Genomic DNA, 256,702 nt, shown 5'->3' on the forward strand with positions numbered 1-256,702 from the left:
GTGCTGCACAAGGACAAGCTGAACCCTCCAAGGTAGGACCTGGTTCTCACACATCTGCAGGCCTGCCCAGCACTGAACACAGGAGGTGGCACACAAGCCAAATGGAGCTCAATGAATGAAGGGCAACTGAGTGAAAATGTAACCTGTATAACGCACAGGTACCAGATGTTTCAGTCTCAGCACAGTCTCATGTCAAAGTTTAAAAAAAAATTTTTTTTTTAACTGGAGAGCAATTTATTTATTTATTTACTTAAATATATGAAATTTATTGTCAAACTGGTTTCCATACAACACCCAGTGCTCATCCCAACAGGTGCCCTCAATACCCATCACCCACCCACCCCTCCCTCCCACCCCCCATCAGCCCTTGGTTTGTTCTCAGTTTTTAAGAGTCTCTTATACTTTGGCTGGAGAGCAATTTAAATCTTTGCCAAATTCCTCAAGGAACACCAATGCGTGCATGCGCGCGCGCACACACACACACACACACACACACACACACACACACACAACCAAAAAACAAAACAAAACAAAAAAATTCTAACTGGAGAAGGTACCTGGCATGTGGTAAGTACTCAATAAATGAAATTTGTTATTTAAATCCTATTGCCTTCTCCAATATTGTTTTCTTTTTTAACTTGGCCCCATTTGACCACTTGACCACTAATGCAAAAAAGAAACGTCTATTAGTTTCCTGGGGCTGCCAAAACACACTGCCACAAACTTGGTGGCTTAAGACAACAGGGCTTCATTCTCTCGCATCTCTGGAGGCCAGAAGTCCAAAGCCAAGGTGTTGGTAGGGCCATGCTCCCTCCAAAGCTCTGGGGAAGACTTTGTTCTTTGCCTCGTCTAGTTCCTGGTGGCTGTCAGCATCCCTGGGGTTGTGGCCACAGCACTCCAACCACCATCTGTCTCCACATGGCCTTTCCCCGAGTGTACCTCCCCGTGTGTGCATCTCCCCATGTATATCTCCCCGAGTGTATCTCCCTGTGTGTCTCCTGGGAGGTTTTGTCATTAGATTTAGAGCCCACCCAGATAATCCAAGATGATTTCATTTCAAGATCCTGAACTTAATTACATCTGCAAAGACACTTTTTCTTTTCTTTTCTTAAGTAGGCTTCAATCCCAGCTCGGAGCCCAATATGGGGCTTGAACTCACAACCCTGAGATCAAGACCTGAGCTGAGATCACAGGGTTGGACGCTTAACCTATTGACCCACCCAGGCACCCCAAGACACTTTTTCTAAATAGCGTCATATTCGTAGGTCCCAGGGGGTCGGGATGTGAACGCATCTTTCTCGGGGAGCTACCACTCAACCCGCTACAAAATGATACTAGGTCCTTCCTCGTGTGGGTGGGGGGCGAGGAGAAGGCTGGATAATCCTGTAATTTAATTTTTTCCTTTTATCCTTGCCATGATGAACACATCAGCGCAGCAGCCAGCATCAAGTACTTGGGAGCCCAGAAGGAAAGAGAAGCAGGTGGCAGAAAGTCACTGTCGACCTCTCCTTTTCACTGATGCTCATCAACTCTTTCAATGATGCGGGTTTGCAGCCACAGAATACCTAACTGCAAGGGCTATAGCACCCTGGGGGTGGGAGGATGGGCTGCACAAAGCAGTGGGTTTCAGCTACAGCTTGTGACCCTCAGGCAGACACATCTTGGGACAGAGCATCTTGGCTTTCCCATAGAGGGTGGTCAGCTGCGTGCGTTCCTGGCTGGGGGTGGTTCAGGTTAGTTATTTACTGATACCCTGTGTTAAGATCCCAGCTTTGGCTGCGCTGAAGGGATCTGGGAGGCAGTAACTTCACTCAACTCAAATTGCAATCAGCCAGCCTCTTGGCTCATGTGTTTATCTACCCAGAACTATTTTTGGTGTGTGTTCATAGACAGCACACACCAAAGTATTTGGTATTTGAGATGCAAGCGTGAAGGATGATTAAAGTTAGCTGCTAATGAGCATGCCTAGAATAGATATATTTTGTGTGTGTGTGTGTGTGCGTGTGTGTGTGTGTGTGCGCGTTCCATGTGTGTGTGTGCTCTGTTGAGTGTCTGCAAAGCAGATGTCTATAAATCTGCCCTCACTTGACCTTGCCAATGTCCTGGATCAGCTAAGATGTCTATGGATGGAAAATGGAAACTGGCCTGTCTCAAAATACTGCCTGACCAAACATCCTAACTCCCCTATCTACATTCTACCTGTCATTCAAAGCCTAGCCCTCCCCACCTTATCAAGGAGCCTCTCTTAAATATCCTCTGAACTCCTAAAGCAGAGACAGCCAGTAGGCTTCGTCGCTAGTACTGACTGGAATCAAATTGGCAAGGATTACCTGGCAAGAATTGGCAAGGAAACATCACCATGTTGAGGAGGATACTGAGAACTCATCTGAGCTGGGATAAATGATGCTATGTTAGTTCCCTGGGGCCTGCTGTAGCAAAGTACCAGCATCTGAGTGGCTTGAAACAATGGAAATTTCTCTTCTTACAGTCTCGACATTAAACACCTGAAATTAAGCTGGGGGCAGGACCATGCTCCCTCCAAAGCCTCTAGGAGAGGATACTCCCTTGCCTCTTCTGGCATCTGGTGGCCCCGAGCAGCCCCTGGCTTGTGGCTGCTCACTCCAGTCTCCGCCTCCGTCCCCAGTTGGCCGTCTTCCCTCTGTGTCTGTGTCTCTGCATAGCATTCCCCTCTGTGTGGATGTGTGTGGTATGTCTCCCTCTGCTTATAAGAACACCAGTCATGGGATTGGGGCCCACGCTGACGACCTCACCTTAACCTGATTACATCCACAAAGACCCCACTCGTGGTGCCCGGGTTAGGACTTCAACGTATCTTTTGGGGGGATACAATCCAATTCATAATAGACACTATTAGCAATTAGGAATGTTTTTCATGAATGAGGGAAGGAAAAGGGCCACCGATTTACCAAACGTGCCCTAGAGCACTTACTTTTGGTATCATTTAGTCGGAAATAAGCACAGGCTGCTATGACCTCTGTCATCTATCTGTCTATCTATCCATCCATCCATCCATCCAACTCATCACCTATCTACTCATCCATTCCCTGCCTGTCTATCTATCTAATCTTTCTACTTTCTTGTCTGTTATCAACCATTTTTCTATGATCTATCATCTACATTACCTATTTGCCTTCTTAAGTAGATCAAAATTTCCCTAAGAGCACAGATTATAGCTGTCTTAGACCATTCAGGAATGTTATAAACAAAACATCACAGACTGGGTAGCTTATAAATAACAGCAATTTGTTTCTCACGGTGCTAGAGGAAAAAAGCCCAAGATCAAGGTGTCAGCAGCATGGTTGCGTGAGGACCCTCTCCTGGCTCACACGTGGCACCTTCTCGCTGTGTCCTTATGTGGCGGAAGGGACAAGGGACCTCTTTTATAAGAGTACTAATCCCATTTATAGGAGCTCCACCGTAGTGACCTAATCACCTCCCGAAGGCCCTGGCTCCTAATATCATCACCTTGAGCATCAGGATTTCAACATATGAATTCTGGGGGACACGTTCAGACCACAGCACCAGCTTAAAGCCTCTATATTTTCCCACTAACGAACCCAGAATTTAGACGGAGGAGGCACTGAAAAAAAAAACCACTTGTTCAGTAATGAACATTCATTGTTTGGACTCTGAAATTAGGTCAGAAGAAAGGTCTCTCTGAAGTGCAATTCCCTACGGGCTGCTGAGGGTAAAGCTGGATGCCCACTGAAGGGCTGGAGGCCTGGGCTTCCTGGTCTACCCTCTGTCTTCCCAGCCCCTCCCCATGTTCTGGACATCTCATCTACCAAATCCTACACGTGTACCGGGGTATCCCCCTCTAACAGGACAGCCCTGTAATTGTTCAGCGAGATGATAGTGCCAGGCTCATCCATCAAACCCTCCTCTAATAGTCTGGTTTTCCTAATGGAATGCAGTGTCCTAAAGAAGAGAAGCATCATAATGTGAGGTTTTATGTAGGCTGGTTTCTAGCTGTGAGCTATGGAGCCGAAATGATAGTTAAATCGATGGAGAGGCACTAAGCTCTCGCCTCTGAATCTGGGCATCCGTAAAACCTGATTATTGACAGCCCTGAGTGGATGTGTTGCAGACCAGCTCTCCTAGTCCTGATTGGGGCTCCCTCTCTTCCTCTGTGGACAGGAGCAGCCTGAGAGAAACGGAGACGGAATGGCCAGCTGATTGTTTTCACATTCTGCATGACAGACTGCTCCCCTAACAAGACTCTAGGTCAAGTGCTCTTCTCCACTCTGTGGATCTAGTGGGGAGAAATTAGCTCTCAGTGGTATTCCCAATTATGGAGAAAAGCCCGGGTCTGGCCGCAATGTGTCTGGCACTGGACCAAGAGGCAAGAAGCCTGTCTTCTCCCCCAGCCTCGTGGCATGACCTTGGGAGGTGACTTGGCCTCTCATCTTCTGTCCTGCCTCCTCGATACTGACCCACCTTTTATTACTTCATAGTTCTGCTGCAGGGTAAATGAGACATGGCTCTACATCTTTTCGTCCCCCAGAAAGACCAGAGCCAGGTAATTGCAAAGGATAGCCTTTTCCTTTGTTTTTACTGCATGGGTTACTAACTCGTTTTTTAAATAATGGCCAAAAGGACTGATTTATACCGTTGTTGTTGTTTCTACCCTGAGGAGCCTTGAGGCATTTTAGGGGTATTGTGTTATTGCTCACTTCTTTTAGGGAGTGTGCCCATTTCTTAGTCAGCAAACTGAGCAAAGGCTTGAAGCGAGCCACACTGATGGGCTGGAACTAATTCCTACTCCTAATCTAGTGTGGTGTTTTACTGCCAATGCATAGGTCCCCTGGGGACACTCAGGAGATACTGGCCCTGACACAATTATTAAGCCACATCTCTGTGTTCTCCTGCCTTCCTTCCATGCCAGCTATGCTGACTTTCTTTTACATCTTTACAAGCACCAAGTGCTTTCCAACCTCAAACTATGCACACCTGTTCTCTCCTGTGTGGGAGGCTCTTCCTGCACATGTTTCCTCTGGCCAATCCCTACCCATCCCTCAGGCCTCAGCTGCAATGTCACCTTGGCAGTGAAGTCTTCCGTGGCCCCCACGCTTTGTCAAGTACCTCACTCTATGCTCTCATAGGCAGTGTGTTTTTCCTTTATAGGGCTTATCACACATATAACTTGGTATCTGCCTTCCTCACTAATGACGAGTTCCTTGAGGACAAAGACTTGTTTATCTCGTTCATTACTGTGACCCCAGCACCAAGAAGGCACTCAGTAAAAATCTGTAAAATGAGTGGATGAATGGACAGTGGATAACGATGGATGAATGGACGGATAGGTGGATGGATGGAGGGTAGATGGGTAAATGGAGGTATGGTGTGTGGTTGCACAGACAATGGATGGATGAATAAATGGATGGTTAGATGGATGGATGATGGATAGTTGGATAGACAGAAGGATGAATGATAGCTGAATGGATAGATAATGGATGGATGGATGGATGGATAAATGGATGGATGGATGATGGATAGTTGGATAGACAGAAGGATGAGTGATCACTGAATGGACAGATAATGAATGGATGGGTGTAGCATGTATGTATAGGAGAGTGATCCAAATTACCAGTATTCATCATGGAAAGAAAGTTCTCAGTTCCAAATGTTCAGAGAACTTCAACGATACAGACCTGGCATACATGTCAACACAGGGCCATATCTCTCTGAGACACTGGGTAGAACCTTCTTTGCCTCATCTTAGCTTCCAATGGTAGCCACCAACCCTTGGCTTCCTCAGCTCACAGCCACATCACTCCAATCCCCACCTCCGTTGCCTCATGGTGTTCTCCCTGTGTGACTCTGTCTTCACATCACTTTCCCCCTTGTTATAGTGGACCACAGCACTAGCTTGTTATAAGAACACTAGCTGTATTGGATTAAGACCTCATCTTACCCACTTACACCTGCAACAATCTTGTTTCTAAACAAGGTCACATTCTGAAGTACTGTGGGCTGGGACATATCTTTCTGGAGGATTCATCTCGACCCATAACAATCCGTTACACGGCAACGCCTCACCCAGATGTGTATCCTAGAGATGCTCCTGTTTAGGATGATAAGAAGAGGTGCGTGAGGATGTTGGTGGCCACGAGGTTTGTTACAGCAAGAAGCCAGAGGTGACCTGCCTGTCCATGACCGGGGAAATGGATAAACCAAATGTGACACATGCAGATGACGGACAAATCCACAGCAGGCAGAAGTCAGAGGCTGGATTTGCATATATTGCCATGGTTAGATCTCAAAAACATGGTGTGAAATGAAAAAAAGCAGAAACTAGACTGAGATTTATGACACAATACCATTGACATAAATCTGAAATATTTACCCAAAGAACAACATTATGTGTGTTTCATAAGCATTGCAAAGTGGGTTGGAAGGATTTATTTTGAATACACTAGAGTTGCTGCCTGTGGGAGGTAGTGAGAAGTGGTAACAGTAGACGAAGGCAAAAAATAATACGGAAAGCACAAGGGGGTCTTGAACAGACAGATGCTGCAATGGTGGCATGAACTGGCAGAGCGATTCTGGGAATGTGTGCTTCGGGTCCAAACTTTACAAGGAAGGGATTCATTAGTGACAGTTGTGCCGAGGGCTCAAGGGGTCTGGGGTCCTGCCAGCATGCACGGCAGGGACACTCAATCTGCTCTGGAACATCAGCAAAGACTTTGTGGAGGAAACGGCGCTTCCACTGGAGAGGGACCGGAGATGTGCCGGGGAAGAGAAGGACAGGAAGTTCCAGAAGGAGGGACTGTGCATGGACAAGTCCCAAGGAGAGCCCAGCCGGCCTGGATGCACCAGCCTGGAGCCCCAGCAGTCCCCGTGCCGTCACTCCCTGTGACCCCTAAAAAGGACAGAAGACAGTGCTGGCCGTGTGTGTGTGTATCGCCACTCAGACACCCATTGGGACCCGGTGGCAGAAATTAGCAAATTAGCAAATGGCCCAAATCAGCAAATGAGAAATACTTCCACGAAGCCTTGCGGATCTTCCTAGATTTCAAAAACACAGGACTTCACAAGTCTCTCTTTTCCTCACTTAAAAAAAAAACTTATTTATTAATTTTCTTCTAATGTTTATTTATTTTTGAAGGAGAGAGAGACAGAGTGTGAGCGGGGGAGGGGCACAGAGAGAGGGAGACACAGAATCCGAAGCAGGATCCAGGCTCTGAGCCGTCAGCACAGAGCCCCATGCGTGCATCATGACCTGAACCAAAGTTGGACGTTTAACCGATCGAGCCACCCAGGTGCCCATCGCTTTTTTTTTTTTTAATAAAATGCTTATTTATTTTTGAGAGAGAGAGAGAGAGAGAGAGCGCACAAGTGGGGGAGGGGTAGAGAGAGGGGGTCAGAGGATCCAAAGCAGGCTCTGAGCTGACATCAGCAAGCCCGATGCGGGGCTCGAACTCACAAACAGTGAGATCATGACCTGAGCCAAACTTGGAAGCTTAACCAAATGAGCCACCCAGGCACCCCTCTTTTCCTCACTTTTGTTGGAGACACGGCATGGTTTCTTCCTGAACAAAAACATCGGTGGAGCCAATGAGAAGTGGCAGCTGACTCCAAGCTGGGGAAACAATAGGGAGGGATGGGGTCTGCGGAGGACCCAGAAGGGGTGGCCCGGCCACATGGGCAGGCCACTTAGCCTGAGACAACGCCTGCCTCTGCCCGACTGCGGTCCCAGTGTTGACAGATCTTTCGTCTCTCAAGAGAAGCCATTACTCTGAAATCTTTTCATCTTACCCGTTATAATCTGATTTAACTAGAAGCAGGGAGCACATCACACCCACGAGGAGGGCTATGATAAAATGCGCAAAACAGAAAGTAACCAGTGCTGGCGAGGCTGTGGGGAACAGGAAACACTGTGCGCTGCTGGTGGGAACATAAAATGGCTCAGCCACTGTTGGAAAAGCCAGAAGGATTCTCGAAAGGGTAAACATGGAAACACCACGTGACCCAGCAATCCCACCCCTAGGTACATGCCCCAAAGAGCTGAGCAAATCCACAGATGCAGAAAGCAGATCAGGAACCAGGGGCCGAGGAGGGAAGGGAACGGGGATGAATGACTAACGGGTACGGGGGCTTCCTTTTGGGGTGATGAGAATGTTCCGGAACTAGGCACGGCGGTTGCACAAGATCGTGAATGTGCTACAAGCCACTGAATTGTTCATTTTAACATGGTTAAGTTTATATCATGTGAGTTGCGCTTCGGTTAAAAAAAATAAAACTGGGAAAATTAACTCAAAAAACTGGGAAAATTAACGCAAATATTCAAGAAAAAAAGAAAGAGTGGGCCAAATGACACAAGCCTGTAGGCTGACTCTGAGGCCTGGGGGGCCTGCTGCGAGGCTTGTGGTTAGCACGAGCCCCCATGGACAATCTCACGCAGAGGTGTGGGTCAGGATCCCTATTTCCCTAGCAGGAAATGATCCCATGCTCCCTGCGGTTGGGGCCAAGGGCTGTGCAAAGCAAAGGAGGGTGACAGCTATGAAGCAGGTGGTGGTAGGAGGTCTTGTCTGAGCCAGAAGGTCAGACACGAACTGTGCATGAAGATTTCTTCAGAACTGTCACCTCCTCCCTCACGGGGCCCAGAGAAGTCGCTGTGGGTTTAAGACAATTCAGCAAAGCCACATGGGGCACTTACTATCCACGAGGCTTGTGCTACGTGTGAAAATAATAAAGACAGTAAGAGCAAAGGGCTCTATGCAAAGCGTACTCTGGGTGCTGACAGTAACTCCATGAGGCAGAAGCGGAGCTAGTATACCCTGCGTGCCGTTAACTGACACAAATTCAACCACATGCAGCTGGCCAAAACGAAAAGGAAGAAGTGCTCACTGAAATGGACAGTGCCACCTGTCACAGCCCTATGTGACTTGCCACCTGGAAGACCCAGAAATGGGATACAGGGATCCGCGTTCTGGCCATCTCTGATCCTGAGAGCCTCTCCTAGAATAGGGAGCTCTCTGCACCAAGCGTGACCGTAGGGGTTTCTCAGCCTCGGCACTGTTGACGTTCTGGGTCTGCTGGGTCATCATTCATCATGGGGTGGGGGTGGGGGGTGCCCTGTGCAGCGAAGGATGTTGGAGGCACTTGGGGGAAGGTTAGCAGCATCTTCTACATGCTACGTGTCACCAGTGCCCCTCCCAGGTGTGAGAACCAAATGCATCTCCAAGCATTGCCAAATGTGCCCTAGGGGCAAAATCACCCTGGTTGAGAACCACTGCTCTGGAGTTTATTAATGCGCGTATGTTTTATGTAATAGATTTCCAAGGCCCAAGAGCCCTGCCTCGCCTGGTGTTCAACCGCGGGAGCAGTGATCAGTGCAACGTGGGGAGGAAGTGTCTGTGCCGTGACAACTTTCGGAGGCTCGTGGCAACACCATTCCTTCAGGGGAAGGAAGTACAAGGGATTTTCCTGCGTAGCTTGCCTGGACTTTAGAATTGAGTACCCCTATGTGCTGGCACTCCAAGGTGGTATCATTACCCCAGTGCACAGGTGAGGAAACCGAGGGTCACAGGGAGTCCGTTACTTGCTCAAGGTCTCAGAGCTAGCAAGTGATAGAGATTTGAATCCAATCTGTTTTACTTTAAAAACCCCTTCCTTTTTTTTTTTTTTTTCCTCTCACCATTTTGCGTTCCTATCTGCCAAAGGGGGTTGAAGGAAATCAGTGTGCCAGAAAATAGACTCTTCACAGACTCTACTAGAGGTGACACTGTGCAGTCATCTGCCTGCCTCTTGGTTCTGGATGAGGCTAGAGGTAAATTCAGATTCAAAAAGGTATTTATGGGCCTGTGTATTACTGAGGACTTCTCTGATGGCAAGAGACAGAAACCTAACACAAGCTTAAAGCAAAAAGGGAATGAATGTATTGGCTCCTCTAACTGGCAAGTTCAAGGAGTGAAAACTTCAGGCATGGTTGGATCAAGGGGCCCAAAGGGTCAGGACAGTCGCTCAATATTTGTTTTCCTCTTTGTTGGCTTCATTGTCAGGCAGATTTCCCTCCTTTATAGAAAGAGAGCCGCCGGCAACACCATATCTAAAACCTGACCCCTTAGAAACCCAGCAGAAAAATGTTCTCCATTCCAACAGTTCCATCAACAGTCCTGAACTTGGCTCTGACAGTCCTAGCTTGGTTGGGTCCCTTGCACATCCAGGATCTAATCACTATGGCCCGTGACAGGTGGAAGTCTCCACGATGGCCTGAGCTACCTGTGCATCTGAAGAGTTTGAGGGCAAGGTGATCGCCGAATCTTACGGAGAAGATTAGGCGAGAGAGAGAGAGAGAGAGAGAGACAGAGAGATGGGAACAGGCCTGCCAGGTGAAACAGAGTCGCTCTGCACCCTCATGGCACACCAAGAACTGGGCGCAGCTCGTACAGCGTGTTCGGTACACGATGTCCTTTAATCCTCATGACAACCTGCATCATTATTGCTGACGCTCGGAGAGGCTCCGAGTCACGGCCAGCGCTCACTTCCAGGTACAGAGACAGCCGGGCGTGCCCAGGGGCACCCTGTCCTTAGGAGGTGGAGCTGGGACTTAACGCTCGGACCTGTGTGACCCGAAGTCCCCAGCTCACCCGCCCTTCCCCCCCAGAGACCCCTGAGCTGCGGGAAGCCTCCTCAGCACTTTGTTCCAGTCTCTTAACTCGCGAACCCCGTCAGCGAGTTCTTTATTTCCACACACGGTGCTATTAAGCTAACGGCTCTGGGAAGTCTAGGCTGGCCTCGGAGCAGCCACACGTCCCGCAGGCCTTCTGCGTGTTGTGGCTTCCGAACAGACACATCAGAAGCTCCAGGAGCCCAGGCCCCTGTGGAAATGTCTCTGTGCGCCGTTTTGGTTCAAGATGCCAAAAAAAGCAGCACACGCCTTGCACTTGAGCTCCTTGTAGAACGTCTCCCCGGGAGCTAAAGGTGGCAGGTCCAGCACCTCCTAGAAAAGTCCCCTGTACAGGCCGGTGGCAGACCTCACCACCAGGCCAAAAAAAAACAACAAAAAACAAAACAAAGCAAAACAAAAAAACCCCCATGACCTGAGAAACCAGGGTTGAAATAGAGGCCTCTTTCTGTTTGGTCAATGAGCAGCTGTGAAGGATGCGTAGGACGGAGCTAAATTTATTTGTTCCTTTCTTTCTCGGAACAGCGGCAATGAGGCTGGGAGTGCAGCTGCCTCGCGCTCCCGTGAGCCTTTTGCAGGCACCAGCATGCACAGAGGTTGGCTCTCGGGGACGTGGATCCCTTTCCGGTCTGTTCCTTGCCCGCTGCGGGCGGGACTTCCAGGGCCTCTCTGTAGTTTGGGGCTAGAATCCTGTGCCAGTGGGCAGCAGTCTGGCACTGTCTCCTAGAGCCGGGGTGAGATGATCACCTTTTAAAAACGGACAAGCTGCAGGACGCAGGGACCCTGGCCCGGCCAAGGCAACTTGCAGCCACGCCCTGGAAAACCACTGAGGTCCCAACCACCTCTGCTTTCACTGCTCAGACCTGTGGGAAACTTGTAAGACTGGGCCCGGTGGGGAGAAGGGGGGAGGGCCTCTGGGACGGGCCTTCCAAACACAAAGCCGGGCTGGCTGGGCAGAGTCCTTTCTGGGATGTGCCAAGTTGAGGCTCACCTTCAGTGGGGCCTCCCGCCTGCTGCTCAAGGTGGTTTTTTTTTTTTAAACAAGTGCTTTGTGAGACTTTCAGAAGGTACCCACGGGTGGGGAAGTGAAAGGAGGAGGGACGGGGAAGAAACTGCTTCTTTATTTCTAGCCTTGCTTGAACGGCTTCTTGACGGTTACTGCTACAGTTTTTGCTGAGTCAGAAGCATCCCCCAGCTGCTCACCGGAAACACAGCTGTTAGGCGAAAATAACCACAGAGCCGAGCATCGTGCACCTTCCAGAAAAGAGGGCAGAAAAACCTCAAAACAAAAGAGAAAAATACAAAACAATAAAAGAGGCACCGTCGGAAGCCCACGGCAGCTCGCCCCCTCACCCAAGCCCGCAGCTCAGAGACAGAGCAAAGCCTGGCTGCTTTTCCATTTCAGTGGGTTGAACAGTGCCCCGTCCCAAAAGAGAGAGATGTGAGCGTGTCCTAACCCTTGGGAGCTGTGAATGTGATGTGCCCGGAGCAAGGGTCTTTGTGGATGTAACTGACTTAAGGATCTCAAGAGGAGATCATTCTGGATTACCCCTGGGTGGGCCCTAAATCCAATGACAGGTGTCCTTGTAAGAGGGAGGCAGAACATTCGACGCACCGAGAACACACGGAGACGTAGGGAGGGGAAGGCCAGGTGAAGACGGGGGCAGAGGTGGTGTGATATGCACCTAAGGCCGAGGGACACCAAGGGTTTGTTATGGCAGCCACAGGAAATTATAGGACAGCCACAGCTACCATTTGCTGGGTCCTGTCCCCAGCCACCCCTTTCCCCTCGTCCAGGTCCAGACTGAAAGCATTCACGGCATCTTGCTTGCGAGCTGTCTTACATGGACACTGAGCTTCCCTTTCCTCCAGGCTTCATGATTATCAGGAAGGACTTGAGGACTCCAGGGACTAGGTGGGATTTGGGATCCCCAGTTTTGGATGAGACTCTGCTGCAGGCCAGGTGTGTGCCCTCGTCACCCAGCCAGCACTCACAGGTCGCTGGGCACTGTGTGTTAGAAAACAGGCTCTGGGTTTGAACACCTGTGCTGCCACTTCCTGCCTGGGTGGTCTGGGGTGAGGCCGTTAGCCTCTCTAGGCCTCAGTTTTCTCATCCGGACAACGGGAAGATGACCTGAAAGCCACCCTGCTAAGAAACAGAGATGTTGTCAAGAATAACCACCGTTAACGCATGACAGAGATTCTAAGGAAGTTGGGGCAATTGCCAGAGGCCAAAAACAAAGAAGGAAGGAAAGTCCAGAGCTGAAGGTGCAGTAACCAGCCAATCTCCATTCGGAGCCTGGGGACGGGAGACACCACCCGGGTTGCACAAGGCTAGAAGCTGGAGCTGGAACACCATCATCTTCCATGAGGTTGGGGCTTCCAGGAGCTTCCTCCTCAATCTGGCTGTAAGGACTGAGTTAGCACGTGTAAGGCAGTACTCCATAGCCCTTATCATCCAGTGCTCTACAGAACTGTCACAAACGGCTGCTGGTTTCAGTAGTTCAGCACCTGCGACACCATCTTTTGACGACAGCATCCCACTTTACCTTCAGGAAACCACCCCTATTCTACGGCCTCGTTCCAGAGGATATACAACCCAGAACCAACCAGCCAGAGTCAGGGATTAGTTCGCAGGTGGGCATGGGAGTGAAGAGTTGCTAAAAACTACCGGGAAAGAAAACTTTGCTCTCCCTTGGCTCTGCTATGTAAGTGGGGTATAAACCCGGACCTGCTGGAGGTTATCTCTGCCACTACCTTGGGAGAACCTACCTGAGGACGATGCCAGAACCAAAAAGACCTGAGATGAGAGACAGAGATTCCTGATGACATCGAGTCCCTGGATCCAGCAGTGCCTGAAACCATCCGTACCTCCAAACTTCCAGTTCCATGAGACAATACGTATTCTTCATGCTTAAGATAATTTGAGTTGGCCTCTTACGAACAAAAGCATCCTGACTCCCACATTATCTTATGTGATAATCTCAGCAACTCAGGGAGGTAGGCATCTTATGATGTCCATCTGACGAGAGGAAATTGAGGCTCGGAGACATTTCATCACTTGCTCAAATCACATTGCTAGTAAGTGGCAGGGCTGTGACTTGAGCCCAGGGCTGTGACGTGATCCCCTCAGCCCTAGGAAGTTCAGATATGGTTAGTGCACCTAGGCTTTTGTGTCATGCCTTGAGAAAGTCACAAAAATCTCAAGGCCTTGTATGGCTCATCTATAACATAAGAGTTGGTATATTTTTAATCTTTTAAATATGTATATATTAAAATAAATATATAAATATTAAATATACGAAAATAAACATAAATATTAAATATATATTTATATACATAAAGATTACTATGACAATCAACCTTCTATTTTCCATCCATGGCTAACAGATGTTAGCATTTTGTCATAGTTGCTTCAGAGGCCAGACAATTTCTGAAAGTCCCACACAATTCTTTGTATCTTGATTCTGGATTCTGAAAGTCAGTCTGACGCCAAACAACTTGAAACAGAAAAACAAAAATAAAAATTCTCTTATATTTACTCACATATTTAAAATTTCTATTATTCTCCATTCCTTGTGTAGATCTGCATTTCCACCTGGTACCATTTTTTTTTCAGCCTAAAAAAGAACTTGTAATATTTCGTAGAGTGCAAGTCTGCTGGTGACAAGTTCTACCACCTTTTGTTTGTCTGAAAAACATTTTTATTTCACTGTCATTTTCTAAGGATAATTTTCACTGAAATATAGACTCTTCGTTGGCAGGTTTTTCTTGTTTGTTTTGTTTTTTCATTTTTTAATTCAACGTATTAAGGATGTCACTCCATTGTCTTACGGCCTGCCTTGTTTTTAAGAGGGAAAGCAGTGATATTTCTTATCTTTGTTCATTGAATGTAATGTTTCTTTTTATCTTGATTGTTTTCAAGATTTTCTTTTTGTTGCTAGTTCTAAGTAATTTGATTACGATTGCTGTGATGTTGTTTTCTTTCTGGTTATCCTGGCGGCAATTTGTCGGGTTTCTTGGGTCTGTAGCTTTATAGTTTTTATCAGTTTTTGGAACATCTTCAGCCATTTTCATTTCAAGGATTTTGTTCTGCCCTCTCTTCCTACTGGGGCTCCAATTACATGTAGGATTGACCATCTGATAGTGTTGCAGAGGTCCCTGATGTTGAGCTCCTTTTTTCCCTAGTCTTTTTTCTCCTTGTGCTGCATCAACTTGTATTATTATGTCATCATGTGCACTATTTTTTTCTTCTGCAATCTCTAATATGCTGTTAAACCTATCCAGTGAAGTTTTCATTTTAGATATTATATTTTTCCTCTCTAGAAGTTTCATTTAGTTCTTTAAAAAAAAAAAAAAAACCTTCCACTTGGGGCACCTGGGTGGCTCATTCAGTTGAGTGTCTGACTGTTGATTTCAGCTCAGGTCATGATTTCAGGGTTGTGGGATCAAGCCCCATGTAGGGCTCCACACTGAGGATAGAGCCTGCTCAGGATTCTCTCCCTCCCTCTCTCTGCCCCTCCCCTACTCATGCTTCTTCTCTCTCTGTGTCAAAATAAATAAACATTTTTTAAAAACTTCCACTTTTTACTATGTTCATGCTTTCCTTTAAATCTCTGAACATATTTGTAATAGCTTTTTTAAAGTCCTTGTCTGTTAATTACATCATCTTTGTCATCTGGAATCAGTTTATACTGATTGGGAGTTCTCCTGGTAATGGGCCGCATTGTCTTGCTTTTTTGGGTGTCTAGTAATTTTATGTTGGATGCTAGACATTGTTAGCATTATGCCATTGAATGTCTAGATATTTGTCATTTTCCTTTGGAATTCATTTGACAGGCAGTTAAGTTACTTCCTGGTCAGTTTGATTTTTTCAAGCTTCTTAAAAAAGCTTTGCTGAGTGAGCCTAGTGGAGCCTTTCTTCTAAGGCCAGTTTAGCCCTACTACTAAAGTCTGGCCTCACTGTGGGTCTCTAATGAATTCCTTGGATGTTCAACAAGTTATTCCCCTTCTGGTTTGCTAAAACTTGAATGTCCCCCAGTCCTGTGAGAGCTCTGGGAATTATTCAAGTTATTCCTCCCCAGTGGTTGTTCTTTGCCATCCTTATAGCATTCCACTCAATGCTTGGGCAATTTCATATTCAACCAATCACTCAAGGGGTTCCCTATACAGATTTCTGGCACTGTTTATCTACATAGCACCTTCTTCTCTAGAACTTTGGCTCACAAATTCCAGCCTCTTTAACCTCCACATATGATAATCTATATGTCCTCAATTTAGGGAAACTTCCAAGATTCCCCTGCTTGGGATTCCCCTCCCTTTGCTGCAATCTAAAAAGTACTTCTAGGCAGAAAGCCAAGGTGCTCATAGGGCTCACTTCATTTGCCTCACTTTTTTGAGGGCTCACAGCTATGCATTGCCTGTTGCTCAACGTCTGAAAACTGTTGTTTCATATATTTTTTTTCAGCTTTCTAGTTGTGTACAGATGGAAAACAAGTCTGGTACTAGTTATTTCATTATGGCCAGAGGCAGAAGTTCACTCTAACTTAAGCAAAAAAAAAAAAAAAAAAAAAGGAAGGAAGGAAGGGGTGGAGGAGAGAGAGAGAGAGAAAGGAGGGAAAGAGGGAAAGAAAGAAAGAAAATGTACTGAAAGGGCTTGGGGGCGACACAGAATAGAAGTAATAGCCAAAGAATAGTCCTCAGAAGGGACAGAGACCAGAGAAGTTCTGGAGACCCAGGGAAACTAAGAGATAGTCTCTTTAGGGCATAGACTCCTGGATGAATGAGCTCCAACCCTGCGGAGAGGTTTAAGAAATTCTCAAATTTCCAGGAGAATATGTCCGGCATAGCTGCAATCACGGGCTTACCTCTTGGCCAGAGGAGGGCAAGATGCTCTGATTAATGATACTACCAAGATGATATCCAATGAGGGACGATAGATCACCAAAACAAAACTGGGTTGCTCCTGACAGAAGTAAGGAGAATGGCCGCGAGGCAGGCAAAAACAACAGGTCCATTACACAACATTTAGCAAAGAAGAAAATCTTTTAAGTAGGATTGGCTTTTACAGTCAGAGCCTTGTGGTTTCTTTTTGATATTTAACCACTGAACGGCAGAGCTGTCTTCTTTCTCCTGGCATCCCTGCCTTCCCCTGTGACACAGAACGACTTTCCCCATGACGATTCCATTTTACAGACAGCATATAGGCAATACGCACTTTGCTTCAGGCCAGAAGCAGGCTTAGGGATCACTGGGAAGAGATTCTCTGCGCCTGCCAGTGTTCGAGGAAGGCTTCCAGCAAATAAAACTCACTCGGGGGTGAAAGGCAAGCATGGACCTGTGTCCTGGGAGCAGAGCAAGAAATGAAACACGTCCATTCCCCTTCCTGTACTTAGAACCACCAGAGTTGGCAGCTCCTTGCCTGAAAGAGAATGTTCTGTGTTTCAAGAGTGAGTATGCGGTGGCTGCAGGCTAGTTTATCAAGCAGCTTAGTTCAACCAAACGTATAGGCAAAGGCACCAACAGGTAAGGGAACCAGATGTTCTCTGCTTAGATTGTTCTGAGGAAATCCTGCTACCCCCACTCTGCCTGGAGGCTAATCAGATACCGTGTGTGTACGTGCGTGCGTGCATGTGTGTGTGTGTGTGTGTGTGTGTGTGTGTGTGTGTGTAATGTCTACAAAACTCACCACCTGAGGTCCCTAAAGTTTCCACAGACATTACTTTCCTGTATAATCATACCCATTTCAGAGATGGAAAACCTGAGGTATAGTACGTGGAACTGTGAGTCAGCCGTAAAACCAAGAAATACGTTCGTGACTACAGGGTGAACCTCTCCCGATGGGCCTGGAGGATGATGTGAAAACAAGAGAGAGGGAGGGAGGGAACAGAGTGAGAGAGGGGAGAAAGAAAAAAAGGAAAACAAGTCTTCAAAGACGCCCACGTTTGGGAGAGACTTAGGTGCTGAGAGGTGCCATTTGCACACAGTCGAGATTTAAACTGAAATCAGTCACCTCACTTCACATCACAAGCACCTCACATCACATGGCTAAGTTCTTTCTCCAGCTTTGTATTTTAGCTTTTTTTTTTTTTTCCTCTGGTTCAACTTAGAAAGAAGTTTCTTCATTCCTTGGGGGGCTTTTTCTTTCAAGAAAGAGATCACGGTACTCTCGGTACTTTCGTGCAGATGGAGAAAGGGCCTGACAAGGTTATACAATCACTTCCTGGAGGGGTTTTAGGGACTTGTGTCCCGTCTGACTGCTCTCTTTGTAAGGGCCGCAGGGAGAGAAGGTAAACTCAAAACACTTAGAGGAAGAAGGGTAGACTTTGGAGCTCCTCCTCCAGGACAGTGGGAGAGATCTGGAGATTAGGACCACCTTCTGGGGAAGTGTCTAGAGCGGGTGAGGTCTGTAAAGGGACAAACAATCTTATTCACAATGCCTGATCCATAGTAGTTGTTCAATACGTTATTTGTTGAAGGAAAGAATGTTTAAGTGAGTGCCTGTGAATCCCCAGTCGCTTCTACCCTATAGACTTCAACACTTCCATACCTTTGAGCATTTTTCCACCCTTTGCTGTCCTGACAACTGTTGTCGTCTTCTTTTTCTTCTTCTTCTTCTTCTTCTTCTTCTTCTTCTTCTTCTTCTTCTTCTTCTTTTTAATGTTTATTTATTGTTGAGAGACAGAGAGACAGAGCATGAGCGAGGGGAGGGGCCGAGAGAGAGGGAGACACAGAATCCGAAGCAGGCTCCGGGCTCCGAGCCGTCAGCAAAGAGACCACCGTTGGGCTCAAACCCATGAACCGTGAGATCACGACCTGAGCCAAAGTCAGATGCTTAACCGATGAAGCCATCCAGGCGCCCCGTGGCAACTGTCTTTTAAGGCAATGGATCTTAACCTTTTGTGGGCTGTGAACTCTTCTGAGAATCTGACAAGAGCAATGGACCCTCTTCTCAGAAAAGGCACAGACTCATATACACCACACAATCCTACGCATCTTTTCAAGTTGAAAGCAAACGCCCAGGACCTCGTCCACCGCTTCAGCCACCGGATAGTCCCCACGAGGTCATTTGCTCCTTCACTGGGTTCCCACAGCATTTTTCGTGTTTTAGTTCAGAACTACAGGTAGTTTGGGCACACACCTGTCGTTTGGGCAGGGACTGGAGGTGCCCTCTCCCTTCCACTCAGTGCTGCTGGGGCCACAATCATCTGAAGAACTGCTCGCTCACCTGGCCAGCTGGAGATTGACACTGGAAAGACCTGAACAGCTGGGGAGCTGACCCCCCAAAGCTAGGGGTCCTTGGGCAGCTCTGTCTGTGTCAATTGGTCTCTCTACTCAATCTCTCTGGCATATCCAGAGAACTGTAAACATACTTCATTGTAACTTTAAATATACTTCATTGTTACTTAACACAACACTACAGTGGTTATTCATGCCCATTGATGGTGGTAATTAGATCTGTTTCATCAGCAACACACGTAATTGCTTCGGGAACAAGGACCACAGCTTATTTATTTCTATTTCCCCGGAACCTAGCAGGTGCCTTGCACATAGCAGGCATTTTACTATATGCAGATTAGAATAAAACTCAACACTCAAAAAATATTTAATCCAATTAAAAAGTGGGCAGAAGACATGAATAGAAATTTCTCCGAAGAAGACATCCAGATGGCCAATAGACACATGAAAAGCTGCTCAACATCACTCATCCTCAGGAAAACGAAAATCAAAACCACAAAGAGATATCACCTCACAGCTGTCAGAATGGCTAAAATCAACAACACAAGAAACAACAGGGGTTGGCGAGGACGCGGAGAAAAAGGAACGTTCATGCACCGTTGGTGGGAATGCAGACTGGTGCGGTCACTGTGGAAGACAGTATGGAGGTTCCTCAAAAAGTTAAAAATAGAACTACCCTACAATCAAGTAATTCACACTACTGAATATTTACCCAAAGAATACAGAAAAACTAATTCAAAGGAATACACACACGGCTATTTTTATAGCAGCATTATTTACAATAGACAAATTATAGAAGCAGCCCAAGTGTCCATCAACTGATGAATAGATAAAAAAGATGTGGTATCTATATAATGGAATATGACTCAGCCATAAAAAAGAATTTGCATTTGCATTTGCAACAACATGGATGGAGCTGGAGAATACAATGCGAAGCGAAATAAGTCAGTCACAGAAAGACAAAAAGACAAATACCGTATGATTTCACTCATATGTGGAATTTAGGAAACAAAACAACTGAGAAAAGGGGAAAAAAAAGAGAGAGAGGCAAACCAAGAAACAGATTCTTAACTGCAGAGAACAAACTGACGGTTACCAGAGGGGAGGTCGGCGGGGGATGGGGGGGACAGGTTATGGGGATTAGGAATGCACTTGTTGTGATGAGCACTGGGTGGTTAAAATAAAAACTTACAGGGGCACCTGAGTGGCTCAGTCGGTTGAGCGTCCGACTTCGGCTCAGGTCATGATCTCACAGCTCGTGAGTTCGAGCCCCGCGTCGGGCTCTGTGCTGACAGCTCAGAGCCTGGAGCCTGCTTCGGATTCTGTGTCTCCCTCTCTCTCTGTCCCTAACCTACTTGCACTCTGTCTCTGTCAAAAATAAATAAACATTAAAATAAATAAATAAAATAAAAAATTACATAACTTACATAAGTTGTATTACTTACAAACTTAGATATATGTTCATTTGTATATAACTTATATATATGCACAGACACATACATATGCTAGTTAGACATGCATGTAGGCATGTGCTTGTATTCTATTACATCCGACTACATTCCAAAAATAGGCTTAGAAAGTAGCTTATTTACATATATCAATACAACAAAATAAAAATTTTAAAACAAGGAAATGAGGACTAAGTGGGGGGAAGAAAGGTAGGAAGCCATGATGAAATAAAGGACAAGATCAGTACCCAAAATATGTAACATGGATTTCCATACCATTATTAGTGGCCCAGAAATCTGCTTGAGCATCCTGGTGATAAGGGCAAAGAGGCAACTGTAAACCAGTTACCAAATTCGTTAGATATAAACAAAACGACTGCTTATGAAAGCACAACTTTTATTAGCTATAGGCTATATAAAATTACAACCTCCTTGGGACGCCTGGGTGGCTCAGTTGGTTAAGCATCCGACTCGTGGCTTCGGCTCAGGTCATGATCTCACAGTTCAGGGGTTCGAGCCTTGCATCTGGCTCTGTGCTGATGGGGCGGAGCCTGCCTCGGATTCTCTGTCTCCCTCTGTCTCTGCCCCTCCCTGCTCTAGCTCGCGCGCACTCTCTCTCTCTCAAAAATAAATAATATAAATAAACGTTAAAAAGGTAATCTAAAATCACAGCCTCTCTGCAGTAAAAATCATAGCAAGTTTATACAATGAATTCCACACAATGTCCCTCATTGCAGGTTAAGGGAAGTTCAACACAAGCAAATCCGTAAGTGGCCAAAGAAAAGGGTGCCGTTCTCTAACAGTCTGGTTTTATCTAAGGAAAAACGTAAGACAATCTAGTCCAGCTTTTTTCTAAAGGGTAGACAATGGAATACCGTTCCTGGAGAGGTTCTGCCCACAAGGATTCTGTGGTCAGGAAAAGTTGGGAAAACTCATCCGTGTCTTCTTCTGGGAACTTCACAATGGAACACTGGCTTTATAAAGGCTCTGAGAAGTCCTGCAGTAAAGAAACCCAGCATTTTCCAAGCTTCTTTGACCACTGTTGTGCAAGAACCTAGCCACAGCGTCCAAGTGGCACCTAGGTTCACTGCTCCTACTATGTGCTTTTCCTTTCTCATAAGAGCGTAGGTATTACCAGATTGCTGTTCTCAAACAAGTCATGCCGAAATCTCTTTCCTTTGTCTTTTCTTGAAAGGACTGAGGAAGGAAAGAAAGTAGTATCTGCAAACCTTCTGCTTAAAGCACCTTTGTTTAAAGTCCTTTTTACTTGTTCTTTGTTATAGGTAGGACTCAAAAAAAAAGATTGGGGAGAAATTTGTCCTCCCAAATTTCAACTAAGGCAGAAGACAGGGGTGCCTGAATGTCACCAAAAGCCCACCGTTTCTGCCCCTGAGAAAATACAAAGGGGTCAGTACATACCTCTCCCTTGCTGATCCCCTCGGTTCTCCGTAAGCCAGATTGCTAACTGAGCAATGCTCACTCGGAAAACTCGAGGTGCACCTTCAGCAGATGGCCGGGAGCAGCAAGGGCAACAACTGTTTGTTTTGGCATTGCGTGTGAAGACAGAGAAAGGGTGTGTGTCGCCCGCTGTCCAGTTCCTGTCTCTTGGTACGCTAGCATTTCCATCTCAAAAGAATCAAAGTGTGATCTAGTTCAAAAAGGGAAAGCATGTCTCGTTTTGGCAGGGCCACAGAACGATCCCAGAGTCTTTTCCTCACAAAGCTCTTGTTAGTATCCTACTTAATATTCCACGGAACACACTGCAGAAAACTGATTAAACGGATGGAGGGGCTGCAGAGCCTTTTGGCCAATGATTCTCAAACTAGGTTCCGTGGAGCACTAGTGGTTCTCGCGGTGTCTCAGGGGCTGCAAGAGAGCAATGAAGAGACCCTCGGCACGCAGATCGCTGAGCCCGCAAACCCTAGTTAACCATGGCAGTTTCTCTCTTATCTACCTAATCGTGTGTTTGGCAGGGAGGCTGGGGGGGGAAGTTGGGGGACTGGGGGATGGGGAGCGTCTGTTACTTAAAATTAGAAAATGTTTGAGAACCACCGCTTTAAACAAAGCACCACATATATTCTCACAGCTGAGATTCTGATAAGAATTAAAAAGCAAAACCGTTTTAGTTGTGCTCTCAGCAAGAACCTGGGGACAGAAATTTAATTTTTTTTTTTTTAATCAAAAGCAGAGCCACGGAAAAACATACAATAAACAAAGAAAATATTTGCGGCCATATAATTAACAAAGAGTTAATATTCTTAATTTATAAAATGACCCTACACATTAATAAGAAAAAGACCAACAACCCAGTAGAAGCATGGGCCAAGGCTACAGAATTCACAGAGGCAGAAATGCAAATGGCCAATAAACATATGAAAAGATTCTCAGGCTCACTTGTCAGGGAAATGCAAATGAGAACAATGAGGTACTATTTTTTACCCATCAGATTGGCAAAAATGGAAAATATGTGTAACATCCAGAGCTGGCAAGGGTGGAAGGAATCCAGTTCTCTCAAACACCATCAGGGGAGAGGCGGTAAATTATTACAGCGTCGTGGAAAATCAACTGTTGGTATTTTTGAAAATTTAAACTGTGGCCTGGCACTCTCACTTCTGGGAATATATCCACCAGAAATGAAAATGCCAGTCTATAAAGGCACAAATATATGAAGAAGTTCACTGAAGCATCGTTTGTGGAAACAATCTGAACGTACATTAGTAGGACGATAGTTGAACAAATCACGATGTATTTATATTAAGGAATACAGTGTAGCTATTAAAAATTATAAAATAAAATTATACATATTGACTGGGAGGTATGCCTGCAATACTTTGGTAGATGGAATAAAAGCAAGTGTCATCTTATTTTCATTAAAAAAAATAAAACAAAGAGACCAAAAGAAAAAAGTCACACCCTCTAAGTAGGTTTGTATATGTTTTTATAAATACAGGAAACAGTAGGGAAACATTCAGAGCGAATTGTTAACAGTGATTGCATCAGGGAGCTGCGTTGGAGAGGTGCAGAGAGACTGTTAATTCTATCTTAGATGCCTCTCTGTTGTTTGGATTGTTACAAAAGATATGTATTACCTTCATAATTCAAAGGATCCGAATTTTTAAAAAGCAGAATTAGGAAAGAGAATTCAAAGCAAATCAAATTACTTTGAGAATCACCAGAAGGCAGGGTGGGGCTGGCCTCCTGGTATGGAATTTTAAAGCACTGAACCCAAGGGGTGTTCAGCTAATATAAAACACCCCAGCTATGCATGAGGGTGGACTGAAGGCGAGCCTTTTAATAGGGCCAAGATCTTCCCTGAGAAATAGTCCTGAGTCTTCTCTAATACACATGGAAAGATTAAATGAGGCCTCCAAAGTAATATGCTACAGTACAGGGGTCAGCAAATTTTTTCTGTAGAAGATTAAACAGTGCATATGCTAGGGTTCCTCGGCCATCCTACCTCTGTCACACTCCTCAACTCTGTTGTTTGAGTGTATCAACAGCCATAGACAATCCGTACATGGATGTATATGAATGTGGCTGTGTCCCAATAAAACTTTATTTATAAAACGGGCAGTGGGCTGTATTTGACCCAGGGGCTAATAGTTTGCTGACCTCTGCTATAGGCCACGGGCATAATTATCTTTTATTTTTTTTATTTATTATTATTATTATTATTTTTTTATTATTTAAAAAAAATTTTTTTTCAACGTTTATTTATTTTTGGGACAGAGAGAGACAGAGCATGAATGGGGGAGGGGCAGAGAGAGAGGGAGACACAGAATCGGAAACAGGCTCCAGGCTCTGAGCCATCAGCCCAGAGCCCGACGCGGGGCTCGAACTCACGGACCGCGAGATCGTGACCTGGCTGAAGTCGGACGCTTAACCGACTGCGCCACCCAGGCGCCCCCATAATTATCTTTTAAAAGGAAACTTTTTCATTGAAGTATGAATAATATGCGTGCTGTGGAAGTATACAAATCTGGTGAGTTTTTACAAAGTGAACACAACACGTCATAATTACCACCCAGATTAAGACGTAGAACATTACCGATTCCCCAAAAGTGCTCCTCATGCCCCTCCCGGTTATCCCCATCCCCCGTCACCAAAGACAGCCACTAATCTTGCTTTCATCCTCATAATGTGTTTTGCTTGGCTGTAAATCTAATGTAAATGGAGTCCTATAGCACTTTCTTTCACTCACTGACCTATGAGCGAGATCCCTCCATGCTATTGTGTGGGCTTGTCCAAAGTCATTGCTATGTATGTTCCATATATACAGTTGCAATTATAACATTGTAAGAATATGCCACGCTTTATGCATCTGTTCTACTATTGGTGATATTTGGGTTGTGTCCAATTTGGGGCTTGTTATATAGACTGAAAGTCTGTGCCCCTCTAAAACTCGTATGTTCAAACCTCGTCCCGAGTGTGATGGTATTAGGAGTTGTGGCCCTTGGGAAGTGATTAGGTCAAGAGGGTGGAGCCCTTATGAATGGGATTAGCGCCCTTGTAAGATAACCCCTACAGAGATCCCTGTCCCTTCCATTGGGGAGGGCACAGCAACAAGATGGTCATCTAGGAACCAGGAGGCGGGTCCTCACCAGACACTGAACCTAGCAGGACCCCAAGCTTGGACTTCCCAGTCTCTGGAACTGTAAGAAATCGATCTGTTTTTTTTTTTTTTTATGAGCAAATCAGTCTGCGGTACTGTTATAGCAGCCTGAATGAACTAAGATAGACGGCTATCACAAATAATACAAGAACATTCTCGGCCATGTCTTCTAGCACCCATATTTACACTCCACAATTGGGCATATTCATAGAGTATATGTACTACATTCAGCTTTTGTAAACACTGCTAAATAATTTTCCCAAGTGTCTGTGGTAACTTGCACTCCTATCTTCAGTATGGGAGGGTTCCAGCCGCTCCAAGCATTGTCAACACACTGGCATGGACAGGATTCTTTTTTGGTAATTCCAGCCAGTCTTGTAGGTGTCCGTGTAAAATTCATATACAGTAAAGTTCAAATGTCTTAGGTGCCCACCTAAAATTTTTTTACATATATACAATTCTCATTGTGGTTTGGATTGCATTCCCTTAATCACTAATGATGTTGACGCTCTTTTGATCGGCTTTTTGGCCATTTGGATTTCTCTTTTGTGAAAAGCTTATCCATGTGTTTTGTTCATTAAAAAAAAAACACAAAACTGGGTTGTTTGTCTTTTCCTTATTGCTTTACAGGAGTTCTTGAAATATTCTGAATGTGAGTCCTTCTCTTAGTATCTTTATTCCAACTATCTCCTCCTACTCTGTGGTTTTCATTTTCATTGTCTTAATGGAGTTTTTTGACGAACAGAGTTCTAATAATGTCCAGTTGGTCAATTATTTTCTTTATGGTTACGTGTGTGCGTATGCGTGTGTGTGTGTCCTGTTTCAGAAATATTTGCTCAAGGAAAACTGTTTCTGTACTCACAACACTTTATTTTTTGATTTTTAAATATTTTTTATTTATTTCTGAGAGAGAGACAGAGTGAGTGGGAGAGGAGCAGAGAGAGAGGGAGACACAGAATCCGAAGCAGGCTCCAGTCTCTGAGCTGTCAGCACAGAGCCCGATGAGGGGCTCAAACCCATGAGCTGGGAGATCATGACCTGAGCCAAAGTCAGACGCTCAACCGACTGAGCCACCCAGGCGCCCCATGTACTCGCAACACTTCTGACACCAAATGTGTGGGGGGTTTCCCCCCCATTCCAACCAATCCTCCAACTTTTGGGGCACCAACTAACTGGGTGTCCTGTAATTCACTTCTGACAATCACTACACACGGTATCAGATCCAAGTTAAGGGCTCCATTCCACAAGAAGTTACCCCCTCTGATGCCTGTCACAAGTAAATGGGTGCCCAGGATACCCACACTTCTGAGTTGGCTACAAAGTCAGGACTTGCCACAACACTGCCACTTGGGTCTGGGCCACCAGATGAAGAGGTACATAGGGCAAGACCTAGAGGTGTCCCACACATATGAGCTTCTGTCCCCATGGAGCCACTCTCCAGAACATGGGTGCATTCACCACCCCAGAAGCTCTCCAAGCCCACCATCCAGGGATTTTTATGGAGGCTTCATCATATAGGCATGACTGACTTTTAACTCAGTCTGTGGCTCTGCTCCTCTCCCCAGAGGAAGGGGTGGGGGGAGGGGACTCAAAGTTCTAAGCCTCCAATCCTGGCTTAATCTTTCTGGTGACCAGCCCCCATCCTGGAGCTATTCAGGAGCCCACCAAGAGTCGGCCTCCTTAGAAGATGCTCCTATCACCCAGGAAATTCCACGGGATTTAAGAGCTCTGTGTGAAACGATCATATCACACCCATCACTCAGGAAATCATAAGGGATTTAGGAGATTTGTGTCAGGAACCAGACAGCAGAGACCAATATATATTTCTTATCCTGTCACATTTGCCTATCCTAAAGTCATGAAGATATTCTTCTGTGCTATCCTCTAGAAGCTTTATTGCTTGCCTTTGCGTATTTGAGGCCACAACTATCTTGATAATCTCAACCGGGAAGGTTTAGAAGTAGGCATTACCCATTGCAATGTTTTCAGTCCCTTGTAGTCCTCTAGAACCTCGCCATTTACCATCAACAGGTGGAGTCTGCTTCTCCTTCCTTTCAACTGGGGCTGGACCCTGCGACTCCTCCGAGCAACAGAAGGCAGAAGCGACAGCAACAGGTAACAGACTGCCAGGGACAGGTAACAGAAAGTGATATGGCTTCCACCTGGCTTGCTCACTCTCCCTCTCTCAGGACACCTGCTTTGGTGCCTCAACTACTGTGTAAGAAGTCCAGCTGCTCTGAAGCCATCACGTTGGAGAGACTTTGTGCAGAGACCATGCTGAGATATCATGTACATCCAAGGAGCCCAGCTGTTCCAGCCCTCAGCTGTACAAGCCTTCCCAATCCAGATGAGCACGAAGGAGCTTTCCAGAGGCCCCCCACTCCAGCCACCTAAGAAACCGGAACTAGAACTGCCCGGCCAAGCTGCTTCTGAATCCCTAGCTTACAGAGACCACGAAGGGTAATTACTGCCCATTGCTTTAAGTCACAGTGGTTAGGATTCACTTGTTACGCAGCAGTGGATAACGGGAACTGGAAGAAGGAAGGTACCCATCTTTCCAGGCTCTCCCTTAGCATTAGTCTCACTGGGAGAACCATACCCTGTGGACGGGGTAGGCTGGGTTCTACCCCCACTGCTTACCTTAGAGGTATGTCTTCAACCACCTAAGGCTTTGACCTTCCTTTTTCAAGCCTCGTTTTAATCTACTCAGTGTCTATGCAAATGGAAGGGCACATTCATAAAAAGGGAAGATTCCTGGAGATTAAACAGATGGGAAAGATGAGAGAAGTCTCCCTTGGAGACTCTTGAAGAGTAGCGAAGTCTTGGTGTTCATCCAGAGATTAGCTGGGGATTACTTCCCGAGCGGAGGTCAGAAAGAAAAGACACACAGTGGGGCTGGGGGAACCCTTACCCCATCCACGAGACAAAATGAGATCGGTTCACAAAGAGATCTGTCATCCAGCTTCCGGTTCCGGCCATCTAACAGCTCAGGTTAGAGAAAAGTTTCCACCCAAGGAGGCCCAGGCCCGGATCTAACTGGCCTCTCTGATCCAGCCCCGAGGGAAGTGGCTCATTCTGCTTCCTGGAGGCTTCAGTGGAGCAGGCAAAACAGGGTGGCTGATGAATTAACAGGACTGCACTTTGCACCTTTTAAAAACTTGCTTGATATGCTAATGATGGCAATAACCCCTACCTCTATCCACATATTACTTACCTGTCTACCTGTTTATTCCCACCCCCCCACCGCCTCTTCACTCCCCCGCCCCAACCCCACATACAAGCTACAGGTGATCACAGACCTGGGTCATCTGGTTCCTGGCATCTCCCCTGCACCTAGCCCAGTGGCTGGCACAGAGCAAGGCTCTCAACTATTCCCTCAATGAAAGGATGAATGAAGGGATGAATGGAGTTTGTGAATAAATGACAATGGCGACCCTTGATAAATACCCACTCCATGCGGCACTATCCACTGTTTCATGTTCCTCTCCAGCTTCCCTTGAGAAAGGAGTGGTTTTCTTCGTCTTATGGAGGTTAGGAAACTTGCTCACAAATCTCAGAGTCACTAAGTGACAGAATCAGATTTCAAACCCAGCCCATCTGATTCATATGACTGTGCTCTCTGATGACACTAAGTGTGCTCTAGGCCACCAACACGCCTGGGGGAAGACCGCCCACCCTTTTTCCTTTCTTGACATAAGAGTGTTTTCATAAGGGCCTCGGAGACCAGAGACCGGAGCTCCTCCAGAGCTAGCTCCGTGCAGTTCTGCTGGTGTAGACCAGGCTTTGCAGTCTCACATAGAGGCTACGCTTGGGCCGGGGGTTCCATCCCACATCTGTGGCCTGGGAACTCGGGGAAAGGGCAATTAAATTAAAGAGGTCACAGAAAAAGGAGGAGGGTGGGACACTGGTGGCCAAATACAGAAAGGGCAGATTTCAATTTGCATAATAATTTTGTTAGCAACAATGGGCATCCAGGACATCTATTTAAAGGCTGTAATGTTAATTTAATGGGAAAAAAGCTAATACAATTCCCCCAGAATTTTTCAATTAAATTAATGTGATGGGCTTTAATGGATAGCTTAAGTAGAGAGCGCGAATAGGAAAAATATTGCATAAATTATACATACATTTATATACACCATGCTGCCTGTGTATATAATCTCTCTGCTCTAAGGTTTTGACCTTATGCTTAAATCTGGTAACCAGTTATAAATCTGGCAACCAGTTATAACTCTATTTCAATTAAAGTGACCCTTTTATCATCCAAAGAAGGGGAAGGCTCCTCCCTGTTCAGTTTCTGCACACCCCTTCCCTCGACAACACCCCAGCCGATTCGGGTCTTAAAGAAACAGACGATTCACGGAACAATAAGCCACAAGGATGCACATGTGCGCAAAACGTCAATGATACCAGAAGTCTAGCAATGCAAAACTCTGTTCCTTGATCCCTGCCCCCTACAGATATCTAGTGGAACAGTAAGTAAAATGGACTGAGTTTCAAGGGCCCCTTTTTTTCTGGAGCAAGTATCCATCCACGTACATATTTCATTCAGCAAGTGTTTCCTGAACACCTACTAAAAGCTGGGCACTGTCCCAGGTGCTTCCAGGAATATTGGAGTGAACAATCAGACACGACCCCTTCGTCATGAAAAATCCTGGATACATTCAGGTGAGCTCTTCGTGCTTCTGTTTTATCACTTGTAAAATAAAGATAATGATTGTGGTAGCCCTAAGTCAGCGTCCAGGAGGGCCTCCAATATTCTCACCACCTGGTGTTCACACCTTTGTGTAGGACTCTCTCCCCTTGAATAGTGTAACCTGTAGAATGTTGCAGAAATGGAGGAGTATGGCTGCTAAGGCAAGGTCACAGAAGACACTGCAGCCCCTTTCTGCTTGCTTGCTCTCCCTCTCTCTCTTTCTCTCTCTGGGTTCATCAGCTCTAAGGAAAGTCAGCCACTGTGTTGTGAGGATACTCAAGGAGCCCTCTGGGCCGGTCCACATGGTGAGGGATGGAGGCATCCTGCCATTGGCCAGCATCGTGTTGCCAACAGCCACTGACAGAGTCACCTCGGACCAGATCTTCCAGCCCCAGCCAAGCCTTCAAGTAGGACCACAGCTCAGCCAACATCTCAACTCGTGAGAGATCCAAAGGTGGAACCACTCGCTAAGTCATTCTCAGATTCCTGACCCACAGACACTGTGTGAAAAAATAAATGGTTATTGCTGCTTTGAGCTTCTAAGTGTCAGAGTGATCTGTAATGTACCAATAAACAGCAGACCCAATATTCTCCCTGTGCAGCTGGCCTTGGGTGGAAATGTGATAGAGGTAAAGTGGGACCCCCCCCCCCCTTTAGGGCCCATACCTGCTTCAGGGCCACCTTTGTGTATCCTGAGCCCCCTCCCTAGGGCCTCACTCTCCAGCTCCTTTGCCTAAGCGTTTAGCTGATGCATAGGCTCAAGGATTATTATGACCTGACCGCTCTCAGAGGTACTGTCATTTTAATTAAGGTCTTTTGAAAATCAAAAAGGATTTCAGACCCAAAGAAATGAAAGTCTCCAGGTGAAATCTTGGGGAACAGAGGAGCTGTTAGGTGATGGGAACATTCAGGGGTCCTTCAATCACATCTCCCAGGGGCCCATGCTTTTTACTCAATTCCAGCAGCCGAAACAGAAAGGGCACGCGAGTGCTAACACTGACTCATTTCCAGTTTTTAGCATCAATCTTTGTTTCCATAGGCTATTTTTCCTCCCTCATAGGCTATTACAGTTCACGAATTGCTGATAGAGAAAATAAAACGCTAAGTGAGGTTTCCATTGATTAAACTCCAAAACGGATCAGCAGTGAGCATCAGTGAAGTCCTAGCCATGCCAGTCCGTGGAGACAGCTGTGAATTTGCAGGGAGCCCCGGGTTTGAATCTTGGCTCAGCCACTCACTGGCTGCACGAGCTGAGTGAGTCCACCAACCTCACCATCTGAGCCTCATTTTCTCTTCCATGAAGTGGGGATATTAATAGCTGTCTCACGAGGGTAGAAGAGAGCCTGGCACGTAGCGAGAGCTGCACGCACGCTCGTGGCTGTTTGTATACGGCGCCCCATGGAGAGTGTGGCAGAGGCAGTGGGAATGAGCCTTTCTGCTCAGCATCCAGCAAACTATTTAACTGAACCTCGGAAGAGCTGAAGCCTAAGGGAGATGATGGATCTACAGGGCGTGATGTGAGCGCTCTCTGTCCAGCGAGCCGGACTCCAGAGGGCCACCGCACTGTCAGTAACCACTGCTTGCCAGCACAGGTGGGCCCTCGGGGATGCTTCTCAGCAGGGTTTCCCTCTGACACTAACTGCTTAGGTGGCCCCTTTCCCAGGAGGCATGAGGACAAGAGCAAGGGAATAAGGAAGCCAGAGCTCCTTAGGGGAAGAGTGCAATGCTTTCCCTGGTGGGATCAACTCCCATCTGAATTGGGGGCAGGCTAAGAGCTTGAGTCTCCAAGAGCACATTTAGGGAAGTCATGATACACTGCCTCCAGAGCATCATACCCAGGTCTCTTGGGTTCTCCTGGCTTGTAAAAGCCAGGGTAAGAGAGCTGCCTCTATCCACAGAGCCGGAAGGATGTGACTTGAGGGTAACCCCAGCCATCTTCACTACCGTGGGGATAAAGTCTGTCTGCAGGAAGAGAGAGAGGGACACACAGCTCCTACTTCTTAACCGTTTCCTTCTCTTTCTGAACAGACACCTGGCCCCTTCTCCTCTGTAGCATGGTTTGCCACTGTCCTCAATGATAAGCAGCAGAATCAGAATGGAATTCACTAGGCAAGTGAGCATTAACTCCCCTGCATTATAAAAGAAAGTGAGTAGGTTGTGTGACAGAAATCAGATAGCCAGACAATGAAAGAATCAGTGAGCTATGTTTGCCCTTGATAGTAGTGGCTCTTTGCATAGGAGACTATGACTGAGTGGTGATCACAATAGCATCAACTCATCCGTCCACCCATGTCTTTATCCATCAATTCATCTACCCTCCATCCATCTATCTACCCATGCAACCACCCATCCATCAATCCATCAATCTACTATTCCATCTACTCATTTATCCACCCATTCATGCAACTATCCACCCACCTATCCATGCATCTATCTATCTATTCATCCATCCATCCATCCATCCATCCATCCATCCATCCATCCATCCATATATGCATGCATCCAATCATCCAACCATCCAACCATCCAACCATCCATCCATCCATCCATCCCTCCCTCCCTCCCTCCCTCCCTCCTTCCCTCCATCCAATCATTCACTCATTCATTCAGCAAAATTTTACAGTGTACTTAACCATATCCTTGGCCTTATAAGAGATTCCCAATGCAATGGACATTTATTAAGAGACTACTTGTTACCTGCAGTGCTAGATGCTGGTTTGCAAAGGGTAATAAGCCAAGGTCCCAGAAGGAGTTTACAGCCTGGTTGTGGGTGAGGGATAGAAAAGTAAACATCCAATAGTGTGAGGGAAGGATTACAGAAACCCAGAGGAAGCCAAACCGTCCATGGCTCAAAATGGCCCCCTGCAGTGGGGAGGGGCTGTCTAAAGCCTTGCAGTCTTCTCACCCAGTCACCACTGTGTGCACCTGCAGAGTTGGAGAGGAATCAGTGAAGGGGGAACAGAGCTAACTCACTGCAGTGGACGCATGTATTTCAATTGACCTTCGAGTGGAACCGGCGCTCCCCCATTTTCAGTTGTTACGGTCCAGGTGGAGTTGACCCCACTCACTGCTCCAGGTCAGGCCAAGCAGAGAACCAAAAACTTCTGGCTATAGGCATGGGTTCTGGGACGTGGCCAGCAAGCCGTCCTTGGGACGCTGGCTGGAGCCTGGGGAAAGGGCAGGCTCTCCCACGAATGCTGATGAGGCAGGCCCCATGCTTCCGGCCGTGTGGCGAGCGTGCTTGGGGATGACGCCAACGCACAGAGAAACAAGACGGAGGGCAGGGGAGAGAGATGGCTCAGGGATCCTGGATCTAGCTGTGCCTCTCCGGATACATGAGCCAAGAGATCCCTCTGCAGTGGTTTCTGTCACCTACAACCCAGAGTCCCCAAGAACACCCTTGGGGACATTCAGAAATAGGACCCCGTGTGTCTAGGAGCAGGGATTGATCTGCCGGGTAACTCTGCTTGCGTGTTGGGAGGTAACGAGTGGCAGCACGGGACGGACGGAGGAGCTGACGGATGCCCTCCTGATCACCAGCCAGTCAGCCGTGGCCTCACATACAAAGAGCAGCTCCTACAAGGACAGACAGGGTTCACAGACCGTCTCCTCCAGGAGAGAGCCGACCTGGATTTTAGTGTCAGCCCTACCTGTGCTATGTGATCTTGGGCTAATGACCGTCCCTCTCTGGGCGTCAGACGCTTCAACCGTAAAGTGAAGATATTTCGTGGGATCCACATTTCTTGAAGCCTCATCAGAGCAACAGTGGGGTTGTTGGTTTGTCTGTTTTTAATGAAATGGAAAGAACTATTCACATACGTGTGTGTGCTTAGGAGTTGTCGAGTTGAATTATGCCGTCCCCCCGAAAGAAATACTGAAGTCTTCCCAATAACTCAGAAGGTTTCCTTATTTGGAAATAGAATAATTGTAATTAGCTCACTAAGGATGAGGTCATGCTGGAGCAGAGCGGACCTTTTATCCAACACGGTTTGGATAGAGCGTTCTTGTAACAACGCGGCCATGTGAAGACAGACACACAGGGACGGGGTCGTGTGGTGATGGAGACGGAGGCAGGAGGGATGTAGCTGCAAGCCAAGGAATGCCTAAGACTCTGCCGGCGACTTCCAGAAGCTGGAAGGAGCAAGGAAGGATTCTTCCCTTGAGCCTTCAGGGAGAACAAGGCCTTGCTGACCAACACCTCTAGCCTCCAGAGCAGTGAACACGTAGCTTTCGGTTGTTTCAAGCCACCCCGTTTGTGGTACTTTGCTATGGCAGCCCTAGGGAATGAATAAAGGAGGCAAGGACATGTGCTAATTCTGTTTACCGTGTCCCCTCCGAGATGTGCCGTGCACACGCTTGCATTAAAGGCTCTAAAGAGGCCCTCCGGTAAAGGTTCTAGTCCTCCAGTGAAGACGCATTCAGATGGGTCTAAATCGGCACCTCTGAGGCCTCTGTGATGACTTCTAAGATCTGATCTCTGTGAGCTGTTCCAGCTGAGACCCGGTGGGATGTTCTTCAGCTAATTGTCTCAGAGGGAGAAGACATGGGAGGCAGGAAATGTGGGTGGGTGTGGTCAAACTTTCAGACTTCTTATATATATGTATATATTTATGTATACACACACACACTTTTTTTTCTTAAGAACACACGTATGTGGTCTATGGGGTGCCTGGGTGGCTCCGTCGGTTAAGCGTCCGACTCTTGATTCCGGCTCAGGTCATGATCTCGTTCATGGTCATGAGATTGAGCCCCGCCCTGGGCTCCATGCTGACTGTGGAGCCTGCTTGGGATTTTCTCTCTCCCTCTCTCTCTCCGCCCCTCCCTGGCTCTCGCTCTCTCTCTCTCAAAATAGATAAATAAACATAAAAAAAAGGAAAAGAATACACGTATGCGGTCTAAAAATATTCAGACAGTAAAAGAGCCGTGTAGTGAAAATAAATCTCTCTTCTGCACCTCTCCCTCAGGCCTTCACAAGGCACAGCCCCCACTCTCTTATGTGCTCCTCCAGAGATAATGCTGTGCATACACAAGCACAGAGATAGATACGCCCCATGTTTTCCATAAATGGCGGTCTACTATATTTATTGTTTTCCACAATGCTTTTTTTTTTTCCTTTTAAACTCAACATATCTTAAAGATTTCTGTATCAGCAGATACCGATCAGGGTTCCGCAATCCGGGCACTATTGACATTTCGGGCTGCATAATTCTTTGCAGGGAAGGGGTGCTGTGCCGTGCATTAGTACCCCTCCCCCCTCAACTGTGACAACTGAATGTCCCTAGGCATTGCCAAATGTCGGGGGGGGGGGCCGGGAGTGGGGGAGGTTGCCCTGAGTGAGGACTACTGATATACATCTAACTCATTCTTCTGAAGGGCTGTCTGGTCTTCCATGGTGTAATTTACTTAACCAATCCCTTGTCGGTGGCCACTTAAAGTCGTTTCCAGGCTCTGGTCAGTATAAACAATGTTGAAATGAATATTCTTGTACATGTGTCTTTGGCACATAAACATAAGTTTGTCTGTAGGATAAATCTGTAGGACACTGTCTTGTTCACCACTCAGTAAACACTGGCTAAGTAAGTATGTTTACTTAGATAGTAGTAGAAGGGAAGACTGTCGACCAAAAGCTCCCAATTCCTAGCTTTTCCACCAAGTGGGAGGAATTCTGGCCACAGCTGGGAGGAAATGAGGCCAATACAGAGAGAGAAATACCACCAAGAGATGGAGTCCTTATTCAAGCACCTTGATCCAGTTGTGCCTGACGCTGACCAGTTATTCCTAGATTTGCGCATTCCGTGAGCCAATGTCTTCTCTTTAAGGCTTTAGCCTGTTTTAGTTGGGGTTCTGTAACCTACAACTTAAGGAGTCCCGAGTACCAACAGAAGCAGGACTCCTCCAAGAAGCCTGTCCTGACCCAACTCACTTCTCTGGGCTCCCACAGACCCTGTGCTATGTGTGCTCAGCCACGTACTTCCTTCATGAGTCAGTGTCCCCTCATCGGTCTCCTGGTCCCTCTATCCAGACCGCCTGGCCCAGACTGGATGCTCAAAAGGATCTGTCGAATGAATGGGTGTGAGCATGATACAACTCACAGCCTCAGCGCCTCTGCTAAGTGGGGACTCAATAAATCCATGCGAGGAGCCTTCTGGCAGCCAGAGAATCCTCTTAACTTGATTCAGGAAGTTCTGCCAAAGGAGCAAAACAATACCGCTCCAGGGCACGGGGCTGCGAGGGGAGGAGGGAGGGGTTCCTAGGAGGGGCCGCCTTCCAGGAATCTCTGCTGACCTGAGCCACTGGGCCGGACGTCACTGGGCAAATGGCCCAATGGCCCCTGAGGTCTCTGACGGCGCTTAACTTTCCACTCTCCTCCAGAGCAGGTTTGGCTTCGTTGGGAACCATCTCACTTCAGCAAATCATGCCCCACCTGCCACGAACAAAGTACACCATTTACGTCATTCGTGTTTCTAAAGTGCTCTGAGTGTCTTGGATAAGAGCCTCCACGCGAGTACGAGGCCAGCAGAAGGGACGAGAATCTCGCTGAGTGGTTTCCAGTCTGTCAAGTGGCCCAGATCCACGCCAGTTCACACCAGAGGATCCCAAAAGATGAGGGAGGGAGGAAAGCAACCAGCGCATGGGCATACCTAAGTGCTGGGCACATTCGCATTCATCCCATACTGTTAAATGAGCACCTACTAGGTGCCAGGCAGTGGTCTAGGCACTGGGTGCTCAGAAGCTTTCACTCTAGTGGTGGGGGGAGGGGTGGGCAAAGAAAGAAATGAGTCACTTGGAATGCACATAAGTGTCACAAAGAAAAGAGAACATGAAGTGGGATAAAGAGGGACTTGAGGCTGGGAAATGGCTTTGTCACCTACTCAATCCCCACAATGACTGGATGTCACTCTCCATGTTATGGAAGAGGAGGCTGCAGGTAAGTGAGCACAGGGAGCTGTGACTGTCACTCAGAAAGTGCAGACTGTCGTGAGGCTACCCAGATTTGCTTTCATCAGGTATGGAAGACGTTCAGACAGGGAGGTGGTGGTCATGAAAGAAGAAGGTTCTTATGCTCACGGGTCTCTAGAAACAGGGGGCACAGCCTACCGTGCAGGGTCAATCAGGAGGCACAGGCGGGGGGTGGGGGGGAACATGGGTAAGAACCTTTATTGTGGTTTTTACAGGAAGGGGAGAGGGAGGGTGAGCAGGTTCATTTGAATAATTTCAGTGAGCCCTGGGGCAGAGGGGCTGCCCCCAGTTATGTGCCCTGGGGTGGTTAGGACAGGTGGTGAGTGGCCTGGAGTGTGAGGGCCCCACAAAGGAGATGGTGGGAGATCTGAGCTCTGGATTGGTTGGCCCGCGTTTGAAAAGCACACTTCCTGGCAAGCTGTTCACTGTCTCTAGGACCCACTAACCCTGGGAGGGGCAGTCCCTTTAGAGTAGCCAGGCTCTCAAGACCTCAAAGCCTCTGAATGCAGCAAATAAAGGCACAGTTAACACACAGACTCAGCCAGGGACTCATGCTGCCCCCCTGGCTGCCCACTGTCACTGCAGGGACCAAGACCCTGGCGGAGAGGGACTCCCCACCTGGGAGAACACAACAGTTTGGCTTCAGCTACAGACGGAAAGGGCTTCTACAGACGGAAAGGGCTTCTTTGCTCTTGTGCACTCGAGATATCTTGGCCCAGGCTCATCCATCCTGACAGGCCTGCGCACAGAGGGTAAAATGAGGTACAGAGAGGGACTTAAATCGTGCAGCTGATGGGAAGGAAAACAAGTGTGTGTTGGAATAACCAAGAATTGCTCTATTTTCTTATAAATTCTGCCTCATTTCAATTCAGAGCTTGTTGTCAAGGGCAGGGGACAAGGGTGGTGTCCTTGATTAAAACAACAAAAATACTGTTTTCAAAAATGGAGCTGGCTGGTGCCCATGTTGTTTTAATTTGCTGGGACCAGACTGTCCAGCCCTCGTGGAGTTGATCCCAGGCGGGCTCATTGGACTTATTCAGAGAAAAACTCTGTTTTCAGCCACAAGCTGTACCCCTCACCCTGGCCAAATATGTTGCAATCCTCATTAAAGGTCCCAGCAGCTGTTGTCCAGGAATCCTAAGCCCACCTTCTGGATCCCATCTCCAAATGCTACTCACATGCCCTCCACATGCCACTGGCCCCAGAAGGAGACTATAGGACTGCTCTAGGCTTAGCTTCCGACTAAAACAAGACAAGGTACATGCGTATGGTAGGTGCTCCATAATTGAATGAATGAGTGAACAACTGGACAGATGGATGGATGGATGGATGGATGGATGGATGGATGGATGGGTGGGTCAATGCATGGGTGGATGGGTGAATGGTGGATTGATTGGTGGATGGGTGGGTGGATGATGGATGGGTGGATGGATGTGTACATCTTCTCTAGACATTTATCCATCGATGTCTCTCTGGGCTTTGGACTTGGTTCAAGTCCTATTGGACTGTTAAAAAGAATTTTCTCTCTTTTCCAATGACATTTCCATCCCCATTATTAACTAGAACAGCTCTCTTTTTTTTTTTTTTTTAAGGGGCCACCTCCTTCCTCAAAAAACTTAAAAATACAACTACCATACGATGAAGCAATCCCACTTCTGGGTGTATCTCCAAAGGAAATGAAATTATCATGTCAAAGAGATACCTGATCTTCCATGATCACTGAAGCATTATTCACAATAGCCAAGACCTGGAAAGAACTTCAAGTGTCCAGCTGACAGATGAATGGACAAAGAAGATGTGGTATATACACACAATGGAATGTTATTCAGCCATAAAAAAAGAAGGAAATCCTGCCATTTGCAACAACAAAAAACCTGGAGGACATTATGCTAAGTGACATAAGCCAGACACAGAAAGGCTTCACTGCAGAGTATCACTTGTATGTAGAATTTTAAAAAGTCAGCCTTGCAGAAGCCAAGGGTAGCATGGAGGTTTCCAGTAGCGGGGAGGGCAGGAGAAATGGGGATGTGTTGGTGGAAGAATTCAAACTTTCAGTGAGAAGATGAGTAAGTTCTGGGGAGCTCACGCACAGCATGGTGACCGTAGCTAACAATCCCACATTGTACACTTGATATTCACTAAGAGGGTACATCTTGAGTCTTCTCACCACACACACACACACACACACACACACACACGTAACTATGACAAGTAAAAATGAGAGGTCCACCTCTCTTTCATTTTATTCTTTTTCTCTTACTTTATGACTCAAAACAAGCCCGGCAGCATGGCTTGCACAGGGAGATCACAAATATAGTCTCTCCTTTGAAAAAGACCACGGTCTTGCTCCTCCTCCCACCCAGCGGAAACTGGAGCACAGCTCGAGGAGACCTGCTGTCACAGGATCCTGCTTCTGGGCACAAAAGCCGGGAAATTTCAGAGCCAATCTGGGCCAGGGGAGGCCGGGGCTCGGGAGTGGGGCTGAAATGATTCTTCCAGACTGCAGAGAAGAGAGCGGCCTGCCTGCCGGCCAGCCTGCCCAGCAGCAAACAGGAAATCCCAGAATTTATAGATGACCCCGTTACAAGGCAAATGTTTTGGAACAAATTGTTCTTCTTTTAAATCCTTGTTTTCCACTAGTTTTTCTTTCTGGATTCCCCCCCCTCCTTTCCACCTTCCCGCTGCCCTTGTTAAACCGGGGCCACAGCGCCACCTGCTGCCCATCGTGGGCAGCAGGACTCAGCTGGGGCCAGTCCTGGGTCCTCTCCCCACTTCCCCAGACTTACAGTGGGTGGGAGAGTGGCTTTCTGGCTCCTGTCCGGAGAGTCTGTGCCTAAGATCACGTACCAAGCCGCAAGAGAACTGCTCCTGTGATTTTCGTGTGACCTGAGGACTCACGGCAAACTCTCTCCCTATCGCCCGTCCTCTGGGACAGCCATGGCTGACTGGGGGAAAAAAGCGAGTCGTTGACATAGCCATCCAAGGCTGGGTCTCCACTCCCCATAAACCAGCTGCGCCAGCTTTGGCCAACCCTGTCAACGCAATAAGCCTCGATTTCTTCTGGCCCCAACTACGGCTCCTTTGCCCGGTGGCATGGAAAACATATGTGACGTGCCCGTCCCATAGAAGATGCTTCGGCAACATGGTCTTCTTTCTCTCCAATTTGGAATGTGGCTCATTGGGCGGGAGCAGCTTGGCCAATCTTAGAGGCAGAGCGCAGGCCTCAGAAAAATGGTCCGTTTCTCTTCTTACAAGAGTGAGGCCCCACCAGGGCAGACCACACACCAGCACACAGGACAAGCCTCAGCCAAGGCCCCACCTACGAGCTGAGCGACCCTGAGAGCACTGCTTTCCCTCTTCTGTCTCGGCCACTCACCTGTGCCTGGGGATAATAATAGTAACCAGACCCTACTGGGCTGCCATGAGCCCTAAAACGAGGGCACATACGGAATGTAGTAGAGGGACTTGCAGGTTGTCATCTGGCTATAATCGTTTTGAGATGAACACACTGCCTGACACATAATAAGCATTCGATAAAAACCTGAGTGGATGAATGAATGAATGAATGAGTGAAAACATCAGAAAACATAGGTCAGGAGACTTTGATTAGTTACCGTGCAGCCACCGATGTGCCATGAGACGTTAGCCACTACTGTGCCTGCCCCTCCTTGTCTGGAAACCTTTATCATGTATAGGGCCCTCTGCCTGGGACCTCGGTTTTTCTACCTGTCGGACAGGCATGGCACCTGTCTTACCTATTGATCAGAGATACACAGGGGATCTACCAAGTAATGTATGTGCAACTGCTTGAAGAGCTTAGAGGCTAAAGGAAGGAAGGAGCCCTTATTTTCAATTGAGGTGGTTTCCTATGTGGGATGGCTTTGGCCTTTCCCTCCAAGGGTTCCAGGGGCTCTCTGGGACAAAGTGGGGTCCCTCCTGGCACAAAGTGGTAGCCTTATCCCAAGCCCCAACCCACTGGGGGAGTCAGATGAGTTTTATAATGCAAAGGGCAGGCTAATTAACTCTTTCGCTGCTGACACAGTTGAATAGCCTCCAATACCCTTCTAGGAAAGCTCCTTCTCTAACCCAGGGAGAGAGAATAGTACTCATTGGGTCTCCAGGATGGCAAAGTTGATGTAACACCTGGCAGGAGAGTGGTGGATCAGGTGACATCAGGAAGCAAGGCTAGGGCCACCCTGAACACCATAAGGAGACCTCATCCAGTGGGCCTTGGGGAGCCATGGAAGGTTCCTAAGCAAGGGAGGAGCATGTCCAAAGAGAGAATTCGGGCAACCGCGTGAGGGACAAGTCCCAGCAAGGACTACACAGTTCCCCCCATGCCACGTGGCCTAGAGTTGAGTGACCAACCACGCTGGTGTGCCCCGAGACAGTGGGAGTTCCTGGAACATAAGATCTTCATTTCGATGTCTGAGAAAGTCCCAGCACGAGTTGGTCATCCTAATTCAGAGTACACAGCACCTTCTGGAGCTGTGTAGTACAGTCTGACTCCTGCCCTGAACCTCTTCACCCGCTCTCAAAAATAACCTCTCTCCTGCCCCGTTCCCTCTCAGCTCTATTCTGCTGAGCAACGAGTTTAGCAAGATAACACATCGGCGTGCTTATCCCTTCTAGGCAATACCTGTGCATTTAAACAAAGCCCTCCTGGAGACAATATTTTAATCCAATGGAGTGACTAACAGTAAAAATTTTTAGCCCGAGAGAGATGGGGACTATTTTAGGGGGTAAGTGGGGAGCCGCCACATCACCCGCGTCACATGCTCTCAGCAGCTCTGTTTTGCCTTGCACGGAGCCGGTTCTGTCTTCCTGGCTCTCGGCTCCCCAGCCTGCCCTGCCAAGCAAGCCTGCAGGAGCCTGGGCTGCTTAAATATTCTGCAAATAATGCTGACTACAGAAGTTTATAGATAGACTCACAGAGTCACAGCAATGGAATCACAGGATGTCAGAGCAGAAACAGATGCTAGACATCATAGTGTCCAGGGTCAGAAAATACACTGCACTCATGCTGCCATTTCCCCCTGCCATGCCCACGGCAGACATCACTAATCAATCATGACACTGTCTAGCTAAGCTTGTTTGTAGCCCAAGAATCCTTCGAGGCATTTCCAGGAAGCGACTACCAATTATCTTGGATCTACTAATAATAGTAAGGTTTACTGAATACACTTACTATATTCCTTTCTCCACACCCTTTTTCATTATTACCATTTTAATCCCCGACTGTGTGCCAGGCCCTTTATATTAGGGTTTCTCAACCTTGGCACCACTGACATTTGGGCCAGACAATTCTTGATTGTGGAGGGCTGTCCTGTGTATCAGAAGACGACGCCAGTGGCAGCCCCCACCCCTGTGTGACTTACAGATGTGGCCATCTGTCCCCTGAGGGTAGGGATGGGGGCCAGGGCATTTGTTTACATATTTTTTCTAATCTCTGTCACACGCCACTAAAAAACAGACGCCGGATTTGTCTTTCACAGAAGAAGAGACGGTGGCTAAGAAAGAACCCAGGACGAGCCGGTGACAGAAGCAGGATGCGGGCCCCCAATTCCCCCTCTGCGCCCAGCTCTTCTTCTTCCGGCCAGGAAATTCCGCCGGGTTCATTGTCTTTGGCCGCAAAGTCCCCAGGGGGAGCAACGAAAACTTGTGAGGCTGAGAAAAACCAGAGGCCAAGAGGATGGTCCCTGCAGTTGACCAGGGTGCTAGGTAGGGGTGGACAGGCCTGGCATGACGCGGTGAACATTCCAGGCCCTCTCTCGTCCCGCAAATGGCTCTGGGTGTGGAGACAGCCCAGGGAAGAGGCTGTGCACGAAGCCTGTTAGAGCCGTGGTGGCAACACTGCTAATAAGACCCCCCTCTTCTTGCCAACATTGACAGGCCGTTCCCCCCTCCATGGGAACCGCACGAGGACTGGCCTCGCCCCCAGAGATCTGGGATTGAGAACCTGACAGTTTGGACACACAGCCCGTGGGCAATGTTTCCTTTCTCCCGGGCTTGTGTCTGTGCCAAGAATTCCTAACAAAGGGGGGAAAAAATTAATTAATTTTAAAAACCCATAAAAAATGCCCATGAAACTGACTGGTAAGAAACTGTCCATTCTTCTCCTTGGTAGCGATCAAAACGTCGTGAGTTTCTACACACATATTTTACAGACGTTCCATAAATCTTCTCGTTGCACTGCTTCCCCATAAGCAGGGTCCCCTGGGAAGTCATTGCGTTTCCTCACTACAAGTATTCAAGAGAAAATTGGATGTAACACTTAGAGAAGGCTGCGGCCGGGGAGGGGGAGGCGGGCAGGAGGGAGGGCGCCCGAGGAGAAGCCAGGCTTAAAGTTCAGTGCCAAGGACAGGGAGATCCCTTGTCTTGGAAATTCCTGAAATTTCCAAACCGTCTTTTGCTTCTAGTGCACAAATAGTCTCTTTGTGCTACTTTTCCCTTTATTTCTTTCTGACCACAAAAGTAAAAAAAAAAAAAAAAATTTTTTTTTTTTTTTTTTTGTACAAAATCTGTAAGGGTAGAGGAAACGAGAGAAAGAAAGAAAACAGGACAGGAAAAAAAAAAAAAAAAGCCCCACCTCAAGTCCCAATCCCAAGGTTTCTTGTTTTGTTTTGTTTTGAAGATTTTCCTGGGCAGTTTGAGGGCACCATTTCAGCAATGGGGGGGGCCCAACTTTTGTGTGCACGACAGTCATCCAGGGAGCTTGTTAAAACTGCAGAATCTCCAGAGTCTGCACCCCTGGGAGTGGGCGTCTGTAGGTTGGGGGGGAGGGGGCGGAATTGGTCCCACGGATCTGTGTTTTTAATAAAGCCCCTGGGGGACTCTGATGTGGGCGGTCATTGGACCACACTTTGAGAAATAATGAGTTTCAGGTTTTTCAAGACCCTCGGCAAATCAAGAGATGTGAAAATCCAGATTTAAAACAAAAATTGGGGGGTAATGATTTGTTTTCTGGAAGGGCTCGGCTTAAATAGGCATTTCCCTTAGTGCTGTTAACATATGATTCCGTTCACACTCGGTGATTCAGCGACGCAGCCACGACTTCATCTGTAGCACTCTGGGCCAATACGGCATACCGCCACCTTTTTACAGAGCAGCGCTGACACCCATCTGCTCAAATAAATTAACGTTTCCATCTCAAATAACTCATTTGGCTGGATCATCAAGGTTACACGCCAACTCAAAGAGAGAGGGGAGGCGGGCGGTACTGGGGATGGGGAGGGGGAGGAGAGGCGTTTTGCAACGTATAAGTCGCAAGTGACACCGCTGCATTTTTGTCGCCAAAAAGGAGGGGTGGGTGGATGAGCACAGCCTAGTGCAAATCACATGCCCCCTGTTCCTGTCTCCTTCCCTCATTCCTACTGACGCTTTGGGGTAGGTCACAGGCAGAGCCGTATTAGCTGATGGGTGTGGCGATCTGGGGCAATATTCCCCGTGCAAAGACACGGTGTAGAATTTGTATGAGCGTGCGCGTGTGCACGTATGTGTATGTGTGTATATGCGTCGGGGGTGGGGACAGTAGTGACAAGTGCACACGAAGGTCAAAAAGTTCAGTGACAGGTACAGAGTATGTAGTGGAAAGGGCAGGTGGTTTCTTTTCTTTTTCTTTCTTTTTTTTTTAACTTTTCATTTTGAAATAATTTTAGATTACAGAAAAGGTGCAAAAATAGTACAGAGATTTCCTGTACAGTCCTCATCCAGCTTTCTCTGGTGCCAACATCTTACATAACTATTGTACAATGATCGAAACCAGGAAACGAACATTGGTACGTGACCAGCAGCTAAGACGCAGGTCCTAGTCCCATTTCACTAGTTTTTTCCACTAATGTCTGTTTTCTGGAGAACGAGGACGTCCATGCCAGAGAGGTGTGGGTATGAATCCCAGCTCCGCCACCGAAACCGGGCCGTAGTTTCTTCTCGGTCAAAAGGGTGCTGACCATGTCAACCTAAGTAGGGTCTTTGTGATGATTACTTGGCACACAAGTGGCACTGCCTTCGGCTTGTGTCTTCCCATCCTCCCTCTGAGGAGCCCGCTCCTTCCTCAAGGATGAACGGGCATTTGCATAAATTCCTGTTGGGCCATCTTGACTTATTCTCGGTGAGGATCAAGTGGCGAGGAGATGAATTAGGAAACTCTTACAACAACCTGTGTAAGCTGAATCTGCACAGTGGCAGCCGAGAGGGAAGGGGAGGGAAGGTTCGATAAACATTTCAAATGCAGACTAAAAAGGAGCCCGATGGATGTGGGGAGTGGAAATAGGAGGAGCCAGCAGGGAGCGGATTATATTTTTGAATGACTGGTAATCCCTTCGACTGAGAGGAGCCAGAGGGAACCAGCTCAACGGAGGAGAGAGGCGACAAGCCGCGATAACCCTTCTGGGTGCTTGCTCAGTGCCTGCTGCTTGCCTGCCCAGGCACTGTGCTTACTGCTGTCCCCGCACGATGCCACTGGATTCTCCTAATAACCCAAGAGAACGGTGACACAGAGAAGTTAAGTCACTTGCCCACATGCTTTTTTTTTTTTCTTGGAAGTACTGAAGTCCAAGGTTCCTGCAGGCAGGACCGGCTACGTGATGTGCAGGGCTCCCTGCAAAGTGGAGATGAGACCCCTTTGGTCAAAATTTGTTAAGAATTTCACGACCGAGACAGCCGCACCTCGAACCAAGCAGGGGGGCCTCTTAAGGGTCTTGGGCCCTGAAGCTGGCCCTGCTGCAGCCAGCTTGAAGGTACATGAACGTACCTGCATGAAGGTACAAAGACAGATCCTGAGAAGACCAGAGAAGACCACTAAGGAAGAGGGTTGGGGACAGGCCTGCGCGGAGGGGCCACACTCACCGCAAGCAGCAGAAGAAACTCATGTTGGGTAGTTAGCAGGCAGGAGAAGGAGGAGAAGATGCGGTCAGAGCCACGGAGTGGGCAAAAGTCACAGGAAAGAGGGTCACGAACGGGAGGATGAAGGCACCACTCTGTTTGCAGATTAGGACACTGCCGTTGGCCTTGGAGCCCAGGGATTCAGGAGCAGAGGAGGCAAAAACCGGACGGAGCTCTACAGCGGACTAAATGGAGGTGAGGGAACAGCAGAGCAGCCCCTGGCCCTCTTATCTCGAGAAGTTCTTCCATTGCCAAGATCAGAGGGCAAGTTTGTGTCAGTTTGGAAGTGATTTTTTTACAAAAGTCAAACCGCGTAAAGACTACTTCTCATTTGAGTCCCAAGGGCACTAAGAAATGCCTTCCTCCTTCTGCCTTCTTTTCTCCACCCACTTAGCCTCACAAATGGTTGGCTGAGTCTATCCTTAAATTGTGGCCGGGGACTGGAGCTGAAAACGCCTTTGAGGATTCTTGCACGGCAACCGCGAAAATCTCTTTTTGGAGACTCAAATGCTGCCGAAGCTTCAGAGTGGTCAAGGGGGGCTTGGATCCCGGAACGGTCTACGTTCCTTTGTTGGGACAACTGCAACCAGGGGGGACAGATCACCATGGGCTGCTTATTTATAGATATTGGCCGGGCTGTTGGTCTCCTTCTGAATAAAGACACTAGAAGGAAAAGAGGCAGCTCACAGCTCTTACAGACCCAGCTTCACAAAAATAAACTTGCCCTTGATTTTGCAGACTTCTGTTTTCGGTGCGATGCTCTGGAAGGCGTTTACACCCCTTCCCTTTATGCTAAGCCATAGCGTCTCCGAGACCCCAGTCTACTGGGAGGCCCCCAATCGGCCTTATACTCAAGTAAGCCACCTACACTGGGACTGAACATCTAGACTTTTCATGACTGGTTAATTCCTGAGTGTAATAATCTGTGTTGTCAGGAATTTTTATGTTTCTAAAGTCTTAGGAATAGTCCATGCCACAGCCAAAGTTTAATTAAAAAAAAAAAAAAAAAAAAACTTCAGGGGCGCCTGGGGGGCTCAGTCAGTTAAGCATCCAACTTCCGCTCGGGTCGTGATCTCACAGATTGTGGGTTCGAGCCCCGCGTCGGGCTCCACGCTAACAGGGCAGAGCCTACTCAACACTGTCTCTCTCTCACCCTCTCTCTCTCTGTCCCTCCCCCACTCTCTCTTAAAAAAACACGCTTCATCTTTTTTTTAGAGCAGTTTTAGATTCACAGCAAAACTGAGTGGAAAGTCTGGCTCCCCACTCCCGTCAACATCAACCCCCCCCCCCAACCCCCCGAATAGGATGCTTGCTACAATCGATGAAGCTACACTGACACTTCATTGCCACCCAAAGCCCATAGTTGACACAGTTGTTCTTGGTGTTGTACATTCTCCATAGAACGTTCTATGGGTTTGGACAAATGTATAATGATGCGTACCTACCATCAGCCACCATATCACACAGACTGGTTTCACAGCCCTAAAAATTCCCTGTGCTCCCTGTTCCTCTCCCCGCCCCCCAACCCATCTGCTTGGCCACCACTGATCGTTTTACTATCCCCATAGTTTTGCCTTTCCCAGAATGTCCTGTAGTCAGAGGTATATACTACGAGGGCTTTTCCTGAGAAAAGTTTAACGTTTAGTCAACTTTTCTATCTCAAAATAAACAAATAAATAAAAGCATGCTTATTCTGGAAAAACCCAGCTGCGCAGAAGTATATCCCACCTCTGGTGTGAACCAGTCCAGGTAGCTAGGCTCTGCTGCGGTAACAAACACGCCCTGGAGTCGCAGCCGTAAAGAGTCCATCTCTCACTTGCACACGGTCTAACGCAAGACTGTGGTGACTCCCCCCGCCACCCCTAGAGTCACTGCAGCAAGGGAAGGCAGGGGAGAAGACTCTCACCTTTAAATAACCTCTGCCCACAAGGGGCACATAGAGATGCTCGCTCCAGGGGCCAGACCGGTCCTTGGCCCCAAAGTAACCACATGGAGGTGAGGAGACAGAAGTGGGCGTGGCTGCCTTTGCCACAAACTGAAGGTCACCTCCGCGCCCCGATCTCACTCTGTACTCTGTACTGCACTCCTGTGAACTGCTCGGTCAGTATCCTTCCAGACGGTGCTCTTGATATGTGCATATTTATGCACCTGCTCAGAACTTACTCTGCTGTATGCTCATGTGTAATACAGAAGAGTTCCTTTGCAAAAAGGGGACCATGCTTTGCATGCCTTCTTGCAATACCCTTTTGCATTTAACAGTATGCCTTGCACATCCATTCCAGTAGGGATGAGCTAAAATGTCATTTAATAATAAAATGGTGCCATTAAACTGAGTGCTCTCTGGTGCCCTCCGCCCTGGCTGTGAGCTCCTGGGCCACAGGAACAGCACCTCATTGCTGCACCATTCACTGGGACTTTGCAGGTTCCTGGGCATGATGCTAAGCGATTTACCCCACTCCCAACAACGCCATGAGGTTAATACCATTATTATCTTTCTCCAGTATTCTGACGATGTCCCTGTAGCTCAGGGAGGTGAAGAAATACACTACCCAAGGTCCATATACTGGTAAATATACTATCCAGCTGGTAAGTGTCAGGAGGCCATCTATGGGATCCCTTGGACTTGGTATATCATAGGTGCTATGTAATATTTACTAGATAAATGGCTAAGAAGCGCTCGTCGAGTGGAACCCCCAAATTTACACAGAAATGGCTGTAGGCAGCTATAATACTTCCTGTCAGTGCCAGCCATCAGACTCTTAAATAGAACTTATCCTGTATTCATCTTCTGATGATATTGGAAGTTCCTAAAAAGCCAAACCATGTGCTTCCTGCTGAGCCCCCCTGACTCCAACCAACACACAAACACCCGCAGAGCGTTAGATGTGTCGTAGACATATGACACGCAGTTCTCCAACTCCAGCTTCCTGCATCCCGTCTACACATGCCTGCGGCCCCCCTCACCCCTGGCCCCTTGTTCCCCTTTGTCCCCCACAGACTGTTCTCCACCCAGCGGCCAGAGGGAGCCTTCAGAAGGGTCAACGAGAGATCTCACGGTCCACTGGGAACTCCTGGCTCCATTCACACTTACGCAGAAATCTTCAGTCACCTGAGCGTATGTCCTGAGTGCGTGTGCCTGCCTCGCCTCTGCACCTGTCCCCTCTGCCCACAGACGTCCTTCGCCGTCCCGGCTCTCTGCTCAGATGTCCCTCTCTAGAGGCCTTCCCCGACCCCACCTCGAAGAGCACACCTGCCCTCTCTGGGTCAGGGGTCCTCAGCCTCGGCAGTAGTGACATGTGGGGCGGGACGACTGTGGTGGGGGGCTGTCCTGGGCGCTGTTGGATGTGGAACAGCATCCCACCCCCAAATCACAGTGGCACAGACCCCACCCACCCAACCGCGACAACGAAAAATGTCTCCAGACATTGCCAGTGTTCCCTGGGGGGCAAACCCACCCCCACAGAGAACTCCTGCTCTAAGGGGTTAGCATGTACACAGCGAGTCTCCTACAAGGGTTGAAAGGATGACTCTATTCCAAAAGGCTACAATAGCCTCTAAAGATGCATTTCTCTGAGCCCTTCTGGAAGCGGCCCAGACCACGGAGCATGGCAGCTGTAGGAGGCCCCAGGCTTCTGCTAAAACAGAATTAGACCTTCTGAGCAAAGGTCTTCTGTGAAACAGACTTGCTGGGATGTACAGGGGGGAAAGCTCAGGTTTTCTCTTGGCCTCCTTGCCACAGAAGGGGAAGTGGATGCAGGAAATGACGGTCATTTTTCGTTGTGGCATCTGAGAATTCCTACCTGGAGTTTTCACTCAGAAACCAGGTACAGGCTGCTGAGAGGAGCAGCTGGCGGAGAGGTGGGAAACCCCTTGCTAGCATAAAACTCCCTTGGGGTCTGCTCCAGAGTAAGGTGGGGCTGAAGTGAGGCTATCTCTGTATATACAACTATCACAAGACTGTGGTTAAGAAAACAAGGTTGGAAGGAGCTTACAAATGGGACATACATGCTATAAATGGTGATAGTTGAGCCAAAAGCAACAAAATGCATTCATCTGGGATGCCCTCCCCCTGGGATGTCTGGCTTTGACCAGATAATCTAAAGCCATGCTTCAGACCTTGTCATTCTTCCATGGCTATGACCCTGAGGCAGGACATGCCATAAACCAACCAGGAAGCTCCCACACGCGCTCTTAGTTGGGGGCCGGCTGCTCTAAGATGCACATTCAGCCCCCCAGCAGGGTAGCGGAGTAACTATTTTACTTTTGGGGGTGATTTTCAGATTCATTCTTCATTCAAACATTCTTCAAATGCCAACTCGATCTTTCCCGTGTTCCTGGTGCTGTATGATTTAGTGGTTAAGTGTGTCATTGGCTCTGAAAACAGCTCACTTAAATGAGCTGTCACTCACATGCTGTGTGACCTTGGGAAAGTTACTCAACTTCTCTGAGCCTAAGTTTACTCATATGTAAAACAGGGACAAAAACACCTATTCCTCTCAGGCAACAACAGATGTTGGCGAGGATGTGGAGAAAGAGGATCTCTTTTGCATTGTTGGTGGGAATGCAAGCTGGTGCAGCCACTCTGGAAAACAGTTTGGAGATTCCCCAAAAAACTAAAAATAGAACTACCCTACGACCCAGCAACTGCACTACTCGGCATTTATCCAAGGGATACAGGTGTGCTGTTTCGAAGGGACACATGCATCCCATGTCTATAGCAGCACTATCGACAATAGCCAAAGTATGGAAAGAGCCCAAATGTCCATCGATGGATGAATGGATAAAGATGTGGTTTATACACACAATGGAGTATTACTCGGCAATCGAAAAGAATGAAATCTTGCCATGTGCAACTACGTGGATGGAACTGGAGGGTATTATGCTAAGTGAAATTAGTCGGGCAGAGAAAGACAAAAATCATCTGACTTCACTCATATGAGGACTTTAAGAGACAAAAGAGATGAACGTAAGGGAAGGGAAACAAAAATAATATAAAAACAGAGAGGGGGACAAAACAGAAGAGACTCAAATATGGAGAACAAACTGAGGGTTGCTGGAGGGGGTTGTGGGAGGGGGGATGGGCTAAATGGGTAAGGGGCACTAAGGAAGCTACTCCTGAAATCGCTGCTTCACTATATGCTAACTAATTTGGATGCAAATTTTAAAAAATGAAAAATAAAGTTAAAACAAAACACTCCTGAGACAGCAATGATGAAGTGAGGTAATGCAAGTAAAGTGCTTAGCAGGGCAGCATCAAATGGGAAGAAGACATTGGTACGTTATTATTATTATTCTATATGCAGGAAAATTTAGATAGCTCTGTAATGCCGGGACACAGTGCAAAGGGACGGTGGTAAACAACAAGACCAGTTGGTAGGTGGAACAGCATCAATTCTAACTAAGAGACTAGAGAGGGAAGCATACATTTTAGGCAGCAAAGGGTACTGGTGATTATTCGGCTCAACGCACTCACTTTCCGAGTAAGGAAGTAGAGTTCGAGTATGAGGGTGTGGGGTGAAGTGACTTGTCCAAGGTCACAGAGAAAGTTAAGGGCAGGCCTGGGCCAGAGCTCAGGCTTCCTGCCACCCAGAAGCTACTTTTCCATTGCCTTATCTATCACTGATGAGTGGACGGAAGGGAAGTACCTCCTCCCTCAATGTAAACCAAGTCCGTGGTCACAGGCAGATGTTCCAAAAACGCTGCCGGTGGAAAATTCAAGTTGATGTATAGTATTTTTAAGGAATGTTTCCATAGAGATGCACAAACAACTGGGAACAATCATCTCTTCTGTAGACAGAAAAGAACCATTCATCCAAACGGGACGCGTAGGGGGCAAGGAGGTGGCAGGCCTGTTCTCCTGGGGTGGTGGCCAGAGAGGCCAGGCCGCGATACAGCAGATCTGGGTTTGAAAGCCAGCATTTCCGGAAGCGGGGCATTTCTGGAGTCTTTGCCAGTCCTGTACATCGATGACACGGAACCTGCGTGTCTTCACTGAATAGACACGGGCTGGTACCTTCTGGAGGCTGGGCTCTGGTTAAGGTGCGGACCCCACAACGTCAGCCCCGCTCTTGAAAAGCATTTCCACCTGTAGGAGTTTCCTCTTGCTGCTGTCACAAATGACCACAAACCTAGCGGCCCCAGACAACGTAAAGTTATTATCCTACCGTTCTGGAGGCCACCAAAGTCTAAAATCAAGAGGTCGACGGGTCCGGTTCCCTCTGGAGACTTCAAGGGGAATACTGGTTTCTTTGACTTCTTTCACTTCTAGGGCCTGCTCCCATTTCTTGGCCTGTGGCTCCTTCCTAGAATCGCTACGATCTCTTGTTTCCATCGTCACATCTCCGGCTACTGATGAAAACCGAGGCATAGGCGCCTAGCTGAGGCACCACTGAAGCGTTCTTTAATTTCTCTGAGCCTGCTTCCTCATCAGAAAGACAGGGGTGATGGGAATGCGTCAAATGAAGTATGTGTAAATTCTGAGCAGGCACCTGGCCCATGAGGACCAAGAAAGGCTGCAGCCTTCGCAGAGCCTGGGGGACACAGATGGAGAGGTGTGATGTCTGCCTGGGGTGTCAGGAAAGACTTCGCACATCTTCTCAGAAGATGTGACCCCTGAGCCGCCCCCCCCCAATCAGATGACTCTGAAGGAATCTGACCAATGGACAGGAGGAAAAGGGGTGTTCTGGCCAGAGGGTGTCAGAAAGTATCTGGGGGCATTTGCAGCATTCGGGAGGGGTGAGTGCCAGGAGGCAGGACAGACGGCAAAGGGCTCGGTCAGGTCTTTGAAATCAGACGAGCTCGGGTTCAAGTCCTGTGGGCAACACTTTAGAGATTCGTGACCTGGGGCACCTTGTTTGTCCCCTCCCCGCCCCCCCCCCCTTCATAACAGGTGGATGGTAACAGCACCTACCTCCTGGGGTTATAGCAATTAAAGACCATTATGATCTGGGAGAGGCTGGAGAGGCCCCTTAGAAAGAACCTGGAAGACCTGGCTTAAGGGTTTGGATTCTGCAGAATCACCCTCTCTTCCCACCTACCCTGCACATGTTCTCTCTCTCTCCCTCAGCCAAAAGGAAGTCTGAACCCTGACCTTCCTAATCTGATGCTGTTGTCACCATTCTCCCAGACTTCAAAATAATAGATTTTTCACAGGTGGAAAAGATGCTACGAGACCTTTGCTCATCTATAAAATGTGGGTAATGATAGCACCGACCTTATATGGTTTGCTGTGAGGATTCAGAGAGAACGTGCAGAAGGTGTCTGCTATTATACTGTGGGGTGTTAATAGCTTAGGCTCCAGGGTCCGTAGGGTTGAGCCCAAATTCTGGCTGTGTCACTCACTAGCTCTGTGACTGCGGGCAGCTGATTGATGTCTCGGTTATAATTCCTCATCTGCAAAAGAAGGATAATGCCAACCACAGAGGTCCTTTGGCGGGTGGGGGGGGGGGGATACTAAGAGAATGTCTAGGATGCACTCATTAATTATCATTTTATTCTTTCCATTGACAAATGAGGAGAGTTAGGCTCAGAGAGGGCAAGTGCCTTGCCCAAGGTCACAAAGCAAGTTGGTGGCAATCCCTCACACAGGCAGCTTCCTGTAGGATCCGAGATCCAGTTGACTTCCTGGCTGGAGTTCCAGGAACTGGAACCTGAGACTGTGCAAAGTGCTCCCCCTTTGTAGGCTGTTTTCCTGTGTGAAGGGCAAGGTGGCATCCCCCACCTGCAGCCCACAATTCCGCCTTGGTGGCCACCGCATCCCAGGATTGTGCAGCTCTACCTGCTGAGGAATCAGATGGCACCAGCAGACGGTCTCTCCATGCTACTGGAGCCTGCATCGCTCCCATCATTTATTTTGGACAGGACACAAGACGGGATATCAAAGGAATCAGCTGCTGGTCAGAGGAAACAGCAAAGGGGCCAGAACTCCTCCCGGGGGCTTCTAGGAGCAGCGTAAACACTCCGTGCGAGTCGGAAGTTGGCTCCTCCGTTTTAATCCCACTTTATGAACCAAAATTACATCGATTCAAAGATATGAGTCATGCTGTCTTCTTGGTATGAAGCTTTTAATGAAAATAAAGTTATATATACATATGTTTTATTGGGGGTAACGTTAAGATTGGAGAGCCTCGAGCAACAGTTAAGGCCAATGAGAGAGTCGGGGCTCCTGGCTCCCCACCTTCCAAGAAGACAAAGGATGACCTTAAACACATCTACTCAGGATTTTATTTTTCCATCACGCTCTGCTGAATAATTGAGCTTTTCAGACCCCTCTGGCCCAGATGCCGGTGTGAATAAAGCCTTCTTTTGCTCACGGCACAACACAGGCATCCCGTAATGTCCAGCCAATGAACCCACAAGATTCCAGCCATTATTCAAGCCTATGGACACTACTGCAATGAAGAGATGATGGTCCCCAACATGCTTTAACAGTAAGAGTGCTTAAGGAGGAGTTCCCGGGGACAGTGGCTCGTAAGGGCCATGGATGTCAGAGTTGGCTGGCTTCCATTCTGGGTGGGAGTGACCAGGAGGTCAGGGATGGATTGATACTGACATTTTCCTTGGCAGGAAGGCACAGTGGAAAGAACAATGACTCCACGGTCAGGAGACCAGGGGTCAGATCCCAGCTGCCCGTCCAAGTCTGGCCTCAGTTTCCCTGATGGGCATCTTCAGGAGCCCATCCTCCAAGTTTTTGTTTTGTTTTTAATGGACTTTAGCTTTTAGAGCAGATTCAGAGTCACAGCAATACTGAGCAGAAGGTATGGAGATTTGCCATGTAAGACCCTCTTCTCTCCTACACACAGAGCCTCTCCCACTATCAACATCCCTCACCAGATGGTACCTTTGTTACAATCGATGAACCCACACTGACACATCATTATCACCCAAAGCCCGTTGTTAACATTCGGGCTCATTCTTGGTGGTTGGTGCACATTCCAAGGGTTTGGGCAAATGCATAACGACGCCATCATGATGGTATCATATGGAATAGTTTCACTGCCCTGAGAGTCCTCTATGCTCTGCCTGTTCATCCCTCCCCACGACCCAACCCCTGGCCACTGCTGATCTGTTTTTTACTGTCTGCATAGTTTTGCTTTTTCCAGAATGTCCTATAGTTGGAATCCTACAGCACGCAGTCTTTTCAGATTGGCCTCTTTCACTTAATAATATGCATTTCAACCTTTTCCATGTCTTTTGTGGCTTGATAGCTCATTTCCTTTTAGTGCTGAATACTATTCCATTGTGTGGATGGACCACACCATGGCTTATTTACCTACTCCCCTACACAAGGGCATCCTGGTTGCTTCCAAGCTTTGACAATTATGAATAAGGCTGCTATAAACATCCACGAGCAGGCTTTTGTATGGACACAAGTTTTTAACTCTCCAAGTTTCAAACCGAACCGGCTGTGTCCCTGTTGTACAGCATCCTCCTGACAGTCCGCAGACGCTGGGTAGGGCGAGGGAATTTCCTCTGGTTGGGGAGATCACATGGGCCGCTGGAATCATAGTGGAGAATAGCAGGGAAAGGGCTGAAGTGGAAGTCAGAGGGAAGGAATTGTCTTTCCGCCTGTGGGAAAGAGCAACCTTTTGTTCAACCAGTTTTTCATAGCAAAACCCAAAGGTGATCAAGGAACCCCCCCCCCCACCTCCAATCAATTACTATTGTTAGGTGCATAACAATAGAATTGCCCGCCACTTCAGCCTGTCTGGGATTCAAAAGTGCTTTTTGAATGCTAATCCATTCATCTTCCGAGTAACCCTGGAAGCATTCCATTAGGCAAAATCTGTGTTATTTTACCAAGACAAAATATGTAGTGCCATTCTCTTGATGGAAAAAAAATAATCAAGCTATGATCTGAAAAGAATAATGGAGAGAAAATGCTGGAGGTGGTCTGAGCTCACACTGACAGTCTGAGTAACTCTCACACCTAAGTGCGGCACCCAGACCTCTGCCTTGGTGGGAAGCATTGCTTTTGAAGGGTCACAGCCCTGGAAACACCTTCTGACAGCCTGAGTACCACGGGGCCCTGGGAAGCTCTTAGGTTCAGTGAGCTTGAGTCTCCTGAAATAATATTATTCTATTATTCTTGGCTACGCAGCTGGCTTACTTGCTGGGTGACTTTAGGGAATCATGTAACTTCTCTGCTTTCGTTGCTTGTAAACGGGTCCATTGTATTTGCCCATCTCATGGGACGCCCACCTCCTGGCCAGCAATCACCAACTGGTGACCGACTTTGCAAATAGCAAATGAGTGCCCAAGGCTGGGGGCACCTGGGGCAATGCCAGTCTGGGGTAAATGCACAAGCTTCTGAGGCAGGAAGACCTGAGCTCAAATCCCAGCCCTGTCGCTTGATGACCGTGTGACCTTGGGTAAGTCAACCGGCCTCTCTGAGCTTTCATTTCTTGTTCCATGAATTTGGAAAGCCTGGTCTCTTAAGGTTGCTGTAAGGACTAAATGAAGCATCTGGCATTTAGCAGGTGCTTGACAAAGGCAGCTATACTGACGGCCCGTCACTTCCCATCAGGTCTTACAGACTTAATGCAATGTTTCCAAAACGTGCAGTTACTTGTACCACTTAAGGGAAACAAGAAGAGAATTTTAGTGCGTACACAAACATTTTTCAACGTGTGGGATGAGGAATGAATAGAAGAGACGCATCAAACTTGTGATTTTTATGACTGTGGCTGATGAGGACATGGTGAAGTTCTTAGAAGGTGAGTCAACTTTAAAATTACAGTAAATAAGCAATTGTACAGTCGTGCCCGGATAGGGTGAAAACAGTTTCAAGGTGCTATAGGAAACCCACAAATGGCTGACAGCAAAGGAATAAGGGCTCCGGACGAGGAGCAGGTTCTGACCTTGGGTTTGCACTCATCAGTCATATGCCTGCAGCCAGGCTCCGAAGTCTCTCTGAGCCTCGGTTTCCCTGTGTGTGAAATGGGATAGTAATACCTAGGAGGGTAAAAAGGAAACAAGCGAAAACAAAAGCTCCTGGACAAAATGGCAAAAGCACAGCCCAATCAGTATTAGCGGTTTTCTCATTATCCCTAATGTGTGGCTCGACAGAGAAGCAGCTACACCTAGCTGCCACGTGGTAAGACTGTAACAGATGAAGTTGAAAATCAAGGACGGCTTCAGTCCTGGGCCTGCCATCCACCTGCCCGTGGCCTCGGGTGAGCTATTGAAGGTCTTTGGGCTTTTCACGTCTTCGTCTCTGATTCAACTCAGAGGGCTGAAAAGGCCAACACGCCCCGTACTCACACCCCACCCCGCAAAAGAAGCAGGCAACGTATATGACAATACAGTCTACCAAAAAGGAAATGCAGATGGCTTTTGCACATATAAACATATTCTCTATCTCACTCGTGAGAAACATGCGAATTCAAACCACACCGGGTATGATTTTTCTCTATCATCAAATTTGCAAAGATCATGTTGACAGAGCTGTATGGCTAAGGTATGGGGAATGGGTAGGCCCTTATATTGGTGGTGAGGAGGTAAATTGTTACAAGCCCGACGGAGGGCAATTTAAGCTTTGAGGCAGGCTGAATCGTGGGGTCCACATCCTAACCCCTGGCGTGTGTGAACGTTACCTGACATGGCAAACAGGGTGCTGGATTCAATTAAGCTGAGAATCCGGACATGATAAAATTATTCCAGGTCACCCAGGGGGGTCTGATGTAATCACAAGCATCCTTACAGGAGGGAGGCGGGAGATGAGACTCGAGAAGACAGGGGCTGACAGAGCAGGGACCGGAGCAACGTCCTTTGAAAATGGACCGAGGGGCCGCAAGCCAAGGAATGCGAGTGGCCACCAGAAGCTGCAAAAAGGCAAGGCAACGGCTTCTTCTAGAGCCTGCAGAATCAACCTGACCTGCCAACGCCTTGATTTTAGCCCAGTGGAACGGATTCTGGATTTCCGACCTCCAGAACAGTGAGAGAGTAAGGCTGTGTTTCCTCAAGTCACTCCGTGGCTAAGCAGCCACAGGAAACAAAGACAGCCTTTGGGTCAGCAACTGCTCCCTCCCAGGACTTCACGCTACAGATACAGGAGCACGATGACTACGCCCGGGTTATTCACTGATACCTGCAGCTCTGCTGTCCTGTCGACATAGGGGCTCGGGCTGCGATCTCAGGCTGTCTGCAGGGCCTGAGTCACACCGAGGTGTGCGTCTCTCCGGCTACACGGGAACTGGCTGGGTGATGCCTCTGCCGGGCACCTTCCCTCTGCCGACCCCACATCCAGCCTTTAAATTACTGGCGGATGGCCGGGGCTGCAGGAGATTTCCAGCTGATGCCCCCAGGGTCAGGCACGAGGGAAAGTCCCCAAATACGGGACCCTGAGAAGCCCACGGGGGTGAGCCCAAGTGGAGCTCTTCTCTTTCAACAAATACAATACACACAGTCCTTTGTCTTCGCTGCAGAGACCATCTTTTTCCTGACACGTGAGAAATACTCCTGCATGATGTATTAAAATCCCTCAAAGAGGGAGTAAGAGGAAGGTAAAATAAATGTATTTCCATGACTTCAAGTACAAATCCCCGTGCAATCCTCAGAGCTGGGCTAGAGCTATTTTAAAACTAATGTTGTGCATGAGACGAACCTACTCGATTGAAAAATCTTCTGTTACAGGGTAGAGATGGGCGAGAAATCAGTGCTGCGGCTCTCGGAGTGCTTGATTGTGGTTATAAACATTACCGGCTGCATCAGCAAAGCTGCGAGAGTCGACCGTAAACCTTTTGCCGGGGGGACTCGGGAGGCAGGGCTGACAAGGCAAGTTCAAAACCGGAGCCCGTTTTACTCCCAGTCTTCCCGGGCTGGTAAAAATACCCAGCGATCTGCCCGAAGCGGGGGCGAGCAGGGGAAACCTTTCTCCCCTCTGCCTCCCTGTCCCCTGAGAGAAGAGGGGCCAGATAAGGAGGTGGGGATGGTGGGGCAGGAGGTGGATTCAACAAACCCAAGGGGCGGCGGCTCCAGCCAGACCTGGCGCCACGTGCCAGGGACGCAGAGGGGTCTCCCCCATGTTGAAGGAGCTTACATGGGCGGGGAGAGCATAGCATGGGCTTTGGAGCCACAGGGGTCTGAGTTCGGATCCCAGCTCTTCCACTTACACTCATTTGTATGGTCCTTTGTCCAAAACGTGGGACTTTGTAAGCCTCAGTTTCCCCATCTGTAAAGTGGAGCTAATAATGCCAACCTGTGGAGGCAAACCAAAAACCAGATTCTTAACTACCGAGAACAGACAGACGGTTACCAGAGGGCAGGGGGGTGGGGGATGGGTGAAATAGGTGACGGGGATTAAGAGGCAGCTTTAGAGCCAGCTTCAGAGATAATGCATGGCAAGCCCCTGGCACAGAGTGGCCCCTTTACCTATGGCAGCTGTTACGATGAGTACAGCAGCCTAACCGAGAAAGACCCTTAAGGGCAATGGGAAGTCAAACGAGGAAAAGCACATACGGTCCCGGGGCTGGATCCGCGGGACAGCGAGTGTCAGAACAATTCTCAGGAAGGAAAGGCTCCTGCTAAGACCTCACCCGATTTCTCGTCCATAGAAAGCTCTCCCGCGCTTCCAAAGCCAGATAAATGCTAGGTTCCTTCAAGCCAGCCCAGATCTGCCAGGGCTTTGTCCTTGCTTTGTTAGTGTCATTGCAATATTCATCCCTCGGGTGTCTGCACAGTTGAACGGCATCACTCCCTCTGGGACACCCAGACAAGTGGAAAATGGCAGGTGTGTAATAAATGATCAGAGGGTTTTGGGTGGATACTGAAGAGCGCCCTGGGTAGAGAAGGCAGGGAGGTACCAGTGGATGAGGCATTTGTATCAGTCAGAGCTCAGTCAGAGAGGCTGGGCCACCGTCCACGCCTGCACACATACATACGCTTATACGTGGAAATCTGACCTCACAAAACTTGTGGGAGCTGGCCAGCGGTCTTCGTGTCTGATGCTGGGCTTGACGTCCTCGGGGAGGGCATTAGGAAAGCTAAGAAGGATGTTCATCCGATATAAACCGGTATGGTTGCCCACCCCCTCCACCCCCACCTTCAGATGCCAGCCTCAAGTGGGGTCCCCAGGCCACCGGTGCAACTGATCAACTGGCCACAAAACCGAGGGGTTCCCAAAACACATTTGGGTTCAGTAACTCATTAGAATGACCCATAAAGCTCCGGAAAGTGCTATGTCAGTGATCACAGTTTACTGCAAAGGGAAAGACACATAGGGCGAGACCCAGGAGGGTCCTGACCATGGTGCTTCCATGCTCTCTCCCTGTGGAATCAGGGCATCATCAGTGTGTTCTGCCATCAGTGTAAATCCGGGTACATCGATGTGTTTACCACCTAGGAAGGTCCTCTGGGCTTTGGTGCGTGCAGAGTTTGAAATGGGATGTGACTGCATAGGCGTGATCAATTGAATCATCAGCCATGCCATTCACTCAATCCCAGCCCCATGCCCTCCCCAGAGGTCAGGCTGACTCAAAGCCCCAACGTGCTCACCAGGCAGTGGGTCTTTCTAGTTGACCAGCCCCATCCTGGTCAGATGGCCCCACACTGAGCCATCTCACTGCTCAGCATAAACTCAGGTATGACCCAAGCAGCGTGTCAATTAACAAAGACACTCCTCTTACATGGAAATTCCAAGGATATCAATCTCAGTCCCAGAGATAAACACAGAGGTAAAGTGGGGGAGGTCAAGAACACGCTGGAACACCATGAAGATGGACTGAAACCCATGACTGTTGTTGTTACCTCTGGTATTAGGGGTCTGGGTATTTTTTTTTTTTTTTTAATTTTTTTTTCAACGTTTATTTATTTTTGGGACAGAGAGAGACAGAGCATGAACGGGGGAGGGGCAGAGAGAGAGGGAGACACAGAATCGGAAACAGGCTCCAGGCTCTGAGCCATCAGCCCAGAGCCCGACGCGGGGCTCGAACTCACGGACCGCGAGATCGTGACCTGGGTGAAGTCGGACGCCTAACCGACTGCGCCACCGGGGTCTGGGTATTTTGAGGAAGCAGGGCCGGGGGCACCTGTGTGGCTCAGTCATTTGAGCGTCAGGATCTTGATTTTGGCTCAGGTCATGATTCCAGGGTCGTTGGATTGAGCCCCATGTCGGGCTCTGTGCTGAACACGGAACCTGCTTGGTATACCCTCTCTCACTCCCTCAGTCTCCCTCTCCCCTGCTTGCTCTCTCTCTCTCTCTCTCTCTCTCTCAAATAAAATACATTTAAAAGTGAGACAATATTATATTCAAAAAAAAAAACCCAAAGGAATCAGGGCCCTTCATCACAGAGCTGAACACACACACCTGGCCCAGGAGGTGGTGTCTCTGGAAGGGGACCCAGGAGGAGAAGGGATAGTTGCCACCCCAGCCGCTGCCTCCAGCCAACACGGTGAGCCAGCAGATGAGCAACACTGAGTGTGAGCTGTGAAACGGCTACTTGTCCACCTCAACCCTCCACACCTCCTGGGACCTCTCTGGTGGCCCCTCTCATCAGAGACATACAGAACTCTCAGCCAAGGGGCAGGTGGTAAAGCCACAGTGTACGTGTGGGGACAGTGAGAAGCCAACACCAAAGCAAGGCCAACCCCAATGGTAGTGATGGAGGGCACTGATCTCCATGGTGTGAATTAAGGAGTGGTAAGAAAGATGTTTCTAGAACAACTGTGGGGCCCCAATACACTGGGATAACGCTGCCTTGTCCTTTGGTCTTTAATTTTAAAGAATGCAGACATCCCATGAGGAGAAATCATCAAGACACAAACCGCAGAGACGGGGGGGGGGGGGGGGGGGGATGGGGTTCTGGCCCTTTCTCTGCGTCTAACTTGGTTTCCCATCCTTGCCTGACTCCAACTTCCAAGGCAGCAAAGCAGACTTTGATGCCTCATGGTCCACAGAATCGAGTTATTTTTTGGACTGTGTTTCTATATGAGCCAAAGGCAGACCCAGAAGCTCTGCATCTCCGTCACTGAATCCACCCACCATCCCCATGACGAGCTGGGGACCACTAGTCAGGTGCAGCCCAAGAGGGTCCAGGGCTTCCTGCAGACCCCCTGGGGATGATGGGGACTCTCCTGCCACCTCCAGGCAGCCTCTGCCTCTCAGCCATTTCACAGCCTGTTAGCACTTCTGTCAGAGAGGAGCGGAAACTCAAAATAGAAGCTTAGAGGGAAGGATAGAGGGGTGATGGGAGATGGGGAACTGAAATGACTCCTGCTTATCAGACCTTTTCAGTTATTCACTCCCTGCGTACCCAGGAATAATTAAGATCTATATGGAAAGTCGACCCAGAGGAATTTCTGGATGAACTATAAGCTAGGGAACAGGTAGATGGATCCTACGTAGCCTCGGTTTTGCAGGAATTGTTTAATTTCAAAATTTCAGCCTGTTGCTGGGTAAAATATCTTTTTTTTTTTTTTTTTTTACTTAAAAAAAAAAATATGGTCGAACTATCTATAGCCTGGAAGCCAACAACTCAGCAGTCACCCGATTCTTCTCTCCCGCTCCCCGCCCTCCTGCCCCCATCCAAGCCACTGGCAAGTCCTGGCTACAGGTCCTACCTCCAGATCACACCTCAAGCTTACTCGCGGCTCCTTCTGTATTTCCAGGGCACCCGGCTAGTCCAAACTCCGTCAGCACTCGCCCGCGTGTTTATGATGGCTTCCCAACTGGTTCCACGTATGGTTTCCCCTGCTATCGCGGTCTTGGAACATGACATATTCTTGGCTGCCTTCTTGGAATAAAGAATTTCGATCATTCGAGCCCACCTCCTCCACGTTTTAGGAGTCTGGATGCAAATTCCCAGGCTCTCTGTGGGCCCAGGGCCCGGTCTGTTGGCCACTCCCCCCACACGCTGTGTCTAGAAGGTCTGCTTTCATTGGGGCAGGTGGCGGCAGAGACCCCCGACTGCCCGTGGCCACGAGAGCAGTGGCACTGGCCCACAGGCTGCCAAGCCAAGATGGGACCTGGGTGCTGGGGCAGTAGCGGCTGTGGGAAGCTGTGCACCCAGCCTCTGTTCAGGAGCAGCTCGTCAGGGGTTCAGGCACCAGTCACTTTGCAGGCACTGTTCCGGGGAGCTGTTCTGGCAAGTGACATTCCAAGTCTGGTTCTTTCCAGTAACTTTGCGAGTGACTTCACATCCTTGAGTAAATAAATACCTCTTCTGTCTAAACTAGCCAAAGCAGATTCCGTTGTTTACCCCAAGAACTGACTAATACGGCCTCCTCGATCTGTTCTCCGGTCGGCAGTCCAGACGATCTCTTAAAAAATGAGGTCAAATCGTGCCTCCTTTACGAGGCCCTGTGTGGTGGGGATCCAGCTCACCATGCTGGGCCCAATACACATTCTTCTCTACCTCCAGACTGTGCACTAGCTATGTCCTCTGCCTGGCAAGGTTTCCCTTCAGCCCTACACATGCTCGACCCCTGGAAAGCCCCGGCAGTGTCGCCTCTACAGGAAGGCTTGCCTGGACCACCCTGCAGCCCAATGCATGGCCCCTCGTCGTGTTCCAACACACCACGCTGTCATTTCTTCACTGGATTATAGACTCTATGAGGGCAGAGATCATGTTTACTCATTAACACAAGGTCCCCCAGATCTAGCACAATTCCTGATCCATTGTAATAACTCAACAGAGTTTAGGAGAATGAATGAGTTACAACGAAAGTTAGCATTTACTGAGCGACTACGTGCTAGAACTGTTTTCAGCGCTTTATATGCCTATTTATGTGCCAGATCCTCGCAATCGCCCTTTTCTCCCTATTTTACAGATGAGAAAATTGAGCACATAAAGGTTAAGTAATTCACCCGAGAGAACACAGCTAATAAAATGGGAGAGTGGTTGGGGCGCCTGGGTGGCGCAGTCGGTTGAGCGTCCGACTTCAGCCAGGTCACGATCTCGTGGTCCGTGAGTTCGAGCCCCGCGTCAGGCTCTGGGCTGATGGCTCAGAGCCTGGAGCCTGTTTCCGATTCTGTGTCTCCCTCTCTCTCTGCCCCTCCCCCGTTCATGCTCTGTCTCTCTCTGTCCCAAAAATAAAAAACGTTGAAAAAAAAAAAAATTAAAAAAAAAAAAAATGGGAGAGTGGAGTTTGCACCCAGATAGTCTAGCTTGAGAAACCATGGTTTCAAGTAGAGTTGCCTTGAAGAAAGGGAGGGAGGGAAGGAGGGGAGGGAGGAAGGAGGGGAGGGAGGGAGTAAGGAAATGCCTGAGTGAATGAGTGAAAAGTACTATGTAAGTCCAGTATTTCCAGAAGCAGGGTGATCTCTAGAGATTGCTTTGAGTCCTAGGACTCTATTATCTAGCTGGGCAGAAGCTGGCTGGGGCTGCTGTACTTAATGAGAATTTGCACTCATGGAGTGTTTGGGTATTTTACCAATCCCCCTGCCAGATACTGGTAAATATTAGTACATCCATGTCTCACAAGGGAATTGGGGTTTCAAACTCTGAGTCATGGATCTTTTACTGCGTGCTGAATCACAGAACCTCCTGTGGAGCTCAGAGATCCCAAGGGTGAGAACAGTTCAAGTGCACCAATTTAAACCCTGCAGGAGTAACTGGGTTGGTCCAAAGGTCTAGACTTAGGCTAAGGACAGCCCTCGGTGACACCTCATGTCACACCTTGAACACAGTCAAAGGCACGCATTCAGCTGAGGATTCTCTTAGCACACCCCCCCCCCCCCGCCGCCAAACACTTTTTGGCCTAAATGCTGAACAAGCCCAAATGCATTTTTCTTTAGCAATGGTAGGAAACACCAAAACGGCATCAGATTATGTTCTGAATAGTAGACTCTCAGTGTCTGAATCTCTTCTGAGTATCTAGAACCATCATGTGAAGATATGGTGGAGATCACAGTTGCACTCTCTCCAGACCATTAACGAGCAAACGAATGAAATATGACACTGGCCAGAAGACTTGCGACTTTACCGTTTTGAAGATTAATAAAGCGTCTGCACAAAAATATGGACGGTGGTTTCTACAAGAGCTGCGATTCAAAGCCATCTCTGCTTTGCTCTTTGTATTTATGGTCTGTATATTTATTTCCCCTTTATATTTTTCTGCATTTTCTGAGTTTGTCGGTGTTCTTTGTTGGGGAGCACATTCTAGCTGCTTTTATAGTCAGGGGGAAAAATAAACCTATTTTTGAACAAGCAACCAAAGAAGGGGTTTAATAACTAATGCCGGGCACCCATCAATGTGGTAATACTGCCATTCGGTGAGCTCTACAGAGCCTCGAGGCTGAAAGGTGGGGTGGGCGGGGGGGGGGGGGGGGACTCGGAACATTGCTGAATAGAGTTGGGGGGCTTGGGTAGACACCTGCAGACCAAAGGACCCAGGGGATGCACAGAATGGGCCAACGGGGTTCAGGGCTCAGGCGGGACATGAGGCCCCCTCCCCTTCGTAGCACTGAAAATCCCGTGTCCCTGGAAACCCTGGGTCTGGGGCACACAGGGACAGTTGGTTACCCTGCCAAGGGATGTAATGAAACAACAAACCTTCGAGGCAGCTCTTGCCACCCTAAGGTGGCAAAGGTGACTTTGATCTGTCACCTTCGTGGACGTTCAGAACCCTTTAATAAAATGGCTTGTCCAAGAGGCCTGGTCTTTCCCAGGGCCTGAGAGGCCCCCTTCACTCCCTGAGAGATGACTTTATTCTCCATTTGTTTTCACAGTGGTCTCTTTAAAGCCTCAGCTGTTCCGGGGAGAGTAAATAGGTTTGAAAATTAATTATCAATTAAAGGGAGGTTAATTGGCACCAGGCTAGTCATCTATTTTGTCTGTAACTGAGGCAGTCCCCCTCCCCCCCCTCCCCAGAACCCGAAGACCCACGCCAGGGCTGGTGATCGTCAGCAGCACAGGATGTTCATGTGTGACCCATGGATTCATGAAAATAAGTCTTGGTGTTTACGCGGTAACTTTCCCCTGTTGGAAGGTGACTTCTGTGGTTTTTGATTTTCCAGCTCATCAGTAGGTAAGCCAGCCTTCTAGGTGGGCTTACCAAATTAAAAAAAAAAAAAAAAAAAAAAAAAAAAAAGTGGCTCGTGAATATTTTTATTGGCATAAAGATTTTTCACCAGTCCTGCTGCACTTAGGGAAATTAGCAGGATAGAGTAAGTGAAAGTCGCAAGGCCCTAAAGGAACAGCACCTTGGCCACCGGGTGGGTATTTTCCCCTGTAATTAACATCCCGCACATCTTCTCCTGTCCTGATTTCAGTTAAACTCAGTCTGATTTCTTCTAAACTCTCGAAAGGTGATCCTGTGCCTTCCTTGCTCCTATTGGGAGAGGCACAGGATCCCTTCAGGAGGGGAAAAGGCTGTGGTTTGGGTTAATAGCGATCCTTTGCTGAATTCGTCATGTGACCTCATCGTTAATGAATATTTATAGGGAGCTGGTTGGGAGCATTTGCAAATGAAGTTCAGACCAGACAGGTGAGCACTTGTGAGCAAGACAATTACGTCATCCAGTGCTACGATGTACATGCATATTAAAATAGATCAAACTGCAAACAGGACCCAAGGGGATAGGGGCCAGCTCTTCTCTGCATTCTGTCACCAACCCAGAATGCCTTAAAATGCAGAAAACAGGACTTGAAAAAGCCATGCGTCATTTGGGTGTTCTGGGAATATCAACCTATGATCTGAAACACAGCGACTCTCTTAGGAGTAAGTGTTGTGTACAAGATGCTAGTGCTGGGCAAAAACATCACACTTGGGAACTGCCCTAGAGACATGGCCATGCCTCCTCCCTGCTCTCTTACCTCCTGGCCTTCGGCCAGACCCGGATGGGGAGACCTACGCACCAGTGCTGGTGAGGGATCATGTCGTCGGAGCACCTCGTGAAGTCTCTCTCAGCCACTGTGTCAGGCACAGGAGGCTGGTGTTAGCCCCACTGAGCAGAGGGGAAGAGGGACTAAGTGGCTTGGGTAGGGGGATCAGGCCCAGCGGAGAGAGGAAAAGCCAAGTTCTGCCTGTGGCTACCTATAGTCCGCACCTGCTGTGGTTTCTTCCTCTCCGTCCTCAGTCCTCCCTTCACCCCCCCGGTGTCCTCTCTTCTTCGTTGCATCCCTTAAACCGGATGTTTCAACCACAGCATTATTGACACATAGGACAGGTAATTCTCTGTCATCAGAGGGTGTCCTGTGCAACCCAGAATGTTCAGCAGGTCCCTGGTCTCTGCCCACTAGATGCCAGTCACACAAGTTGTGACAACCACACACGTCTCCAGACATTGCCACATGCCCCCAGGGCACAAAAGCCCCACCAGTCGGGAACCTCTGTCTTAGAATGACCAGCGACACTGAAAGGTGTTGGCTCAGCATACTGGGGACACTTGCACCGGATCCCACTCCTCAGCCCTCGGTTCTCCTCAGACCCCGAAGCTACATTTGGATCCCACGTGATCATCCCAAGTCTCTCCAGGAGGTGCCCACTTTGTTCTCAGTTTCACCTCCTCCCCAGCTGACACCAGGGTACAAATTTCTCCATAGACAAGGTGCCCCTGTAATTTCCTGCCCAAACCAGGGATCCTTCTAAGAGCGAAAGGGTGCGGCATTAATAATTACCCTGGGATGACAGATGTACCACCGAGACTGTCCTGGTCAAATGGGGACATATGGTCACCAGAACATAAGCCCCTTCTTATAAAGGAAAGGATGCACTTCCTCCTGCATCTAAAGTCTCTCAAGGAGACTTTCCCGACTTCCCATTCAACCCCCGAGTCTCCAGCTTTGCTCATCCGAGTTGGGTTCACCAGCTCATCCTTTGAGGAAGAGCTCATCGGGGGAGCCTAAGGAAACAGACGAGCATGAGAGTTTTGATAAAAGATCTCGACTAACCCCTGTTCGCCGCAGCGTTACGGTCACCAAAAGGTGGACGAAGCCCAAGCGTCCACTGACGAGTGAATGGATAACAAGACGAGGACGTGTGTACAATGGAATATTATTAGGGCATTAAAAGGAAGGGAATGCTGGCACCTGCTACAACATGGATGAATCTTGAAGACATGCGAAGTGAACTAAGCCAGACACGAAAGGGCAAACACTGTATGATTCCACTCATGTGCAGGCACCCACAGGGGTCAAAATCACAGAGAGAAAGCGGAATGGAGGTTAGTGTCAGCAGCTGGTGGTGAGTTAGTGTTTCCTGGCTATGGGGTTTCAGTTCTGCACGATGAGAAAGTTCCGGAGGCGGGTGGTAGTTGCACGACAACGTGAACATACTTAATGCTACCGAACTATATACTTAAGGACGGTCAAGATGGTGGGGCCCCCCGGGTGGCTCAGTCGGTTAAGCGTCCGGTCACCGTCTCGTGGCTCGTGAGTTCGAGCCCCGTGTCGGGCTCTGTGCTGACGGCTTGGAGCCTGGAGCCTGCTTCAGGTTCGGTGTCTCCCTCTCTCTCAGAAACAAATGAACATTAAGCAACAGAAGAGAATTTTAATGGCAAGATGGTAGATTTTATGTTATGCATATTTACCACAATTAAAAACAATAATAGAAGTGATTCCAAAAAAGTGTGACAGGAGCCAGGGCTGTGTTCAGCAGGGAAATGCCAGGGACACGGCAGAAGCACGGGGGTTGGGCTTTTGGATTCCTGTCCGTCATTATTTTTGCTCCTGTCCAGCCTGGAGGGAGGACAACATAGGCCCATAGCTGCACCTGTCCTCAGAGACAAGTTCTGCTGTCTTATCTTAGGCTTGCGAGACCCCAGATATCAGGAAGAGGCTTGGATGGCATTCTCTATTTCTCAAATCCTACCCCTCTCCTCACTTACTCTCCCCCTGGCCCCCATTTAAAAAAAAAAAAATCACTCATCGTCCTGACCCAAACAGCTAGCAGAAATAGCAACATCCTCCTTGCGTGTTTCTGTGTAGCATCCCTGTGGTCTCCTGTTTGCAACGATTTTCTTGAGACACTATTTTTAAATCCCTGTTAGCCAAAAGGGAGACTACCTCTGTACTGCCGGCAACCTCCCCACTCCGCCCTGCCCAACCCATTGACTCTTCCAACTATGAAAAACAGAACAATTTGTTCTGATCTGCCACTGTGAATTATTAGAGGGAGGCCCGGCTGTCACCTTCTCAATGGGCTTTATGCAAAGTGCTCCCCCCGAGCCTGTGCCGTTCAGTGGCCAGACTGGCTTCGCCAGGGCTCGGCGCGGAATCTGCCATAAATGGGGTTAATCTATATGATCCAGAAGATGAATACCGAAGGACTCATAAAAGCAACAGAGTGCAAGATTGGAAAACCTTGCCGTTCTCCGGCATGCTCCAAGTGAAGCTGGCCCTGGTCAGTGATTAGGAGACGCTCTGAAGCAACCTTGAGGGGCAGAGTGTAATGGGTCATGAAGTGCGTACACAATGGGATCAATTAAGAGGGTGGAGAGGCTTCCCAGATTGCTTTAGCACTCTTTATTTACCCTACAGAAGGAGCTATGAGTGAACTGAACAGCTGATGGTTCTGAATGGGACATGTATTTGTGTGTGTGTGTGTGTGTGTGTGTGTGTGTGTGTGTGTGTGTGTGTGTAAGGGTCTAGAGTCAACTTAAGATTTCAGGCAGAAGTGAGATCCCTGCTGTTGTATCTGCCAAGCCATGAAAGTCTGTCTCAAACAGCTGAAGGTCAGAGCTGGTGAGTCTGGGTAACAAATATTGGCATAGCTTTTATTTTGAGCAAAGTCAGGCCATTTCATCTTCCACCACGCTCCTTGGGAAAATATTTTCCAGGAGCCGAACTATTTCCAGACACAAAACAAAACCTGTTCATCTCGTTGGGAGTTAAAAATGGGGGAGATGGGAGTTTAGCATGTTTCCGTAAATATTCATTAATTCAACAAAATGATCCTACCACGGGCAAGGCAGCGTGCTGGAGAGCTCTGCGGATATCAAGATAAGAGCATTTTAAAATGACATATGTTTAAGAAAAAATACCTCGTGTTTAAACACCAACTGCCTTTCCCTATTTAGGACAGAGAGTAGCTAAAGGTCTGGTGTGGCAAAAGCGGGGACGTAACTTTCCTTGGGTGACAGGAATAGCTTTTCTTTTGTTTGTTTGATGTTACTTCTGCTAACTGCGTCTCTCAGAGCGAAAGTAAACATGACGGCCAGGGGAGTTTCACAAATATTTGTTCTTTGGTTAATATTAATGTATGTTCGTGTTTACTCGAATGTTCGAGTACGCTCTGAATTGGTGCTCACTGGCCACAAATGGACTAGGAGTAGCAAGACAGGTAAGAGAAGGAGAGGACAGGTGCTCATTTCTTCAAATCTATTTTCAGAGCCCCTAAAAGGTGTCCTGTTTCTTTTTCTGTTTTTCCATCTTTATCGCCAATATTGTTCCAACTGTTAAGGACGAAGACAGGTTCACGTCTACTAAGCACTCCTACGTAAGTGCTTTAAATTCACGTCCACTTTCGCGACCTTATTTTGTCCTCGGCCGGGATTTATCATTCCCATTTTACAGACTGAGGAAACGGGCACGAAATGAAGCCAGTAGCCGAACGTCAAATGTTTTGAGCCCGAGTCTGGCTCTGAAGCTCCCCGTAGCCGTTCAAATCAATGGAAGGATACGTTTATGAATACTTTATGAAGCATCGAAAGATGGAAAATAAATCAGAAATCAGAGTTAGTTTTCCCTGGGGCATTGTAAAAGTTTGTTTCTCAGGTCACTCATCACTTTAGATAGAGAATAGGGAAGGGATGGGGAAACCGAGAACTCAAGTATCCAAAATCGCTGTCGGCTAAAGAGGAAGCATGGCTGAAATCACAATGCTGATCGGTGGGAACATATAAGTCAGTTGGAAATGTTCGATCTACACCCAACTTTTAGTAAACTACTCATTTGTAGCATAAATTAGAATAGATCAGCAACAAGGGCAGAGAAGTAAGCTACTGAGAGGAGGAGGGGCTCTGGAGTCACACGATCACATTCCTGGCTCCAAATGCCCTCTGCTATTAAGCTGTGTGACCTTAGGCAAACTGCCTCAACTCTCTGAGTTTCAGCGTCCTCATTTATGAACTGAAAGTAACTAAGATTCGCTTCAGCAGGGTTGTATGAAGTTTCTATGAAGTTTCAACCGGATAAAAGCAGGGGCGCCTGGGTTGCTCAGACAGTTTAAGCGTCCGACTTCGGCTCAGGTCATGATCTCACAGTTCGTGGGTTTGAGCCCCGCATCGGGCTGTGTTGCCAGCCCGGAGCCTGGAACCTGCTTCGGATTCTGTGTCTCCCTCTCTCTCTGCCTCTCCCCTGCTTGTGTTCTGTCTCTCTCTCTCTCTCTCTCTCTCTCTCTCTCTCAAAAATAAACACTACATTAATAAACATTAAAATCAATAGGATAAAGCACACGCAAAGTACCCACCTTCGTTAGGGGTAATCAATAAGTATTAATTTCCTTCTCTTCTGCAGCCACTAGATGCGTACCATTGTTATTGAAGTGTTGGAGGCTACTTCCGAGCCTAGATTGGGAATGGTATTGATAGACTATGAAGGGTTTAGGAGACAATCCCACTGAGAAACTTACTTGAGGCAGAAAAACTGCTATCCATTTGTCTGACCAAAATAGGTCCATCTGTGACCCATATATATGTACTTGTCACCCAAATGGAAATGTGTCCATTTCTGGGTTTGTGTAACAAATATGCCACCAGATATACGTATGCCTTCCCAAGCCAAAGAATTTGCTCCACAGAGTCCTTTCCCAAGTGTGTTCTGTAAAGCTCTAACCTCATAAATATTTCCTAAACCAAGTGAGCATTCAGCGCAACCTCTAGGTTTGGAAATCGCAACACGCTGTATCTCTCCCCAGGACATTTTCATATACTTAACGGCACACCTATCTGACTGACCACAGAACCCTTTTCTACTTAACACATACCAATGCATTGGGTGAAACCGGTGTCCCGATAACACACACTGGAAATGCTGGCTTCAGACCAGTGGAAGCCTACTGCATTTCAACAATATGAGAAGAAAGATAAAAATTTCCACTCACTTCTGACTTAACCTCTGCAACGGGAAGTAGCTCCCACTGGCTTTCTCTTTCAAAGTCATTTCCGCTTTCACATGTGCTCACTTTAGTTTATTCGACTTAATGTTAACGAGAGGCAATTTGCTCCGGTTTCAGAACAGGAGAGCCGGACGATTATGCAGAAGAGGGAAGGGACATTGCCAAGAATAAGGAGCATTTCTGAAACCTAACATCCACCATAAGGAACAAACAAAAGACTGTGCTTGCGTCCATATGGGCAGATACTCACTTTCTGTGCTTAAAATTCCTTAAAGGCTCAATTGTCCACGTTTGGCACATCAAAGAGGATTTTACTGGGCACATCAGAAGGGTGTTCCTTTCAAAAGAGCCACAGAATCAAACGAGGACATAAAAGCGCAATTTATCACTCTGTCAAGGTTCAGCAAGGTCCTGGTCCACATGCCAGGAGCTCCTGAAACCAAGGGGAACCATCAATTCAATAATCAATGACAAGAGTCAGTATGAGCTCTGTCAACGGATTTGCCATATACTGTCAGACTTTCAACAGCTGTTGGCCAATGTCGGCCATAAAACTGGAACTTTGTGCAGGGCTGGTGCATTCAAACGTTCTGAAGCCGTCTCAGCAAAAGACTCATTCTAGTGTCTGTGTCAAAAGCCTGGGGAGAAACCAAATTCTAGGATGTCCCCCACCCACCTGAGATTCCCGGCTCCTGCTGTCCCTACACCTTTCCCAGTTACACAATCAAACGCTAATCGAGGTACTGCTAAGAAAAGATTCTGCAGGTGTAATTAAGGTCCCAAGTCAGCTGGCCTTAGGAGACAGAGGTTATCCGGGTGGGCCTCACCTCATCACCTGAGCCCTGCGAAGCTGGGTTCAAACAGCAGAGACAGAAAAGTCAGAGATTCAAAGGATGAGGACAGATATGCCACTGCTGGCTTGAAGACGGAGGAGGTCATGTGGCAAGGAATGTGGGCAGCCTCCTGGAGCTGAGAGTGCTCCCCCGGTTCTAATGCCCACCGAAGACACCGAATTCCACCACTGCCAAGAATCGTCGCGGACACAGAATTTTCCCCAGGGCATCCAGATGGCAACTCAGGCCAAGGGACACTTTGGTTCCAGCCTGGTGATACCCTGGGCAGAGAGCCCAGCTCCCCCCGTGCGGATCCTCTCACCTACAAGTCGGTGAACTAGCGGTTATGCTGAGCCTCTAAGCTTGTGTAACTCGTCACACGGTAACAGAAAAGTAACACAACAATAACTCGGCGTTGTCTGAAGAGCAGAGGGAGACAACTCTCAAGTGTGGGTGGGATGCAACTGCTTTCAGGATCCTCCACTGCTTTTCTAGGTCCAGTATCTCAGCTGAAGGTTGGCCATCAGAATTAAGATAAAAACATGGAAGGGGCGGAAATGTCAGTCAAGGTCACAATGTGTCACTTCATAGCCATTACGATGGCTATTAAAGTGAAGGACCGTAACAAGTGCTGGTGAGGATATAGGGAAATGGGAATCCTCACACAATGCTGGTGGGAAGGCAAAATGGTGCAGCCACTTTGGAAGACAGTCTGGCAGGTCCTTAAAAGGTTAAGCACAGAGTTACCACATGACCCAGCAATTGTACTCCTACGTATATACCCAAGAGAATTTAAAACACGTCCACACGAAAGCTTGGGCACGAATGCTCTTAGCAGCATTACTTGTAAGAGCCAAAAAGCAGAAACAACCCAAACATCAGTCACTGGGTGAATGCGTAAATAAAGCGTTACATATCCGCACAACGGAGTATGATCCAACCGTAAAAAGGGGTGAAGTTCTGACACCTGCTCCAATGTGGACGAACCTTGCAAACATGATGCCAAGTGAAAGAAGCCAGACACAAAGGCCATATAACTGTCTGAATCCATTTACATGAAACATCCAGAATCGGCAAATCCCCTGAGGCAGAAGGTAGATTACGGGGCTGGGAGAAGGAGAAATAGAGACTGATTGTGAACAGGTCTGGGGCTCCTTATGGGATGATGGCAATGTTCCGGAATTAAATAGTGGTAATGTTTGCAAAACATAGTGGGAATACTAAAAACCGATGAAATGTACACTTTAAAAGGGTGCATTTTATGCTATGCGAGTGACATTTCAATGAAAATTTAAAAAAATAAAATAAAAACAGAAGTGACAAAGAGCTCACAAATGGTTTTTTTTCCAGATACATCCATTCACTGTGTTTTATTCCACCCCCAGCTTTTTATTGTAAAAAGCTTCGAATGCGCAGTAAAGTTAAGAGTGAATTCCTGGTACCTCCCACCCATATTCGACAACCGCTAACGTGGTGTCATATTTGCTTTTCTGTCCCTGCACACACACGCGTGGTCTGGTTTTTTTCCTTCGCTGGGTTGCATTTGCTTGTGTTGCCCACACCACGACTGTAAGTTTTTTGAGGGTAAATAACCTCTTTCGCGTGCCTCAACCATCTAACAATTCACGCTGGCGCAATGTCTCGTGCGTCTCCGGAGCAGTGCCGTCCAGCTCTTTGCAAGCCACAGAACCCTCATTCAGATGAGCTTCTGTTACCTAGAAAACTAACACTCCCGAGGATTAAATGTGGGGTACTTGGTACACAGTGAGCCATCAGCAGTGGGTATTGTTGGGTCGCCAATAAGCTAGGAGTTAGTAAAATAGCAAACGAGCAGCCTGAGCTTGGGTATAAACAACAGGTCAGAAAGTCTTTGGAAGTAAGTTAATGAAGGCAGTAAAAGTCATGTCCTATGCTTATCATTGAGAGCAGAGGTGATAGATAGCTCGTTCGCCGGCTGGGAGGGGCTGCCTGGAGCTCTGGGTTGCTATGATTGATTAGTGATGTCTGCCATGGCACCGCATGTGGTCTGTTCTGAGTGGATATGCTTTTCATGTGGGATGTAAAATAAGAGTACAGCATGAAAAAACCCCGCAGAGTAGAGGTCTTTCTGAAAGGTCAAAAATCAATTTTGATAAAGATGTGTAGGTTCTTCCTAAATGCTCTTCATCGTGCCTGACTTGCTTTTCCTGGTGTCATTTCACTGCTCACCTCTGCAATGTCCCCTGCCCCTACCTGCCCTTTCTCTTCTCCTTCTATCCATTCTCTGCCACCCGGGTGACCAAAACCTCAGAAACTTAATGGACAAAAACAGCACATGGTGGTGTGACTGCAATTAAATGCTAACATCCCCATTATGCATACCTAGATGCGTGGAGAGAGGGGTAAGAGTCGTCAAGAGTAAAACTCAGCTTCTGGGGCACCTGGGTGGCTCAGCTGGTTAAGCGTCCGACTTCAGCTCAGGTCATGATCTCACAGTTCATGGGTTCCAGCCCTGTGTTGGGCTCTGTGCTGACAGCTCAGAACCTGGAGCCTGCTTCAGATTCTGTGTCTCCCTCTCTGTCTCTGCCCCTCCCCTGCTCATACTCTGTCTCTCTCTCTCTTTCTCAAAAATAAAATAAACATTAAAAAAAATTTTTTTTTTAAAACCTCACCTTCCTTCCCCCTCTCCACTTGAAATAATTCAGCATCTCTTGCCACCCTCTTTGGAAGTGGCTTCCAGGTACAATTCTTCAAACGGGGGAAGGTTTTTAAACGTCTCCACCTCGGAACTTTAGTCACTATCTTAAGTGAAGACTCAGCACTCCAAGCCAGGGTGGTGATTTCTATAAATATTTTGGCATTTCCTTCATGATGCTCAGCCAAGTCATCTCTCTTCTCATATATGAAGACTTTTTTTTTTTATGAACCCGCTCTAGATAATAATAACTTTTTACATCTATAGAACATAGTATTTTTCAAAGAATGTTCACGAAAATGGTCTAATTTCTTCCGACCTAGATCAGGAAGGGTCTACTACGATTCTCATTTTACAGATGAAAACACTGAGGTGTCCAAGAAACCAAGAGAGCTCCTATGGTGGTAGCTCCAGCCCCCTATTTCTCCACCAATGTTCTTTGGGGTTAGCGCAAAGAGCCTGCCCCACTTAGCAGCTTCATGGGACATACAGACAAGACAGTAAGCTTCTCTGAGCCTCAAACTTCCTCATCTGTCACACGGCAAATGGGACAGCCAGCTCCTAGGCTTGAGGCACGAAGGGCAAGATGTTCAGGGTGCCCACCCCCTGTGGAATGCTGAAAGATGGCCCTCCAGAGATATGGGTTTAGTTCCTAATTCCTGGGATCTGTGTGCGTTACCTGACATGGCAGAAGACGTGATTAAGTTAAAAATCTTGAGATGGGAAGATCATCCTGGATTATCCGGGCAGGCCCTAAATATGATTGCACGTATGTAGAAGAGGAAGGCAAAGGAAGATCTGATTCAGACACACAGAGGAGAAAACGTGAAGCAACGTGAAGACAGAGGCAGAGGCTAGACTGAGGCAACCATGGCCAAGAAATGCCAGCAGCCACCAGATCGCAGAAGAGGCAAGGAACAGATTCTGCCTAGAACGTCCAGAGAGAGCGTGGCCCTGCCAACCCACACATATGCACCACACGTGCACAGACATACCACACAAACACACACACATACACACACACACACACTCTCTCTCTCTCTCTCTCGCTCTCGCTCTCGCTCTCTCTCTGAGGGTGGCGATGGTGCCTGTCTACTAGGGTCACCAGGAGAATTAAATGAGATGATGTCTGTCCTGGGTCTGGTGCAGGTCTGGGCACCTCATCACCACTCGGTAGCTGTGAGCTATTTTTACAACAGGGGGAAGCCACAAAGTAAAACTCGGACTTGAGGCCGAAATCTGGACGCGTTTCCTATAGGGCTGCTGTAGCAAATGACCACAAACTGAGTAGTTTGAGACACTGCAGATGTATTACCTCACAGTTCTGGAGATCAAAAGTCTGCAATGGGTCGGCAGGGCTGCACTCCTTCCGGAGGCTCTAGGAGAGAATCCGTTTCATTGTCTTTATCACTCCAGTCTCACTTCTTCTCTGACCTTCCTGCCTCCTCCCCATTCTTTTATGTTTTAATTGAACATAGTGGGAAAACACAGCAATATGCATTTAAATACAATATTTTTAGGGTGCCTGGGTGGCTCAGTGGGTTGAGCGTCCGACTTCGGCTCAGGTCATGATCTCACCGTTCATGGGTTCGAGCCCCACATCAGGCTCTGTGCTGACAGCTCAGAGCCTGGAACCTGCTTCGGATTCTGTGTCTCCCTCTCTCTCTGCCCCTCCCCCGCTTGCACTCTGTCTCTCTCTCTCTCTCTCTCTCTCTCTCTCTCAAAAATAAACATTTAAAAAAATTTAAATACAATATTTTTCCCTAGAAGTCACCTTTATATGTTCAGGAGCCTATTAAATGAGGAGACTTGGAATCTGACGGGCAGACCACGTGTCTCACACACACAACAATGGGGGATGGCCGAAGGGATAATGTTCCTGACTTTCCTTTAAAACTTCAGGGGGGGGACTGGGGACCCATCATCCGCCAACATTCCTGCTGCTGCTTGTCAGCAGCTCATGTAACCAACGGGAACATTCACCCCTTAGACAACGTTCCCAGCCCATCTCATTTCCATGACATCAGTATTTCTTTTGCTAGAAAAGAACCCAGCAAACTTTCCCAAAGGAATACGTTTTGGCTCGCTCTTTATTTCTCTGCACCTCCTACTTTCTTTTCTTCTAAGAATCTCCTGAGCCAGACAGTCCCAATTTCACATATAACTGCTGCCTCTTTGCCCCACACGGTCTGTCCGTCCGTCCCTCCCTCCCTCCCTCCCTCCCTCCCTCCCTCCCTCCCTTCCTTCCTTCCTCTGACATCCCTCCCTCTCTCATTCTCTGCCTGGAAAAACCTTCTCACTAAGGCAGATGTTCAAACCTGACATGCAGAGGGGAGGGAGGGTGTCTAGTGCTCATAGTATTTAAGACTCAGTCTAAGAAAGTAGATTAGTAGCTGCCAAGGGCAGGGCCAGGTGGGGGACAAGAACGGGAAGTGACCGCTGATAGATAAATGGCCATTCTGGCGATGGTGGCACAACTTTGTGGATATAACAAAACCCGCTGATCTGTATATTTTATTTTATTTTTTTTTAATTTTTTTTTTCAACGTTTTTTTTTTATTTATTTTTGGGACAGAGAGAGACAGAGCATGAACGGGGGAGGGACAGAGAGAGAGGGAGACACAGAATCGGAAGCAGGCTCCAGGCTCCGAGCCATCAGCCCAGAGCCTGATGCGGGGCTCAAACTCACAGACTGCGAGATCGTGACCTGAGCTGAAGTCGGACGCTTAACCGACTGCGCCACCCAGGCGCCCCAGATCTGTATATTTTAAACGGGTAAGTTGTATATCTCGATAAAGCTATTTAAACAAACAAAGATTCAGTCTCACTGACTCAGTAAATAATAGGCCTGGTTTCCTCAAGAAGTATACCTATTTTCAGGAATTTTCTTTTCGTTTTTTTAAGGTTTTTATTTATTTATTTTTGAGAGAGAGAGAGAGAACAAGTGGGAGAGGGGCAGACAGAGAGGGGAACCGAGGATTTAAAGCAGGCTCTGCACAGATAGCAGAGAGCCCGATGCGGGGCTCAAACTCATGAACCATGAGATCATGACCTGAGCCAAAGGAATTTTGGCACCCCAGGAATTTTCTTTTCTTGGTAATCCAAAAGGCTATCTATTTTAACGTACATAAATCCTAGGGATTTAATGAGTGATATTAATAAGAACTGTGTTTCATTTCAAACCTCCTACGAATTTAATCCAGCCTCTGTGCTCACTGGGGTTCACTTACTGGCTGGGTGCTGGGGACACAAAGATGATCATCCAGGGTCCCCCGCTCTAGGAGCTCTGCGTCTACGGAGGAGGCCGTCGGGTTAATGGCCTGTGACGCAGTGATATGATAAGGGCCGTGACGGAGATCAGCAGAGAGAGCTTCAGGAACACAAGAGGAGCCAGGAGCCCGGGAATGGATTTAGAGCACCTGTCCCGCTGAAGCCCAGGAAGCACCCGCCCCCTGGTGATAGTGTCCCTGGTACCCCAACATCCCAGCACCCCAACACTGCTCACAAGGCCACCTTGCCCCACCACACCCTGTCTCCCCTGCTGCACCTGCCCACCAGCGCCTGGGCTCCTGGGTGACTTCCTCAACTCTTCTTCTACTCACACCCTGACTTTGCTACTCTGCCTAAGCAGCCTGGGGCCGGGGTGAAAAATGAGGTGTGCCACGCTAGGGAAATCTCCCCAGCAAATGGTGAAACTTCATCCCAGTCTTGGAGGACACGTAAGATGCAGGCAGGCGAAGAAGGACCGAAGAAAGTGTTTCCAGCTGAGGACATACATGTGCAAAGACACCGGGGCTGGAAGCATATTGAGTCTAATTCCAGCGATTCGAAAGCATTCTGTGTGGCCAGGCCCTAAGGAGATTATACCCCATGGTGGGGGAAGAGAAGGGCCTCAGGATGAGTGTCATGCTGAGAAGTCTGGACATTATGCTAAGGGCTGCAGACACCCCTTGGCCACCTGTGAGAGACAGGAACGTTCACGGCAACTCTGTGCACCACAGCCAAAAGGCGGAGGCAACCCAAACGTGCGGTGACAGGTAAAGGCATAACTAAAACGGGAGGCCTCCTTACAACAGGAGATCACCCAAACACCAAAAGGAATGAAGAACTGACACCCGCTCCACCCTGGACGAGCTTCCAAGATGCGGTGCTATGCAAAAGCACCCACACACGATGAACAAATACTGTGCGACTCCCTTGCGTGAATTATCTCGCCCGGAAGGCACACAGAGAGTCAGACAGTACATCACGGATTATCAGGGGCTGGGGCCGGGGAGCTAGGGAGCTATTGCTTTCCAGGTACGGGATTTCCTCTGGGGGTGATGGAAAGAATTTGGAGGCAGACCGTGGTGATGGTTGTCCGACACAGTGAATGTATTAGGGCCACTGGATCGCACACTCCCAAAGGGTTAAAGTGGCATATTGTCAGGGGTGTACATTTTACAAACTTTTTTAAGGATGAGAAACACAAATGTCTCTTCCAAAAGCCAAGAGGCAGAAGTAACCCAAATGTCCCTCACAGATGAGTGCATAAACTAAACGAGGTCCCTCTACACACTGGAGTATCATTCAGCCATAAAAAGGAGTGAAGGACTCATACCTGCTATGAACGCGGACGAATCTCCAAAACACACACTAAGTGTAAAAGCCAGGCACAAAAAGTCACATATAGTAAGTATCATTCCATTTATACGCAATGTCCAAAATAAGCAAACCCGTGGCGTAGACTCGTGGTTGCCAGGGGCTGGGGGAGGGGAGAATGGGGACGGGCTGCTCAGTGGCTACAGGGTTTCTTTGCGGATGGTGAACGTGTTCTAAGACTGATGCGGTGACGTCACACAACACTGTGAACGTGGTTAATACAAGTGAATTATATACTCCAAAATGGCTGATTTTATATTATGTGAACTTTGCCTGATTTTTTAAAGAGGAGGAGAGAGCCAGCTTCCTGATTCAGCAAATTATCTGTCCTTCGGTCGGAAGGGTTTACATCACAGAGCAGACCCAAAGCCCAAGGCAGGGTCTCCACTCTGATGCAAGTCTCTCCCAGTTCCACGGGGGCGGCTGCCAGCCAATCAAAAGAGGGGGACCTTTGCACACCACCTTCCACGGCGGTGCGGCGGCTCTCAGACCAAAACTCAAGAGTCGGTCGAAGTAGGCAGATTCAAGGCCACTTCCGAACAGTCAGCGTGCCTTCCCCCTTCCCCTGTGCCTTCCCAGCCACAGGCCTGCACTAGCACTTAAAAGGTCCCAGCCTGGTCTGCCCATGAACGAGGGCTGCCTCCTCCTCTGACCACATTTGGAAGCCGCTGCAGAAAGCAACTCTGGTTCTGGAGAGCTTGGGGCCACCGCCCGAGGCCTCCCAAGCCCGCCCTTCCACGTTCGGTCTTGAAATTTCCTCCAGACGATTTCCACCCCCGGTTTTTAGTCTTTCTTCTAAAACCACAATCTTATTCCTTCTAGTTCAATGACTCCAGGAAGAACTCAGCAAGGGCTCTCGAAGATTCTGGGGCATCGAGAATGAAGTTAATACGGCTCTGCGTGCCTGAGTGCTGGCTTCGTTTCTCTCGATCTTTGAGTCCTGGAGTCTTTATGATAAGCAGGGGCATTAATTTTCCCCTCTGTGTGAATGAGGCCACCCCCAGGCTCCAGATGTACAGAGGCAGGAGCAAGGAAAAACCGAATTGTGCGGTCTACGCACCGTGCCAGTGGTCCTGCTGCAGAGCGAGCGGCCTTACAAGTCAAGAAGAGTGTTAACCAGAAAGCGAACCGAAGAGAACTTGGGATGATTTTTTACAACTTTTACATTAAGATTTCCAATTGTCTTAGGAGATTCTACAGCGGCCCTCAACTGTGATGGTGGGGGTGAGGCTGCCCCCTGCCCACCACCCCGGGAATGCTTGGCAATGTGACATTTTTGCCTGTCACACTGGGGAGAGGGTTGCTACCGGCACCGATTAGATAGAGGTCAACATGCCGCTCAACATCCTACAATACACGGGACAGCCCTCCTACAACAAAGAATAGCCCAGCCCAGAATATCTGTAGTGCCAAGGACGAGAGACTCAGTTATACCGCATTAGGTTATTTTCTCTTATGTTTTGAATATAAGGTAGTCAGCCAGAACAAGTAATTTTACATAAGAAGACAGAGAGGACCCCCAAATGTTACCCAGAGTATTTCCTAATGATAAAATTCTTAAAATAGAAAATTAAATAACACAGAATCCCCAAAGCCTCCTCGTCTTTTTCATTAATCTACAACTCTACAGATTAAAGACTGTTTGAGCATGTGCCTGAAATTTCCATGGTTGGAATGGCTACTCCACAGAGGTGGTCTGTATGGGATTCTGGGACTCGGAGCTCTATTCCCAGATGCATAAGGTAGCTTCTGCCCTCAGGTTGCACACAGTGTTGATAGACTGCCTAACAGAAATGCAAGATGTTATAAAGATAGGAACAGAAGCAATTCATTGCTTCTGGGGAATTCAGGAAAATAACTGAGAAGGTGAATTTTGAACTGGGTCCTCCAGGTAACTCTTCAAGAGAAGAAAAGGAGGAAGGGTATTTGAGACAAAGAGTGAGCTAAGACATTGTTATGTTTTGAATTGTGTCCCCCACCCCCAAAGATATGTTGAAGTCTTAATCTCCGCTACTGGAGAATGTGACCTTACTTGGAAATAGAGTCATTGCTGATGTGGTTAGTTAAGATGAGGTCATACTGGAGTATGTGGGCCCTTGATCCAGTAGGACTGGTGTCTTTACAAGAAGAGAAGAAACACAGATACAGGCCATGTGAATGCCATGTGAGGATGGAAGCAGAAATTGACGTATGAGGTTGCACACCAAGGAACGCAAAGAATTGCTAGGAACCACCAGAAGCCAGTGAGGCAAGGAAGGATTCTCCCTACAGGTGTCAGAGGGAACACGGCCCTGCCGACACCTTGGTTTTGGACCCCTAGCCTCTGGAACCACAAGGAAATAAATTTCTGTTGTCTTAAGCCACCCAGTTCATTGGTGCCTTGTTACAGCAGCCCTAGGAAATGAATACAGGCATATAAGAGGTAAATAACGTAAAATCCCTTCATTCTGAACAATCAGTTAGATAACCAACTTTCAATCAATGTGGTGGTTAGTACAGAAAGATTCAATGTTGAAAACATATCAGAGAATGTGTCACATCTTTCTTGAAGGCTCCGTGGAGGAGGTGTGACTGTGGGATCTACGAAAAAAGAGGAAGGTGATAGAAACAAGATGTGGCTTCAGGGCGCCTGGGTGGCACAGTCGGTTGAGCGTCCGACTTCGGCTCAGGTCATGATCTCGTGGTCTGTGAGTTCGAGCCCCACGTCGGGCTCTGTGCTGACGGCTCGGAGCCTGGAGCCTGCTTCGGATTCTGTGTCTCCCCCCCCCTCTCTGCCCCTCCCCCACTTGTGTGTGCGCTCTCTTGCGCGCGCGCGCTCTCTCTCTCTCAAAAACAAATAAACATTAAAAAAAATTTTTTTAAAGAAAGAAGATGGCTTCATGAGGTGAGGATTATGGCATAAATTCTGAAATAAGAGACAATTATGTAGGGTAGTACCAATGCCAATTCTTGACCAAATCATCAACTAAGATCTTTTCAAACCCTAAATACGAGTAGTGTCAAGGACAAAAAGATGTATTTAAGACTTTACTGTCAGGTTACAACCAGGAGGAGGTGATAACCGAAAAAGGAGGAGGAAGGGCAGGAGCAGTGGGAGGAAGAGGCAATGAGCAACTGGAAGCAAATAACAAATACAATCTCATTTACAATATACCCAAAAGCATGAAATAGATTTTTCAAAGTGTGTATAAAACTTAAATAACAAAGACTACGAAACTGCCGAAATTTTAAAAGACTAAAATCACAGGACGCTATACCATGCTCGTGGATGAGAAGAATCAAATTGTTAAGATGTTGATTCTCCCCAAATAGATCAATAGATTCAACATGACCCCAACCAAAATTGCAGGGGAGTATCTACATAGAAAGAAGTTCGTTCTAAAATGTATGTGGAGATGCAAATGACCTAGAGTAGACAACTTTTAAATGTTAATTTATTTATTTTGAGAGAGAAAGAGAGGGGTGAGGGGCAGAGAGAGAGAGACTCCCAAGCAGGCTCTGCACTATGAGCGCAGAGCCCTATTCAGGGCTCGATCTCACGAACCACAAGATCATGACCTGAGCCGAAATCAAGAGTCACACACTTAATCAACTGAGCCGCCCCGGCGCCCTGACAAAGCAATTTTTTAAAGAGAAGAACAAAGTTGGAGGACTTAACCTGATTATATGGCATTGACTGAAAAGTTAGACACACATCAATGAAGCAGCACAGAGAATTCAGACATATATCCACAGTTATATAGCCGGTTGATTTTTGATAAAGGCATCAAGGTAATTCAATAAGGACAAAAAACTTTTGCGAGCAAATGGTGATGGGACAACTGAATGCCTCCATGGCAAAAATAAACATTCAACCTTACTACATCCCATACACAAAAAATTAACTAGAAATGGATCACAGACATAAATGTAAAAGCCAGAAGTATAAAACTTCTCAAAGAAAACAGAAGAAAATCTCTACAAACTTGGGAGTAGGCAAAAATTTCTAAGATAAGACAAAAGAAACACAGACCATAAAAGAAACAAGTGATAAATTAGAATTTATCAACATTTAAAATTTTGCTCTGTGAAAGACAGGGTTAAGAAAATGGGAGGAAGGGCACCTGGGTGGCTCAGTTTGGTTAGGCATCTGACTTTGGTTCAGGTCAGGAACTCGTGGTTATGAGTTCAAGCCCCACAATGGGCTCCATGCTGATGGTGTAGAGACTGCTTGGGATTCTCTCTTTCTCCTTCCCCCTCTACCCCTCCCCCACCTGTGTGTGTGTGTATGGGCACTCTCTCTAAATTAATTAATTAAAAAAAGAAAATGGGGGGAAAAGGCAACAGACTGAAAGAAAATACATATATTTGACAAAATATTATAGTCAGAATCTATCAAGAATCCTTACAACTTACTCATAAAACAAATAACCTCACTTGTTAAATGAGCAAAGGATTAGAAAAGACCCCTCTGAAAGGAGGCATATGAATGACCAGTGAGCACATGGAGAGGTGTTTAAACGCTAGTCATCCAGGAAATGCAAACAGTAACCACAGTGAGACCCCACCACATGCCCGTTAGAATGGATACAATGAAAAAGACCGACCACGCTGAGTGTTGGCTAGGATGCGGAGCAACCGGAACTCCTACCGCTGTTGGTGGGAATGTAAACATGGTGCGTCTTTGTTAGGAATAGGCCTGGCAGTATCTTAGCACGTAAATATACACCTACCATACAAAACAGCTACTGTCGGGTATTTGCCCAAGAGACATGAAACCACACATCCCCACAAAGACTTGCACACAAGTGTTTGTAACAGCGTTATTCCTAAGAGCCAAAAGCCGGACACAGCCCAAATGTCCAACAACAGGTGAACAGATAAACTACTCATCGATAAAAGGAAACAAACTACTGATATATGCAGGGGTGTGGCTTAATCTCAAAAGCCAGTAAAAGAAGCCAGACACCAGACTACATGCGGTCTGAGTCCATTATTTGAAATTATAAAAATTATAAAACTACCGTGACAGAAAGCAGATCAGTGGTTGTCTGAGGTCGGAGGTGAAAAGGGGACTGACCTCCGAGAGGCTGGAAGGAATTCTGGCGATAGACAGAAAGAGTCTACATTTTGACTGAGGTAATGGTGATCCGGATACAGACATCTGTCAAAACATCAACCTGTACACTTGACGTGGGTGCCATTTATCGTAGGTAAACTACACCTCCGTAGCGTTGATTAAAGGAATAAGGAAGGTGGAGGTAAAGATCTCGCTGATATTTCTGGAGCCTAAGGAGGCCGGGCTGGGTTCCGGCTTGATTCTGCTCCCGGTCTCAGCAAAGCGACATGACCTGGGCGTCTTGCTGACAGGCAGCCAGAGACCAGGATTCTGAGTTTTTCTCTGCTGACTTATGTGTATGTCTTTCCAGCACTCAGTAAATGATGACAGTAAAAGGTTTGAGATCAATTCTCATCTTGTGTGCTCTGCGGCAGGAAACTCTGATTGTGATTCGCAACGTTCCCTCTGTCAGCCTCTCTTTGAAAATGCGGGGAGAGTGAAAAATCTGTCATTTATCTGAAAGAGGGAGGCTGGTTTTGGTAGGCAGCAGCCTGAGTCAAAAGCCACTTGGTACACCCTCCGAGTGGGACGGGTTGATATACTCAGCACCTCGTTTGTTCATCTTCAAGCCAGGAGCCCTGGGGAGGGGGGCGGTCACCTGGACCCAGGGTGAGGAATCTGACCTATTGAGAGGTGACAGTCTCACTGACTGATTCCTCCCTACCTGAGCTCATGTGACAGACTCATAGGGCCGGAGAGAGCCATGAGAGTCACTGAAAGTTTCTCCCCATTCCCGGGCCCAATGCTGTCAAAACCATCCCAGACAGGTGACGTGGCAGTTTGCCCTGGGCAACTGACTGCTGTGGTGACAGCGAGCGACTGTGTGAGATGTTAAAGGAGCAGTGGACAATCCAAGGGCCAGTGTCAATCCACCTGCCACTGCACGAGGGTCTAGGTGACCAGGGGGCATCGGCAGGTGCCCTGGGACTGGCCACTGGGGTCAGGAGCTAGTCCACCCGGTACTACTGGTGGGGAAGCAAAGAGATGAGGGGGGCACACGGACTTCTGTCCTGGCCGTCTCAGGGTCTGTCTCCCTCCCTCGGTTGCTACCCGAGAGGAAGGACGTCTCTAAAACTGGAACGCGTTGTTTCTCTTTTCCAAGACCTCCAGTGGCCTCCTTTGCATCGAGGGTAAGATCCAGAAAGCCATCCATGTGGACTGTGGAGCCCTGTGCTTCAAATAATCCCCTAGGGTGCTTGCCCAAAAGCAGGTTCCAAGCCTGAGAGGGACCCAAGCGTCTGCATTGGCAACAAGCCCCTGAGATAATCCTGCTACATGCACCCCAAGAGGCCCGCTTCAGAAACTCCGTCCTCCAGACTGGGCCTCCCCTGCCTCCTCTCATCGCACGCTGCTCGCTCTACCCCGGCCCGTGACCTCCGGGCCCATGAGTCCCCTGTCCTTCCTTTGTGGCGGGGTCCAAGTTCCTTCCCAGGGGCTGGGTGCAGGAGGGCCTCATGTAGGCTTTAGCCACCAGCCCCAATCTCCGTGAGCAACTCTGTCACGCGGTCTTTGGTTGAGACGAGTCTCATTTCCCCAAAGGGCTGTAAAGTGCTGTTTTAAACTTAGCTTCAAGGTAAGGTATTAGTATGTATCTTTGGGGTAGAAAATTCTGGAGCCACCAGAGTTTTTTCCTATTTCGAGATGTTCTGATGGCCTGTATTTCTTGACCTAGAAAGTCAGTCTCTTCCCCCGATTCTACGCCATCCCGTTCTTTGAGTTCAGTGTCTAGCTCCCCACTAGACTGAAAGCCCTCTGAGGGTAAGAGCCTTGTCTCTTTCCTCCTTTGCTTTATACCAAGAGTCGGGCACACTGCCTGGCATAGAGTTAATAGTAAGTATGTGCTGCATGGATACAGAAGAGCAGGTGCTTTCAGGGAGACCTTTGAGTAAACAGAATTAGTCTGAGATCGGTGGGGGGGGCGGGGGGGCTACCAAGGCAGGAGGGCAGAGGCAGGCCAAAAGAAGGGAGCAGGTGAACCGGGCCTGGGCCCGAGGGGAGCAGCGGCCTGCCCCTGATGTTCCCTGCTGGGGTCGGTGCAAAGGAGTCTCCATGCAACTGGGCAGGCGGGACAAGCCCCTGCCCCAGCAGCAGAGAGGGGCTCACTCCTAATACCAATTAGTGCTCACAAGTGGCCTCAGGGCTCTTACCAACCTTTCAATCCTATGTCAGATGTCAGAGCTCCGTTCTGGTCCAGGAACTATCTGCGACAGTGGGACCCTCGGCTCTCCTTGCTCACCCCCTCTCCCCAGGGGGCAGCGGCGACACAGCAGGGAGTCCCAGGACCCTTCGCCAGCCTCCCCGCACCTGCCACTCTTCACCTCCCACTCCTCGGAGACCAGGTTCAATTCACCTGGAAAGCCAAGTTTCCTTATGGGTCTTTTATTGCAGTCGGGGCGGGGGGGGGGGGGGGGGGGGAGTTCTCGGCGCATATTCACAGTCTCCTGGTTTAAACGATTGGAAATCACTGGGAGAGGAGAAGCAGCAGCATCTCTGTAAGCCGAACGCTGTGCCCAAGTCTCAGGTCTACGCCTTACAGAGTAACTGTGGGCAGATCGTTTATGTCGTGTAGAAGTTCTGCCGAGGGCGGTCGGGGGGTCGCACTCGACTGCCTGCAGGAAAGCCCTCCTGGGCCACAAAGGACTGCTCGTGCCCCAGCTCCCCAAGAGCCCCAGCCGGCCGAGCGCCCCCAGGCAACGGCTGCCCCCACCTCTTCTCACACATCACCATGCAGGTGGTCTGTGAGGGGATTTCCATCCTACAGATGAGGAAACTGAGGCCAAGGCAGGTTACTGACCACCCCCGATCAATAACTGATGGAGGTGGAATCTTGGAAGTACAAGGAAAGAGGGAAAAAGGAAAGGAAAAAAAAGAAAGAAGGGGGAAAAAAAAAACCCACAAAACCAAAATCAGGCTTCTTTGTTCGCCTGCTGGAACTGAGACTTCCAACGCTCCGGAGCGAGCATTACATCGGGTTCTGGAATGTTTTTCGAGACGAAGATAGCTTTCCCATCCTGTCGTGTTTGTCGCTCTCCTCTGATTCCCACCTGCTTGTTGCTGTCTGCTGGTGTCACACCTTCTGCACGCTCGGAGCTCAGAGCAGAGTCGGGCTGGGTGAAACCGGGGCTCCATCTGCCCGCGTGCTCGCCGAGGGACGTCTGAAGGTAACTTTGTGCCGGCACCCTTTGCCAGGAGGCTGCGAAGCCTTCTGCAGCGCCACCCGGCTCCCATCCACTCCCGGCAGAATGAGCCGGCACCAAATCCAGCCCCTGGTGCCACTCAGCCAGATGGCAGGGGAAGCAAAACAAAAGTGACCTTGTTAGCAGAGTGTGTCTTCCCCGGGAGAAGCTATTTTTGTGGTGGTTGTGAACTGAAGCATGTCTCGGCTGAATTTCTCCTTCCCTGCGAGGGCTGTGGAATGTTAATTTGTTCCAAAGTTCAGCATTCTGATGAGGACCAGGAGTGCCAGATTTTGTCAGAAGCATTTTGGAATAGGGTAGGCTCGTGCTCGCGCGCTCTCGCTCTCCCTCTCTCCCTCTCTCTTGGCCGCCGTACAAAGTAAATGTTGTTGCAGCAGCTGCTCTGGAGGAACAGCCCATCACAGATCAGAGCCGAGGGGTGAACTGGCTCCTCCCTGTGTGTGGCCATGACCTCAGTGCCACAGAGGCACCCGGACGGGAGGCGGCAGTGGGGCCGGAGCATTAGGACGCACCTGGGTTTGCATGGAAAGAGCAGAGAGCCCGGTACGGTGCCTGGCACACGCAGGTCCTCAGTGAACAAATGCACGCGGGGGAGAAAGTACAAGTTCCCCGCAGGCTTGTTGCCTTCTGGCAGCCAAGAGGTCACGTTCAAAGTGGTTCTGGGTTCTGAGGACCTTCCCACTTTCTTTATGTTTGGTTCCCTTCCCTGACCCTCTTCACGTTTCCCTCTCTGTTTAATGAGTTATGGGCCCAAATAACGTGGAACTATATTCTGCACTACAAAATAAACACGGACAAGGGGAAAATGCCCCCAACTTGTCGCTCAATCCTGGCCTCCAGTCCTTCCTAGAGGTAACTGGGGGCGGGTCCTTCACCACAGCCTCATCGGGGCTCGATGAACGAACCCACCGTTTGTCAGTCTGGTTTGTCTTGTAGCACCGCAGAGGGGTTAGAAGCACGGACTTTGAGCTCAGGTTGCCCGGGATCCAATCCTGGCCCTGTAGCAGTAACAGGAGTAGTGGAAGCAGCAGCTGTGTGGACGAGTTACTCAACCTGGCTGAGTCTCTTTCATGGTGTGTCCAAAAGGAAGGATCCTACTGGTTACGTCACAGAGTGGTTAGGACAGCTGAGGGACCTAACGCTGCACAATGCTGAAATCAGGGATTGGCTTTCATTGTCGCCGCTGCGATTCCCCGGTCACTCGTGACGTCGGGCATACGCCCACCTGCTCTGCACTTTCCCTTTCAGTCTAGCGCAGGTGACTTCCACTTGCCCAGGTTCCACACTAAGGCTGGGAAAGAACTCCGGAGCAGTGAACTCTGAGCTTGGGCCCCAGCCATTTCGCGGCCCCGTGGCTTCTCAACCCACCTCTTCAAGGTTCAGTGCAGCGTGGAGTGGCTATTCTGCTTCTTCTGGCTGAGACAACTAAAATCCCAAGGGCAATGGGACTCCTCCAGGGACACAGAGGCCACCGAAGCAGCACCAGGACTGGAACCCTACAAGGCAGCTCTCCCTATCCCTCTCCAGGGTCAACCCCAGCCAGCCAGCGGTAGCTTCCCGAAGAGCCGGCTTGAGGATTCTGAAGTCCAGCAGAGTCACTGGGGAAACACCTGCTCTGCCGTGAGGACACGAGGGTGGCGGTGGTATCTGCCACGCCCCTGCTCTGCTTCCTGATCACCTCCCACCCTCCACCCCTGCTTCCACCACTGCCTGCCAGGGAATAAGGCTTCCCCTGAGAGTAAGGAACACAGCCTCTGCAGCACCCAGGCGGGGGTATTCCTGGGCCTCTTTCTTCCTCCACCTGATCTGAAGGGGCCTCGGTTTCCGGTTCGGGAGGGCCAAGCAGCCAGCCCGTGCAGCAGTCTCCTCCAGGAGGAAACGCCAGATGCCCTGGGCGGCTTCCTCCCCCACTCAGTGGCCCACGTGAAAAGCCTGGCAGGCTCAGGTTGAGTGGGTATTCGGAAATGCAGCCACACAATGCCGCGACCATAAGTGTTTAAGAGCACTAGTAAGCCTGCAGCTAGACCCGGCTCTCCAAGAGGCCCATATGCCCTTGGTCTTGGATCGATGCTTGGGAGGGGAGGAGCACGTGTATACACTAAGTACACAGAGGCGGACGCTGCTGTTCAAGACCGCAGCTCCAGAGGAGCCTGGCCAGCCTCTCTCCCCTCTCATGTCCCCTTGTCGGCCAGGGGTACTGTGGAGGGTTCCGCTGCAGCCTGCCATCTGCCGCCACAAACATCTGCGCTTGCTGCCTGCCACGCAAATGAGCTGTCTGTCCTTCCTTCCCCACCTCCCTCCGGCTGCCCCTCCTCCGCTCTCCCCCGAGACGGCCATCCAAATGGGCGTGCAGACTGCAGGCAGATGTTCGGGATGCTCCCCCGCCAGCCCAGGTACGGGGCAGCTGACACTTCCTCATCAGTACCTGGGCAGCGGGGTCTGCAAGCCTGCGGATGGTGCACAGGTGTGCCCTGCTTTCAGAAAACCCACAAAGAACAGAGGCCAGTGTTTGCAAAGAGGACACCTGTGGTGCAAGGTGTCTCTACCTTGTACAGTCGCCATTCTAACCAAGATGACGATTTCTTTTCTCTGTTGGTTCTAGGTTTTTAACTGGAATAAGAGGAGTATGTATTAGATCAACTAGGAACTTTTCCAACATTCACCTGGCTGGTCCCCATGTTTCCTACTCCCAGACAAACCAGATTTGGGGAGGAGAGTTAGTTGAAAGATGTCTGTATGGTCCAGATAATGCTAACAGATACCCTCCTTCACTACGACCATTACTATCCTTGTGCTTTTCAACTTTGGTATAAATATCAGTAATTACCTACCTACATAATGGGGGAAAGGACAGTTTCTTCAACACTTGGGAAAATTGGATGTCCACATGCAAAAGGATGAAGTTCAATGCCTCACCTTATACCACATACAAAAATTAACTCAAAATGGAATAAAGACCTCAAAACTATAAAACTCCTAGAAGATAACACAAGGGAAAAGCTTCAGGATATTGGATTTGGCAGTGATTTCATGGGTAGGACACCAAAGGCACAGGCAACAAAAACATAAATAGGCAAATAGGACTACATCAAATTTAAACACTTCTTTGTGTCAAGGGACGCAATCAAGAGAGTGAAAAGGCAACCTACAGAACGGGGGGAAGTATCTGTAAATTGTGTACCTGATAAGGGGTTAATAATCAGAATTTATAAGGAACTCCTACAACTCAACAACAACATAACCCGAAAAACCAGATTTCAAAATGGGCAAAAGACATGAACAGACATTTCTCTAAAGAAGACATACAGATGGCCAACAAGCACATAAAAAGATGCTCAACATCACTAATCATAAGAGAAATGCAAATCAAAACCACCATGGGATATCACCTCACACCCATTTGGATGGCTACTCTCAGAGGAATAAAAAATAACAGGTGTCGACAAGAACGTAGAGAAGTTGGAACCCTCGTGCACTGCTGATGGGAATGTAAAATGGTGCAGCCATTATGAAAATGAAAAACCAGTATGGGGATTCCTCACAAAATTAAAAACAGAACTACCATATGATCCAGCAATCCTACTTCTGGGTATATATCCGAAGAAACTGAAATCAGGACCTCGAAGAGATATCCACTTCTGTGCATGTCTGCACGTTTTTGTGGACTGATCTTTTGTTCTTAGAGATGACCCAAAATAGGCATTCGGGGACTAGGGGACTTCTACTGAGGCATCAGGCGTTGTGTTATTATATGTTATAAATAAGGATGCAGGTGTACATATCTAGCTTGTAAGGCTTGGAAGACTAGTTCTGGAAGATGCCCTGAGAAACAAGGTTTCCGTGGTCAAATGCGTTTGGGAAATTCCATATTAAAGAGAAATTCCATATTAAATTTTGTTTAATGTTTACTTATTTTTGAGAGAGAGAGAGAAAGAGTGTGAGCGAGCGAGGGGCAGAGAGAGACACACACAGAATCCGAAGCAGGCTCCAGACTCTGAGCTGTCAGCACAGAGCCCAACGTGGGGCTCGAACTGTTGAACCTTGAGATCATGACCTGAGCTGAAGTCGGACGCCCAACCGACCGAGCCACCCAGGCACCCTGAGAAATTCCGTATTAAAGAGAAAATTCCATTTTAAAGGTTTCTAAACATGCTTTTAAATGCTAAAGTACACAGTCACTCTCAAAACGTGGAAAGAGTATGCAGAATTCCGCAGACTCATTTAATGTTGCAACTCTTCTGGATCCTTCCTTTGAGGAAGATTCTGCGGTGACCGTGGGTAAATGATGAGCTAGAAGAATTTTGCATGAATTCATCCTGGCTGGCTGGTGTTAGAGAGAGCTGAAGGCTGGCAGAGTTATAGAGGTTCTTCCTTTTCATTCCTTCATTCGTTCTTTCATTCATTCACTCACTCAGCATAGACCATTAAATGTATATTAAGAGCTAGGTGTTGTTAGAGACACTGATGACATAAGATGGGTGAGAACGGGCTGCACCCTCACCTGCACGTAGTCCAGGAAAATCCAAATGCTAGAAGCCCCACCAAACCGACTAGAGCCAAAAAGTGGAAGTTATGGGCTCAAAGAGTTGAAAAGTCTAGGGAATTGGTGGGAAGGTGAAATGAGAAATTATTACAACGGCCCAAGAAACAGATGACGAGGGCCTGGGGCAGCAGAGGGAGGAAGGGATCCAAGAAACATTTCACCTATGAAATATTGGATTTGTCCACTCAACCAACACATGACCCTGGAATGCTGTTTTATGCTAGGCACGGCAGGGATACTGAACAAATAAATACAAGACATGGTCTTGAGCTTATGGGAGTTTACATATAGTTGATACACTAATTACCAACTATCGTCTCAACAAGGCTAACGAATTTTGCCAGAAAATGAAGATGGCACTCAGACCCAGGTGTGCAGAATGGAGAGCAGGAACGGAGAAGACCGGCCGGCTCCTTCTGTGCCAGATGTCACAGGATGTGCTACCTCTGGGGACCCAGACAACCACTGGGTGACAGAGTGAAACGCTGCGCCTTTTTTTCCCACGATAACTGGAATAATCCCAGCACAAGAGAGGAAGGAAATCGAACAAAACAGGAACAAGGGTGGGGTGGGATTCAAGAAGCCAAACAGGACAACAAATTGTAAGACGCAGTAGCCCCTGCCAAGTTCTGCTGTGCCAAAGGGAAAGAATCTGCACCAGGAATCAGGTGTGACTGCAGACATTCGGAAGGATGAATGAATTCCTCAACATGCTTTAGGAACGGAGGCTCCCTAAAATAGCCCTCTGGGCCCCCTATCACTTCCTCACCCCTCAAATTAAACACCAGCCAACAAAGATGTGAACCATGAGCGCAGGTCCAAGGTACATACGCTCGTAGCGGAAAGAGGTTGGAGTCAGGGGTGAAATTCAAGGTTGATGTTTTACTAGTTTCTTCCCGGAATTTGTGGGTCTTGGGGTTGCAAACCGAGACCAAATGTTCCCTTTGAGCATTCTGGGCTGCGTAATTATTATTTGCATTTGTGTAGGGGTTGGGGAAAGCAGGCTGGCTGGAGAGTGTGTCCTTTCATTTGCAAGCCATTTGGAGGCTTCTTCCAGGCAGCTTTGGAAACCCAGTCCCAAGAAAGGCAGCCCTGTTCCTACTGATACTTTCAGGAGTCCTTCAACCCCCCCTGCTTGAAACCTATCAATGATTTCCCACTGCTCTGGGGTAAAGGTTACAATGATTCTTCACAACCGCATGGTCCTGCTTTCTCTCTAGCTTCACAGTATCCATGCTTCTCCTTGTTCTCTGAAGTACATCTCACTGATGCTCTTTAAGTGTTAGTTCCTTCTACCACAGGGCCTTTGCATATGCTATTTCCATTGCCTAGACCTCATTTTACACCTGCTTCACCAAACTAACTCCTGTTTATTCGTCAGATCTCCACTCACTTGTCTCCTCCTCAGGGATGCCTTTTCCAGGGCTAATTTCTCCATTATACACAGCAGGTACTGCGCCTAGGGTCCACGGAAAACTGTTTAATTTCTTTGAAAATCAGAACAAAGTGACTCTAATAATAACCATATAATGATGAATCACTCTCTCTCTATATATATATAATGAATTTATACCAATGCAGTTGCAAAATGTAATTTTTTTTTTTTTTTTAATGAGAAAAGGGCCCATGAAGGCTTTTGCTGACCTCCTCTCAACCTCCCAGCAGCACTGGCCAGGTCTCCCTATCAGATGCTCTCATTGTGCCCTGAACTCTTCCATCATAGCACTTGTTACCAGGGCACCTGGGTGGTTCAGTCGGTTGAGCGTCTGACTTCAGCTCAGGTCATGATCTCACAGTTTGTGAGTTTGAGCCCCGCATTGGGCTCTGTGCTGTCAGCTTGGAGCCTGGAGCCTCTGCTTCTGAGTCTGTGTCTCCCTCTCTCTCTGCTCCTCCTCTGCTCTGTCGGGCTCTGTCTCTCTCTCTCCAAAATAAATAAACATTAAAAAAAAAATTAAAAAAAAAAAAAAAGCACTTGTTACCGTGGTCATTATGCACATGTCCTCTAAACTACAAGCTCCATGAGAGCAGGGACCACATCAGACGTGTCTCCATATGTCATCCTGACACGGCACCTGACAAGTTGGGCATGCTCAATGGATATCCACTGCAGGTGAGGCTAAGCCAAGGCCATCTACCTGCATGGCTCAGCCATGTTCCAAACAAGAACACTCACTCGATCTGCTTTTAACCGCCTGGCTGGGTTACAGGACGGGAAGCAAGAGGAAAGACTCACAGTGGACATGGGGGAACCGACAGGGCCAAACTTCTCCCCTGGGGGAGCAACATGGGAGGGGCAGCAGAGACGGAGAGTAAACAAACATTTCCTTGTCTGGTAGGTCATTCTGTAATTATGTGCAGGTCAAGCACTTTAGACTCCCGGAAGTCAGACAATATCTGCTTCCAGAGGCCATTAACGGTCAAGGGCCCCCAGAGTGAAGAGGGACTTTCATTAGAAGGTCTTGTCCTATTCAGGCAGGAAGCATGCTAAGTGACAGTCCAGAGTGAAACAACGGGACAGGCCATAAGGAGTAGGAGGGGGTTCTGACCGCAGAGCTCAGAGAAGAGGAGGGGGAACAAAAACATACAAATGGGGAATCGGCCAGGTGTGGTCTGAAGTCCTGGGCAAGGGTGGGGGAGGGCGACCATGGTTTTGACGCTATGCTCTTGGGGAGGGAAGTTGGCAAGGGGGATGGAGAGCAGTGCCCTTCTCCACAGGATGCTCTCCACGGAGGGAAACGGTGAACAGCCAGTGAGAGAGAGGACAGCAGGAGGCTGCTAAGGGAAAGCAGATGAGGCTGCTGGGACTTGTCTTGCTCGCTGGATGCCCTCCTTCACTCTCACTCACAAAGATGGTAGGGGACTTTGAGCTCACCCTCATGGCTGGGTTGCAGTGCTCCGGGAGGGATGGGGTTGGGGGCTGAAGAAGGTAAAGGAGAGGCCTGATGGACAGCCAGAAAGAGAACTTAACCACACACACGCGCGCACACACACACACACACACACACACACACTCAAAACCCCCCAACTGGTAGCAAACAGGATGGGCGGGTGGCCGCATGCCAAGATCCTTTGGGTTCACATGTGACTCGGGCCTGGTGGCACAGCGGCCCCGGCTTCCCCTCGCAGGAACTAGGCAGATTATAGGAAGAGGCACCGGCATTCTTAAAATTCCCCTGTCCTCACAGACCTAAAATTAACGTGACTGTTTCTGGTGCTGGATATGGATTCGGAACATGTTCGTAAACAGCGTAATAAGGGCCTGGGGATCCGTTATCTGAACTGCACTTAGCTTTGCCTACAGCAGCCGACGGCCAACGCACTCCACAGGTCGTAATTATCATCACTGTCCTCTGTAGTCAGGGACGGACAGTGACTGATGCTGTCCCGGTACGCGGCAAAGATCACCACGTGAACGAACCATGTAATGTTCCTCTTTAAACAGCTTTCTGAGGTATCATTCCCATGCCATACAATTCAATGGTTTTTGGGTACATTCACAGGATTGTGCAACCATCGCCACAATCTAATTTTAGAACATTTTTGTCTCCCCTAGAAGAAACCCCATACCCGCAGCAGTTAGACCCAAGTTCCCCTTCCCTCCATCCCCTGGAAACCACTAATCTCCTTTCTGTCTCTACGGCTTTGCTTATTCCGTATATCTCACACACAATGTGGTCTTTTGGAGCTGGCTGCTTTCACTTAGCGTAACGTTTTCAAGGTTCATCCATGTTAGAACATCGCTCAGTGCCACATCACTCATTTTCATGGCTAAATATTATTCTGTTGCAAGGACATGCCACATTTTGCTTACCCATTCATCGCTGGTGGACATTCGGGTGGTTTCCACCTTTCGGCCGTTGGGGATTGTGTGGTGGGAACACGGGTGTGCTCCTTCAGGTAATGTCCACAATCGCTACCGCACGGATTCTCCCACGACTTCAAACCCTGCGTATCTTTTTTGGACCTAAGAGTGTATGAACACACACTCGACTTTCAATGTTACCTTTTCCCGAAAGGCAGTTTTGTGTGGAGGGATCATGGTAACCTATGGGCTGAAACGGTGGACGTGGTGATGAGACAATACTTTAGCGATCTGGAAAAAATACAACTGCTGAGCTAGGCAGTATTTTTCATGTGACGACTTCGCAGCATGCGTTAATGTGCACATACGTGCTCTTAGGGGGCAGGCCATGTGCAGAGGTTGCAAACCTGGGGCCCACAGGCCAAATTCAACCCCACAGGCCTGCTGTGTGAGGCCAGCATGTATCTTCAAATTATCTTGTCCGACATTAAAACAGGATAAAAATCTTAAAGATAAAACATAAATTAAACAAAAAGTGAAAAGGATAAAAAAATCTTGATTTCTACCTTCTCTTGAAGACGTAGGAACTCTAGCCCCATAAGTACTTGCCCTTTAAGATGGGGTCACCCTCTCCCTGTTGCCCAGACCCCATGGCTCCCTTTCATCCCCCTGGTTCTGAGGTTCAGCTGTCAATTATCATTCACGTGCACTGGCATTCTTCCGGCGACAGAGAACCAGTGGTCTGCAGCCAGGCCTCCACCAAATGTGAGGAAATCTAGCTGAGCAAGCTTTGAGACAAACGGAGAAAGCACATTTCTTTGTAGAGAAAAAAATTACTCCTTTACGACTTAATATGCACAACCATGTACCTGCTACTCATATACGTAGTGTGCATCTCTCCTGAAAGATGCTCATCTGTCCCCTCCCTACAGGTGCTGGGGTTTTGCAGCCCTTGGCCTACAGTCTTCCCACGTGTGTTTGCAGCCTGTCTCTTATCAGAGTGGATCGACACGCTGTCTGAGGACCTCTAAATTCTTCAGTAGCCCCAGCCCCTAGTTCCCTATAGCACCTACCTGGGACTGTTGACCAAAGATGCCTCGATGGGTGACAGGCTGTCAATTCCAATGACGTCTCTGAAGATGATAACAGGTACCTTTATTGAGTACCTACTGTGTGCCTGGCTCTGTTCTAAGCTCCTAGGTACTCAGGTACTTAGGTTTTCACCTACCTCACCAAGTGACAAGCAAGGTAAGTAAGTTACCCAAAGTCACCCAGTAAACAGTGGAGCTGGGGTTTGAAGTCAGGTGGTCAGATTCTGGAACCCACCCTCTCAACCACTAGTTTCACACGGCCATTGTGGCTTTGGCGTAAGGTGTCTTTTTTAACCTAGTGGGAAAAACTGAGGCATGAAAGAGACCCAAGTCTCATCCAGGATCAAATAGAGCCTGAGCGTCCAGGACTTTATTCCAAATGAACCAGCAGCGAATCCCCCCGTCCGTTTTGTGTAGGTACCTGCTTCAACTTGAAAGAGACCTTCCCATTCCAAGCCCATCGTTAATTTCCCAAGTGTTGGAGATTTGGGGATAGCAATGAATAATAATTGGGGCGATACAAGAACCCCACTCAGAAAAAAATGTTTAGAAACCTCCTTTCGTCATACTACAAGTTAAAAAAAAAAAAGAGAGATGCCTTGGTGGTTCAGTCGGTTTAAGAGTCCAACTTCAGCTCTGGTCATGATCTCATGATTCGTGAGTTTGAGCCCCACGTTGGGGTCTGTGCTGACAGCTCCGAGCCTGGAGCCTGCTTCAGATTCTGTGTCTCCCTCTCTCTCTGCCCCTCCCCTGTTCGCATGCTCTCTCTCTCTCTCTCTCTCAAAAGCAAATATTTAAAAATTAAAACAACAACAACAACAACAACAACTGTGTCCCACAAGGAGATACACTGTAATTCTTTTTTTTTTCAATAATTTTTAAAGTTTTTACTTATTTCTTTTGAGAGAGACAGAGTATAAGCTGGGGGGGTGGGGAGAGAAGGCGAGAGAGAATCCCAAGCAGTCTCTGCAGAATGCACGGTGCCTGACGCAGGGTTCAAACTCATGGAACCACAAGATCATGGCCTGAGCCGAAATCCAAGAGTCAGATGCTTAACTGACTGAGCCAGCCAGGTGCCCCTATAGACTGTAATTCTTACAACCTAAATTAGTTACAGGCTGGACACGTCTGAGACACAGCAACAGTATCAAGAGGCGGCTGACAGCTTCAACTTTCCACCCATAGCACTTTTCGGGGTTTGTCAAGTGCAATAACATCCACTTTTCCCTTGACTCTAGAAACCTCTTGAAACAGCGCATGGAGGTAGGTATTGTGGTCACAGACAGGGACAGTGTGGCTCAGAAAGGTGAAGGAGTGAGCTGAAGGTCCCAAAGTCACATGCGCCCAATCAGCAGCATAGCAGGGGTCAGAATTAGTTCACTGCATACAACAGGACAATTAGCAAATATGTGCTGGGGCCTGGGAGAGGCACTAGCAACATGGAGACAAATCAGATATGCTTCTCTGCCTGTGGGGATAGGGGCTCTGTGCTTGGCTCACCCCCATGCCTCCAGGTGCCCCCAGCTGGCTGCTCTGGGTCCAGCCGGCTGTGGGAGTGGCCCTCCCTTCGAGAACTGTCCCTACCAGGGCCCTCCCTCCTGCTAGTGGCTGCCCCAGCACAGTGAAGCCTGGGCACCAAGGAGTCTGAACAGGTTTCCCTGAAAGCCAAAAAATTAAGCTGGACCCCTCTATCACTCCTTATACAAAAATAAATTCTAAATGGATTAATGTTCAATTTAAAAATTAAAGCCATAAAAAGGCCAGGGAGAAAAAAAAATGGTCATTAAAAATATATATAATCATGGAGAGGAAAAGGCAAACACAAAACCCAAAAGCCATAAAGAAAAGATTAATACATCCAACCACACAGAAATTAAAATCTCCTGTATGGTGAAAAACCGTACAAATGCAAACAATAAACTGGAAGAATATCTGTAACACATTTCTTTAGTGTTCAAAGAGCTCTTATATATCTCTATAAAAAAGACCAAGCCAAAATACAACATGTACAAAGGACGCGAAAAACCAGTTCATAAAAGAAATATAAGCGACCAATAAACACGAGAAAAGAAAAAATGTGCTCATGATGTATGTGAATTAAAGCGAGCCAATTTTTCAGCCATCAGACTGGCAAAGATGAAACAGGTTGAGGATGTCCGAAACGGGTGAGCGTGTGGGGTCGGCACTTTCACGCACTCTTGGGGAGAGCAAACTGGTCAGCAACAGCCAGTGAGATCTCAGGGATGCACACCCGGGGACTGGCAAGGCCATTTATTCTACAGAGACGTCTCGCCCTAGCACACTCCACAACGTACATGCAAGGATGCTGCAGCTACAGCAGCATTTGTAGGAGATCAGACACAACCAAATATTTACCAGCAGGCAAAGGACGAAGTAACTGAAATTACGTATTCTCCAGCCATGTAAAAGAAGTAAGAAGTCTGCAGGTGCTCATCTGGAGAGGCCTCCAGCGTATGCAAAAAACAAACAAACAAACAACGAAAAACAAGCAATACCCAGAACATCGTCTGACTAGACCTGAACACCGCGGCACCTCCCTCTCCTGCCTTATTCCAGCTCTAGTCCCAGGTCAGGGATAACTCACTCACTCAATGACCTTGGGTAAGTCACTCAGTCTCTCTGTGCCTCAGTTTCCTCCCCCAGAGAATGGAGACCGTAACAGCACCCCTGGCATAAGATGCAATGGGATAATGCACGGAAAGCACTTAAAAGAACTCACGGTACCTGGTAAACACTATCTAAATTTTGGGCTTTTAAAAAATATTATCACAAAAGAAAAGAGCAAGAAGGAGAACAGTGTTAGATAGCATGCTATATAGCTGCTGTCCTTCAGGGAAAGAAAAGTAACATATGTAAGTATTAGTGTGCATGTGCATAAACTATCTGTGACTGAAGGCAAGAAAACAGTGACTTTAGAAGGTAGCAGAGAGGCTGGGGGCAGGAGTGGGAGAGAGAAAAGCCCTTCTGAACGTTGAACCATTTTATATATATACATATATAGCACAAAATCTCAGGAAAGCTGTACAAGAAATTGTTACCAGTGGTTACACCTGGGAGTGAGGAATCAGAAGACTTTTGCTCTCATTTCTGCCTTCATACCACTTAATTTTTTTTTAATGTTTATTTTTGAGAGAGAGAGTGTGTGAGCAGGGGAGGGGCACAGAGAGAGAGAGAGACAGAGACAGACAGACAGAGAGAATGAATCCGAAGCTGGCTCCAGGCTCCGAGCTGTCAGCACAGAGCCCAAACCGGGGCTCGAACTCACAAACCACGAGATCATGACCTGGGATGAAGTCAAGACACGTAACCGACTGAGCCACCCAGAAGCCCTTCATGCCATTTAATTTTTTTACACTTAGATGCCTGTGTGAGCTTTATAGCAAAACAACAGGAAGCATACCCTAGCTAAAAAAGATAAAGAAAAGAAAAAGGCTTCCTGTCCACCTCCCGCGTGAGGCTCATCTTCCCCAATAATCTGTTCTTTCAGCCGAGCAGCCAGCCATACTGGAAGCTGGGCCAGAAGCGGGGTGGGCGGCCCTTGAATCCGACGGGCAGTCATGGTTCCGGGTTGCAGTCCGGCACTGGGTGTTCCTCCAATCCATCTCCCGTGGGTAATGGAATCAATGTCCACTTAAAAAACCTCTGCCTACAGGAGAGAGTCCAAACTCTGTAGCACAGCACGCAAAGTCCTTTGCGGTCCCCACACCTCTGCAGCTTCATCCTATACGCCAGTCATACCAAGCAGTGCGCTGTCGGGGGAAAGTGGGCAGGTGGGGGTGGGGAGGAGACAGGCGGACCTGAGGGGAAATCTCAGTTCGCCACTCGTTAGTTGGCCTTGACCTTGGCCAAGCAATGCAGCATCTCCCAGCATCATCTGAAAAGCAGGGATAATACCAAGCTAGCACTTGAAGGATGTTGGAGAATTCAATGAGCTGATGGGCTTTAGAGCAGTCAGCATACAGGCATATGGAATTATCCAACGATGCTGTTTGATGGCTCCAGCAACTTGTCACGTCTTCTGGTCTAGGCAGAAGCTCTTCCTTCTGCCCCATAAGCTCCTTCCTCCTCTTCTGCCTGGCAAATGTCTCGTGAAGCCTTTCCTGACTCCCTCTTTGCATTCCCGTAATGTTAATTCACTTGCCCGTGGGGACACCACTTTGCGCTATAATCATGTTACAAGAGGGCACGCGTGGTGTCTTATTTATCACTTGCTACAGATCCAGGCAGACTAGGTGCTCAGTAAATGGTTTTTGAACAAATACACTTGCTTGCCGACCCTCAGTGAACCTCTGGGCACAAACTTTGTCGTGTTCATTTACAGAAGGGGGTTAACTGAGAAAAAAGAAAATATGCTTCCAATTCAAGGAAGCAGAAGAGGGCTGCAGTCAGCAACCAGAGGCTGGTCTTTTGTCTACAAGAAAGTCACACAGACCTTTGCCACTGGCTTCATAATGCTTTGCCATTTCTCACTGAGGAGACTTGCCTTTAATGCATACCTGTTTGCATACAATGTAACCCCTGGGCACAATAATGCTGCCTTCTCTTTCAAATGAAATGTTTATGATGAAATGGAGAGGCAACAGGAACCATTTTGCTTTCCAATTACCGATGCACTAAGGCACCAGCACCTGAGAAATATCAACCTTGTTCTCTTCCTGTCTGCGACCCCGGAAAATGTCAGAACAGATGTTTCCAAATTGTGTATGAAAAAAAACCACAAACCATCGATAAAGGGCTCACTGCCCAGCCCCCATGTGCCTGGCGTCAGCCTGGAGTGCGATTTGATGGCGGTGGAGGGAAGCCCTTCAACGAGGGGTCCACGTGGGAACAGCACTTCACTGTGTCCGGAACAGCCCAAAGGGCTGAAAGGGGAGGGAGGGGGACGCAGGGCCCTGAGCCTGCCTCGGAGGGAGGGAGGCTGGCATGGCTGGATCTGGATCCACGCCTGTCAAACAGTGGGAGAATGGAGGAGCGTGGGGAGGAAGGAAGAAAGGGAAGGCACAGGACAAGAAGGAAGCTGCGTTTACTTAGCAGCTCCCATGTGCCTAGTGCTGTGCTGAGGACTTTTGTGTATATGATGTCGTTTCATCCCGACATCCACTGTGGGAGGTGGGTGTTCCCATTTTGCAGATGAAACTGAGTCCAGAGAGGGACACACGTGCAGATGTGCAGCAAGTGGCAGTCGGAATTCCACCCAGCTCTGTGGGGGCCTCAAACCCAGCCGTTTGGACATCAACCCCAGTAGCAGACAAGGTGAAGCAGGACTTCACCCTAGGCAAGGAGGGGGCACTCTTCGGCTGTTCATGCATGCCTCTGCCCAGCAGCGCTAGCCTTCCTGCAGGCTGGAGAAAAGCCATATCCGAAGGCAGGAGGAGGCGGTGCTGCCCCCTAGTGTCGGGCGGAACACACACACACACACACACACACACACACACACACACACACACACCCTCCCCCCCCCCCCATCCCTGTCTCAGGGCAGCTCTTCCCCTTGCAAGCTGCCTTAGATATCCATGCGGCATTAATCAGCATTTCAACTTCCTAATAACAGAGAGGCACTCTGTCATTCACCCTGTCTCAAAATGATGGGGGTGGCCCTGGCCCAGTGGTGCACATAAAGAGGCCAAGTGTGGATGTGCCCAGGGAAGTCCTTATATGTCCTGGGTTCTCAGAATTAGTGCAACTAGATTCCAGCGCCCTCTTTTTCTTTTTAAAAAAAATATGATGATCAACTTTATTAGAGCAGAAGCTCTGATCCTGAGCACATCTGTGCAGCAACACAGCATGCTGGGAAGGCCAACACTGCCCCCACCCCATCTTTAAAGACAGAATGACTCACCCACATAGCAGGGCAGGAGCTCCGTGTTTGCTTGGGGCAGGGGTGGGGGGGGGGCGGCTTTCTCTGGTGGGGAAAAACCAAAGTTTATGTATAATTGATGCAAGATGTCATTTTTTGGATCAGATAAAAGATTTTCTGGTCTTCGTCCTGCTAAAGAGACTTTCTATAAATTTCTTTTTATAGAATAAGTGCACAGTAATCAGAAAAGAATCCCACTCCAGATAAGCCCATGCTTTACCACAGAATCTTGGGCCTCCTCCTCTCCCTCAACAAGGGATGGATCCCACCTTCAGGACACTCTGAACGCTCTGCAACTTTCTGGAAATTTCCCTGACCCTTGTTTGCCGCAGTTCCTCCTACCTGTAAAATGGAGCCATCATGGTAGGTACCACTCCTGAAGAGATTTCCAGGAAGTTTTAGGCTCTTAAGGGAGGCTTCCAAATATCCTGGACTTGGGATTCTCATTACAATAGCCTGTCTCACCTTCAAAGCACACCAGCATTAACTAGATCTGCCTAATTACACTGCAGAGCAATGGCTTGCATTTATGCTGCCTGCACGTGACGGAAATTGGGGTGGTCATTTGTCAAAAACGTTCCTGTGCCCGAGAGATAGATACATAAACTTGCAGTCTTTTCTGATTATCGGTGAAGGTTTTGTGTGTGTGATGTGTGTTTCAAAGGTCTAAATACCGGGTGCGTGACAAAAGAATGGTTCCTCTTTGCAATATGCCAGCTGTCATGGGTTTCTAGGCAAGATATTATCTCTGATAAATAGATATGGACAATAGATAATGTCTATATTAATATCACTAAAACGTGGTCCTCTCCTGCAGCTCACCCGAGACGAGGACAACAGTGTATAAAGAGGCAGATGCCAGACAAGAGACTTTTTTCTCGTGACAGTCTGAGCTCCCCTGCTGCAATTAACTTTTTCTCCCCTCCTTCTCCTCCTTCATCTCATGCAATGTGGTTCAGAAAAAGGGGGCCTGCATTTTCCTCCTGCTGATGGAAGTTGATTAGCAGTCAGGTGGAGTGATGCTCAGGGGACAACACAGCGGATTAATTAAATCACTTCTACTGGCTAAGTGGTGACACTTTGATTTATAGCAGAACTCACTCAACCAGACAGCAGCTTTTCTTGCGTGCCGAAGGAAGGGGGCCAAAGTGGCCACTGGTTGGAGGCCGAGGGCTTTGCAAACTTTAAAGACAAGCATCCTAGTCATTAAAGCAGAGGCCCCCCGCTGGGCTCCTCTCTCTGGGGTGGGAAGGCCCGCAGGCTCGGGAGAGGAACCAGAGAGAAGGGAGCAGCTGAGACAGGCCCCTACGCTGACAAGGAGCCAGAGGACCCGGTTCAGAACACACAGAACTCTATTACACCCCTGCACAAAAGCGGCCTTGAAATGGGTTGGCCCGATTTTCCAATTTTCTCCAGGCCTGTTGGTTTTGTTGTTTTTTGTTTTTTAAGTCATCTCTATGCCCAACGCCCAGCGTGGGGCTTGAACTCACGATCGTGAGATCAAGAGTCTCACACTCCACTGACTGGGCCAGCCAGGCACCCCCACCCCGACCCGAGTCTGTTTTCACTGAACTGTTCCTTGGTATCACACCCTGGCTCACCCTCAAGAAACAGCCCCGTGACGGTCCTGTCAAACGGACTCGGGTGTTTGTGACTCTTTTCCATTACTGCACGGCGTCTTCTCAATGAGGAGCCCGCAGCCCAAAATGCACGCAAGAGCTGCGCTTCTGGTGGCACATTTTATGTGATGAGGTGGCTACATCTGTGGCGAATCCTATTTCGCTCTTCGCTTTGGCTGCTGAGCAGCTCAGAGCTGACCGTGCAGCCCAAACCGCATGCTCTCACACACGCCCCGGGTATGAACTCCTTATGGATCCACGTGGACATCTCTCCCAACTCTGCTTCATCTGGACAACTCCTGTTTCTCTGATCTTGAAATGTTTTGGTGGGGGGGGGGGGGGGGAGGTGGGGAGAGCTGTCTCCAATTCCCTTAGGGACGAGGATAAACAGGATGGCGGTCAAAATCCTGGATCGTAGAACATATTGAGCAAGTTCTGGTTCTCTGATAACCTGTTCAGAGTAGGGTGCTTGTTAAGATACAAGTTCCTGAATCCCACTCCAGACCTTCTGAACCAAAAGAGCTCAAGACCGGGCTCGGCAATTTGCATTTTTAATAGATTCCCCTGAGCAATCCCGGAGCTCACCGACATTTGACAACCATCGTTTGTAGAGTCAGACAGCCCCAAAACCCAACCTCGGTTCCACTAATTAATAGCACATTAGGAGACGCGACGTTCCTCACCTCCCCAGGCTTCCTTCCTCTCAACTCTAAGACGGCGCTGGTGAGAAGGAAGCTAGATGTCGGTCGGTAAGTAAACACCTGACATGGCTGACTGGCAACCTGTAAGATTTAATACGTGGCAGACAGCCCGGATGTCCGCGTAAACGTGGTGTGGTGTAGACGTACGATGGGATGCCGTTCGGCCTTACAGGGGAAGGACGTTCTGACGCAAGCTACAGCACGGATGAACCTTGAGGACATCATGCCGGGTGAAAGAGACCAGACGCTGAAGGACAAAGACCGGATGATTCCAACTGCGTGAGGTACCCAGAGTCATCAAATCCACAGAGACAGGAAGTGAAACGGTACGTGCCCAGGGCTGCAGGACACGGGAGTCATGTTTCATGGGGACAGAGTTTGGGAAGATGACAAGTTCTGGAGATGGATGATGGTGAGGACTGCGCAACACTGTGAGTGTGCTTAGTGCCTCTGCTCGTATAAAAATGGCTAAGATGGTCAATTTTATGTTGAGCGTATTCTACCGCAATAAAAAATAAAAATTAAATGAAAATAAAAACCACCGCCACCTCTCACTTGCTCTCTCTCTCTCTCTCAAAAATACATATGATATTAAAAAATTAAAAATAAAATAGTTTTGAGGTGCCTGGGTGACTCAGTCGGTTGAGTGCCTGGCTCCTGATTTCGGCTCAGGTCATGATCTCGCGGTTCATGGGTTCGAGCCCTGGGTCGGGCTCTGTGCGGATGGTGCAGAGCCTGCTTGGGATTCTCTCTCTCTCTCCCTCCCTCCCTCTCTGTTCTTCCCCTGCTTGTGCTCGCGCGGGCTCTCTCTCTCAAAACAAATAAATAAACTTAAAAAAGAACACACACAAAAAACACCACCGCCGCCAAATGGAATTAACGTGGGACACCCCAGCCCCTTTCCCACTCGGCCCTCAACGTCCTCCAGAGTCCATTTAGAACAGAGTGTGTGCTGAGGTGCAGGAGGAAGGGGCAAGGGAAGAGGGAGACAGAAATGACAGGAACTGGCCCTCTCCCGGTTCCTTCCTAACTCAGGAGTCCGAAAACTCCCCGTGGCGCCACAGAACGCTTATCCCAACTGTGAAGGAAGCTGACGGAACATCAAATATTAAAAGGGTAGAGCAACCGGCATAGTTTTCCATATAAATGACTCTATGAACATATATGAAGATTGCTTTTAAAATTCAAATATAATTATTTTTTAAAAGGCATCCTGTGCGCACCGTCTCTCTCCCCACGCTGACACTTCTGGGCTGTTGTCATGCTCCAGTGAGGTGCCTGCTGGCAGCCAGCCCAAAGCACTTTGTAACATGCCCTCCAGATCCTAAGTGAAAACTGATCAAAGAATTGGCAGCAGCAAAGACATGACTGAAATCAGCTCTCAAAGGGGTGGGGCTGGGCTATTGTCCCTCTTTGTGGGAACAGCTGCTTAACGGGGAATTGGAGCGGCGTGATTATAATATGCATACGGACTGCTCTGTTAACAGAAGCCGGCTTAAAGTACTCCAGGGGCCTCCACCTTGCGTTTTGGCAAAGGGCTCTGCGAGGATGCTGTGTCAAACCTTTTTGAAAATGTCTCCTTGACACACAGGGTGAGTAAGGGCGCCTGTGAATCTCATTACAGCCCCACACCTCCCTCTGCCGTTCTGCTCCCTTTTCTTGGCTGCTGAGAGGGAGCTCCACGAGGGTCATCCTGCCCCCAGATCAATCAGGACAGAGGCAACGCACGCAAGGTGAGCGGCCGGCTACCTGTGTGGACCCGGGAGCCGGCCCCTGAGCCCTTCGGGGAAGGACCATCTGATCGTCTGCAGGTGTGCAGACCCCCCAGGGGTGAGTGCAGTGTTCCCCCAAGTCCTGATGAATGATACCACACCTCTGAGCAATCAGTCCTCACTGTGCCTGCATGGCACTGGCAGTCCCCGAGTGGAAAAGGAAACCGAAACAGGCTGTCCCGGCGCTGGGGGCCAGGAGGAGCCCCGTGGACACACCTGACCTCTGGCTCCCTAGCCCAGGGCAGGAGAGTGAACCGCCCCGGCCTCAGAGGCAGCGCCCGGCCCTCGCCCGTTCCTTATCGGGCATGATCCTTCACCAGTGGAGGAAACTGCTCATCAGGAAGATTAAAGCAATTTCACAGAGGTCTCCTAGCCAGAAGGTGGCGAGCCTGGGACCCGCCAGTCTGCCTCACTCCCCGGCCTTTTGTTTTGTGGGTGGGTTTTGTGTTTAACTGTACCCACCCAAAGGAAACGGATGTGTTCCTTTTTCTAAGGGGAGAAGCTGGCTGCTCCCTAAGCCCAGCCCTGCCCCAGTTCAGGACGATTTCGCTGCCTCCTCTGTCGGCTGGCAGCTAAAAGGCCCCCTGGCCTCCATCTCTAGTGACTGTGAGTAGACACGCAGGGAGAGGGGGAGGAGGGAACAGTTTTAAAAATGAATATATGCATGTGTCTCTCCTGCTAATCACCGGAATGCATTTTCAGGAGAGGTGAGCAGAGGGGATTAGCTGCAGGACTCCCATTAATGCTAACTTTATTTCAGTAATGAGGTGCCAAGGCATGGAACAATCACGGGGGCTAATACGGTGTAATCACAGTGATGAGATGCGCGTGCTGGGAAGGGAGGGAGAGGGGGTGAGAGTCAGGACGCCTGACACGGTGGAGGCAGCAGGAGCCAAAGGCAGGAGGCAGGTGAGTCAGGCCAGGGGCTGAGCCGGCGAAATGGGAACCCAGATAACGGGGGAATAACTACTCCTCGTGATCACGGACAGCGGCCAGGCCAGGAGCGCTGTTCATTTCATTTCAATCCTCACAACGAAACAGAGAGGTAGGTATTATCCCCACTGGACAGATCAGCAAACTGAGTTTTAGGAAAGGTAACTTGCCCAAAGTCGTGCAGCTAGGGGAGGGACCTGTCTGAAGTCAGATTTCTCCTCATCACTGCGCTTGACCGTGAGTGCTCCACCTCCACCGGGGACAGAGGGCGGGCAGGGGGGGTAATGTGCAAACACCAGGGGCTATATCGGCAGCACGGGAGAGAGAAACAGCTGTGCGCATGCACCCAGCCCATCGCACTGTGTGCGCCTGCGTTCCTGGGGCTCTGCACGCTACGTCACGGCTGACCCTTCGGAGGTCTGAGTAACACGGGAGAGGGGAATGAACTTGACCATCTTCATCGACCAGGTTCTAGATACCACTTGCAGCCACAAACGAAAGCTAGAGTGTTCTCTGAATCTCCAGACCTCCCCACCCTTCAGTTGGCAAATGCTTACAGGTCCGGGGTAACTCACTCTTAACAGAGCTTTGTGTCCCTGCAACTGTGCTCTGGCAAGCCCATGTGGACACTTGCGGAAAACAGGTAAGCACGGAACTGGGGAGGGCCCTGGGGCTGCCCTTTACCAAGACCCCTGGCCGAGGTTTCCAGAAGGTTTCTCTGTGCTTTAAAGATGCTTTTGCAGGCATCCAAGGCACAGAATTTCCATGTCTGTGGCCAGCAAAACACACTCTGTAGGTCCAGTCTTGCCCCAAATCCATGAGGCCATTTGCCCCACTGGTTGTTTAGAAGGACAAAGTTCAGAGCATTCAACACATTTACTAAGTACCCACTGTGCACCAAGCTCTATTCTAGGCCCTGGAAATACAGCAGGGGACAAATCGAAATCTCGGCTTTCATAAAGCTTGCCTTCCAGTGAAGAAGACAAATAGACTGGATGTCTTACCAGAGAGTGTGGTGAAGAAAAATAAAGCAGGAGGAGAGCGGTGGTTCTCAACCAGGACGATGTTGCCCCTCAGAGGACACTGGCAATGTCTGGAGACCTTTTTCATTGTCGCAGTTGGGTGGGTGGGGTCTGTGCCACTGTGATCTGGGGCGGGGGGGGGGATGCTGCTGCACATCCCCCAACGCCCAGGACAGCCCCACCACAGTCGTCCCGCCCCAAATGTCACTAGTGCCGAGGCTGAGGACCCCTGACCCAGAGAGGACAGGTGTGCTCTTCAAGGTGGGGTCGGGGAAGGCCTCTAGAGAGGGACATCTGAGCAGAGAGCTGGGACGGCGAAGGACGTCTGTGGGCAGAGGGGACAGGTGCAGAGGCGAGGCAGGCACTCAGCGCACACCTAAGGTCGAGCAGGAGTTCCACCTAAGTGCCACAGTGCCGGGGGGTTCCCAGCAGGACCATGAGATCTCCCACTGACACTTCCGATGACTCCCTCTGGCCGCTGGGTGGAGAACAGTCTGTGGGGCGCAAAGGGGAGCAGGGCACCAGGGGGAGGCTAGTCACACAAGCGTGTCTAGTCAAGACGCAGGGGCTTGAACGAGAGTAGGAGGGGCTAGACGGCAAGAAGCGGTCAGTTCACAACATGCGGTCAAGGTAGGGCTGCCTTTGGGATCTGCTAATGGTTGACATGAGGGTGTGAGACACAGGGAAGAGGCAGGAATGGCTTGTGGAGCCACTTTCCATTAGGGCCCTGCTCCAAGCGTCTCCCTGAAAAACAGGACTCCTAGCCCTCCCCTTAACGCAGGGCTTCTCGATGAGGGGCAATTATCCCCTCAGGGGACATTAGGCCGTGTCTGGAGACAGTTTTTGGTCATCACCATGGGGAATGACGGCTGCTACCAGCATCTAGTGGGTAGAGGCCAGGGATGCTGGTCAGCATCCTACAAGGCATCGGACGGCCCTCTCCCCCCACAACACACGTACACAGAACCATCTGATCCCAAAAGTCAACAGAGCAGAGGCTGGGGACCCCTGCCCTAAGCCCCACCCCCACCCCCAGCTGCCTCCTCTTGCACGGGCGGCCCCCCCCAGTTTGGCAAGGACTTCATCAGAGCCTGGAGCTTCCAAATCCATGCACGTCGGTGGCTAAGGTCCATATTAACTACATCTCACTTGGCTTCTGACGGTGACACAGGTCGGGTGCTGCTGCTGTGGCCGCTGCCACCGCATGAAACAGGAATGTTGGAGAGCACATTCATTACCCAGCTGTTAAGAGCATGCACACGTCTCTCCTGGACTGGGGTACCTGAGAGCCAGCCCTGCTCTGTGATTGAGTGACTGCCAGCCGCCTCCTCTCTGTAACCTTGACGCACCAGGGCAGGGCCTCTGGGGCACAAGCCAAAAAATCCAAAAGGCAACGTCGGCCGCAACACATGGATGGGTTAATTTGTTTCATGTCCCCGTAGCCACTGAGCTCTCTTAGGGAAAAAAGAAAAAAAAACAAAAAAACCCAAAACCTCCATTTACGGGGTTTAATATCCCAGCTGCTAGGAACCAGATTAGGCAGAAGGAAGAAAATGTGACGTCGATGCAGAGATCCATTTATACTCAGTTATGTTTGCCGAAAAACCAGTTTTTGATCTGCAGGTTATTCTTGCTGGCTTGGACCTCGAGCAACAAAATATCACACTTCCAGGTGGTATCTTTAAGGAAAGCTAATTAGGATTCTTGGCACCTTGTAGCACGAAACATTTTACAATTTTCTTCAAAGCAATTTGCCAACATTAGCTAATTAAAACGCCCAGCCTTCCGTTGAGGGACAATGGGAAGACAGCAGAATCTTCATTTCTCAGCATCTGCTGTAGGTTTAAAACTCCAAATTCCTGTTGCTTCCACTCGGTTGAGGTCCTTCTCTCTGAAGGTGGCCTTTCATGGTATTTAGCAACATTTCCGGGAGCACGGAGGAAAACATTCCAGCTTTTCTAGCACTTCATCTCTAAAATAAGAGACAACACTCAGAAAGGAGTTGGAGCAATGAAGGTGGTTCGGTGAGCCAGAGGTCAGCAACCTAAGGCCTGCAGGCTGAATCCGGCCCTCTACCTGTGTCTTTAAATAAAGTTTTATTGCAACGCAGCCATGCACACTGGTGTATATACTGTCTATTGCAACAACAGAGTTTAAGCAGTTGCAACAGAGATCATACAACCTCCAAAGCTGAAAATATTTACTCTCTGGTCCTTTATGGAAGAAGCCATCTCGTCACATCTGCCAAACCACGATCATCCACCATGATGGTGCCTCTGTCCGTCCCCAGGTGTCTACACCATCAGTGGGACTTCCGTTGAAGTCCTCGACTCAGCACTCTCGGCCAAAACACAAGAACTAGCAAACCCACATAAGGAAGAAAACCTTGCGCACACTTCCACAGCAGACTCAGGGGCAGGGTTCAGCAGTGCCGTGCACATGTTGTCAGTAAAAGGTGGCTGAGGGCCCGAGAAAAAGCAGACTACCTTCATTTTAAGCCATTTCAGGCCTAACACCACTGCATCATGGTTTGAGGGGCTGTGTGGAAGAAGAGACCACGCAGGGGCTGGGGCTAGATTCCACTCCTCCCGTAACCTCGTTACAGTTATGAGCATCAGCCCCCAGATGAAGGCCTTTGAGTAAGTTTGACAGTAGAAAAATTGTTAGGTTTATTTGCTTATTTTGAGAGAGAAAGAGAAAGCATGAGAGGGGCAGGAGCAGAGACAGGGAGAGAGAGAATCGCAAGCAGGCTCTGCAGTGTCGGCACACGGAGCCTGATGTGGGGCTCGAGCCGGTGAGATCATGACCTGAGCCGAAATCAAGAGCCGGATGCTTAACAGCCAGAGCCACCCAGGCGTCCCTAGCAAAGTTATCTTTTAAAAAGGGAACCTGAATTTACTTCTCAATGTAAAAGTGAGAATTTGGAAATGTCACAACCCAACAGAATCCTTCTCCCTCTTTATTTCATTTTCCTAAGAACGGCAGGATGAGTCCTCCCCCTGCAATTTATCCCAAACCTTTCTCTCTCCCCAGTCCCTGCGACCCAGTGTGAAAATTCCATGCTCCGAATTCATTCCCCTCTGCTGGGCACCCCCCTGGGGGAGGCCTCTCTCAAATGCAGGTGTTTGAGGAGGCGCACGTGTGCGGGGCTCTCCAGCTCACCCAGAGGCCTAGCACAGGGGGAGCACAGGGTCAATTTCATCTGGGTCCTGAGGTGTCTGAGGGCAGGACCACTGTGACTTGTTGGTCTGGGGATGGCAGAGATGCTTCTAGAAGCCCCCTGACCTTCCCCCCCTCCAGCCTCGCTGGCACATTTGCCTTTATCCAACATATTGCCTACGTGGAGTAGCTTGAAGGGTCCTTATTCATCAGGACAGAGTTGTTTTAACAGGGCGTGCGGGAAAAGCTCTCATGCTCGCCACACTCCCAGCACTGCCCTTGTCCTAAGGCCACTCTGCAAATCGGCCCCTTGAGGAATGAGCCAGTGACGGTGGAGCCGGGGGCAGCCAGCAGCAAACACAAGTGCCCCTGCACCATCATTTCGGAGTAAGGTAGAAGATGATGCACGTGGCCCACAAACCCATAAAGTGCCATTTTTTTTTAGGATCAGGAACTTGCAGGGTAGAATGGAGCAGACTCTAACGGACATGTAAGGTAGAAAGGGCACCGACGTGAGGAAACCACAGACTCCACGCTTTTAGCTCAGTCCAAAACCCTCATTTCACATTCTGAGTCCACTCGGCCACACTGCCCGCTAGAAGCTTCTGAAGGCAAAAGGACTTCGTCGAAAGCCCTTTCACTAGCCTGAAAGCCACAGAATCCTAACAGCTCAGGGCTGCGAGATGGAAAAGATTATTTGTTGAACATAGCGTGTGCAAGAAAGTTTACATACATGGTCGATATAATCCACCCCCCCCCCCAAAAAAAAACCTATATGGAGAGCATCATGTCTCTTTTGCAGGGAAGGAAATCAAGCTTCAGAGTGACTAAATATTCATGTAAAATGATGCTACTATGTTATAAAATGCAACCCGATTTCAAATGGTATTCTTTTTTTTTTTTTTTTTTTAGTTTCTTTTATTTTTGAGACAGAGAGAGAGAGAGTGAGTGAGTGTACAAGTAGGGGTAGGAGCAGAAAGGAGGAGACCAAGGACCCAAAGAAGGCTCCACGTTGCCAGTGTAGATCCCAACATGGGGCTTGAACGCACAAACTGAGATCATGATCTGAGCTGAAGTCGGACACTTAACTGACGGAGCCACCTAGGCGCCCCTCAAGCGGTATTCTTAGTGTGTTCCGAGTTGTGCCAACATCCCCCAAATCCACTTGAGAGTATCGTCATCACCCCAAAAGAAACCCCCTACCCCTTAGCAGTCCCTCCTCATCTTTCCCCTTCCCCTCAGCCCCTGGCAACCATGAAGAATCTGCCTTTGATCTCTACAGGTTTGCTTACTCTGGACATCTCATATAAACGGAGGTATACAACATGTGGCCTTTTTGTGGCTGGCTACTTTCCCTTAGCATCATCCATATTTTTCCAGGTTCATCCACACTGTAGCAGATGTCAGTGCTTTGTTCCTTTTGGGGGCTGACTAGTATTCCATTGTAGGATGTACCACATTTTGTTTATCCATTTATCTACTGATGGGCACTCGGGCGGCTTCCACTTCCTGGCTGTTGTGAGTGGTGTTGATGTGAATATTCGTGTACAAACTTTTCTGCACATTTTTTGACAAGTCACATTTTTATACTCCTTTTATTAAAGGGTGAAATGAATTAGAAACACATGCTCTTGGGGTGCCTGGGTGGCTCGATTGGTGAAGCACCCGACTCTTGGGTTTCAGCTCAGCTCACAATCTCGTGGTGAGTTTGAGACCCACGTTGGGCTCCATGCTGACGGTGCAGAGCCTGCCTGAGATTCTCTCTCTCCCCCTCTCTCTGCCCCTCCCCTGCTGCTCTCTCTCTCAAAATAAATAAATAAACAAAAAACACGTATTCTCTCATTGAACAACATCATAAATACTTATTGAAATAACTGCAGCATTTAGGACAGAAGCAGCAGCTAGGTGTGGTGAAAAGAAGGTGGGTCACAAGTTGGGATGCAGAAGTTTTTTTTTTCATTCATTCAATAAATACTTATTAAAATAGAGTATAAGACATTATGCTAGGTACTGATGATTTCACATCCTGGCTGTTCTATCATTCATTAAAAAAAAAAAAAAAAATCGGGGCGCCTGGGTGGCGCAGTCGGTTAAGCGTCCGACTTCAGCCAGGTCACGATCTCGCGGTCCGTGAGTTCGAGCCCCGCATCGGGCTCTGGGCTGATGGCTCGGAGCCTGGAGCCTGTTTCCGATTCTGTGTCTCCCTCTCTCTCTGCCCCTCCCCCGTTCATGCTCTGTCTCTCTCTGTCCCAAAAATAAATAAACGTTGAAAAAAAAATTAAAAAAGAAAAAAAAATCAGGTTGTTGCCCATGCTGTTCTAGAAAACATACAAAGGTCAGTTCTTTTTTTATTTTTTTTTTTTAAATTTTTTAACGTTTATTTTTGTTCTTTGAGAGACAGAGAGAGACAGAGAGAGACAGAGAAAGAGGGAGACACAGAATCTGAAGCAGGCTCCAGGCTCTGAGCTGTCAGCACACAGCCCTCAAAGGTCAGTTCTTTTTTTTTAATTTTTTTTTTTTTAACGTTTATTTATTTTTGAGACAGAGAGAGACAGAGCATGAACGGGGGAGGGGCAGAGAGAGAGGGAGACACAGAATCGGAAACAGGCTCCAGGCTCCGAGCGGTCAGCACAGAGCCCGACGCGGGGCTCGAACTCACGGAGTGTGAGATCGTGACCTGAGCCGAAGTCGGCCGCTTAACCGACCGAGCCACCCAGGCGCCCCTCAAAGGTCAGTTCTTTATTTTCACAGGGCCTCATTGTTCTCATCAGCAAAGTGGGCACAGTCTACCCCGGAAGAGCTGGCAGCAAGTAGCAGGTATAATGACACACCTGGATGGATTCTGGAGCATTGGAGACCCGGCAAACACAATGATAACGTTACCCGTCGGGCACAACAAATGCCTCCTACTCATCTCCCTTCCCTCACCTGTGGTACAGTACTTCCTAGTTGATGACGTTTTTCATGCCCCAGGTAGCACCCATGGAACAAGAACCACCCAGGCTTCCTTGCCTTGTAGAAAACAGATTTTGTTTAGTAAAGGGTTTCATATTTAAACACTACCCCCAAAGGTGGGAAGAGCTTCAAAGCAACAGGAGGAGGCCCGAATGGAAAGAGTTGGCCGGTAGTCCTTGACAATGGGCTCTAAGTGCAAGCTTCCTGTTCCTGGCGCCGCACTTTCCCACCTCTGCCAGCAGATGGCGACATGTCCTGCAAGGATGTGTTAGTTGTGACTTTTGGCCATGAAATGACAGGGCAGAGGACACGCTTAGGTATGCTGCCTGGAGATTCGAGCACCTCCCCAGCCACTATGCAGAGGTCTGAGCACAGCCGAACACATTGGTGGGGGAGAAAAAGCATGTGGAACAATGAAGTGTTTATAAAGGCTACAGGAGGGGCACCTGAGTGGCTCAGGTGGTTAAGTGGCGACTTTGGCTGAGGCCACGATCTCCCAGTTCGTGAGTTCAAGCCCCTCGTATGGCTCTGTGCTGACAGCTCAGAGCCTGGAGCCTGCTTCAGATCCTGTGTGTCCCTCTCTCTCTCTGCCCCTACCATGCTCATGCTCTGTCTCTCTCTCAAAAATAAAAAATAAACGTTAAAAAAAATTTTTTTTTAAAAAAGGTTATAAGATGGGACAAAATGACTATGGTCTAACTGCAGCTATCCACCAGTGGGGGAGGGGGAATCATTTAAAACAAATGCCTTAATGCAAGTTAGAATCAAATAATTATCCCCTTATGTGACATCCATTCCAAGGAGTATGATCACACATTAAAAAGCAAATGGTATTAGACAGGACACCAGAAACAAAGTACAAAAGTAACAAAGTAACAAAGTAACAAAAGTTAAATTGAACTGCATCAAAATCAAACCTTTATGCTTCCAAGAACACCATCAAGAAAGTGAAATGACAAGCCACAGAATGAGAAAAATATTTGCAAATCATGTATCAGATAAGGGACTGACACCAAAACTGTATGTAAAGAACTCCATCAACTCAACACTAAAAAGACAACCCAACTTAAAAATGGGAGGATGAGGACAGGCCTCTCTCCAAAGAGGACATACAAATGTACAACATCATTGGCCACCAGGGATACGCAAGTCAAAACCACAGCGGGATTCCACGTTACAAACACAGGATGGCCATAATCAGTAAGATGGACAATACCGAATGCTGGAGAGGATGTGGAGACACGGAAATCCTCGTACACTGCAAGTGGGGACGCAAAATGGTACAACTCTCTTGGAAAACAATCTGGTAGTTTCTCAAAAGGTGAGACGCAGAGCTCCCAAATGACCCGGAAATTCCAGTCCTCAGGATACACCCAAGGGAACTGAAGACATGTCCACACGAAGCTTACACATGAATGTTCATAGCAGCATTACTCCTGAGGGCCAAAAAGTGGAGACCACCCACGTGCCCATCAACTGAAGAGTGCACAAACAAATGTGCATTTGTTTTCTACACAAAAGAACATTATCTAGCGATAGTAAAGAAGTTGATGCATGCTACAACACGGGTAAACTGAAAATATGCTGAGTGAGAGAAGCTAGTTACAAAAGACCACATATTGCATGATTCTATTTATATGGAACCTCTAAAATGGGTCAATCCATAGAGGCAGAAACTAGATGAATTGTTGCCAGACACTGGGGGGAGAAAGAATGGGGAGTGACTACTAATAGGCATGGGGTTTCTTTTGGGGGGAGGGGTCACAAAAGTGTCTAAAATGAACTGTGATGGGGCGCCTGGGTGGCTCAGTCGGTTAAGCGTCCGACTTCGGCTCAGGTCATGATCTCACGGTATGTGAGTTCAAGCCCCACGTCGGGCTCTGTGCTGATTGCTCAGAGCCCGGAGCCTGTTTCAGATTCTGTGTCTCCCTCTCTCTCTGACCCTCCCCGTTCATGCTCTGTCTCTCTCTGTCTCAAAAATAAATAAATGTTAAAAAAAAAAATTAAAAAAAAAAAACCTGTGATGGGTGCATATCTGTGAATATAATAAAATCATTGAACTGTATATACACTTTAAAGGGGTGGATTGTATGGTAAGTGAGTATACCCTGATAACATTGTTACAAAAAAAATAATGACATGGTAGACTAAGATAGAAAACCACTTCCATTACGTTGATAAATGAAAAAACAAAAATAGTTACAGGGCTGCTGGGTTGTACAACCCAGGGGTGGGGGTGGGGGGCAATATTCTCTTTGTTACCATGGGAATGGTGCCTCCCCCAGGAGTTGTGAAATGAAACGTGGGGCCCCACCCATCTTCATGGATCCTGGCTATCTACTCCACAGCCAGCCCGGCACGCACACCACTTCCTGTGCTTGGTGATCTCCCAACTCCTACTTCAAAGCCCCTTTCGAGGGCCTTCATTTGGTTACAAAATGATAAAACAGGATCCAAATTTTCTTTTTTGTGAAATATATTAATATATAAGTGTGTGTATATGAAAATAGACACATACCCAGAGTGGTTATCTATAGATAAAAGAATCATGAGAGCTTTTAATCTTTTTCATACCGCCCTAATTTTCTATAATGCAGTGTATTACTTTGTAATTAGATAAAATTACAAATATTAGAAAAAAAAAGTACGTATGTATAAACATGTCATTTTACTAAGTCTGCCCTCTCAGCCTCACCCACACAGCAATACTTCCTCTATCCTCACATTTATGATCCCATATGACAGGTAATGACATAACTGCCTATCTCTCACAACACATCATATTTTCTGGAAGCAGAGACCATTTCTAATTCACTGTTCTAACATCCAAATATGCCTGGTTTTGGTATGCTCACTACACATAGTATAGATCTAAGTATCAGTCAGTATGCTCTGTCAAAAGCCTGTACAAAAATTTCATTTTAGACTTTGCATTGAGGAAATGCTTTGTGTTTATGTCATTAATACTTTGCATTAACATGAGGGATTATTTCTCTTTTTGCCCTTGCTGCCAGGAAACTCAATTGCATCACCTGTATTGTTCAACTGCATGTCTGCATTCTACTTTAAAGTTGTTCTAGGGGCGCCTGGGTGGCTCAGTCGGTTGAGCGTCCGACTTCAGCTCAGGTCATGATCTCGTGGTCTGTGAGTTCGAGCCCCATGTCGGGCTCTGTGCTGACGGCTCAGAGCCTGGAGCCTGCTTCGGATTCTGTGTCTCCCTCTCTCTCTGACCCTCCCCTGCTCATGCTGTCTCTCTCTCTCTCTGTCAAAAATAAATAAAACATTTTTAAAATTTTTAAATAAATAAATAAATAAATAAATAAATAAATAAATAAATAAATAAAGTTGTTCTAGGGGCGCCTGGGTGGCTCAGTCGGTTGGGCGTCCGACTTCGGTTCGGGTCATGGTCTCCTGGTCTGTGAGTTCGAGCCCCACGTTGGGCTCTGGGCTGACAGCTCGGAGCCCGGAGCCTGCTTCATATTCTGGGTCTCCCTCTTTCTCTCTCTGCCCTCTCCCGCTCATGCTGTCTCTGTCTTTCAAAAATAACCACTAAAAAAAAAAAAAAAAAAAGGTTGTTCTAATTTTATTTCTATTTTACTAATCAGTATTATATATAAACATGTATTTTCTCAAATCCTTTTAGAAAATAATCAAGCTATACAGGTGTAGGTCTGTGAATGGAGTAGGAATAAACACGTGGTGCCTGTGCCGTTCGAGCATAAAAATGCAAGTGACACTTTATCTTTTTTTTTTTTTTTTTTTTAATTTTTTTTTTTCAACGTTTATTTATTTTTGGGACAGAGAGAGACAGAGCATGAACGGGGGAGGGGCAGAGAGAGAGGGAGACACAGAATCAGAAACAGGCTCCAGGCTCTGAGCCATCAGCCCAGAGCCTGACGCGGGGCTCGAACTCACGGACCGCGAGATCGTGACCTGGCTGAAGTCGGACGCTTAACCGACTGCGCCACCCAGGCACCCCAACAAGTGACACTTTATCTTAAGGGTAAATTAATACCTAAGGATGCTCAGGTACCACATTCCCCAAACCAGAGGCTCGGGATCCACTCAATTTTACATTTCAGAAGGTCTTCTTCCACTCCTGTGTGCTCCCCAGCATCCAGCCCAGAGCTAGGCACACAGCAGGCGTCATTAAATACCTGCAGAATGAATGGCTGGGGCTGGTAGTGTGGTGCCAGTCCCATTCAAGGGGTGACAGGTTTAACCCAGGCCTTCTCCACTCAGCACCAGAGGCTCCAGGGGCCGGCTAACCGTCTGTGGAGGGGGGCTGTCCTGTGCGCCGTAGGACGTCGAACAGCCTTCCTGGCCTCTAGGAGATGCCGGTAGTGACTCCACATACACACTGGTGACCATCGAAAACGTCCGCAGACACTGGCAATGTCTCCTAGGGCGTAAAATCCCCTTCTGGTTAGACACTGCTGGTTTCAACCAACCTCTGCAGGTCCTGGCAACCAGCGCCTACAATCCTAGAGGGCTGGGGCCAGAAGGCTCCTTGTGCATGACCGTGTGCCCCACTCACAGATGGGCCAACAGGCCCAGAAGGGAGGAGACACGCGGAGCCAGAACGACTCCAGCGGTGCAGCCGTGTCTTCCCCTGCCCGTGCTGTCCTTTGGCTCAGGCTGCTGTAGGCAGGCTTGGCTTCTCCTGTGGTCCTTCACCTTGGCTCGCAGACAGCCACCTGCTTGCACCACTGGTGTCTCTCTCTTCTTGTAAGGACACCAGTGCTGTCAGATTACAACCCACCCTAATGGCCTCATTTTCACTCAGTCACCTCTTTGAAGGCCTCATCTCGTCCCAGGTACAAGGGCTTCGGACTCAGGCATATGAATTTGGTGGGGAGACACAATGCAGCCCATTACAAGGACTCTGCCTGGTGGATAGTAAGACACAGCCCTCTCACTAGTACAGAAAGGGTTAAGTTCCCCTTCTAGTACAGTCTTCAAAAGCCCTTTCCGGCAGGGACCAGCAGCGAAAAGGTAAAACATTTTGCTTAAATCAAGGATGATCCAATCCTGGGGCCAGAGTGCAAATGTGAGAGCGAATGCCAACCGGTCCTCCCCCGGCACCTGCCCCCTGCCTTTCGTGCTCAGAGCCCCGTGCGGCGTTTACTCCATCACAGGGGCTAAAACAAGAAAGGTCTGGGTTTAGTCTTGGTCGTTTAAAACAAGACAGTGTGTCCCTATGCAAAGTATTGAATCTTCGGGCTCGTTTCCTTAAAACGGGAATGAAAAGACCGACCTCCCTCCCTCCCTCATAGGAGTGGTTGTTAGGATTAAATAGGCCTCTAGCACCAGAAATGATTAGAAGAGGGTTGCTGTTATCACCGTCTGCCAAGGTCGTGTGCTGCCCACTCAGCCTGCGCGCACCTTTTGGAGATCTCAAGTGTGCATGTGGCTGCAGCGTCCCACGGCGCGGCCTGAGGAAGCTCACCTGTGCATCCAAGACTTCCTCTGCAGAACGGGGAGAAAGAGCACCTGTCTCAGAAGACGGATGCAGAACGGGACACTGGGAGCGCTTCCAAGGCGCTGTCCTCTCCTGGGTAAGGACGGTTAAGAGACCTCTCTCCTTCTCCTCTCGGTGAACGGGGAGGAAAAAGAACGTGGGCAGCATGGGCACCAGAGGCAGATCAGAGGCTGCTCTCCCGGGTGTCCGTGCACAAAATCAACAGCCCCGATGTGTCCTCAGCGGCAGCGGGCTCCCCATCGACAGAAACCGCTTCATTGTTTCAAGGAGAGGGAGACCACGCGGGCTCCAGGCCCTCAGTCGCTTGACTAGCGGTGTGCTGGGACAGAAAACCTATGGAATTGGTGCCACCAAGTGGCACAGAGAGCAATTGTTGGTGTCTGTGCCACCAGCACCTCGTTCTCTCCTCTCCATCCCTCTTCCTTCCACCTCTCCGTCCTCTCTCCCCCTCTGCCCTTGAAATGGCGCCCACGAGCATCGTTTAACCAGGCGGCTGTCCTTGGGGGTCTGCGAAGGCTGCAGACGAGAGACAGGGCTTTGAGATCTCATCTGACTTAACTCCACAGTTCCTCCCTGCGCTAAATCAGGTCAATGAGCTTATTTGTGTCGAATAAATGAGCCTAGCCGACTGCTGAGCTGCTGCAAGACTATTTATCTCGGGCTTCCAAGCTGGCACTTAGCAGGCCACAGGCAAAGCAAGGACAGGCACACGTGTCAGGGACTGAGCTCCGAGGGCATCCCCGAATTCTGCCCGGTGCAGACCTCCCAGGAGAAATGGAGTCCAGCACACGAGGAGAGCGAGCACGGCGGATCCCAGCTTCAAACAGTGCCCGCCGGAAGGCTCCACGAAGCACACGGGAGTATCTTTAAAAGCAGAGGTCCCTCGTGCCCTCGGAAACCATCACACTGCCGGACACTTGTCAAAGCAGAGCTGGAGCTTCGGGGGACGCTTGGGCTGCCCTGAGCTCAGATCATCCTTCCTCCACACCAGATGTCCAGTAAGACGATCCACACATCTTTACCCAAACTTTTCGCATAGCTTCCCCTTCCTTTCTGCATCTGAATGGCCTGCATATGAGGAGATCTGGCGGGCTCGTCCCCATCCTTCTCTCAGCTCGCAAGGGGAAGCCTGGGCCAGGCTCTGTCCCCAGCAGGCTTCGTGCAGGTCCGCTCTGGACAAGCTGAACCGCCTACCACTTACTTGCACACAACAAAAAGCCACCGCATGGAAAGAGCCATCCTCGTGTGCAACTCTGAAAGGGCTTTCGAAGCCTCTAACCTGGCTTTATTTCAGAGGCCGGATCATAGAAGCAAAAACATGCACTTTCCTACTCTACAATTAGCTATAATTGCGTTACATCAATCTAACAGGGACTGTTTGTTTTTAAATATTATCTACAGGATTCTACTTGATTGGCATACTAACATAAAATAACATGTTTATGTACAAAATACAGGCAAAACTTACATCGAAAATGACATGGTTATCTTTGGGGCCTAGGAGTCTAGTTTGGCACAATTTAATTTCAGTGTAGTTTCCTATACTGTAAGGTTTCTACTTTGTAATCACAAAAAGAAATGAAAGGAAGACCTTTTACAGAGGAACGACTACACAAGCCCTTCTTCGGAATTCCAAGATGCTCTGGGTAACTCAGGTTAAGCACACCTGAATAACTTAGCACCATACTCAGGCACAGCCGTGTATACAGCTCTGTGACTCCCTGCCAAAAGGCAGCTGTTTCTTATGATGGAAAACACAACAGCTGTTTTCACAGGTGCAGAGCAGCAATCCATGAGAAGCCGGTCCCAGCAGAGAAGAATACAGTGTCTATTTAACATTCGAGGACGAAGAGGCAGAAAGCGGTGAGCCCCGGCTGAAATCTTCGAGAGAGAAGGGGGAAGCCCTGCTTTCAGGAAAACGGGTCTCCAATGGCTGGTCCACTCGCCCTGTGAGGATCAGAGCCCAGGATCCAGAGGCTGGGAGGCACGAGTTCCGGTCTTGCTTTCACACACGGCGGCATGTCTGGCTGGTCCCAAACAGAATTTCCCATCTGCGAGATACCTTAGCCATCACCCTCATTTCACCAATGAGGAAAGCAACGCCAGAAAACATTACTTTACTCCCAGTCTTTAATGCCTGCACGTTTGTCAATAAAATTAGGCGGCCACCCACGCACCTCATACCGCTGGTGTTCTACTTACACACACCAGCGCCCTTAGTAACAGTGGGGTGTGGCCGACATAGTCTGAAACCCCAAATTTCACTGAGAGCCAACGCAACCGTTTCTTACTCAAACTTTTGATGTCATGACAACCCGGACGGCAAGCCAGAGCTTGCCTGCTCCACCTTGCGTAAAAAGTCAACAAACTGGGGCACCTGGGTGGCTCAGTCGGTTGAGCATCTAACTTCGGCTCAGGTCACGATCCCACGGTTCATGAGTTTGAGCCCCACATCGGGCTTGCTGCTGTCAGCCTGTCCGCGTACCGCCTGCTTCGGATCCTCTGTCCTCCTCTCTCCACCCTTCCCCGACCTGCGCTCTCCCAAAAATAAATATTAAAAAACAAAAAAACAAAGTCAACAAATTAGAAAAGTCCAAAGCCGAAGGAACTATTCTCCGTCTCAAAAACGTTTGTTTCTTTATTATAATATTAAAGGCTGGCCTTTCATTTTTAGAAAGTCCAGCAGCTCAGCTCTATCACTGGATAGGAATCAAGCCGTAGGCACAAAATAACGGACAAGGGCCCCTGGGATAGTTGTCCCCACTTAGCATACTGCCAGCCCCGATCCCTCCTGGTGCCTGTGAACGTGGACTGACCAAGGAACTTCGCAGATGCGTGACTGCGCAGGAACAGGGAGACCAGCACCCACGACTGCTCCGGCACCCTGATAACAAACCATGCGGGACAAATCCAAGCAGAAGGCCCTCGAAGGCAATGTGCCCACAAGCCACGCGGTCGGGAAAGCACTCGTGTAGGAAAGAACCCTCATGATCCACTGGCAAAAAAAGCGTTACTATATCCTTGTGCGGCACCTTCTTAGAGCAGAGCAAACGGAATCTGCAGTGGCATCTCCCAACTCCCCCTACCCCCCCCCCAGTCACCCCACACAAGGAGCTGCTGGGGGCGGGGGGACCTGGAGAACAAAGCTGTCATGTCGGGGAGGGGACTGTTTGTGAACCTGCAGGCCATCCCACAGCGGAGCGTCTGCTCTGGGATCACACTAGTGTGCTAAGGACATCATGGCAGAGTAATAATGCTGTTCGTGGAGGCAGCACTGGGCTGGGAGAGACCAGGGAGGGAAGTAGCAGGGCCCCTGGGATTCCAGGGTAATTTAATCAGCGGCGCTTTAGCACGGCTGAAAGCAAGGGCAGGGAAATAATAAAGTCAGCTCCAAGCTCCTGGTAGCTTCTCTGTTCCACCTAAGGGGGAAATGTGACCTGAGGGTAGGGCCTCCACCTAGGCCCCGCTGACATCTGGAGCCAGTTAACCGTGTCACGGGGCCCACCTGTGCGTGGCAGGATGTTTAGCAGCGTCCTGGCCTCCACCCACGAGAGGCACCATCCTCCCCCAGTTGTGACAAAAATGTCTCCAGACCTTGCCAAAGGTCCTTTTGGGGACAGAAGTGCCCCCGCCATTGCTGTCCTAGGTCAACTGGAAAAGTTAGCCCTCACTTAAAAATGCTAAGAAAAAGAAAGAAAAGTTGGGGCACCTGGGTGGCTCAGTTATGCATCTGACTTCGGCTCAGGTCACAATCTAGCGGTTTGTGAGTTCGAGCCCCACATCAAGCTCTGTGCTGACAGCTTCAAGCCTGGAGCCTGCTTCAGATCCTCTGTCTCCCTCTCTCGCTGCCCCTCTCCCATTCGCGCTCTGTCTCTCTCTCAAAAATAAACATTAAAAACAAATTTTTTAAATGCTAAGAAAGAAAAGTTGGCCAAGGTCAGGGACAGTTCACTACATTTGAAGAATGGCCAATTAGTACATGGAAGAGTTAATGTCAGTAGCAATTAAATAAATACAAATTAGAACACTGACATCCATCAGCAGAGTTAAATGATAACGTGAGGGTCTTAGGGGCGTGGCAAAAAAAAAAAAAAAAGACACTCCCACAATTTTTAGGTCACAGTAAAAACTGGTGAAAATAGTTATCAGATGAATATACAAACACGCATTTAAAAGTGCTATTACCAATGCATTGTTTGTAGCAGCCAAAAAACAAATGTTAATAAGCTAAGTGTCCTCAGCAGGGGGTTAATAACATTACTGTAATGCACAAAATTGACACCATGTGGTCATTACAGTTATTACAGGCCTGTACGTTCACATAGGAGGATGTCCATTACAGGACTGTCTTCAAGAGGAAAACGGGCGCCTGTTTCTGCCTGAAAAGTCACGGGAGAAGAGAAAAAAGACTGGGGCTGATCTCTGGGTCATGGCATTTTCGGTGACTATTAATTTCATCTTTACATATTTCTGAGTTATCTGCAGTTCATCGTGGGCATGAGTTCTTTTAAAACTAGTAATAAAAATAATGCCGGGAATTCTGTAATCGCCACCCTTCCACCTGAGGGGCCCACGGCCCCCCGCGTTGTGACTACCTGACACTGTTCCCCTGCTGGGCTGCAGACGGCGGACTCTGTGCTGAGCACTAGGCTTCACTCGCGCGGATACCTCACACGGGTGACCCCACTTTCCAGATGAAGGGCCTGGGACTCGGGAGAGGAGACCACCCAGAGCCCCCCGTCAGCAAGCAGTCACTAACCACAAGACAGAGTTCTCTCCCGCCCGCGAGGGAGCCGCCAGCACCACAATAAGCAACATCTCGGCACGTGTACAATTTATCTGCAAATCCCAACGCCAGGAAAAGCCTTGCTGGGGATCCTGCAGGTGGCGCCGCCCGAGCCCACAGTCCTCTGCAGCCACACCAACCAAGGCACTTCCCGGAGGCCCGCAGTCCGCCTTCGGGAGCATATGGACAGCTGACGTCCAGGCTCTAAAACCCTAACCCCCGCTTTCCAAGAGGTGTCGAGCTCCCGCCGCGATGCGATGCCAGCCCCATGTAGCCAGGTCTAGGGCTGCCCTGAGGCCCTGGCCTGGTGGAGGCAGCTCACCCCTCCCTTCGTACCTGCCTGCCTCGGCACCTGACACACTCTACTGTTTGTTTCCCTGTTGGGACAGATCTTTGCACTCCAGCAACAAGCAGCGCAATTAAGATTCAGAACTGGGGGAAATGCTTTAAATTGTCCTCTTACCTTTAGCCCCAAACACTCATCATTTAGAAACTTTTTTTTAATTTTTGAATTTTTTTTAATGTTTATTTATTTTGAGAGGGGGGGGGAGGGGCAGAGAGAGACAGAATCCGAAGCGGGCTCCAGGCTCTGAGCTGTCAGCACGGAGCCCAATGCGGGGCTCAAACCCACAAGCAGTGAGATCATGACTTGAGCTGAAGTCGGATGCTCAACCGACTGAGCCACCCAGGCACCCTGTAACTTTTTTTTTTAACTAAAGGTATTTTTGTCCCTTCTTTCAGGTTTCCCTAAAATCCCAGCATGTGTCGTGTGCTTTGCTAAACTGTAGGCATGCAGAACTAAGGTGAGGTCCCTGATTCTAGAAACCCTCAGTCAAGGAAAAACAAACCACAGCGTGCAGAGCAGGGAGAGGTTCTGGGCTGGAAGGCTGGGGAGGCCGAACAATGTCCCAAGTCCTTCAACGACTTCATTATGTAGTCTGCAGTGTTGTGAGTTTCCAAACCAGTGAACTTGACTTAAGTTAAACAAACAAACAAATAAAACATATTCCAGGGCCAAATGAAAATGACCTTCAAATTACTGACCCAATTTGGCTACTGAGGCCCCCCTCTCCTCTCTTTTGACCTGGACAACGGAAATCTACACTCTCAAGGGGGGGACGGGGGGGGGGGGTGATCATGGCAGAGCTGGCGGTGGAGCTGGCGAGAGGCGATAGCAGACCTGAAGCCAGAGATGAAGTTCTTGTTCTCGTTCTGTGGTTAAATCACAGTAGGGACTCTGGGAAGTCACTTCGCTTCTTTTTCCTCATCTGTGGGGTGGGAATACACGCAAGCTTAACTCTCTCGCACAGCTGTAGGTACTGTTTGTGAAAGCACTGAAAACACAGAACGTGCTCCTCGGTATTTCAAGCACGAAGTAAAGAGGCGTGGGTTGGTCCTCGATACGCACTGTTTTCACATTAAGTCTACGTTACCCTGCTCAGAAGTTCAAATAAGCTCCAAGGAGAGACTGACACCAGTGACAACCACGTAAGACAGACTCCCACACCAGACTGAGTCACCAAAAAGATGGTAAAACACCCAGACATGCACCTTTCTCTCACAGACGAAGTTTGATTTAGCACCGTGAATACACACAGAATCCAGAAAGTCCAATGCAAATTAAATAGATTTTCTGGGGAAAAAAACATTAAAAACCAATTGCCAGACAGTTCGCCCCCTGAGAAAGCTTATTTAGGGGGACAAACCACTTTGGGAAGATAAATATAAGATGTAACAGGAAGTTAAGGGAAATTTTAACTGCTATATACTGCAGAAACACACTGGAAGGCAAACATGGTCCAAAGAAAAAGCCATGCTTGGAAAAAAAAAAATATATATATATATACATATATATATGTACATATACCTATGTACATATATATATACATATATCTCAAAAGTGGATTGTAGAACTAATGCCCTGCTCCAAGGTCAACAACTTGAACAACCAAAAAATGAAAAATACCTTGCCCAAGTGAGGGGCTCCAGGAAAGATCTGTGCGTTAATGTCTCCTGAGAGCAAAGAGCCATACTATTTGAGGGGCAGGATGTTTTTGAGGACCAAAGATCTGAGACCTCGAGCTTGAGAGAATCAGTGTCACATGAGAAATCCTGGGGGGGTGCCTCGAGCATGTGGACGCACAGCCGCATGTCCAGCATTCACGGACTCGTCCCACTGAGGGCAGGAGTAAGTCTCTTACAGAACCTTGACAGAAATCCGGGCTTTCTTCTTCCTTGCAAATCAGAAGGAAAGTGAAGGTCTGAACCTGTTATGTGTCCCGAAGCTGATAGCAATGAGGATGACTCTCACAGCCAGCTGCTAGATGTGTCTCCACGTAGCAATCACCTTGAGACCGGGCTTCCACAATAGGAGAGGAGAGGAGGCCGCGGTGACGTCCTGAGGCTCCCAGCGTGCCACAGCTGAGCAGAGTATAATCATTTCAACGGCGGCATGGGAAACGAGAACAGAATCCTCCAGAACAACAAGCCCGAACTTCTGGTCGTAACAGTGCTCACAGAGAGGTAAACGAGCATATTCAAATACCACTACGAGAAAACCTGAGGGCACCCGGTGCCCCCTGCTAGGAACATGGTACGGAGCGGGAATGGAATAGTATCTTTTGAGTTATTGGCAATTTTACATGTCAGGATACGGTGTTCAGAGCCCACACCCGAAGATGCTGTGAAAACAAAACCAAAAATAACTACCTTGAGAGATCACGCGCTTTCAGAGGGGCGAAACACTTCATGTGGGTGAAGGGATGACTTAGCTCATGAAACTCAAGAACACAAGAAAACGACAACAACAATTTCCTTGAATATATTCAACTATCAAGGCAAGGCATCCTCCCCTATCAAACATTATCACCTTCCCACTACTCCAAAGAAATGCAATAAATAACTTTACAGTGAAGGGTTCCATGAGTCTACCATGGTAGAGGTGTCCCCGAGTGCCCACGCCTCCACGAGCTCGCCCATAGTCTGTTCCTGAACGTGACTTGCTGGCGTTTCCAAGCTGCTTTACAGAACAGTTTCACGGGTTAAAGCCCAGTGGAGAGTGAGGCCAAAAGTACAACACAAGAAGTGGTCAAAGCCAAGGTCAAAGCACGAAGACCCTCTTCTTCCAAGCGGACTAGAGAACACTGGAGCGTGGCTTCGGGCCACAAGTTCTTCGGTGGTGCCTGGTCGCCCATGGGTCGTCTTCCGTGCCCGTCACGCAGGGAAGAGCTCAGGAGGGCTCTCTCCGTAGCAATACTTGGCTATGGGGTCCCTATAGGTGTTCTCGTGTTGCACGCTCTGTTGGCAAAAGGGAAGATAAGAGCGCCATGAGAGAGAGCAGAGTTTCACATGTCTCCCTCGCGGAACAGTGGAGATCAGAGCAGGACTGCGGGCAGTCACCCCCTGCAGGAGCCTGGATGAGGCCATCTCCAAATGCCACCAAAAGGCTCCAAGGCACTTGTCTGAAACAAAGGTGGAAGCTCAACACAGAATGCCAACGAAGAGCATGAAAATGGGCAGAACATCACTATGTGACTGTTTCTTTTTTTTTTTTTTTTTTTTTTAATTTTTTTTTTTTTCAACGTTTATTCATTTTTGGAACAGAGAGAGACAGAGCATGAACGGGGGAGGGGCAGAGAGAGAGGGAGACACAGAATCGGAAACAGGCTCCAGGCTCTGAGCCATCAGCCCAGAGCCCGACGCGGGGCTCGAACTCCCGGACCGCGAGATCGTGACCTGGCTGAAGTCGGACGCTCAACCGACTGCGCCACCCAGGCGCCCCTGTGACTGTTTCTTTTTACGTCAACAGTGAGGGGTTTTTTTTGCTGTTTTGGTTTTTTTCTTTTTAAACAGCCTAGCTATGACCTGGGCAATTCAAAGCAATCATTTTTTTTGCAAATGATTTTAAGTTAGATTAAGATCCAGTGGGTGCTTTGCTCCTGACTTCTGTGCTCCAAAGAAATGCAGTTCCTGGTCCTGAGCCCTGCAGAGACGAAGGAGATACCACCTCATGTGGCTCTCATGAAGGTTTATGTACCTCGAGGTCTGGCACATGAGCCCAGCCCCACAATACCACATAAGCCTCATTTGGCTAAGCAAACGGAGAGTGTGACTTAACAGACCATCATCCCCGATGGCTAATTTTCCAGCAATTTGTTTTCATACAAGCAACTTGAGTTGTTGGCTAGTCTGGAGTTCGCTAATTAGCCCAAAACCAATGTTTAGCAGCTAAATTGTAAGTATTAATCCAATTTATAGACATGCAGCAAATCTCTTTTTTGGGATACTGCAATCAACAGGCAACCAGGATCTCTCTCTTTGCAATAAAAAGATAGTTAGAAAAGTTAGCATCTTCCCTGAAGACTGGAAATAGCATCTGGGTTTTATCGGTTAAGGAAAGAAAATATTCCGCCTTTTCTACCACTTCTCAGAATGAGAGAGAATCTGAATCAAAATGAGTCATGTGTTCAGCCTTCCTCCACATTTCCTTCAAAGCCCATTCAAGTGGAAAGCTCTTCCAGCAAAACAAGACCATCAGGAATTTCATGTTTTCCAATGCTCATTATAATCCCTGAAATATTTACCCGGTGATTCTGAGTGCTCTGAGAGCAGACCAGAGACGGACAAAGTGGCATAAAATCAAAAGGCGGTCTACAGAAATCTGCCAAGGGTACGAGAGTCGCAGAGAATGACAAGTCTATCTCAGACGAAGCCAGCAGTCTTGGAGACGCCAAGGACACAAACCAGAAGAAGCGTGCTTGCACAATACACGTCTGCTGATCTTACGACCCGAGCCCCGACAACACCCGACCACACAAGCTGAGAGCCAAGGCTGCAGAGCGATGCAAAGGCACAGACGTGCAGACACTTGCCGCGGCAGGTGCAGCGCCGAGTGGCCAAAGAGCAAAGCATTTACTGACAGCATGCTAGTGAGTACCGAGAGCTCGACAACCCGCAGATTGATTCGTGTATTTTTAAGTGCCCACCTGCCCTGCCCCCTCAAATCCTAAAATAAACCACAACTCTGTCCCAGAACAAATTACTACTTCCTCTGAACAAGTGGTTGCTGGAAAGCCTTAGTCACATTTCAGTCAAAGACGCGGGGAGAGAACTGCTCTCAGGAACCAGACTGCGAGGACTCTACCCAGACTTAAAAATAATTTTAAGCTCCCACTTGAAGTGCAGACATGCCAATCAGATAGGGGAGATGCAAGCTGATTAGACCTTGATTTAAATATTTTACTTCCCTAATGTGTGCAACCTCCTGTTGACATTCTAAATACTATCACTGCACCAAAGCTCGACGCCGCTTCGCTTAAATCTCTTCTCCATTATTACTCTGCCAAGAGGCCTCCACTGCGTATTCTCGAGTTTTCTTCTAAACCCTGACTCCCACTCGCCCATCCCCCAGCTAGAGGCATCACAGCTTCTGACCTGGGATGAGGTTCTGCACTTGGCCAAACACAATTCAAAGTGATCTTCGACGGCCATGAAGAGGTTCTGGAATGCCACAGCTGCCCGGTTGAGGAAGCGCTCCAGGAGAAGTTGCTATGGAAACAAAAGTTAGTACCTGTAATAAATTCCAGACTCAGCAGCACAAGGTAACCTTGGATATTTCTCCTGAACTAAGAGACGGCTGATATGGAAGGGGGGTGGGGAGGGAGACAGCAAGCTCAAACGCACACGCGCCCTATACCCTATGAGTCAGGTATCTGATGAGCAATACAGCAGCCCATCCTGCAAAACTAACTGGGAACCTCCTTTCACTGTCAACCTTTCTTCACGCAGCAATTTCTGACATGTCAAAGTTCCCTCCTCAGTGCTTTTTTGTTTTTTTAATGTTTGTTTATTTTGAGAGCGAGCCCACAAGGGCAGGGCAGAGAGAGAGAGAGAGAGAGAGAGAGAGCGAGAGAGAAAGAGACATCCCAAGCAGGCTCCGCACTGTCAGCACGGAGCCCAATGCAGGGCTCCATCCCACAAACCATGAGATGGCGACTTGGGCTGAAATCAAGAGTCGGATGCTTAACCAACTTAGATCCCCAGGTGCCCTCTCAGTTCTACCTTCAGAACAGCTTCACGTGGAGACGTCAGTGCTCATCATGAAGTCTCATCCTAAACAGAGAGAGGAGGGGACGTGGAGGGGAGCAGCTCCGCGTACCTTGCTGGGCTGCAGGCAGCAGGACACGCAGTACTCGTAAGCGCTGCAGCAGCCGTTGGGCAGGCAGCCGTCACAGCGGTACTGCTTCGTGCCGGGGACGTTGACGTTACAGCAGCCGTTCACCAGCAAATCCTTCCTTTCACAAATGTATCCTGGAAGTCAGAGACTCACCTGAGTATAAAGCCGGCAGTTCTCGCACCTCGCTACCGGGGTGACCACAATGAGGGTACTGCGCGCAGAAAATGCAGAGACAGAACGTGGAGTCTGGAGCGTCCCAGGCACCAAAGGGCCAGGAGTCAGACACAAGGGGACCAGAGCTTTCTACGTGCGGTGTTTACAGGCAGCATGGACTCCCACGTTGTAAGCAGGCTATACATTCTAACCCACCTAAAGCGACCTTTCGGTCTGCTGTCATGTGTTTGATTTAATCACCACATCAAGTCATACCTAACCAACGTAAGCTACTCTCTCACCTGTGATTGAAGAAAAATGGCATTGTTTTTAGAAAAGGAAAAAAAAAAGAAAATAGAAAAAAAACCAAGGCATTCATTCCTGAAAGTCGGAGCCATCTGGATTAAAAAACCAACCAACCAACCCTCCCCCTTTACAAATATATTTTAAATGCCTGGCATTTATTTACTTAGTAGTTTGGAAGATTTTTTTAAAACGTAGTCCTACCTAATCTTCATAAATTGATTCAGGCTGTTTGTAAGTATATAGGCCTGGGACTCAACTAGCCCTCAGCATTAGGGAATACAAGTTCTCTACCACCCAAGGGAGAAAAATCCTAATTCCCTCCACTCCTCATAAATCCCATCATCTGTACACTCCCTCCACCCCAATCAAACCCATCCTCAACTTGAAGGAAAGAATCTCCTTACAAAAACCAATTTATTGTTCAGAGCTGCTAAACAGACATTTCTCTACAACCTTCTGGGAGTGGGACAGAAAAATGTAAGAATAAGTGCACGAGGGACACCACATGGCCCTTGGGAAACTCCCAGGTGTGTGCAACCAGCCCACAGGTCTCCACCCGGGCCCACAGGTGCCCACAGGTGTGGAGCAGCTGTCGCTAGCGTCATTCCATTCCAAATGCCCCAGCTTCTTAATCCTCAGACAATGAGACTCGGTGAAGCACAAGGTCGTTTTCTGAAACTACTCTGGAAAACACAGTCTGCGAGGGAGCAGGAGGCACCAGTAACATAACAATGGAAGAGACTCAGAGGACCCGCGCTTAACACCTGGAAAACTGGAGCCTGGAAAGAACCAGACCCCAGTTACCTGAGAACGAGGAACTTTGCGTTGCTGTTTCTGACTATGCCATTCTGTCTTCCACGTTGAAAGAAGACTTGAACGCCATAGGAAATGTTTCTGGGATTCCCAACTATTCTTACTCATTTTCTCCACTGGGATTATAAACAAAGTCCAAACAGGCCAGCGTGTTTCTCAAAATTCTGCCCCAAATAACTACCCTCCAACCTTATTACCTCTGTGTCAGGAAGACGTAAAATATAACGTAGCCTAAACTCCGCTTGTGAAAACTATCTTTCTGCCCTTTTCTCTCTCCCGTATCGCGTCAGCACCACTGCGTGCCTTTTGCGCCCCAGTGCTAGCTGCAGGTAGTTAGCCTCGAAACCACAGGTCCTCCTGACTGCTGGTAAAATAAAGCTAATCAAGATTTCTCCTTTTGCATCGTAAATCTATTCATGCAAATGTTGTTTCCAACAAAGAGTCCAGTAAGATCACAACCTCAGAGTGTGTTGCTGTTGACTGAGAAATTAACTCCTAACCCTGGAAAAGCTTGCCATTCTAATTGGTTGTCTTATTTAATAACTGTTACCCTGGAAATATTTGCGGTGGCACCTGCTTGCTGGAAGACATAAATTCCTCCAAGTTTTCTTTGTACTGTTTATTGCTTCTCACAGTCGTAAAGGTACAATAAAAACTATGGCTCCTGGATTTTTATTGATTGATTCTTGGAACTTTTTACTTTAAGAAATCTGAGAGTCTTTGTCTCCCATGAATTAATCAGAGGGAAATTATTCATTTGTTAGCTACAACAAAAAACGGCTGTCACTCACAACCTAATGTTAACCAGGAGACCCAGGGGGTTAAGACTTCATGTTTTCTCACTGGGTGTCATACGAACAAAACATTCTCCAAGCAAAAAAGGACTGGACTCTAAGTTCAGTCCTGGCCCGGGGTCTGCCCACTGACTGGCTCTATCACCTTACGGAAGTAAATTGCCTTTGCCAAATTTTAAGAAACAAAACAGAACACAAAAAGAAGTTATTTGCTTTCTCATTGTGATCTTAGAGGTGGAGGCTGACACTGGCCATCACTGCTGGAGCATCAGTGCATTTTTGTGCAAAACTGTCCAGCTCTTCCACCGTAGGTGGGTGGTTTGCCTCTGATCCCTTCCTTCAATTCCAAATAACCTCATCTGGCCTGATACCTTTGAGATCTTTTCGTCAAGGTTTTATTTATTTATTTTCTATTTTGCTGGGAACACAAACTTTTTTGAAGAAACAATAAATGCACGGCCATTGTCATGTTAAAGACTGCGCATCTGCATTTTGGTCGGTCAGTGTGTACAGAGGAGTTTTCTAATTCAAGGTCGCCTGGGTCAATTTCGCTACTGCCAGAGTCACAACCCACTTGTGCTCAGGTTCTTTGAAATAAGAGCACAAGTTACTCTTGCAAACAAACCAACCGCATAATCTCCAAACCACCAACTGAAAAGAGAAAAAAGAAATCTGTAGAACTAGCAGGGAACTCTGAAAAGCTGTTTGTGGATAGTTGACATTAAGGAAAAGTGTTACTTTTTTGATGTAATCATGGTATCCTGATCATGGTTTACAAGAGTCCTTGCCCTTGTAGGCAAGTTCCTTAGCCCCTTGGTGCCTGTGTCTTCACCTATTAAGTAACAAGAACAATGCCCACACCTCATAGGACTGCTGCAAAAATCAGAAGACATATTCAAAGAGAGGTTTTAGCCCAGTGCCCGACATGCAGTTAAGAGCTCACTTAATGCAGGTTGCACATTCATGAGAGACCCTCTTTGGGAAGACTGGGCCAGCCTTCGTGTAGTGAGCCCTCAAGCAGTGGTCTAATCCAACTACCTCAACGGCACAGGAATCGCCTTTCTTATAGACTAAAAGGAGGCAAGAAAACTGTGGGAGGAAACCCCCAGACAGACAGGCAGCCATTTTCACTGTAAGAGTAACACATTTGGAATATGTTTATAATTCACGTGAGATCACCCAGTTAGTCAATGAGCACATTTCCGAAGTGCCAGAACCATGGGGATAGTATGTAGGCCACCAAGGAGGAATGCTGGTTACCCTGTACAGTTCACCATTCAGAGAAGAGAACACTGGCAAGATCTGAATATCCTGGGGCCAGGACGAGACCGGCAGGAAGCAGCCTAGGGACTGGTGCAGGGTCCAATGCTTCAGAGACAGAATTATCAGGACCAAACTTCTCTGACAGTGAGAGGGATTATGAATGATGAGTAAGGTATGAGACACAGAGATGTGAGAAATGCTGGAAATGAGCAGGAAGGGACAAGGCTCTGTATAAAACCCAAGCGATGGACTCCCACCGGAATCCATCGCTGGCTGCAGAGAGGACGGGAGCCAGCCCTACCTAGCTCGTCCGTGATGAGGTGCTTCCCTTGAATGGAGTTCCGGCACTGGTTGCCAGGCCGACTGCTGTTGCCCAGGTGAAACTGCACTTTCCACGGAATGGGCTGGTCGTGGTCTTGAACCTGGAGGAGATTCCGATCTCTCACTGCCCTCTCCTCCTACAGAGACGACAAACAGAAAGGTTAAAGTACCGTTTCTTGCATTTCTGCCAATTTTTCATACAAACTACAATAACAAGACAGAAACAATATAAAAAAGCTTGCCCAACAGGAACCGTCACCCCCACCCCCATATGAGCAAAGTCTGAGCCAAAGTCATAATATACAAAGCAAAATAAACCTGTAGGAAAAGTAGTAAAATGAGGCTATGCTTCAAAACTGGCATAATTACGTTAACGGCCCCTGGATTACATGCACATTGTAAACACGTATGAAAGTGTTAATTCCATGCAAAACTTTGGAGGGAAAAAGTCTTAAACCTTAAATGATTTGCCATCGATAAAATAATTTATTTTTATATCAAAACAAACACATTGTGGAATAAAAGGTAAAATGTGAATACACTTTTAAAACAGAAGAGGAGACTTCACAAAATTTTGCAATGGTCATTTCAGAGAATACCTGGACTCATCTGGAGCACAAGGTCACTTCCATTACGAGTACTTCAGTGGTAAACTCAGGGGATACTGAATTGGGAGGTTGGTTTTAGGGGCAAGAAGAAGCATGTCAACTCGCAAATTTCTCCTATGAAAAAACAGTGAGTATGCAACCCTTACAACATACCTTTCTTTACATAAGACATCCTTGCCAGCCAGCCCTTTACCTACATGTGCAAAGGGACTTGCTGCTCTACAGGCAAGCCCCTGCACCTTCTCTCCTAGCCTCCAAGCTGCAGCCGAGCTTTCAAAACTACTTTTCCTATACTATTACAGAAACTAAGGGGAAGGCACCTGAGTACCAGAAGACAAGCCAAGCATGAGATAGCCATCTTCTGAATCCTTTAACCTGCTGTTGGAAAACAAAACAATTATATAAGACTCTCTCCCAAAGGCTTTTTATATACTTTAAACATTCTACCTTTTTAATAGAATTCTGTGGCTTTTACCATTAATGATCTATCACGTGTCACCAGCAAAAGGGACTAACCTTGAAAGTTTGATGGCAAATGATATATACTTTAAAACAATGGAACAGATCTTTATAGTTACTGAGATTTCTTTAGGAAAGCAATCTGGAAAAAGCTATTAATATTTAAAATAAACACATCCACAGGGGCACCTTGGTGGCTCAGTCGATTAAGTGTCTAACTTCAGCTCAGATCATGGTCTCACAGCTTGTGAGTTCCAGCCCCACGTTGGGCTCTATGCTGACAGCTCAGAGCCTGGAGCCTGCTTCGGAGTCTGTGTCTCCCTCTCTCTCTGCCCCTCCACAACTTGTGCATGTGCTCTCTCTTTCTCTCTCAAAAATAAACATTAAAAAAATTTTTTAAAAAGGGGCGCCTGGGTGGCTCAGTCAGTTAAGCGTCTGACTTCGGCTCAGGTCATCATCTCACAGCTTGTGGGTTCGAGCCCCACGTTGGGCTCTATGCTGACAGCTCAGAGCCTGGAGCCTGTTTCGGAGTCTGTGTCTCCCTCTCTCTCTCTCTCTCTCTCTGCCCCTCCCCTGCTCACACTCTGTCTCTCTCTCTCTCTCTCAAAAAATAAACATGAAAAAAATTTTTAATTAAAAAAAAATAATACACATCCACACACACACTCCTTTGGCACAGCAAGCACATTTAAAAAAAAAAAATTTTAACGTTTATTTATTTTTGAGACAGAGAGACAGAGCATGAACGGGGGAGGGTCAGAGAGAGAGAGGGAGACACAGAATCCGAAACAAGCTCCAGGCTCTGAGCTGTCAGCACAGAGCCCGATGCGAGGCTCGAACTCACAGACCGTGAGATCATGGCCTAAGCTGAAGTCAGACACTTAACTGACTGGGCCACCCAGGCACCCCATAAACACATTTTTGAGCTTCTCCTATAGAAAGTACCACCGTGTAAGGATGCACCAGGATGTTTACTACAGCACTGTTTACATGGTAGGAAAAACCTAGAAAGCCAACAGAGAAATGACTGAAAAACACTGGCATAGCTATGGCCACTACAAACAACCCAGATGTGAATGATATATATTTATCTAGAGTAAGTTCTTAAATCTGAACTTGCACATTAAATTATACAGGGTCTTTAAAACAGATTCTGATTCCTGAGCCCAACTTCAGACTGAGTAAAAATCTCTGTGAACGGGACCTAGGAATCAGTATTGTTAAACCACCCAGCTGATTTTAATACAGAGACCACTGTGTGTAGACCACTGGATGCCCACAATATATTATTAAGTGATACCAGCAAGTTACAAAAGAACATGCATATTATCACACACTATAACAATTATAACAACATACACATACAAGTTTGTAAGAGCTGAGATAACAGTATGGAAAGATATGCTACAGACGTGGAAGGGACAGAGGTGATTGTTGACACCTTTTGTCATCTTTGGGATATCTTCACTTTAAAATAAAATGATAGAAGCATAATTATCATTAATATGAGAAGACACTGAGGGATCTACACGAACTCTGTATTATCCTTGAAACTTTTCTCTATATCTGTAATTGCCCCAAAATAAAAATTTTACTTTAAAAAAGCATGATTACCAACATTAAAGACAAAAACTGCCCACAATCCCACTGCTTAAACAAAGCTGTATCGATATGTATACATTGACTTCTAGCCTGTGACCCTGGCGTTTATACTACAAAGTAGGAGGCTTTGCATTCAACTCTTCTTGACACTAACTGGATGGTAAGCCATCCAAGTACCTACATTATCTTGACAAGAACGTCTTCAAGGCTATATAATAACCTATCATGTTCCCATGCCATAATTTAGTAAACACATCTTCTACAGAATAACACCTTTGTTATCAGAGGTAGCATTGCAATAAAGTTTGTTTATTCTCTTCGATAACTTGTAGTAATGATTATCAAAACCAGTTAATGCTATATGCGCCAAATAACTTCCCCAAAGTTATATACACCATTTGTAACATCACCAGCATTTACATAACAGTGTTTGCAATTTTACCACCACTGCACCAGTACTGGATTTTGTTCTTTAATTTACTAAGTGTACAACAGTCACACTCAGTGGCTTTAATTTCTATTCTGCCTCTCCCTTTTGTTTCATTTATAGGCAAAAACTGGCACTGGCAGGAACAGGATGGGTTATATATAAACAACATCTATACTCCTTCGTTGGTGCAAGAAGAGGGGCTAAGTGCAGAAGCCTTGGGAATATGGGGCAAATTACTTAGCTACATACAGTTTAACTACCTGGACATTTATATTCCTCTGCTCTGCTGGGACCCTATCAGTTAACTGCATAGTCAAGCTATGTCCAATCGAAACTGAGCTTCGAATGCTGCCCTAGATAAATTAATAGCCATTTAGACTAGTAAGCAGCTGGTCAAAGTACACTGGATCTCACAAGATTAAAAGTACTCCTAACATTACTCTCAAACTATCCTGTTAGTCTTCCCGAAAGAAAACAAGTGTTCACAGCCAAGTGCATCCCAGAAGGACCTCTTCCACATAACTACACTCCTGGTAAACAGGAAGGCAATTCTTCCAGCACTTGAACTTGTTTTCAAACATGAATATTTAAGACCTTGCCAAAAAGACTGGGTAAGAGTTGTATGATCAAAAAAAAAGGCTGTACAAGAGATAGTGTAACACATGGTGACTTATGTAATGAATTAACACATGCATTTTTCTGAGGGTCCAGTCTCACCAAGCATGGGGGGAAGGGGCACTGAAGGGATCCCTTCCATGGTTTTAAGCCCCTACCAAACTGATCTACCCTACTAGGTTGTCTCAATTCTAGGCCTGTATACATACACACGTGCATGCACCTGTGTGTGTGTGTGTGTGTGTGTGTGTTCCCCCCGCAAAGGTAACAAGTCCTTAACAATGCATTAAGGATATACAGACAAAGGCAGTCAGGCTCTCTACTCTCAAGGAGTCCCCAGAGCAGTCGATAAAGAAGCATGCACAGAAATCAGTGCAATTAACCACAATGGATGTCCACACAAGGGTACGCTAGGGTACAAAGAGCAGGAACAAAAAGGAGCAAAACAAAATAACATCTGAACTTTCTTCATAAATTATAACGAGTTACTGTAATGCTTTTATTACTAACATATGTTACTTAGCCTGACTTAAAAAGGAGTACTTCAATAACTGTCCTATTTTTCAGAGGTTATCATAATGGTCAAATGAGATCAATGTCCCATGGTTGATGAAATTACAGGTCACTGTTTTCCTCCTCTACCCTGGGCAGTACTTGACAAACTTTCTGAAAAATATTTATATCTTGATAATCAGTGAACAACAAAACAAAAACAGATTAGCAGCTCTTAGGATGTATGACACTTCAGAAGTATCGAACTTACACTCTTAGTCTACCGCAACTTATACTTAATTACGTTAAAGCTAAAGATGTTATATTTTCAAAGAGTTATGCACACAGCCCTGGACTTTCAGGAACTGCTCTACTGGAACATTAGGAGAAATTTATTTACATAAGAGGACCTCTAAGGATCCTTCCATCTCAGCTCAAATGCTCCACAGGGTTAGGCCCACCTTGTTGCTCTACCACAACATCTTGTTTTTTCTCTCTTCCTATCATAAGCCTGCAACATTTCTGGTCATTTGCCATTTCTGCTCCCTTATTCCCTGGCAGAATACAGGCTCTCGGAGAATAAGACCTTGTCTGCTTTGTGCCTTACCACCCCGCCCTCCATCTTCATCACCTAGCAGACAGCACCTAGAGCACAGCTGGGGTTCACTGAACATTTGTTAAACACGCCCAAGTCACTCGGCACCCAATCCTCTCCCCCAATGGCATTCCCACCATTGTCACTAATTTCTCCTGAGCTCCCATCTCTATCGCTACAATTTAAACTATCCCCCAAAGCGTTAATTAACGTGAAAACCACAGAAAAGAGGAATTCAAAGCAATAGAGGATAATCAGCTATTCTCTAGGCAAAACAGCAGCTGCATTTGCTCCACGAGTTCAGGATCTCACTCGAGGCAGAGCTTGGGACCATACTGAGCTTTACAATTTTTCGTGGCCTCTTCTCAATTCAGTCCCAACACACACGCCCCCACCCCATATATTCTATACCGCATCTCCATTCCACAACTGACGAACCTGAGGCCAGGCAAAACGAAGCACACTCGCCTCGTGTCGCACAGGAGTGCCAGCGACCAGAACTGCAGGGAGCAGAGAGCAAGAGAAGCAAACTCAAGTGCATATAGGACGGCATCAGCCAGAATGGACTCCGAGGTGGGTCCCGAGAACCCTTTATATTCTTTACACAGAGAATCTCGATATGGTGGTTCATGAGGATCATGGCTATTGATGGTTATCATATCGGAAATTAAAAAAATAAATTCTTAAATTACTTTAAATTATCTATTCATTTAAAAATAACAATGAACCTATTACATGTCAACAGGTTTTTGTTTATTTGTTTTTGGTCTATGAAAAAAATCTTCAAAACAAAAAAGAAATTTGGTGAGAAGATGCTTTTACGTTTCTGCAAACCCTTTCAACGTCTGGCAGAATGGAAGACACCTGGGTTCTCACATCACCCTCTGCAGTCAATCTGTTGCAATATGTTGTTTGGGTTGAAGCATATGAAGAAAATCTACCTCCCGCAGATGTGTCTTTGGAAATGGGAGGGATAGTTTAATGGTGTTGTCAAATAATTACAGATAATCTTCTTTAGTACTACGTCAAAACTTGACAGGTGTAGTTTCTTTTTTTTGGGGGGGGGGGGGGACGACAAGTGTGGTTTCATAAAAGGTCATTGCAAATGATGCAGCCACTTTGGAAAACAGTCTGGCAGTTCCTCAAAAAGTTAAGGATGGAGTTACCGTGTGGCCCATCAAGTCCACTCCGAGGACCATACCTAAGAGAACTGAAAACGTATTTCCAAATAAGACGGATATCTAAACTGTGAATAATGTTCTGTTGTATTTGGAACAGAATATTATTCACACATAAAAATGAAGTACTAATGTATACTACAACATGGATAAACCTTAAAGTCACTGGCTTCGAACTGAAAGAAGCCAGACATAGAAGAATACACGTTGTATGATTCCATCTACATGACACGTCCAGAACAGCAAATCTGTAGAGACAGAAAGTTGACTAGTGGTTGCCAGGAGTTGATGGGCAGGGATAGAGAGAGGCGACCGTGAAAGTGTTTCTTCGTGTTCGATAGGCTGCGGGGGGGTTGTAGGGAAGATCGCAGAGCAGACGGCATCTGAGTCAAGACATGAAAAATTAGTTCGAGAAGGAAGGAAAAGTCATCCCAATTAAAAAGACGCACGACTCACTCGTTTGTTCAACCCATATCTGAGTGCCCGTTAAGTGCCTGGCAATATTATCAGGGGTGAGATTCTATGAGCAACACAGACAAGGTCCCTGTTCTCAAGAAAGTTACCTTCTAGAAGGAAGAGAGAGGGAAGACAGATAAGTAAATGAACAAGAAATGTCCAGTTAGTGATTCCTACTACAAAGAAAATAAAGCAAAATCTATGGGCAAGGAACCTTAATTTAAATTGTGTCACCTGGTGTGGCCTGAGACAGCAACAGTCTGGCCTGAAGTGCTGAAGTGACAAAAAAAAAAAAAAGAAAAAAAAAAAAAAAACCTCACCATGCAGTGACCCTGGAATAGAGTCTAGAGTTTTATCTGAGTGCAAGAGAAATCCAAAGGAGGATTATACCCAGGGGAGTGCTGTGCTTTCCCCCCCCCCCCACCCACCCCCTAGATTATCAACCCTGTCACTGCTGGGTAGAGAAACAGACTGCCAGACAAGAAAGGAAGCAGATACCTGCTGGTGAGCTACTGCAGAAGTCCAGATAAGACAGGAAGGTAGTCCCACCTAGGGTGACAGCAGTGACAATCATGAGAAAGGAACAGAATCAGGATACACTGTAGAGGTAGATGCAGTATTTTAGATGTGGAGAGTGAGGGAAAAAAGGAAGTATTTGTGGCTTGACTACCTGGTGAAGAGTAATGCCACTAATTGAGCCTGGGAAGACTGGAGAGGAAGTGGTGGTGGTGGAGAATCAAAAGTTCTGTTCTGGCCAAGGATGAGAAGCCTATGACATATTCAAGAAGATGTCAAGTAGGCAGGTGCATAGAAGAACTGAGGGTTTCTGTACAGGTCTAGGCTAAAGCTATAAATTGGGATATCAAGAGCATACAACTGGTATTTAAGCACTGGGTCAGAGAGAAAGGCAGAGATCTGAGTCCAAGATTACTATAACACTCAGTGGTCCACCAGACAGAGAAGGAACAACATGTGACCACAAGAAAATATCTGTGAGGCTGCAGAAAACACAAGTCCCTGAAGCACTTAGTTCATGCATGTCACCAACACATCCCAGTCAATATAAGAGGCTCACAACTCTCAGCCTCTCTGTTTGCCTAAGGTAAGAGGTGGGGTACCGTTCTCTAATCTTCACTTCGCTCTCCCACCAATCCCATTTAACTAGGGTGACCACACAGTTCATTTATTTGCTATTCGTTAATATATTTTATTTATGAACTTGACCCTTGGGAGTCAAAAAAGGAGCTTTTATTAATAACTACATCAGAGCAACAGCATAAACCGGATCATCCCTGATTACGCTGTGAGGTATGCGCACCCCTTCTAAGAACCCAAACGCTCAAACCATACGTCTGAACAAACTTTCAATTGCTTTGGCCGCATTTCTCACCAAAGCATCCTGCCTTTTCTCCCAGAAATTCTCACATGGGAAGAAAAACTAACGGGATGGGGAGGTAAAAAGAAAATTCCATCCAACCAAGTTATGCACAGAAGGTTACCTCGTGGGTCCTGCTGGGTCTCCCGGATGAACTGCTGAGCCCTCAAAGTAAATGCAGGCGAGGCACGCAAAGCTCTGGTCTCGCAATTCGGCTTCTTACCATCCCTGCCTCTCTGAGCCTCAGTTTCCCCCGCTGCAATCTGGAGACACCCAACCCCCAGGTCTGCCAGGAGAATGAAACAAGAAATGCACGCCCCCTCTAAGCCCTGGACCCCGCAGGTAGAAGGCACGCTGATGGCAGTAAGGGTAATAACCACAGCTAAGGGCCGACACACCTGGGTTCGAGTCCCACCTGTACCCCTAGCCTAGCAGCTCCTTCTCGCCCGGGCACCAACGAAATGGGCAGGTCCCTTCGTCCATCCTCAGTCCCAGCGCACCGGACTCTCGGACACACTGGCAGCGCGGCTGCAGAGGGGGTTCCCCCCAAGCCGGGGGAAACCAGGCGGCCGGGAGAGCAAAGGTGGGAGGGCGGCGGGCAGCCACTGACCTGCTTGAAGGTGCTGCTGAGGAAGTAGACGAGCGAGAGCCCGAAGACCAGGGCGAGCACCCACCTCTTCCGGAGGAGCCGGCGCCACACCATAGCCGCCAGGTTCACCATGCCGGCGCGGACGCGGGGCGCGGCGGCCGGGGCGCACAGCGGGGAAGGCCCGGGGCCCGGGCGGCATGGCCCCTATACGGCCGGCGGACACATTAACCGCGGCGGACGCCGGCCTCTCGGCGTTCGGTGCAGCCAGCTCCCGGCAGCCACCCCGCGTCGCCCCACGTGACCCCTCCCCATGCCCCGCCTCCGCTCCGCTCGGAGGGGCCAGGCAGCCTCGCTCGGCTCCTCGCTATTGGTCCCTGAGAAGCGACGGGCTCCTATTGGCTGAATCCCGAAAAGGGGGCGGGCAACCGCGTGCGCACAGCAAGAGGAGCCGCGCCGCGCTGCGGTCTTAGCGCCTGGCTAAGGCTACCTGACAGAGAACCCAACAAGGGGCCGGAAGCACTCGGAAGTCACGTGCTACCCGGGCCGCGCGCGTGATTGGCTTGGGAGGAGGTGAATGATGCCGCTGTGATTGCCGAATTGTCTGGGCAGGTAAAAAGAACGCGGTTTTTTTCTCCGGGGATGGTTCGTATAGCCTCCTGCCCTTGCAGTCCTAGGGCGTTTTGTGCTGAACGTTGGTTGCAGAAATGAGAGACGCTAGCGGCTTTTTTCCCAAAGTGCACCTGCCTCTTTCCAGTGCATGTAACGCAGGGGATGCTCTCGCGTGCATTTCGGTGCATGTAACGGCCCCGGGGGCGCAACTGAAAACGAAGCATATATTGAAAAATCTCAGGGTAATTCTTCATGGGGATGTAGAACAATGAATGGAACAGAAGGTTAAGAGACGTTTCATTCAATCATTCAGATGCATCCCACGTGCAGAATTTTGTTCTGGAATTCGGTATAGGAATAATTACGTGTGGCCTGCTTCCAACGTTTATTTATTTTTGGGACAGAGAGAGACAGAGCATGAACGGGGGAGGAGCAGAGAGAGAGGGAGACACAGAATCGGAAACAGGCTCCAGGCTCTGAGCCATCAGCCCAGAGCCTGACGCGGGGCTCGAACTCACTGACCGTGAGATCGTGACCTGGCCGAAGTCGGACGCTTAACCGACTGCGCCACCCAGGCGCCCCACGTGTGGCCTGCTTCCAACAGAGAACCTGAAGCCCCTCAAAATTGAGCGAGCATCTCAAAGTAGACTCTTGCACATGTGATTTTGGAAGCTGTGTCAAATTCGTGGGTGGAAACTTTGGGAGCTGTATTTTTTCCCCCAAGGATTTGCAAGTGATGGGGGGGGGGCGTCTTTGGGAGGGGGCGTTAAGGTGACATTGCAAGTTCTTGAAAAATATTTACATAATGAACATTCCTTCATATGTGCAGATGGTGATACTGACCCACTTCTTAGCTGAGTTTTCAAAAGAGAAGAGAGGCTTAGCCACTGAATTGTCTCCCTAATCAGCTGCCCTAGTAACACCAATGCTGCCCCCTGAAGAAGGTGGTCATGATTAGGAAATCATGCAAAACCAATTATGATGTACGCAACCTACTCTCTTTGATCCTGATGAAAAAAAAAGTGTATATATATATATATATATATATATATTTTTTTTTTTTTTTTTTTTTTTCCGAGGCTAAACCTATTCATGGAAAGTCTATGGCTTTTATTTCTCTAGGGAGGGAAAAGGGGGTGTACAAAAAAAGTAACTGAGACCCATAGATAAATGTTGAATAAATATTCGAATATTTGTTGAGCCAACTCTGTGCTAGGCAGTGTTCCGGATGCTGAGGTACAGGCGTGAACCAGACATAGGGTGCCTGCTTTTGTGGAATTTACATTCTAATGGAGGACAGATGATAAATAGGCAGACATGTAAGTAAATGGTAAGTTCTATGAAGAAGATGAGACAGGACACATGGCGGGTCAGGAGGGTGAGAGGAGAAGGCCTCTGGGAGAATGTGACATTTGACCTGAGGAACTAGACAGAAGGAAAAGCATTGGAGGAAGAGAGAACAGCAAGAACAGAGGCCCTGAGGCAGGGACAAGCCAGCAAGTATGAGAAACAAAAAGGCCAGTATGGCTGGAGGAAAGCGGTTAAAGGAAGAGTGGAGGGAAATGAGATTGGAAACAGGTGAGGCTGCATCAGGCCGAACTTGTAGGCCATAAAGAGTTTGGATTTTATTTGGGTTGCAGCGTGATGCCATTGGAGGGCCTAAAACATATTTTCTGTGTTCCCCAATCAGGACTCATTGTCTGACAATAGAGCAAAATACATTGAGATAACATTCCCAGGAGTCCTGAAGAGGGATCAGTGAGAGGCTAACCAGAGATACGCTTAGAGCTACCGTGATGCCCTAAGACATTGTCAGGTTCAAGCCATTGCGTGGACTGTTCCCTGAAGTGTTCTGTTCCGTTCAAGGTTTGGAACCTGATGAGCTCTGGTGACCTGTGCATCCCTCTGCAGAGAAAGAGGAGGGAAAGGCTTGCTTTCTCTGGACTCTAGCGGTCACATCCCATCAGGAGCCCTGAAGGCCCACCTCAAGCACCATCAACATGGAGTTCTGAAGTCCATGTGGCTCCTCACCGTGAACCAGGTGACATGTCTCCGGGAGAATTCACATCCTTATTACCACTTTATTAAACGGGAGGACTGGAAGGAAGCTTTGGGTTTTGGCAACTCCACACCCTCTCCCCACCCCCCCACCCCCCATTCCCCATCCTCAGATGGGGAATCTGAGGCCACAGAGAGGTTGCTGATTTGCCCAAGGTCACACAGCAAGTTAGGAGCAGCATCGGTCCAGAAGCCATGTCTTGTACTGCCAGTCCGCTGCTTACCTCCTGTCATCCGACACCTCTTTGCCGCACGGTCCACTGCTTCCTCTCACGTGAAGACTCCCTCCACCCCTGGGTCTCAACATCCTCATCTGCAAAATGGGGTGATAACGCTTTCCTCACTGGGATCGAATGTTGAATGGAGGGTTGAATGACATAACAGATGCAAACAGGGTTTGCAGAATGTGAGAGAGGCCTGGGGATGTGAGATAGGAGTCATATTTGTTTACACCAGCCTCGGCAATCTGACCGGCAATGGGAACGTTGAGAGACGCCAGCTCATTCCATGTGTTGACTTTCAGGTCTTAAGGAAAATGCAGAGACGCCACAGCAGCAACACGGATAACGGTCCACCTGAAAGGTAGGTAGACCTCCCCCGGGTTCATTCCATCCGGAGGCTCTGGGCTCGGGTCGTCAGGGGCAACTCCAAATCTGGATTGAGTGACACCTGCCTCTCGGGTTATTTGTTAGATGAGCAAAGGAGATCCGGTGGGAGACTGCTTTGCCCGGTGATGGCATACGTTTCTCAATGCATCGTAGCTTGCTCTGGCTTTGATGGTCATTCCCTAAGCCTGTGTGACAGATGATTCACTTGACTCACTGCATCAAAGATTGTTCCCATAGGTTTTAACTTCTAGAGGTGGAAGAAGATTTCTGTTGCTTACATTTCCTGGGAGAGAGGGACCCGCCTTAGCAGGCAGGGCCACGTGGGGAAGCACCAGTCAGGAGGCAGAAAGAAGCAAAGAGTGAACAGAGGCCACAGCTTTTATTGTGCGTCAGGGGGAAACGGCTTAGGATTGGGTAGCTTGAATAATGTCACTAGGCTCTGGGGCTAGAGCGGTGTTCTCTAGTTTTCTGGTACCTGGCCCTGGGGATTTAGAGCAGGGGAAATATTGGCTGGGTGTGCCAGACGCACATAAGGAAGCGGTTGGGGATACAAACAACTTTGGCTGTTACTTTGGCCCTCTAACAGAGGCCACATAGACCAAGAAAATCTAAGAAAACACGGTTAAAACCCTCACGAGCTAGAATTACTGTCTGGTGAAATCCAAGAGAGTACACACCATGGGGACCTGTTCTTAGATTGTGATGCTCTCCCCCTGTGCTGGCCCATACGTCCGAGGAGCCGGCAACTGAACTTTTACTCCTTCGCCTCCCATTCTGGGTCCCCCACAACCCCAAGGTTGACTACAGAATCCCAAAGAGTATTAACTGGTCCCATTAAGACTGAGTTTTGCATCAAGCCTGCCTGTTCTGCCAGGAAGAGCAGTGACCTGAAGTCAGATGACCCTTAGCCAAAACCCCAGCTTAGCCATTTTGCACCTACAGTGCCTTTGGCAAGCAACTTCACCCCCGAGCCTCGGTTTCCCCATCCATAAAGTCTGGATAATAAAACTCAGGGTTGTTTCTGAATGAGTGAATGAGCATGAAAATGCAGGAACACGGTATCCAGCACGTAATAAGCGTGCCTCTTGGAGCTGTCCTAGCCTCTGAAGACACACTTGCCATCTGCTGTCAAGTGAACCATGAGGTCTTTGGGGGCAGAGACCACAGCAGAAAAACAACGGCCACAGTGTGTTGTGTGCCTACCCTGTGCCACCCTCACATTAGCCTGACGAGGTCAGGACTATTTTTATCACTGTTCTTACAGATAAGAAACTGAGGCTCAGAGAGGGGAAGTAAATTACCAGAAGTCACACAGCCAGGAAGCAGCAGGCCCTAGTCCATTGCGCGCCATAGTCTATGCTTTCAGTCACCGCATTACGACTGCCTCCTATCTGGGTGGACTTACTTCTCCTGGGCCGCCTCACATTCTGGCCCCTAAGTGGTTAAGTTGGAAGCCTCTGCCCTCCAAGGAATATTCTTTCCCATTTAGGCTGAAATCTCGGCTGGATACCGGGGAGAGGCCCAGGGAATGGAGGCCAGCTATAAAAAGCTCCTTGGTGGGTTGAGTCTTCCCTGATTGTACTGCAGGCCCCCTGAGCCCAGTGAACTCCAGGCTGGTGAGCTCACAGGGGGCCAGGAAGGCTTTCCATGGCCCGATGGGGGAGAAAGCTTGGCCCCTATGTGGGTCAGCATGGGCACCTGCCAGGACTCCTGCTTTCTGAGCTCAGTTTCTTGAAGTGCAGAAAAAGCTCACGGCCCCTTGAGGGTCATAGCCATGGTGTCTGTTGTTGTTGTTGTTGTTGTTAATATTACTTTAATGTTATCCCGAGCCCAGGTAGTAAGACCATACATCTCCTGGGTTTTGGAGCCAGCAGGGATGGGCCGTGGGGTGGGGTTATAACTTTCCCCCCAGGTCAAGTTTGTGGAGCCAGAGAAGCCAACCCTGAGATTTCTCCAGGTCAGCATTTCCCCTGCTGGGTTTCACAAGTGTCCTATAAGATGTGAATAGTTTAAAGAATTCGATGGTCAAATAAGGTTGGGAAACACAAAGTTTCAACAAAATCAGAAAATGCAGTTGCAGGCCTTCTCAGAGCCTTTAGTATGTTCATTCGGTCATTACCTCAAACAGTATTTTTTTGAGCGTGCTCTGTGTGCCAGGTGCATTTGTGCTGGGCAGGAGAGAGACAGTAGGAACAAACAATCATGATGTTTGACCTCTTGGAGCAGGGTCCTGTCTAAAGTGCTATTCCCAGTGCTGAGTGACCATTAGAATCACCTGGAGGGCTGTCAGGAACTAGTGATGTCAGGGCCCACCTCCAAAGGTTTTGATTCAGTTGGTTAACACAGGGTCTCAGGCACCTGTATTTTTTGGAAGCTCTGAGTCTGTTTCTTTATTTGTAAAAGAGGAATGACATTAGTCCCTATCCGTAGAGGGTGTTTATCTGTGCCTGCAGGAAGTTTAGAATGGGAAGCTCTTTTAGTGGGAAATAATCATCTATGTGTTTTTTAAAAAGCATCCTGTTCTCTTGAGTGGACAGTAGATTATACAGAGTCCTGTGTGATGTGCCTGGATGATAGCTTGCACACATTTATTAGGTGCCTACTGTGTGCCCTGGGTTGTGGGGTCCAGAGAATGAATGAGACTCAGCTCTCACATTCAGGAAGATCATGGTGTATTTTAAGTACCATAGAGGTCTGGGAGGTGCCTTGGGGGCCCTACTGCAGGGTGAGAGAAGGGAGGGAAGGGGAGGGAGGCTCTTCACTCCTCCCCCCGACACCTGCACATATAGCAAATCAGCTCCACTTATATCTGTGGTGTAGACTGAATTTCAAATGGTCCCATTTGAAAAGAAGACAAGCCCAAGACAGAAGACATCCAGAACTCCAGGTCCTCGTGTTCATGGAAAGTGTACCCAGTTCGAGGGTCTCTCCATTCTTATAGGGGTAATTATTCTGGGCTCTCTGCTCCTCCAGTGATGACTTTGAAAAAACCACAGAATCCTTTGCTGGATTCCAATACAGCAAGCTTTGTTTGGAACTAGAGAGGGCAGTTGGCCCTGGGGGTCTTTCCCTAGGGATTAGAGGTAATCATCCCCATGTATTGAGCACCTACTATGTGCTAGGTACATTGAAAAGGATGTTCTAAATTTGATCCCACAGGAGTTGTGTGGATGGATGATGTTTATGCCATTTTTCAGGTGAGAAAACAGTGCAGGGTTGGTAAGACCTCTAGGAAGGGTGAGGGCTACCTGGGTGGCTCAGTCGGTGAAGCGTCCAACTTCAGCTCAGGTCATGATCTCACGGTTTGTGAGTTCCAGCCCCATGTTGGGCTCTCTGCTCTCAGCACAGAGCCTGCTTAGGATCTTCTGTCTCCCTCTCCCTCTGCCCCTCCCTCTCTCACTCTCTCTTTCTCAAAAATAAAAAAACGTTAAAAAAAAAAAGATCTTTAGGAAGGGTGGAGCTGGAGTTTGAATGCGGGCTTCTCTCTTGATTCTTCTTTACTTTGCTTTTTTTTTTTTTTTTAACGTTTTATTTATTTTTGAGACAGAGAGAGACAGAGCATGAACGGGGGAGGGGCAGAGAGAGAGGGAGACACAGAATTGGAAGCAGGCTCCAGGCTCTGAGCCATCAGCCCAGAGCCCGATGCGGGGCTCGAACTCACAGACCGCGAGATCGTGACCTGAGCTGAGTCGGCCGCTTAACCGACTGAGCCACCCAGGTGCCCCAACTTTACTTCTAATACTGTGTGTTGCTCTCCAAATACCAGCCAGTGACCAAGAGGCTGGGCCCTCTTGGAAACTGGGAGTCATTGAAGATTATAGGGCCAGGGGTCTCTGAGTTCCTGAGGTTCATAGATTCTGGAATCTGGATTCTGGGATCATAGATTCTATGCTAGCTTTTCTGTAAAGTATAGAGGTTGAGAAAGCAGGCTCTGGAGTTAGCTAGTTGAATCTCTCTTGTTCTGTCTCTTACCAACTATGTGGCTCAGGACATGTAACTTTCTCTGTGCCTTGGTTTCTTGATCTGTCAGATGGGGGTATTATTAGTACCTAATTCATGGGGTTGGTTGGAAGGTTTAATGATATAATCAATGAGGAGCCCTTAGAAAAGTGGCACACAGTACATTTTCAATAAATGTTATGCCCCTATTGCTATTATTATTTGTGTTAGTTTTACACGGCTTCTGTGACAAGGTACCACGTGCTGGGTGGCTTAAACATTAGGGATTCACTTGGGTGCCTGAGTGGCTCAGTCATTTGAGCATCAGACTCTTGATTTCGGCGCAGGTCATGATCTCACAGGTCTGTGAGTTCAAGCCCCAAGTTGGGGCTTGGGATTCTCTGTTTCCTCTCTCTCTCTGCCCCTATCCCTCTCATTCTCATTCTCATTCTCTCTCTCCTCTCTCTCTCCTCTCTCTCTCTCTCTCTCTGAAAATAAATAAACTTAAAAAAAATTAGCAATTTATTGTCTCACAGTTCTGGAAGGTAGAAGTCCAAGATCAAGGTGTGGACAGGGTCAGTTTCTTCTGAAACTCTGTCTTTGGCTTGTGGATGGCCTCCTCCCCACTTTGTCCTCACGGGGTCTTCCCTGTGTGTCTGTGTCCTAATCTCCTCATGTAAAGACACTAGTCATGGGGCGCCTGGTTAGCTCAGTCGGTTGGGTGTCCGACTTTGGTCAGGTCATGATCTCACAGCTCATGAGTTCAAGCCCCATGTTGGGCTCTGTGCTGACAGTTTGGAGCCTGGAGCCTGCTTCGAATTCTGTGTCTCTCTCTCTCTCTGCCCCTTCCTGCTCATGCTCTGTCTCTCTCTCTCTCCTTCAAAAATAAATAAACATTAAAAAAAATAATGATATAGACACTAGTCCTATTGGATCAGGACCCACCCTAATGACGTCATTTTAACTTAATCACCCCTACAAAGACCATGTCTTCAAGTACAGCCACTTTCTGAGGTCCCGGAGGTTAGGGCTGCAACACAGGACACGATTCAGCCTGTAACAATATTGGTACTGTTATTTGTACCCCCCGCCCATCCTCCACTGGGGTGCTTATCTCTCTGTCTGACTTGGTGGGGCTCTCTCTTCTCTCCTGGCCCAGAAATCGCAGCCAAGCGCTCAGCTCCGAGGCGAGCGTGGATGAAGGCGGCGTCTTTGAGAGTCTGAAGGCAGAGTCGGCCTCCCCACCTGCACTCTTCTCCGGCCTCCCCGGCCTCCCTGCCAGCAGCCTCCCCACCGCCCCATTCCCATCCAGCCTGGTGCTGGGGGCATCGGCCGGAGGCGGGGACGTGTTCATCCAGATGCCAGCGTCCAGGGAGGAGGGCGGGGGCCGGGGCGAGGGGGGCACCTACCACCACCGCCAGCCCCTCCATCACTTCCATCACGGCGGCCACCGCGGGAGCTCGCTGCTGCAGCACGTGGGTGGGGACCACCGCGCTCACTCTGACGAGGGGGGCGACGAGCAGCCAGGGACGCCTGCCCCTGCCCTGTCCGAGCTGAAGGCCGTGGTCTGCTGGCTCCAGAAAGGCCTGCCCTTCATCCTGATCCTCCTGGCCAAAGTGTGCTTCCAGCACAAGCTCGGTGAGTCCAGTGGGTCCCGGGTGTGTCAACCGGGGGCTTCACCTGCCGGGTCGGGGACAGGAGGGGCTCATCCCGAGTGCCAGGGCAAGGCAGCAGAGGTCTCCATGGTGCACGGTGCTTACGGTGCTTAGGATTATGGGATTCTGAGTGAGGCCTGGGTTCCAGTCCTGGTTGACCAGCTCTGTCCACCTGGGACAAGTCAGTCACCTTCTCTGAGCCTGTTTCTTCCTCTGGGCTGGGGAGCTTGGCATGTGTCCAGCAGAAAATTTGCTGATTGGTGGGTGTGAAGCAATAGAGGGTAGTGACCTTTTAATGTTGCTCACGGTCCCCAGTAAGCTAGGGCCAGGCCCGATGGCATCTAAGTGGGTGGAGTCAGACCCTCCTCTGTCCCGCAGGCATTGCCGTGTGCATCGGGATGGCCAGCACCTTTGCCTATGCCAACTCCACGCTGCGAGAACAGGTCTCTCTGAAGGTGAGTCACCTGGCGAGTTAGTCTCCAAGATTGCTGTAATGCGTGACTACAAACCCAGCGGCTTAAAACAATACAGATTTACCCCCTTATAGTTCTGTGGATCGCAAGTCTGAAGTGGGTCTCTCTAGGTGAGGGTCATGTGTCAACACAACTGTTCTTTCCAGAGGGTTCAGAGGTGATCCCCTTGCCTTGCCTTTCCCAGGTGCTAGGAGTGGCTCATGGCCCCTTTCTTCCTCCTTTGAGCCAGCAACCAATGTTCCACCTCTGTGCCCACCTGCCCCTAGTCCCTTCTCCTTCTGTCTCCTCTTCCACTTTTAGGGACTCTTGTGATTACATCAGCCCCAGCTGGACAGTCCTGGAGTCTCTCCCCGTCTCGGGGCTAGCTGGTTAGCAACCTGAATTCCCTTTGCCATGTAAGCAGACATATCCACAGGTTACAGGGATGAGGACGGGGACACCTATGGGAGGCCTATGAGAGGCTGTTCTTCCGCCTGTCCCCCCGGGACACATCGCCTGCCATCTTTCTCCCAACCTTTCCGACAGCAGCGTCTCCCCCCCACGCCTGCCCCCGGCACCCTCATCTACCTGGCTTCTCTCATGGTTAAGGCCATCCCGCCGGCGTTCCAGCTTCACACCAGCATCATCCAGAATTGCCATCTAATATCCGCTTGGCGCTAACCTCGCCCAGCGCAGAGCTGGGCAGACGGCACAGCTCATCTTGCAGATTTGTCCCGGCAGCCCAGGAGGGAGTCAGAATCGTTCTTACCTCATTTTCCCAGTGAGGAAATGGTGGCTCAGGGACACTACGTGCCTTGCATACGAGGTCACACGGTCCGTGAAAGTGGTGGCGTCAGGTTGTGAACCCGGGCCTTGGGCCCACAGGCTGTGCTCACCCCAGGCTGATATCCCAGCTTCTCCAGCCGCCTGCACACAGGCCCTTGGATAGGTTACCTTGGTGATCTCAGTCCCAGGTGCCCCCCTAGAAGATGAACCATTCAAATGAGATAGTGCCTAGGCATTTAGCACAGGGCCTTCCGTAGAGGCAACGTTTAACTGAGCTGCTTGTAACCAGCATGCCCCTTCTGCGGTGCAGGTGATCCCAGAACAGCCACCATCCTCCCTGACCCTTCTCTGGGTCTTTCTCAGAAGCATCTGGGCCTCTATGAGGGCAGCTCGGTCTCCATTTGACACATGAGCACGTTGAGGCCCAGGGTTGGGCACGGGGCCATAGCTTCCTCATGACCCTCGGTCTCCTCTTCCTCACGCACACCCCTTTCTGCTGCTGTTAGAACAGCAGGTTGATCAACGCCACAGTGGGGCACTTCTAGGACTGGCTCTCTCTGTTAATGCAGTAACATCCAAGTGGTGCCTTGGCTTACATTTTAGGGGGCAAAAGAGTGCCTGTGTCCATCGATAGGCATTCCAGGCAGGGATCCTTGAGCCCTATGAAGACACAGGTGATGTTTTGCCCATCTGTACATATTTTCTGCAAAACAGATTCTGCATGACCCTCACTAAGTTTAGAAATATCAACTTACTGCTAGAGAACTCTCCCCTTTGTCCTTCAGAGTTTGGCTTCCCAGGGCATTGCTAATTCTCTCTTTGTATTCCTCCTTTGGTTTGGATTTACAGGGGGATTAGGCTGGAATCCATTATTTATTGGAGTAAGAAGGGCTGCTGAGTAGATTATTCACATTGATAAGAGCGGTGGGTTGGTTGCAGGTGGTTTCTAGGGTCATTAACCTTGACCACGCCTGGAATAATGGGTGGATGGAGATGCATTTATTTTGTCTACTCTATGGAAATGTGCTTTGTAACCGTGCACGGAGCACTGATCTGTGTCTGGAGACAGTGGAGCATTTACCAAAACCGCAGGGAAGGTTACACTGAGAGAGTTATGACCTCATCTGATTCCAGCAACGCAGCCACCCTGATCCAGGAAAAGATGAGCTTTTGAGAGTCAGCAGCACAGGGGTCTGTGTGCATGTCTCCCCAGAATGCATGCACCCTACTCTGTACCTTCTCCACAAATTCCTTGGGATCGCTCTCAGCTGGAGAAGCTGCTGGGAAATAAGAAACCAAGTAGATTTTCCTTCTCGTCTTCCTGGGGACTCATCAGAAATGCGGCTGGAGAGGGGCACCTGTGTGGCTCAGTTGGTTGAGCATCTGACTTCGGCTCAGGTCATGATCTCATGTATCCTGAGTTCGAGCCCCGTGTTGGACTCTATGCCGACAGCTAGAGCCTGGAGCCTGCTTCGGATTCTGTGTCTCCCTCTCTCTCTACCCTCCCCCACTCCCTCTCTCTGTCTCTCCCCCAAAATAAAAAAACATTTAAAAAAAAAAAAAAAGGGGGGGCACCCGGATGGCTCAGTCAGTTAAACGTCCGACTTCATAGTTCATATGATGTCATAGTTCATGAGTTCGAGGCCCGCATCAGACTCTGGGCTGACAGCTTGGAGCCTGAAGCCTGCTTTGGATTCTGTGCCTCCCTCTCTGTCTGCCCCTCCTCCACTAATGCTCTGTCTCTCTCTCAAAAATGAATAAGCATAGGGGCGCCTGGGTGGCGCAGTCGGTTAAGCGTCCGACTTCAGCCAGGTCACGATCTCACGGTCCGTGAGTTCGAGCCCCGCGTCGGGCTCTGGGCTGATGGCTCGGAGCCTGGAGCCTGTTTCCGATTCTGTGTCTCCCTCTCTCTCTCTGCCCCTCCCCTGTTCATGCTCTGTCTCTCTCTGTCCCAAAAATAAATAAACGTTGAAAAAAAAAAAATTAAAAAAAAAAATGAATAAGCATTAAAAAAAAATTTTTTTTTTTTTCTAAAAAAAGAAATGAGGTTGGAGAGAGAAGCGGGGATGACTTGGGCAGAGTCTTTGATGGCCTCGTGTACAAGCTTGAATCTAACCCTATAACTGTGGCCCTGTATTGAATGGCCAGGCCAGGATAGTAGCCCAGAAGTCCTAGAAAAAGTGGGAGCAGAACCTGCCAACCTGTAGATCGGAATCTATTGCTGGGTTGTAAAGTCTGAGTAATAGTCCTACCATTCACTGAGCCTGAAACATGAATCCATGGTAGACTGAATGTTTACCTTTAAAACTTTACTTAATCCTTAGCAAAACTCCCATCCTCAAATGAGGGCACAGAGACCTCAAACAAGTGCCCTTGAGCAACAGCTCTTTACCTTCTCTGTGCCCCAGTTCTTTACAGTAAATGTGAACTAACATTTACTGCGTACAGCACTGTTCTGAGTGTTCCGTGCGCGTCAATTCTCACAACTCTGTTGTCGAGACACAGTATATACCCATTTTCCAGATGAGGAGAGGGAAATGCAGAGAGTTTCGGTAACTTGCCCAGTCCTCCGATTACAGGCCGTCCATCTCCAGAATCTTCTGCTAACTGTAGTGCCTTCCTGCCTTTTTCACATAGCAGGTTTCTACATTGGGTGGGGGGGTGCTGGGGGAGATATAGAGAGAGAGAGAGAATCTTAAGCAGGCTCTATGCCCAGCACAGAGCCCGATGCAGGGCTCAGTCTCATGACCATGAGATCATGACTTAAGTCAAAATCAAGAGTCAGATGCTTAACCGACTGAGCCACCCAGGCACCCCATGTTTCCACATTTCTGTCACCTTCTCTGTGACCACCCCTTGGGTTCCAGTGGGATGGGAAGATTCCAGCACCCTTCCCTTCACCATCAGCCCTGCTTCTTCCAAACCTTTGAGAAAGGGGGAAATTGGCACTTGTCAGAGAACATTCTGGAATGTTTTGCCATATGCACCTTTGGCATTGCGGCATCCCTACAAATCTCTTGTTTTGTCTCCAGGAGAAGAGATCGGTGCTGGTCATCTTGTGGATCTTGGCCTTTCTGGCAGGAAACACCCTATACGTGCTCTATACATTCAGTTCCCAACAGCTGTACAACAGGTGAGCAGGGGAGGGGTTCTGACCCCTAGTGGGAAAGTGGGGGGCACTTTGCTTGGGACACACAACTCCTTCACTTGGGAACAGTGCAGTGGCTCTGTGTCACATAACCTTTAAATTCCACCCTCTTGTATACACGCGTGCCAGAGCAGAGCTCTCTAGTAGAAGTACACCGCAAGCTATGTGTGTGATTTTACGTTTTCTAGTAACCACACAGTGGGAAGGTGTGGGAGGGTCGGCCAGTAAAGACCTGTAGGACTGGGTTGAAACTCCAGCCAAGCTTTCAAATCATGTACATCTGTTTTAAAAATGGACTTTGAGGAATGGGAAGTTTCCCCGCTTTCTGGGGCCACCCCATAAAGGCTATTTGGAGAGTTCGTTTTAAGGCATCAACACTCATCACACACAATGCGTTATTGTCTGGCCCAGAATATCAAGGTCCCGATGGGTGGAGGGTGGAGGAGGTGGAGTTTCCCAGAATCTTGGATGAATTTCCAGCTCATGCCATTCTCTGGGCATGATCACATTCACAGGCTCAGACCTCCATGCTCCCATCAAACCAGAGCTGAGTCAAACTGGCAGCACAGAAAGAGAGAGGGAGAGAGCAGCTTAGGAGAAAAGCAACAAAGCTGAACCCCTTCCGTAATGATGTCAATGGTCTATGTGCTTGATACCCATAGGCAGCACCTTATTTTACCCTCTCAGTGACCCAGCAGGGTATTGATGGCCCCATTTCACGGGTGAGGAAACTGAGGCGTAATGAAGTCTTTCCTAATGAGTCTTAGTCCTGGTAGGCGGTCCTTACCAGCAAGACTGAATCTTCCTAGGATTTGCAATCTGATGACCAGCGTCCTTCCACTTGACCACCTTTGGCAAATAATGGAACATCCTTAGGCTTCGCCCTGTTTCCTCATTGGTAGAACGAGGACCAGGTTCTTCTTGCTTTATCCACCTGACAGGCTAATTGTTAGGAAGGCCAAATGCTATAGTGCATGAAAAATACTGGGTAAACGGAAACATTGATATATCATAATCCTATCCTGCTTGATAGTATTCTTTTATAATAAATTACCTTTTATAATAAATGTACCTGTTGGTGGTGGTGCCTAAGGAGGAGTGAAACTGATAATAAAATACATCAGTCCATGAAAGTTCATAGGGTAGTTAGAAATAAGTGGATTTAGTGATCAATCTACAAAAACACTTCGGTCCCGCCCCTCCTCCCAAAGCCAAAACAGGAAAAATCCCCTAAGATGGTGAACTAAAACCCAGACAGATGAATCTGAGACCAGCTGGTGTCTCTGAGACGAGTGGAAGGCAGATCTTAATGTATTGCCATCAAAGAAGCGTAACAGAGAAGCAGAGTGTAGAAGTCAGCTAACCAGCCCAAGATCCCAGGAGGGACAGGAGCAGAGGCAAAGGGCACCTGGGGCTGCTGGACTCTCCCTGGATTGTAACACAGAGGGCCACTCAAACCTGGACGCGAGGCGTCCTCTAGAGGCAAGGCTAGAACGTGAAAAGGACACAGAGGGTATCGGGTAAGGTCGCCAAAATAGATTATTTTCATTTGTTTATTTATTTTTTAACGTTTATTTATTTTTGGGAGAGAGACGACATGTGAGCGGGGGTGGGGGGCAGAGAGAGAGGGGAAGACACAGAATCCAAAGCAGGCTCCAAGCTGTCAGCACAGAGCCCAACGCAGGGCTCAGATTCATGGACCTCGAGATCACGACCTGAGCCGAAGTCAGACACTTAACGACTGAGCCACCCAGGCGCCCCTGATTGTTTTTATTGATTTTGCCCTACTCTAGCTCTTTGAGACTCTTTATTATAAGTAGAAATTGTTTTTTTTTAAATAAAAGTAAAAACCAGACCAGTTTGGGGCAGCTGGGTGGCTCATTCTGTTAAACATCTGACTCTTGATTTCAGCTCAGATCATGATCTCATGGTTCGTGGGATTGAGCCCCGTTTCAGGCTCTGCACTGACAGCATAGAGCCTGCTTGGGATTCTCTCTCTCTCTCTCTCTCTCTCTCTCTCTCTCTCTCTCTCTGCCTGCCCCTCCCTCCCCCCCTCCTCTAATAAGTAAACTTAAAAAAAAAAAACAGACCAGTTCATTCCTAGGAGGCTATAATAAGCAATCCCAGTTTGCACCACTTCCTGCCAGCCCAACAGAGTACATCAGAAGCATTCAGAAAGCACCCGTGCTGGGCTGTGTGCACCGGTCCTTACTTTGTAGTGGACAGAGAGGACTTGGTGTAGCCTTTGCTCAGAGCCTGTAATCCAGCAGGAGGAAAAGTGAGTGGACAAGCACAGTTTGGCTGCTGGTTCCTGTTCTGGCTCCCGTTCTAGCCAAGAGCTGTGGGCAGGCAACTGTACCTCTTAGGGCTCCCCCTTCCCCAGCTCAGATTGGAATAATCACAGTGCCTACCTCCTAGAGGTAGGAAAATGGAATGAGTTAAGACATGTAAAGTGTATAGAAGAGGCCAGCATGATGTAAGCAGCCAAGATATTTTAGCTCTTACGTTGTTGTTAAAGATAACTTCATCATCCTCTGGGGGTAGAAAGCACAGCTACTCAAAGTGTGGTCCATGGACCGGTGGCAGTTTGAGAATGGCTTGATGTCTGTGTTTAACAAGGGAAGTACAGGAACTGAGTGTAGAGTTAACTTACCTGGTCCCAAATGGGTAGAACGGGTTTACATACTCTGAGTAGCGCCACTGTGGAATAAAGATGGAAAAGCACGAACTATAGCTGGGATACCTGGGTCTGAATCTACCTCTGTCCCTTAGTATCTGTAGGACCTTGTACATGTTACTTTATCTTTCTGTGCCTCTGTTTCCTCATGTGCAAAATGGGGCAGATCAAATAGTACCTACCTCGTGGGTTGCTGTTATTATCACTGCTGCACAGCCGGGTCTGTCGTACGTCTGTTCTCCTGAATCCCACCAATGACACTATGAAGGAGGGAATGAGTCCCATGTTGCACGTGAAAACACTGAGGCTTACAGAGATAACATTATTTGCCCAGGGTCCAATAAATAGAGAAAACCGGATTCAAACTCGGGTATGATATTAACGCCCGTATGTTTTTCATGCAACTTACTTCACCTCTCCAACCTTCTGTGCCTCATTTATAAATTGGGAATAAGCAGTGCCCACTGTGGAGGACAATGGGGTACAGTGAGTAGCTTACCACAGTGTCTGCACATCAATTTCTCTCCTCCCTATGTCGTGCTGGCCAGCCTACCTGCCTGCCTCCCCTTTGCTTCCTCTTATGAAGCCCGTTGTGGACTCATAAAACTGGAGGAAACCCTAACTAATGAGGCTCCTGGCCAATCTTATTGCATAGCCTTCAGGGGAACGGAGGCTCAGAGAGGTTAAGATACCTACCTGAGGTCACACAGCAACTTAGTAGCAAATTCAGAGACAGGACACAGATATCTGACTCCCCGTTCAGTGCTCTTTCTACAGGTTATATTCACAAAGCTCCCAGAGTGAGTAGAAAGAGCTTCTAAGGGCCCGGGATCCTAAGTGAGCATCCTGACTCTCTCCCTCCAACCCCCACCAGCCTCATATTCCTGAAGCCCAACCTGGAGACACTGGACTTCTTCGACCTGCTGTGGATTGTGGGCATCGCAGACTTTGTGCTGAAGTACGTCACCATCGCCCTCAAGTGCCTGGTCGTGGCCTTGCCCAAGATCATCCTGGCTGTCAAGTCCAAGGTAGGCATTGGCTGCGGCCACGAGGTAGCCCCATTAACGCCCATCATGCAGGGGATTCGGGGCACCTTCTGGAGGAGGAAAGAATAGGCTTGGGCGGAGCGGATGCCAGCGTTTAAAATAAACAGAGCCCATCACCCACCTCTTACAATTCCCTGAGTCTGAGCCTGGCTTCTCGTTGTCACCACTGTCCTTTGCTCTCCAAGGGCACTGCCTAAGTTTCATTGTTCAAAACTGCCCTTGATGCAGTTTTCATCTAAATCTCACCCGAGAAAGGAAAAAAGTATGTTGACACGTCCTGCTTCTCCCAGGGAAGGGTGGCTTTCATAGGTTTCCACTCTTGTGACTTCAGGAGTGTTGTTTGTTTAACGGCAAGCGTTCTGAGGCTCAGAAGAAATGAGCTCCATGATCGATTAGTGATGTCTGCCGTGGACACAGGACCAGGCGTGGTGGCCGTGGTGCTTTGCCTGCAGGGAAAGGTGTGCCGACAGGTGTTGGGGTGGAGAGGTCTTGGGGGGTAACTATTGTCATTCAGAGGACTGAGCGGAGCTAGGAAAAGGCAGCATCTTTAGGGTGTAATGAATGCCTGTGCCTCTGCGAGAACACCTGTACAGAGGCAGACGCACCTCTGGACAGAGGCAGACGCACCAAAGAATCTCTGGAGACTCCTGCTTTCCATTCTGTGAAAGCAGCCATCTTTTCAACTTCAGAAACCTCAGAATTTGGGGCACCCAGGTGGCTCAGTCAGTGACGCGTCATACTCTTGATTTCGGCTCAGGTCAGGATCTCATGATTCGTGTGGTTGAGCCCCGTGTCGGGCTCTGTGCCGACAGAGTGGAGCCTGCTTGGGATTCTCTCTCTCCCTCTCTCTTTGCCCCTCCCCTACTCACAAACTCTGTCTCTGTCTTTCTCTCAAGAATAAATAAATGTTAAAGAAAAGAAAAAAGGAAGCTCAGAATCAGTCCCAGGCATTGGTTGGCAGGAGAGCAGGTTGGAACGGGCCATCCGTCTTGAAGGCGCCCAAAGCCCTGTGCCAGATGTCTAGGAAAAACACTGCTGTGTCCCTTCTTCACTCACACACCCAGTACTTCTGACCCCACGTGTGTGGGTTTCCCACACATCAGGCAATTCTCCGACACCAGCTGGGTGTCCTACAGTTCAACTCAGTCCTGACACTGTCTACCTGAAGGTGGCATCACATCCTATGGGTTAAGAGCTCAGTCCCACAAGATGTCCCCACCCCACTTCCGACACCCATTTCTAGTCCAGATCGTCACTTGTGCTTCTGACCGACTGGTTAGAAATCAGGGTTTCCACGACCCACTCCGTGGGTTCAGTCATTTGCTAGGATAGCTCACAGAACTCAGGCGTAACACTCGTTTACCTGCTTATTGTATAATTAAGGATATGGTAAAGGATGCTGATGAACAGCCAGGTGAAGAGGCGTGAAGGCGAGGTCTGGAAGGATCCTGAGCACAGGAGCTTCTGTCCCCATGCGTTGGGGTGCACCACCCTCCTGACCTGTAGACGTGTTCACCATCCCTAAAGTTCTCAGAATATCCTGCACTATTGGGATTTTTGTGGAGACTGTCACACAGGCAGGGTGGATCATAAGCTCCATTTCCAGCCCCTCTCCCCTCTCTGGAATAAGGGAGGTGGGGCTGAAAGTCCTAAGCTTCTAATCATGGCTTGGTTTTTCTGGTGACCAGCTCCCATCCAGGAGCCCACCAGGAGTCACCTTATTAGACCCAAAGATATTCCAGGAAATTCCAGGGGATTTAGGAGCTCATTGTCAGCAATCGGGGGCAAAGACCGATAGATATATTTCTTATTATTCACACCAGGGCGGTCTGAGTCCGGTTTTGTCCCTCCACATCGCACTCCCCTCCCCCACCATGTGGTTTATTCGGTTGACCCAAAACCCTCAGCTGTTGTGGTTTCCTTAGATGAAGCCACAGCTCTGGTGCCAGAGGCAGTGCCAGGAGGTCTAAAATGGCCTAAAGACAAAATGGGGAAGAAAGACAGAAGGGAAACAACAGACCTCAAGAAGTCCTGAGATGCCTCCCCACCTGCCCCTCGGAGACCACCGTCACCGTTACCATTTGCCCCCTGAGCTCACACCATGTATCAAATAGGGGGCGGGGACTTGACAGTGGGAAGCAGGATGGCCCAGTGGTTGCACACGTGGACTTTGGCATTGAGCACGACTCCATTCAGGTCCCAGCTACCCCCTTCCGAGCTGTGTGACTTTGGGCAGATGACAAAACCCCTCTGAGCCTTAATTTCCTCCTCTGTCAACTGATAACAAGAATGCACCATCCTTCTAAGTACGTAGAACTAAGTACTAAGAACTAGTAGTACTAGTACTAGTTGCTGGTAGGAAAGGGGAACTGCTTTTCCCCATGCCTGGCACATAGCAAGCACTCAGTGATTCACATCGCTTCTTGGTATTGTCTTTATGACCAGCTGTGTGACCTTGGATGAGTTACTCAACCTCTCCGTGCCTCGGTTTCCTCATCTGTAAAATGGGGAGAATAATTGTGCTGGGTGTCTTCCTCTTGCCCCTCCAGACACACTGTCCACATTTCTTTCCCGCCCTGCTGTCTGCCCTGGAGGCTGACCTGGGTGAACTGTACCAGCGGGCTCCCGCAGCCCCCAGCTTCCAGCGGGGTTCACCAGGGGAAAGCAGGAAAGGAGAGAGAGGCAGAGGTATTTATTCCTCTTGGGTGTTAGTCTCCTATGGCAGCTGTAACAAACCGCCACATGAATTTATTATTCTTTGGTTCTGGCGGTCACATTTCCAAAATGCGTTTCCCTGAGCTCATCTTTCGGGTCGGCACTGTTCTAAGTGCTGTATACGCATTAGCTCGTTGAGTCCGCACCACCCCATGAAGTAGGTACTCTAATTACTACATCCCCTTTCACAGTTGTGGGAGACAGTTCTGAACACACGGGTCCCATCGTGGGCAGCCCCCTGCGGACAGCCTTCCGTCAAGATCTAGTAACTACACTCTCTGCTCACTGCTTCCAGGCGCGGTGGGTGATAACAGCTCCCCACCTGTGGAAGTTTCTCCACCCTGGTTACCTGCCCACACCTTTGTAAAGAGCAGATGTAGTCAACTCTTCCCCGATTAATAAATGGTTAAAAGACTTAAACACCCTTCACCAAAGCAGATCTCCTGGTGGCAGATATGCACGGGAAAAGATGCTGAGCCTCATTAGTCTTTAGGAAATGGCAGTGAAAATCAGTGTGTGAGATGCCACACTCATCCATGGTGGTGGCCAACACGGAAAGGCCAGACCGCACAGCTGTTCGCACAGGCACAGCCGTGGGCAAAGACCGATAGATATATTTCTGGAACTCACACTTGCGGCGGGAATGTAAATGGCACCTCCACTTTGGAAGCCAGCTTGGAGGTTTCTTGGAAGGTTAAGCATAACACCTGTCGTACAGTCCAGCCCTCCCACCCGTAGGTGCTCACCCAAGAGGAATGAAACCATGTGTCCGTGAAAAGGCTTCTGCATGGGGCGCCTGGGTGGCTCAGTCGGTTGAGCATCCGATTTCGGCTGAGGGCATGGTCTCACGGTTCTTGAGTTCGAGCCCCGTGTCGGGCTCTGTGCTGACACAGGGCCTGGAGCCTGCTTCGGAATCTGTGTCTCCCTCTCTCTCTGTTGCTCCCCGGCTTGCACTCTCTCTCTCTCTCTCTCTCTCTCTCTCTCTCTCTCTCTCTCTCTCAAAAATAAAGACTAAAAAAAATAGGCAGACAGATCAACAAATTTTGGTGTATCCATGCAACGAAATACAACTCAGCCATGTAAAGAGATGAACTACAGTTGACCCTTGAACCACATGAACAACATGAATTGAACCACTCATACACGATTTTTTTCTGATAAATACAGCACGGTATTATCAATGTATTTTTCTCTTCTTTGTGATTTTCTTTTTTTTTTTTTATGTTTATTTTTGAGAGAGAGAGAGCACAAGCAAGGGAGGGGCAGAGAGAGAGGGAGACACAGAATTCAAAGCAGGCTCCAGGCTCTGAGCTGTCAGCACAGAGCCCGACGCGGGGCTCGAACCCACAAACCACGAGATCATGACCTGAGCCGAAGTCAGTGCTTAACCAACTAAGGCACCCAGGCGCCCCTAGTTAGGATTTTCTTAGTATTATTTTTCTCTAGCATAGTTTACTGTAAGAATACATACAACATACAAAACAGATGTTAATTGGCTTTATGTTGTCAGTAAGCCTCCCAGTCAACAACTGTAGGCTGTTAGTAAAGTTCTTGGGGAGTCAAAAGTTATATGCAGATTTTTGACTGCACAGAGGTCAGTGCCCCTAAACCCCTGCATTGTGCAAGGGTCAACTGTATTGATACAACATAAATGAATCTTAAAATACTTAACAGTTATGCTAAGTGAAGGAAACTGTAGCAACCAAGAGTGTACCTTATGGTTCCACTTCTATCGATTCTAGAAAATGTAAACTGGCCTATAGTGACAGAAAGCAGATCAGTGGTTGGCTGAAGGGACCTCCCAGAGGGAAGGGATTACCAAGGGGCACAGGGAAACTTCTGGGGGTAACAGATACATTCACTGTCTTGACTGTGGTGATGGTTTCACAGGTGTGTACATATAACAAACTTACCAATCGCACACTTTAAGACAAGGAGCCACTGCCGCATCTATACTGCTTCTGTCCGAGCTCCTCCCTGGCGTGGGCTGCTGTGGTCAGAGGCTTATCCTTGGGGCCTCCACTAAAAGTCACTTCTAGGGGCACCTACATGGCTCAGTCAGTAGAGCATACAACTCTTTTTTTTTTTTTTTTTTTCTTTTTGAAACCCAAGTTCCTTTTTTTTTTTTTTTTAACGTTTATTTATTTTTGAGACAGAGACAGAGCATGAACAGGGGAGGGGCAGAGAGAGAGGGAGACACAGAATCGGAGGCAGGCTCCAGTGTCTGAGCCATCAGCCCAGAGCCCGACGCGGGGCTCGAACTCACGGACCACGAGATCGTGACCTGAGCTGAAGTCGGACACTTAGCCGACTGAGCCACCCAGGTGCCCCGAGCATACAACTCTTGATCTTGGGGTTGTGAGTTCAAGCCCCACACTAGGTGTAGAGATTACTTAAAAATAAAATCTCAAGGGACACCTGGGTGGTTCAGTCAGTTGAGTGTCTGAGTCTTGATTTTGGCTCAGTTTGTGATCCCAGGGTTGTGGGATCGAGCCCCACATTGGACTCTGTGCTGGGCATGAAGCCTGCTTGAGATTCTCTCTCCCCCACTTGCACTCTCTCTGTCTAAAATGAAAATTAAAAATAAATAGGGGCACCTGGGTGGCTCAGTCAGTTGAGCGTCCAACTTTGGCCCAGGTCACCATCTCACGGTTCATGGATTCAAGCCCCACATCAGGCTCTGTGCTGACAGCTCAGAACCTGGACCCTGCTTCAGATTCTCCCTCTCTCTCTTCCCCTCCCCACTCATGCTCTGTCTCTATGTCGAAAATAAATAAACATTAACAAAAATAATAAAGGGGCATCTGGGTGGAGCAGTTGGTTAAGTGTCTGACTTTGGCTCAGGTCATGATCTCATGAATCACAGGTTCGAGCCCCACATTGGGCTCTATGCTGACCGCTCAGAGCCTGGAGCCTGCTTCAGATTCTGTCTCCCTCTCTCTCTGCCCCTCCCCTGCTCACACTCTGTCTGTCTCTCTCAAAAATAAACATTAAAAATTTTGTTTAATTATATAAAAATAATAAAAATAAATAAATTGATTAATTAAATCTTATTTTAAAAAGTCACTTCTAGATCCTTGAACCTTTTCCTTCATAGCACTGTGACACTTCGGGATTATCTGTGGTTCACTTCCACCTCCCCATATCCCAGAAGCCTGTTCTGTCCTTCCACTCTGTCTGCAGGACCCGGCATGGCACTGGGCAGAGCAGGGCTCTATAAGCAGGTGGGTGAGGGACATGGTGGAGAAACTGGAGTTTCACTCCGTCCCCGCCCCTGTGCCTCCTGGTTGATTATCTCTGGGCAGAAATAAGATGGAAAATCGTTTCGAGGTCCATTGAGGGCAAGGGACGTGAACCCAGCCAAGTGGGGAAGCTCGCTCAGCACTGACCGCCTGGAGTCATGAGAGCTCGCAATTATTGAGCACCGACCATGTGCCTGAAAGTTTGCTAAGAGCCCTTCGTGTACGAATCGCCTTACGTAGCCCCTTGCTGTTCGTCTCAGGTGGGTACCATTACTCTCATTGATGGATAGGAGATGGGAGGTTGAGGGGGCAGGTGGCTTCTCAGTCCCACAGCTGTGACCATTTCACACTAGAGCTGGGGTTCCCGCCCAGAACTTCGCATCCTCAAGGGCCCCAGCTCTGCCTCAAAGTGGGTGTGGGAGAAGGATAAGGAAAACAGGCAGCTAACGGTTACTCAGCACCTAGCACACTCTGGCTTTGCTGGATTCTTTCCCGTGTCCTGACTCACTTCAGGCTGTCATCACCCCCGTGAGAGGGAATTCATTAGCACCTCTTTCTAGATGAAAAACTCAGTTTGAGTATCCTGTCGGTGCTGTGCCCGGTGCGTTGAAACCACAGAAACTTGTTTTCTCGTAGTTCCAGAAGCCAGAAGTCCAAAGTCAGTGTCACCGGGCCGAAATCAGGGTGTCGGCAAGGCAGCGCTCCCTCCAGATGTGACGAGAGGATCCGTTCCTTGCCTCTTCCGGCTTCTGGTGGCTGCTGGTGTTCCTTAGCCATGTCATTCCCATCTCTGCCTCCGTGGCCTTCTGTGTGTGAAGTATCCCTTTCTTTGTCTTTTATAAGGATGCAGGTGATTGCATTTAGGGCCCTGGATAATTCAGGATGTTCTCCTCATGCCTAGAGCCTTAATTTGATTGTGTCTTCAAAGACCCCTTTTCCAGGTAAGGTCACCTTCGCTGGTTCTAGGGATTAGGACCTGGTGTCTTTGAGGAGCCATTCTTTCACTTACTCTACGGAGGCTAAACGAGGTTTGAGACACCCAACCAGTCAGTCAAAGAATCAGAATAGGAATCCACGTCTTCCAACTCCCACGGCCGTGGCCGCTTCAGGAGATCAGCTGCCAGGCACCGAGTGGACCACATGCCGGAGCTCCTGGGCCCCTCCTGACCCTGCCACTTTCTAGCCACGGGGCCTTCCGGGAGTCATTTTGTGCCCCTGAACATGTTTCTAACGGTGGGAAGTTGAGATGTTAACAAAATTCTTTTTAAGATGCTGCAAAGATCAAAAGACTTAACGGATATGGATGGAATGAGGGGCCGGTTGGTCACTGCCTGGAGAGGAGGCAGGCAAGGCTTTCTGCAGCCCTCTGCCACTGGTCCCGCCCACCGGTCCTCATGCTTCCTCATTGCTTTTTCCTCCCCACCTGCCCCTCCCTCTATTCTTTGTGCTTCAGCCAGATGCCACTTCTTTCATTTCTCTACACATAGCAACTAGCACCATTCCGACATGTGGTAAATGCTCCCCTTAACCCGATTGCTAGATGAGAAAACTGAGGCACTGAGATACTGCCTAACTAACGTGCACAGTCTCCAGAGTGGGTTATGTGCTATCCTGTCTCCTACGCGCTGCACCTGCTGATCCGTCTTCCTCAAAGGCCCTTCCTCTGCTTCATGTCGTAACTAACTCCTGCTCCTTGGATCACAGCCTCTTAGAAACCTTCCCTGCCCCCTTCAGGCTAGGGATGGTGCCCCTGATGAGGACTCTATACTCTCCCTATTCTAGCACTCACCATCCTGACTGTAATTGCTTGCTTAATTGTCTGCCTTCTCCGCTTGATTGTCACCTCTGTGATAGCAGAAATGAATGCATCTAGCTTGTTTGTTGATGGGACACCAACATCTGATATGCGCTCAGAAGCGTTTGTTGTAAGTATGTATGGGTAGATGTGTGGATGAATATATGAGTGAATAGATATATAGGTAGGTGGATGAATTTGATGGCTGGATGGGAAAGTTGGTGGATATGTGGATAGATGGGTAGGCAAGTGAGTGGTGGGTGGACGCATGGATGGATGGATAGATATTTGGATGGATGGATGGGTAGATAGATTGATGGACAGGTGGATGGATGGATGGATGAGTGGATGGGTGGGTGGATGGATGGGTGGGTGGAAGGATTGATGGACAGGTGGATGGACAGATAGGTGGATGGATGAATAGATGGTAGGTGGATGGGTGATTGAATGAGTTGATAGTCTAGCCAGCTGCACTAACTCTCATCACCTCCTCTTATAGCAGCAATGAGAACTTAAATTCCTTTCCCAACTCTGCTCAAACCTGTTGTATTTGGTAGCTGTCCAAACACCTCTGTCATCAAGACACAGAAGTCCACCAGACAGAGTAGTACTCCCTTCTGTGTGCTGGAAAGGACCATACAGGGAGCCTTAAAGCTACCTAGAAGCCAAACCAATAATAATAAATATGGCCAAGCATCGCTGAGCACTTACCAGGAGCTAGGCAGTAGGTTAAGTCTGCCACTTGTTCAGGATGTATTGACTGAATGCCAACTACGTGTCAGGCACTGTTGTAGGCACTGAGGATATATCCATGAGCAAAGTAGACAAAAATCCCTGCACCCGTGGCACTTTATAGTCAACTGAAGACATTGTCTCATTCGGTCTTAACCCTGGAATGGTAGATGTTGCTATCTCTTGTCACAGAGTGGAAACTGGCTGAAATCACATGCCAAAGACTGCAAACCTCATAGTTAACACCTAGCAGTAGGAGCCGCGCGCGTGTGGAGTCCGCACTCTGTATGGGCCAGGTGTTCATTTCTTTCTGACATCTGTCTCCCAAGGCAAGTGCTGTTGGTTTTTTTGTGTGTCTTGTATTGAAGTCCTGTTCACATGCTGTAAAATTAACCAGCAACCATTTTAAAGTATACCAAAGCCGTCTGCGTTCAGCATAGTCACAGTTTGTGCAACCGTCACCACCTGTCTCCAGTTCCAGGACGTTTTCATCGGCCCTGATGGAACCCTCCCCGTTTGCAGCCACTGCCCCCCTCACACTCCCAGCCTCTGGCAACTGCTCATCTGCTTCCCGTCGCATGGATTTATCTGGTGCGGGCATTTCGTAGAAGTGGAATCACACGTTCTGTGACCCAGTGCCTGGCTTCTTTCCCTCTCCTGTCCATGGTGTTTTCAAGGTTCCTCGATGTTGGAACAGGTACACTTCATCCCTTTTTATGGCGGAATACCGTTCCGTTGCATGGTAGACCACCATTTGCTCACTCGTTCGTCTGTTGATACACATTTGGGTTTGATGGAGACTTTTTGGCTGTGACTAGTCCTGTGCCAACCCTTTGTGTACAGGTATCTGTTTGAACACAGTCTTCCTGGGCACATACCTAGGAGTGGAATTGCTAGGTCACGTGTTAATTCTTTGACTTCTTGAGGAACTGCAACACTGTTTCCCACAACGGCTGTGCCGTTATACACTCCTGACAGGTGCTGTTTTTATCCCTGTTTACCAGAGGAGAAAACAAACGCAGGGAGAGGTTAAGGAAGTAACCCAAGGCCACACAGCTTGAAAGTGGTTGAGCAGGGATTTGAACTCGGGGAATCCGACTCCAGAACCCCCTGCTCTGAGCTTCTAGGCCATATTCCCTCCTATGTAAGTTCCCTGGATTTGTTTGGGAAGTTTCTCAGACTTGATTAAGGAGAGGGGCCCTCATATCTATATAAAATTCCCCCAAGTACAGACCGTGGCTCCCTCACTTCCTTCTACTTCAGACGGGCATTTCTGGGGGCGAGAGGGTGGGGATGTGACCCGGCACCCCTTCCCTGTGCCGCTGAGGTGTGGGCGACAGTTATTAATGCCTCGCTGGCAACTGTCCAGCTCCCTTTTTCTGATTATTATTATTTTATTCGGCGAGATTAATGTGCCAGGTCACAGCATAATCCAGCCTGTAAAAAGTGATGTGAATAGTCTCCTCAAGATAAATTGCAGGCTTGGAAAAGGTTCACAGCCTTTCCTTGCCTGTCTGAGTGCTCTTCCGAATCCTCATCAATCCTTGTCTGGGCAGAAGAAAAGGACGGGTCTTCATTTGCAGCTGGGGGAGGGAGGGGGGGAAAGAGCACATCTGTCAGGGACCCCTAATGACTCACAGCACAGATGCCGTGTCCCGCGCCTCCGTGCCATCCACTGAGAGGGTGGGTCGGTTTTTAATATGATAATCGTCGTACTGGAAGGGCTTTTGGCATTTGGATTTGCTTGATGGCTCTGCGGTCCCTGACGTGTGAGACCGGGTGAGCCACCAATTGCAAGATGCCTCGGGACCCCGGAGGGTCTGTCAGGGATCTTCTCTCGCCTGGGCCTCCCAGGAGAGCCGGGCTCATTGGCCAGCCAAGATGAGGATGGGATTAAGGGTGACAACCACAGGTGGGCGATCTCAACCCCAAACCATCACACCGGCTGGGTGTCTAGAGCACCCACTTGTATTATGAATCCAGATGACTTCTACAACCCGTGTGTCTTAGCTTTGCCCCACCTGGCTGCTACCCACCTGCCTGACCTCATCACTGGTGACCATCTCCCTTGCTCGCTCTGGACCAGCCACAAGTGGCCTTCCCTCTCAGGCCCTTTGCACCTGCTGTTCTCTCCGCCTGGGGCAGTTTTCTCCCCCTATGTCCCTATGACTGTCTCCTCCCGTCATTCAAGTTTTGCTCCAGTGTCACTTGCTCTGAGACCACGTCACCTCCCTAACCACCCTGTTGAAAGTGGTTGTCCTCACACCGCATTACCACACCCCCATTTTATTTCCTTCCGCAAGAACATAGAGTTCTTGGTGACTTCTTCCCACCCCCGCGATGCCCCCTGACATTATTCAGGACCTGTCGGCTGACAAGGGCAATCCTAGACCCTGAGAATATAACAATAAGTATGAAACCTGTTTTTATATTAACCTAATCCAGACCTAGTTAAAAGGGTAAAAAATCTTGTCCCAGAAACATGTATCTCACACACTTGAACTCCTACTATTAAGTAGTAATAATAACTAAAAATCTGGCTTGTATGCGTTGCTCCTTCCCTTTATTCAAGTGAAATAGTCTTGGTCCAGAATTCTAGTGCTGCACTGTCCAATATGGCAGACAACCAAGCCACATGTGGCTATCTTCCTTTTTAAATAAAGATTTTATTTTTTTTTAAGTACCGTCTACACCCAACGTGGGGCTCGAACTTACAACCCCGAGATCAAGAATCGCATGCTCTGCGGACTGAGCCAGCCAGACACCCCCACGTGTGACTATTTAAATGTAAATCAGTTAAATTTAAAGCTTGATTCCCCGGTTGCCCTGGCCATATTTCCAGTTCTCAGTAGTACATTCATTGGACAGCACTGTTGTAGAACATTCTGAGCTCAGGATTTATTCAACCTCCCCATGGTCTGGGTAGCAGGAAGCTGCCATTCTGCCCATTTTTTCAGATGGAGAAAGATAAAAGCAGGCGCTTGTCTAAGAACTCTTTGGCTCTAGTAAGTGGGGCAGCTCCACAGATCAGAAAACACCAGCCTTGAACAAAACAGCGTTCAAATCCTGGCTCCGTGATGTATTCCCTATGCAGCGTTGAGAAAGTGACTTCACTCTTTGGAGCCCTCAGCTTCCTCATCCCCAAAGTGGTCATTTTTAGCCTCTTCAGGTTCTCAGAAAGTAGAAGACCAACATAGCTGCTCAGTAGTTCCTAGGGCCAGCTGCGTCTAAAGCAAGGAAAGCCTTCGCTGAACTCTTTTCTCCAAGGAACCCGGCATTTGACCAACTTTCTGCCTTTTCCATAAGAGGAAAGAAGCCCTTCCTGAGTCCAAAATCCTCTTAAGCTGAGCTTCCTGTTTGGCCTGCATAGCCACACCCCTGGGACAAGAGTTTTCAGTAGGGTGAGACTCCGTGAGATATCAGCCTCATTGGCTCACCTCCAAGTGCAGGGGAGGAAAAGGGAGAGAGGGAGGGTGGACGAAAGTTAAGAAAGGTGGTTTTCTCTGACGTGACAGCCAAGACGATTCATGAGGCTTTTTGTGCCGTTAAAATCTCTCTATGTTCTGGGCCCTGAACCCAGCACTTTTGCTCTCAGAGAGGTTCCCCATCGGCTGAGTCTCCCCCCACCCCACCCCGCCCCTTCTGGAGGTCAAGCGTCCGCTCTCTGCCCTGCCCTCCCCTCCCCAGCAGACACCTGTCTACTCCAGGGCAGGTCTGGGTGTCCCAGGCCTGGGCTCTAGTTCTCACACATCATCCTGTATACAAAAGTGCAAACTTCTGGAAGGGCCAGCTGCATTTGCCCCAGATTCTTGCACAGGGGGTGCTAGAAGGGGTTAAACCAGTGGTTAGCAACTAGGTGGTGGGGGGGCAGGGGACATCTGGCAGTTTCTGGAGACATTGGGTTGTCACGATGGGTTTGGGGGGGCTTGCTATTGGCTTTTAGTGGGGAGAGACCAGGGATTCTGGTAGACGTACTGCAGGGCACACGACAGCCCCTCAGCACACAACCGAGAATGGTCCCGTCCAAAGTGCCAGCCGTGCCGGGGTTGAGAAACACCAGGTTGAATGTTTGTTTTATGGCCCTGAGTCAGCTCCCCTGCTGTTCTAGGCTGAATTGTGTCCTCTGCAACCAAAATTCAGATGTTAAAATCCTAACCCCTGGTACCTGAGAACATGACTGCGTTTGGAGAAAGATCTTTTACTCAGGCAGTTACGTTGAAATGAAGTCATTAGGTTGGGCCCTGCCTGATCTGACTGGTGTCCTTACAGAAGGGGAAATGTATACACAAACACAGGCACACACACAGGGAAGACCCCGTGAGGACACGGGGAGAAAACAGGCACCCGCAAACCAAGGAGAGAGGCCTCAGAAGGAATCAACCCTGCAGACATCTCGGTCTCAGACGTCGGGCCTCCAGAACTGGGAGAAAATTATCTGTTGGTTGAACCACCCAGTCTGTGACACTTGGTCAGGGCGGCCCCTGAGAAAACTAACACACCCACGCACCCGTGTCCGTGCGGTTCTGTCCTCTCCCGAGAGTGCTTTTGCATTCACTCAGATGTGTCCCACCTTTCTGCCATCCCTCTAATTACTGGGGATCTTTATTTTTTTGGTAGGTTACATGGTCACAGGATTCGGAAATGAAAACACCAAAAAACAGCCTCTGGTGAAAAATCCCCTTTGCTCTCTTGCCCCCAGGCACCCATTTTACCTCCTGGGAGGTAATAATCACCCCTGGATCTTTCCATGGCTGTCATATACATAGTCAAGCAAATGCATGTATACCTTCCTCCTACCTGTCTTTATAGGATCAGACAGTAATGTTCTGCATGCAGCTTCGACCTCCACGTTAGAGATCATTTCAGGCAGATACATAGACAGGACACAGCATGCTGGTTAAAAGCTAGACCGCCTGTGTTCAAATCTGGTTTGGGAAACCCTCTAGCATTGACCCTCTGTGTGACCCTGAAACTTCACCTCTGAGATAGTAATAGTGCCTCCCACTATTAGTTTTCTTTCTTTCCTTTTTTAAGCTTATTTTTGAGAGAGAGTGAGAACAAGAGTGCAAGGGGAAGAGAGGGAGGGAGGGAGAATCCAAAGCAGGTGCCACACTGTCCGTGCAGAGCCCGACATGGGGCTTGAACCCACAAACTGTGAGATCATGAACCGAGCCGAAGCCAGATGCTTAACGGACTGAGCCACCCAGGTGCCCCCGCTATTTTCAATCACTGCCTAACAAATTACCAGCTTAGAAGCTTCAAACAGCACTCGTATATTCACAGTTTTGTAGGTCTGAAGCCAGGCGGACTTGACCGTGTTCTCTTTGCAGGGTCTCACAAGGTCAAAATCAAAGTATTGGTCGTATCTGGAGGTTCTGGAGGAGAATCTGTTTCCAGGCTCATTTAGGTTGTTGGCAGAATTCAGTTCTGTGTGGGTGTAGGACTGAAGTCCCCGTTCGGCTGGGTGTTGGCCGGGGGTCACTCTGAGCTCCCAGAGACCACTCTGGTCTTTTCCTGTAACCTCCTCCACCTCCAAGCTAGAAATGGCAGGTAGAATACTTCTGCTTCGTATCTTCCTGACTTCTTCCCCTTCGGCGGTGAAAGGTTTCATGAGATTAGATTAGACTCCGCCCAGATAGTCTCCCTTCTGATGAACCCAGAATCAACTGATGGGTGACGTTAATTACATCTGCAAAATCCCTTCCCTCCTGTAATATAACAGACTCCCCGGTGAGATAGCACATCTTAGTACAGTCCTGAGGATCACGGTGAGAAATCTGGGGGACGCATAACACACCTCCTCAAAGGGTGTTGTGACAACTCGACTGCATATCTCATGGCATATGCAGTATTTAAAAGTTAGCTTTTTGGGGGTGGGCGTCACCTGGACTTTGTATTGTGGAAACGGCTTAGATTTACTAAGGATTTTCAAAGAGATTCCTCTAAGGACACCTTGAACGGTTGTGAATCTCTTTGTCCTCTTTGACCCATTGATTCTGAGATTCTCCAGGACTCAAGTTAAATATCAGTTTCCCCCGCCCCCTTAAGACAGTGGTAACTGCCCTCATTCATTTTCCTTCATCCCCTCAGCCCAGGACATACTGCGATGCTTAGTAATCATCTGGGCCATTGGGGCGCCTGGGTGGCTCGGTCGGTTAAGCATCTGGCTCTCAATCTCGGGTCAGGTCATGATCTCACAGTTCATGAGATCTTCAAGGGGATCTGTGCTGACGGCGTGCAGCCTGCTTGGGATTCCATCTCCCTCTCCTCTGCCCCCTCCCCCGCTTGCTCTTTATCTCTCTCTCAAATAAAAGGAAACTTTAAAAAACTTATTTAAAAAAAAGAACAGCTAAGGCATATTCAGGATGCATGCACTGTGCTAAACACTTTACATGGCCTACTCCATTTAATCCACCAGCAGCCCTGGCAGATAGGCACCCTCATTGCGCCCATTTCACAGATGGGGAAACTGAAATAGTGGGGAAGCTGAACAGATATTACCGGCCCCAAACCACTCAGCTAGAAAGTGGCAGAGTCGAGTCGAGATATGAACCCACGCAGTAGGGCCCCCACCTCGCTCACTCTGACCTCCCCCCCCCCCCCCCCCCCCCCCCGATGGCAGATCAGGCTCACCAGGGTATCCAGAAGGTCGGGAAAAATCTTTCAATTCAGCCACCACGCTAAGACACTCCCTGAATCCAGTCCTGGGGCCTTAGGGAGACATTAATGGGTGTTTTATAAAAAGGTGTTCCGTGACCAGATAACTTTGGGAGATGCTCTGAGCATAATCTACACTCCCACCCCCTACCCTTCTTGCTTGCTGACATAGTAAAGGCTCTGAGAAATCCTGCAATCAAGAAATTCATTTCACTTTGTTTGACATTTCCCCAACTTGTTAACCACCGAACCCTTTTACTGAGCACAATATGCTGTAAAATCTAGTTCAGGGGTTGGCAAACCCCAACCTGTGGACCCAGTGCTTATTTTCATGAAATTTGATTAGAACACAGCCATGTCTGTGGCTTGTTTCATGCTGCAAAGACAGAGTTGAGCAGTAGAGACAGAGTCTGTATGACCCACAAAACCTAAAATACTTAACGTCTGGACCTTTAAGAAAAAGTTAGCTAACCCTGATCAGGAGTTTGAATCTATTTATGTTCCTAATTCCTTCTCATTTGGTCTTTGCAAGAAAGCTATGTGTAAGGGGGAATCTCCGTTGTCTACAGCAGACAGACACTTTGGGAAATAGAAGACCCCAAGGGGTGAAACATGTCCAGAGACTGGGCTGGAAACCAACGGAAGTGAGTTTGACTAAATGTCATTATTAAGGACTTGACTTTTTGAAATTGCCAGGCTAATGTTTTTATAAAGTTTATTCATGTTTTCTTTTGAGAGAGACAGAGCACGAGAGCGTGCATGCGTGCATGCAAGTGGGGGAGGGGCAGAGAGAGAGAGAGAGAATCCCAAGCAGACTCTGCACTGTTAGCACAGAGCCAGATGCGGGGGTGGGCTTGGACTCACAAACCAAGAGATATGGCCTGAGCTGAAGTCCGAGGCTTAACCAAGTGAGCCACTCTCGGGTGCCCCTGCCAGGCTAATTTTTAGATTCACCCTAAGGCAACAAGTGGTCTGCAAGACTTCTTGGGCTCACACTCATCTTTAGGATTTGTTCTTTATTTGCTCTGCTTGAAGTTTGTAGCTCAGGTACCCACTAATCCGCGGAGAAGCGCTGAAGCCCTGAGATAACAGCCTGAAAGCTCCCATGTACCAGCCTGTGTCAGGCATCGCTAATCCATCATGGCCCTGCTTCACCCAGGTTCTTCTCTCTCAGTGCAACAGTGCCGACAGCCTCCACCAATCAGTGTCAGAACATGAGATGAAGCCTAGGTCTTAAACTTCAGTTGTTCCTTGAAAAGAAAATGGAACATTGTGGCATCTGCAGACCTCTGTGGCCTCTCAGCTAATTGGATAAGGCCCACCCAGATTATTGAGGATAATCTCCTTTACTTAAAGTCAACTGATCGTAGATGCTAATCACATTTACACAATACCTCTGGCAACAGCCTCTGGATCAGCATCTGACTGCATAACCCGATGCTAGAGCCTAAACTGAAGCATGAAACTGTCCTTGCAATCCCCCATTAAACAAGATGCCCATTTAGGGGCTGAGGCCAGCGTTTTATCACGTCAAGGAAGTAGCCATCTAGTCCAATGTATTGATTACAAACATTTTTTTTACTGTTTATTTATTCTTGAGAGAGAGAGAGAGAGAGAGCATGTGCATGAGTGGGGGAGGGGGCAGGGAGGGAGGCACAGAATCCGAAGCAGGCCCCAGGCCCTGAGCTGTCAGCACAGAGCCCCATGTGAGGCTCAAACTCACAAACTGTAAGATCATGACCTGGGCCGAAGTTGGACCCTCAACCGACTGAGCCACCCAGGTGCTGCTATTGAAATTTTTTTAAACTAGGTGTTGAACTTGGTAAAAATCATTTGATTTTCCTCATTGATCTGTTAGAGCGAAGAAGAACTGTATTATCAGGTTTCCTGTTAAGCCTTGCTTTGTTGGAGTGAACTGCATTTGATCAAGGTGTGTTCACTTACGCAGGGTCACACAGCAAGTCTGTGGCAGAGCTGTGACCTAAGGGGAGGTCTTCCGGATCCCAAGAGAGATGCCCCAAGGACCAACAATCATACTAAAATATTATAGAATAGAATAGAATAGAATAGAATAGAATAGAATAGAATGTAACCAATTCGCCTAGTACTATTTTAGGAGCCTCAAAAACATAAACTGATCCTCATAACAATCCTCTGAGGTTAATTCTCCTCTAATCCCCAATGTGCAGATGAGGAAACCGAGGCACAGAGAGGGTAAGTAACTTGCCAAGAATCACACAGCTGGTAAATGGCAGGGCTGGGATTTGAACTTGGCAGTCTCCTTCCAGAACCCCCACTTCCAAGCATCACACGGTCCCCTCTGCCCCTCTTTCACCACCCCCACCCTCCTGACTCAACTCCCCCAACACAAATGATACAGCAAATATTCTGTGAGGCTGCAGACGGGTCGGAATCATTCGCCAGCAGTCCAGGCCCCACACACCCAGCCGCCGGTCCATCACCTCCTCCCTCTGCCACCCTGCCCTGCTGTGTCCCCGGGGCCTGCACATCACTTTCTGTTGTTGTCCTTGTTTTGCTTTGTTTTTTTCCTTCACCGTGATCCCTGGGAGACTCTCAGAGGCTACATTCTGCCACCAGGGGACCCAGGAGGGACAGGGCAGGCACCTGAGATTTCCCAAACCCCTCCTGCCGCGCCGTAAGGTGGGGGAAAGGGGGGGGGGTGCATTATTTATTTATTTTTCTGGCCCCGCTCTGCTCCACACCCCCCAAGCTGTTGTTCCTCACCGGGGAAGATGAAAAACGGCTTCAGACAATGGAGGACAAGGCTTGCCACATGGCCCCCGCAGTTTAATTTCCTTTAATTCATTTTACATTGAACCAAATGATACTGTTTGTTTTTAATGGCCAACACTCAGCACGGAGGAGGGGCGGCCAGGCCTCCTCCTGGGGAAATTAGGAACACAGCTGCTATTTAAACTCTCCTGCCACTCCGCTCCCCCCCCCCACCCTGCACTGGGCCTCTGGAAATCACTTTCCAGGTTGAAAGATGATACCCTTCACCAGCTCAGATGGTCACTGTGGAGAGAGCTGGCCCAGCTCTGCCCCAGCTGCAGTCAACCCCCCCTTAGGGTGGCCACCCCATCCCAAGGCCCATCTTTCTCTGGGAAGACGTGGGTACACAGGAATGGGGACCAAGGCCATGGCTGTTGAGTGCCCCTACCCCACTGCCCATCGCTGAAAATCCTGCACAGGCACCTGGCCCAAGCAGGGCCGATCCAGCGCCCTATCCCAGGATATGAACAGTATAGAAGTTGGGTGTGTTCATTCAGCACCTGGGTCAGTCTGCCTTCTAACCAGGTCCCCAGGCGATCTGTGTATATGTGAAAGTTGCAAGAGGAGAGATCCTTCCACTTGGGCTGATGGCCTGGTGGTCCAGTGCTCCTCTGAAGCCTGAGATAAGCCAAAATCCCTCCAAAGTCCCTTTTTTTGTGTAGGTGGGCCAGAGCCAGCCTTAGCTCCTTGCAGGTACAGAGAACTTGATGGATACACCAGCCCCTTGGCAGATGCCGGAGGGATTCACAAGGCTTTGGCCTGCTTGTGACATTAGTAGGGGTCGATGATGATGATTAATGCCCAATTTGGACATTCCAAAGGCCCCTCCGGTCCTTCAGAGATTGAATTACGCCTCTGCCCTGTTGGTCACAGACTGTTAGATGCAGAAAGACCTTATCGTACAGATGGGGAAACCAAGGCCCCAAAGTTTAGTTTCGGGTCATGTGATTGATCTTCTCATACATTCATTGTACAAATACTTACTGGGCATCAACAGAGCGCTAGGTGTGGGGGCTACCCAGACCCCGGACTTTGAAGCTCAAACCTCACAGTCTGATGGGGCAGCAGGCCAGGGGAGCAGTGACTTAAGGGCCCGCTTAGAAAACAGAGGGAGCAACCAAACCAGCCCCCAGCAAAGTCCTATAGAGTGACCTCAGAACTGAGGATTAAAGAGGGGTAGGAGTTGGCCAGGCAAAGCCAAGCCACAAGGACACGCCAGAGAGAAGGGACAGCCAGAGCCGTGGCACGGCAGCAGGAAACAGTTTGGCGTGTGCATGTTTCCCGGTAACTGCTGCACATCCCCTCCCCACTGGACTCTCAGCTCCAGGAGGGCAAGGGTGACACCTGCCATGCTCACGCTTAGACACAGGGACACACGGCAGGTGTGCAGTGACTCTTGAACGAACAGATGGGTGCGTGTACATGGTCGGTGTGAAGGTGCACTCAGGGCAAGGCAGGGAGGCCCGAGGCCCTGCCCTGCCTTTCCAAGCGACGTTATGGGTATGCATGCAGCGGCAAAACCCTGCTCTGGGGTGCTGCGGGGATTAATTAGCCTGCTAAGTGGTGATTATTGTGCTCTTCTCCGGCTAAATGATTAGGGAGGCAGCCAGGCTCCCTGAGGTGGCCTTGGAGGCATCCCCTTCCATCCTCCCTCCAGGTGGGGGCCTGGAGGTTTTCTGTGTTGGCTTCCAGGGCTGGGGGCGGGGGGGGGGGGGGGGGGGTTGCTGTCCTGCCCTTCCGCTTCCCCCAGATGTTCCTCCTTCCCTGGGGTGAAAGAAGGGGCCTGGAACTGAGATTTAGCCCAGGAGAGCCCACCACTTGCTTAACGTTTCTCCACTCCATCGGCTTGTCCAGAAAGGTCCCAGAGTCCATGGCGAAGTGCTTAGCTGTGGAGGCAGGCGGATCCAAATTCAAACCCTGGCCCTGCCGTTCGCATGGGTAGCGCCTCAGGCCAGTCACCTCTCTGCTCTGTGCCTCAGTTTCCTCACCTGTGAAAAAGGAGATAATGCTGTTTACCTACCTCTCTGGGTCTTAGGGGAGAATTAAGGTGAGCTAGAAAATAAATTTTAAGTAAATAAAACACAGGTGGAGGTCCCTTCAGCAATTTCTGGTGGGTATTAGATGCTCGATGTGTGTATACATTTTTTCTTTTTGTACGTTCTGTCACGGCCGCCATGGGTCAGGACTCTGCTGGAGGTTGGAGTTTGGAGGTAAAAACCAGGTTCATTGCTCAGAGGCTGAGAGCCCACTAAAATTTGGTTCTTCTCCTCAAGGCCCAGAAGTGCCAAGGTCAGACCTTGAATGGCCCAAAGAAGGAAAGAAGTGTTAACATTTCCCAGTTACCTATTTGCGCCCAGCCCTGGACAGGATCTTGGAGCCGTCTGGGTTTGAATTTGGCTTTGCCACTGGGTGTGTATCCTCAGGTGAGCAAGGTCACAGTTTAGAGCTTCCATAGCCCCATCTGTGTATAGAACTGGTCGATAGTATTACCCGCCTCAAGGAGGAACCTTGAGCTCAAGTGAGGAGCACACAAGGTCATGTATTAAGAAGGCTTAGCAGAGAGTTTTCAGAGAGGAGCCCCTTTCCTGCCTTCAAGAGGCTGACAGAGAGGTAGGGGGAGACACACACACACACACACAAACAAGAATAAGGGGCTCCCGGGTGTCTCAGTCGTTTGAGCGACCAACTCCGGCTTAGGTCATGATCTCACGGTTCGTGGGTTCGAGCCCTGCATCAGGCTTGCTGCTGTCAGCGAAACGTCTGCTTCAGATCTTCTGTCCCCATGTCTCTCTGCCTCTCTCCTGCTTGCGTTCTCTCTCCCAAAAGTAAATAAAAACGTTTAAAAAATAATAATAAAAATTAAAAAAAGAATAAGACAGGGAGATAGTACCCCTCTCTTATTCCCTGCTGTGCACACATTTGGGGTCCCTTGCACATCGCAGCCTTTCATGAACACATGCTGAGTGATGGCAGCACAGGTGCACAGGGGCCACAAGGTGGTGGAGGAGAGCAGGGGCATGCTGTCTGTTACCTGGTGGGCTTGGCCTTGACTGGCTTGCTGTAAGGCCCGTGGGGCCTGGCATTACTGAGAACACACTTGTCCCTTCACTAGGTGAGGCAGGGGCTCCCTGCAGCCAGGCCTCCTATTTTAAGAGGAGGAAACCATCATCCCTAGGGTTTCTGCGCTTTGTCCGTAATCTTGAAGCCGCTCAGAGGCAAGGGAGTCTTTTTGACGCCCACCAGGCCCTTGCCTCTTTCCGGCCTGACATCCATCCATCACTTGCCAGTTTTGAAGTTCTCTTGGTTCCTCCTACATTCAGTTACATTCTTGTTATGTCACCTCGTTCCCTCTTCCGGGAACACTGTCCCCTGACCCCAGCCGCATCTGGCTGACCTCAAATCGCTCACACATCTGTGTTTACATCTCACTTCCCCTGGGAATCCGGGACTTAACCTGGCCCCAGGTGGGCTTGGTGACTCACCTGTGTGCCCCCCATGGTGCCTGGGTTATTTCTGTTCTGTGTGCAGCAGATGAGGCTCTGATCGCTGGTTTGTCTCCCCCCGCGACACACACACAAACACCTGAAGCCTGGTGAGAGCAGAAGCCGGGTCTCTCCTATGTTTCATTTTATCCCTAGCCTGGTGCATGGTACACTCAAAACAGGTTGAGTTACTAATAAGTTACTAATAAGTAACTGGGAATGTGACAAAGGCACGTTTGCCCTCAAGCAGGCTGCATGCAGGCAATGGAGAGGGTCTATTAGGAGTCAGACAAGCAGGTTCCATCCCGGACCCTCCACTCACTAGCCATGGGGCCTTGGGCAAGCAGGCTCTCTAAGCCTCAGTTTCCTCATCTGTAAAAGGGGGATAGTAATCATACCAGTATGAAGATTAAACAAGATCATGCCTGTGAATGAAGCATTCCAGTCACTGCAGCTCAGTAAACATTCTTATTTAAGGAAGAAATAAAGTAAGCAGAGGAGGGGGGCCCTGGAAGGCATGATACCACCCCTCCCCCACACCCCCAGGAGTAAATGTTAATGTTACTGCAACATTGCAGAAGCTAATTACACTGTGCGTGCTCCATGCCAAGCACGGGTCCTACTCGGTTTACATCCATCCATTCATTCATTCAAATGGTATTTTTTTTCACTACTTACTCTGTGCCAGGCCTTGTACTATATAGGTCCTAGGGATTCAGCAGTGAAGCAGGCACAATATCCACTTTCAACGTACTTATGTAAACAAGATGCTGAAATAAAGCAGTATGTGAGGTGGAAAAAAAGAAAATGGAATGCTATGACAGGCACTGCTCTTTTAAATAGGGTGGTCCGGGGGCGCCTGGGTGGTGCAGTCGGTTAAGCGTCCAACTTCAGCCAGGTCACGATCTCGCGGTCCGTGAGTTCGAGCCCCGCGTCAGGCTCTGGGCTGATGGCTCGGAGCCTGGAGCCTGTTTCCGATTCTGTGTCTCCCTCTCTCTCTGCCCCTCCCCCGTTCATGCTCTGTCTCTCTCTGTCCCAAAAATAAAAACGTTGAAAAAAAATTAAAAAAAAAAAATAGGGTGGTCAGGGAAGGCCTCAACTGAGAAGTTGACATTCATGCAAAGACTTGAAAGAAGCAGGGGAGTGTGCCATGCATACATCTGGAGAAGAGTATTCCAGGCAAGGGAAATAGCATGTGCAAAGGCCCTGGGGTTGAAGCGTGCTTGGCAAGCTCAAGGAGCAGCAAGGCAGGATGGCCAGAGCAGTGTGCGGGGCAGGGCCAGCTTCCTGGGTGTGCAGCCTGTGCAAAAGGGCCCCATGCTTGGTTTAATGCTCTGCTGCTGCTGTCTTGAAATTCCTAGTGATTTTTTAACAAGAGGCGCCACATTTTCACTTCCCACTGGGCATTACAACTTATGTAGCCAGTCCTGGTGGTAGGAGTTACAGTCAGAGAGGCCTCTCCCCTCTGTCCCAGCCCCAGGCCTACATTCTGGCCTCCTCGCATCCTGACTCAGAGCCCGGAGAGAGACCTTAAAATAAGGTTATCTGCACATTTCATCCTGACACTGTCCTTGTGACGGTGGGAACAATTTCTTCCCTGTATTAATTTCCGATTGCTACTGTAACAAATGTAAGCCAAATGAGTGGCTTAAAACAAATTATCTTACGGTTCTGGAGGTTACAAATCCAAAATCAGCCTCATGGGGCTAAACTGAAGTCCAAGTGTCCACAGGGCAGCTCCTTCTGGAGGCTCCAATGGAGAATGTTTCCTTGCTTTTTCCAGCTTGTAGAGGCTGCCTGCATTCCTTGGCTTTGACTCCCTTCCTCTACTTTCAAAGCACATCTGTCCAACCTCTGCTCCCTTCAGTCTGACCCTCCCACCTCCCTCTGACAAGGACTTTTGTGATTACATTGTCCCCCATAATCCAGAATAATCTCCCCATCTCAGAATCCTTCACTTGGTCACATCTACTCAGACATAATCCAGAATAATTTCCCCATCTACACAGTTATTTTGCCTTGCAAGTTAACATCATGCGTTCCAGGGATTAAGATGTGGACATCTTTGGGGGAGCAGTATTCAACCTATCATTCCCCTCCCCCCCCCCCCCCAAACATACTTTGCAGATGAGAAAACCAAGTCCCAGAGAGGTGATGTCGCCTTTGGGCAGAGACACCTCCCAGCAAAAGGACAGACCTGCCATTGGGGCCCATGTCCATCTAGTTCTAAGTCATGGGCTCTAGACCACCAGGAAGAAGGCACCTTCTGTTTATCTCTGCTTGTCTCTCTTCCTTCCACCTGACCCCCAGGAGGGAGACAGGCTTGGGCAGTTGTAACTCAGAGCGTTTGCACCTAAGACTGTAGCTGACATGAGGACAGATAAGGACATCCATCCACCTGGGACCGGGACAGAAGGAAGAATCCGCCTTTCTGCAGCTAACAGGGTCCCAGGCCACTTCAGGCTTAATCATCAACACCTTATAATTGGGCCTGTCTTGGGTCCCAGGGAGCAGGGCCCTGTTTGTAAGGAAGCTCCTGATGTGCACGTTGCTGGGACACGTAGCCTGAGCCCTTTCCTGTTCATGGGGCCAAAGCTCTTAAATCAGGGGAACCACAGCCAATGAAATTGGGTGCCTGCCTGTTGCTGTTGAGGGGCAGAGTTCTCCTCCCAGACTATTGACTCCTGTGGGGCCACAGCCAGGCCCTAAGGACTCTGTGTGCTGGCCCCTGGGGCAACAGCACCAGAGACCTATCCCAGCCCTCGGCATGCTTTCTGGCCTCCTCCTCATCCTGGGCATAGAAGCCATAAGAGGAGAGGGGACCTTTGTAGAAAATCGGGGGTGTGAGGGAGAAGATGACACATTTTAACCAGCTCTGGTCTTTAATATCGAGTGTCCAGTTATCAGAAGGCAGGATGTGGTGGTGGATAAGGGCATCCATGCTGACATCAGACAGACTTGGATTCAGATCCCACATCTGCCACTTATTAGATCTGTGATCTTAGGCAAAATGGTGAACTTCTTTGAAACTGAGCCTCGGTTTCCCTGTCTACAAATTGAGGGTACTAATTTGCCCCCTGGCTCATGAGATTGTTACAGGCAGTTTAAAATTGTGGGCAAATTTTCTGCTTGTGACTTTCTTTAAATAACCCATACAAGGTATAAAAAATAATAACAAATAACCATGTTTAAAACGTAGAAAGTGGATAGCACCTTAGAAACTCCCTGTGCATACGTCCAGGCTTCCATCCATCTCCCTCGCTCCCTTTGCTCACAAGAAACAACTGAGTTTTGCTGTTACCCCTCCCTCATTGTCCTTCCATCTGCTTTTTTGTCTCCTTTCTTGCTGAGCTATTAAAGAGCAGAGCAGGCATAAGCATGTGCAACCCTATTGCCTTCCATACCTAACTTCCTACCAATTCCTCCTCTGCTCTCTCGTTACCAAGCAAGGACGCTGCTGCTTGGGAGACCTGAACATCAAGTTTGTCGACGCCATAATAAACTTAGAATTAACAGGCTCTGATGAGCACCAGAGGAACAGTGCAGAAAGTACTTGTAACCAAGAACCTTGGACTTCCTAGAAAGAACGCAGGAAGACCTAACTTTATACTCAGACAGACCTGGGTTTGAATATCAGCCCTGCCCACCAGCTTGAGCCACCAATTCTTTGAGTTCAGTCCAGGAATATGAAGTATCTACTGTATGACAGGCCGTGAACCAAACAGACAGGATCCCTGCTTTTATTTAGTTGGGAGATCACCATTAAACAAACATGCAGCCATAACACTGCAAATTGTGGTAAGCACTAGGCAGAGAATAAAACAGAATTCATGGAGGACGCATTTAGGGAAATGGGAAGGGCATTCTCTGCGCAAATCATACTGGAACTGAAACTTGCACTTCCTAGTAATCGGACTTTGGTTAAAATAAATTCAGTTTTCCCATCTGCAAAATGGAGCTGGAAATTGCCCCCTCACAGCGCTGCCCTTGGTAATAGGCTCTGAGTCCATCCATGTCAGGCTCAGTACAGGGGCTCAGGGTCATTTGCCTTTCTCCCTGTCTGCCATGGCATTGTATGTTGCCGAGGTCTGTTAGCAGTTTGTGATGGAGAATCTACTGCTGGGAAGTGAACTGTGAAGCTTTCTAAGGGTCTCGACGGCCCCTCCGTGTTTGATGGCTGACCCTGGGGGTGAGAGAGAGGAGAGAAGGTACATTGTCCACTGTCAACAGGAAGTCTTCGTCTTTTTTCTGGAGAAAGTGGTGTGATGGAGTAATACAAAGGCAGCGCTGCTGAATCACATCCCAGCTCTGCAGCCTGCCATTCCACCTCTCTGAGCCCCCTCTACTCATCTAACGAGTCCTATAACACTTCTCCAGTGGGTTTGTCACGTGGAATAGTGAGCTTTAATATAAAGTGTCCAAGTACTTCGTGGGGCACCCAGCAAGCGTGGCCTTTACCATTCATTGTTCCCACCCCACCAGAGCGGGAACTAGGACAAAGGTGCAGAGAAGGAGAGGCAAAACACCATCCTGGTTCAGGTCCTTGCTCCGCCCTTTCCTAGCTGGGGAACCTTGGGACAGGTCCCTTAGCCGACTGAGCCTCAATTCCAGGCTAAGACAGAGCTAAGAACAGCACTTCCCTCCCTGGGCGCTGTGAAATGACTCAGGCAGGTTGCCTGGCACCGCTCTTGACCCCAAGTCCAGGGGAGCTGGTGCGGTCACTCCCTGCTAGTACTTGGGGGTTGCGAAGACGCGCGAATGGAAAAGGCGGCTTTGCCCTTCGCAAATAGCGACGTCCTTTGTCCACAGAGGTCGGAGAGCGGCCGGTTCTGGAGTCGGTACCCGCGCGGGGCGCGCGGAGGCCCCGGCCCGGAGCCGGCGGCGCGCAGACCCGGGCGGCCGGGGGCGCGGGGCTGTGACCTCATCGGCCGGCGCCGTCCCGCGGGGCCATGAGATCATGAGATGCCGGCGCTCGCCGAGGAGTCGATTTGTTGGGAGCGCGGGGACAGCCGGTCGCCCGCCGCGGTGATCTCATCCGGGCCCCGGGGAGGAGGAGGTAGGCGGCCCGGCCAGCCCGCTCCGCCCGGAGGGGGATTAATGGCTGCCGCCGGCCGGTGACGTCACCGGCAGCGCCCGTTGCCGGGTAACTCGCGGCCTCTGGCCCCGCCCCCCACCTGCCGCGCTCTCAGCCTCAATCCGTCCTGGCTCGCTCCTCTCTTTGCTTTTTTCTTTCTTTCTTTCTTTTTTTTTTTTTTTTGTATTGAGGCACAACTTACATACTGTAAAGTGATCTAATTATAAGTTTACAGCCTCGATGAATTTTTACATATTTATGTATCTATATGTAAAATATGTATATGTATGTCCATATGTTTCCAGATCTCAGCGCTCCTAAATAGAAATGTAATGCAAGCCACATAGATAGCTTCACATTTCTTGGTAGTCACAATATACAAGTAAAAAGGGAGCAGGTGACATTACTTCTAATAATATATTTTATTTATCCCAGTATCTCCAAAGAATTAGTATTTCAACAGGGAGTCAGTGCAAAAACTTTAATGAGCTGTTTTATTTACCTTTTTGCTGTTTTTTTCCTAAGACTTTGAAAATCTGTGTATATTATACTTGCAGTACATCTCCATTCGGATCTAGCCACATTTAAAATGCTCAGTAGCCACATGTGACGACTGGCTACTATATTGGGCAGCACAGGTATAAAACATTGCCAGCACCCAGAAGCCTCCCTCATTCCTCCTTTTCTGGTCAGTACCCCTACCAAGGTACCCATCATTCTGACTTATCATCCCTGTTCGGTTCTCTTCCCCCACACAGACCTCCTGTCTTTTCTTTCTCTCTCCCCACACTTCATTTTAACTCCTAGGGTCAGAGCGCTATCTAATGGATAGTGGGACTGGATTGGGGCCCCAGCTCTCCCGTGTCTATAGCACTTGGACAACCTGCTGTCTTTTTGAGCCCGTGTTTCCTCACCTCTTAACCGTGGCTCATCATAGCAGGGTCCTTCTCCGAGTTTGAGGGCAGCACGCAGGTACTAAGTGTTCCACAGAGAGATTTTTATCGCCCCACTGTGAGCCAGCCCTAGTTCTCTTTCTGCTGGTTTCTTTTCTCTTCCCTCTTGTCATTCTTCCTGTAGCTTAGTCTTCCACAGTCTGTTCCTCCCTCCCATGCCTCTGTTGAGCTTTCTCATCTGAGAAATGGGAATGGATCATAACTAGCCACCAGGGGAGCAATGGATGTGCAATTCCTGGCCCATGGCAAGTGCTTGATAATAAGATTACTTTCTTCTCCTTGCCCCTCCTCCTCGGCTCCTCGCTCCTCGCTCCTCGCTCCTCGCGTGGTCTCTGGGGCCTGGGTGTCCTTTTTCTTCTGTGTCTCCTCTTTTCTTCTGCCCTCGTTCCCTCTTCCCTGCCTGCACTCGCCTCTAGCCTTCCTTCTGCCCCCAGTCCTGTCAACGCTTCTTTCTCCCACCCCTCACGGTCACGCTGTTAGAAGTCAGTTTCCAAGCTCTTCCCCACCCGCAGCCTTCTCAAGATTGAGAAGACTGGGCGCGCCCACCCCTCGGCTGATGGCACCGCACTTCAGAGGTCGCTGTTCCTCTGTTTTGCCCTGAAGGGCTCCGCGGTCCCCGAGCAGCCTGCCGTCATAACAGACCGCAGGCCTCCTTCCCAGGAAAACAAGTCTTTGTTTTCAGCCCCTCGCGCCGGCCCAGCCCGCCCGTTTCGGCGCAGGGAGTGCGACCCGTCCAGGTGGCGATCAGATGCTAACCAGCAGTGCAGGCGAGCAAAGCAATGCGGGAAAACCGCAAGGGAGGCTGAGGGGACGGACCTTTTGCTCTTGCCCGGGCCCCTATGGCCCTGGAGGCTGGTTGCAGTTCCCGCTTATTTCCCCCCCCACGGGAAAGGAGGGCTTTGCAAGGAGGACCCCGTGTGGCTCTGTGCTAGTTTGGGGGAAGCTCTCTGGCCTCTTTTTCCCGAGGCCCTTTTCCTGTTTGGGGAGTCTTCTAGCCCTCTCCCTGCGGTTCAGAGGGGGCCGTGGGTCCCGGCGCCCCGCCCACCCTTGACCATGTGACCGGGCCCGGCCAATGATAGAAACCTGTGGCCTCCTTTGGGCTCTGAACTTGGTTCCAATGATGGAGGCTTCCCTTTCATTTTGGTGAATGGGCCCAGGGAGAAACAGGTCTCTCTTCATGTTGGAGTTGAAGCTGTAAGCATGTTGGCTTGGGGCTGCCACTGGTCATCTCTCCTACCAGATATAGTTGAATCCAGCACTTTCTACCCGTGTCACCTGGGGCTGGTTACCTATCCTCTCTAGGCCTCAGTTGGCTCATCTGTAAAGTGGGAGCATTAATCGCACCTCCCTCAAAGTGTTGGGTACAGAGTGATGCCTAGTACATAGTAAGAACTAAGAAATAGTAATAATTACAATCATCATCATCATCATCACCACCTGGAGAGGGCCTGTCCTTAGCAGGAATGCATGAAGCTTACACACAAGAGCAGCAGAGACAAGCCGAGAGATTTGGGAAAGAGGAGGAGAGATGGAAAGAACCATAGAAATAGAGATCTTACACCACTCTGTTGGCACTCCCGGACCCAGCTGTACTGGCACCAGAAGCACCCCTGCCTTCGCAATTTTGTGACCCAGTACATCACGATCTTTCTACAACCTACTTCAAGTTAGCTTTCTGTCACTTATGGCCGAAAGTGACACTATAATAGAGACTCTTACACCAGTAGTTCTTGTAACAGTGTTTAGCAGTGTGGATGTTAGAGGTGGGTTAACACCCCCATCACACAAAACAACACTGATGCCCAGAGAAGGAGAATAATTTGCCCAAAGCCACACAGCTTACAAAGGACGCACCCCCAGCCATCTGACTTCACACTTGGCACTTTTAACACCATTTTACATTACAAATGGTTACAAATGAAGATCGGTTCTTTTCCATCCTGCCTGCCTCATTTACTGTCATCCTATTTAATCAGGCTTAGTTAATTCATTTTATCTGAAAGATGTTTTACACCCACCGCACTGCTAGCAGGGGCAGTGGTGCACCCATGGGCCAGGCACTGGACTCAATGCTTTGCTTGCATTAGCTCGTTTATCCTCCCACAACCCTCGGAGGTATGTATTACCTTTAGCCCCATTTTACCACGAGAAGACTAAGGCATAGAAGGCTGAAGTGACTTCCTAAGTCAGTCGTTAAGAGACAGTCAGAATTCAAACCAGGTCATCGGACTCTAACATCTTCACCACTGTACTCGCTCAGACTCCAGGGCCTTACCAGCTTGGAGGAGGCAGAGCTGGGACCCCCACCTGTTACCATAGTCTTCGTTTCCTTCTTTCTGCGCTGCGCGTCTTTCCCATGTGTGCTCAGTCCAGCGGTCACTGGACAGCCCCCCTTCCTCCTAGCCTCATCATCTTGTAAACCCCTCCATGTACGCAGAACCTCAGTTCCTAGCACCTTCAGCATTAGGGTTCTCTATGAGCTGAGCCACCCCTGTGAAAAACCTAGCTATTTGGACCACAGACATTTAGCCCACCCATTCACTTGTTCGTTCGTTCGTTCATTCATTCATTCATTCATTCATTCATGCATTCAACAAACATTCGTTGATCACCTCCTAGATGCCAAGGCCTTTGTATTAGTTAGAATTGGAATAAGCTAATAACAGCAAAGAACTCAAAATAACAGTGGCTTAACTGTAAAAAGAGTGTACTTCTTTCTCATGTGAAGCCCAAAAGCAAGCAACCCGAACTGGGTAATGTGACACCTTCCAGCTCACTGCTTCACTAATCCTAGGGTGCGGGACTTCTCATGGTCCAAAATGGCAACTAGAACATGAGCCATCACGTCCAAGTTCCAGACAGCAGGATGGAGGAAAGGGGGAAGAATACAGTGAAAGGTTCTCTGAAGTCACATGACACGTATACTGTATCTTAGCGACCAAAGTGGCATCTAGATGCAAAGGAAGCTGGGAGGTACAGTCTTTGTTCAAGGTAGTTGTGCCTCCAGTTACAAATTTGAGGACTCTAGGACTAAGGAAGTAGGTGAGAAAGGATAGGGTGACAGCCAGACACTAGAGACCCACCCTGACGAGGCGTAGGGGAAAGATGCTAAACAAGCTAGGGTTCTCTACACTCACGAAGCTCACAGCCTACTCCAGGAAACACGTAATAGTCAGTGACTGAACACTCACTCTGTGCCAGGTGCTTCTCGGGGTTTTCAAATGTTTTAGACTCGGGTCCTCTTGACACTTTTTTAAAAAAGTATTAAGGACCCTAAGCAACTTCTGTTTGCATGAGTTACAGCTATCCACATTCACTGTCCTAGAAATTAAAACTGTGACCTTTTGGGGGGCATCTGGCTTGCTCAGTCAGAGGAGCATGTGACTCTTGATCTTGGGGTGGTGAGTTCGAGCCCCCCATGGGGTGTAGAGATTACTTAAACTTTTTTTTTTTAATGTTTATTCATTTTTTAAAGACAGAGACAGAGCACAAGCAGGGGTGGAGCGGAGAGAGAGGGGGACACAGAATCTGAAGCAGGCTCCAGGCTCTGAGCTGTCGGCACAGAGCCCGACGTGGGGCTCGAACTCACCGACTGTGAGATCATGACCTGAGCCGAAGTCAGACGCTTAACCGACTGAGCCACCCAGGTGCCCCCCCACTTTTTTTTTTTAAGAGAGAGAGAATGTGTGTGTGTTTGTGTGCAAGCAGAGGAGGGGGCAGAAGAAGAGAGAGAATCTCAAGCAGGCTCCACGCCCAGTGCAGAGCCCGACTTAGGCTCGATCCCACGACCCTGGGATCATGACCTGAGCCAAAACCAAAGAGTCGGATGCTTAACTGACTGAGCCACCCAGGTACCCGGCTCCTGGCATTTTCTTATTTGTTGTAAATCACGTGTCATGAGCCTTAGGAAAAACCCCATTGCACACCTGGTAGAGAGCAACAAAAGTGTCAAATAATGTGTCAGTACTATTATGAAGATGGTTTTGACTTCACAGATCACCCCCGCCGGACCCAAAGCATAAAAGATTCTGCGTCAGGAGTTCTGTCAGGGCTCGCCAGGGACAGCTGGTCTCCGCCTGGTGTCTGCTGGGGCCAGACCATCCAAGATGGCTTCTTCACTCCCAGGTGTGATGCCTCAGCTGCAGTGGCTGGAATGATCCGCCCAGGGTCCTGCACCCAAGACCTGAGTTCTCACTGTTAGCTGGGTTCCTTGCTTCTTGTTCCTACCTGTAGTCTCAGAGCCTCTCCCTCTTTGTAGGACCTCTTCACATAAATCTCTCCTTGTAGCTTGGGTGTCTCACAACACTTGACTGCAAGAGGAAGGCCACGAAGCAGTGGCCTTATCTACCTCTTATCTCCATAAGATCCAGACAGCACTTCACCTCATTCGAGTGTCCCTTAGTTCTTTTGAACCTGACATTTCTCCTCTCCAAAAGAAGTTGGCGTTAATAATGCCCCTCGCCTCAGATGATCATGAAATTCGTTGCTAGCTCTGACCACACACGGAGCCCTTCCTGGGTACGTGTATGTTAGGATTATTTGCTGGTGTAATTCTCATGATCACCTGGGTGTGTTGGAGCCAGGTTGCACTGGCTTCTGAGAGCCAATGGTTAAATTTTCAGGAAACTTGTGAGCAGTTGTTAAACCCTTGGTAGCTTGAATTGGCCTTGTGGGAGTATTTACACCACAGAAATTGACAAACACACAAATCAGGGCCTTATTTTCTTGTTTATAGAGACCTGGTTTGCCCGCACACCACTGCATGTATGCGTGTGTGTGTGTGTGTGTGTGTGTGTGTGTGTGTGTGTGTGTGTTTATTCAACCCCATTTACAGATGAAGAAACTGAGGCTCAGAGAGGTTAAATTACTGTCTAAAATCAATTTAGTAGGTGGCAGACCTGACCTTGGAGCCCCAGATCCCATTCCCTTAACTGCTGTGCTGTCCTTGCTCCTGCAGATGAGACAAGGGTGAATGAAACACAGTCATAAACAGGCAAAGCTGTGGAAATCAATACTCGTTATGAATTTTGATGCAGAAAAAAAAAACCTTTCATCCCTGTCTACCCCTTCTTTATACATTAACGCTGCTAACGACTATCTGATTATGTCGCCCCTCCCTCCTCACCCCCAAAGTTCTTCAAATCCTCTCCCCCACCCAGGTGCTTTCTCAAAAATCCTTTTCTCTGTTCATTTCTTATGCTTCTCAGCAGCCCGCTCTCCTGCATTGACCAGCTCCCCCTCCAGAGTCAGCCTCTGTTGTTTCCTTGCTTCCATTTCACTTCGTGTCCCCCCCAACCCCCACCCATCCTAGCAGTAACGAAGCCAGCACAGAATCCGCCTTCCCGTCTCCACCGCTCCCGCCCCCCTTTATCAGAATCCCAGCAGAGAAGTCTGCTCCCATTCTTGCTCGTTCTCCCTCATGGGTGGCAGGGGGGCCAGACGGCTCACGGTCTGATTGCGTTCCTCCTTCCCTGACACCCCAGAGAAACCACACATTCCATTTGGTGGTCGTCAGAAATAACACGCTTAAGAAACCTGGAATTACAAAGCTGCTTAATTAGAGAGAGATGGTTTCACTGGGATATGCCCGGTTTTCCCCGGTGGTTGTATCTCCTTCTCCAAGTGGCCCGCCCCCCAGCAGCTAATTGCTACCTTGGGCATGGGTGCCACACAGGCACTCAGTCTCTTTATTTTCTTTTCTGTGACATCGGTGCTCGCCTCTAAACAGAAGTTCTGTCTCCCATCTCTCCTTCTCCATCAGTAAACCCAAGAAGCTGACGTGAGTAATAAGGGTGGAATCTCAAGCTTCAGAAAGGTCCCCAGCTATTAAGCGAGCATCTACTATGTGTTAGATGCCAGGAACACGACCTCCAGGAGCCAAATCATCTCTGTGCTTATGGGGCTCCCAGTCCAGCGGGAGAGACAGACACTAACATAGTTTCTTAGATATCGTGAGAAGTGCTCAGAAAGGAGTGATTTGGTGGGTGTGACAGGAGTACCTGATTTAACGGAGGACTCAGGGAAGTCTTTCCATAGCACGTGACAGCTGACCTGGAAGATGAACAGGTGTTAGCTCACTCCCTAAAGAGTAGAGGACAGTACTCCATCTGCAGGGAAAGAGCATGGTCTACATCATAAAGGAACGGAAGGAAGGGCCAAGAAGCTGGTGTCTGAGAATGCTGTGAAATTCCGGGGATGTGTTAGAGTCCCTGCCATGGTTTGACTTATCTGGCTTCTGACATTTTATTATTTTTATTTTTTTAAGTTTATTTATTTCTTTTGGAGGATAGGGAAGAGCAGAGGGAGGGAGGGAGAGAGAGAGAGAGAGAGAGAGAGAGAGAGAGAGAGAATCTCAAGCAAGCTCTGTGCTGTCAGCAGCGGAGCCCAACACGGGGCTCAATCTCCCGAATCGAGAAATCATGACCTGAGCTGAAATCAAGAGTGGGATGCTTCACTGACTGAGCCGCCCAAGTGCCCCCTGGGTTCTGACAGTTTTAGACCGGGGTCGGCAAGCCACAGGCCACCAGTCACATGTACCCTGACACCTGTTTTCATTAATAAAAGTGTTCTTGAAACACACTCAGGCCTGTGTGTTCACCTATTGTCTGTAGCTGATTTTGTGCTACAAAAGCAGAGGGGAATAGTTGTGACAGAGACCGTATGACCTGCAAAGCCAAAGTATTCACAGTCTGGGCCTTTGCGGAAAAGTGTTGTCAACCTCTGATCCAGACCCACTCGTGGGCAAGTGGGAACCAGCCCGTGGCTAACAGAGCCTGAGAGTTGGAGATCCAAAGACGATGACCAAAGCTGAATGAAAGCAGTAGTAAGAAGGTGCTGGGTGACCGGGCCTGACCCCAGGCTGTCTGGCTTCCAACGCAGCATTCTTAACCACCGAGCCAGGCTGGTTGTGCAAGATTTGCCAGAGAGGAGACAGCAGAGCCCGTCCCCAGAGTCAGCCCGATGCCGTCCTGTGGGGTTTTCCAGAGACACAGGGACACAGGACCTTTCATGAGGTGGCTGTGTCCTCACCCACTGTGAGGCCAGGCCGACAGAGCAGGAGGCTGCCCACCGAGACGGCACAGGGTGGGGGCAGGTGGGGGGGGGGCACTGACTGTCCTTTCCGTCACCTTGGGGCTTCTGGAACACCTGTCTTCCCTCATCCTCCTCACATTTCCTTCATCATCCTGCTTCTTATTCAATAAACCGTGCTTTTCAAACTTTATGTGCACAGAGATCACCTGGGAAACTGAAAACGGAGATTGTGTCCCAGCAGGTCTGGGGTGAGGTCTGTGATTCTGCATTTCTAACAAGCTCCCAGATGGTGGTGACGCTGTCCGTTGAGGAACTACAAGCCTTGGGTAGCAAGGCTTTCAAGATCAGCTTAAGTGAACTTTTTTTTAAATGTTTATTTATTTTTGAGAGAGAGAGAGAGCAGGGGAAGAGCAGAGAGAGAGAGAGAGAGGGAGACACAGAATCTGAAGCAGGCTCCAGGCTCTGAGCTGTCAGCACAGAGCCCAATGCGGGGCTCAAACCCACAATGGTGAGATCATGACCTGAGCTGAAGTCAGACACTTAACCAGCTGAGCCACCCAGGCACCCCATGATCAGCTTAAATGATAGCTTCTCTTAGAAGACTTGCCTAATAACATCTCTACACCCACTCCCACCCCCATACCTCAATTCTGGGGCTCCCTCATGGTCAGCTCTAGCAAACTTGTACCACACTATATTATAATAATTTGCTAGTGTCTGTCTTACTCATTAGGTAGTGAGCTCCCTGAAGACAGGGACAAGGTCTTAGTCATCTTAGTATCACCAGAGCCTAGTGCTGTGTCTAGTACATAGTGGGTGTCCAGTAATGGAAGGTGGGGGGAGGGAATTGGTGGATGGAAGGGAAAGAAGGAGGGAAGGAAGGGAGAAAGGAAAGATGGGTGGATACATCAATGGATGCATGGATTGGAGAGAAGGAGGAGAGGACGAAAGGAAAGGAGAATTCTCTGCGGGTTCACTGAATTCAAGGAGGAGTGACAAGAGCAAATTAAGGTTAGATGTTGGGAGAGACTGGAGTGTTGACCCAGAATGAGATGGAACATGCAGTAGTTGAGAGACCCTGGGTGAGAACAGTTAGATGCAATGAGGGAAGCATAGGGCAGCTGAGGTTGAGGTGGTGCAGGAAAACAAAGCTCAGACATGCATCGGTATTCAGCAGAGCCTGGGGGCTGCTGTCAGGACAAGGGCAGAGCCTGAGTAGCCCTAGCCATCCACTGAGCTGTCCCATTGTTCCCTCTTCCACCATGCCATTGGCATGTAAAACAAACATGGTGGCCATCCCCCATATCTCTGCTCCCCAGTCACCTCTGCCTTCCTAAAGGCTACAGAGGGAACCAGCATTCTCCAGAAGGGAATATATCCATGGGTCAGGGGCTGGTGGGAGTCTAGAGGGACTAGAGGACCCTCACAACAAGGACTCAGCCAAACAGTCACAAAGGTCAGGCATTGGGATGAATGGACAATTGGATGCCCTTCCTGGGTCCTTAGCAGATGTGGGCACATCTGCTTCAAGAGGTCCCCTTCCTAGGCCCAACAAGATGGAATTTAGCAAGATGGATATAAAGTTTCTACCCTCATCTCAGACATCATCCATTTGATGGATACGCAACATCTTTTTATAACCTTTTTACCCCTCCAATGTAAACATATCATATGCTCAATATTAAAAAAAAAAAATGGAAAAAACAGGAAAACACAAAGGAAACAAGTGTTTCTTCATTCTGTATCCTTTCCACTCAGGACTATAATGTGAACATTTCCTTGAGTGAATAGATAGTCTTCACCAGGATGACTTTTTACCTTTTAATTTTGAAAGTTTAGACTTACGAGTTGTACTTCCAAAATAGTACTGAGAGTTCCCACATACCCTTCACCCAGCTCCCCCTAATGTTAACATCTAGTGCAACCACAGTACAATTAGCAAAGCCAAGAAATTAACATCATTGCCATCACTGTTAACTGAACTACAAATCTTATCAGATTTTGCCAGTTTGTCTCACTAATAACATTTTCGCTGTCTAGGATTAGTGAATCCGAGATCCCACTTTGCATACATCTGTCGTATCTCCTTAATCCTCTCCAATCTGACAATGCCTTGATCTTATCTTTGTCTTTTGTGACCTTGGGGCTTTTGAAGAGTGCCGGACATTTCTTTTTATAGAATGCCACTTGATTTGGAGCACCAGGGTGGCTTAGTCGGTTAAGCATCCAACTCTTGACTTTGGCTCAGGTCATGTTCTCACAGTTGATGAGACTGAGCCCCCACCCCCAACCCCACCCCTCCTGTCGGGCTCTGCGCTGACAGCGTGGAGCCTGCTTGGGATTCTCTCATCTCTCTCTCTCTCTGTCTCTCTCTCTCTGTCTCTCTCTCTCTCTGCCCCTCCCCTGCTCATGCTCACTCACTCTTGCTCTCTCTTTCTCAAAAATAAATTAATTAATTTAAAACAATAATAATTAGGGGCGCCTGGGTGGCCCAGTCGGTTAAGCGTCCAACTTCGGCTCAGGTCATGATCTCATGGTTTCACGGGTTTGAATCCCGTGTCGGGCTCTGTGCTGGCAGCGTGGAGCCTGCTTTGGATTCTGTGTCTCCCTCTCTCTCTCTCTCTCTGCCCCTCCCCCTGTTCATGCTCTGTCTCTCTCTGCCTCAAAAATAAATAAACATTTTTTAAAATTTTTAAACAATAATAATTAGAAGAAGAAAAAGAATGCCCTTCAATTTGGATGTGTCGCTTGTTAGTTCATGACTCCATTGAGGTTTTATAAATTGTTGCAGAATAAACACAAAAGCGATACTATGTTCTTCTCAGTGCCTCACAGCTGGGGTCCAGCTTGTCCATATAACTAACTTACTGCTGCTGGAGTAAACCTTGATCACTTGGGGTATTTTTTTTTTATGTGCTGGGTTTCTTCATGGTAAAGTTGCTCTTTTTCAGGATAATGTTTGAAAGGCAGTTCAGCTTTCCATTATAGATCTCTCTCATAACCAGACTCTCTCACGGTGCATTTAGTTTGTTACTTGTCTCTGTTTGTACTGTTACAAAGAACCAAAGACAGCTGCAGCACCTGTTCCTGCTGGCACATCTCAACACACATCCCTGATTATTTTGTTAGAATAAATTCCTAAAACTAGGATCACTGGAGCAAATACTATTCACCTTTTTAAGGCTATGCATGCCTGGGGCAGGGTTGGTTGCTTCTTTCTATGTTTATTTGTTTTAATCAGCTTTACTGAGGTGTAATTTAAATACAAAACATGCAGATTTGAAGCATATATTTCAGTGAGTTTTGGCCAGCACATACACTTGTGTAATCACCCTCCCAATTGCAATGCAAAATAGCTCTATCTGCTCCCCCAAATTCCTAGATGCCCCTTGCAGTCCCCTCCTCCTCACCCCAGGCAGCCCCTGATCTGATTTCTGTCACTGCAGGTTAGTGTTAACCTGTTCCAGGATTTCATAGAAATGAGAATTGGACAGTATATTTTCTCTTATCAACAGTCTCTTTCGACTGGACCTAATGCACGAGGGATTCATCCACACTGTTGTGTATATCAGTCATTTAGTCATGTTTATTGCTGAGTGGCGTTCTATCGTACAGATATACCACAATTTGTTTATCCATTCTTCCACTGATGGGCATTTGGGCTATTTCCAGTTTGGGGGTATTATGAATAGAGCTGCTGTATGAACATTTGCGTACAAGCAGATGCATGTTTTCATTTCTCTCGGGTACATACCTGGAAGCGGAGTTGCTGGGTCATAAGTAGGTGTGTGTTTAACTTTATTATTCCCAGCAGGGTGGGGTTATTTTCATCTCATTTCATAGCACAGGCCACAGAAAGCTTGAGGGACTCGTCCAAGGGCAGAGGGAAGAAGGGAAATAGAATTTGAGGAGTACTGCTCTGTGCCAGGCACAGTGCTAAGCGCTTTTCCCATTTCTCTCCGGGAACCTTCAGAGCCACCCTGTAAGATAGGAGTTGTGGTTCCCGTTCTGTTGATAAGGAAGCTGGGGCTCATGAACTGGCAGTGACGTAAGCTTCAAACCCAGCCCTGTCTGAATCCCAAGTGTCTCTTCTTTGCCCAGAAGCCATCCTGCCTCCTTGAGGACAGTATGTGGTGGAGTTGGAATGAGAACACCCTGAGAACACCCATCCTCCTCCACCTCTAGACCCGCCTTTACCTGCCTCCTGTGGTCCATCCTGCCCATGCCCCTGAGGGCAGGCACCCGAGATGCCCGAGTCCGCCCTCGAGACAAGGGCGATCTGTGTGCAGGGCCAGGGACTGTGCCCCCAAAGCCACAGCAGGCACAAGGGAGTGACCCACACTGCAACCCCCAACAGGAGTGTCCAGTTTCTCCCTCCATGAAATGCAGTCCTCAGAGCTTTGGTCCTCGGGGCTGGTGGGCAGCGGGTGAGGCCGGCGGGCAGGGGCCACGTCTCCCCGGCCATATCGCAAACCCATTAGGAGCCGGTCTGAGTGCTTTCCAAAGCTGATTAATGGCCTGCTTGTGACCTGGAACGTCATTACTGCCCAGGCTGGGGGACCCCCGGCTGCCTCCTTTGGGTCTTTACAGCTAATAATAATTGATGCTTTCTGTGCGGTTGCAGGGAAAGTTCTATCTGGTCATCGAGGAGTTGAGCCAGCTGTTCCGATCACTTGTCCCCATCCAGCTGTGGTACAAATACATCATGGGGGATGACTCTTCCAACAGCTACTTCCTAGGAGGGGTCCTGATTGTTCTCTACAGCCTCTGCAAGGTGAGGTGGGCCCGAGGGACTGGAGGGCTGGCCCAAAGAGTGGCCCATGCATTTGCTGGGTTTGGGGGGGCGGGTGGCAAGTGGGGAGCTTGGCATCTTTTTTTTCTTTTAATGGAGGTAAAATTCACACAACACAAAATTAACCACTAACCATCTTACGGGGTACAGTGACACTGAGCCGCTTCACAGGGCTATGCCCCCTCCACGTCTAGTTCTAAGACATTCTCATCACCCCCAAAAGAAACCCTATACCCATTAAGCCGTCCCTCCCGTTCCTGCCTGCTACCCTCCCCCAGCCGCTGGCAACCGGCAGTCTGCTCTCTGTCTCTGTGGACTCTCCTATTGTGGACACTTCATATAAATGGAATCCTACACTGTGTGGTCTTTCTGTGTCTGGCTCCTTTCACTTTAGCATCATGTGTCTGAGGTCCATCCACGTCGTAGCATATATCAATACTTCATTCCTTTTTGCGGTTAAATCCACCCTCATTTCTTGCCCATAAAGCTCACCGTGTGCTCTCCATTCACACATTTCCATTATGACTCCCGTGTTATGGGCGAGGAGATGGGGACTCAGAGAGCAGCAACTTGCTCGGCGTCCCTCAGCTACAGATCATGGAGGGTCGAAGCCAGGCAGTCGGCTTCCAAAGCCTGGACCTCTTACCCCAGATGCGCCCCCCAGACTTGTTTCCATTCTTCTTCAATCGCACACCCTCATGCCTACAGTCAGGATACAGGGCTTCTCTTTCCATCACGGGTACAAATCAGGTTTCCCTCCCCACCCCAGGCATAAAGACATCCTCCTCTTCTTTCTTTCTTCTCTGTTTCTGGCTCTAGAGAATCCTGGGGGAATCCACATGTTCTCCCCTCCCCTCCCCTCCCCTCCCCTCCCCTCCCCTCCCCTCCCCTCCCTTCCCCCCAGCAGGACTAACCAGGCAGTCCGTGCCCCATCAGCCACCGGGGACTTCTGTTGCCTGCCGATCCTGATCGACTGGCAGTGGCTGACTGGAGTGCTGGCTCAGAAGAAGAGTGCTGTGATCAATTAGCAATGCCTGTGCTGGGCTTGGCAGGGGGAAAAGGCAGTATGCCTGCCATGTATTCACTCTCCTGGTCCAGGAAGCAAGGGAAACTGTTGACGTAAGGCAGCAAGACGAATGCCAAACAAAACTGGTAGAAACGAGGAGCTCCCAAGTGGGACGGAGTGCCCTGGAAACGTCCACAGTCAAAGATGAGGGGTCAGTGGGGATGGTTCAGGAGTGGTAAGAGAGGTCCTGAACAACGCTTGGAGGCTTTTCAGCCATCACTCTGCTCTCTTTTCAGTCTTTCGACATCTGTGGCCGTGTGGGCGGAGTCAGGAAAGCCCTGAAGCTTCTCTGCACCTCTCAGGTGAGTTGACTTCAAATGGCCCCGACTGAAGACGAAGGAGCCACGAGCTGGAAACAGCTCACAGTGCTTCTGCGGGTGTCCGGTGAGGGTCCGCAGCTGAGTTTACCTCTGTCTCCTCCTTTAAACAGAATTACGGAGTCCGGGCCACTGGGCAGCAATGCACAGAAGCCGGCGATATCTGCGCCATCTGCCAGGCTGAGTTCCGGGAGCCTCTGGTCCTCATGTGCCAGGTAAGCAGGGCTGGGCGGAGCCATCGGGGACTGAGGCTGGGGGACCTCTGGGGCCCTGTCCCACGCAGAAGTCCCATGTGCCTCTCCCATGACCAAACCTCAGGGCTCTGAGATGGGTCTTTGGGAACAGTGTGGTCAAGGCTGGAGTCGGTCAGACCTGGGTTCAGACCTCAGGTCTGCCCCTTACCAGGTGGGTGGCCCTGGGCAGGTTACGTCACCTGTCTGAGCCTTGGTCTTATCAGCCGAGTGTCAAAAATGAAAAATTCAGTATGGTGTAGCGTCACAATGTCCTGAGTGAGAATCCCAGCCGCGCTGCGGACCCTGTAGGGGGGATCACTCCGTCTCCCCCTGAGCCTTGGTTTTTCTCATTTATACAGTGGGCATCATAATACCTACTTCATAGAGCTATTATTAGGAATTAACGAGGTCATCTGAGAAAGAGCTAAATTTGGATTGTTCGCCCATAAAAAAATCCTCTGGTTGTAATTACTATCATCGTTGCAATTACCATTACTGTTTGTTCTCATTTTGAATCGTGGGTCACCAACCCATAGCAACCCATGTCGAACTCCCTAAACATGCCCCTGCTCCTCCTCCTGACATCAAGGGGCTAAGATGTCAGTTCGGCAAGCGCGTGGGAGTCAAGGTATCCTGTCAGGTACCAGAGAGGGGAGACAGAGGGCACACAGACCCTGTTCCCTCCTCTGGAAGCTCACGGTCCCCGTGGGGAGACAGACACATGCGTAAATAACTATGAAACAAGGCAGGCAGTGATAAGTGCTGTGTAAGAGAGATTCATGCAGCTTCCCGGGGGACCAGGACAGAGAGCAATGAGTTCTACCTCAGGAAAGCTTTTTGCGGGAGGCACGGCCTGCCCACTGGAAGACACGGGAGCGTGGATGAACCCCCCCCTCCCTCCCCCCACTTCTGCAGCCACCAGGACCTTCCGGGGGTGAGAGGGCGGGAGGTGAAGGTTTTGGCATCAGCAGAATTCCTGATTATTTTGCTGTTTGGGGATGTTAGGAGGTTTTGTTTGTTTGGGTTTTTTTCCTTTCATTTTATTTATTTTTAAATGGAGAATATATTTGCATGATTCAAAATTCAAACCGAGGAATGCAAGAGTAGGGAGTCGCAGGAACTTAATGCAGCAGGTTGGATCCTGGAACAGACAAAGAGCATGAGTAGGGAAACTGGTTTGATGAGATCCAGATCAGTCCAGAGTTCTGTGATTGGTAATATATCCATGGGGGGCTTCCTGGCTTTGACAAATGTACCACACAGTAAAGCAAGATGATGATATGGGGGAACTGAAACTTGGAGGAGCTGTATGAGGAGTCTCTACACCATCTTTGCAACTTTTATGTGAGTCTAAAATTATACCAAGGTTAAAAGTTAATTTTTTTATTTTTTTAAAGTTTATTCTGAGAGAGAGGGGGAGAAAGAGAACAAGCGGGGGGGGGGGGGGCAGAGGGCAGGGGACAGAGGATCCAAAGTGGGGTTTGTGCTAACCAGAAGAGAATCTTAAATACAGAGAACAATCTGAGGGTTAATGGGGGGGTTGGGGGAGAGAGGAAAACGGGTGATGGGCACTGAGGAGGGCACTTGTTGGGATGAGCACTGGGTGTTGTATGTAAGCGATGAACCACGGGAATCTACCCCAAAAACCAAGAGCATACACACTGTATGTTAGCCTATTTAACAATAAGTTGTATTTTTTTAAAAAGTGGGATTTGTGCTGACAGCAGACAGCACTTTGTGGCACTCAGACTCCTAAACCGCAAGATCATGACCTGAGCCAAAGTTGGCCACTTAACCGACTGAGCCACCCAGGTGCCGCAAAAGTTTATTTTTTTTTAATACTTCAAAGATACAAGGGGCCCCTGGGTGGCTCAGTCGGTTAAGTGTCCAGCTTCGGCTCAGGTCATGATCTCCGGGTCTGTGAGTTCAAGCCCTGCATCAGGCTCTGTGCTCATAGCTCAGAGCCTGGAGCCTGCTTTCGATTCTCTCTCTGCCCTTCCCCTGCTCGCGCTGTTTCTCTCTCTCTCTCTCTCTCTCTCTCAAAAATAAACATTAAAAAAATTAACAAAGAAAAAAAATTTTTAATAAAGATACAAGAAGGGAAATAGTGACCAGCCCTCTACCCTTCCCCAGTTCCCCTTTATATCTTTGTAGAGATGCTTTATAGAATTTAAACACACACACACACACACACACACACACACGTCTTTTTCAAAAAGACCTACATTGGAACACCTGGGTGGCTCAGTCGGTTAAGCGTCCCACTCTTGATCTCAGTTCAGGTCTTGATCTCAGGGTCATGAATTCAAGCCCCGTGTTGAGCTCTGCACTGGGCGTGAAGCCTACTTAAAAAAAGAAAAAAAGGAAAAAAAAACCCTACATTGTAGCATATTCTACCCAAGCTGTGTTCTGCATCTTTCCTCTTTGACTTGAAACTCTTAAGAGATCGGTCCTTCTTTGCAGATCGTCCCATTTCATGGATGGACCACCCTTTGTTTTGTCTTTCTCCTATGGAAGGGCATTTCATAGCTTAGAAGCTTCTGTTATTACAATGATGTTATTACAATGGCTGTCATGAGAGGTCAGAAATGGGGAGATCTATACTACCTACCTGGGCCCATCGTGTTGATTGAATGAGTTAATTCAAGCTTCTAGGACTACGTCCTGGCACGTGGTCAGGCTTCAATGAACTCTCTGCTCTTATTGGCACACATTCCACTTCCCACATGTGCGAGCCCTTGGTAGGATAAATTCCTACTGGTGGAATTACTAGGTCAAAGGGTATCCAGTTTTGACAGATATTGTTAAATTGCCCTTCATAAAGAGTGTATCCATTTATGCTCCCAGGGCAGAGCAAGACATGACCTCTGGCTCCCCTCACTTACCAACACAAGCCTTTTCTGAGCCTTGCCAATCCAGCAGGTGACAAACACTATCTCGGTGAAGTTTCAGTCTGCATCTCCTTAATTACGAGCACCTTTCTTCTGTGGTTCAGAGCCCATCTGTAGAACCTTTCAAGTGGCAGTGATAACTTGAACTTGATGTCAACGGGAAAGTCTTGCTTCTTTCTGGCAATCTCTCCCAGCCTTGGTGTGTTTATTTCTCTCCCATTCTTCTCCTTGTGCCATGACATCTTCCCAAAACTTGATTCACATTCTTGTGAGGGCTGTCCAGATCTGGGAGCACCAGCCACAGCCAGTGGCAGTTGGAGCCCACAGTCCTGGCCAGACCAGTCTCTGCTGCCATGAGCTGGGCCTGGGAGACGATTTCCACAGGCAAAAGGGCCTCCCTTGTTCATTCCTAAGTGCTTTGAATGAATGAATGAGTCTAAGTGCTTCTTCCTCAGTCAGAGTCCTCCCTGATTCTGCTTCCTCAGACTAGCTGGTGCTCCCAGTGGTATGTTCCCAGAGATCCTTGTGTTTTTCCTTCATAGCAGTTATCCCAGTTGTCAGCTAGTTAACTGGGCAACTGTTTGTGTAAGGTCTGTCTCCTCTTCACTAAAGCATAGGCCACTTGAGAGTGGTGACCATGTCTGTCTTGTTAGCAGAAGAATCACAGTACTGACTTGATAAATACTGGATGGATGGATGGATGGATGGATGGATGGATGGATGGTTGGATGGATGGTTGGGATGGAGATGGATGGATAGATGGATAGATGGATGGATGGATGGATGGTTGGGATGGAGATGGATGGATGGATGGATGGATGGATGGACGGATGGATGGATGGAATGGAGATGGATGAATGGATGGATGGATGAATGGATGGATGGATGGATGGATGGATAGATGGATAGGTGGGATGGATGGTTGGGATGGAGATGGATGGATGGGATGGAGATGGATGGATGGATGGATGGATGGATGGATAGATGGATGGATGGATAGATGAATGGATAGATGGATGGTTGGGATGGAGATGGATTGTAGCCAGGTGGAGGAGTGGATAGTTGAATACAAAGGTGAGTGGATAGAGGTATAAGTGTGTGGGTGACTGAATGGATGGACAGATGGGTAGGTAAGTAGGTGGGTAGTTGAGGCAATGAATGGGTAGACGAATGGATGGATAGATGGATGAATAGATGGATCAATGGGTAGATGAACCGAAGGACAGATGAATGAGTGGGTGGATGAAGAGACTGCTAGACTAAAGGAACATCGTATCTCCCCTTCAAAGAGGCATCAAATTAAGCAGTGTGTCACTCAAACACGTGCCCCGCCTACCGCTCCCCGCCAGCCAATCAGAGCCTGGGAAGCAGATCGTCAGTCTAAGCTAGTCAGGCAGACCCTGAGCATGCCCAGAGGTTAGAACTCTCTGCTCAGACAGAATGTACCTGTCTGGTTAGTCACTCCACAAGTATTGTGGCATTCCTCCTGCCAGGCTAGCAGGGGGATCAAGGGAAGGGCATTTTGAACACAAAGTCAGAAACTCGGCTTATTTAAAGGATTTCTTGCCAAAGAGAAAAGTCGGAGGGTAGTTAGTTCTTGGTCACTACTTGATTTGGTTTTGTTTCTGAGTATTGATAGTGTAAAGGAAAGAGGGCAAGAGAACAGCGACTCCTATTGATTGAGGGCTTACAGCTGCTGCACACTTAATGCTTTATCCTAGGCCTTACCCATTTCCATCCTTACAGACACCTTGGGGGGGAAACAGTGACCCTATTTTACAGAGAAGGGGGTGGGCTCAGCAAGGTGAAAGCAAGGCCCCCCTGCTCCTCGGCAGCACAACCAGATTCCAGCCCAGGGCCCCTGATTCCAGAGGCCAGGACCTTTCCACCAGATGCGGCCTCTTGCTTTGAGATGGCCTCAGGGCCACATTAGAAGACTAGAGACCTTTTCCCAGAAATTCCTAGCTGCGTGCTGTCCCCTGTGCCACTAAGTCCAGGGAAATGGCTGAGCAGCTGAGCTGGGATTGGACTTAGCACCTGTGCGGACTCCTCCCTCCACGCATTTCCGCAGCAGGTACTTTCCGAGCACCGACAGCGTCTCGGCACTAACTTTGCAACCCTGAGCAACACATGTCATGGCGGCACTGGCCCTCCATGTCCTCTGTCACCCAGGAATGAAAATCCCTGCCCAGGGCGGCTTGCAGGCTTTTCAGTACAGTCAAGTAAGGTGACATGGATATCTGTGTGTGGGTTTTGAAAAGCACAGCGTCTCATGCTGATATTCGGTGTAAGTGTTTAATTCTCAATCTGGACAAAGCCGGCTGGGTTTGTGTGATTAAGGAAGATCTGGGGGGTGGGGCGCCTGGGGGGCTCAGTGGGTTCAGCGTCCGACTCTTGGTTTCGGCTCAGGTCATGATCTCACCGTTTGTGAGTCTGAAACTCCACATCAGGCTCTGCCCTGACAGCATGGAGCCTGTGTGGGATTTTCTTTCTCCTTCTCTCTCTGCCCCTCCCCAACTTCTCAAAAAAAAAATAAAATAAAATAAAAAAAGAGGATCTCTGATTAGGAGTGTGTGTGTGTGTGTGTGTGTGTGTGTGTGTGTGTGTGTCCCTGGTCTGGTAGTAACACCACTTTTGTAATGTCATTTTTCACAAGTACTACAAACACCCCTTCCCACATTCTCCATGTGTGACCAGTATCTGTCCTAGAACGGAATGGGCATGAGTGTTTACTGTGGAGTCAGACATCTCTTGTATCAGTTATCCTTTGCTGCGTAACAAATTACCCCAAAACTTCACAGCTTAAAGCAACAAGCATGTATCATCTTGTGGTCTCCACGAGTCAGGAATCCAGGCACAGCACAACTGGGTCCTCTGCTTCAGAGTCTCTCCCAGGCTGCAGTCAAGATACCAGCCAGGGTCACTGTCATCCTGTGTCTCCCCTGGGGAAGAATCGACTTCCAGGCTTAGAGTCATGCAGTGGTGGCTCGATTCCATTCCTCCTGGGCTGTAGGGCCAAGGGCCTCAGTTGCTCTATGGCTCTCGTGGCCAGAAGCCACCCTGGCTTCCTTGTCTCACTGGCTTCATCGGAGTGAGCATGTGAAAATCACGAGATAGAGTGCAAGCGAGATGGAAGGCACAGTCTTCTGTAGCCTAATCTCAGAAGTGACATCCCATCATCTTTACAATATTCTGTTGGTCTGAAGGAAATCACTAAATACAGCCGCCCCCAAGGGGAGGGAACTGACTACACAGGTGTGAATCCCAGGAGGAGATGATCACTGGGAGTCATAATAGAAGTCAGCCTGCCACATCCCTGAAGTTGAATTCCAGCCTCACTGCTTAGCCGCACCTGTGTGCCCTTGGGCTGGTGGCTCTCCCTCTCTGAGTCTCACGGTCTGTGAGCTGTCAGGACACAGTGTGTAAAGGACATTAGCAGTGCCCGGCAGGGCATTTGTGCTCGGTGAGGGACAGGGCCTGTGGTCGTTACCTGTACCCCTCGCCTGACTACATCCACCTGGACTCGGCCTGGCTGCTTCCTTTGTTCGCAGCTCATGCTGAACATCAAGTGCTGGGCTAAGAGATGCCCGTCTCCCATCCAGAGCCTCCTCTGTCACATGGAGGTTAGCTGCTGTGGTTGCGGGAGCTCTTGACCCACGCCCTCACTTTACCCACCTGCTCCGAGCCTTGGAGCAGCACTTGGGAAGTCTGGATGGAACTCAGGGGAAGGGGAGGGTGGCCCATCCGACCCCACGGGCTCCAACAGCTAATGACCCAGCACCACCTGCCTTCCCCACTGACCGTAAACCCACCCAATCCTACACTCCCCAGCCCAGAAGGAGCCCCTCCTTCCCCTCCCTCTGCAGGGGCTCATCCTTCTCTCCAGATGCTGGAAGTGGGTCCAGGATTGTGACCTCCTCCAGCCAGCTCCCTGGATTAATGTGTGTTCTGTGCACCTCTTTATTTGGCAGTAGATTCCATCCTGCCTAATTCTTTGATGGAGAGACTGTGGGCTCCTGGAGGACAGGGACCAGGTCTTCACCATCCTGGTATCTCCAGAATCTCCCACCTGACCTACCTGGGAAGGCATTCCTTTGTCAGCTGCACATACAGAGTCCCTACTCTGTGTAGGCTTTAGGGCCGGGCAGTGGGGACACAACGAGAGTTGCCTCATGAAGTTTACCACCCAGAGGGCAGGGAAATTGGTAAATAAGCAGTTAGAAGAGTGGTTCTCAAAGTGTGACCCTGGTGTTCCCTTTCATCTTCTTGTGTTTTCAGTAGATCTTGGTTTCAGTGTCTGCTACCCTGAATACAGCCAGATTTGACCCACAATGTACAGATCTCTTCGAGATCATCAGTGATTTTTAAGGCTGTAAAGGGGTCCTGAGACCAAAATGTTTGAGAATTACTGAATGACACGTGTGAGAGCCTCAGTGAACGTTTTTCTGAATGAAGGAATGAAAAGCTGCTCATTTCCTGTTCACCTGACCCGAGTCTTGAGCATCATGCGAACAGGGATCGTATCGCTTTGTTCTGTGTAAGTGCCTCCTTTTCCTGGGGGACACAGAGAAGTCTCATTCATTCGTGGAGCAGACCCGTACTAAGCATCTGCCACACGCTCAGAACCGTGTTGGAATCGTGGCCCCCTGCCCCTCCAGAAGCCCCTTAACCCAGTGAACAAGACAGAGGAGTTTGCAGATCCTTCCGGCGGCGTGAGTGTGATGCTGTGAGAGAGGTCTTCCCCAGGAGGGCTCTGGAAGGGGAGGGCACAACAGCACTTAGATGTGTGCAGGAGATTCAGTGAAGGGATGGGGGGACGGGGAACGGCACACAGGGGAGGTGTGACTGCTTGGGCTGAGTCTTCTGAAAGAAGTAAGCGTCCACCAGCCGATAAGGATGGAGAAGGGGCCCCCTAGACAGACATCACAGCTTGCCCAGAGACTTAGCAGTACGGGTGAACTCTGCATTGCTCGTCATCTGGTGTGTCCGTGACATTGGCTCCCTGGGGCTGGGGGTGATGAGGACAAAGGAGGGAAGACACCATTATGGGGGGCCTTGACTGCCCTGGGTGGGAGTCTAGAGAAGCTGCTGGACCTGCTGACCCCTAGGTCCCGCCCTTCTGACCATGTTGAGTCCAGGCACAGCCTTCAAGGCTCTGTGTGGCCTGCTCACCTCCTGTCACCCACTCCCCTACACTCTTCTGCCGTAGCCACATTGGCTGTCCTTGAGGGCCTTCAGTGCCTTCCCATCCCAGGAGCTCCATGAGGCTGTTTCCTTCACCAGGAATGTTCTATTCCCACCCCCCCTCTCTTCACCCAGTCAACTCCTAAACATCCTTCAGGTCTTAACACAAGTGTGCCCACCTCCAGGAAGCCTTCCTGGGCTACCCCCTGGATCAGACCGGTTCCCATTGTATAGAGCCTCGTAGAGCTCTCCTTTAGAGCACAGTTTACAATTAAGTACCCAAGAATGCTAGGTGCTAGGAATGGGTTTACAAGAAGCTTAAGTCTGGTGTGGAGAGACAGATAATAAATAATAAACAGTTATAATGTAAGAATAACTATTACTATGTAACAGCCAACATTTATAGAACACTTACCATTTGTTAGGCATTGTTCTAAGTGCCTTTTTTTTTTAAGTTTATTTGTTTTGAGAGAGAGAGCAAGCGGGGAGAGGGCAGAGAGAGAGAGTGAGAATCCCAAGTAGAGCCCCGACGCAGGGCTCAAAGCAGAGCTCAAACTCACAAACCATGAGATCATGACCTGAGCTGAGATCAAGAGTCAGATGCTTGGGACACCTGGGTGGCTCAGTTGGTTAAGCATCTGATTTCTGCTCAGGCCACGATCTCGCGGTTTGTGAGTTCAAGCCCCGAGTCGGGCTCTGTGCTGACAGCACAGAGCCTGAAGCCTGCTTTGGATTCTGTGTCTCCTCCTCTCTCTGTCCCTCCCATGCTCATGCTCTGTCTCTCTCTGTCTCTTGATAATAAATAAACGTTAAAAAAAAAGAGAGAGTCAGATGCTCAAACAACTGAGCTACTCAGGCACCCCTCTAAGTGCCTTTTTAATTTAAAGTTTTTTAAATGTTTGTTTATTTTTGAGAGAGAGAGCAAGCACGTGGGTGAGTTGGGGAAGAGGCAGAGAGAGAGAGGGACAGAGGATCTGAAGAGAGCTCTGCACTGACAGAAGAGAGCCTGATGTGGGGCTTGAACTCATGAACCATGAGATCATGATCTGAGCCGAAGTCAGACGCTTAACCGACTGAGTCACTCAGGCGCCCCTCATTTAAATGTTTTAACTTTTTAAGAAGCACTGTATCTGGATTTTCATATTGTCATTTTAAATTATCAATTTTATTTTGAAACATTTCAAACTATGGAGCTGAAGGATATAATGGACAGCCGCCTTTTTAGCCTTCCTCTACATTCACTAATCATTAACATTTTACCACATTTGCCTTGATGTAAATTTTTTTCCCCTTAACCAGTCGAGAATAATTTGGTGACATTTTGATTCTTCCTCCCCAAATAGTTCAGTGTTCATCTTTGAAAAACAAGAACATTCTTTCTCATAACAGTAATTCCACCATCACACCCAGGAGATTTTAAATTGATGTAAAATATTATCTAATATATAGCATATATTCAGATTTCTCCAGGTGTCTTCAGACTCTCCTGCATAGCCATGATTTACCCCTCATCCAAGCTCCAACTGAGATATGTAGACTGCCTACAATTGTTATGTCTGAGCATTTTTAATGTTAATCAGTCTTCCTCTGAGTGGACTACTATTAGGCCCATTTTACAGATGAGGAAACCGAGGCAGTGGGAGGTTAAGTCATTTGTCCAAGTTATATGGCCAGAAAGTGATGGAAGTCATTGATATTTCCAGTCTCCCTGCCTTTCTACTAACCCCTGAACTCTGTTCTCAACCCAGTGCCTAAAGGGATCTTCTAAAAATGCAAATCCTGGGGGCATCTGACTGGCTCAGTCAGTGGAGCGTGCGACTCTTGATCTCAGGGTTGTGGGTTTGAACCCCACGTTGGGTAGAAGTTACTTAAAAATAAAATCTTACAAAAAAAAAAAAAAAAAAGATAAATCCTGCTCAGGTCACTCTTCTGCTCAAAGCCCTACCATGGCTCCCTATTTCTCTCTGAATAAAAGCAAAAGGCCTCATGATGCCCACAGAGCCCTGTGCATTTTGCATACCTTCCCCATAGCCTCTCTGACCTCATCTCTCCCTCCCACCCTCCACTCCCAGGCTCAGCAGCACAGCAGGCCCTCCTGCCTCAGGATCTTTGCACGTGCCATTTTCTCTGCCAATAGCACTCTTTCCCCAGAGATCCTCAGGGCTCAGTCTTCACCTTCCTTCAGGTTTTACCCAAACGTGGGTATTCAGTGAAGTTGTCTTGGGCCCGCCACTCTGAACACAGCAGCCCTCCCACGCACTCTCTCTCTCCTCCCCCTGGCCTTTTCATCTCAGCCCTTACCGCTGCCGTCCGCTACATTTTGGGGTTTCCTTTGGCCAGTTGTCTCCCTGACTAGAGTGCAAGCTCCATGGGGGCAGGAGTTGTCTGTTTTGTTCACTGCTGTGTCTCCAGCTCCTAGGACCGAGGCGGGCACACCGTGGACACTCAGTGAAGTGTCCCCAGTTGTACTGATTGCTGTCCCTGCAGCACGTGTTCTGTGAGGAGTGCCTCTGCCTCTGGCTGGACCGGGAGCGCACCTGCCCGCTCTGCCGCTCGGTTGCCGTGGATACCCTGCGCTGCTGGAAGGACGGGGCCACTGCAGCACACTTCCAAGTGTATTAGGGCAGAAGACTGAGGCACCCTGGGAGCTGACGGATGGCCAGCGTGATCGGGTCCGGCTCTGGGGACTTCCTGGAAAACAGGCCTCAAGCACTGACTATCCTGCCTCCTGCCTTTCTCCCCCTCTTCCTCCAGAGCCAGGCCCCTATCCTCCCGACCTCCACCTTCCTCTTCTGTTCTGCGGCTTAGCGTGGGCGTTCTTTCCTTCAACCCTCCTCGCTCAGACTTGGCCTCCTCCCGGGAGGGTCTCCTGCCCCCTCCAAGTGAAGGAACCGGGGATAGACAGGTCCTGCCTGTTGTGATTTTAACTCACGGTGGCCTAACACCCGATGCTGCAAGCTGGAAGGGGCCTGGAGATCACTGCATCCCCCCAACACGGCTCAGGTCTGCAGATGGGCGTCACTGTGGAGCGTTTCCCAAGTGCGAACGCTGGGCCCCGTATACCTGCAATAGCTTAGTGTCCCAAGCACTTCGTGCGAGCTGAGCATCTGCTTGGATGACCTCTGGGAATCGTCACAACAGCCCTGGGGTGGAGGTACTGTCGTTTCCTCTGTTTTACAGACGGGGAAACTGAGGCACAGAGCTCCACGTGGTAGCTTTCCCAGGGTCACCCAGCTAGCAATGGCAGACGGAGTTTCCAAACAGGCCTGTCTGGCTTCAGAGCCCACACTCTCAACCACCATATGCTCACCCGCTCAGACACGGCAGGCGTGGGGCCCAGCAGGCTTGGTGTGTGTTGGTTGGTTGGTTGGTTGGTTGGTTGGTTGGTTGGTTGGTTGGTTTTTTAAGCACCAGAGGTGATTTTGATTCCCATCAGTGACCCAGGTGCATAGCACAGTGATCTGGGCCCCGCTGAGGATGCCAACGGTGAGCAGTGGCCCTGGAAATCTAGCTGTGGCCAAGTTCATGGAAAGAGTTGGTCTTTAAAATTGCTCATTTGCCGGGCTCCGGCTGGAATGCTCAGTCACATTTGGGTATCAAGAATGGCCAGCTTTGGTCCCCATGCAGGTATCACTGGGTCTCCACACCTGTCTTCATGTCTCTCCTCCTCCTCCTGTTCTTGTCCTGCCCCTCACTTAAGTCTCCGCTTGTCAACAGCGCCCGTGGCCATTGTCTTCTCCCCCGGTAGCCTTGAGAACAAAATGAATGATCCATGTTACGGATTTGTCCACAAGCCAGGGTGGTGGCGTGGAGCACTGCAGCCCTCGGCGCTTCTGGAACGTCTATACCAGAGCTACTAATCTATGTAAGAGAACAGTTTCTCCACCTGTGAGACCCTCCCTGCTTTGAATCTGGAAGGAGGTAGCACAGGTGATCACTTAGAAGCTACTGGAATCTCGCCTGCCCTACCCCTCTCCCCATTCTGTTCACCCGCCGTCAACCTCAGCACAATGGGCTGGTGCCAGTGGCATTACAGAGAAATCAATCTTGTGGCTCATGAGCAGATGAGCAACAAAGCCCCAAGCAGAAATGGTGGGAGACTTTGCTGCCACCTCGCTCTTGGCCAGTAATAACAAGCCCACCCCATCCCTGATAGTTGCAGGACATTTGCCCCCGCGTGCTATCAAGCCAGGACCTTTTCCTGTGCCTGGCATCCCTGGCTCTTCCCCGGGACCCAGCAAGACGTCCCTTCCAGGGCAGCGTGGCATCTTTCAAGCTCTGTTACTATGGCGATGGCGGCGGCGTTACAATCCCACTTGCCTGGATAATCAAGTCCGAAGGGGAAGCGGAGGGAAGTAGGGCCGGGGGGATGCGGCTGCTCTGCTCCCCCTACCTTTAGCAAGAGCCAGAGGGAAGCAACAGGAGCTTCTGCGACTGGTTTTTATCAGAAAGATCACCCTGCCTGCAGATGCCATCAAAGAGACACAAGAGATTGGAGCTGGAGATTTATTAACAGGCCAGCTTGTGACAGAGCAGGCAGAGCAGAATTCTGATTCCAAACTCTGCGTGACTTTGGGAAGTCACTTCGCCCCCCAGTAGCCGTCTCCAGGATAAAGAAACCTCGTGCACTTTCTGCCGCAGCCGGGGAAACTAACAATGTAGAACACTGGTGGAGGGGCCAATGGTTGTGTCCGTTATACTCATGCCACCAAAAAAAAAAAAAAGAAAGAAAAAGAAAGCCCCCCACATCTCTAAATATTATTCTCCAAATAATGAGCCATGCTTCTGACATTATAAACAGTATCACTTGGGGATACCAGGGACAGGTGGGATGATTTCGTTTAGGATTTTACTTCTTCATTCCCTACCCTCTGGGGAAAAGTTCTGTTCTGGAGGTTTTCTTTTTTTAATTTTCTTTCTTAACGTTTATTCATTTTTGAGAGACAGAGAGCAAGCGGGGGCGGGGCAGAGAGAGAGAGGGAGAGGGAGAGGGAGACACAGAATCGGAAGCAGGCTCCAGGCTCTGAGCTGTCCGCACAGAGCCCGACATGGGGCTCGGACTCACAAACGGCGAGATCATGACCTGAGCAGGAGCCGAAGTCGGACGCTTAACTGACTGAGCCACCCAGGCGCCCTGGAGGTTTTCTTTTGGATGGGAGGATCTGGGGCGCCTGGGTGGCGCAGTCGGTTAAGCGTCCGACTTCAGCCAGGTCACGATCTCGCGGTCCGTGAGTTCGAGCCCCGCGTCGGGCTCTGGGCTGACGGCTCGGAGCCTGGAGCCTGCTTCCGATTCCGTGTCTCCCTCTCTCTCTGCCCCTCCCCCGTTCATGCTCTGTCTCTCTCTGTCCCAAAAATAAATAAACGTTGAAAAAAAAAATTTAAAAATAAAATAAAATAAAATAAAGGCCGAACCTGGGGCGCCTGGGTGGCTCAGTCGGTTGGGCGGCCGACTTCGGCTCAGGTCACGATCTCGCGTGATCTCGCGTGAGTTCGAGCCCCGCGTCAGGCTCTGGGCTGATGGCTCAGAGCCTGGAGCCTGTTTCCGATTCTGTGTCTCCCTCTCTCTCTGCCCCTCCCCCGTTCATGCTCTGTCTCTCTCTGTCCCAAAAAAAAAAAAAATAATAATAAATGGATGGGAGGATCTAACTTCTACCCTAAGGAGAAGCAGCAGCCAGTGAGGAGTTTTCCAAACATCAGGCTGCCTATTTTCCCCGCTATGGGGTAAAAGCAGCCAAAAGTCGTTGTTGGGAAAGAACAGCTCCATTCTCCATGGCCCATCCTGGCTCTGCACTCGTTGGTTAGAAGCAGGATTAAGCGAGTAGCAGGTTGGGGTATCCTGCTTTTAATATTTTGTGACCCACTGACTGAGGTTTCTGACACTCTTGGAAATGGCCGTCTTAATGTAAAAGATCTTGAGCATAATGAATGTGAGAATAGGAAGGCGAGCTTTGGACCTGGATGTGAGAGGCTCATTACCTTCATAACGGGAGAATGGGAGACATGCTGGGAGACACCAGGCGGCTAAGACTTGGGGTTGGAAAGAAGAAATGTAAAGCGAGTCCCAGAATCTCTTAGTAATTTTGCTCTGGGCTGAACAGAGCCACCTTCGGTGTTTTTAATGTCCCCTTAAGTTCCCTTCCGCCAATAAATATCATCTGTCGATGAAACTTAGGTTCGTGGTCTTGAGTCTCCAGTTGCCTCTTGAACCCAGGTGGACTGTTTTGAGGAGAAATGGGGAGAAGCAATTCATGCAGTGGGTGTTGTCTGGATCTGTCCAAAGCAGATGCGTTGAGTTGCACGTGATTTATTAAGGACGCACTCTCAGGAGAAACCAGTAAGGGAGGGGGAAGAAACCAAACAAGAGGGTGGCTGTCAGAGAAGTCCCAGCTCAGGGTGGTCCCACAGAGTTCTGGAGAATTCAGCTACATTTCAGAGATTGTCCCACCCTGAGGTTTTTTCTGGCACACTGTCAATTCTTGGCTATGGGTTGTTGGCAGGGGTGGGGGTGGGGGGTGCTTCTCAGGTACTTAAGCTCTCCATTGAGGAGGCCCCAAGCCCCTGAAGGTGTCAGGTGTCATAGAACACGCAAAGGTGCAGGACAGGACACAGAACTGGGAGATCGGGTCAGGAGGGATCTGGACAGGGCACCTACAGGGCCCACCACAGTGGTTAACCAGAGGATAGACCCAGAACGCATGAGCTGATGATTCAAGAAGAGTTTGCCTGGATGCCAGCTTATGATGGATATTTAAAATGCAAATTAATAGCTTAACCGACTGAGCTGCCCAGGCACCCTGGAAATTAATAGCATTAGGTGACAATTCATGCCTCTCAGGACAACATTATGAAACCAGCCACAAAAACATCATCAGGCAGATCTTTTTGGTTGCCATCATTTGAAAACCAACTCAAACATGGCTTAAATAAGAGAAAGGCTTTCTTTGGCTCATGTAGCCATATGGGCCTTGGGTATCGCTGGATTCAGTGGCTCCAGTGACATTAGAACCCTGTCTTTCCATCCCTCCATTCTGTTTTCCTCTGAGACAGTTTGATTTCCAGACAGATCCCATGCAGCAGTAAGATGGCCTCCAGAAGCTATGTGTGTATGTATATGCATATGTATACGTATATGCCTATGTTCTACCAGCTTAACAACCCCAGCAAAGAGCTTCTGATTCCCCAAAGCTCTAGCAGGAGTCCTGAGGTTGACTTGTTAATTTGTCCCCACACCAATCCCTTTTAGCCTTTGGGACCTGGAACACTGCTGGCCAGGCCTGCATCAGGTGTAGAGCCCTAACTGTGGGGACACAGGTGGGTGGGAGGATAGGGTCAACTCCTCTGAGTCGCATGGCCTGAGAGTGGGAAAGGGGTGGGTCCCCCAGGGAAAATGAAGGCGCCTGTTATCTAGAAAGGCAACCTGTCCTCAACCCACCATTCTTAGGAAGAAACCACAACCTGATCGCTCAGAGCATCTTAGACCAGGTAAATGTAGGTGAAAGTAACCCAGAGAGGCCATGTGCCCATAGTAGGAGACCTCAGTCTGCACAGCCATCAGCTTGTCTGCATGGTGCCATTGATCTTGAACCGTCAGGCAAGTTCCCTCAACCTCTCACCCAACCCAAGGGTACTGTTTGGGCCAATCCTCCCCTTGGGGAGTTCTCAGAAATACAGCAGAGAAGGGAGATGTGTGGCCTTCTGCCCCAGGGAAGGTTGGGGTGCACAGCCAGATCCTCCCATAATCTTTGGGGGCCAACCTTTCAAAAGGAAATGAAAACGCAAAGGACTTTGGCTGGAAGTGCACAAACAGTTTTTTAATAAAGTCATTACAAATATGTACAAAGCGTCTCCAAGGTATGAAATTCCTCTTACAAAAGAGCACAACAAACCAGCAAGGTTAGAGCCCAGAACGGAATGCTCCCAAACTTATTGCCTCTCTGGCTGAGCCAGAGGCCTCACTGAGGTTCCAGACACCCCCATGACCATCCCTGCCACATACACACACAGGCTCCTGGGCACTTACAGTGCAAAGAACTTGGGGGGAGGAACTTAAGGGTTCAGGTAGGGGAGGTAAGAAAAGCTTCCCATGTCCTAGGAAGTCAGCTGAACAGGCCCTGTTTGCCAATTAGATGCTTCTCCCAGGGACCTATAGATATTAAGGACACAAAAGGCAGGGAACAAATACATAAAACCCCCACCTAAACCATCCAGCCTGTCCTGGAGCATCCCCTAAATGCAACACTCCTTACAGTGGACCTAAGTCAGGCTCCCTTGCTCCCTGCTGGACCCCAGGCTGTGCTTGTCCTTGAACTAGTAAGGCCAGCTCAGGAGGGAATCCAGTGTGGCAGGGCAGTTAGCTCATGGGCTTGGGGTGGGGGGGCGGGGGGGGTCACACACACCTGAGTCCAAATCTTGGCTCAGCCACCTCACTCTCTGTGTGTGGCCTTAGGCTAAGTTGCGAAACTTCCCTGAGTCTCAGCTTCCTCAACTGTAAAATGGGAATCATAACTACTGTCTTCCAGAGTGGGTGTGAGGAATAACTGAGGGGAAACACGTAAAACACTCAGCACAGTGCTCAGGGGTGGTGAGCACGCCGTAGACGGTGGCTTTCATTACTCTGTGAAGCAGCAAGAACCAGTCTTTGCGTGCTGGGAGCGAGTTAAGATCACAGGCTTTTTAATTGCCTTCATGATAGTATGATGCTCAGTAAATATAAATACTATAGAACAATCTGCCAGCAAGGCTTGGGATCACGGGTATGACCTGACAGACCTGACTGTGAACCAGACTGGAAAGGGACAGTTAACATTGTCTGGTGCCAAGCGGAGCTGTCCCTCCACGCTGCGTACCTGAGTTTCTTCCCAGACCGGATTCTACAACTGGGCACGCTGCAGGTGCTCGATAAGTAGGTATTAGTATTTTAAAAAGAACCTTTTGGTTTGAGCTTTAAAATGGTACCTTTGACACCCATATCCTCCATCAGCTCCTATGGGACTAGGCCAGGGTGTCTAGCCTGTCCCCCCCACCCCCCGCACCACCCAGGCAGCTTCTGACTCTGCAGTTGGCCCAGGCTGACTTAAGGGAAGATCCAGAAAAAGAAATGGAATCAACACAGAAGAGCAAAACCTGTGTTCTGGTCACTGCAGCTTCTGATACCAGGCGGACACTCAAAACGCCCACAGTGGCAAACCAGTGTCCCCAAAAGATACCTGTGTGGGATCAGAAGAAGACTCCTCCAATTTCCCAGCTAGGGGAAGTGATATTTTATCACTGTCAGAAACGTGATAATAGTACATGAGATCAGCTACATAAATTATGAAACCAAAGTCATAGTTCCATCGTTCTGTGACAGTATTGTTTAAATCACCATCTTCTTGTTAAAAGAGGAAAGAATTTCTTAAATGAGACACTGGAAGAAGTGGAAAAGAAGTCTCCAGTATCCCAATGAAAGGTGGCGGGAAGGGGGAGACTGGGTTCCAGGAGATGCTCGTGGCCTAGGACCATGGACAGCAGCTAGAGAGGCAAATGGGCTTCCCCCCCCCCCCCCCCCCCCCCCGCCCCCAGAAACCTGCTACTCAGGCTATGTCTGTGCCAGAAGGAACGTGAAGTGGAACCCTAAATTTGAAATGGGGATAAGAGATCTTATTTGCTAATGGGGGCTGGGGTAGGGGAGAGAAGCTTCCAGGAGGGAATGGATCTAATTTGGAGTGGGAATGTTGAAGCCCCAGGAGGCTCCAATCCCTGTGGCTCCTGGACCCCCCACCCTCTGAGAGCAAACGAGCACCATCAGGAAGGAGGCCCTTCTGTTTGCTCCTCACCTCATTATGCAGCAACCTACCTAAACGATGATCTCAGAGGCCTCCCTCTGCTTTGCACTGACACACATGCGCGCGCGCGCACACACACACACACACACACACACACACACACACTCTGCTGTCTGCTGAAACCCGATATGAGGTCTTTTTTAAAATTTATTTCAAAGCCTCCCTCCCTCTCCCTCTCTTCACAGACGCTCTGCAGTGAAGCTAATCAAAATCAATGACTCCTTGGCAGCCGGAGAAAAGCGGGGGAGAGAGGGAGGGATGGTGCCAGCACTTTGCACACTGTGGAAATATTTAAAAAAAAAATACACCACCCCACTATCTCATGCAATCCAAGTAATGCAGCCTCAGAGACGGTGGAGACAATATAGACATATATATCATGCTTCAATTTCCTAATACAAATGTCCATCAAGAAGTCAAATCTCATATAAAAACAAGCATTAAAAACAACCCCTTGTCAAAAATCGGGGCAGTCGAGAAGTGCACTCAAATTAATGATGTGCAAGAAAAAAGCCGGGATTAGGTAAATACACAGTTTCTATTAATACAAGAGACTATGTACAAGGGACTTGGCTGTAAAGCTCCATCAGGAGGGTCATGGGTGCCCAGGTCTCTCAGCAGTGTGGCTTCATTGAAATCAAAATTGCCCCAAATACCAACCCCGGCATTTGGAGTTTGGATCCTCCAGTGGAAATGTCATGAGCTAGTAGGCAAGTCAGGGTTGAAAAAGGGATTCTCTGACCTTCCCCCGTTCCCCTGTGTCTAGATGGGCAGCATGGCCCCACTGCCACGTGGAAGGTACAGGCTTACAGCAGCAGAGAGCCGTGACCACATATCATTATAGGAATGGAAACCCCCTCCCCAGAAAATGGGGTGAGTTGGAAAGACTCTAGTGTCTGGCTTGGAAAGTGATGATACAGAAGCAGAGACTGTGTTTCGTATCATTCTAATTAATTTGCCTTCTCTAAGTTCGCGGCTTGGTGGGGATGTCGCGTGCTGCTCTGGGCAGACGCTGCCTGCACACCCATCCCCTGGAAACATAACTGTGGGGAGGGCTCCCTCGAGGAAAGGAAGCAAGTTCTCTATCAACAAGCTTTCCTTCTCAACAAGCTGTCTGGGGGTGGGGGTGGGGGGACCGCCCTCACCTGCAGCAGCTTTGGGTTACATTTTTCTTTAAAGGGCCATTTAGGAAAACATAAGGCATGGATAAAAGAAAGAAAGAAAGACAGCTCCCAGCTTGCAACAGCACTAAAAGGTCCTACATTCTAAAGGACCTGGTAATTTTCAACAAAGCCTGTGAGGAATAATTCAGCCCCATGTCAACCTTAACAACGGCTGATCCCCCTGCTGGCCTCTTAGAACTGCAAGGGTGTCTGCTAACCAGCCCAGCGGACCCCCTGTCCGTAGGGACTGGGTTGTGACCTGCATCCTGGTGCCCCACCATCTCAGCTTTGCACATGGCAATGTGGGAGACACAGCACAGAGGAATAATACCTGGGTTTGTTGTTTTTTTTTTTTTTTAATGAAAGCAAAAAAATAATCATTGCTCCCTGAAGAGTCTTTGCAGCCAAGTCTCAGTCCAGCACACATCTTTTTTTAGCCCTTCTAGAAACTTCTGAAAATAGGAGCTTATCCTGGAAAACAAAATCAGATCCTCTGTCAGTCACTGAGATGCTGGTGCATTTCGGTTAAACGACCCGCTCCCTCCCCCAGTGCCTCTTGCTTATAAATCACCCTTGACCAGAACGTAGCCATTTCTTGGCTCTTTAATCCATAAAACCTAAGCCCTGAAATCCCCTTGGGGAGTGGGGGAGGCTGTGGGCTGAACTCCCAGGACACTTTTGCGGGGGTAGAGGACAGAGCAGACAAGTCACATATGAGGTCAGCTTTCCACCTCGGTAGAAAGGCCTCCACCAGGGAGCCACTCAATAGCATCCCTTCCCTTCCTCCCTCCCAGGCCCCAAGGTTTGCTCCAAAACACCTCTGGGTTTTCATCCCCACAGAGAAAGAGAAGAGACTCTCAAGTGGCACTTTTGCGACTTGTCCCTTTAAAAAAAAATGAATCTGAAACAGCAAAATAGACATCTCTCTTGTCCCCTGGCCTTGCAGTCTGGCCGCAGAACCCCATAGCAGTGCCAGCAAGAACACACTTAGCACCAGCAAAGTCTAAGTGAAGGACCAGACACCAGATTGGTAGGGAAATAAATCCCATCTGTCTTGATGTGCTAGCGGGACAGGCTATCTACCTGGGTAGGTACAGAGAGGCGGGGACTTGTCAAGACTTACAAACGGAGGAATCCCAGACTGCCTCTAACACAGCTGCCCACCACCCGCCCCCCCCCCCCCACCCCCGTCCTCCTTACTTTCCTCTTTTCTTTCTATTTTGCCTTTTGCAATTTCCCCCTCGCTCCGCCAGCATCCCTCCCCAGGTGGTTGGTCGACTCTGGGGCTGATTCCCACCAGTCTTTGCAGATTTTCCAGGTACACAGTACGCACCTCACTTCTGGTGCCCCAGACACGGAAGCATCAAAGTTCACACGGGAAGGTGCAGAAAAGGGAGGGGACCGTGTCCTCGACAAGACATGCACTGAGTAGTAATATTCATATTTTCTTTTTTTATATATAGAGCTGTATGTAAATAGCATTGGGGTGTCTGTTTCTGCAGCTGGATATGCAAAGGGCTTCCCCAGTCCCTTTCCGCCGTTGCTACTATGGCTCCAGACGCCTCTCCACTTCCTTCTCGAAGCGCCAACTGCGGCCTTTCAAGCTCTGGGCTCCCCCTCAGGAAAATGGGAACCAGCTTTCTCCAAGGACACAGGGTTTTCACCAACCTGCAGAAATAAAGATTTGTATTTCGGTCAGTAGGCACGTGCAGACAGCTGCTGGGGATGACGTCAGTGCCTTGGGCCTCTGCACAGCCAGCCCTGGATGTTGGAAGGTGGAGGGGGATGGGAGAGAGCTGCGAGAGACAGAGCTTTGATTTGGAGGAAAGGTTCCCCCAGAAGCTAGATTTAGTGGCCATCCCCGCCCCCACCCCAGCCAAAGCCCCATCCATCCAGCCGCATTCCCTAAACAAACATTTGAAAACACACACACACACACACACACACACACACACACACACACATTTCTGTTTTCAGACATAAGCATCTTCTGTGATTAAAAAAGAGAATATAGGGGCTCCTGGGTGGCTCAGTAGGTTAAGCATCCGACTTCGGCTTAGGTCATGATCTCACGGTTCACAAGTTCGAGCCCCGCATCAGGTTCTGTGCTGAGAGCTCAGAGGCTGGAGCCTGCTTCTGCTTCTATGTCTCCCTCTCTCTCTCTGCCTCTTCCCCGCTCATGCTCCATCTCTCTCTCTGTCTCAAAAAAATAAATAAACATTTAAAAAAGAGAGAGAATACAGAACCATGCTGCCTTTTTTGCTCCTTCATCTATTCATTTCATAGACTCATATTCAAGGCAGACTTGTAGGACAGTCTCTATTCTCATTGATTCCTTTGTTCATTGCCAAACATACCAAGAACTATGCTAGGTGTTATAAATCCAGCGACATAGTTCTTGCCCTTCAGGGGCTCTGAAGCCACCAGAAAGAGATGAGAAGAAATCGGTACCAATGGCAGTGTCATGTGAAGCATAATCTGGATAAACACGAGCTAGGGGAGCCCAGAAGCGAAAGGGGGAGTCAGAGAGAGCTCTTGGGAGAAGGAGGCAGAGACCCTTACTGAGCACTGAAGGATGCTAGGGAATTAGCCAGGATGAGATGAGGCATTCCAGGAAGGGCCACGCAAATAGCACATACCCCAGAGAATCAAAAAACATTTTCATCCAAAAACTTGGGCATCAGTGTTCACCGCAGCATTATTCTTGATAGCCAAAAAGTGGAAACAACCCATGTGTCCATCAACCGATAAATACGGTGGGGTATTTCCATACAACAGAGTATTATTCAGCCATAAAAAGGACTCACACGAGACCTGGATGAACCTTGAGGTCATTATGCTAAATGAAAGAAGCCGGGCACAAAAGATCGCAGATTGTATGATGCCACGTATAGGACATGTCCACAAGGGACAAGTCTTTAGAGACAGAAGTAGGTTAGTGGGTGTCCAGGGCTGCGAGGAGGAGGAGGGAATTAGGACATCACTACTAATGGGGACAGGGTTTGCGTTGGGGAAACGAAAACGTTCTAAGATCGATGGTGGGATTGGTTGCACAACTCTGGAAGTACAAACTAAAATAAAACCCACTGAGTTGTGCACTTCAAAAGGATGGATTTTTCTGGCAGGGGAATTATGTCAGAAGAAGGAGGAAGAGGGAGCAGAGGAAGGGGACGGAGAGGTGGCCGGGAAGAAGGGAAGAAGCAGGACAAGGGAGAGAACACAGCAGCGAAATGCCCTGACGAGGTCAAGGCGCCTGATGAGGTTTCAGCACAGCCTGGGCGACGGGGCCGGGGAGGGGTGAGGCTGGAGAGTTAGCAGGGGCTGTAAGTTCACAGACGACAGCACCTTACTCAGTGCAAATCCAGCGGCGTAGGAGACAAGGTGGGAGAGAGATCACTTTCTACGTTGGCAAGAACCTGGCATATTGACCTGTACGAACTGCACCCATAGGTTTTCCCGCTGGGTCTACTCAACAGAAGGCCCTAATGGGGTACAAGACCTGGGTATGTATTCCCCTGGCCCCTACCCTGTCGGGCCACAGCGCCCGCTGGGCTCGGCTCCCCAGCTGGATTCCAGGTCCTAGTGCCTCACCTCAGCCCTTCAGGCCGGGAAGGACGGCTCTCCTCTGTGGCCAGCCCTGTAGTACTGCGTTACTCCTCCTCAGTTTCCTAAACCCTGTCTACACTCTGTCACCGAACCTTCACTAACTTCTTCTCTGCTTACCAGCCTGGGGGTACTCTCTGCCTCTTACTTGGACCCTTACCCAATATATATGTCTGCACGAACGAAGGGAGTCCTAATCCCACGGACCCGACAGTCTACATTAGCGGACGGTCATCCAAATCAGTGACCTCAGTCCTTTTTGCCCCGACCTGCTCAGGTGGAGGCAGAGGACCCCTGTCACCATGAACGCCGTTTCCCCTTTCATCCCATGAGGGCAGAGCACAGCAGGACTTCTGTACTACCGCGTTGCCACCCTATGCGTTCAGGGGATGCCGAATCAATCGGTCGTCCACCAACTCAGTTGATAAACACGCTCAATTCACAAAAGCTCGCTTTGTTGGCTCCTACTCACACCGATCTTCAAAAAATCAGTGAAACCTTGCAGCATTAGCTTAGGAGGATGACGCTGCCTTCAGCACGCACAAAAAGGAAGGACGGAGGGAGAGAGAGGAACCACATCTACATGCTACTGAGCGTGTTGACTTTCTGCTAAGCATCGTTCTGGGCACTAGATGAGGCCTGTCCTCGATTTGCCTCCAGTCTTTTTCTGGGAGACAGGATATGTCAGAGGCCAGAACTGTGGAAGACCATTGTCTACCACTATCAGAAGTCAGGAAGTGGCTGTGCTCACCGGGAAAGCTTCCGAGCGGAAGCAAGATTTGAACTGGACCTTTAAGATATGCATTCATATTTTCTCAAGAATTGGAAGAAGGAGGGCGCCCGGGTGGCTCAGTCGGTTAAGCGTCTGACTCTTGATTTTGGCTCAGGTCATGATCTCACGGTCGTGAGATCAAGCCCCATGTTGGGCTCCGTGCTGGGCATGAAGCCTGCCTGAGATTCTCTCTCCCTCTTCCTGTGCCCCTCCTCTGCTCGAAATCTCTCAAAAATAATACTAATTGGAAGAAGGAAGGATCGTTTATGTGGGGAAAGGGCCAGAGCAGAGCACGAGGTCAAGACACATATGGCTCAATCCGGGGACCATGATGAGCAGGGACCTGCACCCCAAAGCTGTGCAGAGTGAGGCTGCATAGATATGTCCACTGAAAGCGACAAAGGGAAAATAACAATGGCATCAGGAGAGGTAAGGAACCTCTGTTTTTACAGCACTAACCTGCTCCATCCACAGAAGGAATGGCATCTTCTTGCAAGACTAGGTAGGACCAGCAAAGGATTTTCGCTTTTCCTACCTGTAAATCATTAAGCCTATAATGTGTCTTCCTAAGGGCCTCCCGGCGCACTTAAATGGACAAATTGCCACACCTGTTTATGTCCTGGTTGCAGGTTGGTGTCGGTAGTGACAGATGGACATCAGGAGGACGCCTCTGCGTGGCCAGTGGTGCCGTGTAACCACGTCCTACACCCAGAGAGGGGGCCTGTGCCTACACTTCTGGGGATCTTAAAGGGAACACGGTAGCCTAGGGACCTAGCGCACAGAAGTAGTCACCTAAATATGGTCAAGGGTGTTCCCTCCAGCTTGTCGCTAAGAGCAGCAGTTTGGAAACAACCCATATGTCCATCAGCAGGAGACTGGATGAATACATTAAGCTACATGCAAATGAGAAGGAGGTGGATCGATTCTTTTTTTTTTTTTTAATTTTTTTTAACGTTTATTTATTTTTGAGACAGAGAGAAACAGATCATGAACAGGGGAGGGGCAGAGAGAGAGGGAGACACAGAATCGGAAGCAGGCTCCAGGCTCTGAGCCATCAGCCCAGAGCCCCACGCAGGGCTCAAACTCACGGACCGTGAGATCATGACCTGAGCTGAAGTCAGACGCGTAACCGACTGAGCCACCCAGGCGCCCCAATTCTTTTTTTTTTAAATTTGTTTTAAGTTTATTTTTGAGAGAGACAGAGACAGCAGGGAAGGGCCAGAGACAGAGGGAGGGAGAGAGAGAGAGAGAGAGAGAGAGAGAGAGAGAGAGAGAAAGAGAGAATCCCAAGCACAAGGGGCTCAAACTCACAAAACCGCAAGATCATGACCCAAGCCAAAACTTAGAGTCAGACATTTAACCGACTGAGCCACCCAGGGGCCCCAAAGTATGTTACGATTCTTTTTTTTTGTTTTTTGTTTTTTAAATTTACATCCACGTTAGTTAGCATATAGTGCAAGGATGGAGTAGATTCCTTAATGCCCTTTACCCATTAAGCCCATCCCCCCCACCACCAACACCCCTCCAGTAACCCTGTTTGTTCTCCATATTTAAGAGTCTCTTCTGTTTTGTCCCCCTCCCTGTTTTTATGTTATTTTTGCTTCCCTTCCCTTGTGTTCATCTGTTCTGTGTCTTAAAATCCTCCTATGAGTGAAGTCATATGATATTTGTCTTTCTCTGACTAATTTCCCTTAGCATAATACCCTCCAGTTCCATCCACGTAGTTGCAAATGGCAAGATTTCATTCTTTTTGATTGCTATATACTCCATTGTATATATATACCACAAATTTTTTATCCATTCATCAATCAATGGACGTTTGGGCTCTTTCCATACTTTGGCTATGGTTGAAAGTGCTGCTCTAAACATGGGGGTGCATGTGTCCCTTCGAAACAGCACACCTGTATCCCTTGGATAGATACCTAGCAGCGCAATTGCTGGGTCATAGAGCAGTTCTATTTTTAATTTTTTGAGAAACCTCCATACTGTTTTCCAGAGCGGCTGCACCAATTTGCATTCCCATGTTCTGATTCTTAATTGAAAAGAGCAAATGGCCAAATAGTATGATCTCAGATCTTTTTCCCTCTAATGAATATGTATACGTGTATGTGTCTATACATATGTACAGATATCTATATATCTCTATATATCCATATAAAATACAGTGCACAGATATGCAAAATAGCATAATGGTTAAGAGCACAGACTCTGGAGCCCAACACCTGAGTGGGAATCCTGATTCAGACACTTAAAAGCTGTGTGACCTTGGGCCAGTTATTAACCTCTCTGGGCCCCGAGGTGCCCTATATGGAAGTAGGGGGAGGAACAGTGAATTTCACCGTGTCAATGTGAGGACTAAAAGTTATTAACATATGTGAGGCACTTAGAAGTTCAGCACATAGTAAGGTCTGCTATTAGGATTGTTGCAATGTACTCCAGACTGAAAGTTACACAGGAGAGTGACTTTGGGGACAGAGTGAAAGAGCACTTTATACACTTCTGTATCATTTGTCATTTTTCTTTCTTTCTTTTTTGTTTCCTCTCAAGGAACAAGCAGTAATTATATAATTTAAAACTACAGGGGCGCTGGGTGGCTCAGTCGGTTGGGTGGCCGACTTTGGCTCAGGTCATGATCTCACAGCCCATGAGTTCAAGTCTGTGCTGACAGCTCAGAGCCTGGAGCCTGCTTTGGATTCTGTGTCCCCCCACCCCCACCCCTCCCCCATTCGTGCTCTGTCTCACTCCGTCTCTCAAAAATAAATGTTAGAAAAAAATTTAAAAAATAAGTAAAAATTAAAAAATGAAAATAAAATAAAATAAAACTACAGTTGACCCTTGCACAATGCAGAGGTGAGGGGCGCTGACCCCACCCCCCCCGCCCCACGTAGTTGAAAATCCCCATATAACTTTTGACTCCCCTAAAACTTAACTACTCATATGTTGACTGGAAGCCTTGTTCATAACATAAACAGTCAATTAGCACCTATTTTGTGTGTTATATGTGTCATATTTGCTACATTCTTAGAATAAAGCAATCCAGAGGAAAGAAAATATATTAAGAACATCATAAGGAAGAGAAAATACATTGACAGTACTAGACTGAATTTATCCCCAAAAATCTGCATATAACTGGGCCTGTGCAGTTCAAACCCATGTTATTCAAGAGTCAGCTGTATTTTTATTTTATTTTTTTAAACGTTTATTTATTTTGAGAGAGAGAGTGTGAATGGGGGAGGGGCAGAGAGAGAGAGAATCCCAAGCAGGCTCCCTGCTGTCAGCGCAGAATCCGACCCGGGGCTCGATCTCACGACCGGTGAGATCACGACCTGAGCCAAAATGAAGAGTTGAACTCTCAACCAGCTGAGCCACCCAGGTGCCCCTCAGCTGTATTTGTAAAAAACAAAGTCTGTCATCCCCTGTGACCCACTGTCCTACTCCCTGAGATGTTTTTCCTCAAACTTGGCTCATAAAACACCTTCTCAAATGCTGACTCAGAACCAAAGCTCACAGCTGAAGAGATACATGAAACTTTGCCTTTAAAAAAATGTCCCTGTTTCCCCTTTGCACCCACCGAATGGAGGGGGCAGGCGGGGAGAGGGGAGAACATGGCCCCTCAGGGTCCTGCCTCCCTGGGCCATGGTCCTGTCACCCTGTTGTGGGCGTGAAGGGGGGAAGCGGTGAACGGCCAGCTCCACTGACGCAGGAGAGCAAGCGGGAGGCTCACCCCCTTCTTCCTATATCGGAGATGAAGACTCTTGGCTTCCTTCCTAGGAGGTCCCAATATTTCATTTTTAAAAACACCTTTTTTTGCTCTTGCTGTTTGCACACATGTTAAGTTACAAATTCAAACCGCAGAGAAGGATAAAGAAATGAAAGGAAAGCCCCCTTCGCTCCACGGCTACACCTCCCAGAATATTCTCTGTGCGTTAACAGACACCGTGTCTCTCCCCTTCGTCCTTGGATCCCCAGAGCCCAGCACGATGTCCTACACAGAATAGGGGCCCATTTCAACCTGCCGGGGGACCGTGGGTACGTGAACGAGGGAATAAGGGTGGCAACTTCCCCACTCTCCGCCTTTGGTTTCAGGGAGCTTTATTTTGACTGCGGAGTTCAGATGGTCCCCGCGTTCAGTCCCAGCGCCTAAGAATCATGGGGACAAAGGTCTCCGTGCAGAATTCTCCTGGAGGGACGCCTGCTCTGGTCTGTGTCTTCACTTCAGCCTCCATCCCTGTAGTTCATGCTGCCCACTTAGGGCGGTGGGTGCCAAGGAGATGGGAGGGTGAAGGAATCAAAAAGGCAGGAGGCTGGCTCTGAGGCACGATGTGAGAGAGGAAGAGGCCATCCGGCAGCCTCTGGAGGCCGCTGGCACCCTGGTCTCAGGGACTAGTTATCAGGGGTACCAGTGAATACCACGGCTATCACCGGGCAGTTATCAGTGCTTCGGTGAGTCGTTATTGATTACGTAAAGCCTGTGAGGAGAGAGCAGAGAACTGGGAGCTTCTGTCCACTACGAGTGACAGCAGGTGGACTGTATGCACGCTAACCAGACATCCGGACGGGTAGCCCTGAGGGTGGGGAGGTAGCGATGCAGCAGAGAAATGACACCAAATGGGCAGACCCTCCTTAGAGTGTCTCCCCAGATGAGTCACCTGTTATAACACGCACATTCCTTGACCCAATAATTTCACCCCTAGGAACTCCCCCCCCCTTTTTTGTTTTTTGCAAAATTGTCCAAACCAGAATATACCTTGTTCATGCTATCAGACAATGAGAAACGGCAGACATGTCCTGGGGGGCGGGGGGTGGGGGTTGACCAAGTAAGTGAGTCATGGCTCATCCAACAACGGAGCATCATACAGCCATTCAAAAGGGTGATGAAACCTTTCTTGGTTGACACAGGAAGAGCTCGGCAGTCTATTTTTAGTGGGGGGGGGGGGGGAAGCGGATTACAGAGCAACATGAACAGATGATCTCACTTATTTAAAATAGGGTATGTGGGTGGGTGTGTGTATGCATCCTGGGATGTCTGACAAGGTGGTCCCCTAAAGCAGGCTTTGCAAATTTAAATGCTTGCCTGGGACCGGCGAAGTGTGCCCGGAAGGGGTCGGGGTATCCCGAGAGTCTGTATCCCATCTAAAGGGGCTTCTGATATTCATCCAGGCTTTTGCTGCCACGTGGGAATACAGACTCAGTCTTGTCAGACCTTTCCATTTTTTTTTTTCCAGAAAAACTGTAAGTACAGACTTCTGTAAGAAAGTGCCTGATTGGGGTGCCTGGGTGGCGCAGTCGGTTAAGCGTCCAACTTTAGCCAGGTCACGATCTCGCGGTCCGTGAGTTCGAGCCCCGCGTCAGGCTCTGGGCTGATGGCTCAGAGCCTGGAGCCTGTTTCCGATTCTGTGTCTCCCTCTCTCTCTGCCCCTCCCCCGTTCATGCTCTGTCTCTCTCTGTCCCAAAAATAAATAAAACGTTGAAAAAATAAATAAATAAAAAAAAGAAAGTGCCTGATTTTTCAGTGCCCGGCAGGGGTGGGGGAAGACACGGTAGTCAAAAAAAAAAAAAAGAAAAGAAAGAAAGAAAAAGCAACTGCAGGTCAGATTCAGCTGGGAGACCACCAGGTGTGAAAACTTGTTCAAACTCTTAGAGTCAGCTGGCATTGAAGGCCACCTCATCTTAACCCTCAGCAGCCATCTTTGTGCCTCAGTGTCCCTGTCTGGAAAGTGAGGGAGTTGGGCCAGGTGGTCTCTAAAGTCCTGTCTAGCTCTGGCTATATTTCTAGAATGGTGACCTTTTATGGTCATAGATCTTAGGAGAATTGGGTCAAAGCCTTGGTTTCCCTCTCAACTAGGGAGAAACAGAGGAGTATGAAGTCAGCCAATTCTATGTGGAATTTTGGAGGGTTCCCAAATTCCTTGAGGTGTCCCCCCAATTCATTCATTTATCCATCCACCCATCCATTCATCCATTTATCCATTCATTCATTCAGTAGTTACTGGATGCCTGCTCTGTGCTAGTCACCATGCTGGGGACTGGAATACAATGGTGGGCAAAATAGACCTGACTGGTGTTCTCAGAAGACCTAGAAGCCAGTGTTGCCCAGGTTGGGAAGTCCTGTTCTGGAGGTTCTCCCAGCCCTGGCACAGTGGCTTAAGCAGGCTGCTGGTGAGCCACAGAGTGGGGGAGGCAAGACTGGCAATGGCTTTAAACAAAAGGCTGGCAAAAGTCCAGTATGAGTTCCCCACCATACTCCGAATACGGACCCAAGGACTGAATTTTATCCCAAATAAGAACGACACATATCCCGCACTACCACTGACCATTCTCTACCATTTTCTCAACATAGTGACATGCCTCATACTGCTCAGAAGGTAAAGGGACGTTTGGTAAATGGCAGATTCGGACCTGATCCAAAAGTCAGCCTGACTCCAAAGTTCGTGTCACTTTCCACCAAGCTGTCCCGCCTCCGCATAAAATCTGGGTCAACAGGATGAACAGTTACCAGTGGTTAAAATTTCAGAATCAAGACTTGGAGCCCGTGGTGTGCCAACTAAAACATTTCAGATCTGGGCTGTCTTTGAAAGTGACCTCTTCTTAAATCCATCCCATTGCCCCTGACACATTCCCACTCTCTGAAGACCTCCCCCTACCAAAAGCTAAGTGTCCCCATCATGAGTATGTATTAGCATCCTTCAGTATTTATTAAGCACCATGTGCTAGATCCAAGAATATCCGATGTACATGGTACATGGCTGTGCCATGGTGATAGGTAGAGCCAGGCAGGCAGGGAAGCTCTCCAAACCCTTAGTAACATTGCTCAGACTTGGAGCTCTTTCCCAACGTCGGGATGGACATGTAAGGAGTCATCCCTACTCTTGGGCACTCCAACAATAGCTAGAGGTGTGGTCCACGAAGAACATTCCACAAAAAAACAACATAGGTTTAGCTGAGGATGGTAACAGCCAACTCAAGAGCGAAGCTCAAACCCATCTTGTATATAGAAGCCAGTGACATGAATGACATATGGGAACAAATGGCAGTGTTTGTCTAGAAAACCCTCTGGCCCTTAACCGCAAGATTCCACCACCCCCCCGCCCAGGGCGTCTGTGTGGCTCTCAGCTTAGGTCTTGATCTCAGGGTTGTGAGTTCAAACCCTGAATTGGGCTCTATACTGAGCATGAAGCCTATTTTTAAAAAAGGGGGCGCCTGGGTGGCTCAGTTGGTTAAGTGTCCGACTTCGGCTCAGGTTATGATCTCACACTTCATGGGTTTGAGCCCTGTGTCTGGCTCTGTGCTGACAGCTTGGAGCCTGGAGCCTGCTTCGGATTCTGTGTCTCCCTCTCTCTCTCTCTCTACCCCTCCCCACTTGCACTATCTCTCTCAAAACTAAACATTAAAGAAGAAAAAAAGGTTTTATACCCTTTAGACAACTGTTGTAAGGAAAGAATGTTTACATATGCTTTGATATCAAAGTTCCACTTGTAGGCATTTTTAAGAAAATCATCTGTGATGTGCCCTAAGAGTAATATACAGGGATGCTTCATCATCATGTTGGAAACAACCTAAATGCCCAACAATAGTGGGTTGGGAACATAAATGGCAGGACAGCAGAATGATGAAATAGTAAGTGACCTCCAAGTGTGTCGTAGAAAATATTTCAAGGCATGGAGACATGTCTGTGCTATGATGGAAAAGTCAGATTACAGAGAATATATTTAGAGCGAGTGATTCCCTTTATGAAAGTACCCATCAATGTCTTTTTGAAAATGGAAAGAAGTCTATTGAAAATATTAACAGTGGGAGTGCCTGGGGGGGCTCAGTCGGTTAAGTGTCTGACTTCAGCTCAGGTCATGATCTCACAGTCCGTGAGTTGGAGCCCTGCATGGGGCTCTGTGCTGACAGCTCAGAGCCTGGAGCCTGCTTTGGATTCTGTGTCTGTCTGTCTCTCTCTGCCCCTCCCACACGTGTGCTCTGTCTCTGTCTCTCAGAAATGAATAAACATTAAAAAAAATTTTTTTAAATAAAGAAAGAAGAAAATATGAACAGTGGGTAGTGAGATGGAAATAATCAATAAAACCTGTCTTTTATTCAGCGTTTTCCAAATATTTGTTAATGAATTTGTAATATTTTTTGTAATCAAGAAAAAAGCTATTTTTACGACTTTTTAAAAGTTTATTTTGAGAGAGAGAGAGAATGCGGGGGAGGGGCAGAGAGAGAGGGAGGGACAGAGAGAGAGAATCCCAAGAAGGCTCCACAATGTTGGTGGTCGGTGAGGAGCCAGACACGGGGCTTGAACTCACAGACTGGGAGATCACGACCTGAGCCAAAATCAAGAGCGAGACGCTTAACCGATTGGGCCACCCAGGCACCCCAAGATATTTTTTAATGGGGATATTACATAAAGTTTCCCAAAGTAACTTCATTTCATGTTCCCCCACCCAACAGCAGGGACACCGTTGTAGGGCAGGAAGGAGGCAGGGAGACGATCCTGAGTTGATTGGTGGCATTTCTTACGTAATGGAAATCCAGCCAGGATCCACAACGTTCTGAGGGCACCAAAGGCTGGGCATCAGTGAGCTGGTAGAGGAATCAAGACCTCTCAGACCCTGGCAGAAGGTGAACGAGCTCATTTCCACCGAGAGGCTGCTGCGGTGAGAGAGCGAGGATCTCCAGCCCCTGAAGTCTAGGAGCATCTGAGGCCAGGAGCTGGGATTCGTTCCTCCCTGCATCCCAGTGTGCATGTTGTAGCTGGTGACGGAATGTTGCCCTCTTTCCTGAGTCACGTCTAATCCCCCACCTTACGACGCACCTGCCCGTGCGCCATTACCGATAAAAGAGTCTCCGAGCTTGATTTTCTCACCCCCTTCTTCCTATTGACCTTAGAACCAAACTTGGCCGTCCCACCATGGCCTGATTATTAGCCAGCCCTTCCCTACCTCTCAGACTGCTTCCCCAAGTTCATATGGCATTAGCCACACTACTCAGGTTTTGTTTCTTACTCAAACACACCGTGCAAAGTCTCCCTTCCCGGGCCACTGGACTTGCTGTTCTCTCCCCAGAACACCTTTCTTGCAGGCCTTCACATGGCTGGCTCCTTCTTGTCGTTCCAGTCACTGGTCCCCTGGCTCCTTCTGAAAGTGGCCATCCCTAACCACGGCAGGTAAGGAGTCCCCTGGGCTCTCTATTACATGACCTTCCTGTAACACCATCAGAGTCCTTGGCACTTTCTGAAATTATCTGTGTGAGATTGCATAATCCAAAAATGGCCACATTATCTCCAGTCCCACATGCTATTCTAGAACCTTGCCACTCCCCCGTGGGGTGGTGTCTAATTCCACTCCCCTTGAATATGGGCTGGCTTGTGACTTACTTCTAACTTAAGTGACTTCTGAAGTTGGGTCAGAAAAAGGCAAAGCAGCTTCTCCTGGGTCCCCTGGAAACTCGCTCTTGGAGCTCTGAGTCACCAGGTCAGAATCCAACCACCGTGAGGCTCCCAGGCTCTGGAAAAGCCCAGGCCACAAAGGAGGCGCAGCGAAGATCCCCACTACCTCCTCCCCATGCCCACCGTGATTCCAGCCCCCAACCGGCCTGGAGCTGGTCGCCCCTGCTATGCCGTCTCCGATTCCCTAACCCACAGGATGTATAAGCATAGTCAGACAATTGTTTTAAGCCACTGAGCTTTGGAGTAATTAGTTACACAGCAATAATAACCAAAACAATCTTTCTGTCATCTAACTTATCATCTGTCTCTTCCCCCTAAAGGGCCGGGACTTCTTTGTCTGTGTCCCCCCTGTGTCCACCACGCCCTTCAGACAGTAGGTACTCAGTAACGAATTGTTGAGTAAGTGAAAGCAGCTGAATTTGGGAATACCTACCTTGAATAGTTTCGGGTTGATTCATTTATTCATCGCACAGCTATCATATGCCTACTATGTGACAAGCAAGTCATGGACTGTGGGGCATGCCATTGTTCCCATGAAATCCTATCACACGTCACACTGGGGATGACCAGAGGGGAAAGAGAAGCCCCCGCTTTGCCCCCTCCCTACCCCCAGTGTAGGTCTGAAAAGCCGACTGTCAAAAGCCAGAAACTGCCAAATCCACCCTGCCCACCTCTGGGGGTGTATTTAATTATCCCGGGGTACGGCTGTTTTTACACGACAGCTCAGCCACTTGTGCCCTGGCCTGTCTCTAGGCAAGCGGGTGACTCCAGACAGGGACCATGTGGTGGGAAGGCTGCCAAGGTCCTGCACATCTGGCCCCTTCCCGGGGGGTACCTCCCCAACAGCTGTCTCCTTCCCTATGGGTTGCTCCCTCCCCTGGCCTAGGCTTTCAGGCTCTAAAAGTAATCCTGGCAGGGGTGCAGCGGCTGGGTGGGAGGCTGCAGGGAGGCGCCTCCAGGTTTAACCACTTAGTCCCCAAAGTACCTGCCAAGAACCAGTTAGCACGTCCGTCTGGCAGGCCAGGCTGTCATTAATTCATTAAAGCAGGCTGCTGCTGGCCCATTATCTTCCTTGTCCCCAACCGTGTTGGCTCTTGGGCCTGCGGAGTCCTCTTTTCCCTTTCTTCTTCATCCCAAGGCAAGGGTCTGCCCACCTTTGGCCCCTTCTCCCAGCCAGGCTCCCCAGCTGCTTTCTCTCTCCCTCCCTGCCCCCTCCCAGGGCACAGTTCTGCCTCCCTCCCCTCCTCCACCAGCCAGTGCTCACCAGAAAGCATCTTTTGTTCTCTCTGGAACCTTTTGCAGTGACTGCTTCAATCACACCCATCTCCCCCTTGGCCTCCTCAGCCTCCAAGGAGACTCCCCTGAGGCTCTCAGAGAAAGGGAATCTGGCTAGTGCAGGAATTCACGACCCTTCACCCCCCTCTGCTTTCTGCCAGTGTCTTCTCCCCTGCACCCCCAAGTCATCTGGGCCGGGCGGGGTTGAGGCCGGGGCACTGTGTGCTCAGAGACAGAAACCCAATTCCATTTCTGATGTTGCCACCAACGCTTTGGGACTCAGTGAACCCTCTCTGCCTCAGTTTCCCCTTTGAAATCATCAGAATGGCATGACCCATTTCATAACGGCCTCTGATGAGTGAACTAAGTGCCAGGCGCTGCCTCGGGTACTTTAAATGGATGCTCCCCCCATCAGCCTCCTCAACAACTCTAGAAGAGACACAGCTCCGGTTTACAGATAAAGGCTCAGAAAGGTTATGATTCTTGCCCAAGGCCACAGTGCCAGCAAGTTCCTGGGCCGGGACTTCAGTCCAGGCCCATCCGGTCCCTAAACCCATGCTCTTTACCGTTGTACTATCCTGGCCTCTCTGGCTCTGAGTCCCCAAGAGGGCATGTAGGGATGGTGGGGAATTGCCAGCAATTGCCAACAATAGAAAGTGATCTCTTTGGGGAAAGAAAGGTATTAAATGCACAATCATAAGCATGACAGCTTACCTGTATATCTACTTCTCATGCCTCTGGCACTGTTCTAGAACCCTCTGTAGGTGAATTCATTTTACCCTCTTGACAACACCTTTGCCACCAAGGACTATCATGGTCCCCATTTTACATATGGGGAAAACTGAGTCTGGGGTGTTTGTTTGTTTGTTTAATGATGGCGTCTGAGAAAAGTACCGCCCGCTCACAGCAGCAGCTCAAAATAAGCTTGTTGAAATTGTCATCTTGCATATAGCCAAGGTCACCCTTAACGCCTAAAAGAAGGGCCTGCCCCACAGGGCTGACTCAGGCCTCCCTGAAATTCCTAAGTCATCCCATGAGCATTCCCACTTTCCCTCTCGGGTAGGAAGAGCGGAGAGGACCACAGACAGAACTCAACAAATTGTCTTTCTCCAGTGGATTGTCTTTCACTTCTTCCCAACTTGCCGGAGAGGCCTGGAAAAGACGGGTGTCCCCCCAGGTAAGCCAAACGCACACGAAAGGCCCGAGCGAGCTGCAGGCTGGTAGGCGGCGGGGCCGGGAACGTGAGTTCCTCGGACAGGGGGACGGAGGCTGGGAGCCCACGCCTGGCGAACCCCAGGACACGAGCGCTGGTGTCCCGACGGAGGGAGGCGCGGCGCCCCGGGGAAGCCCACGGCATTCTGGGGTCAGGGCAGGCGAGGAGGGAGAACTCGGGAGGGTGTGGCTGCCGGGGAGGCCGGGCGGGACTCAGGAGGGGAAAGAAGAACCCAGGGGTGATCTGGAGTCGAGAAGCGGCCCGGAACTCTGGGGCAGAAGCGAAGGGAGGAGGGGGCAATACATCCTACGCCGGCAATTATCTGCCGCCGCCGCGAAGCTCCCGTCGGGCCCCCTCCCCCGCTGCGTGGACCCGGGTCTCCCAGCTCCAACCCCCGCCCCTGTTCCCGGCCTGGGCGCACAGGGGCGCACTCCGTCCTCACCGCGCGCCCTCTCGGAGGTCTCCCGCCACCTCCCGGGGCCGCCTCCACCGCGGGCCCCGGGAGCACCCCCAGCCCCGACGCGCGCACGGCCGGTTCTCCGCCCCCCACCCCGGGGTGGGCGCTCAGCAGCCCGCACCGCCCGGTCCTGGGAAGGGAGCGCTCTCCCAGCCCCGCCTGGACCCCAAGACCGTGGGAAGCCGCGTCCCAGTCCTCTGGGTTCCTCTTGCTCGCATCTTCCTTCTAATTCACATCCCCACGATCTTGCAATTTGTTTTCCAAGCCGTTTCTCTTTTTCTCCGGCTCCCTCATCTTTCTTCCCTGGTCTCGCCGCCCGCTTTTTATTTCCCTCTCCTTCCGCTTTCTGTCTGCCCTTGCGTAAATTCCACGCTTTGGGCTTCGCGCCTCTCGCTCGACTCCCTTTTTCTGCCCCACCCCCATCCCACGCGCCCCGTCCAGAAGGTGGCTCCTGCCCCTGGGATTCGACCTGCCCCGGATGGGACCTCCAGGGGCCGGGCAGAGAGCGTCCCGAAGCACGCACCTCTCTTCGCCAGCGCCAGGGCTGCGCCGGCCCACGCGACATCTGTCGCCCGCGCTCCCGGCTCACACCCTGCGCACCCCCGCAGCTCCCCTGGCGCTGTCACCCCCCACGCTCCGGCTGCCGCCTCTCTCCGCGGGCGCCGCGCCAGCTTCCCAGGGTGTCGGCGCACGGCGGGGCTCGGCCAGGACTCGGCCAGGGCCGAGCGCTCGGCATCTGTGGGGTCGTGGCACCCGGGGCCGCCGGCTTTCTCAGCTTCGACCTTCACCTTCCAGCCCTAGACCCACCTATGGTGGGCTCGGGCTGATTTTCTCTCCTTCCCCATTCTCTGCAGTTCTGCTCTGTTCCAGAATCTGAGAAGACAGTCCCTTACACGGCTGCTCCCCTAGGCGCACAGCTGGTGCTCAGTAAGTCCCCAACCCCAAGGGCCTAGGGCACAGAAGATGCTCAGTGCCTTTCTCCCACTGGTAGCGAACACACTGGGCGTTCAACGCTCCCCACGCCCACCAGCACGCAGTGCCTAGCATACCGCAAGCCTTCAAACATTCCCCCCCTAAACATTTTAGGGCCTAGCACCCAGAAGGAGCTCAATAAATGCTCTTCTAGTAAGGTTTCCCCTTGGAGTTTCCCTAACAGCCTCAGATCCCAGCCCACTTTGGGGGCACCTCCTGCTTCGTCTCAGCTCCAACCTTCTGGTGAAGCGGAGGCCCAGTTCCTTCAACGGGACACCTCGCTGCAGAAGGAGTGAAAAAGTTGGCAAAGCAGAGGAAAACCGCAAAGTGCGCGGGCCGCAGGGGAAAGACAGCTCCAGCGGAAACCTGGAGGGGGAGGCAGTCCGGAGAGGCGCTCCCGGCGCCAGAGAACGAGGAACAGAAACGAGGGAAGTGCCACTTAAGAGGGTTTGGAGACAGTGGCGACTTAGGAGCAGCAGACGGCTTGGGAGAGGACGGGAGAGCTGCCCTGAACCCGCGATAGGTTAGAATTCTTTGGCGTAGCTTGCAACCACGCACTCCTAGCAAGCACACTTTTTGCTTGCATTGTGTGTTTACTTGCGGCGCCGGTGGGCATTACGGGGCCGGGGGCGGGGGGGGCAAAGTCCTCCCAGAGCCATCCCACTGGACAGAGTGGCAAGATGCGCTTAAGGAGTCGAGAGAGGAGGACAGGACTAGCTGAGCTGACACTTGGAAGGAGAGATGGGAGCTGGAGGCGACGGGGGTGGCGATCCTGGCGCGAGGAGGGAGCAGAGGAAGAAAGGGATGGGAAGGGAAGAAAGCAAACTTGTCGCTCTCCCGCTCCCGGCCTGCCCTGCGTGACCAGTCTCCAGCCACCGCGCCCTGGCGCTCGCTCGCGTACCTGTTGCTCTCTCCGGCTGGGTCTCGGCTCCGGCCCCACCAAGAAGCCCCGCGTTCCTACAAGTTCCGCCTGCCGAGAAGCCAGGCCGCCAGCGCCGCCACCTGCGCGGCCGCGCACAGCCAGGGCCAGTAGGTGGGGAGCGCGCCGGGCGCCGGCGCCCTCCGGCTCCGCGCGCGGCGCCGCCACATGGTGCGCTGGTGCAGCTCGTCGCCGAGCGCCTTGAGCCGAGCGGCCGTGAGCTGCGCGGCGGACGAGCGCAGACCCAGGCGGCCCGCGCTGCAGGCGCACACGGCCGGGGGGCCGCGGCCGCGGTGCAGGGGGCACGGGCACATGACCGCTCGCCTCTCTCCCTCCCCGCGCTCGGGCCGCCCCTCGCCTCCGCTCCCTCCGGCCTCTGCGCCTGCCTCCGCCGCGCTGCAGCCGCCGGGGGCCTCCCCTGGACACCAAGTTTCTCCTTGTGTTGTGCGTTTGTTGTGCTGACGGCGCTATTATTAATTAAAGTGTCACATGGTGGAGGGGGGCGGGGAGGGCGCGGGGAGGGGGGTTACATCATCCGGCCCCCGGGGGGGGGGGGGCTGCAGGCAGAAGAAACCGAGAGGTAACTTTTAACCCTAGCGGCGCCGGCAGCGAGAGGGCGGCGCGCGTTTGGGAGAGGAGGAGCGCGGCGCGCGGGGACGCGGCGAGGCCCCCGCCGGGGAGGTCTCGGGCTTGGGGGGTCGCGTGGGGCCCCGCGGAGGCGGAGAGCGCGAGGGAAGGCCTTCTCCTTCCCTTTCTCCTGAATAAAGCTCCGGTTCCGATTTGGCGAGGGAAGCAGGCTGGTTTGCCGTTTTGGATGGAGCTGGTATCGAATCCGGCTGCATTATTCAAAAATATTCCGAAGCTATTGTTTTGTTTTGGGGAGGTGGGTTGATTCAAAAATCTCCTGAGACAGCCAGATGCGACCCAACTTGCCCACTTTCAGGTCTGACTCGGCACCTATAGGCTTCGGATTTGAATACACCCAACACACGCCCCCACCCCGCTCTGAGCTTCCCGGCCAGACCCTTAAGCGCCCCCACCGCCTCTAGAGCGCTTGATGGAGGTGGGGTAGGGGGGGTGAGAGGGGTCGATCCTTAGCCCCGGAGGGGCGCAGAGGCGCGCATTCGCGACGCACCGCACCCGAAAAGACCCTCGCAAAGGGCTTTCTAGAAGGTAACTTATTTTTGTCTGCTTCCTTGTGAATATTGTTTTCCTGCCGGGGCTCCAGTTTCTAGCGGCGATCCCGATTTAATGGGCAGTGGAGACACAGACCCTCTGGGGCCGACGAGGGGGAGGGGCTCAGGAGCCTTTAGACTGGAGAGGCTGGAGTTGTCCCTGCTACTGAAGATATAGATGGGCGAGGGACACTCAGGATTTTGGGGGGAGATAATGAGTCCTTCTTAAATTTAATGGGATTCGGATAACTTTGGGATTCAGAAAACTGGAGGCGCCAGAGGCGTCTCCAAGCCGGCTCTCTGGAACCTGATGAAAAAACTTTGATTCTCTCCTTCCCTCGGGCAGAGTGTCGCCCAGGCCCAAGTCCTTGGGTCTTTTGGAAAAGATTCTCAAGACCATGAACACGTTTGGGTTTGCATTTATCACGAGGAGAGATTTCCCCTTGGCCTCCAGCACGGTCGGGGCTCAGATCCCAGCTCCGCGGTGTGATCTTGGCGGGCCCTGCCCTCGCCCAGTGCGTTTTGCTACACTTAGGAAGGGCCGAAATTTACCTTCTGAGCGCCTTCTGTGCAGGTTACTGGGGTAAGGTCCCTGCCTGGCTGCCTAAAGTAAATCCCCTAACACTTCTGGGGTCGGAGGGGTGCTCTTACTGGCCTACTTTGCAGATGGAGAGACTGAGGCACGGGGAGTCAAGGCCTCTTGCCCAAGTTCACAGAGTTGGTGAAGAGTGAACCTGGATCTAAATTAGGACGGCATGCTGCAGGCTCTAAGCGCTCAACCATGGTTTTATACTGCCCCCTGTAATCTGGGAATAATAATACCTCCCTCCCAGGATTGGGGCAGAGATTAAATGAGAGAAATGTATGCCAAGCACCTGGCATGCAGTGGGCCCTGGATAAACCTTGGTTCCCTTTGCTCCTGGCCAGAACCACTTTCTCATTCTCTGGGGACTCACCTCCTTAATCCCCCCTAGTCTGTGCAGAGGGGACCTGATCCATTGCCCGGTGTAGCGTTCCAAGAGTGAAGATACAGTGTCTATTTGAAAAGCCCTTTGGATTTAAACTGAACAATTCCCTCCCCCCCCCCCCCCTTTTAATCTGCACGCTTTTAACGGCTCACTTCATGGACATTAATTTTAATGGGACGATTATTACCCTGTTTGGAAGCCTGCCCCTCGAAATGCTAGGCTCGCAAGGTGGCGCTGGGTTGGGTCCCAGACGCTTGGATGTTTTCTGTAGCAAAGAGAGTGCAGCCTTGGCCGTGGGGATGTGTCACTCAACAGAGGGAAAAGAGAAGGGTGATGGAGAGTGGGAGAAAAGAGAAGTCACACACACCCGCGCACTCCGCATCTGACAGTCCCTAATTTGTTCATGCTGGAGTTGTTTGGCCCCACCCCACCATTCGCCAACTGGAGATCTTAGCCTTGAGATAAGGCTTTTCGGAGCCTCCGTTTTCCCCATCTGTAAAGTGGAAACAGTCATAGTACCTACCTTATAGAATTAAATAAGACCGTACTGTAATGCCCTGAGCACTGTGTCTGGCATATTGTTAGCATCTAATAAATACAGGCTACTGGGGGTGCCTGGGTGGTTCAGTTGCTTGAGCTCCGACTCTTGATCTCAGCTCAGGTCTTGACCTCCAGGTCATGAGTTCAAGCCCCACGTCGGACTCCACGCTGGGCATGAAGCCTACTTAAGAAAAAATGTTGACTATTAATATTCTAAAGTAGATCTTGTAAGCTAAACAGTGTGCTTTGAAGAATGTTGGAGGGCCCACACCCTCAATGATACATGATTCCCCTATTGTGAGTTGGCTGTTCCATCGCTGATGTTAAGTGTTGTCCAGAAAAAGCAAAGCCTTGGGGAGAGTAAATAACACCCTCTTCACAGTTCAGTAAAAATGAGTTTTTAATTTTGATGTTTACTAAACACTTATATAGTGCTTCCTTCGTACGAGGCGCTGTTCTAAGTCCTTAGACCTGTTGACTCATTGAACCCTTCTAACAACCGTATGTCATAGGACGGGTCCTGTATTTTGGATGAACAAGTGGAGGCAGGGTATTTAAAGAGCTTCTCCAAGGTCACATAGCTGTCTGTGCTCATTAGCATTGTGCCACTACTGGGCACTTGGGACGAGAGAGAGAGAGAGAGAGAGAGAGAGAGAGAGAGGCTATTATGGGCTGAACTGTGTCTCCCTAAAATTCCTATGTGGAAGCCCTAATCCTCAAGACCTCAGAAGGATTCTATTAGGAGACAAGGTCTTTAAAGAGGTAATTAAGGTTAAATTAGGTCATAAGGATGGGGCCCTAATCCAATATGACTAGTGTCCTTTTATAAAAAGAGGGAGAGGGGCACCTGGGTGGCTCTGTTGGTTAAGCATCCAGCTCTTGATTTCAGCTCAGGTCGTGATCCCACGGTTCGTGAGATCGAGCCCTGGTCCATTTCCACAATAACAGCACCGAGGCTGCTTGGGATTCTCTCTTCCTCTCTGTCTCTCTCTCTCTGTCTCTCTCTCTCTTTCTCTCTCTCTCTCTGCCCCTCCCCTGCTTGTGCTCTCTCTCTCTCTCAAAATAAATAAATAAACTTAAAAAAGAAAAAAAAAAGACAGGGAGATACCAGGGGTGCAAAGGGGTGGCCATCTGCAAGCCGAGGAGAGAGGCTTCAAGAGAAATCACCCCTTCCAGCCCCTCAAGAGATTGATTATTATCTGAGAAAATAAATGTCTGTGGTTTAAGCTACCCAGTGTGTAGCACTTTGTTGTGGCGGCCCTAGCAAATGAAGACAGAGACCACGAGAGGGAAAGAATGTCCCAAAAGGGAAGGTGGAAGCAGGTACTTACCAGACCGTGGCCGCACATGTTCCCGGGTTCTTGCAAAGGACTGAGTTCTAGGACTGCGTACACGCTCCCTTCTTCCTCGTCCTGTTGGAGACGTGTAAGGGAGGAGAGGTTTTAGGGATGATTTGAGAAATGCTTCGTGAAATCCAGTTGACGAGGAACCGAGGAACCTTTCCCCGTCAGTTGCAAGGATGTGCCAGCTATCTCTCCTAAAGAAATAGGACAGATTTTTCTTGTCCATGAAGGTTTCCTACGGTGTCCCAGTGCTGAGAGCTGGGCTTAGCACACAACAGATATTCAGTAAACATTCGTTGAAAGAGAGAGAGAGATTCAATGGATGAATGAATGATAAGCATCCTGATTTGTCTCTCTCTCAAAACGTACACAATATAGAATTATCATCGATAACATACGAAAATGTCCTGCTCCACATCATTCCGTCACCTCCTACAGAAATCAATACTCAAGTGTTTTGAGCAGGAAGGGGAAGGGTATTTTTTTTTTTTTTTTTTGATGAAAGCAATAATTACCTATCCTGGTGTTTGAGACTGAGTGAGCCTTACCTTATGGTGTTTTAATCCGTGTGGCTTGGTGAAGTGGTAAATGAATGAACAGCTGTTGCCTCCTCCAAACAGCTGTGTTTCCTGAAGCCATGTATTAATGCCAGGGCCAGATTCGATGCCAGGAGTCGGCTTGGTGAACAACGGAGTTCTTGAATCAAAGTCAGAGTTATAGCAGAGTGGCTTGACGCTCCGAGCCAGAGAGATCCGAGTTTGAACCCTAACCTCACCATGCAATAGCTAGCTACCTCGGGCATATTGTTCACCTCTTTGAGCCTCCACTTTCCCATCTGTAAAATAGGAATAAGCATAGTCTCTGCCTCATTGGGTTGCTGCGAGGATTGAAAGAGAGAATTATTGAGTGGTTAGCAAAGTGTTTGGCACTCAGTAAATATTAGTGATGTCCTTGTTATTCTATCGGGAATATTAAGCATCCACTTAAGAAAAAGAACTGGGACCCTGACCCAAACCCATTGGGAAAACAAGAGGATTCCGATTTCAGTGAGTCCAATATTCGATTACATTACAGTTATTCCCAGGAAAGTTCCCTCCACTTAATAGACCCAGAGCAGGACAGCTATCATCTCTCAAATTTATGCTATTTCACCCTCTGATACCTGAAAAGATGGGGTAACGCCTTCTCCAGGGATCTCCTAATTATTCATTTGCTACCTCTCCCTTAAGGATCTTTTTGTTGTAAGTGAAGAGGGAACAGCCACGGATGTCCACAGCAGGGGAGAAAAAAAAAACTAACCAGCCCATAATTATAGTCTCATCAATACTTTAAGTGTAAAGGGTAAACCTCACTTAAATAAAACCTAATGCCTTGATTACTGGAGTCACAAAAGATAGGGTTGATTAAAGCAGCATTCCTGCTGTGAAAATTCAGACATATTGTCCTTTGCTCAGGCAATAATCACTTTATTGAAGGCAACCGAGCTTAGTTTAAACAAGTGAATTGCTAGACTTGAAATTATACTGTTGAGAGGGTAAATGAGGATAAATGCTGGAGAACAATTTGGCAAACGTGGAAGAGCTGAACGTGCACCTGCCCTATGACCAGGTGATTCCATTTCTAACTATTTCTAGATCAGTGCTTCTCAACTAAGAACAATTTTGCTCCCCGGGAGACATTTGGCAATGTCTGGAGACATATTTTGGTTATCAAAACTGAAGGGTGCTATTGGGCGCCTGGGTGGCTCAGTCGGTTAAGTGTCTGACTCTCGATTTCAGCTCAGGGCATGATCTCGAGGTTTGTGGGTTCGAGCCCTGCATCGGGCTCTGCGCTGATGGCACGGAGCCTGCTTGGGATCCTGCCCCTCCCCCGCTTGTGTGTGCTCCTGTCTCTCGCTCTGTCTGTCTGTCTCTCTCTCTCTCTCTCTCAAAATAAATAAACTTAAAAAAAAAACTAAAGTGTGCTACTAGGATCTAATGCCTAAAAGCTAGGAATGCTGCTTAACATCCAACAATGCACAGACAACAAATACTTATCTGTCCTAAAAGGTCAATAGTGCTGAGCTTGAGAAACCCTGCTCTAGATATATCAGCATGCATTTGCTGCAAGTAACAGAAAATCTGACTGGTAGAGTCTTAAATCATAAGGATTTTTATTCTTTGCTTAACAAAAGTCCAGAGCAGGGCTTGGCAAACTATGATATGTGGACCAGTCGGCTCACTGCCTGTTTCTGTAATAATTTCATTTGAACACAACCATGCTCATTCATTGATGCATTATTTCTGGCTGCTTTTGTGCTATAACAGCAGAGCTAAATAGTTGCAACAGAAATCGTATGGCCTGCAAAATCTAAAATATTACCATCTATCTGGCCCTTTATAGAAAAAGTGTGTCGACCCCTGATCCAGAGAAAGGCAAGCTCAGGGTTGGGTTTGTAGTGCAAGTTTTCATTATGGATCAGGCTATGCCTATACTTCTGCTCCGTCACCCTTAGAATGTTGGTTTTAGTCCTCAGGCTTATTTGTCTCGTGGCAGCAAGATGGCTGCCACAGATCCAGATATCACACGTGTACCGGGTTGAATAGTGTCTTCACAAGTTCTCACAAATTCATCTCCATCTAGAAGCTGCGAATTCAACCTTCTTGGAAGATAGGTTCTTTGCAAATGTAAACAAGTTAAAATGAGGTCATACGGAATTAGGGCAGGTCCTAATCCAATGACTGGCTTCCTTGTAAAAAGATGGACATTTGGGAAATGGCTATGTAAAAATGGAGGCAGAGAGTGGAGTGATGCTGGCACAAATCAAGGAATACCAAGGAATGCTGGAAACCACCAGAAGCTAGGAGACAAGCAAGGAAAGATTCTTCCCTGGAGACTTGGGAGGCATAGTGTACTGTCTCATGATCCAAAATGGCCCCTTGAATTCCCACAACACTTCTACATTCCCAGAATTACCATTTAACACTTTCACATACATTTTATTGACCAGAATAGCAATCACATGGCCACATCTAGCTACATGGGATGCTGGGAATTGTAGTCTTTTAGCTAGGCAGCCATGTGCCTAGCTAATATATGAATTGTGTTACTAAAAAGGAAGGGAAGAACAGATGGTCGCTTAAGGTCTTTGCCTCGCCATCATTGCCTTAGACCAGGGGTTGGCAACCTATGGCCTGCAGGCCAACTTCAGTGTTCCGTCTGTTTTTCTTTTTTCTTTTTTTTTTTTTTTTTAATTTTTTTTTTTCAATGTTTTATTTTTTTATTTTTGGGACAGAGAGAGACAGAGCATGAACGGGGGAGGGGCAGAGAGAGAGGGAGACACAGAATCGGAAGCAGGCTCCAGACTCTGAGCCATCAGCCCAGAGCCTGACGCGGGGCTCGAACTCACGGACCGCGAGATCGTGACCTGGCGGAAGTCGGACGCTTAACCGACTGCGCCACCCAGGCGCCCCTGTTTTTCTTTTTTTAATGAAATGTGTATTGAATAATGATAGATTCACGTGCAATTATAGAAATAATATAGGCAAATCCCTTCTACACTTTGCCCAGTATCCGCCAAAGGTAAGGCTATATGGCAAAATTCTAGTATAATACCATAACCAGGATATGGAATTGATGTGATCCACTGATTTTATTCAGATTTCCCATTCTACTTGCACTTGTGTGTTTGTATATGTGTGCACATAAGTTCTGTAGAATTTAATCACCTGCGCAGGTTCATGTATCCATCGTTATTGTAAAGCTACTGATTCCATGGTATGGATGTGCCGTAATTTGTTAAATTATTCACTCATCAAAGAACATCTGGGTTGTTTCCAGTTTGAGGCTCTGGGAAATAAAATTACTATGAACATTCACATACAGGTGTTTGTGTGAATATAAGTTTTCATTTTCCTGGGATAAATGCCCAGGAATCCAATTATCGGGTCATGTGATAGTTGTATATCTAGTTTTCTAAGAATCTACCAAACTGTTTCCAGCATGGGGGGGGCATTTTACATTCCCACCAGCAATGGATGAGTGATCTCAGTTTCTCTGCATCCTCTCCAGCATTTGGTGTCGTCACTATGTTGTGTTTTAGCCATGCCGACAGGTGTGTGGTGATATCGCATTGTGGTTTTAATTTGCTTTTGCCTAATGGCAAATGATGTTACCCATTTTTACATATGCCTATCTGCTATTTGTATATCTTCATTGGTGACTTCATCTATTTTTGTCAATAAAGTTTTATTGGAACACACTCAACCGTTGATATATCATCCGTGTCTGTTCTTACACTCTAACAGTGGAATTAAGCACGTGTGATGGAAGCTGTATGACCTGTGAGCCTAAAATATTTACTTTTTTTGCCTTTTACCAGACAGTTTTGCCAAACTCTGCCTTAGACAAATTATGATTTATTCCTTGTGGCTGGGCACAGAATATTCAAGCAAAATCGGGACTTTATTGGCAAGGAAGAAGGAAGAAATGATGGTATTTGCTGCACTAAATAAGCCCACCAGTGGAGCTCAAATATGTTCATGCAGCGTTGTTTGAAATAAACAAAATTTAGAAGAAACAAAAATATCCCCAAAAGGAGAGTGGGTAAATGAAATGTGATAGATTCATGCTTACGGATATTGAATACTTGTATGCACAAACTAGATGTATAGATAGATGTATTTGAAAAACAATCTTGGGTATCACTCTCAACACTTAAGAAATGCCAAGGGTTTGGGTAGCTGTAAGGCAGGAACCATGGAGGAAGACCAAATGTATATTAGAAATCTATTTTGATCATCTCAATGACAAAATATAATTTTTTCACAGAAATCACGATATCACAGTGGTGCCTGGGTGGCTCAGTCGGTTAAGCGTCCAACTTTGGCTCAGGTCATGATCTCACTGTTTGTGGGTTCGAGCCCCACATCAGGCTCTGTGCTGACAGCTTGGAGCCTGGAGCCTGCTGCGGATTCTGTGTCTTCCTCTCTCTCTCTGCCCCTCCCCCGCTCCTGCTCACTCTCTCTGTCTCTCTGTCTCTCTCTCACAAGTAAATAAACATTTAAAAAATAAACCACAATATCACAGTCATGGTGTATAATTCTTTTTATACATTGTTGGATTTGATTTGCTAACATTTTGTTGAGGACTTTTTTCTCTATGTTCATGAGAGAGAAATTAATCTGTAGTTTTCTTTTCTGGTGGTGACTTTGTCTGGTTTTGGTATTAGGGTAATGCTGGCCTCACAAAAAAATTAAAAAGTATTCCCTCTCCTCTGCTTCTGTCCTCTGAAATAGATTGGAGAGAATTGGTATAATTTATTCCTCAAGTGTATGGTAGAATTCACCAGTGATCCCATCTGGGCCTGGTGCTTTCTGTTCTAGAAGGTTATTCATTATTGATTCAATTTCTTTAATAGACACAGGCCTATCAGTTCATCTATTTCTTCTTGTCAGAGTTTTGGCAGATGGTACCTCTCAAGGAATTGGTCCTTCTCATGTATTATCAAATTTGTGGGCGTGAAGTTGTTCATAATACTCCTTTATATCTCCATGGGATCTGTAATGATATCCCCTATCGTTTTTGATATTAGCAATTCACACCTTCTCTTTTTTCTTAGTTGGCTTGGTTAGAGGCTTAACAATGTTATTGATCTTTTCAAAGCATCAGCTTTGGATATCATCAATTTTCTCTATTGATTTCCTGTTTTCAATTTCACTCAATTCTGTTCTAATTCTTTTTATTTATTTTTCTTCTGCTTACTTAATTTAATTTGCTCTTCTTTTTCTAGTTTCCTAAAGTGGAAACTTAGATTATGGATGTTATATTTTTTTTCTTTTCTAATCTATGTATTCAATGCTATTAATTTTCCTCTCAGCACTGTTTTCCCTGCACCCCACAAATTTTGATAAGTTGAGTTTTTATTTAGTTCAAAACATTTTAAAATTTTTCTTGAGATTTCTTCTTCATTGGCTATTTAGAAGTGTGTTTAATCTTCACACATTTTGGGGATTTTCCAACTATCTTTCTGTTATTGATTTTATTTTAATTCCATTTAATTTTAATTCCATTGTAGTCTGAAAACAGCTTTGTATAATATCTATTCTTTACAGTTCTAAAGGTGTTTTTTTTATGGCCCAGAGTGTGGTCTGTCTTGGTGAAAGTTTCAGATAAGGTTGAAAAGGATGTATATTCTGCTGTTGTTGGATGAAGTTGTCTATAAATGTCAGTTACATCCAGTTGACTGATGGTGTTGTTGAGTTCAGTTATGTCCTTACGATTTTATGCCTGCTGATCTGTCTGTTTCTAATAGAGTGGTGTTGACATCTCCAACTATGATAGTGGATTCATCTATTTCTCCTTGCAATTCTATTGATTTTTGCCATGCATAGTTTGAGGCTGTCAAATACAAGGCACCTACAAGTTAAGGATTGTTACCTTCTTGGAGAATTGACCCCTTTATCATTATACATAATGCCCCCTGTATCCCTGATAACTTTTTTCCTCTGAAGTCTGCTCTGTCTGACATTAATATAGCTACTCCTGTTTTCTTCTGAGTGGTGCTAGCATGGTATAGTTTTCTCCACCCATTTACTTTTTTTTTTTTTTTTCAATGTTTTATTTTTTATTTTTGGGACAGAGAGAGACAGAGCATGAACGGGGGAGGGGCAGAGAGAGAGGGAGACACAGAATCGGAACCAGGCTCCAGGCTCCGAGCCATCAGCCCAGAGCCCGACACGGGGCTTGAACTCACGGACCGCGAGATCGTGACCTGGCTGAAGTCGGACGCTTAACCGACTGCGCCACCCAGGCGCCCCGGCCACCCATTTACTTTTAATCTAGATGTGTCTATATTTAAAGTGGGCTTCTTGTAGACGATGTATAGGTGGGTCTTGTTTTTTAAATCCACTATGATAATTTCTGTCTTTTAATTAGTGCATTTGGACCATTGATGTTCAAAGCAATTATTGATATAGTTGGGTTAATAGCTACTGTATTTGCTACTATTTCCTATTGGCCGCCCTTTTTCTTTGTTCTAGTTTTGTCTTCCACTCTTTCCGCCTTTTGTGGTTTTCACTGGTTGTTGTATATTTCCATTTTCTCTCTTTTCTTAGTCTATCAGTTACACATCTATCAGTTACACACCTTTTAAAACTTTTTTTAGTGCTCGAGTTAGAGTTTTCAATACACATTCACAACTAATCCAAGCCCACTTTCAGATAACAGTGTACCACTTTGTGGTGATGTGAGTACCCTATCATAACAGAGTAACCCTAATTCCTCCTTCCCATCCTTGTATCATTGCTGTTGTTCCACTATATATAAACACGCATAGGTATATATACATGAGATATATATATGTAAGCATTCATACATAATTGAATACATTGTTGGTATTATTTTGAACAAACGTATCTGTTGGATCAATTAGGAATAAGAAAAATAGTTTTTTTGTTTTACTTAAAATTTTTTTTATTATTTATTTATTTTAGAGAGAGACAGGGTGTGAGTGGGGGAGGGGCAGAGAGAGAGAGGGAGACACAGAATCAGGCTCCAGGCTCCAGGCTCTGAGCAAGCTGTCAGCCCAGAGCCCGACGCTGGACTCGAACCCCCAGACCGGGAGATCATGACCTGAGCCGAAGTCGGATGCTTAACCGACTGAGTCACCCAGATGCCCCCAAAATAGTTTTTATTTTGCCTTCACTTACTCCTTTGATGCTCTTCCTTTTTTCCTGTTGATCTCAGTTTCTGACCTGTTATCATTTTCCTGCTCCCTAAACACCTTTCGATGTTTCTTGCAGCGCAAACTTACTGGCACAAAATCTCCCAAGTTTTGTTTGCCTGAGAAAGTCTTTATTTCCCTTCACTTTGGAAGGATAATTTTGTAGGGAACAGAATTCTAGGTTGATGGATTCTTTTCCTCTCAATGTATCCAATATTCCACTTGTTCTATTATTCAATACAGTCTCCTTCCTTCTTGTTTACATGGTTTCTGGGAAGTCAGATGTAATTCTTTGTTACTCTCTAGGTAAGGTATATTTTTCTCCCGCTCTGGCTTCTCTCAGGATTTTTTCCCTTTATTTTTGATTTTCTGTAGTTTGAAAGGGATACCTCTAGGTATAGATTTGGAGCCTTTTTTTTTTTTTTTTTTCCTGCTTGGAGTTCTCCCAGCTTCCTGGAGCTGTGGTTTGATGTCTGACGTTAATCTGGGGGAACATCCTCAGTCATCGTTGTTTCAAATATTTCTTCTGTTCTTTACTCTTTTCATTCCTCCCGGTGTTCCCGTGATGCATATGTTACACCTCTTGTAGTGGCCCCACGGTCTTTTGATCTTCTGTTCTGTGTTTTCTCAGTCTTTGTTTTCTTTTTCCTTTTCAGTTTTGGAAGTTTCTGTTGAGAGACCCCCCCCCCCCCAAGCTCAGAGGGTTTTTCCTCAGCTGTGCCCCATCTACTAATAAGCCCATCAAAGACATTCTCCGTTTCCGTTTCCGTTTTCGATCTCTAGCATTTCTTTTTGGTTCTTTCCTAGGATTTCCAGCTCCCTGTGTTCATTGCCCATCTGCTCTGGTGCACTGTCTACTTTATCCGAGGGCTTTGTAGCGCATGAACCCTTGCTGTTTCAAGCTCCTGGTCAGATAATTCCAGCATCTCTGCCATGTCTGGTCCTGATGTTTGCTTCAGCTCTTCAAATTGTGTGTGTGCGTGTCTCATTTAGTATGCTTTATGATCATGTCTTCTTGATACTATCACGTACTGTACCAAGTAAAAGGAACTGCTGTAAATAGACCTTTGGTAACATGGTGGTGAGGTGGGTGTGGGAGGCAGGAGCATTCCATAGTCCTGTGATCAGGACCATCTTTAAGTGGACCTCTACCTATATAACGCGAATTTCGTGTGTTTCTTAGTTTTTTCTTTCCCCTGCGGTGGGACAGGACGGCTGGAGTGGGCTGGAATTTCCTTCTCCCGTGGGGAAGGGTGGAGCTAACTGGATTTGGGTATTTCCCTTTCCCAGATCAGTTAGGCTCTGATAATACTCCAGCAGGTTAGGCTCTTGTTAACTAGCTTCTCCTGAGGGCAGGTCTTGTTAAGAAGAACAGAATAGTGTTGCAAAAAGATGGTTCTTTCCTTCCTCTCTGCTGGAAGCGAGAGGAGACTTTTCCCCCCACCCAACTATCTGTTGTGAGAACTGGCTCAAGCTCCTGGAGGAAAAACTCCAAAAAGGTTGGGCCCCTTCTGTGACTACGTCCCTCTGGAGCTTTTCACTCTCAGCCTTGTCCTCCCTGAGTCTCCAGCAGTTTGTCAATTGCAGTCCAGGATTTCCTCCCCCCCCGCATTGGTTTCAACTTGTGAGTCTGCTTTGGTAAGCTGAGACTCCCCGTATTTGTCTGTTTCCATTCTTGGGGCCAGTCAGTTTTCTCTGCGTCCTCACCTCTGCTACAGATCCAAGAAGAGTTGATGATTTTTCAGTCTGTTCAGGTTTTTACTTGATGTTAGGACAGGGTAGAGACTTCCAAGCTCCTAACACCTAGAAGTGAAAGTCAACCTAAAATATCTTAAGTAATACAGAACCTAACTCAGTCTGGAGAAGGAGGAAGAAGGAGAGGAAGGCTTCTCGGAGGAAGTGTCCTCTAAAACAAAACCTGGCAGGAGTTAGGCAAGTGTCAGCGACAGGGGATGAGAGTTTCAGGCAAGAGAGAGCACAAGGTAGTGGGTGGCTGGAAGAGTCTGAGATGATCAGAGCTTAGAGACGGAAGGGAAAGTGTCCAGAGATCAGGCTGCAGAGATGGGCTAGAGTCAGATTGCAGGAGGTCTTAGATGGCATTGTCCTTGGAGAAATCTTGTGAAACCAGACATTAAGATTCACAACAATGACACATCTCCAAAGAATGCAGGCACATTAAAGACATCCCTGACTTCACCCTCATGACAGCTCCTGAGATGTCCATCTGCAAAGTGCTTTGAAGGAATCCTCAGCCGCTGAGGGCACTTTGCTGCTGTTAAGTGCTCATATAAATCGTAACTTATTGGCTCAAATGTTTGATTTCCTATTTTTCTTTCCATTTGTGTGTCACCTGTAATTAGAGTTCCAAAGTGCTCCGTGCACCAAAGTGCTCAGAGTGATTTTTCTATTGAAACAGAAAGGAGAGGAGGCTCCTCTCTTTAGCAGAGTGGAAAGTGGAATAGACCAGGCAACTCCTTCTATCTCCTGTACAAGCACTTGGGGCGAGATTTATGAGGCTTACAGTGACATCTCTCACTTCCTTCTTATAGGAGTGAATTCATCTTTCTCTCTGCTGCTGCTGTGTGTGTGTGTGTGTGTGTGTGTGTATGCATATCTTTATTGTAGCCTCATCCGTAACACAAGTTTTTATTGAGCATTTACCATGTGTGGTCACAAACCTCAGAAATACCTTCTGCCCTCTCCTAGCTCCATCATTCATGGATTCATTTGTTTATTCATTCATTCCTTCAACCAATGAACCAACATTTTTTTAATGTTTATTTTTTATTTATTTATTTAAAAAAAATTTTTTTAAACGTTTATTTATTTTTGAGACAGAGAGAGACAGAGCATGAATGGGGGAGGGACAGAGAGAGAGGGAGACACAGAATCGGAAGCAGGCTCCAGGCTCTGAGCCGTCAGCCCAGAGCCCGACATGGGGCTCGAACTCACGGACCGTGAGATTGTGACCTGAGCTGAAGTCAGACGCTTAACCGACTGAGCCACCCAGGCGCCCCATTATTTTTTATTTTTTTTTAATGTTTATTTATTTTTGACAAAGAGAGAGAGAGAGAGAGAGAGAGAGAGAGAGACAGACAGAGCATGAGCGGGGGAGGGGCAGAGAGAGAGGGAGACACAGAATCAGAAGCGGGCTCCAGGCTCTGAGCAAGCTGTCAGCACAGAGCCTGACACGGGGCTCGAACCCACAGACCGGGAGATCATGACCTGAGCCGAAGTCGGACGCTCAACCGACTAAGCCACCCAGGTGCCCCTACGTTTCTTTATTTTTGAGAGAGAAACAGAGCATGAGTGGGGGAGGGGCAGAGACAGAGACTCGGAATCCAAAGCAGGATCCAGGCTCTGAGCTGTCAGCTATTGTGGGGCCCGAACCCACGAACCGGGAGATCATGACCAGAGCTAAACTCAGATGCTTAATCGACTGAGCCACCCAGGCACCCCATGAACCAACAATTATTGAACACATCCTAGGAACCAGGCTCTGTGCTAGGAACGAACAACTGGACGTGGTTCCCACTCTCAGGGAGCCTATATTCTGAGGTAAGGGCCAATTTCAGGGATAGAGAAACTTGTGTGTGGATGTGTTACTTGGATGAGGCACACAGGGGCGGCTGGTCTGAGGAGGTCACCTTTAAGCTGAGAGCTGAAGGGCAAAGCCACACCGAGGAGTGATGTGGAAAGAGTATTTGAGAAGACACAAGTATGTGTAAAGGCCCTGGGGGTGGAAAAAGGCTTACCTTCTTCAGACCACAAACAGGTTTAAATGGGAAGGTGTAAAATACACAGCAAGCCCTCGTACACTACGGGTAGGGATGTAAAATAGTGCATCCACTTTGAAAAAACCGCATGGGAGTGTCTCAAATGATTAAACACGATTTTAAAGGACTTAACCCAATAAGGGCGCCTGGCTGGCTCAGCCTGAGGATTCTATGCTACTCTTGATCTTGGGGTCGTGAGTTCAAGCTGCATATTGGGTACAGAGAGTACTTAAAATGGATAAGTAAATTAAAACTTAAAAAAAAAATTTAATGACTTAACCTAACAGTCCAAGTGTATAGCCAAGAAAAACGAAAACACGTGCCTACACAAACACCTGGAGTGAATGTTCGTAGCAGCATATTCACAATCGCCAATGGGTAGAAGCAACCCAAATGTCCGCGAATGGATGAATGAATAAATAAAATGTGGTCTATGCATACAATGAAATATTATTCCACCATTAAAAGGAACGGCGTGCTAATAGACGCTACAACATGGTTGAACCTCGAAAACGTGATGCTCTGAATGAAACCAGTTGCAAAGGACCACACATCATATGATTCCATTTATGTGAAATGTCCAGAAGAGAGAAATCTATATAGAAAGTGGAATTATGCTTGGCTAGGAAAGACTGAGGGGTGATGGCCAAAGAAAGTGTTTTTTTTTTTTCTGGGGTGGTAAAAACGTTCTAAAATGTAGTGATGGGGTGCCTCAGTGACTCAGTCAGAAAAGCATGTGACTCTTGATCTCTAGGTTGTGAGTTTGAGCCCCATGTTGGGTGTAGGGATTACTTAAAAGTAAAATTCTTAAAAAAATAAAATGTAGTGATGGTTACACATATCTGTGAATATTCTAAAAGCCATTGAACTGCAGTCTTCAGATGGGTGAATTGTACAGCATGTGAATTGTATCTCAATAAAGCTGTTTTCAAAAAGGATTTTTATTTGTTATTTTAAGAACACGGAGGCACCTCAAGGTGTTTTAAATGAGGGTGTCCTGATTTGACTCACTTTTACAAAAGTGGCAGCTGTGTGATTCATTGCCAGGATCGAGAATGGAGGTGGGGAGGGGCGCTTGGGTGGCTTAGTCAGTTGAGGGTCAGACTTCGGCTCAGGTCCTGATTTCATGGTTCGTGAGTTTGAGCCCTGCATTGGGCTCGCTGCTGTCAGGGTAGAGCCTGCTTTGGATCCCCTGTCCTCCTCTCTCTCTGCCCCTCCCCCACTTATTCTCTCTCTCTCTCTGTCTCACTCACTCAAAAAGTGAATAAACGTTAAAAAAAAAAGAGGGGTGCCTGAGTGGCTCAGTCAGTTAAGCGTCCAACTTTGGCTCAGGTCATGATCTCATGGTCTGTGAGTTCGAGCCCCACGTCGGGCTCTGTGCTGACAGCTCAGAGCCTGGAGCCTGCTTTGGATTCTGTGTCTCCCTCTCTCTATGCCCCTTCCCCACTCCTGCTCTCTCTCCCTCGATCTCTCTCTCTCTCAAAAATAAATAAACATTAAAAAAATTAAAAGTAAAAAGAATGGAAGTGGGGAGACCAGTTAGGAGTGACTTCGGTGTCCAGGGGCAATGTCAGGGTCTTGGACTTAGGGCTGCCAGATTTAGTGAATAACAACGCAGAACACCTAGTTAAATTTGAATTTCAGATAAGCAAAGAACTATTTTCAGTATAAGTATGCCCCCCCCAAATATTGCATGGGGCATATTCATAATAAAAAGTTCTTTGCTGACCTCAAA

General features: G+C 48.7%; 3 protein-coding genes and 3 long non-coding RNA genes across 11 annotated transcripts; 3 read left to right on the forward strand and 3 right to left on the reverse strand.

Moving 5' to 3' along the window:
• Positions 1–21,879: 21,879 nt before the first annotated feature.
• Positions 21,880–144,196, reverse strand: SPRING1 (SREBF pathway regulator in golgi 1). 5 transcript variants are annotated; one of them, XM_086681779.1, is made up of 5 exons: positions 143,979–144,196; positions 135,475–135,631; positions 131,827–131,978; positions 131,103–131,216; positions 21,880–21,985 (listed from the first exon to the last, which is right to left on the reverse strand). In XM_086681779.1, exons 1-5 carry the CDS (start codon positions 144,090–144,092, stop codon positions 21,974–21,976), a joined length of 549 nt encoding a protein of 182 aa, XP_086537905.1. In that variant the 5' UTR covers positions 144,093–144,196; the 3' UTR covers positions 21,880–21,973. The 5 variants fall into 5 exon arrangements, with proteins under 5 accessions (XP_086537905.1, XP_086537906.1, XP_086537904.1 ...); XM_086681780.1 differs by lacking the exon at positions 21,880–21,985 and adding an exon at positions 110,782–111,259; XM_086681778.1 differs by lacking the exon at positions 21,880–21,985 and adding an exon at positions 128,476–128,966.
• On the forward strand, positions 36,442–42,698 carry LOC147575315 (uncharacterized). Its single transcript, XR_015242254.1, has 2 exons — positions 36,442–36,573; positions 42,101–42,698. It is a non-coding gene; the product is annotated as an uncharacterized LOC147575315 (long non-coding RNA).
• LOC147575316 (uncharacterized) lies at positions 53,464–61,249 on the reverse strand. Its single transcript, XR_015242255.1, has 2 exons — positions 60,468–61,249; positions 53,464–60,235 (listed from the first exon to the last, which is right to left on the reverse strand). It is a non-coding gene; the product is annotated as an uncharacterized LOC147575316 (long non-coding RNA).
• LOC147575317 (uncharacterized) lies at positions 68,946–73,640 on the forward strand. The gene is made up of 2 exons (XR_015242256.1): positions 68,946–69,109; positions 71,601–73,640. It is a non-coding gene; the product is annotated as an uncharacterized LOC147575317 (long non-coding RNA).
• A 188-nt stretch (positions 144,197–144,384) lies between the features above and the next one.
• On the forward strand, positions 144,385–235,305 carry RNFT2 (ring finger protein, transmembrane 2). Of its 2 annotated transcripts, XM_086681782.1 has the most exons (12): positions 144,385–144,502; positions 146,369–146,543; positions 147,084–147,142; positions 152,267–152,745; positions 153,141–153,217; positions 157,033–157,133; positions 160,700–160,853; positions 199,971–200,120; positions 201,441–201,506; positions 201,635–201,736; positions 234,296–234,345; positions 234,948–235,305. In XM_086681782.1, exons 2-12 carry the CDS (start codon positions 146,520–146,522, stop codon positions 235,024–235,026), a joined length of 1,341 nt encoding a protein of 446 aa, XP_086537908.1. In that variant the 5' UTR covers positions 144,385–144,502; positions 146,369–146,519; the 3' UTR covers positions 235,027–235,305. The 2 variants fall into 2 exon arrangements, with proteins under 2 accessions (XP_086537908.1, XP_086537907.1); XM_086681781.1 differs by lacking the exons at positions 234,296–234,345; positions 234,948–235,305 and adding an exon at positions 212,317–214,987.
• On the reverse strand, positions 222,249–239,916 carry HRK (harakiri, BCL2 interacting protein). The gene is made up of 2 exons (XM_086681783.1): positions 239,446–239,916; positions 222,249–222,484 (listed from the first exon to the last, which is right to left on the reverse strand). The coding sequence occupies exon 1, from the start codon at positions 239,775–239,777 to the stop codon at positions 239,502–239,504; it is 276 nt and encodes a 91-aa protein (XP_086537909.1). The 5' UTR covers positions 239,778–239,916; the 3' UTR covers positions 222,249–222,484; positions 239,446–239,501.
• Positions 239,917–256,702: the final 16,786 nt, after the last annotated feature.

The sequence above is a fragment of the Puma concolor genome, chromosome D3 (genome assembly GCF_028749965.1).
Source record: "Puma concolor isolate L17-30 chromosome D3, mPumCon1.1.hap2, whole genome shotgun sequence".
Lineage (NCBI taxonomy): Eukaryota > Metazoa > Chordata > Mammalia > Carnivora > Felidae > Puma > Puma concolor.

Excerpts from the sequence above, each read along its gene's own strand:
- SPRING1 (XM_086681778.1), bottom strand. The coding sequence starts at position 144,092 with ATGCCGCCCGGGCCCCGGGCCTTCCCCGCTGTGCGCCCCGGCCGCCGC. Across the intron at positions 131,979-135,474 it reads CCTCATCACGGACGAGCTAG|GATACATTTGTGAAAGGAAG; the intron begins GTAGGGCTGGCT and ends TCTGACTTCCAG. Across the intron at positions 131,217-131,826 it reads GCTGCCTGCAGCCCAGCAAG|CAACTTCTCCTGGAGCGCTT; the intron begins GTACGCGGAGCT and ends TTGTTTCCATAG.
- RNFT2 (XM_086681781.1), top strand. The coding sequence starts at position 146,520 with ATGTGGCTCCTCACCGTGAACCAG. Across the intron at positions 152,746-153,140 it reads GTGCTTCCAGCACAAGCTCG|GCATTGCCGTGTGCATCGGG; the intron begins GTGAGTCCAGTG and ends TCTGTCCCGCAG. Across the intron at positions 201,737-212,316 it reads CTCTGGTCCTCATGTGCCAG|CACGTGTTCTGTGAGGAGTG; the intron begins GTAAGCAGGGCT and ends CTGTCCCTGCAG.
- HRK (XM_086681783.1), bottom strand. The coding sequence starts at position 239,777 with ATGTGCCCGTGCCCCCTGCACCGCGGCCGCGGCCCCCCGGCCGTGTGC.